We start from the raw sequence: 288,358 nt of genomic DNA on the forward strand, positions 1-288,358 counted from the left end.
AGTTTCATTGGTGCTATTCGAGAGCATCGCGTTTCACTCTCTCTTCCCTTCATCCTCAACAATTCAAACACAACACTTCAATACACACGGATTCATCACGGTCATCCATAAGAATGAGATACACATCGGACGCTTCGTACCTGGCCGGTAGAAGTCACCTGCACAATGACCCAGCTCCTGATGGCCAAGGAGGACTCTCCCCACCTCCCGCCAACGTTTATTTCATGAGTCTGGGTCTGAGTTTGGCTTTCGTGATCCACGTGCAAAAAAGTTTAAGCGTCAACAATATTGATTGTCACTGTTGCCGACATATTCGTCGAGAGAGATTCGGCAACTGTGTTGAAATTTAAATTACTCTTTTATTTTAGCATCTCAGTTGCGCATTTAATTCTTTGTACAGTTAACAGGGTAACATAAAGGGTAAATTTTAAATATTTTTGTGATAGTTCACTTTGATGTGGGAGATAATTCGTAGCTCAAGGGCGAAAAAGCCGCAAGGGGCCCGAAAATTAATCTGAAGAAGGTGCTAAATCACATTAAGTTTCTAAGTACAGTATGGTACGATCAGTTACATACTCTCAACAGTTTCATAGCATCCCACAGAATTTATGTATATACAACGGCATACAGGGCAAACAAATATGTTAAAACAGGTAAAATACGATCTTATGTAAATATTTGCACGTCTGAAGATTACTTGCATACTCATCAGAATAATTATTCGCAAACCAGTAAGGAAAAAATGTAGAAATACACAGTACTTGATAAGGAAATCATAGAAATCATTAATGTAGGGTATTCCCAAACTGACATGTGAGAACAAGTTCATCCGCGATATCCCAGCTTTAATATGCAGACGTTTGAAAGCAAACATGGCAGTACGTATGCTGATGACAGGCAGTTATTATGAGTGATTTTAATGAACAATTGCTGAATTCGACAAGAAAAATAGGAAAAGAAAGCGCTGAATAAAACGAAAGGAAAGAGTGACTAATCGAAAATCTAGGCAACGCGTGAAGAAGAGTAATGTTGGTTATCAGTTTCCGAACAGAGATAGTCACATTCACGATCTACTCTTGATCTCAATACTATGTCACAGAGATTCTAAATGTTCGAAACTGCTTCATTTTAGCAACTAGAGAATAATATAACAGATTACATGCACTTACCCACATGTAATGATTTGTTGCGTAACTTGTAAAGGAACACAATAATCCTTTTATAGTGTAATATGTCTTTAATTAGATACGTTCCATACATCAACGGTATCCGCTTAATTATGCCCGGAAATTTTGTTTCATGTCAGAAGCGCGCAGTACTGAGAAATCTAATATATCTTAATTTTCAGTCCAGCACCAAATTGCGTCGTGTGACGCATTTACGATTTGTCACTAGAAGGAAAGATTCATTTCGTACAGCGAGGGGTGCTCATTTTCTTCGAGCACCAAAACCGGAGAACTCAGTAAAATTGTAATTAATCTGCTGTCTCCTATCAAGTCCTTTTGCAGCAGTGGAACTCTCATATTCCGTTTAGGACATTTGATCACTCTCCGCATTTTCATTTCGTATCTTTTATTGTCTGTGAAAGTCCGCAATAACATCTCAACGAAATATGAAAAAGAATACATTTACATGCTTCCTCAACGATTCAAACTGTGTAATCTTTTTGTGTTATTCTGAAGGAACATTCTGGTATAGCATTAACGCTAGTCTGTTAATAGGTGAATTTTTTCATATCGTTTCGATTCTATAGTGTAATTTCTTTAATGCAAGTCGACCTCAGTTGCTAGTAATCTTAATTTTAGGCTACTTCTGTAGGCAGATGAATAGCTTCACCATCATAACATCAAGTAAACATGTGAAGAACAGCAAGACATACAGCAAGTAATATCACTATTTGTATTTCAAAAAAGTGCCAGACTACATATTTTTGTACTTATATGTACAGTAAAATAAGATGTCAGTTAAATTCGGCCCGTTACGTAGAAACGTAGATGGAGTTTGACTAAGCTCTTACTAAAATAAAGCAGGAAGCCTGTGGCAGAAAAAGATGTTTCACTCATTCAGCTGCACAGAGACACACACAGCCTAAAGTATAACCTCATTAATATACTTGGGAGTCACTCTCGACAGAACTCTGACATTCAAAACTCACTGCAAGAACACCAAAATGAAAATCTCCGCTCGAAACAACATAATTCGCAAACTAGCGGGGACACAGCGGGGATCACATCCACAAACTATTCGCAGTTCTGCAATGGCACTGTGCTTTTCTACTGCTGAATATGCTTCTCCAGTCTGGTACAGGTCATCTCATGCCAGACAAGTAGACATTGCTCCCAACGAAACCTGCGGGTTGATCACAGGTTGCTTAAGACCTACCCCAACTGATAAGCTCTACTGCCTGGCTGGAATAGCGCCACCATGGATACGCAGAACAGTGGCTGCCAACAAGGAGAGACTGAAAGTGGAACAGGACAGTGCCCATCCACTGCACGGACATAATGCACCACAGCAACGGCTGAGATCGCGAAAAGGTTTCCTGAGAACATCCGAGAAGCTCACCATTGCACCAGAGAAGGCAAGGCTGGAGTTATGGAAGAAGTCGACGCCTCACCTGCAGACGCCAGAAGCTGAAGAACTACCACCTGGACACAACGAGAGCTGGCTGCTGTGGAAATCTTTAAACAGATTACGATCAGGAGTTGGACGATCCAGGGACAACCGGAAGAGATGGGGCTTCATAACAGATGATACGTTCTGTGATTGTGGACAAGAACAAACCACAAGCCACATGCTCCAGTGCCTTTTGTGCCCTACATCCTTCACGAAGATTGATCTCCTGCAAGCCACTCCAAACGCCTCGGAGGTTGCAAAGTACTGGGCACATGTAATATAAATACAGTTAGTGTGTATATATTTGTTGATGTGTATGGCAACTGTAAATTTGTATGCTTCTGATTCGAGAATAAATAAATTAATACAATTGTGTCGTAATTTCATCACTTTCTTTAGGCCTTTTTTATTCATCTGCCTAAATCGGAATTTTGAAATAAATGCATTCTACACATGAACTGTGAACCGTAGTCATATTACTGTAACAATTTAGTTTCCGTATTCTCTTAAACAGTGTCGAAAATGAAGTGGGTGGGTGGTTGCATGTTGACTTCTTTTATTCTTTTAGCTTTGGTCACAGACAATAAATTCACATATTCGCCACTATACGTAGAATGGTTGTGTTCCATTTAAGGACTAATGTAGAAAAGGGCACTCTTGTCTACGTTAGCTATCCAATTTCTATTACCTTGTTCGTATGGTTCTTCCACGAAATACACGATGTTGAAAATACAGTTACATAGCATTTCTCAAGCTGTCCAAATGTCCTCTTTAAAATAAGTTTTACATATTCGTTGAAATCAACATTATATGCCAAATCAAAGATGCTTAGCTATTTAATTAATGTGACATTAAAAGCGTACTATTAATACTGTCATCCACAAGTATCAGAAATATCCTCCTACTAGACTGAATTGTCTTCCATTTATCCACATTTAAGGAGAGTGGATACGTGGTCTAATCATTCTGAATTTCACTGCCGTTTCTCAACAGCGGTTTGAAAAAAACGAACAGTTCGATCGTGCCTGATTGGTTACTTAGCTTATCTTAATTTGGCAGGAACACTTAGCTCACATAACTAGGAGGACGTGCTAAAAAATAACGCCTCTGAATCTTTTAATCTGTTCTCAGTATTGGTTGAGGTATTGCATGTCATACAATATCACTCACTCGGCTTTTCCCCTTCGCTGACAGAAACTGCAAGCCTCTGCTGCAAACGGGCTCCGAATTGTACACGGCAATGTGATGCGTTGCCATGTCGATGCGTGAGAAACAGCGTGCTGTAATCCCTCGGAAGACTGAAAGCACGAAATCGAAGAGGCTGTCCCCTCATGGAGCACGTTCTCCTTCAGCATGAGAGTGCCAGGCCACACGAGCGCTGCGATATCTGCAACAATCCGCCGTATTGTGTTCACTGTCATGGATCATCCACCACACACACACACACACACACACACACACACACACACACGACTTGGCACCATCCGATCGTCATCTGTTTCCAGAATTTAAAGAACACCTTCAAGGACTTCACTATGATAGTGATGAAGAGTTGCAAGCAGAGGTAAGGTTGTGGGTGACTTCGTTAACAAAGTCAGACATTCTACAGTGGCACTATCAACAAACTGGCCTCTCGACAGGAGACCGTCACCAGAGTGACTACACTGAGAACTAAATACACTACTGGGCATTAAAATTGCTACAACAACAAGAAATGCAGTTAATAAACTAGTATTCGTTGGACAAATGTATTATACTAGAACTGACATGTTATTACATTTTTACGCAATTTGGGTGCATAGATCCTGAGAAATCAGTACCCAGAACAACCACCTCTGGCCGTAATAACGGCGTTGATACGCCTGGGCATTGAGTGAAACAGAGCTTGGATGGCGTGTACAGGTACAGCTGCCCTTGCAGCTTCAACACGTTACCACAGTTCATCTAGAGTAGTGACTGGCGTATTGTGACGAGCTAGTTGCTCGGCCACCATTGACCAGACGTTTTCAATTGGTGAGAGATCTGGAGAATGTGCTGGCCAGGGCAGCAGTCGAACATTTTGTGCCGTATTGGACCTGCAACATGCGGTCGTGCATTATCCTACTGAAATGTAGGGTTTCTCAGGGATCGAATGAAGGGTAGAGCCACGGGTCGTAACACATCTGAAATGTAACGTCCACTGTTTAAAGTGCCTTAAATTTGAACAAGAGGTGTTCGAGACGTGTAACCAATGGCACCCCATGACATCACGCCGAGTGATATGCCAGTATAGCGATGACGAATACACGCTTCCAATGTGTGTTCACCGAGATGTCGCCAAACACGGATGCAACCATCATGATGCTGTAATCAGAATCTGGATTCATCGGAAAAAATGACGTTTTGCCATTTGTTCACCCAGGTTCGTCGTTGAGTACACCATCGCAGGCACTCCTGTCTGTGATGTAGCGTCAAGGGTAACCGCAGCCATGGTCTCCGAGCTGATAGTCCATGCTACTGCAAACGTCGTCGAACTGTTTGTGCAGATGGCTGTTTTCTTGCAAACATCGCCGTATGTTGACTCAGAGATCGAAACGTGGCTGCACGATCCGTTACAGCCATGCGGATAAGATGCCTGTCATCTCGACTGCTAGTGATACGAGGCCGTTGGGATCCAGCTCGGTGTTCCGTATTACTCTCCTGAACCCACCGATCCCATTTTCTGCTAACAGTCATTGGATCTCGACCAACACGAGCAGCAATATTGGGAATCGTAACCACGATAGGCTACAATCCGACCTTTATCAAAGTCGGAAACGTGATCGTACGCATTCCTACTCCTTACACGAGGCATCACAACAACGCTTCACCAGGCAACGCCGGTCAATTGCTGTTTGTGTATGAGACATCGGTTGGAAACTTTCCTTATGACAGCACGTTGTAGATGTCGCCACCGGCGCCAACATTGTGTGAATACTCTGAAAAGCTAATCATTTGCAAATCAAAGCATCTTCTTCCTGTCGGTTAAATTTCGCGTCTGTGGCACGTCTTCTTCATGGTATAGCAATTTTAATGGCCATTAGTGTATGTAGATATGAAGAATAGAGATGTAGATTGTTAATAAAGTTTGCTTTATTTAAGAAGCCTTAAGAGTTTTCATATAAAAACATGGTGGCAGTACTTATCGGCGTGCCCCTGTACGCACTGAAACGTAAGTTGATGACCCAACACATTACGACCAGTACCAACTGCGTGACTGAATGCCGGTTTGTGGCGGTGCGGGCGTGAGATGTGGTATAGAAGCTATAGAAGCGTAGCAGAGACGAATGAGAAATCGTTCTAGAGGTGACAGAGGCCGAAAACGGTGAAATCCACTGACATAGGTGGCCTTGACAAAGGGAAGATCGTTATGGTCTGTGGCCTGGAAATGAGGACCTCTGAAACAGCGGAGTTGGCCGATTGTTTGTGTCCTCCTTTTGCGAGCGTCTATGGAAAATTATTGACGGACGTTGACACCAAGAGACTGCGACAACGTTACGATGAAATTTTCTGGGTCGTAAGGATGCATTAAATTCTTCTTCCAACGTCTTCAATGCTCATCGTTTCGAGCCCTGTGTTGGGTTCCACACAATTTTGATCCAGCTGCCATTACGAATAAAGACAAAGACGGATTACAGACACTGGCTGCGAGCGGACATTGATTGTCATCAATGGCGAAAGTTGAAAATTTGTACCAGACCGGGATTCGGTTCACGCAATTCAGGGCACTGTGTCCGGATGACTTAGTGGTCAGCGTAAACTGTCTATTAAGCAGGAGATACTGGCTCGAATCCTGGTCCGGCATATATGTTCCACTTTCTCTGTTCATTTAAATCAACGCTGCTCGCAGACATCGTCTCTAATTCCTTTATGTCGTAGTTGTGAATGTTGATTAGACTCCGCGTCTGATTGATTGCTTCCGTGATAGTCGGTAGCGACTAAAAACGGAGTCTGTATCCGTCATCTGTACTGAGTTTAGACGTCATTTTCCTGTGCTGGAAGCACTTTGCTTTCCTTACTCGGATCATCAGATCGATAACTTAAAAAGTGCAAAGTTAGGTAGTACAAGACCGCATTAACTGCACACTCAGTACGATCATTTAATATTTGGTGTTGTGTTGATTCTTTAATGTTTCGGTCAGGGGACGAGAGACTGCGAAGTTAGAACAAATAAAGCTTGATATAGACAAAATAATCTCGTGTATAAGTGTATCATTTTCGCAAACCTCTACAAAGACTTGTTAACTTCCATCATCTATTGAACGTAGTCATTCTTTGATATTTAAATTTATTCATGCAATTCTGTAGTGTAAATATTACTTTATTTGAATGTTCTTAAAATCTAAGACCTGATCATATTTTCCTTGGTGCTCAAAGTCTTGGAAGTCCACTCCTAATCACAGAACATTAAATTCGGAAGGTTGACTTCTTTGTAAAGGGGGTTGCCAGCGGACCGTTGCATATCTGACGACATACGTTGAGGTTGCCGGCACAATTTCGGAGCACGCCAAACAGGGTATATTGTTCAACACGGGGTTCCCCTACAGACCGCCATTACATGTTCTCGTGTTGACTCAACGAAATTGTCGATTACTATTGAGTGGGCGCCGTATTATCCAGATTGGACTGTGGCTGAATGAAAACGCGTCGCCTGGCTGGATGAATAACGATTCTTGTGATGGTCGTTTCCCGACACGACGATACATGAGCTGTGCCGCAGACTCAGACCTGAGTTTAATACGCCATGGAGAATATTCACTTGGGCTTTCGTGGGACTTCTTATAGTAATCGAAGACACCATAACAGCTGTGGTCAAAGTGAACGTCATTACGATAGCCCTCACCCCTCCATGCTGGTGATCTACCACTCAGAGGTGGGATTTTCCAGCACGATAGCTGTCCGTGCCACAAGGCCAAAACCGCGCTACAGCGGTTTGAAGAGCATGATACTGAACACACATTGGTGTCTTGGCCACCAGATTCTCCAGATCTGATCCCAGTGGAACATATCTGGGACACTACAGGGATGATACCAGATAACTGCTGATGCACTGCGTTCCAAATGTGGAGCAACACACCGACATACAGTCACACTAACATGACCTCCGCCTTTGTTCGACGCCCAACGTGCAATAACCAGTACTGGGGTACGAGGACAACAGTGCAATCTTTGTCGTAATGCAGAATTGTAGCGATTTGGTTGGACTCCAAAAGAGCATGAGGATTGACTTTTGAGACAAGTGTGGAAAAATTTCCAAAGCGGCTAAGGTTGTACACCATTTGCAAGTCGCTGTGGTTAAAGTACACCCCGCATGGAAAAATGACACTGTCCAAAACCAGCGCAGACGCTACTGTGGTGCACCATGGGCCATAGATGACAGGGGTGAACGACGGCTGTGGAGGTGGGCACAGGCGAACAGACGTACAGCTTTAAGCATTTGACAGCCCAGATGATCCGAGGGTCTAAAAATACCATCTTGTCATCGACCACTCAGCGAACGTTGCAGCGCATGGGTCTCCACCGCAGGCGCCTGGTTCATGCATCCATTTTGACTGCAGTTCGGCGATGAAGGCTGGAATTTGCACGCCAATACCGCAAATGGACGTCCACTGAGAAGCGAAAGGTGGACTGCGTCTACATCTACATGAATACTCTGCAAATCGCATTTAATTGCGTGGCAGACGGTATGTCGATCCACCTTCATAATAATTCTCTGTTATTTCAACCTCGTACCGCGCGCAGAGAAACTAACACCGATATCTTGCCATGTGAGCTCTGATTTTCCTTATTTTATTCTTATGATCGTTTCTCCCTATATAGGTCAGCGTCAACAAAATATTTTCGCATTCAGAGGAGAAAGTTGGTGATTGCAATTTCGTGAGAAGTTTCCGCCGCAACGAAAACTCCCTCTTGTTTTAATGATGTTCACCCCAAATCCTATATCATTCCGCCGGCCGCGGTGGCCGAGCGGTTCTAGGCGCTTCAGTCTTGAACCACGCGGCTGCTACGGTCACAGGTTCGAATCCTGCCTCGGGCATGGATGTGTGTGATGTTCTCAGGTTAGTTAGGTTTAAGTACTTCTAAGTCTAGGGGACTGATGACCTCAGATGTTAAGTCCCGTAGTGCTTAGAGCCATTTGTATCATTTCAGTGACACTCTATCCCTTGTTACGCGATAGTACGAAACGTGCTGCCCTCCTCTGAACTTTCTCGATGTACTCCGTCAATCCCATCTGGTAAGGATCCCACAAACCGTGCAGCAGTGTTCTAAAGGAGGGCGGACAAGTGTAGTGTAAGCAATCACTTCAGTAGTCTGTTAGATTTTCTAAGTGTCGTGCCAATAAAACACAGTCTTTGATTAGCCTTCCCCAAAACCCTTTCTATGTGTTTCTTCCAATATAAGCTGTTCGTAATTGTAATTCCTGGGTATTTAGTTAAATTTACGGGCTTCAGATTTGACTGATTTATCGTATAACCGTAGTTTAACAGATTCCTTTTTAGTACTCATGTGGATGATTTTACACTTTACGTTATTTAAGGTCAATTGCCATTTTTACACAATTCAGGTATCTCTTCCAAATGGTTTTGCAATGTTTTTTATCTTCTGCTGGCTTTACTTGTCGATAAACGACAGTATCATCTGTTTTACCCGACGACTTTACGTCAGTTACTACGAACTGTGGCCTCTGTGACAGGAGATTACGAATCCAGTCACATAAATGAGATGATATTCCATGAGCACGCAATTTCAATATAAGCCGCTTGTGTGGTACAATGTCAAAAGCCTTCTGGAAGTCTAGAAATACGGAATCAATTTGAAAACCTTTGTCAATAGCACTCAACATTTCGTGTGAGTAAAGAGGTAGCTGTATTTTACAAGAACGATGTTTTCTAAATCCGTGTTGACTTTGCGTCAATGGGCCGTTTTCCTCGAGGTAATTAATAATGTTCGAACACAGTATATGTTCAAAATCCTGCTGTATATCGACGTTCATGATATGGGCCTGCAATTTAGTCGATTACTCCTACTACCTTTCTTGAATATTGGCGTGACCCTTGCAACTTTCCAGTCTTTGGGTACGGATATTTCGTCGAGCGAACGGTTGCATATGATTGTTAAATATGGAGCTATTGTATCAGCATACTCTCAAACGAACCTAACTGGTAGAAGTCGGGTCCTGAAGTCTTGCTCTTGTTATGTGATTTAAGTTGGTTCACTGCTCTGAGGATGTCTCCTTCTACGTTACTCATATTGGCAGCTGTTCTTGATTCGGGGTTTCGGGAATATTTACTTCGTCTTTTTTGGTGACAGAATTTTGGAAATCTGTGTTCAATAACTCTGCTTTGGCAACACTGTAGTCGATAGTATTTCTATAGCTGTCACGCAGAAAAGGCATTGATTGTTTTTCGTACTTCACAAACGACCTGAAGCTCTGTGGATTATCTGCCAAATTTCGAGACAAAGTTACGTTGTGGAAACTATTATAAGCATCTCGTATTGAATTCAGCCCTAAATTTCGTGCCGCTGTAAAAGATCACCAATCTTGGAGATTTTGTGTCCATTTAAAATTGGCATGTTTTTTCGTTGTTTCAGCAGCAGTGTTCTGACCCGTTTTATTTACCATGGAGGATCAGCTCTGTCGTTTTTTAATTTATTTGGTATAAATCTTTCAATTGCTGCCGGTACTATTTCTCTGAATTCAAGCCACGTCTAGTATACACGTACATTGTTAAATTGGAAGGAGTGGAGATTGCCTCTCAGGAAGGCGTCAAGTGAATTTTTATCTGCTTTTCTGAATAGGTGTATTTTTCGTTTATTTTTGGAGGATTTCGGGATTACAGTATTCAGTCTTGCTACGACAAACCTGTATTCACTTATCCCCGTATCCGTTTTGACGCACGTTATTAGCTCAGAATTTCTTAGTTGCTAAGAAGACAAGTGTGTTTGCACAACCGTTTACTACTCGCGCCTGCTCATGAACTAAGTTCTCGAAATATTCAGTGAATGCTTTTAGCACAATTTCGGTTGATGCTTTATGCGTACCTCCGGAATTAAACGTATTTTCGCCGACATATCGAGGGTAAATTAAAGTCACTAACAAGTATAATTGAGTGAGATTCGTACGTGTTTGAAATCAAACTGAATGTTTCTTTGAACCTTTGAGCGATTCTATCATCTGGGTTGGGAGGTTGGTATTATTATTTTTTTTCCGGTTACCAAGAATGACCTCTGTCCCGAGCAGGAACTATCTTCTTCAAATTCGCGACAAAGTAAACTACTTCTAACAGCAACAAATACTCCATCGCCAGCTATGTTTAGCCTATCCTTTCGAAACACCATTTCGGCTGTACTTGCCTCCGTCTTTAGCCAGCTTTCAGTGCCTATAAGGATTTGAGCATCAGTGCTTTTATTATCAGTTGGAGCTCTGGTACTTTCCCAACACAGCTACGACAATTTCCAGTGATTATACCGATGGTTCCTGTCTCTACGTTCTTCCTGCGTTCAGCATGCACTCTTTGTTACTGAAGCCCCTTCTGTGTTTTCTCGAGACCCTCTGACCTAAAATAAACGCCTAGTCCACGCCACACAGCCGCCGCTACCCGTGTAGCAGCCTCCTGCGTAATGTCTTTCCAGATTAATCTCGTTTTATGATCCATCGGACAAACGGCCGTTCCATGTATGTCCCAGCAATAATCGTCATGGTTGTCCAGATCGAAGGAGGGCACGTTAGGGACTGGGGATTGTTTTCAGCGGCATTCCCTGGTTAATTTCGTCATTCTGCGAGGCACAAAGGATCAACACGAGAAGTACGCATTCATCCTTGCGGACCATGTCCACCCTTACAGCAGTTTGTTCCTTCCTCGGCATGACGGTATAAACCAGTAGCAAAATGCTACGTGTCGCCCATTTCACAGTTTACGGGCATGATTAGAAGATGGCCAGGATGAGTTTACAGTACTCCTCTGCCCACCAAACTCCCCGAAATTGAACCAGTTCGAGAATATATGGGACCACGTGAATCGAGCTGTTCGCACCATGGATCCTTAGCCGAGTAACCTATCGCAGACGACGGCTGCACTGGAATCAGCATGGCTCCACACCCTGTCTGTACCTTCCAGAACCTTACTGGTACTCTCCCTCGCCGATTCTGCGAAGAACCTCCTTGTTGCGAACCTCATCAGTCCACCGGATGCTTCAGCATTCTTCTGCAGCACCACATCTCAAATTCTTCGATTCACTTCTGTTCTGGTTTTCCCACAGTCCACGTTTCACTAGCCTACATGCTGTGTTAAAGCCGTACATTCTAATAAGTTTTTGGCTCAAATTAAGGTCTATGTTTGATGTTAGTGGCCTTTTAGTCGCTGGGTATGCATTTTTTCCAGTGCTAGTCTAGTTTTGATGTCCTCCTTCCTCTGTCCATCATCGGTTTCTGCCCAGAAAACAGCCTTTCTTAACTTCATCTATTTCGTTAAATGTCTCACTGTTCTCATTTCTGCTACTTCCCACGACTTTCGTTCTTTTTTTATTATTCTGTTCATTCGATTTTGCAAATCGTGTAATTCTTCTTCGCTTTAACTAAGGTTAGCAGTGTCATTAGTGCATCTTCTTTTTGATATCTTTTCGCCCCGAATTTTAATCCCACTTTTGAATGTTTCTTTCGTTTCTGTCAGTGCTTCTTCAGTGTATAGACTGAACAGAAGGGGCGCATGAATATATCCCTCTCATACATTCTTTTTAATCCCAGCACTTCCTTCTCTCATTGCATCCTCCTGATTCTTGTACATATGTTTATTGCCAGTCTTGTCATGTAGCACATTCCTTTTTTCTCAGAATTTCGAACATCTTGCACCACTTGACACTGTCGAACGTTTTTTCCAGGTGGACCAGTCCTATGAACTCATCTTGATTTTTGTTTAGTCGTGCTTCTATCACTTTGCGTCCCTGGTTGCCAAGCTGATCGTGGTCTAACACATCCTCAATTTTCTTTTACATTCTTCTGTATATTATTCTCGTCAGCAAATTGGATGCATGAGGTGTTTAGCTGATTGTGCGATAATTATCATACTTGTCAGCTCTTGCAACCTTCGGAATTGCGTGAACGATGTTGTTCCGAAAGCCGGGTGGTTTATCGTCAAACTCATACTTTCTACACACCAACGTGAACAATCGTTTTGTTGCTACTTCCACAAGATGTGTACTTCCTTCGTTAATTATCAATCTAGTAACAGCGTCGGTTTGATACAGCGTTTTGACAACTGCTTCTCGTCCTCTGATGAACTGCCGGCTTCCTGTAGAAAATACCATTTTGTAGATACTTCCCACAGGAACCAGAACTTTGTCTGAATGATGACATTTAGACAAGTTATTCAAAAAGTGGCTCATGATGACTCAGTGATAGCTGAAAAGTCCGCCTCCATCCTTATAATTATAATTTATTTCGGTATTCCTTTTTTTTCTTTTCGCTTCGCCCTGAAAGAAAAATGATTCATGAAATGGACATCATTATTAATGAGCAAAACACGTAATGGCTAATATCACATGAAATTGAAAAACAGCATTGTATCTGCAAATGAGTATAAATTGTTCACTCTAATTGTGCTTTGTACAATAAATCTTTCATTAAAAAGTGATTGGTACCAGAGTTTATTTACATTTCAAGTTAAGCTTGTATTCACGCTATTTAAGCTTTCTGCACGACTGTTATATAAGTGAAACCACATCCGTTATTTGACCAGAACTTCATTGCTGATAATATTGATAAGGTCAATTAATTTAAATTTTTATACCGTAGAATATTCTGAATTGTAATGTGTACAACGTATGCAAACATTTTGTGTCATGTTGCCAGTGCTAAGGGAGATATGGCACTCACACTAATCATAATCAGCTATATTGACGCTGCCTAGTAACGGACCCCTTTGGTACATAACAGCTTGTCAGCCTGTTAAGTGAAATGGGCTGACTGCGACAGACGCGTAGACACAGCAGCTACTACACGAATCATCAACCTGTAGCACCTAATAAGTCACTCGTTAGGTCGTTTCCCCATAGAACGTACTTAAAACAAATTATGTCTTCACGAGTGTTTGACGCGGCGATCAAGCTAAAAATGTTGTACTTTCTTCCGAGATGAATCCAGCCAATCTTGAAACATACAGATAATTGTCGTTGAAAGAGCCGTATGAAAAAGTTAATTTTTCCATATATCGCTGCTGGATTTTGTCATCTACACTAGCATCTTCAACATGCTAAATAACGTACACATTTATTTCTTTTCTTATTTGAGTCACCAGCCTTCTGATCGGTTTGATGCGGTCTGCCACGAATTCCTCTCCGACGCTAAGCTCTTCATTTCAGCGTAGAACTTGCACCCGACATACTCAGTTATTTGCTGCAAGTATTGCAAGTGTTCGTTTCTCCGTCTTTCCCCACCCTTTCTACCCTCTATAGTTCCCTCAACAATATTTTCTGTTCTAGGTAAAATGAACGGATGTGATATTTCATCATTACTTTTCATATCTGAGAAATGATGATAGACATGTTTCCAGATCAGGACCCACTCATTCGGCTTCCCTTTAATTTAATTTTATATTTTATTTTAATCAGTCTTCATTACAAAGGACAGTACCGTCTGATGCCTAACGCCTTTTCGTAACAAATGATGTCAAGTGTTACACTTTCGAACTCTTTGAATAAAATTCAGTTTCCCTTCATGCTATTTCCTGTACGCTTGTGACAAAAACACAAGAATACGGAATGACTGCACTTGAACAGTATTTTATTGATACACTGCAGAACCAAAACATGATAACTGCCTACTCAACATAGTATCGGTCTACTTTCGAAACGCAATACAGGCGTGATTCGGCGATTCCTTGATAGGAAGGTGTGACATCAGATGCCTATGAACAGGTCACTCAATACCCGTAAATTGCGGACCGGTGGTTCGAGAGCGCAGAGCCATTTGCGTCATCTGACCAGGTGACACAAATTCACGGTCGTACCTTGATGTTCCCGTGCCCACTGCAATCCTAACTGCTGACGCCGTTAGGTCGGCATGGGATTACGAAGGGCCTTCTGCTGCGAAGCCTCATGTTCAACAACGCGTACCAAAAGATATTCCCAAAAAAACTTGTGCCTGCATCATCGCTGTGCTCTGCCACAGATTTGCTTTTACAGAGCGGGTAAGCCTCCGGTCCCCATGTTTTGTGATTGGATGTGGACGCATACTCTTAGTCTCATCCTGTTTCAATTATTTTAAGCTGTCCTGAGCAGGATGCGAAGTGCCAACCATCTTCGTCTTTTACGAAATGCTCGTTCCCAGACGCGGTGCCATAACAATTTGCCATTTTATATCAGTGTATTTACCCATTTCTGACCCGTATCGTTGCTAGAATGATTACTCATTGATCTCTGCTGCGCTTGTGCACGTTCTCTAGCGCGTCACGTGGTCCCAATGCCACCAAGTTATGTCCAGTCTCCTGGCGGACAGTGGTCGTGAAGTTTTGTGTCATCAGAGTATGCTTCAGTACTTAATCCTGAATCGTGAATATTCATTCTAAGATAAGACAAACTGAGCGACAGAAGAAGCACGGTAACACTGCAAGATATCTCTTTTCTAGTGTCAACGTCGAGAAACGTTAGCGAAATTCAGGACGATTAGACAAATATGTGTGACACGTATTAACTCCTCAGTTTTACTTGGTTCAAATGGTTCAAATGGCTCTGAACAGTATGGGAATTAGCTGCTAAGGTCATCAGTCCCCTTTTCTTTTTTTTTTGGTCATCAGTCTACTGACTGGTTTAATGCGGCCCACCACGAATTCCTTTCCTATGCTAACCTCTTCTTCTCAGAGTAGCACTTGCAACCTACGTCCTCAATTATTTGCTTGACGTATTCCAATCTCTGTCTTCCTCTACAGTTTTTGCCCTCTACAGCTCCCTCTAGTACCATGGAAGTCATTCCCTCATGTCTTAGCAGATGTCCTATCATCCTGTCCCTTCTCCTTATCAGTGTTTTCCACTTATTCCTTTCCTCTTCGATTCTGCGTAGAATCTCCTCATTCCTTACCTTATCAGTCCACCTAATTTTCAACATTCGTCTATAGCACCACATCTCAAATGCTTCGATTCTCTTCTGTTCCGGTTTTCCCACAGTCCATGTTTCACTATCATACAATGCTGTACTCCAGACGTACATCCTCAGAAATTTCTTCCTCAAACTAAGGCCGGTATTTGATATTGGAAGACTTCTCTTGGCCAGAAATGCCTTTTTTGCCATAGCGAGTCTGCTTTTGATGTCCTCCTTGCTCCGTCCGTCATTGGTTATTTTACTGCCTAGGTAGCAGAATTCCTTAACTTCATTGACCTCGTGACCATCAATCCTGATGTTAAGTTTCTCGCTGTTCTCATTTCTACTACTTCTCATTACCTTCGTCTTTCTCCGATTTACTGTCAAACCATACTGTGTACTCATTAGACTGTTCATTCCGTTCAGCAGATCATTTAATTCTTCTTCACTTTCACTCAGGATAGCAATGTCATCAGCGAATCGTATCATTGATATCCTTTCACCTTGTATTTTAATTCCAGTCCTGAACCTTTCTTTTATTTCCATCATTGCTTGCTCGATGTACAGATTGAAGAGTAGGGGCGAAAGGCTACAGCCTTGTCTTACACCCTTCTTAATATGAGCACTTCGTTCTTGATCGTCCACTCTTATTATTCCCTCTTGGTTGTTGTACATATTGTATATGACCCGTCTCTCCCTATAGCTTACCCCTACTTTTTTCAGAATCTCGAACAGCTTGCACCATTTTATATTGTCGAACGCTTTTTCCAGGTCGACAAATCCTATGAAAGTGTCTTTATTTTTCTTTAGCCTTGCTTCCATTATTAGCCGTAACGTCAGAATTGTCACTCTCGTCCCTTTACTTTTCCTAAAGCCAAACTGATCGTCACCTAGCGGATTCTCAATTTTCTTTTCCATTCTTTTGTATATAATTCTTGTAAGCAGCTTCGATGCATGAGCTGTTAAGCTGATTATGTGATAATTCTCGAACTTGTCAGCTCTTGCCGCCTTCGGAATTGTGTGCATGATGATTTTCCGAAAGTCAGATGGTATTGTCTTGTGACAGCCAGAGCGAGAGCACCAGCAGCAGCGAGTACTGTTTGTATAAAGCGTTTATTTTGCATTTTGTTTACGACCTTCCACTAAGGAAGGGATTCTATTTGTGTTTATCAGCTCTGCATAGTAACTAACAGTTCTTGATAAAACTTTACGTAGTTTTCGTGTTAGATTTCTTAGTGTTTTCTTGATCGTTTAGAACAGAAAGCGCCCTAAAACCGTCTTTTGTTTGTTTCGCGGCCGTTAGCCACTAGTCACTTGAATCAGCAGTTGTCTTGTGACAGCCAGAGCGAGAGCACCAGCAGCAGCGAGTACTGTTTGTATAAAGCGTTTATTTTGCATTTTGTTTACGACCTTCCACTAAGGAAGGGATTCTATTTGTGTTTATCTGCTCTGCATAGTAACTAACAGTTCTTGATAAAACTTTACGTAGTTTTCGTGTTAGATTTCTTAGTGTTTTCTTGATCGTTTAGAACAGAAAGCGCCCTAAAACCGTCTTTTGTTTGTTTCGCGGCCGTTAGCCACTAGTCACTTGAATCAGCAGTTGTCTTGTGACAGCCAGAGCGAGAGCACCAGCAGCAGCGAGTACTGTTGGTATAAAGCGTTTTTGTACTTATTTGCTGCGCTTAGCTTTTAAATAGTTTTTCTGGGAAAACCTAGCGTAGTTTTCGCGTCTCGTATTTCAGTGAGTGTTTCTTGATTATCAGAGTAGCTCATCAGAAGATTATCTTGGGAATTTGTCACCGTATAGAGTAGGGTAAACATAGTCATGTGTAGGGACTGTGGTTGTTGTGAGCGGACGCAAGGAGAATTGGCCACTCTTCGGGGGCAGGTGGAGGCTTTGTCTGTTAGGCTCATCGAGCTCGAGGCGCAGGCGTCGGCTCGTAGTGGCGTTGGGGCAACTGTGGTGAGACCTATGCCTACTTCGGTGGCCTTGGAATCACATGGAACCCCTGATGTCGCTGCGTCTTCCGGCAGTGAGCATCTTACCGGTCAGCCATCACTCCAGGGTGAATGGCGGACAGTGGTGGGCTCGCGCGTGCCTGGCCGAAAGGCGAAGGTGGGATCTGGCCGCGTGGCAGCTGCCTTACCCCTTTCCAACAGGTACGGGGTGCTTCCTAGTGGTGATGACATCGTTTCCGAGCCACCACAGGATGCCTCGCCTGTTGGGCCAGTGGTCGATTCTCCGGCAAGGTCCCGACAGTCACAGAGGGCGGGCCTATTAGTTATAGGGAGCTCCAACGTTAGGCGGGTTATGGAGCCCCTCAGGAAAATAGCGGGTAGGTCGGGGAAGAATGCCAGTGTGCACTCGGTGTGCTTGCCGGGGGGTCTCGTCCGTAATGTGGAGGAGGCCCTTCCGGCAGCTATTGAACACACTGGGTGTGACCGGCTGCAGATAGTAGCACATGTCGGAACGAATGGCGCCTGCCGCTTGGGTTCTGAGGCCATCCTTGGTTCCTTCCGGCGGCTGGCTGATTTGGTGAAGACAACCAGCATCGCACGCGGAGTGCAAGCTGAGCTTAATATCTGCAGCATAGTGCCCAGAGTCGATCGCGGTCCTCTGGTTTGGAGCCGTGTGGAGGGTCTAAACCAGAGGCTCAGACGACTCTGCGACTATAATGGTTGCAAATTCATCGACCTCCGTTATTGGGTGGAGAACTGTAGGGCCCCCCTAGACAGGTCAGGCGTGCACTACACACCGGAAGCAGCTACTAGGGTAGCAGAGTACGTGTGGCGTGCACACGGGGGTTTTTTAGGTTAGAGGGACCCCCCCTTGGGCGAAACGATAAAATACCTGACGGCTTACCAGAGAGGACATTATCATCGTTGATAAAGAACGTCCGTCCTCAGAGACCAAAAACAGGAAAAGTTAACGTAATATTGGTAAACTGCAGGAGTATCCAGGGCAAGGTTCCTGAATTAGTATCTCTTATTGAAGGAAATAGTGCGCATATAGTATTAGGAACGGAAAGTTGGTTAAAACCGGAAGTGAACAGTAACGAAATCCTAGACACAGAATGGAATATATACCGCAAGGATAGGATAAACGCCAATGGTGGAGGAGTATTTATAGCAGTAAAGAATTCAATAATATCCAGTGAAGTTATTAGCGAATGCGAATGTGAAATAATCTGGGTTAAGTATCAAAGGTGGGTCAGATATGATAGTCGGATGCTTCTATAGACCACCTGCATCAGCAACCGTAGCAGTTGAGCGCCTCAGAGAGAACCTGCAGAACGTCGTGAAGAAGTTTCGTGATCATACTATTGTAATAGGGGGAGACTTCAATCTACCAGGTATAGAATGGGATAGTCACACAATCAGAACTGGAGCCAGGGACAGAGACTCTTGTGACATTATCCTGACTGCCTTGTCCGAGAATTACTTCGAGCAGATGGTTAGAGAACCAACTCGTGAAGCTAACGTTTTAGACCTCATAGCAACAAATAGACCGGAACTTTTCGACTCCGTGAATGTAGAAGAGGGTATCAGTGATCATAAGTCAGTAGTTGCATCAATGACTACAAGTGTAATAAGAAATGCCAAGAAAGGAAGGAAAATATATTTGCTTAACAAGAGTGATAGGGCACAAATCGCAGAATATCTGAGTGACCACCATCAAACGTTCATTTCTGAGGAAGAGGATGTGGAACAAACATGGAAAAAATTCAGAAACATCGTCCAGTACGCCTTAGATAAGTTCGTACCGACTAAGGTCCAAAGCGAGGGGAAAGATCCACCGTGGTATAACAATCATGTACGAAAGGTACTACGGAAACAAAGAAAGCTTCATCATAGGTTTAAGAGTAGTCGAATCATAGCTGATAAGGAAAAGCTGAACGAATCGAAAAAGAGCGTAAAGAGAGCAATGAGAGAAGCATTCAACGAATTCGAACATAAAACATTGGCAAACCCTAAAAAGTTTTGGTCATATGTAAAATCGGTAAGCGGATCTAAATCCCCTATTCAGTCACTCGTTGACCACGATGGCACCGAAACAGAGGACGACCGAAGAAAGGCAGAAATACTGAATTCAGTGTTCCGAAACTGTTTCACTGCGGAAAATCGTAACACGGTCCCTGACTTCAGCCGTCGCACGGACGCCAAAATGGAAAATATTGAAATAAACGATATCGGAATTGAAAAACAACTGCTATCACTTAGTAGCGGAAAAGCATCCGGACCAGACGAGATACCCTTAAGATTCTACAGTGATTATGCTAAAGAACTTGCCCCCTTTCTATCAGCAATTTATCGTAGATCGCTGGAAGAACGTAAAGTACCTAGCGACTGGAAGAAAGCGCAGGTCGTTCCCATTTTCAAGAAGGGTCATAAATCAGATGCGAATAATTATAGGCCTATTTCGCTTACGTCAATCTGTTCTAGAATAATGGAACATGTTTTGTGTTCTCGTATTATGACGTTCTTAGATAATACAAATCTCCTTCATCATAACCAACATGGATTCCGCAAACAGAGATCATGTGAAACTCAGCTCGCCCTATTTGCCCAAGAAATTCACAGTGCCGTAGACACTGGCGAGCAGATTGATGCCGTATTCCTGGACTTCAGGAAGGCATTTGATACGGTTCCGCACTTACGTTTAGTGAAAAAAATACGAGCTTACGGAATATCGGACCAGGTTTGTGATTGGATTCAGGATTTCCTAGAAGAAAGAACACAACATGTCATTCTTAACGGTTCAAAATCTGCAGATGTAGAGGTAATTTCGGGAGTACCGCAGGGAAGCGTGATAGGACCTTTATTGTTTACAATATACATAAATGACTTAGTTGACAACATCGGTAGCTCCGTGAGGCTATTTGCAGATGACACGGTTGTCTACAAGAAAGTAGCAACATCAGAAGACTCGTACGTACTCCAGGAGGACCTGCAGAGGATTAATGCATGGTGCGACAGCTGGCAGCTTTCCCTAAACGTAGATAAATGTAATATAATGCGCATACATAGGGGCAGAAATCCATTCCAGTACGATTATGCCATAGGTGGTAAATCATTGGAAGCGGTAACGACCGTAAAATACTTAGGAGTTACTATCCGGAGCGGTCTGAAGTGGAATGATCACATAAAAGAAATAGTGGGAAAAGCAGGCGCCAGGTTGAGATTCATAGGAAGAATTCTAAGAAAATGTGACTCATCGACGAAAGAAGTAGCTTACAAAACGCTTGTTCGTCCGATTCTTGAGTATTGCTCATCAGTATGGGACCCTTACCAGGTTGGATTAATAGAAGAGATAGACATGATCCAGCGAAAAGCAGCGCGATTCGTCATGGGGACATTTAGTCAGCGCGAGAGCGTTACGGAGATGCTGACCAAGCTCCAGTGGCGGACACTTCAAGAAAGGCGGTACGCAATACGGAGAGGTTTATTGTCGAAATTACGAGAGAGCACATTCCGGGAAGAGATGGGCAACATATTACTACCGCCCACATATATCTCGCGTAATGATCACAACGAAAAGATCCGAGAAATTAGAGCAAATACGGAGACTTACAAGCAGTCGTTCTTCCCACGCACAATTCGTGAATGGAACAGGGAAGGGGGGATCAGATAGTGGTACAATAAGTACCCTCCGCCACACACCGTAAGGTGGCTCGCGGAGTATAGATGTAGATGTAGATGTATATCGCCAGACTTATATATTCTATACACCAACGTGAATAGTCGTTTTGTTGCCACTTCCCCCGATGATTTTAGAAATTCTGATGGAATGTTATCTATCCCCTCTGCCTTATTTGACTGTAAGTCCTCCAAAGCTCTTTTAAATTCCGATTCTAATACTGGATCCCCTATCTCTTCTAAATCGACTCCTGTTTCTTCTTCTATCACGTCAGACAAATCTTCACCCTCATAGAGGCTTTCAATGTATTCTTTCCACCTATGTATTGTTTCCACCTATCAGTCCCCTAGAGCTACTTAAATGTAACTAACCTAAGGACATCACACACATCCATGCCCGAGGCAGGATTCGAACCTGCGAACGTAGCGGTCTTGCGGTTCCAGACTGTAGCGCCTAGAACCGCTCTGCCACATCGGCCGGCCTCAGTTTTACTCTTCTTGTTTTAGACCTTACAACATTCTGTTGACAATACATGTGGATTAAAATTCTGTGGCATGGCTTGTCGTCGGGGCTAGAAAAGACGATTCAGATGTGTCCAATGTGTTTGGCACTAAGCACTATGGGACTTAAGAAACATCTGAGGTCATCAGTCCCCTAGACTTAGAACTACCTAAACCTAACTAACCTAAGGACATCACAAACATCCATGCCCGAGGCAGGATTCGAAACTGCGACGGTAGCAGCATCGCGGTTCCGGACTGAAGCGCGTAGAACCGCTCGGCCACAGCGTGTTTCTTTTTAAAAAAGGTAACAGTGTGCGGTATTACAAAGGGCGTGAAAAGGTAATGCAGCATCTCTTCATCTCGGCCAGTTTCTGTTAGAAAAGCGCAATTTGTTGTGAGACATCACGGAATATTCTCCCTGCATGATGTTAGGTGGCGGCGCTGTACATGGCCTTCAAAATGACGTCTGTAACGGAGGTGCGTCCTAAGTAGAGAGCTGTCACTGAGCTTCTTGCAACGGAATACCAGAGCATTGTAGGTATTCACAGAATGTCTACTGGGCCCTGGCACCGAACAAAAGCACGGCGAGTCGTTGGACGAGGCATCTGTCACCATCGCAACAAGGACGCGCAAACCTGTCAGATCTCCCGCGTGCCGGCCGGCTGCGCACAGCTGACTTCTGCTATGTTCGAAAGTGCGGACGCTCTCATTCCAAGTGATCGACGGATCACGATCAACCTCCTTGCAGCACAGCTGGACGTCTCTGTTGGTAGTGCTGACAGACGCGTCCACCAGTTGAGGTACTCCAATGTGTGTGTGTGTCCGTCGGGTTCCTCGCCACATAAGAGAAGACTATAAAGAGCGACGAAAGACAATTTGTGCTGAATTCCTTGCGCGCTTCGCGATGAAACATAAGTTCATCAGTTCAAACCGGAAACAAAGCGGCAATACATAGAGTAGCGCTAGACCACCTCTTAAGAAAAATTTAAAAGCCGCACCCTCAGCCGGTAAAGTCATGACGACGGTCTTCTGAGACTCTAAGAGGGTTATTCTGTTTTTTGTCCTGCATCATGGTGCCACGCTCAACTCTGAAATGTATTACACTGCTCTCCAGAAACTTAAGAAACGACTTCAGCGTGTTCGTTGTCACAAAAGTGCAAACGAACTTCTCTTTCTCCCTGACAACGCAAGGTCGGACACAAGTCTGCGCACCCGGGAGGAGCTCACAAAACTCCTACACCCCTGATCTGGCACCTTCAGACTTCAATCTGTTTGGCCCAATGAGGGATGCGCATCGCGGAAAGAAGTATGTGGACGGTGGGGAGCGTAATCATTCAGCAAGACGTTGCCTCCGACGTTCACCAGTAGAGAGGTACCATGCGGGCATACAGACCCTCCCAGTAAGGTGGCGTAAGGCCGTCGCATTGAACGGAGATTGTTGAGATATAGGGGTCTGTAAACAAAAGAATAGCGAATAATATGGCGTGTTTGAATCCTGAGTAAAACCAACCTGTTTTCAGAGAAAAAGTGTTGCAGTACTTATTGACCGCCCCTCGTACATCGTCCAATGATTCTGACCAACTGCTGTATCCACAAAAGCTGCCAAATCTCACTGGAGAATAGTAACAAATTGTGAATAATGTTAAGTCTTCGAAAACTTGGAGCGTGTAAAGTAAAACTCGCAGGGTATCCAGTGGGATCAGCCATGTGCCAGCAATAGGGCGGCCACGTGTAGCGATAACGCTGCATGCTATGAACGCAAAGTGATCCAAGGACATTCCAGAGCACCACTGATAGGGACAGCTCCAAGAGCACTTAGAGCACATATCGACAGTAATAGTGAGGCGCCATTTTCTGGCTAGACAGAGAGCGTGGAATGAGAGGGATGAAGGGAGAAGGTCTTTCGTAAGAAAACTGGTACACTATAGTTGTAGCTAGCGGGAAGATATGGTAAATAGCAGGCTTGGGACGTGTGTGCGACCTTATAGGGAGAAACGCCTCTCTTCCTACACTGTGCCTCTGGCAGACTACTGAGCAACAGTATGCAGTTAGTCAATGAAGTAGCAAGAGAACTTCGGCGTCACGCCACATGGGGTAGGGCAGGGGTGATGGGTGGATGGGTGAGGGGGGGGGGGGGGGAGGACGAAGCGGAAATCTGAAGAGAACTCGACTGTGAGAAGCTCCTAGCAGTGAAGTCAGGAGGAAAATCAGGAAAGTAAGTGAAGTCAATGGAGTCAGGAGAGAGAATGGGAGAGAAGCAGAACAGAGGCAGGCAGAGATATGCAGAAGTAGCTGCAGTAGTATCAGCCCAGTTAATAAAATCAAAGGAAAATAGCAGGGGAAATCTGTGTGCCGACTAGTGGGTGTGGGCTCATTTTATACTGTCAGTCTTATTCCAAAGCAGACAGAAAGGTGCTACCATTCACCATCTCTGTACTACCACACATTTAAGTCAAGGGTGGACAGTTTACAACAACGACTCAGAATGTCCACGATGCCCGTCGTTCAGGAAAATGCGATGGGTAGTGCACCAAAACCAAGTCTTGAAACGCCATCGATGGTGCATCCGGCGGCAGCATCTGTTTATTCACCATCTAAAACAACAGAACAATCACAGACAGACACAACTGCATCTGCTGGTACTCAGAAGTGCTTTCCTATGGCGAAAAATCGTTGAGACTAAACTGGTCATGCGGTTTGATTTTAAAGTCTACAGGATTGCAATTTAAACTCTGACATCAGTCATTTTAACTTGTCAGCTTTCCACTTTCCTTCCTTGCCATGTATCCGGTAAATTGATTCTTGCCTCTGACTGTGGTTGTTGTTGCTATCCTGCACTGGAGGTTACCGTTTTTATCAGAATCTTAATAAAACTTGAATGCTGAGCAACATTTAATGAAATGATGGGCATGTCATTATTGTAGTGAATTACTGATTGACGATTAATGTATCAACATGGGATTAATCTTTTATAAAAATGGCAAGAGTTTATTAATCACAAAATGGGGCAAACAACAAAAGTTAAGCGGGATGACCAATAAATCACGAACTGTTGGCAACACAAATAGAAAAAAAACTAGTTATCACTCAACTGGTTGGTTGACAAAGCCTGAGATTTATCTGTTTATTCTATTTACCCTGGCTCAAAACATGGATACGCTATCTGAAATTATTTAACACTGAATAAACTTTGAATTATTTATTCTACACAGAAATTACACTGCATTGGTACAGCTGAGAACAGGTGGCGAGAATGTGATTCTGTTTGCCTTAATAAACCAGAACAGCAATACTATGCCCCTTTATCGATGCGTGGTGCTGTCTCTGGTCATGCTCTTGGCGCAAGCGTCTGCAGAGTAGCGATATGTAGCACCTGTAATTCGTTATCGCAGGCACGAAATATATAAGGTCGCGGGCTGGCGACCTGTTAGGCAGAACGCGATTACTCTCTGACGGAACTTTGAAATTTCAGTAGATTCCAACGTGTGACACTCCCATTTACCAGTCACAACGCACCAATTCCACTCATTTATATGGCGGTGCGAACATGAACTTCAAACACCAAGGCAGCAGACCTGAATAAGATTGTCCACAGCACAGAGAGTTGTCTGAGATGACTGAGGTCTAAACTGACGGTATAGCCCCCCCCACCCCCCGTAGTGAAGACCAGCGCCTGTAGGAAGCTACGCTCAGGATGAGTGTCCGAAGTGCAACCAGCTCATAACAAGATTCAAGACCAGAATCTCCTCTCCAGACCAGAGTCTGAATCCAAAGCCCCATTTCTTCTCCCATCCCATTCCATCTAAAACCCATAAACTCCAAATGTGCAGCAATGCAACTGCCACCACACAGGTTTCATGCCAATCACATGACCCCATGAGCACATGTGTTCCCTCTAGATCATCTGCTCCACCTCCCAATGACTCCTAGACGAAGTTAATAATATTCATTTCCTGCTGGAGAAGCAGACTATTGCTGACACGTAAATCTCTGTGCAGTGAGCTCCCGAATCGTGTTACCCTTGGCCACTTTGGGCTGCGTGTTTTGAGAGTTTTCGTTTGGATGTAAAGTGAACAACACATTTATCACACAGATCATTACCTCGATGGGCCGAACATTACAGCATGTCCGACCGGGAGCCTCAGCTACACTAAGAGAAGTGCTTCGGTGTGCCAATATAGACCATTTCTGAGGTGCCATAAATGTTGTGTTCCATCACAAAATTCTTCTGCCGGCCTGATGCTTTCCAAAAAACTCAGCAGGCAGAGGGACGACACCACCTGATGGCTTCATTACAGCGTCCAGTCCAAGGTAAACATGCAAACTCAGGGATGTTTAAGGGCGCCAGCTGTTTACACAATGGCCATGGACGGCCGACCCACTCCCTCTCCTGCACGCCTGTCCCTGCCGTGGCCAGAAACGCCTGGCAGGTAGATCCAGGTAGACTGGATTTCGCCTCTTCAGCTGAAAGCATTGTCTGCACACCAGTGCGAGAATCTCTTGGGACCAGCTCTCAGTCCCCAGTAAAAATTTTTAGATGTTCGTCTTCCTAATAACAGCATATGGTTTCCATGTGTCCACTGCAAGATTTACTGTTAAATACCCAAACCGCTTGCTTGTTCTCAACTCCAGAAAATGTTATTCGAAGGAGAGCTGCCATAAAGATCCCACATGCACTAATAATGTACATGCTCCCATCAATGCCAACTCATATTGATAACTTCCTATTACCAAACAAAAATGATGTCTAGGGCTTAATAACAATATTTAAGAATAGCCTTGAAAATGAAAGTAAGTGAGAGAGTGATTTGTCCTCTGTCATCACAAAGGAGGAACGAAAGCACATAAGATGGGGATTGTTGGGTCAAGTAGAACAAGCCTAGAGTGTGGCCCCAGCAGACTCAAATCCAGACGCCGTTTGCTAAATTGCGCCTTAGATGAGTCCCCATCTACTATCCACTAAGAGAGGACCCACCAAGTGGCGTTTCTGGTGATTGGAAAACCTGGAGAATGCTTAACCACATCAGAACTGGGGTGGCTCCTGTGAAATGTAATCTGTTAAAATGGGTTTGTTGGACGAAAATGACGACAAATGCGACTGCGGCACTCAACAGGACATGGAACATCTCCTACAATGCCCTGCCTGCCCCCACAGTTGCACCCTCGGCGATCTATGGCTGGATAAAGAAGAAGCATTGGACATTGCCCAATACTGGGCAAACAAATTGTAGTTTCCGGACACGGAAAAGTAAAAGTAAGAACAAGCTGAAATGTAGGAAAAAGGGCGAAGTGTAGTCTCAGTCCAAAATCCAGACCTATTACAAGATGAAGAACAACAAGAATGGTCACTGGAGCTGAAAAGAAGTAATTTAGAAGTACAAAAGGCGATATCGACCTCTCAAAATTATAAAACGTGTACTCGAAATAACAACAGAATATCAATTAAGCTAAAATTGACGTATTTCCTATGGTTCTTATACGTCTCTGAAATCGGCACAACATTTCTGCAGGAAGTCGAAATTAACAATCCAGATGAAATTGCAGGATGCAATGCAGTTCAGAAGACATCAAAAAGTACATGCATATCGCCATTAATTAAAGACGGTATTCAAGTGGCAGAAAGTGGGAATTAGCAGTCTTGCCACGCCTTTTGCTGGATAGCGCGAAGCGTCGTCTGCAAATATTGTTTTCATCTCGTCTATCGTTGCAAATCTTCGTCTTCTCAACGTCTCACCATCATAACTGTAGACACAGGTCCTATCACCAGCTGTGATTCTCTTAAGGAATATCTCGTTCTCATTTGTGCGATCCAAATGCTCTTTGCAGACTGGGAGGCGAAGGTCTTCCTGGTTGACTTATGAGCCATGGTACCAACTTGGAGGCAACCCGATGCATTCCAAGATGCTGGGTCAGGATTTAATTACATGATTCAACTACAACATTACATTCTTCTGAAACCTCTCGGACAGTCATTCCTCAATTTGGATGCACAACTTCGTTGATGTTCCTGACATCAGCGTCGTCGGAAGATGTCGAAAAGTGTCCTGAACGAAGGTCATGTTTAACTTTCGTCTGGCCATTTTAAAAATGTGTGAACCATTCGTAAGACCGAGTACGACTTAAGTACTCACAACCGTTGGTTTCCTCCGTTATTTTTTGTATCTCTATAAAGCTTTCCTTGAGTTTCACGCAAAATTTAATGCAGACACGGTGCTCCTCCAAGTCCTCCATCTCGAAATTCCCAAACTCTGCTCAATACAGGACTGAAAAATAACGAACAGACATACAACAATGAAACTTCCAGCAGCTACACATTAAACACAGGGGTGTGCAGCGATTCCAGCCGCATTTCGCTCCAACACCCCATTGGCGCGAGAATACGAATGTTCTGGAATTTACTGAACAGAACACTTCTTCTGGCGATATCCTGTCTTTATAGTACAACGCCTTACAAAAATACGCTGTCATCACTACCATTAAACCAAGACACAGACAATCCAGCATAGTATACAATGCCTAGGCAACCAATAAAATATCAACGTTTTCATACTTTGACGTTCAATTTTAGGCATTCTATGTATTGAAACGTCCCCTTCGAACAATTATACATGACTGTGTTTAAACTGACACACAATATTTTTAGCGCAACGCAATCTGACTTTCAAAAATTCCTACAAAAGAATGGTCCTGACTAAAATTAACCTATACCTTTCACAAATCACTTACCTCACCAAAAATCTTCGTTACTCGAACTACTGCAATACAGCGAGCGCCACTACTGCAAGCTAAATAAAAGATTCAAACTACTGAAGGCACTAGCTACTAATAGGCATAGTTAGCAAACGAAATATTTTGATTGAGAACAAACAATGTATTTACCTCAATAGTGTTCAAAAGTCATAATGTATATAGCAGTTCATGACATCCAGTCTTACAAATTTCAAAACTCCGCCATCTCTCTCCCCACATCCACCACTGCTGGCGGCTCACCTCCAACTGCGCAGCGCTACGCGCTGTCAACACCCAACTGCCCAACACTACAATGGCAGACAACAATGCAAACTAGCCACAGATTGCACACAGCACAGCCAGTGATTTTCATACAGAGCGCTACATAACGTTGCCAATAAGAAAACATAAACAGCCTACTTACATAGCCCCCATGCTCGACACAAAAAGATTTACAAATTGTTTTGGGCAGTGGGTAATAATGATTTGATAAAATTTTTCATAATTACAATAACAAAGATATCAAATGCACACACATATTGATACAATGTTGGTCAAAAGCTAAAATTTTCTCACAGTCCATGAAGACAGTCCTGATCATTCATCACAGTAAAATTGCAGTGTTTTCCCCAAAATCTGAGCAGTAAAAGAAAATGCACACGGAAGTAGTGTATTTCCATGCAGTCCTGAAGAAGTAGTGTTGTCCTTCCAACGGAAAGACAGTGCTGACTCTCGACATGCAGGCCGGTAATGGGCCACAACAGAGCAAACCCACAGCAGAGTCAGTCGAAGGTTTGAAGAATATTGGTAGGTAGGTCATCACAGAGCAGACCCACTGTAGTCCTGGTAGAGATTTCGGTATTGGTGGGCCACCAAAGGTGCAGACCCACTTGCAGTCCTTGTAGAAATAATGGTATTGATGGATCATCAAAGGTGTAGACCCACTGTAGTCCTTGTAGAGATTGCCAGCAGCCATCTGCTGCGACTGTGCAGGTGCACAATCACCATCGAAGAGTCTTGCGGACAATATAACAAGTCTATAACCACCACTTGTGCACTCACAAAGTTTTTGGAATTGTCCTTAGAACCAGCAGTGCTGTTATCCAGCCCCTTGCTGAATTATTAACACATGTGCAAACACTAACTGTCCCTACTTCTCACATATTGTCCATATACTATGACCAACAGAAATGTGTGCAGCGAAATGTAACTTACAAGTTAATAATATGATGAACTGGTGTCAATTACAATTTTATAACATAAGAATACAATAACAAAGGTACAAAATACATCATTAAAGAACATAACAATACAGGCGAGTGTCACGCAGCTGGGTGCCCACGACTCATTACGTGATGGTGGTCACTTAACTTTCTTACAGAAATATTTACAACATCAGTTTGCATTACAGTGACAGTCTCATATAAAAAATTTCACAGGTCGAGAATTTGTGTTGCAAATGTGTAGAAACAAAATCCTATGAATATAACAGTGTTCAAAAAGTTTTCGTCGGCACTGTGATACATTCACGCAGTTACACACATTTCATAACTCTTAAAGGACAATTCTTGGTTTCCAACATCCTTTTCCACAAATCAGAGTCCCTAACCACTACTCATTGTTCATATACGTATTCGTCGACACTTCTTCAATATTTCATCAAAATAAATAGGTAGCATAATCAAATTCCTCATTTACGGTAGCATCATCTTATTATAAGCAAATGCCATATTAGCTAGGGCTCCTTGTGCTTGCCAAACACATGGTACACAAAGTAAGCGTGTACCCTCCTGAGGATTAATGTAATTATTCCCTCAGGTGTTACAGATTACAGCAATGGAATGAAATGTATCACGGAAAACCTTTGTATCATTGTACTTCAATAACTTTAAAAATAAATGTTTTAAGTACAAAATTAATCATTCAAATACGTGTACTGTAGCGCTAAACTGTGCATCTTGTTGTAAGATAATCTCTGTGGAAGTGTCGTAGTTATCATCCTCCGAAAGCAGAATTCAATGTACTTACCTCATGATACACAAGAGTGAAATGCTTTGAGTATAGATATCTTAGCTATTGCTCTTATTGCCGTGATGAAGAAAGTACTCTGCTTTAACGTATTGTTGTCCTACGGAAAAGGCTGTCTCCTTGTAGCTATACCACAAAAGTTACTACTAAAACATGTTTTACTTTACAGAAGAATTCAGAAAAACTGTGCAGATATAAAACAGATACACCACAAAAGCAACATTGTGAAGTGTCACTCATTAGTAGCGTCGTGATAAAATTGTTGTGGACTGGCAGGACAGCCAATCCACAGTGACGGGTAACCGAAAGGCACGCGCTTAAACTCACGCAGGCTGGCGTGAGGTCTGAAACAGGATACGTAATGAATGCTATAAAGAAAAGTATGTAGCTGCTGGAATACTTAACTTTAATCCACAATTGGTGAACATTGGTCTTGTTACTGTACATGTTTCATTAGATACATAGCAAAGGATAAATGGCGCCTTCCTGGGTCGTAGCAATTGACTTAGCTGAAGGCTATGCTAACTATCGTCTCGGCAAATGAGAGCGTAATTGTCAGTGAACCTTTCCTAGCAACGTCGGCTGTACAACTGGGGCGAGTGCTAGTAAGTCTCTCTAGACCTGCCGTGTGGCGGCGCTCGGTCTGCAATTACTGACAGTGGCGACTCGCGGGTCCGTCGTATACTAGCGGACCGCGGCCGTTTTAAAAGGCTACCACCTAGCAAGTGTGGTGTCTGGCGGTGACACCACATTCCTCCCCCGCAAATCGGCGAACGGTTGTGTTATAAGGCTTCCGCCCGCCGTGGGGAGGACCCCATGTTGACGTATACTACGAGGTGGGGAGCCTAACAACAGGCGAGGCTGTGCCACCCGCACCCTGCCATTCGGTCCGAGGGGAGCTAGGAAACGCCTGAAAACCTAGTCCAGGGTGCACGCCAACATGCGGTGTATGCGCCCGTAAAGAGACAGGAGGGGCCGAAGGGTCGACCTCCATTGCGTCGGGGCACCCGACGGGCGAAGACGACATCTGGTCCGGAGCGGGCAAGAGTTCCATGTCGGAGGACAGCTGGTCACGGGAAGCGATCGGCGGCGCGTGACCCAGGGAGGCGCTTGGCGGCTGCAGCGAAGCGTCCACTGCGAGCGGCGCCGGCGGGAGAACAGGCGGCGGCGGCGGCGGCGGCGGCGGCGCGTCGCCATGGGGCAAAATGGAAGGCAGCGTCGGTAACACGTGGGGATGAGGCGAGCCAGTAGGTGGGTCCCCAGGGCGCTGATCGGACGGCACCGTCGCTGAAAGCAGACCGGGAGCGGCAGAATCCGTGCGACGACAGAGGCGCAACTGATTGAGATGCCGACGCACCTCACCAGAGGCCCCCAAACCAGATACATAGCGCGGCCGAGGCAGCGAAGAATGCGCCCTGCGAGCCAACGCTGTGAACCGCGATAAGTGCGACAGTATACAACGTCGCCTGGAGGGTGGCTGCCGCAGCACAGGAACCTGATGCGGCGGATGCAGCAAAGACATCAAGGTTCGATGAGGACGACCATGGAGCAACTCAGCCGGCGAGCGCCCATCTCGGGGCTGAGGGCGATACGAGGACAAAATGAGCAACAACGCGTCCTCCCGAGAATGCGACTCTTTTAACTTCAACTTCTGTGACTTGAAAGTCCGGACCAATCGTTCAGCGGCACCGTTTGACTGAGGCGAAAACGGCGCGTATGTCAGATGTTGAATACCATTGGCCTTGCAGAATGACTGAAATTCTGCGGACATGAATTGTGGGCCATTGTCGGAAACAATAGTCTCTGGAAGACCTTCTATGCAGAAGATAGCAGATAACGCTTGGATGGTGGCAGAAGACGTCGTGGAAGACATCCTGACAACAAAAGGAAAATTACTGAAGGAATCGACAACAACCAACCATCGAGCATTCCAGAATGGACCAGCAAAATCGATGTGTAAGCGTTGCCAAGGGGAAGTGGCTTTCGGCCATGCAAAGAATTGCCGCGGTGGTGCGGATTGTTGTTCGGCACACGCCATGAAAGAAGAGCACATATTCGTAATCGCAGCATCGATTCCGAACCAAGTACAGTGCTGACGAGCAAGTTGTTTCGTTCTCACTATACCCAAATGTCCTTGGTGGAGCAGCTTTAAGACAGAGGACTGTAACGAACGTGGGACCACGACCCGAGACTGATCATTATCAGAACGCAACAACAAAACACCACGTCGTACAAAAAGTCTCTCTTTGTGAGCAAAAAATCGGCGAACCAACGGATCCTCGATCCGTGATTTCGACAAGGGCCATTGAGTAGCAATAAAACGCAGAACGGTTGCAAGGACAGGGTCAGCAGCTGTGGCTGTAGCCACACGACGAAAATCAATCGGAAACGATTCGACCACGTCAACAGTTTCCGAATCAATGAACAGGCAAGCAAGTTCGGAAGAATCGAATGCTCTATCCTCAGCAACAGGCAAACGGGACAACGCATCGGCGTTTCCGTGCTTAGCAATGGACCGATACAAGATATCGTAGCGGTACTGCGAGAGGAAAAGTGACCAGCGAATAAATTTCTGCGCTGTACGTGGAGGTACAGGCTTGTTCGGATGAAAAAGCGATGTCAAAGGTTTGTGGTCTGTGATGATGGTAAAGTGACGACCATACAAGAAATCATGAAACTTAGTAACACCAAATACGAGAGCCAATGCTTCTTTCTCTATCTGTGAATAATGTCTTTGCGCAGACGAGAGCAATTTGGACGCAAAGGCAATAGGGCGATCAAGCGAGCCATCTTTGTGCGCAAGCACAGCACCGATCCCGAAATCCGATGCATCTACCATCAACAAAAGGGGTTTCTGGGGATCGAATGGCGTAAGGCAAGTATGAGAAAGCAACGCCGATTTCAACTGGCGAAAGGCGCTTTCGCATTTCGTCGTCCAGACGAACGGAACACCTTTACGGCGTAAGCGATGAATCGGAGCTGAAATGGAAGAGGCATGGGGAACATAGCGATGATAATAGTTAATTTTTCCCAAAACACTCCGTAGCTGCTTCAAATTCTGTATGGCATGGAGGTGCTCTGGACTCGGATGTATGCCTCGTGCATTAATTACATGTCCCAAATATGGTACGTCACGAGCAAAAAACACACATTTGTCCATCCGCAAGCGAAGACCATTTTGTCGCAAGACCTGAAGTAATGTTCTGAGATTGGCTAAACCTTCTTCCTCCGTCTTTCCGGAGATCACAATATCGTCCAGATAGTTTGCTGCAGTAGGGACCGACGCACAAACAGTTTGTAGATATTGCCGAAACAATGCAGGGGCGGATGCACACCGGAATGACAGTCTTTTGAATCGGTACAAACCAAGATGCGTGTTAACCACCAAGACGCGCTGGGATTCTTCGTCCACCGGTATTTGCAAGTACGCATCTGCTAGGTTGAGATATTCGCTATTTTTGACTACATTAAAACAGCAAATACGAGTAGTTAATACTTTCAGCCAGAAGGCAAATACTTGTTTGTAAATAATGATTAATGTATAATGAGGCGTCGCATAGCGACGGTGGAATTTTCTAATGATGTAATTTGTCGTCTTTGGGCGGCAATAAAAACAGAAAAATACGGACAGATATACGATCCTCCAATATTTTGTTCGCTGGAGAACAAATGAAGCCTTGAGCGTTAAGAAGACTTGTACTGTTTTTCTGAAGTAAGACGGACGCAGATTTGTGGCAGTCTGATCTAATTTTTACTAAATGTATAAAAACGTGTTATGTTTAAGTTTGAGTGAAGTGTAAAGAACTGTTATAACTTACCGTGACGACGCACGAGCGACTCAAAGAAGACAATGGCTATATAAAAGAGCGCTCAGTGGACATGATACGGACACAAAAATCTACCGTCATTGTAGTACTAAGCTTAAGGTACGATATATGTTTTAGTTCATAATAAATATTTGTTCTGGGGATGCTGAATCATTTAGCAGTGCTCATTCCTATTATCTCCTCAGTATTATTTTCATTTTAATTATGCATTTTGCTAATATTACAGACACCAAGATCAGCAGTCTAATGTGCATGTTACATTGATAAAAAGAAAACTGTTTTATCGTCTTTTTGCATCAGCTTTAATATTGAATTTCCCTTTTGTGTGATGTTACAGTTGTTTTTGCGCCCTTACGAACTTTCTGGTCCCTTAGGAAATTGTTTTGTCATAACAATAACTTCACAACCGGGTATGATCGTATCTACGATCATGAAGTAATTAGAAAGACGATAATGCGATTTCTTAATCCATGGCACGCTAGTTGTGACTGCCGCAAGCCACGCGAAACTGCAAGTAAAAACTAATCACATCTCATAATGCCATATTTTATGACAATGGTCAAGCCATGATTCTTACGCCAATTGTGATTGATAAAACAGTAAGCTAAATCTCAATTTCCAACTTTCCATTGCATAACAACATCACTTTTATCTTGTAACATCACACCTGGCGCCCGAACAGGGTCCTGACCAAAAATTAGTTCAAATTCTTGGAAAATTTTCTATGTGCTTGTGTTAATAAATGTTCTGTCGTTTCATGTACACATCATCTCTCTGTGAGTAAGACAGAAAATACGCTGGTCGATAACGCAGTTTAATTATCGAGAGAAAGGAAAAGAAAAGAGACGCGAATTTGCTGAGACAACATAGCGGTAACCAAGCCATCAAAAAGTAAGTCAGAATTTTGCATACGCTGTGTAGTGCTTCAGTAGCAACGTTGCTTTTCCAAGTCGATCCACATCCTTTCTATCTCCTTCCCGCTATAGAAAATCTGCTTTATTTTATCTTTCAAAGTAAAATTATTCGTAGTCTGATAATAGAAATTATTTCTCCCCATTGTTAGTATAGCTGTACTACATTTTCAACATGGTGGATAGTGTATGCAATTTGCAGTGAAGAGCATCTTCATACATTTGTCTGAAACGTTTAGGTTCCATCTTGTCTTCTCGCCAGATAGAATTTCATTTGTTGCTCACGCGAGAGCGGTGCTCTTAGCGGACTCACCACGTCACTGACAAACGACGAAAGCCTTGCGTAGCACGTGGTTTACTGACGAAAATGGCAGATAGTGAACAGAGACAGGTGACAACAGGAGACGGGAGTGAAGACGTTAATAGTATCCCATGCCCTTTACGATCGCGAACGGTAGGTTCCCGTGTGGAAACTGAACTAACCATGTCTGTAACAGGGGAAAGTGACCCTAAAGTCCAAATTCTTCCCGCTGCAGCTACAAATGACCTCGGTGCGTTAATGGAAATGCTGAAACAACAGTTTGACGCAGTAAATGAGACTATAAAAACACAAAATGAGACTGTTAACGCCCGATTAGATGCTGTAAGCGAATCAGTAAAAACACAAAATGAGACTGTTAACGCCCGATTAGATGCTGTAAGCGAATCAGTAAAAACACAAAATGAGACTGTTAACGCCCGATTCGATGCTGTAAGCGAATCAGTAAAAACACAAATTGAGGCTGTTAACGTCCGATTAGATGCTGTAAGCGAATCATTAAAAACACAGCTAGGCACAATCAAAACAGATCTGCATAAAGAAGTTACGGCTGAATTAAATACCCATTTGGGTGAGGTGCAAACTAAGATCAGTGATCAAATTCAGAAAATGCAGAAACAGGTGAAAAGTGAAATAGCTGAAGTATCTGGAACATTAAACACAAAAATTCAGGCAGCTACCAAAGAAATAAACTCAGTTAGAAATGCAGTATCTGACATTGAAGGTGTAGTGGAGGATCTGTCGAGGCAGATAGACTCAATCAATATTGAAGAACAGGTTAAGAGCACCGTGAAAGCACACGCGGAGGCATTGTCGGAACACTACGGTGAATGGATCAAGGGTAAAGATATTTTTATCGAAAAGAAGGTCAGGGAGGAGCTTAGGGAGACTGTCAAGGATGTAACTTATGAAATCTTAGCTGCTCCTGGTAAGTCTGGAGACACAGTGGTTTCTGAATTGGGACAGATTCGGAGGACACTTACACGGGATCTTCCCGAGTGGAAGCAGCAAGTAGTGGACGAAGTCAGAATGCTGAGGAACTGGGTAGAAAATCCGCACACGCATACGCAAACTATAGGGAATAACTCTTTAGACGGTGACGAATGTCAGTCAACTCCTTATCGTTCACCGCCTGATTACATGCAAAACAACAGTCCTGTTGAGTCCCGTGTAGGGAAAATAAATGATCCGCCCACAATCGTGAGTTTAATGCAAGAAGAAAGTGTGATTAAGCATCGCACTTTTCCTGTTTTTCATCCGCAGAAGCGAGAAATACACCCCATCGTGTTCCTAAAGAATTTTTCCGGCATATTTCCCAGGAGCTGGACAGACAGACAGCATATTCAGTTCGTCACTGGCTTTATTTCTGGTGATGCAGCATTATGGGGAACGGAAATGGTAGACACGTGTAGGAATTATGAAGAGTATGAGAAAATGTTCTTGGCAAAATTTTGGAGTAATGGGGTACAGCAAAGATTAAGGAAGGAGGTGTATAGTGCGGAAATTTTCAATGAGAAGCATGGAAGTCTCCGGCGATACTTCGAGAAGTATCTAGCAAAAATTAAGTTCTGGGATTCTCCGATTTCTTCCAAGGACGTAATTATGATTCTCAAAAGCAAACTCCCTGTGTCTATTAGAGAGAAACTAGTAGATGTGTCCGAAGAAGACACGGATGTATTCCTTTCTGTGCTGGATTCCTTAGATTTAATTAGCGAGGATGTGCGCTCCAAGGTTGGTAGCGGCAAATTCTTCCCTGGCAGCCAGCAGAATGCATCGCACGCGGACAACAATGCGCCGAAGGAGAGAGCGAGCTACTGCGACCGCTGTTGCCAACCTGCCAGCCGTTATGAAAACGCAAATGGCAATAACTTTAAATGGAAGCAGAAAACCAATTACAGTAATCAGCAGAGATACCACCCAATTTACAACCACCAGGTACAACATCAGTACGGAAACCCACCCTTTAATTCTGCGCCTGAGCAGTATGGAAATTATCCACAAACGATTGGTAATTTTTCAAATGGGCCAGTGTACAATCAAAGTTATAGGTCGAAAAATAGCAAGTGGCATGGAAAAGGCGGAGGCCACCCAGCACATCAGAACAACTTTTCACAGAATAGAGGACCGCGGAACAATTTTCAAACGGTACCAAATGCGAACTTTCCTTCACAAGATCGGGCGACAGCCGCCGTCTCAAGTATTCTATTCACAAGTGAATGCACCCAGTGGATTTTACCCCTCTACACCGTCATTTGTACCACATAACCAGCACAAATATGAAACGGAACAAACACTTAAGGCCATGAATGACAAACAGGTTAAACATCCTGCGGAAAATTAGAGGCAGCACCTTTCAGCCTCCTAGAGGTCGCTGCCGGTTCCAGTGGGGGCACTAACGAATACTCTGATTCTGAGTATGTTAATGCGATACGGTACGACCATGAGCCCGACTTACGAGATGACCTTGCACGTGACAAAGAAGCTCAAGACATTAACAACATTTATGATGAACCGGTCCAGGCTTCGATTAAGATTTCTATTGCCAACATTCCTTTCACAGCCGTTGTTGATACAGGAGCAAACATCAATGTCATGTCACCATGTCTCTTCAGACAGGTGTCTTCTGTTTCAAAAGTTTTATCATTGCCGATTCAGGGTTGCTCCATATCGGGAGCGATTGGTCCATTGAAACAAAGAGTTAGTTTACAGACACAGCTCCAACTGCAGATAGAATCTGTTTTGGTTTCTTACCTCTTGCGTACTGGAAATTTCCTTGTGTGAACTGTTAATGATAAGTATTGTGTTGAACAGCGCACTGACTACATGGTAACGGCTACTACATGTAAACTTTAAGTATTAAATGTTAAGTATGGAAAAATTGTTTATAGTGATGGACATTGAAGTGATATTTCTTCAACAAGCTGAAGCAGGAAATTGGGGTTGCACCAAGAATTTCAATTTAATTTTAAGTTAGTATTAAGAAAAAAAAAGTGCTTGCGAGGCGATTGCCCGGAGCTATATAAATATGTAAAGGTGAGAAATGGAGAAGGATGCGTAAATAAGCACTTCTCTCAAGGTACAAGAAGATTTATAGATTTATTTTTAGTAATGTAAGTACTTGAAGTTCTGTTGTAAAAGCCCAAATTACCTGCTTAAAAAAAAAAAAAAAAAAAAAAAAAAAAAAAAAAAAAAAAAAAAAAAACGAAAGTGGTAACCCACATGTGTTCACGCAAGGAGACAAAAAGCTGTAGTAAACTAAGTTAGGTGAAATACAGTACAAATAGAGGCAAACCATGAAGTATCAATAATGTAGTGTAAGTACTCCACGAGGTCATTAATTGCTGTGAAAGTAAACTATTTCCCTGTGATCTGAGCCCAATGTAAAGAGTATATGAGGAATGTTAGCTGACGAATTGATTTCAGTAGAATCAAGGTACTAAATAACCACACAGCAAGCCCCCTGTATCATAAATAAGTCCAAGTAAAGATCTTCAGAAGATTTGTAGTGTAATCTAGCGACCATCAATACCCTAATTGAAGGCTAATCAAAAGAACAAGCAATTCAGTGATATTTAAACTTAATACTGACTATAACCAGAGTAAGACGTAGAAGTAGCAAAGCAAGCTGTAATGAAAGAGGTTGAAATTTATATATGTGCCTATGTTTATTATGATAATTTTATTTACATGCAGATTTTATTGCAAAAATGTCTCCTAAGACACTCCTCTTATGAAATCCATTTTCCTTGTGCCCGTTCCTTTTAATCCTGGTTCATTAACCCAGACCAAGGGTCGACTTGTAAAAGGCACGTGTGCTTCGGGGCAAAGCAGTGCTCATGAGAAATGAGACACGTAGCGTGATGAACTTCGCTAGCTTTGGTAATGTTTGTTATGGACCGGTTGCGTAAACCCAGTGAACTGTCGGTAATTCCATTCATGCGAAAAATAGTAGACGCGCGTTACCCTATTTTTTTTTTTTAACAGAGAACGATTGCTGAGTACATGAAGCGAAGAGGGAGACCTATTGTTATCCAGTCTGCCCTCAAATATAAAAAAAAAAAAAATTGGCAAGCACAAAACAAAAAGATTCAGCGTTAAATGCATACTCGTTAAGTAGTAGATATGCTGCGTGGCAGTAGAAAATGATCTTGGGTGCACTAAAGAATAAATGCAACGAGTGTTGCGAAACCTGTAATTTTCATAATGAGGAGATGAGCCCTTAAAAGAAAGTTTGAAAGAATATTTTTAGGTTCACTAGTGAAAGTAAACCTTGAGATATAAAGAGTCCATTCATAAAGCAGTTGTTCACTGGACTTAACAAAAGGAGTGACGATTAATTGTAAATATTAGCTCGTAAGTCATCTTTTGTAAATAGTAGAATTAAGTCTTTCTGTACCAATGGAGGAAACCTGCAAAATTAATTGTTTTGTAAATGAACTCTATCGGCGAAGGAACTAAGCACGAATGCTGTGTGAAGATGCACACTAAAGTGCGACGTGCATAATAAAAATAACTGCTCACTGTATATTAGTGGTAGTGTTGTACTGCAAGCGTAAAAAGAAGTCAAGGCTACGACAAGTGCAACGCAAAGTTCAGTGTTGTTCTAAGTGCAGCGGCGGCGAAAACATTCGTCGTCACTTACCTGTGAGCCTCATGGGAGGCAGTTGACAGAGAAGTATGGAGGCAGCTTCAGTGTCCGGCTCCTCCGATGGAAAACGCGCGCGAGGTGTTTGTATCGATGCACTCGTGTGATACGAAGTTCACAAAAAAAAGGAGCAATCGACGACCAGCAGCTCTGTTACAGCCTGAGCGCGAACGGATTCTGAGTATTGAAGCTCACGCAACACTGTGCAGCCGCTGTGAGTGGCTGACGTGTGGGTGACGAAACAATCCAAACTTTAAACTGCTAACCGCCATGACTTCCATCGTACGTACTGGAGGAAAGACATTTGTACGCTTGTGTGACTACATTTTCATACGTAAATTAAGCAATTTTCTTGAGTTGAAGTTAAGATGAGTAAGAAGTAGATTGTTAGATTACTCAGACCTTAAAGCCATTAATACCGGCACTCCTGAACACTGCTAAAATGAATTATAATCCTGTCTCTTGATGGACAAAGAAAATGAATGTGCACTATAGGAAGACCCTAAACTCCAGACCAGTCCCGATCCTTAACAAATGTATCCAATAGGTTGTAAGTTATACTAATAATTTTCCACTTCTTCTGTTTCATATTGTAAATAAAAACCCGGGAAGCCACTTGAATTCCTGGCACCACAGTGGAAAGGACAGATGTACTGCATGATGAACGCCGTAGACAGCTAACACAGAAAGTGAAAGCTTCACGAAGTGTAGTGCTACGTTATTAAACTGTAATTGAACCACAATGAGTCAACAGATGCTCGAACATTGTCCACTCTAGTTTAGTGAAAGTAAGCACTCACTGTACTCATGTATTAGTTGTTAAGCTCAAGAGAAAGTAATTTCTGAATTCTATCCCCTGAAGAGCGAAATGAACGTTCACTTATTGTTATAAGCAATAATGGACCAAACTTAAAAATGCACATAAATGTTAGTCTTGGTATTATGGAATGAAGTGACTGATGAACAAAGAATGAAAAACTTTATTTTGAAAAATGATAAATATCTGATATATGTTTATAAATGTAATTTCAATTTAAGTACATAGTACGCCAGTAACATTATGTAAATGTCACACCAAAAATCACGAATATCTCATGAGGACATGAGGATCGAGGTAATCCTTCGGCATTCCCTCTCTCCTCATGGGAGGCAATGAGATATTCGCTATTTTTGACTTCATTAAAACAGCAAATACGAGTAGTTAATACTTTCAGCCAGAAGGCAAATACTTGTTTGTAAATAATGATTAATGTATAATGAGGCGTCGCATAGCGACGGTGGAATTTTCTAATGATGTAATTTGTCGTCTTTGGGCGGCAATAAAAACAGAAAAATACGGATAGATATACGATCCTCCAATATTTTGTTCGCTGGAGAACAAATGAAGCCTTGAGCGCTAAGAAGACTTATACTGTTTTTCTGAAGTAAGACGGACGCAGATTTGTGGCAGTCTGATCTAATTTTTACTAAATGTATAAAAACGTGTTATGTTTAAGTTTGAGTGAAGTGTAAAGAACTGTTATAACTTACCGTGACGACGCACGAGCGACTCAAAGAAGACAATGGCTATATAAAAGAGCGCTCAGTGGACATGATACAGACACAAAAATCTACCGTCATTGTAGTACTAAGCTTAAGGTACGATATATGTTTTAGTTTATAATAAATATTTGTTCTGGGGATACTGAATCATTTAGCAGTGCTCATTCCTGTTATCTCCTCAGTATTATTTTCATTTTAATTATGCATTTTGCTAATATTACAGACACCAAGATCAGCAGTCCAATGTGCATGTTACATTGATAAAAAGAAAACTGTTTTATCGTCTTTTGCATCAGCTTTAATATTGAATTTCCCTTTTGTGTGATGTTACAGTTGTTTTTGCGCCCTTAAGAACTTTCTGGTCCCTTAGGAAATTGTTTTGTCATAACAATAACTTCACAACCGGGTATGATCGTATCTACGATCATAAAGTAATTAGAAAGACGATAATGCGATTTCTTAATCCATGGCACGCTAGTTGTGACTGCCGCAAGCCACGCGAAACTGCAAGTAAAAACTAATCACATCTCATAATGCAATATTTTATGACAATGGTCAATCCATGATTCTTACGCCAATTGTGATTGATAAAACAGTAAGCTAAATCTCAATTTCCAACTTTCCATTGAATAACAACATCACTTTTATCTTGTAACATCACGAGGTCCAACTTCGAAAAATATGTACCCGGGCACAGTTTGTCAAAAAGATCTTCCGGGAGGGGTAAAAGAAAAGTTGCAATCACTAGTTGTGGATTCACTGTAGCCTTGAAGTCCACACAAAGTCTCAGTTTTCCGGAAGGTTTCGGCAAAATTACTAAGGGTGATGCCCACAGAGAAGCCTGCACACGTTCAATCACACCTTGTGATTCCAAATCATTTAATGCTCTTGCGTCCTCATCACGCAATGCTTGGGGAACATTGCGCGCTCTGAAAAATTTCGGTTGCGCGTTTACTTTCAGTTCCAACTGTGCTTTATAGTTCTTAGCGCAACCAAGGCCCGGTGCAAAAATGTCTGCAAACTCTTCACATAGACGAGAAACACTGTCTGAAGGCACAGTCTGGTTCACTGATAGGACCTGATTTACTATAGACAAGTTAAACAACTGAAATAAATCGAAACCAAACAAGTTCACTGCAGAAGAAGAACGAAATACGTAAAATGACACAAGTTTTGTTTGTCCCTTGTATGTTGCAAGAAGGCTGCACTGTCCTAACACAGGGATATTCTGACCGGAATAACTATTTAACTTAACATTTGCGGCACGCAATGGAGGTGTGCCCAGTTGTCTGTAGGTGTCGTGATTGATTAGTGAAACTGCAGCTCCGGTATCGAGCTGGAATGGGATCACGTTGCCATGAATGTCCAAATCTACAAAAAGTTTATTGTCCTGCTGACGACAAGAGCGACTGTCTCGTGCAATTTGAACAGACACTGGTACAGAATCACTTGCTAATTGACGTGATTTCCGTCGATGTCGATGCACACTTTTTGTGGGACGAACACAGTCACTGTTAGAATGAGTGGCACTGGGCGGAGTGGATTGAACTACATGAATGTCCATGGGCGCAGGTTAACGAGCCTGAGTATTCTTGGTTTGATTCCGGCGCGAAGCAAAGGGCCTGGAATCGTTGATAGTGTCCGATCTGAGCTTTTTCTGGCAAACACTCTGAACATGTCCTTTTTTATTACAGAAAAAGCAAATAGCTTGGCATGACGGGAAATTCTCACGCGAATGTCTAGTAGCACACCGCGGGCATGACTTTAGTACTGCATTTGCGTGCCGGCGCGGGACCCGTGGCTGCGCGGACGTGCGCAAGGGCTGTTTACCGTCCCATGCAGCGCGCCCGGCGGGCCGGTTAATGTGACACACAGCTGGCGAAGTTTCAAATGATTCCTGAGCAAAGTCAAGTGTGTCTTGCCTATCCAATATGTCTATCACTTGTTGAAGGGAGGGATTGACTAGTTTCAAAATTTGCTCCCGTATCCGAACATCAGAAACGTTCTGTGCAATTGCATCACGTACCATAGTATCTGAATAAGGGAGTTCACATTCACACTCAAAAGCACAATCCCTTGTAAGGCCTTGCAAAGTTGCAACCCACTCCTGATTAGTTTGACCGGCCGTACGTTTTGTACGGAAGAACGTATACCGTTTTGCAACTACATTGACTGATTCCTTGAAATAGGCATCTAAAGCAGACAAAATTTCTTCGTAGGACAGAGTTGCTACGTCGCGTCGGGGAAATAATTTCACTATCACACGGTACGTTTGCACCCCTACACACGCCAATAAATAAGGCTGCCGCTCGTTACCTTGAATTCTGTAGGCGGCGAGATGAAATCCAAATTGGCATGACCATTCCGTCCAGCTTTCCATGGCCGCGTCAAATCGCCGAAAAGGTGGTGCAACAGCATGTTATGGCTGCGGGAGCGGTGGAGCAGCGACGGCCGCATCTGTTTGCATTGCACGTTGACCCTGGACGAACTGCCCAAGGGCATCCAATAAGGCCTACGTCTGCTGATTCTGCAAGCGATAAAATTCGGACAGTACATCTGGAGATTGTGGCGAAGCCATGACACAAGTAATCTAAGCAAGTATAAAGAACAAGACCCTGTTTTTACTCGTCGCCAGAAATGTTGTGGAGTGGCAAGACAGCCAATCCACGGTGACGGGTAACCGAATGGCACGTGCTTAAACTCACGCAGGCTGGCGTGAGGTCTGAAACAGGATACGTAATGAATGCTATAAAGAAAAGAATGTAGCTGCTGGAATTCTTAACTTTAATCCACAATTGGTGAACATTGGTCTTGTTACTGTACATGCTTCATTAGATACATAGCTAAGGATAAATGGCGCCTTGCTAGGTCGTAGCAATTGACTTAGCTGAAGGCTATGCTAACTATCGTCTCGGCAAACGAGAGCGTAATTCTCAGTGAACCTTTCCTAGCAACGTCGGCTGTACAACTGGGGCGAGTGCTAGTAAGTCTCTCTAGACCTGCCGTGTGGCGGCGCTCGGTCTGCAATTACTGACAGTGGCGACACGTGGGTCCGTCGTATACTAGCGGACCGCGGCCGATTTAAAAGGCTACCACCTAGCAAGTGTGGTGTCTGGCGGTGACACCACAAAAATCGCTTAGCTGTCACATAAACTAACCACTGTGTCATCTGGTATCTCACAGAAAGTACTTTAAATCCAGAATGTTCACTACTGGCCATTAAAATTGCTACACTACGAAGATGACGTACTACAGACGCGAAATTTAACCGACAGGAAGAAGATACTGTGATATGCAAATGATTAGCTTTTCAGAGCATGCACACAAGGTTGGCACCGGTGGCGACACCTACAACGTGCTGACATGAGGAAAGTTTCCAACCGATTTCTCATACACAAACAGCTGTTGATCGGCGTTGCCTGGTGAAACGTTGTTGTGATGCCTCGTGTAAGGAGAAGAAATGCCTACCATCACGTTCCCGACTTTGATAGAGGTCGCATTGTAGCCTATCGCGATTGCGGTTTATCGTATCGCGACATTGCTGCTCGCGTTGGTCGAGATCCAATGACTGTTAGCAGAAAATGGAATCGATGGGTTTAGGAGGGTAATATGGAACACCGTATTGGATCCCAACGGCCTCGTATCACTACCAGTCGAGATGACGGGCATCTTATCCACATGGCTGTAACGGATCGTGCAGTCACGTCTCTATCCCTGAGTCAACAGATGGGGACGTTTGCAAGACAACAACCGTCTGCACGAACAGTTTGACGTCGTTTGCAGCAGAATGGACTATCAGCTCGGAGACCATGGCTGCGGTTACCCTTGACGCTGCATCACAGATAGGAGCGCCTGCGAAGGTGTACTCAACGACGAACCTGGGTGCACGAATGGCGAAACGTCATTTTTTCGGATGAATTCAGGTTCTGTTTACAGCATCATGATGGTCGCATCCGTCTTTGGTGACATCGCGGTGAACGCACGTTGGAAGCGTGTATTCGTCATCGCCATACTGGCGTATCACCAGGCTTGATGGTACGGGGTGGCGTTGGTTACACTTCTCGGTGACCTCTTGTTCGCATTGACGACACTTTGAACAGTGGACGTTAAATTTCAGATGTGTTACGATCCGTGGCTCTATCCTTCATTTGATCCCTCCGAAATCCTGCATTTCAGCAGGATAATGCACGACGGCATGTTGTAGGTCCTGTACGGGCCTTTCTGGATACAGAAAATGTTCGACTGCTGCCCTGGCCAGCACATTCTTCAGATCTCTCACCAATTGAAAACGTCTGGTCAATGGTGGCCGAGCAACTGGCTCGTCACTATACGCCAGTAACTACTCTCGATGAACTGTGGTATCGTGTTGGAGCTGCATGGGCAGCTGTACCTGTACACGCCATCCAAGTTCTGTTTGACTCAATGTCCAGGCGTATGAAGGCCGTTATTACGGCCAGAGGTGGTTGTTCTGGGTACTGATTTCTCAGGTTCTATGCACCCAAATTGCGTGAAAATGTAATCACATGTCAGTTCAAGTACAATATATTTGTCCAATGAATACCCGTTTATCATCTGCATTTCTTCTTGGTGTAGCAATTGTAATGGCCAGTAGTGTATTTTCAAGTAAACCAAAATGTTGCATTAAAATCTCATTAGCAGTACTGGTAAATGTTCTAAGTATGTGAGCCTAATAGTCGTTACGTAATCGTGCAACTAACAAGCAAGGACGTACACACACAATAACACTGTGTCGTCTGTTCACAATAACAATGCATTCGTAATTTCTGTTTAAATAAGTTCTCTTCGTTCTTGACAGGATATTTAACTTCAAACATTGTTGCAAGTTAACAGATTCTAAGTCTGACAAAGCATACTAGCAATGTAAAGTGAAAAGTTATATGGCAAAGACAAAGTTAAAAGGTTGATTATCTTTCAATAAATGGTTTTACATGTGAAATGTGGTGTGAACCTTTCCTCTTCCTAGTACTCAGAGTTTCAACTTCAACGCAATTATCATGTGGTATCCGTCGGATTCTGTAAGATCCAACGTAAACTAGAAAGAATTTGTGACTCAAGTGTTTCTTCTTATGTGACAATAAATCAGCTTTAATGAGAACTTTCTGACCAATGTATAATTTCTTTGCATTTGCTTTATCGTGTAGTTTTCTCCTTTTGTCTGCTGCAGATTTTATATTTATAATAGCCAATTCAATTATGTCTTTGTGTCGAAGTTTACGTGTATTCGGGAAAGGTACAAGCTCTCTGATTCTGTTCGGTGGTTCTTCGTTTTTCAGTACAAGAGTAGGTGGTAAAGCAGTGGAGTCATGAGGCATTTCATTCTGCACGTTTTGAAATAAGTGTAAATATCTGTCCCAATGCTGATGCTTTCTGTGACAATAAAGTCTGCAAAGCTTATTGATTTCTTTCATAATCCGTTCGGAGGGTTTACAATGTGGTGAGTACAATGAAATAAACACAGGTTTGATTTTATGATTCCGAAGCATGCGTGACCAAACAGCAGATCTGAATTGCGGTCCGTTATCTGAAATGACTTTACTAACGTGTCCAACTTCACGTAAGAAATTTTTAACAAAGGCGTTGGATACAGACCGTCCAGTGCCTTTGCGTAACGGTGTGAAAGAAACAAATTTTGAAGTAAGTTCAACAACGACTAGAACGTACGAAAATCCATTAGATGTTCTGACAAGCGGTCCCAAGAGATCAACAGCAGCAAATTCTTTTAATTTAGAAGGAATTATAGGAAACAGCGGAGCACGATGGGAGATAGTAGATGGTTTTGCCTTTTGACAAAGTTTACAAATAGACAAGACTCTTCGAATTCTCTTTTCCATATTGTTAAAATAACAAGTCGTTCGAAGAATATGATAACATTTTCGTGGACCAAAATGTGCGTAGCTGAAATGAATGTACCAGATGAGCTTATTAACAAAATCGTCTGGAATGCAAAGTACCCATACCTTGTCATCAACAGTGCAGCGTTTGAAGAGTATGTTGTTTCTAACCAGGTAATAATGCCGAATCTGAGTGTGTGTCTTTTCATGCCATTTACTTTTGATGTCTTTCCAAATCGGATCTTTATCTTGTTCATGAGCAATGTCCTTTAAAGATGTGGTGATGAAGTTTTCAAAGGCGACTTTCTGAATGTAAAGAATACTGAAATTTTTCTCGAGGTTGCCTTCTGTGTTACTTTTCTCAAGCCCAGCCGGTGCGCATGACAGTGCGTCCGCAACAATGCTCTCCTCGCCGGGAATGTAGACTATTATGATGTGGAATTCTTGCAGAAACAATGCCCAACATTTTAACCTGTCATGATTTAATTTTGAAGACATAAGAAATTGTAATGCACGATGATCACTGTATACTTTTACGTGCTTACCAGAAAGAAAGAAACGGAATTTGTTAAATGCCCAAACGATAGCTAAAGCTTCTAATTCAGTAACGGAATAATTTTTTTCAGATTTTGTTAGCACTCGGCTAGCAAAAGCAATGGTTTTCTGAACGGTAGTGTCATTTTCTATGGCTTCTTGACATAAATGGGCACCAAGACCGACTTTAGAAGAATCCGTGCTAAGGCAGAAATCTTGTGACAGATTTGGATGAGCTAGTATTGGCGCGTTAAGTAGCGATTCTTTCAAAGAATTGAAATCCAACTGTGCTTGTTCGTCCCAGTTCCAAATATTATTTTTTCCAGTGAGAGAACAAAGTTTTGGTGTAATAAGAATTTGCATATTCAGAAAACGACGGTAAAAATTTACGAGACCTAGAAAACTGCGGACTTGTTTTTTTGTTGGTGGAACTGGAATGGCTCTGATTGCTTCTAAGTTTTCAGGATCCGGCTGAATGCCTTCAGAAGAAATAATATGTCCCAAAAACCTCACCTTTGACCTACCGAATTCAGACTTTTCCAAGTTAACTGTAATTCCAGATTCTGCAAAAATACGTAACAAACTGTTGAGGATGCGATTGTGTTGTTCCCATGAAGCTTCTGCTATTACAATATCGTCCACATATAAGGTGATGTGACGTTTTAAGAACTCAGGTAATATGGAATTGAGCCCGCGAATGAATGCTGCCGAAGAAATGTTCAAACCAAAAGGAAGTTTCCGAAACTGATAACAAACGCCGAAACAAAGGAAAGCTGAGTATTTTCTACATTCTGGATGAAGTTCGATCTGATAAAAGCTGGATCTGAGATCAATGGAAGACAACAATTTTACACCATTAAAACTTTGAAGAAGTTCTTCCAACGTTTGCGGCCTGTCTGTTTCAGGAATAATGATAGTATTGATATGTCTCTAATCTAAGACAAGCCTGATCGATCCATTTTTCTTCTCAACAACATGTAATGGATTGTTGTATGAGCTTACTGCAGGCTCAATAATGCCCTCGTCAAGCATAGATTGTATTTCTGTTCTAACATGGTCCCTATAATGTGCTGGAATTACGTATAGTCTAACACAAAATTTAGTATGCTCACGAACACGAAATTGGTATTGAAATCCCTTGATTGTTCCTGTTTTGTGAGTACAAACTGTGGAATCTGCTTGTAAAATCTCAAAAAGGTCCTGCCTATCAGTGTCATTACAATTCTCAATTGTTTGAATTTTATTCTGAATTAACTCATTAGTTTCAAATATGCCATCTATATCATCCCTGTCAGTACTTGCAGAGTGATTGTTAGTGTCAAGTTCCGTAGAAAATTCCGAACTGTTGTCTAACAGAAGGTAAAGCCGATTAATTTCCTCGTCATGGTTTGAGAGCCAATCTTCAAATTTCAAAGCTATTGACTTACCTTCTTTCTCTAAACTTATTTCAGCATCGTGAAAGTTTAAGATTGCTTTGTATTCATTCAAAGAGTCTACTCCCGGTATAATTTCCGTCGACAATAATGGAACAATAAGAAAGTTCATAGAGAAGCTGTGGCTTTGACAAAAGAAATCTAAGTTGGTTTGTTGGCGTACATCTACACTTTTTCCAAAGATTGCACTTTGTAATTTAATCTTACGTAACGGAAGTGTGGGGCAATCGTTCGATTTGTTGCATTTGCTAAAAGCTGTTTCACTAATTACTGAAATGGGACTGCCAGAGTCAAGTACTGCCGTAAATTTTACGTCATTTGCAGTAATATGAATCACAGGATATGCAATGTTGTTATGTTTTACGTCGTGTTCCTGGAGTAAGATGTCCCTAATGTCTTCCATTTTTACGTAATTCCTAGGTACGGCAGCTGCGTCGTCACTTTCATAAGTACGTTTTGTGGCCGCCAGCGGTATGAGTCATTGCCTATTGTGTCTTTGTTGGCGCGCGTCGTTATTGGGATTTGGAGACCTAACTTCAACAAATTCACCTTGTCGAGAGGGCCCTGCTCTGTTTGAATCCCGCCAGTTCTGATGCAATTCAGGTCTGTCGTTACAATCATATCGTCTGTCGTCATGTCGGTAGATTCCGTAGTTTCTGTCTTGTCGGTCACGTGGTGGAGAATTTCTCCCTGAATCGTAACTGCGTGCTGGACCGTTGCATCTGAAGTTATTCTGTCTCCCTTGATAATAATTATTTTGTTTCCCATATTGTCTGTTTCTGTGATTGTCTCTGTGATAGTCATTACTGCAAAGAGGTGATCTTTCCATGTAATTATTACTACTCTGCCAACGGTTGTCATATGGGTGGTGTCTGTTTTGGTCACGATTTACGTTGTAAGAATAGCCTTGTCGTGTATTATTTCTGTCATTGCGGAATTTTGACAGATGTGACCTGTAATTGTTGTGCTCCTGTTTTCGCGTTCCGCGATTGTCAGTGTCATTTTCCAATTCTTGTAACAGTCCCTGAAAAGCTTCAATGTCGTCTTTGCAACGTCGTGCTAAAATAATGTGTCGTAAATGTTCAGGCAGTTTGATTAAGCAAATGCGGATGAGTTCTGAGGGGATGTATGGGTTTGAAAGATACTGATTCTTATGCAACATGTCTTCAAAATATTTCATAAGACTGGAAAATTCAGATTGTTCGAAACGTTTCATCATTATGATGCTATGTTTTACTCGGTCTTGTGTAGCTTGAGACCAATACGCTGAGAGGAAGGCATGATAAAATTCTCCTTCACTGTGACAATCGTGAATGACTGATCGCATTCTTACAGCTGGTTCATTCTCCAAGTAGCCACACATAAATTCTAACCTGTGCTCCAATGACCAGTTGGGAGGAAAACAATGAGAGAATTGATGAAGCCATGCTTGTGGATGAATGTCGTTGTCAGAATTCTTAAATGTTTTGAATTTACGTGTAGTAATGAACAGCTTATAGTCAAAATCATCGTGTCGGCTAGTCGCACATTGCTCATTGTTACGTCGTTTCGGCGGTTCCATCCCAAAATCCAATGCGCCTTGCCAATTTCTTTCATAATTTTCGAAGTGTCCTGTATTATTATTTTGTGGTTGTTCCGTATTTCTATGTCCCTCTTCCCATACTCTGAAATATGTAATTCTTGTATTACTTGTGCCAACTGATCTTGTACTTGCCGGATTTCTCTTTTGTACTGTGTATTGATTTGATTTTGATTTTGTTTGAATTTTCTAATTTGTTCATACTCTTCAGTGTCCGTGAAGGCTACAGGTCTTGTGTCATTCAGATCATCATCTACCTTTGTAGATAAGTTAGTGAACTGATCTGAAAGTTCTGCTACTTTATCCGATAGTGAAATTATTTCCTCTGTGTGTTTTTCTGAACGAAGTTTCAGAGTGTCCATTTGTGTTGAAATCGTATCTACTGTGTCCTTTAAGTTTTCCTGAGTTTTTGCAAGTTGCGGAACCGAATCGGTAGATGCAACTGAGTCAATTTTAACTTGCAAGGTGTCGTGATTTTCATGAACAATAGTTTGCAGTTCTTTTATGGCTGCTTCGTAATTCTGTAATGCATTTTCATGACGCGAAAATATAGGTTGGAAATGCTCACAAATTTGTGTTTTTACGTCGTTACAGTCTTTTTGACATTTAGATTCAATGTTTGGTAACTCAGGAGTTAAATCTTCACGTGTTTGTTCAAGTGTGGTGTGTAACTTCCGAAGATTTTGTTCCATTGTGTCTAACTGTTGCTGTGTTTGTCTCTGGTGTTGTTCGATTGTGTCTAACATTTGATGATTTTGTTCCATTGTCTCTAACTTTTGAAGCTTTTGCTGTGTTTGTCTCTGGTGTTGTTCCATTGTGTCTAACTTTTGAAGATTTTGTCCCATTTGTTTCTGATTTTGTTCAAGCGTTGTGTCTAACTTTTGTAGCCTTTGTCCCATTTGTTGCATTAGCTGTAATAACAGTGCACTGGTGTCCGAAACATGTTCCTTAGTGCTATTCGGCAGAGCATTTGAACGGCGGTATTCGCATTTTGAAAAGCAGAAAATGTGTCTTGATTTATTTGAGAAAACGGTGAGGACGCAAAACCTGAATCTACAGTATTTGCAAGATTGTGTCCTGTCATTTCGGAATCCTGAGGCGAGCTGTTGCCGACCGATCGATCGATACTGCTTCCCTGTTCACTAATTGTTTCACTGCCTACACCATTATTTGCAGCCCGCTCCCTTTCCCTATGCACAATTACCAAATTACTGCTTTGAACATTAGTTAATTCATTACATGGTGGCGCTAACACACTGCTTTCGTCTTCACTGACTTTTCTCAGTTTACTTTGGAGCCAAGTATTACGTTTTTCACACGCCATTATTGTCACAATATTTCACACGACAACACAGAAAACCACAATTAGAAGAGCAAAGTAAGAAAACACATTAACATAGCACTGAAAATAATATCTAGTTAATTGCAAGCGCAGCTGCGAAATACTTGGTGCAAATCTACATCCATGCCACAGCTGTTTTACTGTACCACAATGAAAAACTACAACTACAAAGGAAATTCTCTCTATAATTACGGGCTAGCAATAAACAATAGCTACACTAATTACAGAAACTACAAGAAAAAAATCAGAGGATTCCAGTGAGGTATCCTTGGCTAAGGGTCGACATGTGAAACGTCCCCTTCGAACAATTATACATGACTGTGTTTAAACTGACACACAATATTTTTAGCGCAACGCAATCTGACTTTCAAACATTCCTACAAAAGAATGGCCCTGACTAACATTAACCTATACCTTTCACAAATCACTTACCTCACCAAAAATCTTTGTTACTCGAACTACTGCAATACAGCGAGCGCCACTACTGCAAGCTAAATAAAAGATTCAAATTACTGAAGGCACTAACTACTAATAGGCATAGTTAGCAAATGAAAGATTTTGATAGAGAACAAACAATGTATTTACCTCAATAGTGTTCAAAAGCCATAATGTATATAGCAGTTCATGACATCCAGTCTTACAAATTTCAAAACTCCGCCATCTCTCTCCCCACATCCGTAACTGCTGGCGGCTCACCTCCAACTGCGCAGCGCTACGCGCTGTTAGCATCCAACTGCCCAACACTACAATGGCAGACAACAATGCAAACTAGCCACAGACTGCACACAGCACAGCCAGTGATTTTCATACAGAGCGCTACGTAACGTTGCCAATAAGAAAACGTAAACAGCCTACTTACAGTATTACCTAGGGAATCTATAGAATGCTTGATTTCCTAAAATGCCCGTAACTTATGCACTATACGTTGCGTGGAAGGTTGATGTCATACATCAGAATTTCAATAGGAGGAAGTGTACGCATTCTTTCTATGCAGAGAAATTGTACTACACTGAAGCGCCAAAGAAACTGATATAGGCATGTGTATTCAAATACAGAGAGGTGTAAACAGGCAGAATACGGCACTGCGGTCGGCAACGCCTATATAAGACAAGTGTCTGGTGCAGTTGTTAGACCAGTTACTGCTGCTACAATGTCACGCTATCAAGATTTAAGTGAATTTGGACGTGGTGTTATAGTCGGCGCACGAGCGATGGGACACAGCACCTCCGAGATAGCGATGAAGTGGCGATTTTCCTGTACGACCATTTTACGAGTGTACCGTGAATATCAGGAATCTGGTAAAACATCAAATTTCCGACATCGCTGCGACCGGAAAAAGGTCATGCAAGAACGGGACCAACGACGACTGAAGACAATCGTCCAACGTGACAGAAGCGCAAATCTTCCGCAAATTGCTGCAGATTTAATTGCTGGAACATCAACAAGTGTCAGAGTGAGATCCATTCAACAAAAATCATCGATACGGGTTTTCGCAGCCGAAGGCCCACTCGCATACGACACAAACCTTTACACCTCGCCTGGGCCCGGCAAGACCGAAATTGGACTGTTGGTGACTGGACACATGTTGCCTGGTCGGACGAGTCTCGTTTCAAATTGTGCCGAGGGGACGGACGTATACGGGTATAGAGACAGCCTCGTGAATTCATGGACTTTGCATGTCAGTGTAACGGAGTGGGGCATGTGTAATTGGAGTGATACGTGCACCCTGATGCGTCTAGATACGACTCTGATAGGTAAAACGTGCGTAAGCATCCTGTCTGATTACCTGCATCAATTCATGTCCATTGTGCATTCCGACACACTTGGACAATTCCAGCAGGATAATGGGTAACCCCACACGTCCAGAATTGCTACAGAGTGGCTCCAGGAGCACTCTTCTGAATTTAAACACTTCCGCTAGGCCCCAAACTCCCACGAGATGGACATTTTTGAGCATATCTGGGATGCCTCGCAACGTACTGTTCAGAAGATATCTCCACCACCTCGTACTCTTACGGATTTATGGACAGCCCTGCAGGATTCATGGTGTATGTTCCCTCCATAACTACTTCAGACATTAGTGGAGTCCATGCCACGTCGTGTTGCGCCACTTTTGCGTGCTTGCTTTGGCCCTAGACGATGTTAGGCAGGTGTATCAGTTTCTTTGGCTCTTCAGTGTACTTTTCACAATTAGGAGCATGGTGTATATTAGGTGAAATTGGTATGCATGTAGTGGAAATACAAAAACTCCATCTAAAGCAAAACTGTTTGACATGGAAATGCACCATCAGTTGTAATATTGCAATGACCTTCAAATGGTTCAGATGACTCTAAGCACTATGGGACTAAAAATCGGAGGTCATCAGTCTCCTAGACTTTTAACTACTTAAGCCTGACTAACCTAAGAACATCACATACATCCATGCCCGACACAGGATTCGAACCTGCGACCGTAGCAGCAGCGCGGTTCCGGACTGAAGCGCCTAGAACCGCTTGGACGCAGCGGCCGAAGCAATAACCTTAAATAGATGACTTCTATCTTAGTGATTCGGATAAAAAACTAGATTTTTTTGTCACAATGGATTTGCACTACTACATAACGTTTGAGTGAAACGTTTACATCTTCCTCCGCTAAAAGGAGACTGGTTATTGAGCTCTGTTTTTCAACTGTTTGAGTTTTATCCATACTAGCAATACCGAAGCACATTTCAAAAATCTGAATGGGTTATATGTAGTGTGGAAGTCTATTTTTTATTGAAAATTTGTTAACGATGGGAGCGAGTACTACACACAGCATCGATGTCTATAAATAGCATTGATTTATGTTCTAGAGGCTATGTGACAGTATTTCGTAAACAAATGTTTTTGTATGCAATGAATTCTACGGTACTTTATTGGTCGTTGAGAAATTAGGATCTATGTGTTCTTTTTATTTACGATCCCAAACGGAGTGCCAGCGGTAACTCGTGTGTGTTCCTGAGAGTTAAATATATGTGTAAATATTGTACTTCCTAGGCGGTATCTCGCCGTAAATTACCTAATGTTGAATCGACAGAGCTGGTGCTCGGTATCAATGTGTGCGAGACGACCAAACGGGCCATATACCTAACTGAGTTGTGGAACATAGATTTGATAAAATGTATATGTGGTAATACAATGTTTTCTTTCTGTTTTAGAGCTGCAAAACCTAACTGTTTTATTGTAACTGTATCCGGTGGGTTGGCCTGTTGGGACCAGTACTGAATGTAAATATCTTCACACCAGTTCCTGAACAAAATGTTTCAGAATGAGGTTTTGACTTTCTTCGTTTATTATTGGCCTGCACTCATACTGCAAAGGAACTGTGGGTTATGTTGTCAATCTTTTTATTCTAGCTCTACCTGTTATTCGGTTTACTGAGTTGCACATCCGTGCCATTAAACTATTTCGTTGTCTTTTATTGGTACTTTTAAATAAATGTTTGATGTTATCTTCCTGGTGCCTTTAAACTACCTTAATGTTTGTTTGTTTAAATTAATTACACTCTCTTTAATGCAATTTAATACTTGTTTTTCAAGTGCTTAACTAAATGATTAACTGTGCTCAGATGATCAGCGCGTGCATTACGTAAATTGTTCCCGTGACGTAAATTTGTGAAATCTTTTTACTGAGTCGTTTACCACTACCTGATTGACCCACGCTTAGGATTTCAAGTGCTTTTAAATATATTTCAGAGGTACGTTGAAAGAATCATGAATACATAAAGGACGTACTTTGTGTCATATATGATAACCCTGCAGTAGTCACACCATGAAGCTAAGATTCGAATGAACTGAGTGTCCTAAAAGAGCCTTCAGATATCTTTGTGGCAGCGTTCGGTAATTGCCAAAGTGACCTCTGTCACTGTGACCGAGCCGTAAGCTAGCCACTGGTACGACGGAAACAATCTGCCCGTGTAAATCTGTCCAAAACAAAGTAGAAGGTATTGTCGTTACATTCAGGCGTTGCAGATGTCAACACAGTATCTACAGTTTCCAGGACACTGTACACTGAAGCCAATACAGTGTCACTTTGTCCCATCGCACATAAGGCAAATAGCCGAAATTGTAATTGTAGTAATTATTATTAGGGATATCCATTGACAAACCAGCGGATATTCACACGGGAGAAACTGACAGAGAACACGAAGAAGTTATTTTGGCTATGACACTAATGAATCCTCACAGTGATACGACATGTATTACTAAGGAATGTGGAATCTTCCAGAGGAGTGTCATCCGCATCCTGAATCGACAGAATTTCTGTCCCCATCATATGTCACTACATCAACCTCTCGACGACACTGACTTCCATCGTCGTACAGAATTTTGTAGGTTTGCCTTTTCCAAAGTGTGCTGTTTACCGATGAAGCAACGTTTACTAACCACGCTAGTGTAAATTTGTTTAACAAGCATTATTGGGCAGTCTAAAATCGGCACTGGCCTCATCATATGCAACATCAATGACCGTGGGGCGTAAAGGTATGGTGCAGCACCATAGGAAATTACATTCTGGGATCTCACTTTGCCTAAGTCGTTCTAAACTGACATTCCTACGCACACTTTCTGGCGACCATTCGGGTGGTTCTTACAGAAAAGGTACCAATGGATATTAGAGAGCGTATGTGCCCGTAACACGGCGGTTGTCCACCTTGCTCGTCCCGCGTTGCTAGGCAAATACTGAATGAGAACGTTCCTGGACGATGGATTGGACGAAATTCTGTTGTCAAATGGCCAGCGAGGACCTCCGATTTGGCTCCTATCGGTTTCTTTCTATTGATGAGCACTCAAAGATTTAGTCCATGACAGAGCCCCAACTGCGCCTGACGATATGTGTCGTCAAATATCTTCCTTCTAACAATTAGCAATTTAATGCAGTACTTGCCTGTTACAGTGTGTATAACCTCATCGTTTTTGAAGAATAAACGTTGATTTCTCTATTTCAGCTCACGTAAATCTCGGAGGATACGCAAATGTGAAATAGTTTTCCTTGGTTGTCTTACTTCCATATACAGCAATCGTAAGTGAACCGCATCTAGGTTGTAAGTTGATTCAGGGGGGAATTAAAGTTTTATTCTCGTAGCGCAGGCCTGCTTTACGGTATACAACAATGCAACCTGGTGGGAGACGCCCGCTTGGCAGTGTTTGAACCGCAAATGCCGTTTCCGGCCATCGTACTCACATAATCCAACACGTTTCTCGAAATTTTGTACGATAGGCTTCAATGTCAACATTGACAAACGCTGTGTAACTGTAATTTTTTTCTGAAGATCTATCGAATACAGTTCTAAAACGCATACGCTTCCATTTAAACAACGTACATGCTTGAATATCTCAGTTGATATCAGCGCTACAAACATTAACCAAACAAAAATGTACGCGCCCCTTTACGCTCTAACATCTGCCGAAACCTGCGCTTCGATGTGTTTAACCGTTCATAAAATAAAACGGGTTTTCGTTCACACGTGACTCACCCCATATATACAGGGTGGTCCATCTGAAGATTCGGATGAGATTATCTCGAAAACTATACATCGGGTAAAGTAGTGAGAAAGACAAGTTCGTAAGCTCAAAGGGGGACATCAAATGATACTACACGTGACCTCCAGCCCCCGCCTCCTTGGGTGGGGTAGAAGACAACATTTAAATCTTAGATGGAAACACCAATTTTTATTGCAGATTCGCATTCTCCATAAAAAAGTAATCAAGTTTTGTCTGAAACATTTTTTAAACCATTGACAGATGGCGTTGAATTCGAGAAAAAAGTAAAATTGGGGAAGAACTCCGATTTATTTAGAATTATCCTGGAAAGACGCATCAAATCTACAAACAATGTGCACTAATTCTTTCGTTAAGCCAAATTAAGCTATTTTTGTACAAAATGGACTGTATCCTACTTTTAGCGTTACCCAGGAATAACGACGTGGACGTAGTAGAGTGATGTTCTCATGGGTTGCTACATTCGTGTGAGACCCCTTGCCTCTCACAATTGGGGGTGCTTAATTATAGAAATTAGCCACGAAGAAATTATTCAAAATTATCCCCATTTCCTTCAGTGCATAAAGTCAATCGTCTGTGAAAGTTGTCCACAGTTTTGAGCATCACTTCCTGTGGTATGGCTGCACATGCTCTTCGAATGCGTTGCTGCATATCGTTTCGGGTTGTAGGCTGTCCTTCATACACAATATTTTTTTAAATAACCCCACAAGAAAAAAATCAGGAGATGTTAGGTCTGGTGAACGTGGAGGCAACTGTATTGGTCCGCCGCGTCTTATCCATCGACCAGGGTACCGAAAATTTAAAACGTTCCGCACATTTTTAGCATAATGGGGAGCTGCTCCATCCTGTTGGAACCACATTCGTTGCCTAGTTTCTAAATCAACATCTTCCATTAGCTCCAACAAATCATCGCGAAGAAGTTGTAAGTAAGATTCCCCAGTAACATTTCGGTCAAAAAAATACGTTTCTATCAAGTAACCGTTTAAACTTCCATACCAGACCATTAACGACCATTTGTATTGATTGACAAAGGGTGTGTGCCAGTGTAAATTAACAGGGACAAATAATGACGATCATGACGATTTAAATTCGCCATTCTTTTTGAATGTTGCTTCATCGGTGAGCATAAGGTATTTAAAAAATCATTGTCACCTCTTGTCATTTCCAAGGCCCATTAGCAGAAATGTACGCGTATTTGCGTATCTTTCGGCGGCAGTGCCTGTGTCAGTGTGATATGATACGCAGAATATTTGTATGCCTTCAAAAACCTCTGTACGGTTGATTTCGGTATTCCAGTTTGTCTCTGAATCGCACGACTACTCATTTCGGGATCCAGTTAAACACAGGCGAGAACCGTAAGGCTAAGAGCATCATTTTCATTGTATTTGGGATGACGAGGTGGACGGTGCATGTATCCATTTCGAGAAAGTTGCGTGCAATTTCGAATAATGTTTTTGCTTGGATGTAGTCTGTTTGGGAAACAATCCGCATGCAATTGCGCAGCTGCAGCGTAATTGTTATGGCATTCACCTAAAATTAACATCGTATCAACAATCTTTGTAGGAGGATAGTGAGCCATGTTTCACTAAAGAATAATTTACTTTCGTCAGTTGCTGTTTACGGTTCACAAACTGAAGGTGAAGTGACGTCTGATGGCATTGCACCGGCCTTTACACTGAGCCACAGTTCACAGTTTGGCCACGGTAGCGCCACAGTCGGGTGAGTAATGCAGTTGTGAGGAGTTCGCCGGCCGGAGTGGCCGCGCGGTTCTAGGCGCTACAGTGTGGGACCGAGCGACCGCTACGGTCGCAGGTTCGAATCCTGCCTCGGGAATGGATGTGTGTGCTGTCCTTAGGTTACTTAGGTTTAATTAGTTCTAAGTTCTATGCGACTGATGACCTCAGAAGTTTAGTCGCATAGTGCTCAAAGCCATTTTTGTGAGGAGTTCCCTAACGAGATTTTAATACCATTCCACCTCCTTCCATCGAAAACTGTGGCGGGTAGGATACATTTTGTAAAAAAACGTACCTTTATTTGGCGTAATGAAAGAATTGGTGCACATTTTGTGTCGATTTGTTGCGTCCTTCTCGGATCATTCTATATAAATCGGAGTTCTTCCCCAATTTGAATTTTTCTCGATTTCAGGGCCATCTGTCAATGGTTTAAAAAATGTTTCAGGCAACACTTGATTACTTTTTTATGGAGAATTCTAATCTGCAATAAAGAATGGAGGTTTCCATTTAAGATTTAAAAGTTGACCCCGGCCCAACCATGGGGGCTGAGGGGTCACGTGTAGTATCATTTGATGTCCCCCTTTGAGTTAACGAACTTACCTTACCCACTATTTTTACCCGATGTATAGTTTTCGAGATAATCTCATCCGACACTTCAGATGGACCACCCTGCAAATATCCTCAGGTTATTTGGAACAAAAAATTAAAATACAGTAACATGATGAGATTCATAATTAAGGGCTACAACAGAGTTCCGTAACATGCCACGGTGTATGGAGCGCTACAATTGTGTTCACAGGACACACTATCAGTCTTAGGTAGACAAGTGCAGCGGGTGGTACGTTTGCGTAACAACCACCTTGTTGACACTGCAGTCACTGTTTACTGTTATTGTCTCTTGTGTACAGTACACTTTGTGATGCCTTATAAGGTTTCTTCGCAGGTTTATGGATAGATGGCGTACATTTTTGGCTTCTTTGATGGTAACACGAAAGCTGCTGTTGCCGAATATCACCGTCGATATCCTAATCATAGGATTCCGAGTGCCAAAACATTTAGTGGAACACATCGAACATTTCTAGAAACTGGTACTCTTCCCAGTACTCGTATTCAATCTGAAAGACATCGTGACGTTCAAGAAGAGGAAAACGTTCATAATTCACTAGAGCGCAGTCCTCGTTCAAGTACAAGACGCCTAGCAACCTAAATGAACGTTTTACAATCTAAGATATGTAGGATTCTTCATGAGAAACGACTGCATCCTTTTTATGAGCAGTAAGTTCACCATTTAGAGCCACATGACTGTACCAACCGTTTGCACTTTTGTAACTTGTTAAATGGAAATCGGCAGATCTGTCGCTTCATAATTTTCAGTGATGACGCAACCTTTACAAGAGATGGCATCAACAACATGCATAACATGCGTTTCTGGGCAGACGAAAATCCCCATGCCACGGTAGTATCTCAATTTCAACGCAGATTCAGTGTCAATGTCTGGTGTGGTGTTGTGTGTGACCAGTTACTGGGGCCATTTATTCTCCAGGGAAATTTAGATGGTCAGATGTAGGGTAATTTTTTTCGAGAAGACTTACAACAGCTTCTTGAAGATGTTCCTCTGGAAACAAGATGCCGCATGTACATCCAACATGGCGGGGCACCTGCACACTTCCACCATGTTGTAACAGCTTATCTTAATCACCAGTTCCCAGATCGACGGATAGGTCGCGGGCGCAATATCAACTGGCCTGCCAGATCCCTCCCCTAGATTACTGCATCTGGGGGTGGATGAAAGACATCGTGAACGAAGTCAATGTGGAAGCACGTGAAGTTTCGATGCCGCAACGTCAATAAGGAAGGAGCATGTGAAATTACGAAATGCTGCTCGCACGGTTCACTCCCTTGAGAATCTTTGCCTTCAAATGCAGGGAGGAAATTTTGAGCACTTGCTTTAAATCCACTCTGAATGCAAGAGACTGCTACAAAATAGTTTAAATTAATTATTACTTGCATTTTTGATAGTGAAATCCTACAATAATTTTTTCTGCCATTTTCCTGTGTTTTTCAATTACCGTAGCTCTATAATTATGGATCTGGTCCCATTACTTTATTTACATTTTTTTGTTCCAAATAACGTAAGAAATACTCTGCAGAAACCGGGGAAACTGAAGAACGTAGAAGGAACTGCTCTAGTAAAATAAATTTTCATGGCTTATAGAGTAGAGTGCCAGCAATAAGTGACTAGGTCTCCTATACCGCGAGAGGGACAGATCGGCGTTACGCCAACCTCAGTCCGAGCAGAGCTGCCAGACATAGTGGAAACGTGAATGCAAGTCCCTCGTCAACATCAAAGGGTGCGCATTAGCATGTGAGTTGGGTAGAACGGGACACAGTAATCAATCCCGTGGAAGGAGTTACTCATACGGGGTACTTCTCTAACACATTGCCTGTAGATACGACGGTGGTGCCTGTAGCTACGACGGTGGTGCCTGTGTGTGCGCATCGATAGATGAACCTCGCTCTTAGGAGCCAAGTGGTAGTGTAGCACTCAGAGTGACCACAGGACGGGATGACAGCCATCTTACTTACATTGGCTGAATAGACCTTGTAGTTTCGTACACAGAGTTATATCCGTACTGGACATTGCAGCAGGTGTGCAACAATCTCTATCGCCAGAAGGATACCGTATGTCTCGGCCTGTGGTGGCGGCACGCCTGCTACTGCATTCATGTTAGAAGCCACCGTGGGAAGCGCTCTCTGACACTGACATTGTTATGTCACGTAGCTAAGACACCTCAAGTCCGATAATTATTAGCAAAACAAAGACCGCTATTTGAGAAAGATTTAATATTTGAGCGTATGATCATGTGGAAATAGAAAAAAGCTAGATGTTCAGTGATAAAAGTGATAATTTCTTTGAAATTTGGACATAACATCAGCGCCGTTTAACTGAAAAGAAATGCTTGTCTTCTTACTAAATCCAGTGAATTGTGCATGCTGTCGGAAAAACTCATTTAGTACCGTAATGAATTCAGGACCAATAGGATTTTCTTAGACCCTTCACTTTTAGGTTTACCTTATTTCATAGAGACGATTTAGAAGTATGCTACGATGGTTCCTTTGTTGAGGTCTTGGCAGACTTATTTCCCCATCGTCATCGAATCCGAAATTGTGTTGCATCTTCAACGCCGAGTTGTCTTCTGGTCACTGAATCATAACCCACCTCTGAAGTGATCACATAGTTTCGAATGATGTTACCAGTGCAGCGTTTACAGTTGGCTCTGAATCAAGCAGAATTCATGACCCTTCACTTCAGCAAAAATATTCACTGCCCTATACCATCAGTATCACGACTGCCATGCATCACTGTTCCACTAATACTGGCCATGAATGGCACTACATCGGTCAAGGGGGATGGGATGGGGACGGTAGTGGGAAGGGAGTGTAGAATTTTCGTTATATCAGCCGATCGATTATAACTACTTGCATTTGGTAATACGATGACACACAGTCACACAGTAAAGGTTTTGTATGAGCTTTGCATACATAACGCTGCTGTATTACAAAATAATAATAAAGGCGCAGAACTCATAACTGATACTGAACTTGTAAGTAGTCTGAATCTTGGAGTGATAAGGGACTGGGCACAAAAGTCTGAAACATTTCGTACCTTAATCATTATTTCTTTTTATTTTCAAATTTTAACACATTTAAATTCCCAGAAATTGAAGTATTTGGCCCAGAAGCGCACAGGGCTATAATACAAAAACTTCTGTGAGGGCAAAAGTTAAGGATTTCGGAAGCATTTAAGAAAACGCAAGTTTTAAAGACGCAACCAAAAATCAGAAGCAACTGCTTACAATTTTTAAATTATAATTATCTTTAATTCGTGCGTAAGATAACCATAATTGAAACAAGAAAACTCTCAAATTCCAAAAATAAATTCACTAAGGCAACGAAGTTATCATTTTGCAAAAGTTTTAAATCAGTAAATCACCAAAAAGCAAAAAGGTAAATACTATGACTGAGAGACTGACATCAGTAAAAAATAGGGGGAGCTGAAAATTAACTAACAAATGCCAGATAACCGGGCTGACCTCGGAAAACACATCAACAGTTGCTTGCTTCAGAACAGACTCTACAAAACACAAAAGGTAAATATCAAAATTTTGTAACAGATATCAATTACAAAGAGCAATCCGTTGCTTGCCCTGAAATCAGGGGAACCTTGTTCGTTTAGTCCACAAACACTAGAGACTATTGAACATAAAAATATTACAAAATTATTTGGACATATCAGCACATAGAGTAATACTGACTAGACTCAATGCAGTAGTGCCCTAAACCCAAAAGATACTACAATGTTTGGTCCACTGAGTGATTAAAAATAAGGCTCAGGTACAGGTTTTAACGAAACAATGAGGGTACTTAATCAAGCAATAATATAACTACAGTCGGCCACAATGTCACCGCTTTAACAACTCTCTTAAACAGAAATTGGGGATGAGGAAGCAAATAATCTTGGCTGCAGGGTCGTAATTAGTCGTAATTACTATTTATTTACCAGTGACGCGTTTCACCTAATTCTTCATCTTCCCATTAGCCTACTGAAAAAATTTGCATTAGAAACATGAAGACCTCATTTTTCAAAATTGTCGCTATTATATTACATATTGTTAAGCACGTGCGATACCGAGCATACCAACCGCCCCAGGAAATAACTGCCCTCGTCAGATATTCGGTATCATTTCGCGAGGTTCCATAAATAAATAGTACAGAATATAGGTGACCGGATTTCTCATAAAAATAGGACAAGAAAGAGAAAAAAGAAACACTACTTTTTTACTTGTTGAGGCCTGCGATGTAGTCCAATGAATGCAAAACAAGATCAGGCCAACATCGATCTGTCACCATGCAGTCACGTCGGAGGTGTGGTTTCTCATATCCGGGCTGGGCACGTAGTACTGCGCACGGGGAAAAGGTGATCATGTCACTTCTAACAAAATATAATTTTTTTTTGTGTACACCATTGTGAAGATTCCTTAATCAGACGAAGCGAGTGGTTAGTAAATAAATAATATTTACAACCCTGCAACCGAGACTATTTCATTCTTCTTCGTATATTACTGGTTGCTGTATCATTCGTGCCGTAAGCTGGAAGAACTTGGGCATCTTCCGATCAGCACGAGCGCTGATCCACTTTTAAAACACTGGCCAAATAATGCCCGTTAGCGATAGCTGCTCGACGCAAGAGGCTTGAACCAAAATCAACTCTTAGTTAGAAGGGCTTAACAAAACAGCAGTTTTCGCAAGTCGCTTCCAACGCTTAATCACAAGGTTTGCAACATCTATTTCTACTCCGGATGCAGGAGACAGAAAAAATGCTGGCAGGACCACATCCTTTCACCAAGGCACCATAAATTGGAACTGGCGCGGGCATAGGAGACACAGTCCCAATTCGGGAAGGTAGAGGAAAGCAATAATCTTCACATAGCGTCGGAACACTTACTCTGCACGATATGCAGCCGCGAGCCGTAACACTGCGGCCACCTCCGTGCATTGCAACCCCTCTTTGAGTACGGAACAGCCAGCAAAACAAGCGTAACGGTGAGTCGCGAATGCCGTTTAAAATCTAAAATCCATCCAAGCCACTGTTAGACTGCCCCCTAACATAACGCCAGCAAGGACGGCGCTAGGGAACGAAAGCAGCAGGTTTGAACCAGCAGCCGGAATTGATACATATTGTGATCAAAAGTATCCGGACACCTGGCTGAAAATGACTTACAAGTTCGTGGCGCCCTCCACCGGTAATGCTGGAATTCAGTATGGTGTTGGCCCACCGTTAGCCTTGATGACAGATTCCATTCTCGCAGGCATACGTTCAATCACGTGCTGGAAGGTTTCTTGGGGAATGGGAGCCCATTCTTCACGCAGTTCTAACTGAGGCCTGGCACGAAGTCGGCGTTCCAAAATATCCCAAAGGAGTTCTTCTGTAGGATTCAGGTCAGGACTCCATGCAGGACAGTCCATTAGAGGGATGTTATTGTCGTATGACCACTGCGCCACAGGCCTTGCATTATGAACAGGTGCTCGATCGTGTTGAAAGCTGCAATCGCCATCCCCGAATTGCTGTTCAATAGTGGGAAGCAAGAAGGTGCTTCAAACATCAATGAAGGCCTGTGCTGTGGTAGTGCCACGAAAAACAACAAGGGATGCAAGCCCCGTTCGTAAAAAACACGACCACACCAGAACACCACCGCCTCCGAATTTTACTGTTGGCACTACACAAGCTGGGAGATGACGTTCACCGGGCATTTGTCATACCCACACACTGCCATCGGATAGCCACATTGTGTAGCGTGATTCGTCACTGCACACAACGTTTTTCCACTGTCCAGTCGTCCAACGTTTACGCTCCTTACACCAAGCGAGGCGTCGTTTGGCATTTACCGGCGTGACGTGTAACTTATGAGCAGCCGCTCGGCCACGAAATCCAAGTTTCCTCACCTCCCGTCTGACTTCCATAGTACTTGCAGTGGATTCTGATGCAGTTTGAAATTCCTGTGTGATGGTCTGAATAGATGCCTGCCTATTACCCACTACGACCCTCTTCAGCTGTAGGCGGTGTCTGTCAGTCAACAGATGAGTTCGACCTGTACGCTTTTGTGCTGTACGAGTCCTTTGAGTTTCCAGCCCACTATCACTTCGGCAACAGTGGACCTAGGGATATTTAGGAGTGTGGAAATCTCGCGTGCAGACGTATGATACAAGTGACACCGAGCAACCTGACCACGTTGGAAGCCCGTGAGTTCCTCGGACCCCCCCATTCTGCTCTATCACGGTGTCTAATTACTACTGAGGTCACTATATGGAGTACCTGGCAGTAGGTGGCAGCACAATACACCTAATACGAAAACCGTAATATATTAAGTTTATAAAATATATGAAGTTTATAACAGCAGACTAATGGGATTTACAGTGAATAGAGATATAACTCGCAGAAGCTAACAAGCACCAAATCCTCTCAGCTTGTTGTTGTAACAGCAGAATACTTCGAGTTATTTTATGTTGCATTACTTGCTTTCCTAAAGAAGAACATGCACAATTTCTTTCGTCTTACAGTGTGTGCCACTCACGCAAAAGCAAGAGTATCGAGTAATTTCTGTATTGTCTGACTAATTTGTTCCATGGACAGGAACCTCACCAGGGGTTTCAGTACATCGTATCTCAAGTAGGTACGATAGAATTATAGATAACAGATTCACAATCTGTGTAGAGTGTGCAAAGTACAAGCATGGAGTGGCCTACAGTTCTCTGCTTTCGGAATTCGAGGAATGCTTTCGGGTAAAGCTAACTCTGCTTAGTATCATTAACTCGCAGTTCATTTATTTAGTCAAACAATTTTTTTTGAAATTTTAGCACAGAGTATCATGTGACATACAATAAGTTGGTTTCTTTTCTTTAAAGCAAATGCGAGCTGTAATATATAATCTCATTAGAAGCATTGACAGAATAATAAATTCTATACTGAACGTATTAGAGCTCGCATGACACCACTAGGATCCCTCGCGCTCCATCGTCAGTGCCATTCGATCCAGCATCAATAGAAGTACCTTGAAATCCGTTATAATAAACGATAAAATGGCCCTAAGCGAGAAGGTGAAAGAAACTCAGGTTCCGTCAAGAGACAGCCGACGGGCAGATAATAATCAGGATAGGTAATCGCTCAATAAAATCTTCTAAGAACTTCTTGTAAGAAGTCTGTGAATGCATTGAGTACCACTTTGGAACAGTTTCCACAAAAGATGAGTTGATTGTGTAGGATGCAGACACCTTTTCCATCTTTAAAACAGGACTCTTTTAAACAGCGTATGGCCTCATTGCAATATCCTCTGATTTTGTGATCCACTCTAGTACTATAATCGTCAGTTAATCTTACAATCTTCAGTATAACACACACAGAGGCAAACAACGGATGGACAAAATGGTTCAAATTGTTCTGAGCACTATGGGAGTTAACATCTGAGGTCATCAGTCCTCTAGAACTTAGAACTACTTAAGCCTAACCAACCTAAGGACATCACACACATCCATCTCCATAGCGGTCGCGCGGATCCAGACTGAAGCGCCTAGAACCCTCGACCACAATGGCCGGCACAGATGGACAATAAATGCGTCTTCAGCAAAATGTTTTTATTTTTATTGAGATTTACTAAGTGCTTTCTGATACCAGGAGACTGGCTTCGAGTGCTCAGCTCCCGTATTTCTTCATTTGTGAATACCAGATGATCCGTCAGGGCGGTTATACGAAACTGGACTTCGCATTCCATTAAACAAACGAGATATGTCACTAATCACGAGAAAACTCAACAACACTAGAATATTGTTAGTCCTAAATGTACATATGCATCAGAAGCTCTACTTTTACGGCCCCCAGAGGAAACTCGAAAAAATCTCACTGAAAGAAAGATTTTAATGGAGATATGAGATGACCAAATTCTAATTAAGAAATGATGCAGAACGTACAGGGAAATTGACAGATAAAAGTAGAAAACAGAGACAAATATTTTAAGGGCATATTGTATAAAACATAGAATTATCCCACAGCACTTCGAGACATCGAAAGTGCGAATATTTTGGATAAAATCAGCATACAAAGGAATGAAACAGTGTCTATGAACGAAATATAGCGGAGAAACGAGGAACTGTAAATATTCATACTAAACAAAGTTTAGAAGCGCAAGAAACAAGCTGGTCAGCAGAAGAGAGAAACAAAAATAAAATTACAGTGGAAACACAGGAGGTCTGAAAGTATGTTGATTGATTAAATGTGTTTCAGTACACTTATGGTTTCCTCCCTCTAGTGCCGATACCTCATTAACATTACTAACGAGTTCCTTCATGAACGAAGGCCGCTCGAGTTGGATTACTCCTAGGTGAGTGCCGACAGCCATATGTGGAAAGGTGATTCACGGAGAAGTCGCACGAGGATTGGAGGATAGGTTATCGTTCAACAAACGAGTTCAGCAGGATGGAGTTTTGTAACTGTCACATCAGAGTAAAACAGGGTGCGTCTGATGACAGGACGGAAAATGCAACAAAATGCGGCAATTACATACGTATGTACACTTGTTAATTATGGATGTGAAGTGCACTATTAAAGCAGTAACTGCTATAGCGATCAGAGACTGTGGATAGCACTACTGTAATTGAGTAGTTACAATACAGACACGTCGCCGAAACATTCTGCCCGTTGGACACAATGCATCGGCTGTACACCCGTGGGCTGTTCAACAAATATGTCAGTAGAAACTGAAGAATTGCAACATTTGGAATAATCACCGTGACATATAACGACATGATATGAGGTCAACGGAACGTAGGGATAATTCGGTTAAATGCAACGGTTCAAAAATGGCTCTGAGCACTATGAGACTTAAAATCTGATGTCATCAGTCACCTAGAACTTAGAACTACCTAAGCCTAACTAACCAAGGGACATCACACACATCCATGCCCGAGGCAGGATTCGAACCTGTGACCGTAGTGGTCGCGCGGTTCCAGACTGTAGCGCCTAGAACCGCTCGGCCACACTGGCCGGCAAATGCAATGGGTATCTGCGCACTTGTTAACATACAAATTTTAAAATATACCCCCTCAACCACTAAATGGTTGGATTATGAGTGGCACTTCCTCCTTCCTTTTGCATCAACATGTGACTTTTGTAGCTGGCCACTTTTTCCAGAGTGCTTCAAAGTGAGGTGAGCTGAATAATAATTGTCTGCCTGTTGTCTCCGCCGAACACGCTCTGCTTACTCGTGAATACCTGCATGACAGCCTCGATTTCTGTCAAAGGCCGCCACGGGTGGCTGAAGTTCGCTTTGATGTCACCTCCATTAAGACTCTGACAACAATGTTCGCTGGCAGTTCACCTTATTACAATTTATGCGCACCAAAGCAAGGGTGTTCTCTAATTTCATACACAAACTTTCGAGGGCCCAAACAAATGCCCAGCAGTCCTCGTTAGTCACCATCAAAACTAAAAGTAGTCTCGTTTCCTGAAACATAAAGTAGTGTTCACGAATGCAGAGTTATATTCCTTAATACACGAGGTGTCTTCTCTTTAACGTATACTGTGAAGTGAGGTCTTTGGGATCCCAAAGTGTAAATTGAGGTTTAAGCAATAAACAATCTGAAATTTTTTATTTACGTTATATAACATTTGATTTTACAACTGTATAAGTGTTGTTTAAGTACATCGTGTTGATTTCATAGCACTAAATAAAGCTTGCAGTATTTTACATTCTATCACACATCACCACGTACTTGTGTGCAGTTTTTTTAAACGGCGCACATAAACTAGTAGCTAGAAAACTGAATTTTACGTTCTGAAAAAATATAGTATCTCTGTATCAAGTAAATTTCCACATGCAAAGAAATTCCAGGGATGAAATCTTTACATAAAATTGCTCTCGAGAAACACCAAAAGAAAGTCTGCAAAACTGATTTTCAGTTCTAAGATCTACATTTTTCTCTAGCATCACTCAGAAACACATTTGATTAGAGAAAAAGAAACTTCCTTGTCACAGTTGTGCTGAATGTCTTCCTTTAAAGGAAATTGTTGTTCGCTAGCAGAACTGTGATCACTGGCTATTGTAAAATCATCCTCTTTTGTGTCTCTATATTATTAACGTCTTCCTCCGTCCACCGACTAAAAATTTCATCAAACTTAGGATCGTTAAAACTGACAGTTATGTACTAATGATGAAAACAGGTAAGAGACCCCAACATATGGAAACAACAGGTGTCAACAACAAACAAAGAAGGCGATATTGCGATCGACAGCAGAACATTTAAAGACGGTAGGGAGTAGTATAGAAGCATTCTGCCATAACTGACCTTGGAGATCGAGTTCGAAGGTTTTCGCGTTGTCTGAAAGACCACGCCTCGTGTGTTAAGGAATATAAAATTTCTGTACGTGTATTTTTGATAGTGTTAGGTCTACAAAATGTATTTATTTTCCAAAATATATTTTGTTAGGCACTATTTGTTACTGGGCAATGATAGCTGTTTCACACACGCAACGATAATTAGGTGTTGTTTGTAGTCACTGCGTGAATTGAAATTACAATCGAGAAACTTCCCTTGGCAGCACTAATTTCACGTATTAATAACACTTCGTATGAATCAGATGGCGGAAAACATACAATGGTCTCAAAAATTTAAGGACGAAAGTAACTTTCGTATACTGTGTCACTACCAAGTAACATTGCTCGATGAAACTTGGATCATACATAGAAACATGGCTACAGTATAGAAAGTAACAGAAAGAAATAGACAATGAGACTAACAGAAATGACACTTCATTCAAAGACAATAATCACACTGAAATACCTGCAATTCATGATGGCCCCCAGGGCGTTATAAAACTTGTGACATAGTTTTTAATGGGGGTGTGTGATCACCACGGACGACAATGCATGCTCTACAACGTGCTCTCACACTGGCCACAATGTTGGTAAAGAGTTCACTGCTCGTTTCTCGATGTGTGTTCTTCGTCATACGAGGGTACGTAATGCACCCAAGAACGTTGTCGATAATGAGCATTTTAGTCAGCGTGATGTTATAGTGTGGGGAGGCATAATGTTGCATGGCTGCACGGACCTCCATATCTTGGAAGACGGTTTGATTCCTGTAGATGACAATAAACGATTGCATCGAACTGCACAGTTGGAAGATCTCTTGAAACGAGAGGATGTTCGGTGAACGGTCTGGTCTGTCCGTTCCTACTACTTAAATCTCATCAGGCATGTGTGGGATGCGTTGAGGAGATGTGCTGCGAGATTTTCCCATGCATCAACGACCGTCCATCAGTTGTCAACTACGCTCGTGGGGGCATGGAACGCTCTACCACAAGAACTGCTAACCAACTTCTGACAGCATGGGAGCACCTTTCAGGGCATGCAATGCTGCCCGTGGTGACACACACACTATAAATAACTGTGTCCCGCTTCTTGTAATGTCCGGAGTACCATCACAGATCGCAATGACTTCAGTCTAATTATTGTCTTTGGGTATAAGTGTCATTTCTATTCGTCTTATTGCGTCTTTCTCGCTTGTATTGACTTGTATTCACTGTCTAGCGTTTCGTATTAAAGCTTTTGGTGAGTTATTCTGCTCTTTGTGTTTGCAGAGGACTTTTTCATTTATTTATTTGTTTATTTTCTGTCTAGTCGAACTTTATTTTTGTATCTTAGGTACACTACTAGTTCTTGATAAATACTGTTGCTTTATATTTTTTGCTTTTCGTGGGGCCACACAGAGATTCTGATGTCTTAGTGAAAAATTATTTCCTTATTTTTCATCTTTAGTTTCATTGCTCGATTTATAATTATTTCTTTCGTTTAATTACCATTTCTGTGAGGACACATAGTGTACAAGAAGTTCGATAATTGTGTGACAGATTGATAAAAGCTGTACACGAATTACTTGAGATCTATTTCAGCGACTTAGTGAAACAATTATGTAGTAATTGAAGCAGTGGAGTCCTTACGGCAAATGAATTTTGAAGCTGACCATCAAATGCCATCTATGACTCGGATGAGACTTGTTAGAGATATGATTGTGGAGCAATTCAGAAGGACGTGCAGCCACTTCGTCAGATGAATTAAGTAATAGATTAATGAATGCCATAAAGGAGTGACCTGAGGCTAGTCTTAAGAAACTAGAGGAACGATTATAGGGTAATTCAAAAGTGAAAGAACAGGGGAAAATGGTTCTGAAGCAGAAGAACAGATTGAAGTAGGAGATAGGTTCACAACTGCCCAGAAAGAGAATATTCCTCAATCTAGTATCCACACACTACAGGTAAACTAGGAGTTGATAAGAGAAGATGAATTAGAATTATTTACAGTGAATGTAGAGCACGATTTATGTTTTAATGTGATTCTGGAGGAACAGGATAAACTGAATATGGAACTTACGAGGGATATTACTAAAAATTATTTATTACTAAGTAGAAGTTATTGAATCAACTCTAGTGAGGTAAAGTGAAGTCACAATATCTGTGATTTTTTTGTTGAAAGTAAGTGTGGTTTTGTGAATTCTGTGCCCACAAGGACTAAAATTTCAAAACAGGGCGTCTCCATTCACGAGTCTGATATGTTACTCTGTTCCCAGATAGATGTGGGGCAGTGTCTTATTTCAGTCATTGAGGTAATACTAAGTGAAACTGGATTCTAATGTGTCTGAGAGTTTATGAGTTTGATATGAGAAGTTTCCAACATGCATTGCCCCATTTTTTTAGTTCATGTGGTACCTTAGATAAGGGATGTGAAACCCAACTGGAAAGGGGTGAGATACAAAGGTTATAGGATTTACACTGAGTAAAGTGCTGGCCTCAGTGTGAGGAAATATGGAGGGGCCATGTTTTCTGATGTTCATGTATCCACTGTGGAGTATTTAGTGTTTTTCCTTATGTACTAGTTCAGTCTTTTGTGTAGACAGGCGGCTTCTGTGTGTGCTCTTTTTGGTATATTTCATATTGGTTAAGTTTTTTGTGCGTTATTGTCGAATGTCTAGATAATTTCTCCCATATGGATGGCGTATATCGAATGAGGTACGTGTAATGCTCTTGAAGGTTAGGAATGATGGGGGATTGTACAGTGATTTATCTGCTTATGGGGATTAACGAGATAATGTGCCGTGATATTACCCACGGCCATTTAATCAAAAACGTGTCTGTTTTGTAGATTTTGTGACTTTTCTTCATGTTTAGTGTGATGAGTATGTAGTGCTTTGTCCTATATTGACTTAAGGATTAGAATTTACAACGCATGCTTTACTGCCTGCTTTTGATGACTATTTTTATGCACTGGTATTGGATTTATCTTAATATTATATGATGACCTTAGCTGGTATCGGATGATTAGCTTTTTGCTTATCGTGAGTCTCAAGCTGTGGCATGTGATCATGAGTGGATATTCTTTATGTAGTGATGTTCAGTATATGATGTTAGATATATGTAGGAAGATTTATGACAGTAGCGTCTAATATTTTCGTGATTTTCACAATTTTATGATGAAGTCTTCTGGAAATAGTGGCAGTCTTCTTCAGTTGAGACCAGTCCTCATAAAAAGGCACGTTGAAGCATGATGTGACCTGTGAATCTTTATATTTTCTGCCTCTGCGGTCACAGAGTTGGGGCTCTCCTAATCTAGGTTTGTGCGATAGATTCGCAGCTAGTTGTCTCTTGGTTTCTGAGACATGAATATGTGATGTGGAGGAGATTTTGGCAGTCCCATGTTTTGCAGTCCAGAATGAGTGAAACGTAAAGATCACTGTGAATCTAATACGTAATGAGGTTGCTATCTTACTCTGGTTCGTATACCTACTGTACATGTGATGTACTCAATTTGCGTAAGGTTACTCAAAGATCACTGTACGAAGTTCATCTTCTGCCTTCAGAGTTGTTACCTGCCCTTTTTATGTTTTTTTGCCTGAGATAAGATGTTTTGCTATCAATGTATTTGGGGTGACAGTTTTTTTAAGAGGTTGGTCATTTGTGTGTCTACCCAAAGGATTTGATTTAGTTTGGCTTACTCAGTGAGAGAAAACGACAAAGGTCTTATCCCAATGTTTCTCACTCCAAAACTGAGTTTGTTGCGTGGTTTATCTTCCCGTCACAATAGTAAAGCGAGCCAGTATACTTAAAAAGTAGTAGGACACCTTTTACTACTTATTTATTAGGCACAGTTTCTTCAAGGATTAGTAACCCAAGTATGTGTTTCTTAAAGATCCAAAAGCATGTCATTAGGCTTACCATGAGATTGGCTCCGACATAATTAGCTTACCATGTTTCTGCTTTTGGACCTTAGCCCAGTGCCATGGTGCTGCTACCTTATACTGCTACGTAGTTTTACTTTTACCATCGCCTTAGTGATGGTTAGGACATTTTCTTGCCCAGCACACGAATTCGTCGACCCTGTCAAGGCTGCCTATCAGCTTGTGCATTGCCACTAGTTCCTGAGTGATAGGGACCAAAGCGAACTGCACAGTTCATTGATATTGTTGCCGGGGCTGACAGATATTTCAGAGCTGCTTAGCTGTCTGAAGAAATGTAAATGTCACGATCGTTGTAGCACCTACACTGAATCTTCCCTGCGCCCACTCTGATAGCAAATACTTCCGCCTGAAATCCCATGGACAGATTTTCTTAGAGAAACATCCTTATCTAAGTGATGACCTTTTACGTTTCATGAATGGAGATCTATTCACAACGTTTCCAGTAATGACTGTTTCGCTGTCATTCCCGTCCTAATACATTATAATGTAAAATGGGAGGCAGCATTTAGTGGTTGCAATATAGTCACGTTCTGTAGTGAGAAGATATGACTGTATCATTTCTGTTTTTTTTTTTTTTTTTTTTTTTTTTTTTTTATAACGCACTCCAGATAAATATTGCAGCGTTATTTATTCTACTTTTTTCACTCGAATATTTCAGGGTTTGGATACCATGTTATGCGTGTTCGTAAATGATCGCCAGGCCTTTATTTATTTGCATGCGTATATCCAGTGGATCAGTCTAGCAAGCAAACTGTTAAGTCTAATTCTTCGTCAGATGTTCATCCGATGGTTAACACGGAGTCGGTCTGTGATCAGTGGTAGCAATAATTTCCTTATGGACGAGGTTTACCTGACTGATAGGTGGCGGATGGGAGCCGCAGAGGTTTGAAGAACGCTCGTAGTCCATCACGACACAGTGTGTGCCCCGGGCCCCAAGCGAGCCTGAAGGTGGTTTTTCTGGGAGAATACTGGTAGACCTCTTTAATTCATATAAGCTTATGCAAACCGTATTCTTTCCAACGAGAGTGCAAGGGAACAGTAGAACAACATAGACCACATTTTCGTTCATTCTCATTACTAGAAGGGCATTCTGTTAGCAAGAAGGTGAATGGCCTTTCAGATCATGACGCACAAATTTTAACTCTAAAAGATTTTTGTGCTGCAACACGTGTTAAATATAGTCATCAGCTGTTTAAGAAAGCTGATCCAGTTGCTATAGAGACCTTGTAACCTCCCCCCTCACTTATCGACCTTAATGACAGTGAAAAATTAAACCGCGTGTACCTAATGGAAATTTGGGAAAAGCAATCGTCACCGAAGTTAATCTATCGGTAAAGAGGGAGGAAAGGGTTACATCTAAATGAAAGGAAAAATGCTAATGAAACTGGTGGAAATTAATTTTGAAAAGGGGTAAAGTTAATAAAGAAGGTAAATGTGCAGCCGTTACGTTAATAATTAACTAGCGGTAATTAGGTATTTGAGATTTGGGGGAAATCACGGTCGCCAGTCCTAAGGACAATTACTATAGTAACTGAAAAAGAAAGGTTATTACACATATAATTAGCACTAGAAGCGTGGCAACTGAAGGTTGACACGTGTAGTGTGAAAACTGAAAGTTTGTCAGAAGTAATAAATTTCGCTACACCCTGACTTAATTTAGCAAAAGAATTAATAACCGGAAAATCGAAAGTTAATTTAGTGACTGAAGTGAATAGTGAGCTTTCTTTCTGAAGCACATCGAAATTCAGTAAAATACGGTTAGTCTTGGACTACCTCAACAATCATTTCAAAAACTACTTGACTCTACGCAATTTAGAAACGAGAGATTTAACTTTGAACTTGAATTAAATGATTCTGAACTATTAACAATAGTAAAATTTAGTACGTACCAAGCTGAGCTACAGTCACAGGTAAGCTAAAATATACTAACAAAACTCGCACTCTAAATTTGTGCTCGTGTAACCTAAATATTGTAGCCAGCTACTGAACTTTGAAATTAAAGCAGTGAAATCTAATCATATTATTTTAATGCTGGCGTTTGAATTTCAACGACACTCGGGTTCATTTCGGAAAAGGAAGGGACCCTGCTTGGCGATGCAATTGGGACAATGAGCAACAAAGGTTCATGCTAAGTTGCTGTAATTTTGCGAGGCAAATGGAACAATTTGAAAAGCTGAGGTCTGCCATACAGTTCTGAAACTTTACGTGCTTTTAGTCTTCCTTGTTGGTTGATTGAAGGTTTGAAGCCGTCGATCGAAGAGGTGGCGACAGTCACTCATTGTCGGCCGTCGCTGTTGCAGAAGCTGGATGTTGGCGCGCCTTCTTCTCGACACGGTCACCAGGCGAAACGGGCTCTTGATGTGCGCCAGCTAATGCTTCCCGTCCGCGACACCATGTCAGAAACTATCATCGCGAGTCGAGCGCAGTTACTTGCTGCCAAACCCCGAAAGCGCGGCAACTCGCGGGAGCGTCACACGACACCTGCTCCACTCGCTACTCCCGCCAGACTCTCCCTGTCCTGCCCGCGCTTCACGCGGCAGAGTTAACACTACCAAAGATCCTACACACTTTGATTCGTCACACGACCTATCGACGTAATCGTTCGATAGCAGTTTTCCCTAGGCAAGACCCAGCGTAAAAATACAAATAATATTTACGAAACAAACCAATTATACATCGACATGAGTGCATAAATATATATATACAAACAGTAAAACAATTACAATATATAAAGAGACAGAAATGTCACATCTTGAGGTAACAAAACAAGGAAAAAAAATAATAGTACAATAGATGGAAATAGGAGTATATGCATTTCCGGCGTTACACGTGCCCCACATTGTCTGAGGATGTTCGTGTAACGTAAACAGACTCAGAAAATGTCCCAAAAAAGAAACAGCGGAAATGCATATGCTCAAAACATCAACAAAATTTAGCATTCGTCTAATTAATCATAAATCAATTTTTAGACCATAATAATTGAGTGGGGACACTCCTAATCTTATTCCACTCTGTCATCTTGCACAAAATAAAACAGGTTGACAACATATTAAAATTCATAGAAGATATAGAAAATGGTTTAGCTATTCCAAAATCATTAAAATTCGTAACACTATGAGAAATGGAATACTATTTGCAAAATTAATCAGAGTACATGGTCATAAAAACAGGTAGATCAAAATACGCAAATTAATAATTAATTACATAGAATACACATTTTTACATAACCTTTTCATAATTAATATCTCGTCATGAGATTCCACTTAACGCTAAACAAGAAAATAATATGCAGTAGATCGAAAAAAACATAAATATTGACAGCAGAATTCTTTCACATCAGCTGTCCGGGAAGAAAAACTATTCCGCCTTTCGTACTCGCAAGTACAAAGAATGCCGACAGCGGCACAAGAGCCAACAGCGGCACAAGAGCCGACAGCGGCTCGCCTCGCCAGTATTGTTGCGCCCGCGTGTGCGGCACGCTTGATCTCACTCGCCCTTGTGACGGCGTTTCCAGAACGTCCGTTTCACTGAATTCTTTAGGAAAAACTCACTCCCGAGTAATCTCAAGGAATACTATCACAGTGGATAACTCAACACTGTCCATCATCACACGCATGTACTAGCCTGAAACTTAAAACAGCGTCTAAGTACATCGGCAATGACTAGTAAATCACATATTTATGAAATCTTACAGCTATTTACAAAATCATATTTACATTCCTTAATCTACTGTGACTCAGCTGAAAACTTAAACTAGCAGCTTGGATTTTTCAGTTGATTAGATCATGATTAAATTGATTAAAATTAAATTGATTAATCAAAATTAATTACTTATTAATTACAACTTCTTTAATGACCTTGGTCAGTCAAAAGCATGGCAATCTAGCAAATCGTTAAATCTTACACTCTATTTTACATACTGTATAAATTACCCATTGTGTGGTATTAATCGATCCTAGGTTGGTACAATTTCAAGTCTACAATATTCCGTAAGCATTTGTGTGAGGCATACCAATGACTTTATATGGTCCATTATAAACAAACTTAAATTTAGAGTTTTCATGGTCTATCTCGCTCGATTTCTCATGAGCTTTTACAAGCACTAAGTCTCCGATTGCAAACTTAGCAAAACGCGCTTTAGCGTCATGACGACGTATGCGAGCATCGGCTTTTAGCTTCATTACTTCTCGCAAACGATCTTTTTTCACACCAATACTAATGTTAATCCGTGGAGGGAATTTGATTATCTCTTCCAATTCACTTTCTACACTTTTGTCAATGCCGAAATTCCTCATGTTATGGCAGTTCAAACTCATTCCTACGTCAATGTCATCCGGCCAGTTAACAATGTGTATAGGCTGGTATTGCCTATGCACACCGTCTCCTGCCTCGTCAAAACTAACTACTATTGTTTTATCTTGGGACGTACATGTCAAAGTTTTGCTTTCGCAGTTAATCACTGCACGGTACTTTAATAGCCAATCTAACCCGATAATTACTTCCGTAGTTAAGTCTGGCACGACGACAAACTCTTGTTCAAATCGTGCCCCACATATCTCGAAGTTGACAAAAATCTGTTTCGTGACCGGTTTACTGGCCTTCCCAGTAGCACCGATAATTTTCACTCCTGTTACTGGCATAACTACGATGCCAGGTCTGTCTTTCAGTAACTCAAATATTTTCCCAGATACAGCACTCAATTCTGCACCGGTGTCAATCAACACGTTTAGTTGTAGGTCGTGCATATTAACAGACACTACTATCTGTCTACACTTGTCCTCGACTGTTTCTTTATTTTCCCACAGTAAATCCTCGTCTATATCCAGGTCATTCCAGAAAAAACCATCCGGCTTGATCCCAAATCCGGTTTATCTGGCGGCTTTTTCAGCCTCTGTTCACATACAGTTTTAATTTCAACACGTCTGTCCTGAGGCTTAGTCTGTAGCGTCGCCTCCAATACCGAAACCTTTTCCTGTAACTCGTCAACTAGTGAGTGTAGCTTTGCTATCAATTCACTAATTGTCACCTTCGTTGATTCCTCTTTAATCAGATTGATCTCATCTGCCAATCTACCTGGAGACATGTGCCCAGTCGCATCTGAAATTACTTCCTCTGGATCTGCGCAACCCACACTGCTACCGTCTGACCGCATAACGTCAGCTCTAACCTCATACACGCTGAAATCTATGTGCTTTTCTACCAATTGTGTCCGGCTATCACTAAAATTTTCGTAATCTTTCCCCTTAATACTCTCGCAATGTTTAAACTGGAGGTTTGCGTCGGATGGGTCGGCTACTTCTACCACTATAACTTTCGGTAAAGTCTGCCGGTTAGGGCCAGAACTTTCCGTTACTCCTTCAACATCTAACTCCTGCGGGACGAAACACGACGAATCTTGCTCGTGCTCCCCATTAACATCAACCATTTCTGGTAAAGTCTGCCGGTTAGGGCCAGAACTTTCAATCACTTCACAAATACTATCTTCCTGTGGGACGAGACGCGGCAAATACTGCACGCGCTCCCCATAAACACTTCTCCCATACAGACCCCTATAATCTCTTAGTTCGTCGTATAAGCGACCGAACTGCCTTAACCAGACCTCATCCCTCTCTGCATCCCCTCGCTCGATGACGGACGTTTTATCCGACATCTGATCTTCTCTCAACAATTGCGAATCATTCTTAAACTCAATCTCCAGTTCCGCTGTGGGTATTACAGCTGGCACCTTATAATCGATTTCCGGAACACTACTTAAATTGTTCTCACTGACAGTGAATGTACTTTCTACTGCCGTGTATACAGCTGATCTACTACTTGTGGGCGCACTCCTTTCTCTTAACACTGGCACACTCTCCCGCCGTTGATTATTCCACACGGAATTTTCATACCGACGACACCTGGGTTTTCTCCTGCTATTGGGCCGCCAAAATTTCTCCACGCCCGGTCGGCCCCTCACCGGCGCGGCTAATGGTTTCCCTGTCTCGTCCCAGCAGATACGCTCCCCGGATGCTGCTGAGGCGGCTGATCACACCCTCTGGCGTTATTACTATTCTGTGAAGCCCGTATCACGTTAGTATGATACTGGTTTCCGTCATTCCTGTTATTATTTGCATTGTACCGATTGTTATTACGGTCCGAATCATTATTGTTATTGCTGCCATGGTTGCGGTATGCATTATTCCCGTGGTTATCGTTGTTGTGGTTGCTGTGGTACCCGTTGTTGTTACCACGGCCTCTGCCACTGTCGCGATTATTGCGCCAATTGTCCTCGTCCTCCACTCTTTCCAGGAAATCATTTATTGTCCTGTAATTGCTTCCTACGTATCGTTTTGTATCATCTGGAAGCTTCTTGTAGAGTTCCCAGACTATTTCGGATTCCGAGCGGCGGTCACGCAAATATTCCAACTTGCGGATCCAGCCCTCACAAAACTCCTTCATCGAACCGCGCGAATTCGCATCGAAAGGCCTCGATACGACAAATTCGCGCCAGACACTTTGCTGTTTTTGCTCTGACCAGTATTCAGCCAGAAACAAATTTTTAAATTCGTCAAAAGTCAGGTTCGTAATGTTGAGGTTTAAGCCCCAACGCTTGGCATCACCAGCCAACACATCAATAATCGCATTAATTTTTCTCTCAGCAGTCCATGATCTGGGTAAAACTCTTTCACAATTTTTAATGAAATCCGTCGGGTGTATACCGCCTTTTTTCAAGGGGTCGAACCGCTCCTCTTTCGTCAACCACTCCGAACTATGTGCACAGATTGGCACATAGCTCTGTTTTTCGTCAAGTTTCCTTTCTAATTCCGACACCCTCGTAATCACTTGGCAAGTGGTTGTCGCAAGCGTTTCCACTTCCCTCTTTTTCTCTTCGCAGGTGTTAGCCTGCTTCGTCACTTTGGTATCTACTTCGGATACTAAAGCCTTTAAAGTTTCCACCTTCTGTTGATCCTCTTTTCTCACTAATTGAATTTGTTCCGTCACCTTATTCTCGATGATCGGAGCAACTGCGTCTCCTACACTTTTCTCGATTCTGCTAATTTCAGAATTAAAACGAGTATTTATGCACGTAATTTCCGCCTGAACGCCTATCATTTCCTGTTTAAGATTACCGATTTCGGTATTAATTACAACAATATCTTCTTTGATTTTATCAACTTTTGTGTTAACAACTCCAACATTGTTGTTAACAACATTAATAGCTTTGTTCTGATAGTCTAGCATTCGTTCAATTTTTTTAGACTGAGCTACTTGCTTGGCAGCCTGAGCTGCTTGCTTGGCAGCCTGAGCCTCTTGCTTGGCAGACAGAGCTTCAATTTCTGCCGATTGACTCTTGATTTCGTTAATCAAAACATTCAATAAATCAGTTAAATTCCCGGAAACTACCGGTTTTACTTCCGCAGCGGCTTCCTCTTTAATTGTCCCCCCGTATTCGTCATCAAGGGATTCAGATTTGATTTTCACTTCCGATTCCGAAACAATTTCTAAAGTTTGGAATTCCATTTCTGCTCTTTGTTGCGTTTCGGCGGTCGCGTCTTTCATGCTAGCCGCCTGCCCCTGAACAATGGGTACCGTGGTGCGCGTTTCCCACCGTTCGACCGATTGTTCCGTATCCAAGTCTACCAAATTTTGGTAATTGTTGCCTTCACTCATTTTAATAATTTTCAATATAAATGCAAAATCTCAACTCTAATTAGGATTCCTCACACGAATATTCTCGCTGACGTATCGACCATTTCGTAACCAGTACTTTGTTACGAGATTTGCACAATGCAAAATTCGTGTCCAGAACAACCTCAAATTTGAAGATTGTCCTGTCACCGTCGCCACGTGTAACCTCCCCCCTCACTTATCGACCTTAATGACAGTGAAAAATTAAACCGCGTGTACCTAATGGAAATTTGGGAAAAGCAATCGTCACCGAAGTTAATCTATCGGTAAAGAGGGAGGAAAGGGTTACATCTAAATGAAAGGAAAAATGCTAATGAAACTGGTGGAAATTAATTTTGAAAAGGGGTAAAGTTAATAAAGAAGGTAAATGTGCAGCCGTTACGTTAATAATTAACTAGCGGTAATTAGGTATTTGAGATTTGGGGGAAATCACGGTCGCCAGTCCTAAGGACAATTACTATAGTAACTGAAAAAGAAAGGTTATTACACATATAATTAGCACTAGAAGCGTGGCAACTGAAGGTTGACACGTGTAGTGTGAAAACTGAAAGTTTGTCAGAAGTAATAAATTTCGCTACACCCTGACTTAATTTAGCAAAAGAATTAATAACCGGAAAATCGAAAGTTAATTTAGTGACTGAAGTGAATAGTGAGCTTTCTTTCTGAAGCACATCGAAATTCAGTAAAATACGGTTAGTCTTGGACTACCTCAACAATCATTTCAAAAACTACTTGACTCTACGCAATTTAGAAACGAGAGATTTAACTTTGAACTTGAATTAAATGATTCTGAACTATTAACAATAGTAAAATTTAGTACGTACCAAGCTGAGCTACAGTCACAGGTAAGCTAAAATATGCTAACAAAACTCGCACTCTAAATTTGTGCTCGTGTAACCTAAATATTGTAGCCAGCTACTGAACTTTGAAATTAAAGCAGTGAAATCTAATCATATTATTTTAATGCTGGCGTTTGAATTTCAACGACACTCGGGTTCATTTCGGAAAAGGAAGGGACCCTGCTTGGCGATGCAATTGGGACAATGAGCAACAAAGGTTCATGCTAAGTTGCTGTAATTTTGCGAGGCAAATGGAACAATTTGAAAAGCTGAGGTCTGCCATACAGTTCTGAAACTTTACGTGCTTTTAGTCTTCCTTGTTGGTTGATTGAAGGTTTGAAGCCGTCGATCGAAGAGGTGGCGACAGTCACTCATTGTCGGCCGTCGCTGTTGCAGAAGCTGGATGTTGGCGCGCCTTCTTCTCGACGCGGTCACCAGGCGAAACGGGCTCTTGATGTGCGCCAGCTAATGCTTCCCGTCCGCGACACCATGTCAGAAACTATCATCGCGAGTCGAGCGCAATTACTTGCTGCCAAACCCCGAAAGCGCGGCAACTCGCGGGAGCGTCACACGACACCTGCTCCACTCGCTACTCCCGCCAGACTCTCCCTGTCCTGCCCGCGCTTCACGCGGCAGAGTTAACACTACCAAAGATCCTACACACTTTGATTCGTCACACGACCTATCGACGTAATCGTTCGATAGCAGTTTTCCCTAGGCAAGACCCAGCGTAAAAATACAAATAATATTTACGAAACAAACCAATTATACATCGACATGAGTGCATAAATATATATATACAAACAGTAAAACAATTACAATATATAAAGAGACAGAAATGTCACATCTTGAGGTAACAAAACAAGGAAAAAAAATAATAGTACAATAGATGGAAATAGGAGTATATGCATTTCCGGCGTTACAACCTTTGTAAACCTCATCAAGGAACAAGAGTGGCAAGATGTTTATAGCGCTGATACAGTAGACGATAAATATAATGCTTTTCTCAAGACTTTTCTCATGCTCTTTGAAGGTTGCTTTCCGTTAGAACGTTCAAAACAGGGTACTAGCACAAACAGGCAACCTGGTTGGCTGACTAGAGGGATAAGAATATCTTGTAGAACAAAGTGGCAATTATATCAAAACGTTAGAAACAGTCAAAATCTATATGCAGCAGCCCATTTCAAACAGTATTGTAAGGTGCTTAATTTTATTAGGAATGCAAAAAGTATGTGGTATGCAGACAGAATAGCTAAGTGTCAGGATAAAATTAAAACCATATGGTCAGTCGTACAGGAAGTGGCTGGTCTGCAGAGACAGGTCGAGGATATTGAGTCAGTGCGTAGTGGGAATGTCCGAGTTACTGATAAGTCGCATTTATGTACAGTATTTAATAATCACTTTCTGAATATAGCAGTTGAACTAAATACAAACCTAGTCCCAACAGGGAATCATATAGCGCTCGTAGAAAAAAGTGTTCCGAGACTGTTACCTGAAATACTCCTCCATGATACTGACAAGAGGGAGATTGAGTTAATAATTAAATCACAAAAGACCAAGAACTCTCATGGATATGGCGGGGTACCTAGCAGAAGTATTGTTCTATGTATGTTAGCCCAGTACTTAGCCATATCTGTAACTTTTCCTTTAGGAGTGGTCGGTTTCCTGACCGATTAAAGTACTCGTTAGTGAAGCCACTTTATAAAAAAGGAGACATTGATAATGTTGACAATTTTAGACCTAATTCTATGCCATCGGTGTTTGCTAAAGTTATCGAGAAGGTTGTATATACAAGGTTACTGGAGCATTTAAAATCACATAATTTGCTGTCAAATGTTCAGTTTGGTTTTAGAAATGGTTTAACAACTGAAAATGCAATATTCTCTTTTCTCTGTGAGGTTTTGGACGGATTAAATAAAAGGTTGCGAACGCTAGGTGTTTTATTTGATTTAACGAAGGCTTTTGACTGTGTTGACCACAAAATATTACTGCAGAAGTTGGACCATTATGGAGTTAGGGGAGTAGCTTACAATTGGTTCGCCTCTTACTTTAAGAACAGAAAGCAGAAGGTAATTCTCCGCAATATTGAGAGTGGTAGTGACGTTCAGTCCCAATGGGGCACTGTTAAGTGGGGCGTTCCCCAACGGTCGGTGCTGGGGCCACTGCTGTTTCTTATTTATATAAATGATATGCCTTCTAGTATTACAGGTGATTCAAAAATATTTCTGTTTGCTGATGACACCAGCTTGATAGTGAAGGATCTTGTGTGTAATATTTGAACAGCATGAAATAAGTTCGTTGCTTGTGGAAAATAATTTGATTCTAAATCACAGTAAGGCTCAGTTTTTACAGTTTCTAACTCACAATATAACAAGAACCGATATTTTGATCAGACAGAATGGGCATATTATAAGCAAGACGGAACAGTTCAAGTTCCTAGGCGTTCGGATAGGTAGTAAGCTGTTGTGGAAAGCCCATGTCCAGGATCTTGTTCAGAAACTAAATACAGCTTTATTTACCATTAGAACAGTATCTGAAATAAGTGACGCTTCAACACGAAAAGTAGTCTACTTCGCATATTCTCATACGCTTATGTCGTATGGTATTATTTTTTGGGGTAATTCTTTTGATTCAAAACGGGTATTTTTGGCTCAAAAACGGGCTGTTCGAGCTATATGTGGTGTAAGTTCGAGAACCTCTTGTCGACCCCTAGTCAATAGTCTGGGAATTCTGACATTGGCCTCACAGTACATATTTTCTTTAATGTCGTTTGTTGTTAGCAATATTAGCCTATTCCCAAGAGTTAGCAGCTTTCACTCAGTTAATACTAGGCAGAAATCCAATCTGCATGTGGAATGCACTTCCTTGACTCTTGTGCAGAAAGGAGTGCCGTATTCTGCTGCATCCATTTTAAATAAGCTACTACAAGAACTCAAAAATCTTAGTAGTAGCCCAAACTCTTTTAAGTCTAAACTGAAGAGTTTCCTCATGGCTCACTCCTTCTATTCTGTCGAGGAGCTCCTGGAAGAGCTAAAAAATTAAGCAAATTCCAGTGTTACATTGTTGATTTTCTTTATTTAAACTTACTTGTCACCTGAATATTTTATATGTTTAATTTTATTTGTTTCTAATATCGTGTTATAATTTCATGTATTGACTCGTTCCATGACCATGGAGACTTCTCCTTAATTTAGTCCCATGGAACAATAAATAAATAAATAAATAAATACATGGCGACACATGCCGTGGGAAGCGTTATGTGGAACGGGATATGTGATTAGCAGTGCTAGTAAAGTTCGTGAATATGTTGCAATGTACTTTTTGTGACGCAAACGACCATGGTTGATGGTTCGGTCCTGTCTGGAGTCCGAGCATTTGGTTGAAAAATGGTTCTAATGGCTCTGTGCACTGTGGGACTTAATTTCTGAGGTCATCAGTCCCCTAGAACTTAGAACTACTTAAACCTAACTAACCTAAGGACATCACACACATCCATGCCCGAGGCAGGATTCGAACCAGTGACCGTAGCGGTCGCGCGTTTCCATACTGTAGCGCCTAGAACAGCTCGGCCACTTCGGCCGGCCCGTGCATTTTTACGGAAGTAAACATCACAGTCCGCTCAATTGGGGCGGTCTTGCCGCTGTGCTGCATAAAAATGTATTGATTATTGATTTCAACTTGGATTCAAGATGAATCGAGAGGCAGACTAGTGGATTCATCTGAATTGTTCTTCACAGGGTGATTGATCATGGTAAGCACCTGTCCTTACATACTGATAGAGTGCAAGTATCAGGCTCGTTGGCGCCGGAAATGGTTGGTGAGTAGTCGTATTAAGTGATCGTTAATGCTGTTAATTTGGATGTTTTACGACTTTTAAGTGTTTTCATATTTTAAGTTCAGAGTGTTCAAAGTTGATGGACCTTTGGAGTTGTTATGAATATCAGCTATATAAATCTAATGTGCTACTGCATAAACTTAATTTCTGTTGTACGGTTACAAATATGAAACATCAACTGCTTTAACTGAGCTTCCAGTGTTCGAGGTTGGTAGTTCTTTGCAGTTCTCAAGTGAATTAGTTTTACCTAAATCAAATCTACAGTTTGTGGTACTGCGTAAATTTGATTTCTATTGCTCTATCATAAACATGAAACATTCATTGATTTAATGAATTTTTCGGCTGCCTTTCTGGCATTGTTTAATGTTTGTTAAGGTTTTTAAATTTCTTTCTTTTTGAATAAGTTTTAAGGCTACCTCGCGCATGACGTAGTTTTGGTGTGTTTCATAATTGTTTCAGTGTTAAAGGTTTGATTATTCTGTTAGATATCCAACTACTTGGTGTTTTCAGCGTTATTTGCCTGACGGCGGCCGCTGTTGGCGTCATCTTGGCACTGGGGCATGTTGCGTCATTTAGTAAAAAAGAAACGTTTGAATTTGAAATTTAATTCTTGCATATATGTGAATGCGGACTGTTATTAATCGTATTATAACCTTGTAATAAAGAGTATAATGTGTTAAACTTTCAGCCTCTGGTTTGAGGTCCTGGCGGCTCTTGATTTGAACGGTTTTTCCTTGTGCTTTTTTAATTTCTTACTCAAATGTCTTTAAAATATTTGGCTGTTGTTAATTTTACCTGTATGGTTATTCTTTAACTATATTTCTCGGGAAACACAGAGCGAGGCGATCTTAAATTCAGTTTTACAGGAACGTTCTGTCTTGACTGTCATTGATCGTATTTCAAGCATGGATTCGCCTACCCCCAGGAAGTGACTAGATGAATTAGGTAGGAAGAAAGTACGGATACATCACTTCTTTAAATTCTCGCCTATTAAATCACTAAGAGTAAACATCTTTCCTGGTTGACAGCTACATTGCTTATTATGGTTCTCCACCTAACAACTGTGACTGTGACGTCAAAGATACTCTACGACGCTCCAAACAATGGCTGCAATTAAAAAGGAGCTCATATGACACTCAAGGTATTCCTCGTATTAGTGAACAGCTGTGAACAGTGATAAATTCGCTTCTATTCCACGCTTTTGTTGCCTATCTGAAGAAAAATGTGTATGTTTTTCCGTACATATTTCTTTCACCATCATCGTTCAAGAAAAAGGGAAGAGTCGTCAACTATGTCATTTCGGCATCAAAAATTTGTAAAGAATTGCTTTGTTGTGTACAATTCCGTACGATTACGATGAACATTGTGAGGATGAAAATATTCTGCGATTAGGTTACTGATAATTGTAGCACACTGCAGAAACTCTTTGGTTCTTTTCTGTCTGTCACTTCATGCAATTTTGATTGAGTAATTTCTTGAACTAACCACATTTACCTCTTTTATTTGATGCTGTAAATAGCTGCATCGGGCTTGAACTTGCAGGGCTTTGAACTTCGGTGACGACTACATACGATCCTTTCAGCAAGAGAGATGAATACATGTCACAGTGGCTTAACTGGTAAATGAGTTACTTACATTTAGAATCTTATCACTATTTCCACCATGTATCGGTATAATTATAGGTTTATTTAGATGTTCCTCTACTGTCCGTCGTGTAAACGTTTCTGTTCATCTGAAAAAAATGAATTCTTGTTAAAAATAAAGGGTTTTCATCTATGTCACGTACTTTTAGTTTAGATTATGTTTCAATAACATGGCAATACTCATTACATTGGCTCAAAGTGTACAGAAATATGTAAACATGAGATGTGGGAAGGGGAAGGAAAGGGAATGGGTGGATGGGACATCATGACGCCCAATTGCATAGGGCATTGTATTAATGCAGTGGAGACTTGAGAACTTGTGCAGGACCGCGACTCGAACCCAGATAGTGTAACTGTTGTCGAGTTGCGCCATGTATTTCGAGTTAGAAGTCTTCAAGATGTGCTTCATTTGTCGTGTAAAGGTAAACATTGACATATACATGCATTTGTACTATGTACTGTGGATTTTAGCAACTGAAGTATCAATGGTCTGCTACTTATGCAGTCATGCAAAGATACAGAAGGTGTATTTTAGCTACATATATATTTGCTTGTACAAACTTGTTTGCAATTTTACACAAACCTCTGTAGAATGTGCACTATACTCTCAACTGAAACGTTAACATTGCTTGAGTAATGAACCTAGAATGAACGTGACGCAATACCAAATACGTTTCTAAAGGTCTGAGGACGACTGTCTTACTTGTCTAAACTGGTCACTAAAAACCAATTTTTAACACATTACTGCCTGTAAAAAATTTCTTCAAAGTACATACAGATCGATCCCTCTCATTTCTCATTGTGAGAAAACTCAAAGTGTTGTAACAGTTCGAAAGGTAAATGAACTGTCTGAATTTGCAGAAAGTATCTAACTATAAATTAGCAATTGCTGTATTAATGATATCTTCAAGGGAACTGCAGCAGGCATTCAGTTCATATCTTGTATCAATTCACTAATTGTTCCACTACTTCGTATCAGAATGCACCGGAAACGCAAAAGACGTTTCAGACATTTACTACATCAAAGAATCTGAGTGATTTGTGTGTGTCACAACTGTACGGCGGTTAAAATACACACTACATAATTTAAAGCGTTTAGTTACTTTAATATCACTTTCCGGCTACTAACATCAGATACGAAGATATCTTTTGAATTATAATAGGCGACTGCTCTTATCGACGACTTTATATTTAAAAGCTATGAACTGTATTACATTTAGCAAATAAAAAATCCTTTTACTTCAAACTAGATTGCGTTGCTCCTCTCACAACTCGCTGCAGAAGAAATTTGATTAAAATCTTACTGTTCTAAAAGAGCACTTTGGTTATTCATGAAGTCGGCCGTGGCCGCCCCAGAAACGAAGCCAGTTTAACATCTAATGGGAAAGCAAGCACCGCAATGTGTTTTTTACGGGTATTTGAATACATTTCACGACGGAAATATCTCTTCCCTGATTACCACTTGCCACCAACGTAGAAAAAAAATTTGAAGTACTGAGGCACATGTATGAGTGATTTTAGGCTATCTTTCCAGATATACATCCCATCTCAATAACTGTAGGACTGAGAAAAATTTTATACACATGGTATTCATACAACAACATTTTACGCATCGTTTGTGAGCTGTATTATCCCACGTATCACCATGGATTACAGAAAGAGAAAACATTATAGAATGAGGTAGACAAATGAACTAAATGTGTTTGATTCATCTCCGAGTTTTACAGTACAGGAGATATATTCAAACTCAGTACGACCACTGTGGAATTCGAATGCTACGCTGTACGATAGGAGCCATAAGAATAATAACCAAAAGTAGTAGTTAAGCTCATTGTAAAGATCTGTTCAAAACACTGGGGATTTTAACTGCTCCATGTGATTACATTTACCAGTCAGTCGTACACATCAAAAATAACGTTGGTAATTACTGCACACAAACAGCTCTGTCCATGACCATAGAACAAGTGATAGACTCAAGTTACATTTACCAACAAAAAATAAACACAAAACTCAAAACAATGTTGAAAGTTCTACCAAGGAATAAAACTGTACAATAAATTACAAAAAGAGATTAAAGAAATTTCAAAAATACGCTCATTTAAAAATACAGCTAAAAACTACCTGTTATGCAATACATTTCACACATTGAAGGATTACTTAGATAAAGCAGACTATGAGTTTGGTAAGAAAATGTTATACAAATAAATAATTATTATTATTATAAAATATCCAACATTCCACATAACACCTTCACTTCATGTTTTTGTCCTTCTTTTTTCCTTTCTAGAAATACTTAACCCCAAGTTATGTATAGCTCAATACTAACACCTCTTCCTCTATCCGAGCTCAACATCTCACGCATTTTGGAGGGATGCTGACTCAGTTTCCCAGGATAGCAAATGGGAAGTTGCGGTACAGAAAATGCCCAGAGCTCACCAGTGTGTGTTCCTTTGTGTGTAGTGAGTGAAGTGTTATGAAACAATGTGTGTACAGTGTGTGCAGTGACTGATAGTGAGATATGAGTTAACAGTTTTGCATTACATTATTTTATAAGTTATTTGTAGAGTATTGTATACCAAGAGTAAATCTAACAATTGCTTCTAACCATAAGTCTGGAAATGTGTGTTTATGCGAATTAGATTAGTTTGAATTGCTCTAAGCTTGTAAATTCTTTGACATGTCCTATATCCTTATGAAAAGAGATCTACGGGTGAATAAAGGTAGTACTACTAGTACTACTTACTACTACTACTACGTTGAGCCGTGGAGGCTTTCGTGACAGTAATCCTATTGCCGCCACTATTGCAATCGTCAAATCGACTCTGGTCCTCGTCGCGTCATCATTGTTGGGTTATGTGTTCCCTCTTGGGGCTGGATGGTGGTGAGTGGAGGGTCGGAGACGGGGCCCGACGGGTGTACCTAAGTTCGCGGTGTCTTCGCGATTGCAGCGCGCTAACTCCATCGGCTATTGGGCTAATGGGGGCCCGGTTTTCCCCAGCGTTGGCCGTTGCTACCAGTGAGTATAGTGGGGAAGAAGCGACTCTCGTCACTTGCAACCTGATTAAGACGTACATCAGTCAACTGTTTTATGCTAAATATGCCAATAAGTGTGGAACAAATTCTTAGCAGCAGGGTAGTATTAACCGGTGCCTATCTGGAGTCGTGAAGCTATTGGCCACCTTGGCATTTGTTTGAAATGATCTATGAAGGGCTGTTTAGTAAGTACTGAACTTAAAGATTGTTAATTCTGCCTAGTGTGAGTTGGCCAGCAATCTAGTTTCTTAATGCCTGTTGGTGATTCCTTTGGGGCTGTGCGTCTCAATCTGGGGGTTCCCTTATGCTCCAAACTAGTGTATTGCAATCTCAATCTCCTGCTTGTAATTATGATTTGTAGTTACTGAGTATTTGATACTACTGATTGTAAATTCTGTTTGTTGTAGACATCGTGGCCTTTCCTGAGGCGAGTTATTGGATTTGTCGGGGACTTTCGCCGGATTGGGAAGTAATTGACTCAGTAAGGCCATCGTGGGCGTGTGATAAAACTCGTTGGGCAAACTGAGCACTGAGTTCCTAGATTCCTTTAAAAAATTTGAGGAATTGGCATTATCGTTTCAGTTGTCTTTCAGGGGCCCGGTAATTTAAATACTTGACGTGATTTATGTGGAACAGGCTTGTGGCCAATGAGTGAAGTACTACTCTTGCTTCGGTTTCACATGTGCCTCTCCTTTGGGTAGCTTGGCCGTATTTTATCTATTTGAGTGCTTATGTATGCATTTCAGTGTTTTATTTAATGTTTTGTGAACTCACGTTAAAGTCCCGTTGTGGGATAAGCCCCCTGGTGATTCTCTAGCTGCGCGGACAGACTGCCACCACAGGTTTACTTAACTAATTAACTATTTGTAGTTGGGCCACTATTGTGTTGCACAACTGACATTTTTGATTACTATTTTTACTTTACGTATGATGCAATTGTCTTTATACATAGTGAAATTCAATTAAAAATCTTAATTCGTATGTATTCCGCAATAATCTTGGTAACTGTCACGTGATTCATGATTGAACTATTATTAAATACAATAATTTGTTTGGGAATGATAAATGACGCATGAGGTAATGCCATCCTTCTAAGTGTTTTCCGTAAATTAATAACGATCCTTGTTGTTGGTCGCAATTGGTGGCAGAGCATGGTCACCTTCTCTTTGGCTGGGGGGTTTACACTAGTCAACACTTTGGCGTCATTTGTCGTTCCCTTGAGTTATTGTGCTAATTCATTTTTCATTCCCTGAGTTACTACATTAACACTTTTGGTTATTTTTCACGAGGTCACTACCTATCATGAATTCTAGGGGGTGCCCCGAGATTTCGCATCTTAAGAGGGAGCACATGCATTATGAATTAAAGGTTCGTCGCCCGCCTATAGAATGTAGCGTACCAGAACTCGCAGCCAGGTTGCGCGCGGCGGTGGACAGCTCAGACACGACTGGGAAGGTGGGTGATCCGTCCGCATATTATTTCAGGCGCATTAGCTGATATGCAATGTGATGTCTTTCTAGAGGGCAGTCAGCCCACCTACAAGCCGTCTTGTAGGACCCATAAGCACATTGAGGAGTATTACTTAATGGATTTCAGTCATATTGAACTTAAGGATTCCGAAAAGCAAGGGGTTAATTAGTTGCTTAATCGAGTAAGGAACGTGAAGGTTATGGCAGCTTCCCTGAGTTTAAAGTGCCAGGAGGGGTGGGGGGGGGGGGGGCTCCATGATAAACGGTCCAGTGCGCGAGTTCTTGGTAGTTTGCCCTCTGATCACTTCACCAGATTGCCCAACCCTATTATATTCCTCCTTACCGGTATATCTGAGTTGTCTATTGATTTGTATCAAGAATGAATGCTGTGGCTGCTTGCCCAGTGTGAGACTCATGCTAATGCCCTGCACATACATCATGTGGTCCTTCATCCATTCACAAATGGTACACTGAGTATCTTGGTTTTCGAAACCTTGAGACATCAGGATTCCACAGGGCAGGGCAGGGCACGATATATACACAGAAAGTTGTTCGCGAGTATGCGCAGTGAGCTTGAACGGACGTATTGTTGTCGGGTGCAGGCAACTTCAGACATTGAGGTAATATGTTGAAAGAGTGCTTATGACTTGTCAGCACTTAACTTGGGGTTACCGAATCTGAGAGCATCTCCAATACTTTAGAAGGCATGCTCCCAGAGGATCGGTCTCGCTTGGTGTTTGCTGGAATTGCTAGAGTCAATTGAAGCACATACCTTTTGTGACTAGCTGAATGGGTAAGATGGAAGTCTACGATCCACGCCTTTTATTCCATGGTGTAAACAAACTACGATGCGAGTCTTATTGATCTGGCCGCAGGCGTTGTTTTCGTCATGATGCGAGTGACCACCTTGTGCGCTAGGGCCCTATTGTGAGAAGCCCAGGCCTCCTGACGACATGGAGTGGTGGGGTGCAACGTGTCAGAGGAGGTTACCGTTTCGTTGTATGTGTATTCGTGCAATGGAAAGATCTTCCCTTCCTTATGTGTGCCCGTTTTGGACAAGAACCAGTTTGCGCGTTATTGGACTCTGGCAGTTTGGTCTCCTTACGGGATTACAAATGATACCCTGTGTTTCACCACTTACGCATATTATCTACCAGCCGCTCGTCATCACAGAGATGTTACTCTGCAAATGGGCAAAAGTTGCTTCTGCTTGGCGAGATACGCGGTAGTTTATCCATTTGCAGCTTCTCATGAAGAGTCAGACTTCTCGTAGTTAAGGAGTTGTAGGTCACCTTATTGCTCGGCTGGGATTGTATTCGGTGGACTGGGCTCGTCCTTGACTTGGCGTGTGGTATCCTATTCTTTAAATACTGTCCAGCAGAGAAGATAACCCTCTGCTCTCGTAGGGGTCCGAGGCTCATTAATTCTGTATGTTCCAAAACTGGAGACTTTGTTGTTGGTCATCTAAGGCTGGAACAGGCGAGACAGTTGTTGGACCTTTGTGGGAGTTTCCGGATCTCTTATCTGACAAACTGGCTGTTACTAATTTGATTCAATATAATATTCGTCTAGTTGATGTTCTAGTTCGACAGGCCACTTATCGTCTTTCGCCACATAAAATGACAATTTTGAGGCAGAAGATCAGTGCTATATGGCGGGATGGGGTAATTAACCCTTCTACTTCACTGTATACTTCAATATTCGTTGTCCCTAAAACTCAGGGATAGGACTATGTGCTGGTAGTTGAATATAGGGTCCTGAAAAAGGTCATTTTGGAATCAGTCCCCTAGCCTGATCTTCATAACTGTTGTATGTGGTTTTCTGTGGCTAGCTGTTTCAATGTGCTCAACTTGACCGAAGGATCTAAGAATGTCACCGCCTTCCGCACGGAATGGAATCTGTATGAGTTTAATAGAGTGCCGTTCGGGTTGACAACTGGAGCCGCTGTTCTTTCCCGTTTATTGAATTGTGTTTAGGAGGATTTGAATTTTGCTTGCGTTTACAAAAACCTTGATGATGTGGTTGTCTATAGCCATTCGTTTGGGGAATATCTTTCTCACCTTGGTCAGGTGTTGTCCAGACTTCTTTCTGCTGGATTAATAGCGAAGCTGTCCAAGGTTACCCTCGCCAGGTGTTGGACCTCTTTTTTGGGTCACTTCGTTTCAGGTGATGGCATTAGCATCGACCATGAATGAACAACGGACCTGAAGAAATTTCCTCCATCTAGAAGTAAAAAGGAGGTGGTCAGATTTATAGGAATGGTTAATTATTTTCGGGAACTCGTTCCCAATTCGCCGAACTTGCTGCTCCCCTAATTTGCACAAGACAGGAGGGAGCTTTTTGTGGGGATAAAGTCAGCAGTGTGCTTCTGTGGCTATGAAGACCGCCATCACTAATCTTTGGTGTTTTCTGTGCCTGTTTTCGACAGGAGACTTATTATTCAGACTGATGGTTAGAATGCTGGTGTCACCATGTTACTTCCCCAGGAGGATCTGGGTGAGAGACATCCTTTGGATTTTGGCTCGAGGAGATAGATGGGTCTGGATTTTAGGTATTCTGCGTGTGAGTGTGAGCCCTTAGCCATTCTATCCGCCCTTGAAAAGCTCAGATTTTATCTTGAATGCAGAGAATTTGATTCTTCCATTGTCTCCTGTCCTCTTTCGCCCCATGACAGTTTTGGACTTCTCTGTGCCCAATATCCAGCATGGTAGCCAGACTGTTGTCATGGGGCCATCACGTACCCATTTGGTGGTAACCCCTTGACAACATATGGATTGCACTGCTGATGTGGGAGCTGTAAACTCCATACGTATGCCAAGGAGTATATACCCGATATCCTTGTCTTCCTGGGGCATCAGGACTCCTGGCAATGGCCATCATGCCAGGTGTCCTTTGCTGTGGATGGATGGCGCCTGTGGGGAGAGGCCCTGAGAGGAGCGGGTGGCACCTGGCCAGATAACCTGGAATGAAGTGGAGTAAGTCATCTCTTGCTGGTGACCATACGACGCCAGCAGTCTCTAAGAAGGGCAAGATCGAGTACACTGCTGACAGATATGAACCTAAATCTTTCCCCTCCCTCGCTACACCATGGGAGAAACGTAGGGCTACAGAAACAAGAGAGCCATTTTCGCCTCAGTATTTAATCTGTAGGAGAGTGGATGGGGACACCTATCTACCTATGAAGACTCAATTTTTTGTTGAACATCTTGAGGGTAAGTTTGGGGAAGTGACAGCGCTGTCTAAGATGAGAAGCAGCGTAGTCTTGATTCAGACAGCATCCCCAGCCCAATCCCATGCGTTACTCACTTGCGAATGGCTGGGTGATATTCCTGTTTCTGTCACTCCCCATAAAGGCCCCAACATTGTCCAAGGGATTATTTTCAATCGCCACCTCCTCTTGCAGTCTAAAGACGAGCTCCGCGCAAATTTATAACGGCGCAGGGTTCATTTCATCTGGTGCGTTTACAGGAGACCGAAAGAGAACAGGGTTGCTACCAGTGCCTTCATCTTGGCCTTTGAAGGTAATTCATTGCCTGAAAAGGTCAAGGTGATGGTTTACCGCTGTGACATTAAATCATACGTCCCTCCCCCTATGCAGAGCTTTAAGTGCTGGAAATTTGGTCACATGTCTTCCCACTGCACTTCCAGTGCCTCATGATGAGACTGTGGATGTCCACTGCACCGAGATACTCCATGTGCGCCTCCTCCCACTTGTATCAACTGTGGAGAGCAGCACTCCCTCTGCTCGCCAGAGTGCACAGTACTCCATAAGGAGCAGAAAATCATGGAGAACAAGACCCTGGACCAGTTGACTTACCAAGAGGCTAAATGTAAATTTGAACGATTACACCAGATTCAGTTGATGCCCACATATGCTGCAGCTACATTACCATCGCTGTCACAAGTACCAGTTGTACCACACTCTGAGATACGAACAGTGGACCCTCTGGGCCTCCAGAATACATCAGCCCCCTTGGTTGTAGGGCGAAAATCTCCATCCATTGCTCCCAAAGTACCTACTTCAGGAGCAAGGCCCCAACAAATGCACGAGACGTCGGTCTCCTTCCCCTAGCTGGAGAAGCAACAGCCTCCTCTGGCTCCTCTCGTGTGGAAGGGGTCCCTTGGGGCCATCTCTCCCAAGGTCTCCACTCATGCCAGACCGGACACTTGCCAGTGGCTAAAGGAGCCAAAAGCTGCTGGATGAAGAGCTTCACGGTCTTCCTCTGTGCCTGAAGCTACTACGGAGAAGTCCTCACCGCAAGCCCCTAAAGAGAAGCGAGACGGCAAGCAAACAAAGAAGTCTGCTAAGAAAAAGGGCCTGCCAGTGGCCCCAACACCACCACTCCCTACCCATTCTTCACCTGAGGATAAGATGGCGATCTTAACATCCCTTAGGACCTGGATCTCACTGATGCCTCACCCACAATAGGAATGGATACAATCGGTGGTGGCAGGTGACCCTGATGGGGAACCTCCCTTCTTACACCATTCATGCCTTCTGAGCCTCACAATAACCTCATTGGAATTGTGGAATTGTGGCAGTTCTTTCCACAACCTGGCTGAGCTATGGCAACTGTTAAGCTTTACACCTGCTTTCTGTATTGCCCTCCAGGAAACCTGGTCCCCAGCAATGCGGACTCGTGTCCTCCACAACTATAGGGGATATTACAAGAACCATAGCGACTACAATAGAATGTCAGGTATAGTTTGTGCCTATGTCCTGAACTCAACCTGTGCCTCTTCAAACCCCTCTTGAAGCTGTGGCTGTCAGGATAAGGACGACACAGGAAATAACTGTCTGCAACGTATATCTTCCATCAGGTGGTTCAGTACCCCTGAACACATTGGCTGCACTGATTCAACAACTCCCTAAGCCTTTACTACTTTTGGAAGATTTTAACGCCCATAACCCTTTGCGGGGCGGCATCATGCTTCTTGGATGAGGTAGAGATGTCAAAACTTTACTGTCTAAACTCGACCTCTGCCACTTAAATACTAGAGCCCCCACACATTTCGGTGTGGCTCATGGCACTTACTCAGCCATTGATTTATCGCTCTGCAGCCCAGGATTTCTACCATCTGTCCACTGGAGAGCCCATGATGGCTTCAGTGGTAGTGATCACTTTTCCATCTTCCTGTCACTCCCCCAGTGCCATTCCCCTGGGCTTTAAACAATGCAGATTGGGAAGCTTTCACCTCAGCTGTCACCATTGAATCTCCCCCACGTGTTACCATTGATGTGGTAGTTGAGTGGGTCACTAGATCAATCGTCCCCCAGCGAAAGTTATACTTTGCTGGTCGCCAGAAATCGCTGAGGCCATTAAAAAGCTTCGACGAGCTGTACAGTGACATAAGAGGCACCCTTCCCTACAGCACCTAATAGCTTTTAAATGGCTCTTTGCCCATGTTTGCCAGCTTATAAAAAGATGGAAACAGGAATATTGCGAGAGGTACATCTCGGCCATTGGGTGCCATACGTCACATTCCAAAGTCTGGACGGAGATCAGACATGTTTGCAGGTAAGAGATCCCAACAGGTGTCACTGGCATTAACATTAATTGTGTGTTATCTCCCGGCGCAAACGCAATGGCCAAATTAACATTAATGGTGCGTTATCTCCCGAAGCAAATGCAATGGCCAAGAACGTTGCTGAGCACTATGCTCAGGCCTCCGTGTCAGAGAATTATCCCCCAGTATTTTTCACCATCAAACGGCGGATGGAAAAGAAAGTCCTCTCATTCACCACATTCACTGAACGTCACAGTGAACCATGCTACATTTACAGCTCCTCGGCATCCTTGCACATTCCCCCGACACAGCTCCTGGGCCAGATCTGATGCACAGTCAGATGATCAAACATCTTTCGTCTGACTGCAAGCGACATCTCCTTGTCAAACTGCATCTGGAGCGATGTTGTCTTTCCATCGAAATTTGAGAGAGCACCATGAAACAAGTGAACAAACCTGGCAAAGACCCGCTTGATGTGGGTAGCTATCGGCCCATCAGCCTCATCAACGTTCTTTGCAAGCTGTTAGAATATATGGTAAGTCAGCGATTGTGTTGGGTCCTGGAGACACATGGCATACTGGCTCCATGCCACAGTAGTTTCTGTCAGGGTCAATCTACCACTGATAATCTAGTTTCCCTAGAGTCTGCCATCCGAATAACCTTTTCCAGATGCCAACACCTGGTTGCCATCTTTTTTGCTTTACGAAAAGCTCACGACACGACCTGGTGACATCATATCCCTGCCGAATTGTATGAGTGGGATCTCTGTGGCCCACTCCTGATTTTTATCCAAAATTTCCTGATGTTCCGTACTTTCCATGTCCAACTTGGTGCCTCCCATTGTTCCCCCCATATCCAGAAGAATGGGGTCCCACAGGTACCTGTATTAAGTGTATCTCTACTTTTAGTGGCAATTAATGGTCTCACAGCAGCTGTTGGGCCATTCATCTCACCTTCTCTGTAAGCAGACGACTTCTGCATTTCATGCTGCTCCTCCAGTACTGGTGTTGCTGATCGGCGCCTACAGGCAGCCATCCACAAGGCACAGCATCGGTTTTTGCCCATGGGTTCCAGTTTTCAGCCGCAAAGACCGTGTATCATGCACTTCTGCCGGCGTCGTAGCGATCATCTGGAACTAGAACTGTACCTTAATGACGATCCACTCTCTCCAGTCGAGACGTATCGATTCTTAGGACTGGTTTTTGACGCCCGATTGACGTGGCTTCCTCATCTTTGTCAGCTGAAGTGGAAGTGCCGGCAGCACCTCAATGTCCACCACTTATGGTTTATCAGCGCCTCAGCGTTTCGTTTACTCGACCCAGTGCACCACTGTGGTATTCAACTGGCAACGAGAGCTTTTAGTATGAGCCCAGTGACCAGCGTCCTGGTGGTGGCCAGAGTCTTTCTACTGAAGATTAGGCATGCATAACAGCTCGTTAGTTACGTTGCATATATTTGTAGTTCTCCTGTGCATCCGAATTACTGTGTCCTTTTCCCACCCACCGCGGTTCATCTCCTACATTGGAGGCCCAGGTCAGCGCTTATGGTTGCGGTTTTTGTCTGATCTTTTCTGTGTGAAGTGGAGTCCTTGCCTATACTACCTAAACTCTACGTCCATTCATGTACACCGCCATGGCATACACGTACGCTGAAGCTTCGCCTGGACCTTTTAGATGGTCCTAAGGACTCAGTTAACCCCGCAGCTCACCACTGTGACTTTCAATTCTTGACATGTACTGAGACCAAGAAGTAGTTTACACTGATGGCTCGATGCCTGACGGTCATGTTGGCTTTGCGTATGTTCATGAAGGACATTTTGAGCAGCACCCCTTGCCAGATGGCTGCAGTTTTTTCACTGTAGAGCTGGTAACCTTTTCTCATGTTCTTGAGCACATCTGCTCATGGCCAGGCGAGTCGTTTCTTCTCTGTACTGACTCCTTGAGCAGCCTACAAGCTATCGACCAGTGCTGCCTTCACCATCCTTTGGTAGCGACCATCCAGAAGTCCAGCTATATCCTGGAACGGTCCAGTTATTCGGTAGTGTTTGTGTTGACCCCAGGCCACGTCGGAATCCCAGGAAATGAACTTGCTGACAGGCTGGCCAAACAGGCTACATGGAAACCGCTTCTGGAGATCGGCATCCCCGTAACTGACCTGCAATCATTATTAGGCCACAAGGTATTTCAGCTTTGGAGACGGAATGGCGTAATCTGAGAGCACACAACAAACTGTGTGCCATTAAGGAGACTACTAATGTGTGGGAATGCTCTGTGCAGGCCTCTCGCAGGGACTCTGTGGTTCTCTGCCTGTTCTGTATTGGCCATACGTGGCCTCCATTGCGAGGACCCAACTCGGTGTCACTGTGCCTCACATATGACTGTCGTCCACATCTTGCTGGACTGCCCACTTTTATCCCCTCTGCGGCGGACTTTTAACTTTCTCAGCACCATCCCTTGAGTGTTGAGCGACAATGCCTCAAGAGCAGATTTAGTTTTACGTTTTATTCATGAGGGGGGGTTTTATCATACCATCTAAGGGTGGACATTTAGCCTTCTCTCCGAGGCCGCCACCCTCCCTCAATTTTAACTCTATCCCACTTTCTTTGCATTTGTTTGTCTTGGTGGTCGTCTTTTCCCTACGTTTGTTATCTCACCTTATCTTTTTGGGACGGACGTTTTAAGGTGTTGCAGAGTAGCTGGCGCATCCTCTTTTATTGTTGTGATCAGCCAGCCCAGACCATCTGCTCTATGGTTTTAATACATACTTCAGCTTTTCCTCGTGTGTATGTTTTCCCCATTATTTGACGTTCCACTCGTTTTTTTCAGGTGTGGTTCCCCATTGCTTTTTCCCCTTTTACTTTCTCAAACGTACTTTGGGTCTTTTTGTGCCTTGAGCCTTGCTTGCGTCAGGAAAAAGGGACTGATGACTCTGTACTTCGGTCCCTTTGTACCCCAAACCAACCAACCAATCTTCACGTGCTGCATGTCTCTAAATCTAGCACCGTTTTCCTTAATGTACAGGGCAATAAATCCCATCTGTCGCTCGCTGTAATTTTTAATCTCTTTCATTATCAACTGAATCTCTAAATTTTTCTACGTGGTATTCTAATGTTGTTTCATAGCAAATATGCAGTACCCTTCAATTTTGTGACTGCGTATTATATTGATAATTCTGATCTCTCTCTTCTGTCAGTCCCATTCATTTTTAAATGCTTGTGTCGATAGATCGCTAAATTGCCTCTTTTTGTGCCAACAGCCACCAGCCCTGTGCATGTTCTTCATACCAAGAACAAATAGCGAAAGGTAAACAGCGTTGACATCACTATTCTGCCGAAATGTAGTGTGTCGTGCCGACATAATAATACCACTCTGCAGTAGCATATGAAATGTCGCACTGTAGTGGGCACCTCTGAGAGGGACTGAGCAAAGCCAAGACAGGCCGAGCCTTGTCCCATACGCAACTCTCACACCGGCGTGTGTGAAGTTTGCCACGCTATGGCCGGCCTTGTTTTAAATCCTTTAAACCCCTGTAAGAAGGGTAGGAGTGGTTCTTTTCATCCTGGTAGTCAAGCGGCCAGCTGGATAATACAGCAACATGTACTGCATACACATCAGAGGCTGTCGTACTAAAATGAACACAACGAATCTGTTAACATTGGAGAGAGCTGGGTTTACAGCCCACATGTCTATATAAAGCCAATGCAGACACGCCACAGCTGACATTACACTGTGCTGTCATGTGTAATCAAACTGGGTCGTTTAGTTAGTGGAAAGAATGTTCGATCAATAGGTGAGACAAGTTGTTGGTAAGGCAGAGAGGTAACTTGTGAAACTAAATATCATAATGCTCTGGCATCACGATTAAAATAAAATCTTATCAGATGCCATCTTCGCCGTCAGTCTGTTAAATGGGCAGCTCCAGGTGATGCATGACAAGTAAATAAAAAAAAAAAAAAAAAAAAGAAACAAATAAGTCAGTAAAGAGTGCAATGCAGAATTCTGAAGAATGAAGCATGGCGTCTTCACCTACGGTATCATTAATGCCTTATGGACCTCCCCTCAGTGAACAACCAACAACAGATTGATAACAACCCTCTCCATCCAAACATAAGGGTGCACATCAAGCAGCGAATAGTGACATAGATGAAGCTGTAGCTAGGGGCGTGTATGCTCCAGCTGCTCCACTATCTCTGCTGCATTCGAAATATTGGAGGAGACACATTTCAGAAAATACTCGTGGCTATGATCTTCCTAGTCACCACCTGTTTATCACACCTTTGCTTTCTACCGAATATGATGGTGTAAAGACATTTCCGACAAAGAATCTGGTTTGTTCAACTGCTCTTTCATTGACTTAGCATGACAATACCTCAGCTGATATTCCACAACAAAACATAACCTTGCGAGGAAAGACACAAAGCTCAGCATATTGCTTCGCAGCTAATTGAAGTTATTAGTGAAGTAAGCGTGGAGAGATTCGTAGCAGTGGTCCCTGGAAACGCTCGAAATATCCGTTCTACATGGAAAATAGTAGAAGAGCAATATACTCATACACTGCGTAGGATGTGTGGCACATATTTAATATTTTAATAAAGTCACAATGTCACTGAGAAAGCTCGAAACTGAGAACACTGGGAATATGCTTCAATCAAGCGAAGAAAATAATAACTTCTTTAAGGAGCACCACGTCCCAGGTGCTGTATTGAAAACAAAGAGGAATGAGAAATACGAGTAGGAAGGCAAGGATAGCATGGCTCCACTCTACATTGTTGCCAAACTTATTCAAGATGTCGGATCCAAGATCGCGGTGATGGATGTAGCAACGTTGCAATGACATCATGGTGGGAAGTTCTAATTTTGGTCGGAAAATAGGTCAACTGGGCTACCTCCACTAATCTAACCTCCACCCTTCCCCTACCATCCCCAGATAATGGCAGGAAAATTTTGGCGAAAAGAATGGTCAATTGGACTGCCTCAACTAACAAGAAAATGGTGGGAAAAGTTTGGCTGTAAAACAGGTCACTTGGGCTACCTTTGCCAACCTAACTCATTCAACCGCCACCTCTTCCTTGGAATTGATGGTAAAAGGACTCAGTCTGTGTATATCTGCTGAAGAGGCATTTATTTATTTTCAGTGGGAAGTTGGAACAATTTAATTAGGGACAGATTTCATGTAGTTTATTTACTACGCTCAAGAAAAATACTTGACCTCAAGTGCTTTGGCGGCTGGAGTGGCCGAGTGGTTCTAGGCGCTTCAATCTGGAACCGCGCGACCTCTACAGTCACAGGTTCGAATCCTGCCTCGGGCATGGATGTGTGTGATGTCCTTAGGTTAGTTAGGTTTAAGTAGTTCTAAGTTCTAGGGGACTGATGGCCACAGAAGTTACGTCTCATAGTGCTCAAAGCCATTTGAACCATTTTGAAGCAGCGCGAGCCTAATTGCCGAGTGAGAGATGTTTGCGTAGTGGGTGTGATGTCTTAGCTTGTCTCCATGAAAATTCTTGCCCTAATAGGATCTGTTTACGATAACAGTCCAGAGTAGCACCGAATGCATTCCTCCTGATGGTCCGAACAAGGCATCCCATGTTACCATTCTTGAAAATCGTTATGTCCTGCTTTCAACATACGTCTCAGAAACTGTTAACGTTCTCACTGCTAAAAGCCTTCATCATGTCTGTGCATACTTGCGAAAACACTGTTAATCGTAAAAGCATTCTCGTTATTTGGAAAGAGAGACGATGGTCAGATCAAGCCCTTCTAGGATATTGTGACGTTCTATAGAGGCTTCTCATTGACTCTCCATTCAAACGAATCTCTCTCATTGTTCTCCTCGGTTTATATATAAACCCACAACCAACCTCTGTCGTCCTCAGCCCACTCCTGTCCGCCTTATTGTGTGTAACTTCCTCTCTGTCTATGCTTGTGTTGTTGCTCCCCAAGATAAGGAGAGGTAGCAGCAGTAACTGATCAGAGTATAGCGGCAAGAGGCACAGAGTTCTGGAGGCAGAATTATCAAGTGAGTAAATAATTTGTGTGTAAATTTTCGTGTATATGTTAAATTCCTCTTATCACTTCCGTCTCCTTGTTATGGTGCAAATCCAGGATTTTATCTTGGAGTGTGAGGAGAGATGGAAAGGGCTGGACTGTGGCAGACTCTCAAAGTCCAACCTCCAGCACTGGGTTCACAGCCAGGACTGCCATGTGAGTATAATTTTCAATGCAATCTGTTCTTGTATAGTAGCGATTCTAATTTTTTTTAAATTTCATACTCGGTTTTTTTTATTTATACAGTGTGGTCCACTGATCGTGACCGGGACGAAATAAGCGTCAAACGAAAAAACTGCAAAGAACAAAACTCGTCTAGCTTGGTCTAGGTTGAAGGGGAAGCCAGATGGCGCTGCGTGGCCCGCTAGATGGCGCTGCGTTTTTAAAAATAAGAACCCCTATTTGTTATTACATATTCGTATAGTACGTAAAGAAATATGAATGTTTTAGTTGGACCACTTTTTTCGCCTTGTAATAGATGGCGCTGTAATAGTCACAAACATATGGCCCACAATTTTAGACGAACAGTTGGTAACAGTTAGGTTTTTAAGTTAAAGAGCACAACATAGGTACGTTTGAACATTTTATTTCGGTTGTTCCAATATGATACATGTACCTTTCTGAACTTATCATTTCTGAAAACGCATGCTGTTACAACGTGTTTAGCTGTAAATACCATATTAATGCAATAAATGCTCAAAATGATGTCCGTCAACCTCAATGCATTTGGCAACATGTGTAACGACATTCCTCTCAGCAGCAAGTAGTTCACCTTCCGTAATGTTGGCACATGCATTGACAATGCGCTGACGCATGTTGTCAGGCGTTGTCGGTGGATCACGATAGTAAATACCCTTTAACTTTCCCCACAGAAAGAAATCCGGGGACGTCAGATCCGGTGAACGTGCGGGCCATGGTATGGTGCTTCGGCGACCAATCCACCTGTCATGAAATATGCTATTCAATATCGTTTCAACCGCACGCCAGCTATGTGCCGGACATCCATGATGTTGGAAGTACATCGCCACTCTGTCATGCAGTGAAACATCTTGTAGTAACATCGGTAGAACAATACGTAGGAAATCAGAATACATTGCAAAATTTAGATTGCCATGGGTAAAATGGAGGCCAATTATCCTTCCTCGGTCTGCAGCTCGTGGTCGTGCGGTAGTGTTCTCGCTTCCCACGCCTGGGTTCCCTGGTTCGATTCCCGGCGGGGTCAGGGATTTTCTCTGCCCCATGATGACTGGGTGTTGTGTGCTGTCCTTAAGTTAGTTAGGTTTAAGTAGCTCTAATTTCTATGGGACTGATGACCATAGATGTTAAGTCCCAAAGTGATCAGAGCCATTTGAACCATTTTATCCTTCCTCCCATAATGCCGCACCATACATTAACCCGCCAAGGTCGCTGATGTTCCACTTATGGCAGCCATCGTGGATTTTCCGTTGCCCAGTAGCGCATATTATGCCGGTTTACGTCACCGTTGTTGGTGAATGACGCTTCGTCGCTAAATAGAACGCATGCCAAAAATCTGTCATCGTCCCGTAATTTCTCTTGTGCCCAGTGGCAGAACTGTACACGAAGTTCAAAGTCTTCACCATGCAATTCCTGGTGCATAGAAATATGGTAAAGGTGCGATCGATGTCGATGTAGCATTCTCAACACCGACGTTTTTGAAATTTCCGATTCTCGCATAATTTGTCTGCTACTGATGTGCGGATAGGCCGCGACAGCAGCTAAAACACCTACTGGGACATCATCATTTGTTACAGGTCTTGGTTGACATTTCACATGTGGCTCAACGCTTCCTGTTTCCTTAAATATACGGCGAACGGCCCGGACACTTGGATGATGTCGTCCACGATACCGAGCAGCATACATAGCACACTCCCGTTGTGCATTTTGATCACAATAGCCATACATCAACACGATATCGACCTTTTCAGCAATTGGTAAACGGTCCATTTTAACACGGGTAATGTATCACGAAGCAAATACCGTCCGCACTGGCGGAATGTTGCGTGATACCACGTACTTAGAAGTTTGCGATTATTACAGCGCCATCTATCAGAAAGTGCTAAATAGGTTCAACTAAAACATTCATATTTCTTTACGTACTACACGAATATGTAATAAAAATGGGGGTTCCTATTTTGAAAAAAAAAAAGCACTTGATATCCGTTTGACCTATGACAGCGCCATCTAGCGGGCCAACCATAGCGCCATCTGGCTTCCCCCTTCAGGCTGGACTAGTTTCATTCTTTGCAGTTTTTTCGTTCGATGCTTATTTTGTGAGATGTTTGGCCCGGTCACTATCAGTGGACCACCGTGTATATACTGTTTGTTGTTGTTGTAGATGCTGATTCAGATGGGGACAATGACTTGCCTGAATGGGTCAGACAAAGGGCCACTGAACTAGAGGAGGAGGAAAGGCGCTGTGATCTGGCCCTGTTAGAAGATGACGATGGCGATGATGATGGAGAAAGTAACTACTCACTCTGGTTACAATCTTGTGGTCGTCAATATTTTTTCTTTCACTGCGCCAGCAGCGGTAAGCAATGTACTTAACTATTAATTTCTTATCCCTTCTTCTACAGCTGTCGCGTCTCTGCAACACATTGTGGTGCGCATACGGTGGTGGCTAAACCTTCTTCCTCGCCAAAGCGGCACCCGGTAAGTCACGAATCGCTTATAAGGGCGCCACTAGTCGTTGCGCCGAGAACCGCCGGCGCCACTGCTGCCGCCAACCTTGCACCGCCGCTCTGGCGTCCGTGGACTGAACAATGAGCCATCACCCTTCAAGTTACCGAGTCAGGTCTGCAGCAGCAGGAATGACAGCATCGGGAACCATCACTGCAGTCTGACTGTTCCCATTGGTCTGACCTGGTAGCAGCACAGCATCCTCTTTCTTCATCATCATCATCATCATCATTATATCAGCCTCGTCAGAATAGGTGTAAAGTCAAGGTATGTGTGCCTCTGCATATAACGATTTACCGTCCCCAGCACCATCATCATCGGGGTGGATGCATAATAGCATTAACAGTAATAGAGAAGATCCAATGGTTAGTGGCAGTTCTCTCTCCCGTCCTATTAGTGAAGGGCATCAGGTCAGTGATACCATACCACAATTACAATATTCGGGGATTGCAGACGTCTTTGAGGAGCGAACCAGGTTAACAAGGCCGAGATCCCAGCAGGAGGGTTCCGCGACCCTGATGGTTTTCTAAGGGCGTACCTTCCTGAAGTGAAAAAGGAGTACCTCAAGGTACTCTATGATTCGTGCTATCCCTCCAGTAAACGCAGTGTGATGCTCTGCTTCGAACTATTGCATACCTCTCCCCCCCCCCCCCCCAAAAAAAAAAGTTGATCGTGATGTTAGAGAGACAACTCTTCATTATCTTTGGGTGGTAAATCACGTGATAATGCGGAGCATGTGGTTTCGTAAATCCACATTGAGTGCTGTATTGGCTCAGTTTTCCGAGATGGAAGTCAGAGGGTCCTGCTGAAGCACTGGACCGAATACTACAACACCTGGAGCCGAATACTGAACTTGGACATCCATACACGTGTCTATGATGTGGTAAATGGAAGATAAAGCTATATCAAGCTCCCTAAAGATATAGCTAACAAAAGGTCATGCACTGATCTCGAAAATAAAATCGATCAGGCTTGTTCTGCATCGTCAATCCTGGCTTGGGAGAGATATTACGATCGTAGGGTTCATCCTGAACGTCCTAGTACCTACCATGCAGGTGATAATATTGGTGGCTCTTATAACTTTGATGGTATTGAGCTCCCCGTCAAAATCCAGGACAAGCCTAAATTTGAGGCGCAGAATACCGGAATATCGGTTCATTTTTATGACCTGTAGAAGATAAGCAAGTCGCATGAGCAAGTCAAGCATATTGTCGTCGGCCACCCCCATTTCTCAAAATTTTTCGGTGGGCGATGCTCTTCTCTCAAGGTGATAATTATCACTACGTTTGGATCAAAGACATGTCCCGACTCCTTTACAGCCAATTGTCGAAAAATAACATAAAAAAACATATTTGCTGAAGGTGCCTGAATTATTTCTCCTCAGACAAGATATTAACAGCGCATATAGTAGATCGCGCTTCCAAGAACCTGGTACATGTTATTATGCCTACTGAGGAAAACAAATTCATAAAGTTTAAGAATGCTCACCACCCGGATCGATGTCTGTTTGTAGCGTACACCAACTTTGAATGCCCTCTCGCTCATGTGATCCACTGTGAAGGTGACCCTACCTCCTCACATACCACCTTTGGAGAAAAACGCGTACCACATGCGGCAGCATACCAACTTGTATCGTATTAAATGATACAAACCTTACGTTGGGTATAGTCCTGCGGTTTGGCTGCTCACTGAGCTCAAAAAGCTATCATGGGAGGTTGATAACCTTACAGCGATAACGTTCCCATGACCAAATCGGAGGAGAATGAAGATTTGTATAAAATGCAGTTGATTGTCATATTTGTGGGCTGCTGTTAGACAGAAAAGCCGAAGCTCCTACTGGGGACCATTGTCATCTTACGGGGAAGTCCTGAGGCACAGCTCACAATGCGTGCAATTTGAATTACCAGCTACTTACAACTACATTTATACTCCGCAAGCCACCCAACGGTGTGTGGCGGAGGGCACTTTACGTGCCACTGTCATTACCTCCCTTTCCTGTTCCAGTCGCGTATGGTTCGCGGGAAGAACGACTGCCAGAAAGCCTCCGTGATCGCTCGAATCCCTCTAATTTTACATTCATGATCTCCTCGGGAGGTTTAAGTAGGGGCAAGCAATATATTCGATACCTCATTCAGAAACGCACCCTCTCGAAACCTGGACAGCAAGCTACACCGCGATGCAGAGCGCCTCAATTACAGAGTCTGCCACTTGAGTTTGCTAAACATCTCCGTAACGCTATCACGCTTATCACCCTTACCAAACAACCCTGTGACGAAATGCGCCGTTCTTCTTCGGATGTTCTCTATCTCCTCTGTCAACCCGATCTGGTACGGATCCAACACTGAAGAGCAATACTCAAGTATAGGTCGGACGAGTGTTTTGTAAGCCACCTCCTTTGTTGATGGACTACATTTTCTAAGGCCTCTCCCAATGAATCTCAACCTGGTACCCGCCTTACCAACAATTAATTTTATATGATCATTCCACTTCAAATAGTTCCGCGCGCATACTCCCAGATATTTTACATAACTAACTGCTACCAGTGTTTGTTCCGCTATCACATAACCATACAATAAAGGATCCTTCTTTCTATGTATTCGCAATACATTACAATTGTCTATGTTAAGGGTCAGTTGCCACTCCCTACACCAAGTGCCTATCCGCTGCAGATCTTCCTGCATTCCGCTACAATTTTCTAATGCTGCAACGTCTCTGTATACTACAGCATCATCCGCGAAAAGCCGCATGGAACTTCCGACACTATCTACTACGTCAACTACCAAGGCACATACCCGTTTTCTTCCATAATTTAAGAGGATATGGCTCTCACTTTCTAGTTGAGTACTTGGCCGATTTCTGTTGGGAGAAAAATCAGATCAGTGTTCTACCTGAGAGCGTCGAGAAATACATTTCATTCTCCAAATGAATGATGCCAAGAATTACGCTCCGCTTCCTTGATACGCTACGTTTTTGCAGGCACCACTCTAGAAACACGTTGAAACTCCATCTTGGAAGAATATGCAAATCACTCAAGCTGCGTTTCCCAACGAGGAAAAGTTTCAACTTGTGATAGGAAGGGGTTTTTCCCATATGGTTGTGTAGATAGTAGGTCGAAACTCAATGAAACCAGGCTACCGACATAACTGCATTCTCCAGCAATCTTATAGGCGATGCCGTAACCGACGCAGAGTATGAGCATGCCGTGAATGTTTGGCAGGAATTCAGCATCTCCACTTTAGGAGAGTAGGTACGGTTTTGCATGGAAACAGATGTGCACTTGCTTGTGGACGTTTTCAAGAAATTCTGAAGGCTCTACGTGGCCACATGTTCACTGGATCCCACCTTTTACTACACATCACCTGGGTTGTCTTGAGATGCAATGCTCAAGAAAATGAATTATTGACCGATTCTGACATGCTTCTTTTCTTTGAGCGAGGAATCCGTGGGGGACTTGCCAATGTATCCATAGGCATGCAAAGGCACATAACCCACATATGGGCGATAGGTTCAGCACATCATTTAATTCGAATTACATAACCTACCTGGATATAAATAACTTATATGGTCACGCCATGCAGCAATCACTGCCGATTTTTGAGTTTCAGTGGGTGCCTGGATACGAATGCAAGGGGTTAGGTGGAAAAATCATGGGGATCTGGCAGCTCATTCTGATGTGGAGTTTGTTGTAGAGGCAGAGCTCACATACTTCATTAGTTTGCATGATGCGCACACTGATTTGCTGCTGTGTTCGGAGCAACTAGTTCCATGAGGAGGTTTCATGCCAAAACTGATGACAATTCTGAGGAATTGTAGGGAAGCAGCCTACTCACGCTGTAGTAAATTCACATCAGTTTCCATTGTGTGCCAGCCAGTCTGCTGTAACTAGCTCTGACGTCATAAATGTTGCGCAATACCTTAAAATCAAGCAAATGAACTAAAACTTTTCTAGCAGGTCAGAAATAATACTAAATTAATGTGTGTTAAAAATCAGTTCGATAACTTCAGCCATTTCCGAGATTTGCACGTTTTTCTGGAAAAATCATTGGCGCAACAGAAAAGAGCTAGAGACTTCAAAATTTATGTTTAGATTCATCTTTCATAATGATTTAATAAAAACAGTACTTTGGATTTCACAAATTAAGACTTTAGTGGAAATTCATGATTTTCTGGTTTTCGTCTCAAAACTGAAGGAAGCAAGATAGATTAAGTAGGCTAGTAAATAAGGCTAGGATGTTTAGATTTAAATAGGTTGGAGGTCCGCTATGATTATGAAGATGTGTAAAGTTTCTTTTTAATACCTATATAATTATAGCGATAGCGGATCTCAAAAAGGACAGTTCAGAGCTCATCTGCTGCGTGCAGTGTATTTTAATTAATTCTCTCGCCCAAAGTATTTAACTTAGCCACGTCAAAATTTTATTATCAATACTTACCTGCGTGCTGAATGCACGTTTAAATTAAGAGCTTCATCGGCCATCAGCCAAAGAAGCTATAAATTATTATGTATCTTGAAGTGGTGCGTTACTAGCCCAGCGGCTAGTCGGGAGAGCGGATTTGATCAGGCGATCCCTCAGCCGTCCGCACCGCGGCTTTATATATAAGAACACTGCGCGAGGAAGGAAGGCCCCAGTTCTCTCCAGACGCTGAATGACACGCCATCTGTGTCGGTAGTCGCGTCGCATCAGTGTATCTGCTACAAACAGCCTCGGGTGCCGTATTAAGTTACTAGAGATACGCGGAACCATGAAAACATTTCATGTGAAGTGTTAATTCTGGAATGATTTTTATTATCTAGCTTCAGTTTGCGTATTGTCGTATTTTCACGTGCCGTCGCGGGACAGACATTCTACCAAATATTTAGCGTGGCGTTTGATGAAGTATTTTCATCAAATTATGGCGAGCATTCTTTTTTAACATTTAATTCGGACATTTATAGTTGCATCAGCGCATTAGACTCTGAACTGCTCTGTTAGTTAGGTTGTAGGGATACTTGTGGTTTTTATCAGTGAATTTCAGAATATACTCAACTATTTTGGAAAACCGTTTTTGATTAGAAATCCCGGACAATCTCCTAATTCCTCAGAGCTATAAGCTGCAGCTATAAGAACATTCTCAGGTAAAGTGGGCACTAGGATATCTATTTACTGGCTCCAAGTTTTATTAAATCACTTTCTGGGGGCCACGAAGTAAATAGAGAGCCAGTGTTGAGAACGGCAAAAGACAGCATTAACAACATTCTAAAAGCTAGAAACTTATTCAACACGCAAGCATTTATACAGTAGATTATTTAACAAACTCACCCGCCGCCCCACATATGGTGCATCGGCCGGGAAATCAACTAAGTGAAAGTGATTTTTAACTATTCGGATTCGCGAGTGGAATGCGACACGCAACTGAGTATAAAACAGTGAAAGTGTTACGTGTGCATGTGGACGACGCAATTGGATTAACAACGCATCTGGATTGACGGAGCTGGCACTGAGTCTAGCGGTGCTGCCAGCATCGCGAGAAGCCAGTTTCGCCGTACCGCAGTCGTCCGCTGGAGCAGCCGACGCAGAGCCTGCAATTGCGGGCCACGCAAACACACAACAGCCGTCGGAGAGCCGTCTGCAGTTCAACGTGCCACGTCGCATCAGGAATCCTGGTACGACGCGCCGGCAACGCCATACGTCGTGCAGAAGGAACTAAGTTAAGTGAAAAGCTGTTAAAAATTTTACTAACCTGCACTAAAAGACTGTCGGCGATGGAACCGCCAAAAGAAACTGAGGTTAAACTTATATCAGAACCTATGTCTGTTGAGGGAACTGTAAATCCAGACAACGGTTCGAGTGTAAATATGCATGAAAGTAGTAATGTTAAAGTGAAATATGAAGTATTGTCTCCTGACAGTAGTGTGCGAAGGGGCAATGATTCAATAATAGAGACCCCTGTAGTGAAGCAGAAAGTAGAAATTGTAAATTTATTGGATGATAGTTTCTCTGATGAATTAAAAATGAAACAGTCATCAGAGATGGTAGAGTTTAAGAAGGAGCAGTTAGATATGACTAATCAATCAGAAGTTTCATTTAGTTTTGATGATTCTGGTATTGGAGCTAGTTTTTCGTCACCTGAGTGTGATAAAAAGCCAGCTAGTGAGCAAACCAAAGATGCTGGGGCTGTTGATCTAAATGTTATATTACAAGCAATAGCTGCCAGTAATGCAAAAATGTCAGCCAGTAATGCTAGAATGACAGCTGAATTAAAGTCTGAGATTGTGGCCAGCCAAACAAGTTTTAATAAGCGGTTGGAGGTAATGGACGATACCTTCAAGGCTGGTTGCAATAAGTTGAAAGAGGATCTAGACAGTTTGAACTATAAAATTGATTGCAATCATGAGGATATTAAGAAAAAGGTTGCTCAACAGTTTTCTGAAATGTATAAAACAGTTAAATCCGAAGTTGCTGAGGTTCGCAAAGACTTCCAAATGGAAGATGCGAAGCTGGAGCACAAGTTAACAGAAAAGATCGAGGCGGAGTCTGAACTGTGCTCAGATAGATTTAAAGATGTTAATATAAAAGTAAACATATGTCAAGCAGAAGTAGAAGCAATCAAAACTGATACTACTCATATTGTGCAAAGTGTAGATAATGTTGAAACGAAAGTAGAAAATATCAGTACTAACATTGCTAACATTGAAAGTAAAGTAGCTTCAGTAACTTCTGGTAATGGTAATGTACAACAAGTTGTAGCTGCAAACGCCGCTTTTATCGGGTGTCGGCAGTTTTTGCGGTTCGATCCAGATAAAAATATCCATCCGCTAGATTTCTGGAACGATTTTGAAGATGTGATTCCATCAACTTGGTCTGAACGAGAGAAAATCTCGTTTATTAGAAGCCATTTAGCAGGTGACGCCATGCGTTGGTCAGCTGATGTTATGTTAAAGTGTAAAACATTAGCGGAGTTTAAAACAGCTTTCATTAATGAGTATTGGTCTAGCAATAAGCAAAATGAAGTGTTGAGAGAATTTTGGAGTGGAAAACGCTTCAATGCAGGTAAGGAATCAATTAAAGAGTTTGCTAGGTCATGGATTTCACGGTTGTCACATTTGGCGGAAAAGCTAAAACCTGAAATGATTATACTAGGTCTTGAAGCCAAACTGCCATGGTATTGGCAAACTAGAATTATATCTGCCCCTAGAGACAATCTGGATCGTTTCATTGAGTATTTGGAACGTGTAGAACGTGTTGCTGCCAATGAGGAGCAAGCACGTAATAACCGAAATGCCAATAACAATAATAGTAATTTTAGGAACGAGCAAAGTGGCAATGTAAACATTAGAACAGTAGGTGTTCGCCGTCCTAAGAGAGGTAGGAATTGGGGAAATAATTATCAGAACCAACAATGGCATTCAAATGACAGTAATGTTGTGCCAAACAAAAATATGCATGTAAACCACTGTACGGAAAGCAATGCTATGCCAGTTAACTATAATGAAAATAAAGGAAACAGCAGTAGGCCGAGGCAGGAAAACTAGTTCCCGTCTATGAGGACACTGGCGCTCACCAGGCGGTTACTTTTCCTAAGCCAGTAGTTAAGGGAATTGGTAAGACAGATCAGAATACTCAAACTGAACATGTGGATGAAGAGTCGATAGCACCTAAGGATACAACAGAAATATTAGATCACTCACAGTATTTGATAGATACCGTGCTAGAAACGCTTTCTAAGTGGGAAGAGAAAGAGAAGGCGCAGCAGTGTAACAGTAGGGATGAGCTACAAAATACTGAATTGACAGGTGAAGAAGCAGAAGAAATTCATGCTTATATTTACGATGAGGATGATGTGCTCTTATCTAAAGTGCCTGTGCAGGATGTTGATAATGTACTAATAGATTTAGGACAGGAGATAAGTGAGAATGTAGAGGGTAGCCTGTTGGGGGTCGATGAACCCAGTAGCTGTGACCAGTTGTCACTTGAGAAGGAAACCGACGATAATGGTGAAAGTGGTTTAGCTGTAACTAGTATTATGCCCGGTCTGGAGGCGCAGAATCGCTCAGACTACAGTAATTTGGGTCATGTTCAGCAAACTAAATGTAATGAAGTCGTGCGGTGTTTCGATTTAAAATTAATAGACCGACTGGAAAAGGCAGCTGAAAATGTAATTCAGGAAACCCCTACACACTGTGACCTAAATGTAATGAAGACAGATGTCGATCACTTTAGTTGGAGACAAATCCAAAAGGAACTACTAGATGAATGTGAGGAACCACCTGTACAACCTAGAATAAGCCACCCTATAATAATAGTGAATATGTTGGGTATCAATGTACGTTGTCTCTTAGACAGTGGAAGTGAGGTGAGTGCAATATCTCAGTCCTTCTTTGATGCATTACCTGGTAAGGACAAGCTTACAGTAATGGGGGTATCAGGACTAAGAATAATTGGTGCTACTGGCAAAGTGTCAAAAACGGTAAAGCAAGAAGCTTTACTGCCCTTTAATATTAATGGTAATTTAATTGATCATCCATGTTTAATTGTAAATAATCTCAGTATTGAGGTTTTAATTGGCATAGATTTCTTGTCAAAATATCAGAGTGTTGTTGACTTTGAAAGAAGCCAGTTAAAAATGGTCTTGCCAATAACCGGAGTAATTATAGTACCTTTTAGTGATAAACATGTAGTAACTGATCATGAAACTTGGGAGCTGCCTATACGAGTTCTGAAAAATAGGAGGTATTGGGACGAAGGTGTTAATCTTAATAACAATAAGCTGAATACAGAAGAAGAAGAAGAAGCAATTATTTTAGATAAAATAGAAACTAAATTGCAGGAAATCGATAGGATTTCAGCCAATCGAAAGGAAGAACTGAGACAGGTTCTAAAAAGGCATCACAAAGTATTTTCGGATCGACCTGGCATAGTCAAGGGTTATGAATGTCAATTACAAGTGAAACCCGGCCAAGTGTTTTTCAGGAAGCCATACCAAATACATGTAGCAAGGAAGGAGGCGGTTCGAAAGGAGATACAGAGAATGCTGGAGTGGGGTGTGATTGAGAAAGCGGTCAGTGAATACAATAATCCTCTTGTTGTTGTACCAAAAAGAGACGGGAGTGTCAGATTGGTCTTGGACGCTCGTTGGTTGAATGAAATAGTGGTTAGGGAAAGTGATAGACCGCAGAACATGGACGAGTTACTGCAAAAATTCCGGGGAGTAAAATTCTTAACTTCTATGGACATCACGTGTGGGTATTGGAATTTGCCACTGGCGGAAAGTTCAAGGAAGTACACAGCTTTCTTGTACGAAGGAGTTTGTTACCAATACCGTGTGGTACCTTTCGGACTTAATATCTCTGTTTGTGCCTTCGTACGTGTGATGTGCCATGTTTTAGGACCAGATTTAAGCAATAAAATAACAGTTTACGTAGATGATCTGTTAATAGCAACTCCTACCTGGGAAGAACACATAGATTTATTAGAGGAAGTGTTAGAGGCTATTGAGAGAGGTGGCATGAAACTAAAGATTGAAAAGACTGAGTGCGTTAAAGAGGAAATAGGTTTCTTGGGATATAGGATAAGTGGAAAAGGTATTCTGCCTGACCCAGGCAAGCTAGCAGTCATTGAAAAATTTGAGGCTCCCAGAAACAAGAAGCAGTTGAGATCAATGTTCGGTCTTTTCGGCTTCTATAGGCGTTTTGTTAGTGATCAGGCTTTTAATGCTCTCTGTCTTCACCTCCTGCTGAAAAAGAATACCCCTTGGGTTTGGACAGCAGAATGTCAACAGGCATTTGAGGTGCTTAAACAATCTTTAATTAATAGTCCAATTTTGCATCATCCTGATTTTGAAAAACCATTCTGCATGTCTGTTGATGCTAGTGGCTATGGTATAGCTGTGGAGGTATTCCAAGTAGAAATAGAGAACGAACAAGAAGTGCACAAGACTATAGCTTTCGCCAGTCGATCTTTACAAGCAGCAGAGAGAAATTATGGCATCTCAGAACTAGAAGCGTTGGCAATTGTATTTGGGATACAGAAGTTTGAGCAGTATCTATTAGGTCACAAGATAATAGTTTACAGTGACCATAAGGCATTGACCTTTTTAAAGACCTGTAAATTGAGGAATGCTCGTTTGGTAAGATGGTCATTGTATCTCCAGCAGTTTGACCTTGAGGTTAGATATATTCAAGGGAAAGACAATCTGGTAGCTGATGGGTTATCTAGAAGTGCGGAGCTCTGTGATGACGCGGGAATTACAGCAACAGACCCAAATGAAATTCGAATGTTTGCATTGCACGAAGTAAAGGAAGAAAGTGCATTAAAGAGAGTGATTAAGAACTTAAGACGTGAGCAGAATGCAGATGACCAACTGAAATTAGTGAAGAGCTATTTAGGAAATGCGAGCTACCCTAAGGTTTCGCAATACTATTGTCTGCATAAAGGTATTCTGTTTAGAAGGAAGAAGGTAGGTGTTTCTGAGTGGAAGCTGTGCTTTCCCTCACAACATGTAAACTTACTAATCGACTATGTACACCTGAGGTATGGGCACTACGGTGCAAAGAAGTGCATTGCAAAATTACAAGAGAAGGTTGTATTTGACAACATGTACCGCCGTGTGGCCAAGCGTCTAGCATCGTGTGTAGTGTGCCAGAAAGTCCGTGCTGCCAACACCAGAATACAAGGGGATATGCATTCAGTAGAGCCAACTGAAACCCTAGAATTACTGGCTTGTGATTTGTTTGGCCCTCTTCCTGTTTCGAGAGGTGGTTGCACCCATGTTTTTGTTGTGGTGGATGGATTCAGTAAATATGTTAAGCTATACCCAATTAAAAGAGCAAATGCAAAAACATTGGTTGAAAAGTTGGAAAAAGATTTCTTCGTGAACGTTGGCGTTCCGAAGAATTTGCTGTCAGACAATGGAACTCAATTTACTTCTGATAGATTTAAGGAATGTCTAGATAAGGCCGGCGTGAAACATCTGAAAATATCTGCATATTTCCCCCAAGGAAATATGAGTGAACGTATTATGAGGGAATTGAATAGGCTTTGCAGAACTTATTGTGCTCGGAAACACTCAAGTTGGGCAGAGCACATTAAGTATTTTGAGGATGTAATTAACAACCTAAGACATGATGCAACTGGTTTTGCACCTTGCGAATTGATGTTTGGCCAAGAACCGCACAATGTGATTGCAGATATGGTAGAATTCCCTATTCTAACGCAAATATCCACAGACGAGAAGAAACTAAAGGCTAGGGCTAATATGAGAAAAAGAGCGTTGGAAAGGAAGAAGCGTCATGACGCAAAAGCTGTACCCACTAGCTTTGAAATAGGTCAATTAGTCCTTGTCAAAACCAAAGAAAAATCAAAGAAAGTAAATGCAGAAACAAAGAAATTCATGTTTGTATACCAAGGACCTTTCAGGATAATAGGAAAACCACATGCCAATGCATATAGGCTGGAGTACCCAAAAAGTAAGAAGCTATTAGGTCTCAGGAACGTGATCGACCTAAAGAAATTCATAGGTAGTGAATGAATGCTGTAGGGAGGAGGTTGTTCTGTAACCTCTACACAGTGTAGCAGCTGTGCAGTCCCAGCTGTGTGAGATCTTCTTTCCCTTTCAGGTCTCACTCATTCTTCCTCTTTCCTATCCACCTAAAATTTCTAACTCTTCTTTACAGCATTAAGCCAATGAATGCTGTAGGGAGGAGGTTGTTCTGTAACCTCTACACAGTGTGGCAGCTGTGCAGTCCCAGCTGTGTGAGATCTTCTTTCCCATTTCAGATCTCACTCATTCTTCCTCTTTCCTATCCACAAAAATTTTCGACCTCTTCTTTCCAGACTTGAAAATTTTCTGTCATGGCTATCAAACCATGAGTTATGTAACCATTCTATCTACCGATTAGTGAAGAAAATACCTAATGTGACAAACTTAATAGTGACAAACAATAGAGAAGTATGACGTAATTAAGATACAAAGGTATTTGAGTAACAAGTATGTATAGAACCCAGGTAATATAGTAACTACAAAGTGTTGTTTTACTGGAAATGGTCCACCAACAGTAATTTAAAATGATATATGAATTCATGTACAAGCAGGATCTGAAGTGGTAGTGAAACCTAGTGTATGTATTAGAGCTAACTAATAAATAGTAAAAGAGATTGCTTAGTGTTAGGAAAAATATGCAGATAAGTTGTAAGATTAAACTCACCTGGTGTAGCAAGGAAAGGCAGTGTAATAGAATTGAGCAGTGTTTGTGGTTGAGACGTGACGGACACGTCCCTGAAGTATTTATAAGGTTGGAGCTGGCCATTATTTTAGTGTAGTGTGTGACAGGATACACCTACACGTATTGAGGTTATGAGTTGGAGGCGTGAATGCGACCATAGGTACCCTTATGTTAGATGAGACAGAGCAGCTCATGGTGTCCTATAGGTTTAAGGAATTTAGCATTACGCTCGTCCATAATTACTTGATGCACTTAGTGGTAGGTCTGAGAGAGACTACCTGAGGGTTCAGCGTCCGATCGAGTGGAAATGGATTGCCACGTGAGCAAACTAATCAGCTGCAATACACTATGAATATGAAATAAATGTGCTATCCTATGCTTTAAATATTAATAGAGTGAGTGTTAAATGAGTACATACACTAGCAAAGTAAATAAGTAACATAATGGCAGACGTAAAACATTATTTTAGCTCAGCATAAATACGGTTCAAGGTAAGTAAGTACCTAATTGCAGATGTGGAACTGACAACAGCAGAGGACCAATAAGTGGATTTAGTAGTCAACTAAACATAGTGTGTTTTAAACACTCACAACTGTACTATTACCAAAAGTTACTCACATGTACAAAGAAGCTGAGAAAACCACTAATCATACTCATACTATCTCTAAGAATAAGGTAATCAAAGATGAGTCAGTTAAGTAATAAAAGACAGATTTGTCAGGAATGTACCGAGCATTGGTTCAGTGTTCCGGTCCAGAAATAATAAATTGAAATTGGATAGAATTTAGGATTGTATGCCTTGAGCATAAATTTTCTCTAGTACGTGACTAACGGCGTTTTGAGCCATTTGTTTACCGATTTTATGACAGTTAAGTAACCACGAGAGTAAAACTGAAAAAGTTCTGTTAACTTTGTTCCAGCAACATATCAAAGGATAAAATGTATATATCCCCATTTCATTGTGACCCACCCATAGATATTAAGTGAACAGAGTCTGAGGCACTCTTTTTGTTTGTTCTACAGGACAAACCAGATAATGGCAGCCTGGTAGCTGCATGAAAGCGTGGAGTGACTTGGACACAACTCACAGTGACCCCTCCCCTTTCCCCCATGTAATTTAGAGAGAACGTGAAGGACGCACACCATAGCAACTTCCCCTCCTCTACCCTTGTGAATGGAAGTGTAGGACGCCAGCCAAAGCGGCTACAACCACGTGTGTAAAAATTATTTGTGAACTTTTCTTTCAGGTTTAGAAAAGACTGCTAAGAGATAATCATCTGTTTATGTATCAGTTTATTTTCTTTGAATTTGTGTATGTAAAAATGTATTTAATGGATCTAAGATTTTCATAATTTTTCAATTTGTATGTGTTTGTTTGTCTAAGGCAATATGTTTGCCAAAATATTTCGTTGACTTTGCTTAAAATTTTGAGTAATGACATTGTTTAAAAAGGCAGTGAACATGCCTACAATTTAAATAATTAATGTAGGTAATCAGTTTTCTTTAATGTTTCTACAGGTTTATATTTCAATTTTGATTTTTCATAGGGAGTTAAACTGTACTCTTGCTTCCCTTTTTGTAATTAAATTTTTTTTTTCATTCATTAACATTCATAAACAAAAAATTTAAGTAGAGGGTGATGTAGGGAAGCAGCCTACTCACGCTGTAGTAAATTCACATCAGTTTCCATTGTGTGCCAGCCAGTCTGCTGTAACTAGCTCTGACGTCATAAATGTTGCGCAATACCTTAAAATCAAGCAAATGAACTAAAACTTTTCTAGCAGGTCAGAAATAATACTAAATTAATGTGTGTTAAAAATCAGTTCGATAACTTCAGCCATTTCCGAGATTTGCACGTTTTTCTGGAAAAATCATTGGCGCAACAGAAAAGAGCTAGAGACTTCAAAATTTATGTTTAGATTCATCTTTCATAATGATTTAATAAAAACAGTACTTTGGATTTCACAAATTAAGACTTTAGTGGAAATTCATGATTTTCTGGTTTTCGTCTCAAAACTGAAGGAAGCAAGATAGATTAAGTAGGCTAGTAAATAAGGCTAGGATGTTTAGATTTAAATAGGTTGGAGGTCCGCTATGATTATGAAGATGTGTAAAGTTTCTTTTTAATACCTATATAATTATAGCGATAGCGGATCTCAAAAAGGACAGTTCAGAGCTCATCTGCTGCGTGCAGTGTATTTTAATTAATTCTCTCGCCCAAAGTATTTAACTTAGCCACGTCAAAATTTTATTATCAATACTTACCTGCGTGCTGAATGCACGTTTAAATTAAGAGCTTCATCGGCCATCAGCCAAAGAAGCTATAAATTATTATGTATCTTGAAGTGGTGCGTTACTAGCCCAGCGGCTAGTCGGGAGAGCGGATTTGATCAGGCGATCCCTCAGCCGTCCGCACCGCGGCTTTATATATAAGAACACTGCGCGAGGAAGGAAGGCCCCAGTTCTCTCCAGACGCTGAATGACACGCCATCTGTGTCGGTAGTCGCGTCGCATCAGTGTATCTGCTACAAACAGCCTCGGGTGCCGTATTAAGTTACTAGAGATACGCGGAACCATGAAAACATTTCATGTGAAGTGTTAATTCTGGAATGATTTTTATTATCTAGCTTCAGTTTGCGTATTGTCGTATTTTCACGTGCCGTCGCGGGACAGACATTCTACCAAATATTTAGCGTGGCGTTTGATGAAGTATTTTCATCAAATTATGGCGAGCATTCTTTTTTAACATTTAATTCGGACATTTATAGTTGCATCAGCGCATTAGACTCTGAACTGCTCTGTTAGTTAGGTTGTAGGGATACTTGTGGTTTTTATCAGTGAATTTCAGAATATACTCAACTATTTTGGAAAACCGTTTTTGATTAGAAATCCCGGACAATCTCCTAATTCCTCAGAGCTATAAGCTGCAGCTATAAGAACATTCTCAGGTAAAGTGGGCACTAGGATATCTATTTACTGGCTCCAAGTTTTATTAAATCACTTTCTGGGGGCCACGAAGTAAATAGAGAGCCAGTGTTGAGAACGGCAAAAGACAGCATTAACAACATTCTAAAAGCTAGAAACTTATTCAACACGCAAGCATTTATACAGTAGATTATTTAACAAACTCACCCGCCGCCCCACAGAATGAGCAGAGAAACATCATTGATTATTGTAATCTCCAGCTATGTCTCAGCTTAGGTAACAAGCTGGTTAGAATCACTCAGGTTGAAGGACTATATTGATTTGGATATGAGACACAGAGCTTCTGCGATATTTGACTTTTGGAAAGACTTTTACAGATTAATGAATAATTAAATTTTCGGTAAAACAATGGAGAATTTGAGGGAACGACGTGAAATTTTAATTAGAACCGAATGGGATGGGCGTTATGACGTAAGAAAATGCTTTGCCAGACCAAATTTTAAGCGGGTCACCGTATTGAAAAAGAACTTTGTTGCTGTGGAGATGGCGAGACTGCAGCAGAGTTTACGAAACCTATTTATATGGAGATGTGTATACTAGCCGTATCCAAACTTCACATCTACCGCTTTCATTATGAGTTCACGAACACTCATTTCACATATCTAAATTACTTTATATGGATACAGATAGCTTCATCTATTGGGAGAAGAATTGGTATCCCTATAAAAAAATGAGGTACTGTGGTAGTGAATTCTTCACATACTCTTACACGGCCGGTAATCCCTACAGCATTTATCCACAGAACAGGAAGGTTATCGGCCTTATGAAGGAATAGGCGAATGGATTGCCGATTGTGGAGGTTGTAGGTCTAAACTCAAAAATGTATGCATATCGCACATTGGAAAGTGCTACCCAGAGGCAGGCTAAGGGTGTGGGTCGTATGGCATCGAGAGCCCTCTCTATCGAAGACTATTTGTGATGCCTGTACAGTGGTGTACGCGGTGCTGCACCGCCGCTGCCGCATATGGTACGGCAGACCAGTTTTCGATAGAGAGCACATGAGGTATACATTGTACTGCAGTCTAAAATCGGCCTGTCGTCTGATGACGATAAAAGGGTCATTTGCGATGACGGGATTGAAAATCTCCCGTACTCACACTACTAACTTGTAGCAAGAGAAGGGGTGGGGGACTCTGAGTGAGAGTGAGAGAATGAGACAGAGAGGGAGAGAGAGTGTGTGTATCTGCAGAGCAGTAGTATGACCCTTTTATCATAGTGTAAGTGATTTTGTGTGTGTGTGTGTTTGTGTGTGTGTGTGTGTGTGTGTGTGTGTGTGTGTGTGTGGTGTAAATATTTATTTGTACTACGTATGTGATAAAAAAAGAAAAACATGCATATGTATGCACACCATGTATGTGAAAAAAGTTTAAAAAAGCGTAAAAATATTTAAAAAGCATAAACATAAAAAATATTTGTATATTCATTTGTTTGTTCATACGTAACTTATGTGTAGCTTGTAAATACACATATCGATGCGCCATGTTTATCTTGTAAATAGAATAATTTTTAAGTGTTTTTACCTGCCGCTAGCCATCCAAGTCGGAATAGTTTTCAAGTTTATATCTATATAGCTCACAGTCCATCAGAATTGTTATTGTAAAAACATTTGCTATTGGGGCTGTTGAAATTAGATTCTTAGTGTACACAATCCATCAGAATTATTGTAAAAGCTATGCTACTGGGACTGTGAAATTTAGTTGTCATAAAGAAAATATCTCCACATTAGTTTTTAGCGTAGATTTATAGAAAAAGAATATTCTCGACTAGTGTCACTGTTCTAGCGTGTAAGTTGCATTGGAATAGCAGAGTCAATTTGTACCTTAAAAATACTATATTGTACCTCAAAAACTACATTGTACCTCAAGAATTATATTGTTCCTGAAAAACTATATTGTATTTGTCTGAACTGAAGAAACATGAAAAAAAATGTCACCATACATCTTTGTTTCTGTTATTTACAAAAAAACTGTCCCCTATTGCATTATATATACATATATATAAAACATTTGGTACCTGCACAGTATATATATACATATATATATATATATATATATATATATATATATATATATATATATTTGTTGGACGAGAAATAAATAAATTTTTACCTAACAACCTCTATGTTCCTTTTTTCAGGCGTGTTCCCACTTTGACTGTGTACAGTATTGACCAGATGCTATCGCTGTGCCTTTCTTCAAGCACGGGAGATATAATTTTAGACATGTCTTTAGAAGCGGACACGGTCATGCGCCTCCTGTTCCCATAACACAATTCATGCTGGACGGTGGGTGTAATTCCGTGCAACTATTCTGTATATTTTGTTATCTTCCATCTTATGCTTCATCTCTTTAATAGCACTCATTTTCAGCAAAACTAATGTCATTTGTGACCTGCACAATACATATATATGTACTGCGCAGGTCACAAATGACATTAATTTTGCTGAAAATGAGTGCTATTAAAGATATGAAGCATAATATGGAAGATAACAAAATATATAGAATAGTTGCACGGAATTACGCCTATCGTCCAGCATGAATTGTGTTATGGGAGCAGGAGGCTCATGACCGTGTCCGCTTCCAAAGACATCTCTAAATTTATATCCCCTGTGCTTGAAGAAAGGCACAGCGATAGCATCTGGTTAATACTGTACACAGTCAAAGTGGGAACACGGCTGAAAAAAGGAACATAGATGTTGTTAGGTGAAAATTTATTTATTTCTCATCCAACAAAAGTAATTTTACTTTTTGATAAGCAGACACAGGAACACTATTTTCACACTACTTCTTCTTCTTGAGTTTATGGAGAGCAGGCACCTGTAGAATTCCAGGTCTTAAATAGCAGCAAACTTGAAGATTCTAAGCATCCATGAGATCTTCTCCTTGCCCTTCAAGTAGATGATGGTATTAATGAGGTCGAATAAATGAAGCTACGTCACAGTATCTTTATGGGGTATACCAGGATCATCGCAGTGAATTCCATGGTAGAAATGTGTTAATCATTTTGCTCTCTTCCGTGTCTTAGGACAAATTTACATACTTGAAAGACCTCAATGATGCAATTTCTCCTGAGAAAATTTCTATTATTTATGCATCATCAGTGTACACTACGAATGCAACATCTTTAAATATGACTGTCTACGTTCACCATCGTAGAAACTCTGAGCGTCTGCAATGATGTTCACACTCTGAGATGCCATTGTGGAATGCTCTAGGTATGGCGCAGCACCTGTTCATTTATACAGCGCGTTGCGCAACACCGGTGAGCAGCAGTAGTTGATCACACGGTGATGTAGAACTCGAGCATACGCGGCAGTGTGTTCTGGGAAATTTGTGGAAGATTGAAATTCAATTCGCACATCTGCAGGTCCAGACTTAATTATCTCGTTCTGTTTCGAACAGTCTGTTACGATGATTGGTAATAGCTCCTTGAACTTCCGTGGACTGAGTAGGCACCCTCCTCCTTCTTCTTCAGCACTTTCATAGTAAGAGGCAGGAAACCTCAAATACATGTCTTATGCTAGACTTTATACCTTTCCTTCTCATTGCAGGTGTAAAATGTCATATGGGTAGAATTATGAATTCATGTGGACTTTGGCATTAGTTAACTTGCAGTTGTCGAACACACTGGAATCATTTGCTATATTCTTCTATCAGTCTGAATCTAGGTGTCTCTAGCTCCGAAGAGGTTTTAAAAGCCCTTGTTTGTCTGTTTGCAGTCGGTTGCACTGGGTACTCGAGAACCTCCCACGAGTGATATGTTAGTGACGGAAGTGTACCGGAATTCAAGACTTTTAAAAGCTTTAAACGCTTCTCGTTTGATACACTGATGTGAGGAATTCTCCATATTATTTTTCTGAGTATGATCATATTCTCCTCTTGAGCTCCTCGAATGTATGAGTTATTGCCCGTCGCACTCCATAACTGAATAAGTTCCTGTTTAGCATTCGTAATAATCTGCCTCATTTCTTCAAAGTAGCCCATAAGCATTTTAAGAGGTATGCATGCAGTAAATCGCATGTACTCTGCAACTGCACTATCCGTCAGATCATCTATGGAACGTCCTGCATTTTCTACATCATTCAAATCCGTGGGTGATACAGAGACGTATGTTTTAAGGGTTGATGTTACACCGATATTGCGTGTACATTAGATCCCAGACCCATGGAGTTCATAGCTTTTCTCCTGAAACAGGAACGCTAAAGCATTACGTGTAAGCTTGGATCCAACCGTGTCGCTACCGTCAGTTTTCTTGCATGAACCCTCCAGATATATGAAACTCTTGCATGGAAGCGTGAGCGCGTCTTGGTGCTGGATGACAATCCTAATTTCATCATTCTTTCCAACGTGGTTGAAGTGTTAAGTATATGCGAGAAGTATTCCTGACTTATAATTCGCTCGTCATACTCTACTGAACTTATTATATTGAGTGAGGACGTCACTGCAAGCTTTCAAGCCAACTGATTTAAGAAACTCAGAGTTTTCATGTGTTATCACTTTGCGATTCAGCAGCGAATTGACGTGCTGGTTTTATACCATACGTCCATCCTGACTTAGATGTAATCTTACAATGATTTCCTCACGCCTAAAGTCAACCAGTTGACTATTCTGGTCCATAATACGCAACTCCAAATAGTCCAGTGTCTCATCTGTCACTGGAAGGCATATTGCATTTGTAGGAATCTCAAGAATCTTATAACCCGTTGCAACGGAGGGGAAGAATCCGTAAATAGTACGAATCAGACTGTCGTTGAGATAAGAGTTCGTTGCAATGCTTCCCTCGACTCGGACTGTACTGACGCGCAGTATGTCCGCAGTCTGACCTGGCTTGTAAAATTTACTAGAATCTTGCCCTTTTGTTAAACTCAGTTGTTGTTGTTGTAGTGGTCTTCAGTCCTGAGACTGGTTTGATGCAGCTCTCCATGCTACTCTATCCTGTGCAAGCTTCTTCATCTCCCAGTACTTACTGCAACCTACATCCTTCTGAATCTGCGTAGTGTATTCATCTCTTGGTCTCCCTCTACGATTTTTACCCTCCACGCTGCCCTCCAATGCTAAATTTGTGATTCTTTGATGCATCAGAACATGTCCTACCAACCGGTCCCTTCTTCTTGTCAAGTTTTCCCACAAACTGCTCTTCTCCCCAGTTCTATTCAGTACCTCCTCATTAGTTATGTGATCTACCCATCTAATCCTCAGCATTCTTCTGTAACACCACATTTCTAAAGCTTCTATTCTCTTCTTGTCTAAACTATTTATCGTCTACGTTTCACTTCCATACATGGCTACATTCCATACAAATACTTTCACAAACGACTTCCTGACACTTAAATATGTACTCGATGTTAACAAATTTCTCTTCTTCAGAAACGCTTTCCTTGCCATTGCCAGTCTACCTTTTATATTCTCTCTACTTCGACCATCTTCACTTATTTTGCTCCCCAAATACCAAAACTTCTTTACTACTTTAAGTGTCTCATTTCCTAATCTAATTCCCTCAGTATAACCCGAATTAATTCGACTACATTCCATTATCCTCGTTTTGTTGTTGTCGATGTTCGTCTTATACCGTCTTAAACTCAGTAAGCGCCCTATTGGAACTTTCTGATTATAGTCAATCATTGCATGTAACTCCTTATTTCAGATTTAAGTATACTGATGTTTGTAAGTAGCTCAATACCTTTTACGGACTGTTTTAAGACTTTGTTTAAATCGCCGATATCGTATGCACCCGGTTCTACTTTCACAATGTCTTTTTCACCATTAATATTCAGATGCAGTTTGTGGTGATATTTGGGATGCTGTCGTACGTCGCCAGTCCAATCAATCCAATACTCCATTCACCAGTTATCAAATCCATTGGCGGCAAGTAATTTGCACGCAAAACAGATGATCGTTCTTTTAACGTCAAACGTTGCATCACAACTTCAACTGATGAAAGAACGTTTAAAGCACCTCCTTACATATTCTTCCTTGTAAACGTAAAGATGTCCGCAGAGGTGTGCATTAAAGTTCTGATAGCGCTCAAAACTGTAGAACCCACGTCTTCTGTGCGTGAAGTATCGTTGTAATTCTTCTGGCGGTTGCAGATCACCAAATGAGTCGAAATAGTAGACGGTATCCGCATTTCTGATAACATATGACACCCAATGGGTGTCAGGGACTCCAGCAATGTCAAAATTCACAATACCATATTCATGATTTCTCCACATCGTCTTCGGTAATCTTGGAATGTTGAATTTTTTTCTAACAAACTTAAGAAGATCAGTGATATCTGGTAGGACCTCTAACGGCCTTTTTCTTTACAATTTATGAATAGACCAAGTCCTTTCCTGTACGGTTTCATGTACAGTCCTTTTCCTATGGCTGCGGCTTCCAGCATGCGGTTATGTCTTCTTGCCTCTTGTAACCGCGATGGGAGTTTTACGCGTTCTTCACTGTTAGAGCGATAGCTGTAGCACCACCGGCGAGGGACCCTACCGCCGACAGCGCGGAGAGGGCTGGGATGAGGAATGGAAGAAAACCACCACACGTCTTGGGTACTGGTAGAACTCGAGATGCTTTAACCGATGTTCTTCTTCTTCCCGCACCTTTCTGCTTCAGAGCTTTTTTAGCTGCATACACCGCTGTCAGGATTCGTTCTTAAAACAGTTCTGCTTCCCACCCTTCTTCTTCTTGTTTAGTGAGGAACGTGCAGCATTTATAACTAGCTTGAAATTCATCACTTCTAAACTCAACTTAATTTTTCCATGCATGGTTTTATCAGCTAAAAATGCTGCGATACGTTGACCTATACCAATATCCTTTCTTCTCCGTATCGCGTTGGCTTTATCAGCTAAAATCCTATCTGCAATGTGAAGACTTGAGAGATCTTTATTTGCAGGGTATGCAATGTCGTGTTCCATACACGCTTCGTCGAGCAGATTGACCCTCTTATCACCTTTTGCCAAGAGTTTCTGAAGCTTTGTTCCAAGTTCACAGTCGTTATGTCCCGGAATGTGTAATTCCACTGACAGTTTACCTAGAATACCACCACCTCCTCTAATGCATCTCCTAGCATGCATGTTATGCTATTGCGGAGGCTGTGGACTGTGCGCCCATTATATAGCAGATCGTTAGCACCAGTCCAACTGTTTTGTGATGCACGGAACTCAAACCATTTGACAAGTGCTGTGTTTTCCTGACGTCTTATGACTCTCTCCACGAGAATCACAAACGGTTCTGAGGTTTTCTGCAAGTCCTCGGTATAGAAGCAACCTGCAATTTACTTCGCCTTTACTATCCTTCAAGATATGAGTTCTAAGATTCGTTCTTCCTACGTTTGAAACTGTAGATATCTTTGTTTAACAGTTCGGTAGGTATGATTTCGAAAATGCTGTCTTGTGTTTTGAGATACGTACCAAGACACCGTGGATCCAGCATTTTAATTTGATAGTACCCCATATCCATGAGTCCATTATCACGAACATCGATAGTTCTCCTTTTTATTGTGGATGTTTGTTTCGATTATACTGAGCAATTATTTCTGGGAGCATATCTGCACATTTGCATGAGCCGCGAAGGTTAAAACACATCCACATTCGACTTTTTATTTTTCTGTTCAAATACTCCACGATACTTGTATTCAGGTGAGTGAATGTTGTGCAGTGACGTATTCTATACCGCTGCATCACAGTTTGAATTACCTGTTGTAAAACTCTCCTCCGTGAGTGGTGTGGAGGTTGTCTAAGCATCGATTCGTCCATGTCTGTAGCAAACGCTTAAACACATCCGCGACGTTTCTACCCGTTTTTGTTTTGACAGATAATGTCCAGGCAAATTTGGAGTATCTACATCTACATATATACTCCGCTATCCACCAAGTGGTGTGTGGCGGAGGGCACAATTCGCGCAACAGTCATATTCCCCCCCCCCCCCCCCCCCCCCTCTGTTTCACTCGATGATCGCGCGAGGGAAAAACGACTGTCTGAACGCCTCAGTACGAGCTCTTATTTCCCTTATCTTTGGATGGTGATCATTGCGCGATTGGAAAGTTGGTGGTAATAATGTATGCTCTACATCCTCGGTGAAGATCGGATTTCGGAATTTAGTGAGCAGCCCCTTCTGTTTAGCGCGCCGCCTATCTGCAAGTGTGTCCCACTTCAAACTTTCTGTGAGATTTGTAACGCTCTCGCGATGGATAAGTGTACCAGTCACGAATCTTGCCGCTCTTCTTTGGACCTTCTCAATCTCTTGAATCAGACCCAACTGGTAAGAATCCCATACAGACGAACAATACTCCAAGACTGGACGAACTAACGTATTGTAAGCTATTTCCGTTGTTGAAGGACTGTATCGCTTCAGGATTCTACCAATAAACCGCAATCTAGAGTTCGCCTTACCCGTTACTTATCTAATCTGATCATTCCATTTGAGATCATTTCGAATAGCCACACCCAGATACCTGACGGACGTTACCGCTTCCAAAGACTGGGCATTTATTTTCTACTCGTACATTAATGGGGATTTTCGCTTTGTTGTACGCAGTAGGATACACTTACTAATGTTGAGAGATAACTGCTACTCATTACACCACGCATTCATTTTCTGCAAATCCCCATTGATTTGTTCACAACTTTCTTGTGATACTGCTTTCCTGTAAACTACAGCATCATCGGCAAACAGTCAGTACCATCGCCCGGTGTCAATACCATCAACCAGATCGTTTATGCAGATCGTAAAAAGCAGAGGACCTATTACGCTGCCCTGGGGCAATGTAGCAGTGTAGCAATAACCTTTAAAATAGGTTTGAATCCATTATTTTCATGTGATTAATCCCTTCTCTCTATAAGATCAGCCTGCCATAACTCTTCCAAACCCTTAATCATAACATGCCTACGAGGGTATATTTTGCGTGCTGGTTTCTGCTGTTAACGAAATACTGTCTCCGTATTTATTCGATAATCTCTCTCTCTCTCTCTAAGCTCAGAGGTTGTGGGAACAGCCTCATTCGAATGAGCTGCAGTACCTGCAGCATCAGATGTCGTAAGAGTAGCCGTAGTCGATCTATTAGCTCGTTGGGGTCGTCATAATATATATATACTGCGGGATTCGATTATTCACTGCTTTATCCTCAATGTCAATTCCATCGCCGCAATTTCTTGTTGCTCAGGATTTTTGCGATCTTATGTACAGCCGGCCGAAGTGGCCGTGCGGTTAAAGGCGCTGCAGTCTGGAACCGCAAGACCGCTACGGTCGTAGGTTCGAATCCTGCCTCGGGCATGGATGTTTGTGATGTCCTTAGGTTATTTAGATTTAACTAGTTCTAAGTTCTAGGGGACTAATGACCTCAGCAGTTAAGTCCCATAGTGCTCAGAGCCATTTGAACCATTTGATCTTATGTACATCAGTCAAATGCGCTATTACACGGTACATTTTCCTATCATTAACTGAATAATTTACAGGTTTTTTGGTAGGTCTTACGAAAATAAGATTCATTAAGCCAGGTATTTTCTCAAACCGCCTGTCACCAATCTGTATTGTGTAATCAGTTACATTTATAGGATGCATGCCAACATTTACGGTCTTCCCTTGCTAACGCCGAATTTTCTATTTATCTCACCAGAGGCGTGACGTGTTATGAATTCGTCAATGGCATCGTTAACGTGTGGTTTTTGTTTTTGCTGAGAGCTACCTGAGAGATTCAGTAAACGGCTTAAAGGCCTCTCCTAGTGTTTGCTGTCGATCCACATGCCCTACCCTTAGCAAACGTAATTTCTCTTGAACCGCTTTCAGCCCTTGAATGACTTTCTGCTTCGTTGACATCTTCTTCTTTCTCTTAGGTCTGGTAATACGTCTCTAGTTCCCTGCACATACCTCCAGCTTTATGTACAATTGCCCGAATTTTCGCATCCATGTACAAGCGAATGTCATGTCTGTGTACACCCATTCTCTCGGGTTGAGAGCTCGATATGCGCGCGAATTTGTCCTTGGTGCGGCGTATACTGATGTACTCACCTCTCACACCATGCTATTATTTACAGAAATTCTTGAAAGTTTCGCCTGTATCTACCATCATTTATTTTTCTTATTTTATCAGTAACGAGTAAACCATACTGTCGATGTTTCCAGCAATCAGCATATATCTTTACAAAACAGTTGAACGACGTGTAATTTCCTACATGTACCTAGTAAATGTGATTTAATTTCAGATTGTGTTCTTTGAAGGCTATAACGATATTTGCATTATCCCTAATCAAACTCTTCGGGATTCTGGAATATGTTTGGCTTAGATAAAATACATCAGCACCGATATGACGACCCAAACAGGAATATTTTCGAATTTGGTCTTGGTTTTCCACAGAAACATCGTAAATATAAAGACGGTGTTATGCTTTGTTTTTTCAGGTGGGGGGGATGTCACCGCTTCCACTGAACGTCGAATATGTAATACTCTTTACACCGCACAATATCTTCTGCAGTAGCTGATACTTGGACTGAAACAGTGTTTTTGAGAATACACAAACATGTTCAAATCGGACTCTACCTACATGTTAGCAACGTCATGAGAACATTAATCTTGCCACAGTTGGGTGGACCGACAATAATTGCTTATTTATTTATTTTTTTATTTACACATCAAGTTCCGTAGGACCAAGCTGAGGAGCAAATCTCCAAGATCATGGAACGTGTCAGTACATGAAATTACAACATAAAAGTAATAACTGTTTAAAATAAAATATTTATGCACCGTAAAAAAGTCAGTCCATAAGTTTAAGTAAAGGCAATCAACAATACATCAAGAATCAGCTTACTTTTTCAAGATACTCCCCGACAGAGTAGAGGGCGTGACCCATTAGGAAACTCTTCAGCTTCGATTTGCAAGCACGTGAATAACTGCTAAGATTTTTGAAATAGAATGACAGCTTCTTCAAAATGGATGCAGCAGTATACTGCGCACCTTTCTGCAGAAGTGTTAAGGAAGTCCGATCCAAATGGAAATTTGATTTCTGCCGAGTATTAACTGAGTGAAAGCTGCTTATTCTCGGGAATAAGCTAATATTGTTAACAAGAAATAAACAAGAGGTTCGTTGACTTACACCACTCATTACCCCAACCGCCCGTTCCTGAGCCAAAAATATCTTTTTATAATGGAAAGAGTTAACCCAGAATATAATACCATACGACATAAGCGAATGAAAATAAGCAAAATAGACTAATTTTCGTGTAGAACGATCACTCACTTCAGATACAGTTCGAACAGTAAAAATGGCAGCATTAAGTCTTTGAAAAAGGTACTGAAAGTGGGCTTTCCACCATAGTTCACTATCTGAACACCTAGAAAATTGAACTGTTCAGTTTCACTAATCATATGCCAATTCTGTGAAATTAAAAGGTCAGGTTTTATTCAATTGTGTCTTAGAAAATGTAAACTGAGTCTCACTGTGATTTAGCATTAGTTTATTGTCTACAAGCCATGAACTTAGATCATGGACTGCTTATTTGAAAACGAGCAAATTTGCACACAACATCCTTTACTACCAAGCTAGTATCATCTGCAAACAGAAATATTTTACAGTTACCCGTAATACTAGAGGGAATGTCATTTATTTAAATAAGGAACAGTCGTGGCCCCAGCACTGAACCCCACTCAGACCCCACATCACAGCCATTCTCAACATTGTGAATAATGACCCTTTGCTGTCTGTTGCTAAGGTAAGAGGTGAACCAGTTGTGATCAACTCCCCATATTCTGTAATGGTCCCACTTCTGGAGAAATATTTCGTGATCAACACAATCGAAAACCTTAATTAAATAAAAAAATAGGCCTAGCTTTCGAAATCTGTTGTTCAACCCATCCTGAACCTCACAGAGAAAAGAGAATATAGCATTTTCAGTTGTTAAGCGACTTCTAAAGCGAACTGTACATTTGATAGCAAATCGTGTGATATAAAATGATCAATTATCCTTACATACACAGCCTTTTCAGTAACTTTAGCAAGCACTGATGACACAGAAATAGATCTCAAACTATCTACATTATCCCTAGTATATTATCCCTTGTATATTATCAGGAAGGAGTATTCCGTTCTTCTTCTTCGGGTCTTGCTTTGCATCTTCACAGGAACAGTCACCGACAACTAAGTCCTTGTGATCAGGATGTTTCACACACGCTGCTATGATACTAACTACGCCAGGTACTGACAAGTAGTTGGCATATAGAGAGAGATAGGCCCCTACACTTGAAGGGACAGTAATAGTACGTGTAGGCGCTATACCTCCATCACTTGACTGACTGAGTTATATTGGCTACCCAGAGAAGTCAGCTGTATATATGTTTTACCCATGAAGAGTAACTTCATAACATCGTTCATTTTGTCAATGACTGATGAGGAGATGTTGGGGTAATTGTCTGCTGCTACTGCATTACTAAACGTGTAGCACTGAAAAATAATCATTATATCAATAAGTGTAATACTTGGACTGTATGTAATGAGAGGTATGAAATAAAACACACAGTTTGATATATATATATTAAAATCTCGTACATGGGATGCGGTATTTCAAAAAAATGATCAGACTCTTTCTTTATCTTCCTCTTCACACCGCACCTGTACATTATTTCGCAAACAAAGTTCTTTGATATGCAATAAATTCTGCACGTATCTCCTTCAAGCCAATGGATGCCTCACAGTATTTGGATTTTTCACATGCAGATCTAACCTATTTCTCTTTTGGTTCTGTGTTCATGTGCAAACAAAAGTACAGCTCTAAAGCAGCAACATGTACACTATGCACACGTAGGAAGTTTACAACATGATTGTATGCAGAATCGATAGTCGGCAACCAATGACTCAATCTCTCCAATACAAGGCTTAGCACAGTATCCAGATCGTATAAGTTCATACCTGATGCATGCCATAGATAACACTTATCACTCAATTTCACACATAGTGCAGAGTCATCATACACTGTTGTAACAGACAGCGGCACACCAGTAAGGCAAATATATGGGCAGGTCAGGAGGTACGAGTTGGATAAAACTTTGTAGTCTTCTGCTGATCGATGTAGCGCTCTGCATGACATAACTCGTCCCAGTCGAACTGAGAAATAGGCACTTTACCACCTTCGATGCTTTTTCAGTTTCTATTCTCGCCCGCAAGCCCAAGTCACGATGTGCTTCTATACCCACATTTACACATCTTGTTCCACTGGGAGTTAAATTGTATATAGAACTGAAAAGCAAGGACAAGGAGCTGTTATTCTCTTTCCTAATCGCCGATTTGTGTAATGAGGACACACAGTCTGCTCCCAATACATCGACCGCTGTTGGTGGTCCTAAACAACCGCAAGATGGAGGGCTGTACTGGTCACCGACATATGACCCATCCCAGCAGAACATCCCTGTGCTTTTGGAGGCACAGGGTGCAGATGCTGTGGATAAGAAGACATTAAGTGACCTATTTTCCCCACCAAAACTTGAATTTCCACCCTTTTCTTGGGGAGGGGAGGCGAGACGAGAGGAGGTGGGGGAGGGCGGGCAGAAAGAAGGTTAGGTTAGTGGAGGTAGCCCATCTGACCTATTTTCCAGCCAAAATTTGATCTGTTCACTATGAGATAATTGTAATGTTGCCACATCTATCGCCGCCATCTTCGATGGGACCATGCTCCCCACCCCCTTGCTTTACTACTAACACGATTATATGTCTGCGACACTAAAACTTCTATCAAAACCCACTGGGCAGGCATTGGGATCTGTTAAGAGGCTGCATCAGAAACTACTGTGCTCGTATGTCCAACTGTGCAATTGTACACTCAAATTATAGCTTCTGTATTAGCAGAAGAGACATGGCAGCAGTTTCATGCAGCATGGAATCTCTTGCGACCATTGTCAGAAGGCATTCGCATGTCTGTTACAGATAATGCTGCACTTTTGGATGTGGGTGAAGTCTTTGACAGCATGCCTAGCAAAGTAGAGGCAGCACTGCTACAACTTAAGACACTCTCCCCAGTAGAAAAATCCTCTACTAAGGATTCTGTCATAGTGAGGCACAAGTATGCACGTAAAACTGCTCATGCTGTGGCAAAAAATTGGATTCCCATCCTAAGAGGGAAACTTTCAGTCAGGAGGAGGAAACACAGACTCTAGACATCGTCGCAACAATAACTGAGGTCTTGGGATATGACAGTGGCGCTGTTATTGGAAATTAGGCGCCATTTTGGCCAGACATTTTTACAAACGGATTCTCTACGGGCTGCTTCAAAACATCTATCTCTTTCTGTATAGTGGAAATGGCTATGTACTAAACAACCCCTACGTTCATTTGTTTATAGAATTGCCAACTTCCTCAGCAGCAAGTGAGCATAACTGGTCTGCTCACAGACCAATTCCCACGGCATTAGCTGCGCGGAGTGACCGCGCGGTTAGAGGCGCCATGTCACGGATTGCGCGGCTACTCCCGCCGGAAGTTGGAGTCCTCCCTCGGGCATGTGTGTGTGTTGTTCATAGCGTAAGTTAGTTTAAGTAAGCCTAGGGACCGATGACCTCAGCAGGTTGGTTCCTTAGGAATTCACACAAACACACACACACACACACACACACACGCGCGCGCCATTTCGAAAGAGACTGTCTGCAGGTACACATGAAACACTCATTTGTATGCAGTAGAACTACAGGCTTATGTATGACAAACAGGTTTTCGAGAAGTTCCGCCCATCATGTAAAGAGGAACGTGATTAATATTATAAGAGTCTACCTAAAAATGTACACTACCGGAAAAAAAATTAGTACGCCTGGAAAGGCGACTTCGTCGATGTTGTTCCGATGACTGCATATGCTACCTAAGGGGTGGTACATGTACAGATAGCGTAGTGGCATAGCTGCCGGAGCACCATCTGTGTGTACTCTTTAATAGTGAGTGCTTCGCAGCCAGAAGGATCAATGTGATGCAAACTTATGAAGCAACAGGCAACCATGCCACAGGGTCTTACTAGTGCTTTCTACAGACAATTGAACGAGTCTGAAATAGGTCAAAATGTGGCTTCACAAGTGGCAGGATGGTCCTTTGGAGAACTTCTACATAAGTTGGATGTGCTGCATCAGTTGTGCAACGATGCTGATATCAATGATCATGTGAATATTCTCACACCCACAGACGAGGTTACGGATGTCTGTGCAGCACAGATGCCCATCAGGATCGTCGTATTGTAAGAGTAGCAGTGGCACACCGTAATGGCTACTGCGGCATAGATAAGAGGGATTGTGAGACCAGATGTCGACACGAACTTTTGCAAACCGGTTGTTAGACATGGGATTACGGGCACGCTTATCTCTAGCCCGTCTTACACTAAGGTAACAGCATCGACGTGCACGGCTCGACTGGCGCCGTCAGATGATCACTTGGAAGATGGAACGGCGCACCATGGTCTTCAGCAATGAAAGCAGACTCTGCCTTCATGCAAGGGCTGGTCTTTCACGCGTGTGACTTAGACTTGGTGAGCGCTGTCTCGTAGAATACATTCATCCAGCCCAATGACAGGTGTCATGGTCTGGGGTGATATAAGCTAAAACTCATGTTCATGTTGGTGTTTCTGGAGGAGACGGTAACCAGAGCTGAGTACATGCAGAATGTTGTTAGACCTGTTCTTTTGCCTTTCTTACAACAGGAAGGTTATGTGTTGTTCCAACAGGATAGACACCGCCAGTGAAACTCAAAATGCTCTGCAAGACGTACAGCAACATCTCTGGTCATCATGATGCCCAGACTTGTCTCCAATCGAGCATGCCTAGGATATGCTGGGACGAGAAGTGGCTCGTGCAACTCACCAACCAACAACTCTCACAGAACTATGTGAAAAGGTCGAGCAGGCGTGGCTTAGCATATCCCAGGATAGTATTCATCATCTGTACGATTGACTGCATACCAGAATCACCCCTTCATTGCCACCTATGGAAGCTACACTACGTGCTAATATAGGTATTTCAGCGTGTTTCAATTCCTGATACTTCAGAACTGGTTGCGATACTGATGTGTAAATGTAATCGTTTCATGTACTCCATATGCGCTGTTTAAACAATAATTTAAGCCTCCAAAGGGGTGCACAATTTTTTCCTGGAATGTATTTATGTTTGCCCTAGAGATGGAATGGTAATTTCATGAATGCATGGTGTCTTTTCTTTCGGACAGATACCACGCGGAATCCGCAGCTGTGATATGTATTATGTAAATTGAAGGAGTAGGGGACGGAAAAGAAAGGAAGGGGAAGGAACAATGGATGCCACCTGCATCGGTACTTTATGCGGAACCATCTGCAAATGAGCGAAAACATGTGTCGGCCTAGGATCGGAACCTGGCATTTCCTGCCTACTAGACAGCTGCGTGAACCATTGCGCTACCCAAAGTATTTAACGCAATTGCACGGACTATCTCGGCACGACTTTCTGCCGACCCCTTTTCCCAACTAGCGCCAACTATCCACAGTCCCTGTCGATGTCCTCCCTTCTTGCTACTTTGAGAGTCCCGCAGGAGGCCAAGTGCAGTTGTTCATCCACACTGAATGTGGTAGATTCATTGCCCATTCAGGCACGTCCAAAAGGGCAGATACCATGCATTTAAATAACTAACTCGCCTCGATTGGCAATGAATCCACCACCTTCGGAGTGGATGCACAATTACGTTCGGCCTCTTGGAGGAATCTCGGAGTAGTACGGAGGATGTGGACGGAACTGCAGACAGGTGGCGCTAGGTGACAATGTGGGTCGGGCGGGATGGGTGCCGAGAAAGTCTGTGCAGTCGTGGTAAAAGCTGTGTCCCGGCGGCGCAGGACTAAACGCAGCTGCGTAGTACGCACGATATCTCGGGTTCGAATTCTGCACCGGAACACATTTTCACTCGTCGCTGCTGATTCCACACAAAATCCCGATGCAGATGACATCAATAGTTCCCTCCTTCTTCTTTCTCTCCCCTCCACCTTAATTTAATGTAAGATGGTAATTTCTTTGTTGCTGTGCTTTTCCGATGAAAATGATTTTTCAGTCATGTACTGCGGCCTATACGAAGTAGAAGCGTGACATTGTTTTCTTTTAACGTATTTTACGTTCCTAGTATTTTACGTATGGTTTACACATAATTTGTATATACATATCGAACAATGATATGTTTCTGAAATTTGGAATAATGAAAGCGTCTAAGAAATGAAATAACCATTTTAACATTTTTGATATGTTATTTTTCGTTACTGATACTTAATTCACTACTCTAGCCAATTATAACCGTTGCTCCTTGAATTAAAAGTTTTAAAACTAAGATTGTCGAATTTTACACCAAACAGGTTTTAAAAATCACTGCAATCTAATACCACTTAAGGAACACATTTTGCAGGAATCAGATCTTATTAGTTCCATGGTGATGGATGTCACGTGTAGTGCCACTACTATTTTTTGGCGGTATTGAACAAAATAACGATGCTGTCACGGCTAATGCGAGGGGCTATGAAAGTGAGTAAGACCAGAGTCATGTCTGCGGCTCGTGGTCTAGGGGCTAGCGTTGCTGGCTCTGGATCACGGGATCCCAGGTTCGATTCCCAGCTGGGTTGAGGATTTTTCTCTGCCCGAGGACTGGGTGTATGTGTTGTCCCCATCATTCGTGACAGTGGCTTGATTGGACAGTGTAAAAAATTAGAGTGTAGGAAAAACGACTTTGTAGGGGCGCTGATGACCGCGTAGTTGAGCAAAAAAATGATTCAAATGGCTCTGAGCACTATGGGACTTAACTTCTCAGGTCATCAGTCCCCTAGAACTCAGAACTACTTAAACCTAACCAACCTAAGGACATCACACACATCCATGAGCGAGACAGGATTCGAACCTGCGATCGTAGCGGTCGTGCGGTTCCAGACTGTGGCGCCTAGAACCGCTCGGTCACTCCGGCCGGCCGCAGTTGAGCAGCCCGCAAACCAAACATGATCAGACCAGAGTCAAGTAGACGAAATTATGTTATAGACTGCCCCCTGATGTCACAGAAACTGCTACCACTACGTCAGGCGATTACCACATCGCTGACGAACCAATGGGTGAACGTTGTTTCGAGCAGTTAGTCCACGAACCCACGCGAATTGTAAATGGTTGCGAAAACACACTTGACCTCTTAGTCACAAACAATCCAGAGCAAATAGAGAGCATCATGACTGATACAGGGATTAGTGATCACAAGGTCGTTGTAGCTAGGCTCAATACCGTTTCTTCCAAATCCACCAGAAACAAACGCAAAATAATTTTATTTAAAAAAGCGGATCAAGTGTCATTAGAAGCCGTCCTGAGAGACAATCTCCATTCCTTCCGAGCTGACTATGGAAATGTAGACGAGATGTGGCTCAAATTCAAAGATATAGTAGCAACAGCAATTGAGGGATTCATACCTCATAAATTGGTAAGAGATGGAACAGACCACCCATGGTACACAAAACAGGTCAGAACGCTGTTGCAGAGGCAACGGGTAAAGCATGGGAAGTTCAGAAGGACGTGAAATCCCGAAGATTAGCTAAAATTTACAGACCCGCGAAATTTGGCACGGACTTCAATGCGAGATGCCTTTAATAGGTTTCACAACGAAACATTGTCTCGAAATTTGGTAGAAAATCCGAAGAAATTCTGGTCATATGTAAAGTACACAAGCGGCAAGACGCAGTCAATACCTTCGCTGCGCAGATACCGACGACTGTGCCGCTAAAGCGGAGTTATTGAACGCAGTTTTCCGAAATTCCTTCACCAGAGAAGACGAATGGAATATTCCTGAATTTGAAACACGAACAGCTGCTAGCATGAGTTTCTTAGAAGTAGATACCTTAGGGGTTGCGAAGCATCTCAAATCGCTTGATACAGGCAAGTCATCAGCTCCAGATTGTATACCGATTAGGTTCCTTTCAGATTATGCTGATACAATAGCCCCCTACTTAGCAATCATATACAACCGCTCGGTCACCGATAGATCTGTACCTACAGATTGGAAAATTGCGCAGGTCGCACCAGTGTTTCAGAAGGGTAGTAGGAGTAATTCATCGAACTACAGGCCTATATCATTGACGTCGGTTTGCAGTAGGGTTTTGGAGCATATACTGTATTCAAACATTATGAATCACCTCGAAGGGGACGATCCATTGATACGTAATCAGCATGCTTTCAGAAAACATCGTTCTTGTGCAACCCAGCTAGCTCTTTATTCGCACGAAGTAATGGCCGCTATCGACAGGGGATCTCAAGTTGATTCCGTATTTCTATATTTCCGGAAAGCTTTTGACACTGTTCCTCACAAGCGCCTTCTAATCAAGCTGCGGGCCTATGGGGTATCGTCTCAGTTGTGCGACTGGATTCGTAATTTCCTGTCAGGAAGGTCGCAGTTCGTAGTAATAGACGGCAGATCATCGAGTAAAACTGAAGTGAAATCAGGTGTTCCCCAGGGAAGCGTCCTGGGACCTCTGCTGTTCCTGATCTATGTAAATGACCTGGGTGACAATCTGAGCAGTTCTCTTAGGTTGTTTCACTGGACTCGCATTCGGGAGGACGACGGTTCAATCCCGCGTCCGGCCATCCTGATTTATGTTTTCCGTGATTTCCCTCATTCGCTCCAGGCAAATGCTGAGATGGTTCCTTTGAGAGGGCACGGCCGACTTCCTTCCCCATCCTTCCCTAATCCGATGAGACCGATGACCTCGCTGTCTGGTTTCCCTCCCCAAACAACCCAACCCCCAACCCTCTTAGGTTATTCGCAGATGATGCTGTAATTTACTGTCTAGTAAGGTCATCCGAAGACCAGTATCAGTTGCAAAGCGATTTAGAGAAGATTGCTGTATGGTGTGGCAGGCGGCAGTTGACGCTAAATAACGAAAAGTGTGAGGTGATCCACAGGAGTTCCAAAAGAAATCCGTTGGAATTCGATTACTCGATAAATAGTACAATTCTCAAGGCTGTCAATTCAAGTAAGCACCTGGGTGTTAAAATTACGAACAACTTCAGTTGGAAAGACCACATAGATAATATTGTGGGGAAGGCGAGCCAAAGGTTTCGTTGCATTGGCAGGACACTTAGAAGATGCAACAAGTCCACAAAGAGACAGCTTACACTACACTCGTTCGTCCTCTGTTAGAATATTGCTGCGCGGTGTGGGATCCTTACCAGGTGGGATTTACGGAGGACATCGAAAGGGTGCAAAGAAGGGCAGCTCGTTTTGTATTGTAATAGGGGAAAGAGTGTAGCAGATATGATACGCGAGTTGGGATGGAAGTCATTAAAGCAAAGACGTTTTTCGTCGCGGCGAGATCTATTTACGAAATTTCAGTCACCAACTTTCTCTTCCGAATGCGAAAATATTTTGTTGAGCCCAACCTACATAGGTAGAGGAATAATCATCAAAATAATATAAGAGAAATCAGAGCTCGAACAGAAAGGTTTAGGTGTTCGTTTTTCCCACGCGCTGTTCGGGAGTGGAATGGTAGAGAGATAGTATGATTGTGGTTCGATGAACCCTCTGCCAAGCACTTAAATGTGAATTGCAGAGTAATCATGTAGATGTAGATGTATATGTAGATGTAGATGTGATAACGAAACTGTAGTAACGCAGTGCTACCACAGGGCGGTAGCCTGGTTACTTCACACCTGAGCCGTAGGCTCTGCTCGGGCTATGTGACGCGGATCGATGCCTTGGCAAAACAAGTAAGCACCGAGCTCGTATGAATACTTTTAGATAGCTGGATGCCGTCTATCAGCCGCAAGCGTCGTGAAGACGTCCCTGCCGTTCTTTGAGCCGACATGAATCTACAAGCCGTCACCACGAAACTTGGTCGCACATAACTGCAGGCCTACTGCTGGCAGTGAGCTCGATGTTGTGGGTTTAGTGTCTTCCGGCACCTTCCAGCTATCTCTGAGCTTCCAGGCTTCCACCCGGCAGGGCTACCGTTCGAGACTGGAATAGTGCAGCTGCCCAGCTGGCCTTGCCTGTGCGAGTGTGCTGGCTCTGTTTGATCTCTGCTAACAAGCGCGGACACTACTGATGAGAGCTGTCCTCCTCCACAGATTCCTCGCATTCCGTGCTACTTGCCCCGGGCTGCGAAGCTGCATCCAGTCAGGTCACACGCACCCCGTGGCAGATTCCCCGTTGAATAGCTGACGTTGCCGCAGGCTGCCGGAGGCCGCAGGCCCTCTGATTACGTCATTCCCTCCACACGGAGGCCTACGGGAAAGAAAGGCAGCGGCGTGTAAATCACGAAGGTAGGCCTGTGCTCGCCCGCTCGCTCAATTGAGACGAACCACGTCTCTACGCCTGGTAACTCATATCTAGGTCTGTACGCACAAACCAGAACTGCATCATCTACTGGAATTCTCTATTATGGAGTCTTACTGTTATCAGTCCTACAATAACGGGAAGTCCATAGGCCAACTTATAATTTATTACGGCAGTACTGAGGTACAATAAATTTAAAATGATGACAAAATGATTCTCGTATAAGGCACCACTTCTTGTATGAATTAAGGACTGTTAAGCAGAAGAGACTAAATTCTATAAACAAGCTGTTATACCAGTTATATTGAGTATTGATCTTAAACTATGTTATAGTACTGTTAATCAATAAGACTTCATAACAGCAGATTCCAGTAGATTTTATTCTCGTTAGTACGTACACAATCAGCATCGCATTCACAGGTTAAGAAACGCATTTTGTCTGATGACCTGAGCGAGCGAGCGAGTTCAGGCCTACCTTGGTGACGTACGCGCCGCGGCTTGTCTTTCTCGTTGGCCTCGCTCCACACCCGCCATCTTCAGCTCATGCCTCGGAGGACTTTGCACGCCAGAACGTCGCTACGATTGTTATACTGCGTTCACTAAAAAACTGTATGTTCAATCACGGATTTGAAGAAGGACATTATTCCATTAGGCTGTTTCAAATTGTTGTTTTATGCGCTAGCAGTCTGCGGCACTGCCCGTTCTCAAACGTCTGTTGTGATACATGTGGATAGATTGTCCTCAATTCGTCAAAAAATAACGTGCCATGCATATTTGTTCACGGCACGGTCGTCAACAGTTATGACTTTGTAATGTTTACTACAGAACACACCATATCCAATTGTTCATGTAATTGACACAGGTACATGACTGCGTGGGAAGATTTTTAATAAATACACAGGTACATGACTGCGTGGGAAGATTTTTAATAAATCATTACAAGATGATAACTGTCGACAACGTGCTGTGCACAAATACGCATGGCAAATGATTTTTTGACGAATCGAGGACGATGTATGCACATACATCATTATAAATGCACTTGACAATGGGCGGTGCACGAAATTAGTAGTGAAAATAAAATAATTTTAAACACAGCATGGTGGAATAATGCCACACAGAAGACATTAATCAGTGTTGATCTCTGACGGCACATCAGCCTGCAACAAGGCAAGCACTTGCTGCCCCACTGTTACCACGCCCGGGGTGTTGAACTACCGGTCCATGACTGCATCAACTCAGTTCCACCCCCACATTAGTGGCCACCAACCCCCGGCAATCACACGGAATCTTCACTTATCAGCTATTTTGTTATCGAACACACAGGCTGTTTCGAGATTTATTTTCTATTCATCTGTGTCTGTTGCTTATTTGCACTCGATTTCAGAATCTGCTACAGCTTCATTTTCAGGCACTTAAGCACAGATATCGCAATGTTATGTACTCACAAGTATACCCTCTTGCTGTAATACAGTACACACTAATGTAGGACATGTAAAACAAGCTTATACTTAACAGAACCTGTGGTTCAGTAAAATCCTTGATAGTCAAGATTGCAAATTTAATTTGATTGCTAGTTGCAGTTTTTCTGCGAGACATCTTCAGAGTAATTAAGTTACGTTGGGGGGTGTACAACTGCCGAAATTAGCAATCAATAAAATTAATTTTTTTGGGCTTGATTGTCAAGGATTTTTCTGAATCCACAGACTTTTTACAATAGGTCGCCACCCTTTTCAACGGAAAATTAGTCTAGTAATGTCATTCATAGTCGAAAATCATCAATAGATATTTTCCTACATGCTTAAAATGATGTAACAGGGACGACTCTTAACTGTCCTCTTCAGCATATGTACCACAAGGAGGGGTTCACAACACGAGAGGCAGTCATACATAAAGATTAAGAATAATTCATTTTATTCTACTATCTCAGAATGTTTGACCTGCTAACGATACCAAGCATTATGTAAATTAGGTGGACTGATAAGGTAAGGAATGAGGAGAGTCTCCGCAGAATCGGAGAGAAATTAATGTATGGAGAACACTGACAAGAAAAAGAGAAAGGGTGATAGAACATCTGTTTATCAGAGATAACTTTCATGGCACTAGAGGGAACTGTACAGGGTGAAAACTGCCGAGGAAGACAGAGATTGGGATACATCCAGAAAATAATTGAGGACGTAGATTTCAAGTGCTACTCTGAGATCAAAAATTTAGCACAGGAGAGAAATAAATTAGTGGGGGCGGCATCAGACCAGAAACCAATATGAAGATTGATGACTTGGTGTGGCCAGCCTCACGTTCGTCACACTCTTGGACTTCTCGGCAGTCGATCGAATCCGCAAAGTCTGGATGAGGAGAATGTTTACGTCATCCTGATGTTCTAGCTGAAATTGTAGTTTGATTATTAAGAATAATTATTGCACTGACATGACACAACACTTCGCAACAACAGGCAGAAAGGAGGGATTTATGGAATGACAACGGACTATGACTTGGCACCTCCAAAACGACCTTCTGAGGAATGCTTCCGCCACATATCTGCAATGTGTAACTGGTGTTAGCCCAAACAAATACAGGTCATCACACGTTTCATGCTACGTCCAGCGTAGACGTAATGCGTCGGTCGGTTTGTCCCCATTTCAAACAACATTATCTTTACATCGGAATTTTACGTGCCCATTCAACAGAGTGTTACCAGATTAGTCTACTGCGATATTTGTTTCGGCGACATTCATTAACAAGAGCATTAAAACTCGAAGAATAATCAACACTAAATCAATGGGTTCGTAAAATTCCACTTTAAAAATAATTTCGTTTGTAACTGGAAACAAACCAACGTTTTCCATCCACGGTGGGCGTCGCATGGAAGATATTGTGAGCAGCACATGTTTGCGCTGATTTCAATACACATTGCAAAAATTAAACTGCATATATATATATATATATATATATATATATATATATATATATAGAGAGAGAGAGAGAGAGAGAGAGAGAGAGAGAGAGAGAGAGACCTCCAAAGAGTCGTAAAGCGAATTTTCTCAGTTTTTCCGGCAGATATTTGCAGTTTAATACACATTGCAAAAATTAAACTGCATATATATATATATATATATATATATATATATATATATATATATAGAGAGAGAGAGAGAGAGAGAGAGAGAGAGAGAGAGAGAGAGACCTCCAAAGAGTCGTAAAGCGAATTTTCTCAGTTTTTCCGGCAGATATTTGCAGTTTAATTTTTGCAACGTGTATTGGAATCAGCGCAAACATGTGCTGCTCACAATATCTTCCATGCGACGCCCACCGTGGATGGAAAACGTTGGTTTGTTTCCAGTTACAAACGAAATTATTTTTAAAGTGGAATTTTACGAACCCATTGATTTAGTGTTGATTATTCTTCGAGTTTTAATGCTCTTGTTAATGAATGTCGCCGAAACAAATATCGCAGTAGACTAATCTGGTAACACTCGTGCAAAAACTTGAATTAACTGCAAAAGTTCGCTAGAACCAACTGCCTTTGATCAGATTTGGAACCCACTGGTAGCAATATTCATTTCTAAACGAGTGTTCAGTTAGAGCTGCAGCTATGAAGCCTGTATAAGTCTCGCGTATTCACACGAGTTCTGCATATTACAGTAAAATTACGTTTTCCTTGGAGAAGTGATTGAACTTGATGCATTAAACTCACTCAAATGGGCTAAACAACGTTGTTTCGTCGTCTTTCTTTAGGAGGAGAGCATGTTATTTTGGTGCCATTGTTGACTGCCGTAGCCAGAGGATGTACTGTTAAAAATATTGATCATAAGAAACTCAAAACTAGGGTGGATACAAAATAATGAAATTTCACTTGTTACACAATATAGCAGGAAGCATACGTGATTAAATTTGTGAGTGAGCTGGTGGCATACCGAGTGATAAATTTGTTATATGGAGCCGCCGCCTCTACCAGCAACAATGCCTCTAAGTCAGTTGGACATCACGTCGAACCGAGCTTGGAGAACAGCCGCTTCAACTCTGTCCCAGTGTTCAACAATAACAGCCACTGGCGACTGGTGGTCTCTCGGCAACGCTATTTTTTTTTCTTTGAGTCATCAGTATTATGACTGATTTGATGAAGTCCGCCACCAATTCCTCTATGCCAACCTCCTCACGTCGAATAGCACTGGGAATCTAAGTCCTCAATTATTTGCTTGATGTATTCCAATCTCTGTCTTCCTCTACAGTTTTTGCCCTCTACAGGTCCTTCTAGTACCACGGATGTCATTCCCTGATGTCTGAACAGATATCCTATCATCCTTCCCTTCTCCATATCAGTGTCTTCCACATATTCCTTTCCTCTCCGATTCTACACAGAACCTCTTCATTCCTTAACTTATCAGTCCACCTAATTTTCAACATTCATCTGTAGCACTCCGTCTCAAATGCTTAGATTCTCATCTGTTCCGGTTTCCCCACAGTCAATGTTTCACTGCCATACAATGCTGTGTTCCAAACGTACACTCTTAGAAATTTTTTCCTCAAATTAGGACCTGTGTTTGACACTAGTTGACTTCTCTAGGCCAGAAAGGCTTTCTTTGCCAGTCTGCTTTTGATGTCCTCCTTGCTCCATCTGTCATTGGTTACTTTGCTGCCTAGATAGTAGAATTCCTTAAACTAATCTACTTCGTGGTCATCGGTCCTGATGTTAAGCCTCTCGCTGTTCTCCATTATGCTACTTCTCATTACTTTCGTCTTTCTTCGATTTACTCTCATTCCATATTCGGTACTATCCCTTCTGCCTTACTTGATTTTAAGTCCTCCAAAGCTCTCTTAAATTCTGTTTCTAATACTGAATCCCCCATCTCTTCCGAAGCGACTCCTGTTTCTTCTTCTGTCACATCAGACAAATCATCCCCCTTATAGATTCCTTCAGTGAACTGTTTCCACATATCCGCTGTTCCCTGCATTTGAGAGTGGAATTCCCGTTGCACTCTTAATGTTACCACCTTGCTTTTAAGTTTATTGAAACTTGTGTTGACTTTATTATATTCTGAGTCATTCATTCCGACAATCATTTCTTTTCCCATTTCTTCACACTTTTCATGCAGCCATTTCGTCCTGGATTCCCTGCACTCCCTATTTATATCATTCCTCCGCGACTTGAATTTCTGCATTTCGTGATTTCCGTGAACATTTTTGTACTTCCTTCTTTCGTCGATCAACTGTAGTATTTCTTCTGTTACCCAAGGTTCCTTCGCAGTTAACTTCCTTGTACTTATATTTTTCTTTCCAATATCTGCGATTGCCCTTTTTAGGGATGTCCATTTCTCTTCGACTGTACTGCCTGCTGAGCTATTCCTTATTGTTGTATCCATAGTCTTAGAGAAAAAAGTGTATCTCGCTATTCCTTAATACTTCCGTATCCCTTCTCTTTGGGTATTGATCCTTCCTCACTAATCTCTTAAACTTCAGCCTACTCTTCATCTAGTACGTTGTGGTCTGAGTGTATCTGCTCCCAAGCCTTACAACCCAGTATCCGATTTCGGAAAATCTGTCTGACCATGATGTTATCTGACAGAAATCTTCCCGTATCACCCGGTCTTTTCCAAGTGTACCTCCTCCTCTAGCGATTCTTGAACAGATTATTCGCCATTACTACGTGAAATTTATTACAGAACTCAATAAGTCTTCCTCCTACAACATTTATTGTTCCAAGCCGATATTCTCCTGTAACCTTTCCTTCTATTCCTTCCGTTACAACTGCTTTCCAGTCCCCCATGACTATTAAATTTTCGTCTCCCTTAACGGACTTTATAAACCTTTCAGTATCCTCATATACTTTCTTAATCTCCTCATCTTCCGCTTGCGACTTCGACATGTATATCTGAATTATCGTTACCGGTGCTGATTTGCTTTCGATTCTGATAAGAGCAACTCTATCACTGAATCACTGAATGGTTCGCAGTAACACATTCTCTGCCCTACTTTCCTACTCATTACGAATCCTACTTCCGTTATACCACTTTCTGCTTGTTTTGATATCACCCTATACTCATCTGACCAGAAATCGTTTTCTTTCCATTTCACTTCACAGACTCGTACTACATCTAGCATGAGCCTTTGTATTTCTGTTTTCGGATGTTCTAGCTTCCCTACCATGTTTAGGCTTCTGACATCCACAGCCCGACTCGTAGAACGTTACCATTTCGTTGTTTATTGAGTCTTTCTCTAATGGTCACCTCCCCCTTGGCAGTTCCCTTCCGAAGATCCGAATGAGGGGCTTTTCCGGAATCTTTTGCGATTGGAGAGATCATCGTGACACTTCTTCAATTACAGGCCACATGCCCTGTGGATAAACTTTATGTGTTTTTAATGCAATGGTTTCCACTGCCTTCTGCATCTTCATGAAGTTGATCATTGCTGATTCTTCCTCCTTTAGGGCCAGTTTAACACCCAGACAGGAGAGTGCCGTGAATCTCTGTCTGCTCCTTCGCGCTCTTTGACAAGGCCTTTAGTAAATGTTGTATGAAATCTTATCGGATTTAATTACTAAGGTCATGAGTCCCTAAGCTTACACACTACTTAACCTAAATTATCCTAAGGACAAACACACACATCCGTGGCCGAGGGATTACTCGAACCTCCGCCGGAACCAGCCGCACAGTCCATGACCGCAGCGCCTGAGACCGCTCGGCTAAACCCGCCAAGGCCTTTAGTAGAATAAGCGAGACTTCTTATGTCGGAAGTCTTCGGCCGCCATTGATGATTATTAATAAAAATTTGGGAACTGGCGGGTTTCGAACCCGAGTCCCGATGACGTTTTGATTACTAATCGAAGACAGTATCCGTAGCCACGGTTGCAGGCTAAGCTAAATTTTTTCAGTAAACGAGAGACCAGAAGAACATATTGTCCGGAGAAACATTCAAATACCCTCTGTACTGAGGTATGTCAGGACAACACGGGCATCATTTGGTCTTGCATTATCATTTTTAAAAGAAGTTATCACCAGGGTTACGTCGATTTTTGGGCATAGTCCTTAGGATTTAACACGTCAGAAATGTAAAGGCTGTTGTAGAAAGTGCCAGCTATGTGAGCCAGAGGTAATCGTTTTGTGTATCCAACATCAGGCCATACAATTATTCAGATGCCGGAATCGTATGACAATGACGAATGCACTATGGCAACGTTCATTCTCGCGATGCTCGTCATCCTCGCAGCGTCTACACACTTTCATCGTGACGCTGTATCAAAAACTGGGAATCATCTGAAAATACGACGTGAGGTCACCCCTGTGTCAAATGTTGCCGTTGGCTGTGCCACTGTCGGCGTACGTCTCCTTCTGCCGGCGCTCTCAGGGAAGCCACAACACTCCTTGAGACTCCAGACGTCGTGGTTACCTGCCTAGTTTCGAAAGTATCGCATTTCCCTATTTAAGGGACATGATGTGGCTGCAGGAGGCCATTGAGATTATGCATAGCACTTAGTGTGGCCCTGCTAAATACGAGTAAATCTATTCTGCAGTCACATGACATTCGTCAGATCCCAACCGACATGAGTAGCAGTACCGCCGTCTCGATCGGTGACGATAGAACCGCTGTAGAACTGCCACAAATGGTGCTGTACTTTTGTCCTTCTTAGGCGAGGAATAATACTATCTTCCCACAATCAACTAACTTTCAAACGCGATTATTCTTTCAGAAACGCTCTGCGTAATCTTCATATGTATACATATACTATTGGCCATTAAAATTGATACACCACGAAGATGACGTGCTACAGACGCGAAATTTAACCGACAGGAAGAAGATGCTGTGTGTGCAAATGATTAGCATTTCAGAGCATTCACACAAGATAGGTACCGGTGGCGACACCTACAACATGCTGACATGAGGAAAGTTTCCAACCGATTTCTCAGACACAAACAGCAGTTGACCGGCGTTGCCTGGTGAAACGTTGTTGTGATGCCTAGTGTAAGGAGGGGAAATCCGTACCATCACGTTTCCGACTTTGATAAAGGTCGGATTGCAGCCTATCGCGATTGTGGTTTATCGTATCGTGACATTGCTGCTCGCATTGACCGAGCTCCAATGACCGTTAGCAGAATATGGAATCGGTGGGTTCAGGATGGTAATACGGAACGCCGTGCTGAATCCCAACGGCCTCGTATCAGTAGCAGTCGAGATGACAGGCATCTTATCCGCATGGCTGTAACGGATCGTGCAGCCACGTCTCGATCCCTGAGTCAAGAAATGAGGACGTTTGCAGGGACAACAACCATCTGCACGAACAGTTCCACGACGTTTGCAGCAGCATGGGCTATCAGCTCGGAGACCATGGCTGCGGTTACCCTTGACGCTGCATCACAGACAGGAGCACCTGCGATGGTATACTCAACGACGAACCTGGGTGCACGAATGGCAAAACGTCATTTTTTTCTGATGAATCCAGGTTCTGTTTACAGCATCATGATGGTCGCATCCGTGTTTGGCGACATCGCGGTGAACGCACATTGGAAGCGTGTATTCGCCATCGCCATACTGGCGTATCACCTGGCGTGATGGTATGAGCTCCCAATGGTTACACGTCTCGGACTCCTCCTGTTCGCATTGACGGCACTTTGAACAGTGGACGTTACATTTCAGATGTGTTACGACCCGTGACTCTACCCGTCATTCTATCCCTGCGAAATCCTACATTTCAGCAGGATAATGCATGACCTCATGTTGCAGGTCCTGTACGGGCCTTTCGGGATACAGAAAATGTTCGAGTGCTGCCCTGGCCAGCACATTCTCCAGATCTCTCACCAATTGAAATCGTCTGGTCAATGGTGGCCGAGCAACTGGCTCGTCACAATAGGCCAGTCACTACTCTTGATGAACTGTGGTATCGTGTTAAAGCTGCATGGGCAGCTGTACCTGTACACGTCATCCAAGCTCTGTTTGACTCAATGCCCAGGCGTATCAAGGCCGTTATTACGGCCAGAGGTAATTGTTCTGGGTACTGATTTCTCAGGATCTATGCACCCAAATAGCGTGAAAATGTAATCACATGTCAGTTCTAGTATAACATATTTGTCCAATGAATACCCGTTTATCATCTACATTTCTTACTGGTGTAGGAATTTTAATGGCCAGTTGTGTAATTTGAACTGAGTTGCTCCCATCCACTTCGCGCAGTTGTGCTGTGATGCTAATCTTTTCTACAAGGGAATGTCTGAATGTAGAGCACAATAATTTTATTACCAAAAAATTTTATACGTAACAAATCAAAATGTACATCTCTTACCCACTGTTTTCCGCATGGTCATCAACACATTTCTCCCATTGTGGTACCAGTTTCAATATTCTATGTTCGCAGAAGTCCGTTTGGTTGAATATAGCCATTACGGACTACTGATTTCACTTTCTGTGGCAAAGCGTTGGACGGCCAGGAATTTCTTCATGGGGCCAAACGGGTGAAAGCCCGATTGTGCAGGGTCCGGATTGTACGGTGGATGTTGGAGCAACTTCCATCAAAATGTGGCAATAACATGGAGCAAGCATTGTCATGAAGAAGTCTGACTGTCAGCATTAGTGTTCTGGAGGTTATCATGAAGAGCACAACGAATCTTAACCAGCGCTTTAATATAGGCTGCAGCATTCACATTGGCCCTGTTCAGCAAAGTCCACCAATAACATGCCATGCGTATCCCTGAACACTGTCACAAGAACTTTCCTAGTACATTGAGTCACATTTTTGTGCTGGGGAACCAACAAATTTCTACCCCATAGAGGCCCGCTTCGTTTCCGGCGTATAAAGGTGCGCCCATGACTCATCGCCAGTGGCGATTCTTTCCAGGACGTCATGCCCTGCTGCGGCGTAACGCGTTAAGTGATCCGAGCTTGTCATCATTCGCTGTGGTTGTCTGTGGAGTTCTTAGGCACTCACGAGCACAATCTTCACGAAATGAATGGCATGAATCGAATTATATACCCCACCATAGCAAATGTTGAACTGCAGCGATAAGGTTAACAGTTGCACACCCCGATCGTTCAAAACTGCTGTCTCAAAGAACTCCCACATTCTATGGGGTTGAAGCTGTTATTGGCCACCCGGAGCGTGGCGAATCACAAGACCCTCTGGGAAAAATGCACACCACCTGGAGACATTGCTACGATCCATACAGTCATCCCCATACACGAGACGTATGTCCCTGCCCTTGGGTCCATAATTATCGAACTACACTTCGCTGCTCTTCACAAGTTGTTGACTGTAACATGCACGCCATTTTTGTTTCATAGTTCAGGCTTCTTTCGCTAGAGTTGTAGAGTTGTACATGAAAAAAAAAATCCCCTTTGTAGGGCAAACTTCAAACTACATCGTCGTGGAATTTCAACATTCCAATAGCAATTCCAAGGGAGAAAAATATTATTGTGCGTTACTTTCCTATCCTCCCTCGTACATTCAAGCATGTAGTACACCTCTTAATGCCTGCCAGCGAAATTTTCGGCAAGCAGCGTTGAAGTAAGTTGTGTGGTAACTTACCACCTTTCCCATAAAATCCATCTAAATCATTTCGCTAAAAGGAACTGCCAAAAGAAGAATATTTCTTGCGTTGAACATATGCCTAGAATGGAGTCATAACAGCCGACTCTCAGCCGGCACTATAGCTCACGATACAGAGGTGTGGACAAAGATATGGAAACTCGACAGTCACAACACATTACCATGCCTATATGGAGCAGGAAACTCATTGGCATTCAAAACAGCTTCCAGTGGCCTCTTAATGGACACATAAAGGCCCCATGTACTTTTCAATTGAATCTTAACCTTTCTTCCAGCAAAACAGTGGTAATCTCAGGTTCCAACTATGGATGTGGGTAGCGATCACGCACCTCTCTCTCCCAAGCAGACCACACAAGCTCAATAATATTGAGAGCTAGTGAATGCGGTGGTCAGGGGGATGCGCCAGTCCATCCTCATCCTCACAAAACCTGTCCTGGACAATACTAGCTGAGTGAACAGGGGCCCTATCGTATTGGCACACAACATCACCATTTCCAACAAACACAGTATTAGGTGATGGACCTGTCGAGCCAAACTGGTCACACAATCATTGGCAGGAATGCAATCTTGGCAGAATAACCATAGTTCCAACGGAATACCACGATATGGTTCCCCAAATTATCATCGAACCCCTGCCATGTTTTACTCCTTAGGCGCAAGTTGGAAACAGTGTTAAAGAAGACTCATTCGTCCATATGTCTTTCCTGAACCGCTCCATTGTCCAGGTTTCATGGCCTCGGCACCACGTTTTCCTGTTGCGCGCATTTCCACTACTGCTGAGCGGCTTTGGAATTTCAGCTCGCCCTTCGTGTAGTTTTGGTGCTGACAGGGTTCACGAGTGCGATGTTCAGTTGTGCGGTGACTCTTGCAGTTGTCTTCCTCTTGCTTTTCGTCACAGTCCTCTTCAGTGACAGTCTGTCCGATCAGTGAACACACACTGCCTTCCGCATTTAGGAATTAGAGGGGGTGTTTTCCGCTTTCAATGTTTGTGTTATAAATGTTTGACACGGTGCCTCTTGCAACAGCAGACAGTTTGGCTACCTCTTTTACGGGAATACCCACCCTACGAGTACCAATTGTTTGTCCACATTCGAATTTCCTTAGCTCCCATACAATGCACTCAAGCGCACACAACACTGTCGTGACCATCTCCAACACTTGTAGCGTATTCAGAAGATTGCAACGGTGCTATTCGTGATAAAATAAAGCAGCGCCACCTGCAGGATTGGCTAACATATGTATTTATGTTCAGGCATGCATTTATTGCGGTGTTTCCATATTATTGTCCAATGTTGGCATGTTCTGGCGCATGTTTGTAGTTGCTGTTGCTCTCTTCCCCACCGCGCAGGCACAGACGGGGCTGTTTGTGCTGAGACATTCCCCTGCGACGTCATATTCCGACCGCGCTGACAAGAATAATATTAACGTTCCTATGATGTACTGCCGAGAGTCGATAAAATTGGAAATATGGACTCCAGGTCCTACTTACACACTGGAGTGGCAGAAGCCTTGGGATAGCGATAAGCACATATATGATGACGGCAGTATTACGTAAAAAATGTATAAAATGACAGTGCATTTGTGTACCTGTCAATTGTTGTCAGGTGATTCACATGAAAAAATTTTCGTTGTGATTATGGCCGCACGACGGGAATTAGCAAACTCTGAATGTCGAATGGTATTTGGAGCTACATATTTGGAACGTTCCATTTCGGAAATCGTCATGGAATTCATCTTTCCGAGACTCACAGTGTGAAGAGTGTGTGGAGAATACCAAATTTCAGGCATTACTTCTCACCACCGACAGCGCAGTGGCCGGAAGTTTTCACTTAACGCCGGCTGGGCTGACCGAGAGGTTATAGGCACTACAGTCTGGAACCGCGCGACCACTTCGGTCGCAGGTTCGAATCCTGCCTCTGCCATGGATGTGTGATGTCCTTTTTTATTATTATTATTTTGAGCTTTTCCTCATTACAGAGGCTTATCTCCAACATAATAATTTACTTGGAAATTACAATACAAACAATATACGTTCTTTAACAATATTCTCAAAATATTTCTCCAGGTGTTTCGATCTTGTGTGTCTTCTTCCTCTGCGCCCATTCTCCTCATTGTGTGCTGTACATTTTGGAGCCAGGTGGTCATAGGTCGTCCTCTTCTTCTTCTCCCCTCCGGTTCCCACTCCAGTATCAATTTCGGTATTCTGATTTTCTCCATTCGTCGTACATGCCCGTACCACTGTAATTTCTTCCTATCCATTACGTCATATATCCTTTCTTTTATTTCCATTCTCCTTATTACTTCAGTGTTCGTTATCTTTTCTTTCCTGGAGATTCTTGCCGATCTCCTCCAAAAGTCCACCTCTAGAGCCCGTAATTTTTTAATGTGCTTCATGTTAATACAGAACCATACTCTCTAATACGGATTTGTATATTAATTTTTTAGTTCTGCTCATTACATTCCTGCTCCATAAGACTGAGTTGAGCATCCCAGTGACCCTCCGTCCGCTACTAATTCTTTTATTGATTTCTGACTCTGATTTTCCCTCGATTTCTAAAATGGATACCAAATAACAGAAATTGTTTATCTTTTTGATTTTCTTTCCTTCAATGTATAGCTCATCTGAATCATTAGTCAAGTATTCTGTTTTTTGGTAATTAATCTTCAAACCCCAAGTTTTGTATGCTACTGCTAGTTGATTGCACATATAGTTAGCATCCTCCCCATCTTGTGCAACGACTACTTGATCATCAGCAAATAATAAATTACGTAGGTAAACTCCATCTCTTATTTCTAATCCCATACTATTACGTTTACGAGACCATGTTCTAAGGCTAATATCTATATAGATTTTAAATAATGATGGTGACATGAGACAGCCCAGTAAGGCCTTTGCTTGTTCTAAATTTCTGTGAAAGTTTATTACCAACTTTCACTTGGCAAATGTTATATTTATACATCTGTTGTATTATTTTAATCAAGGAAGGGTTTATGTTTGCCATATGTAGTGCTCTCCAAGGTAATTTTCTTGGAAAAGTATCATACGCTTTTTCTAGATCTATGAAAATTAATCCTATATTTTTTAATTTTTCCCTATGTTTCTCCAAAATCTGTCGTAATGTGAAAATATGGTCTACACATGATCTCCCAGCCGTGAATCCACATTGTTCTTCTTGGGTTCTAAAATTTTTTTCCAGTTTGTTTATAATTACTATCGCTAAAATTCTCATTAATGTGTTTGTAACACAAATTCCTCGATAGTTTGAACAAATTTTGCGATCCCCTTTCTTAAATATTGTATTAATGTAACCTAGCTTCACCTCGTTGGGTATTGAATCTCCATGTATCATTTTGTTGAACAGCAGTGTTATCAGTTTCACAATTTTGTCACCACCATATTTCAGACACTCCAGATTGATATTGCCTGGTGCCAGTGATATACCATTCTTTCCTGTTCTCAAAGCCTGAATTACTTCACTTTCTAAAATCTGGATCTCATCATCTTCATGTCCTTTATCTTCCCCTGTTCCTTCTTCTAGATGTTCTTCTCTGTCCTCATTTAATAATTTTTGGAAATACTCTTCCCATTTCTTTTGTGTTATCAGTTGGAGATTAGTTTTGCTTTTTGTATCCTGTCGAAGACCTTTCAATACTGACCATGCTTCTGATACTTTCGTCTTGTAGGCTGTCAATATTAAAAGGTAAATTTTCATCTTTCTCAGTCTGGTTCGTTTTATTTATGTTACTTGTATCACTCCTTGCATTCTTCCATGGCCAGAAAGACTTCATTTTAACTAGATAGTGGTCTGATCCACACTGGGCTCCTGTATAAGATCTGACGTCTACTGTTTTGAAACTACTTGTTTGCCTAATGATAATATAATCTATTATAGAACGAAGTTCTTTGGTGTTCTGTTGCCATGTATATTTATGAATGTCCTTATGTTTGAAAGATGTGTTGGTAATTTTTAGATAAAATTGTTCACAAATTGCAATCAATCGTTCCCCAATGTCATTATATTCGTCCTCTCCATGTTTTCCTACTATTCTATAAGATTCTCTAATTCCTACTCTTCCATTCAGATCTCCCATGATAATCAGTTCCTTTCTTCTTGGGATTTTTTCAATAGTCTCCCTGAGGGTGTCCCAAAATCTATCTTTCTCCTTATCTTTTGTGTCGTTCGTGGGTGCATATACGCCAATAATCACGACTTTCCTAGCAAATAATGTCATTCCAACAGTTATAATACACTCCTGGAAATGGAAAAAAGAACACATTGACACCGGTGTGTCAGACCCACCATACTTGCTCCGGACACTGCAAGAGGGCTGTACAAGCAATGATCACACGCACGGCACAGCGGACACACCAGGAACCGCGGTGTTGGCCGTAGAATGGCGCTAGCTGCGCAGCATTTGTTCACCGCCGCCGTCAGTGTCAGCCAGTTTGCCGTGGCATACGGAGCTCCATCGCAGTCTTTAACACTGGTAGCATGCCGCGACAGCGTGGACGTGAACCGTATGTGCAGTTGACGGACTTTGAGCGAGGGCGTATAGTGGGCATGCGGGAGGTCGGGTGGACGTACCGCCGAATTCCTCAACACGTGGGGCGTGAGGTCTCCACAGTACATCGATGTTGTCGCCAGTGGTCGGCGGAAGGTGCACGTGCCCGTCGACCTGGGACCGGACCGCAGCGACGCACGGATGCACGCCAAGACCGTAGGATCCTACGCAGTGCCGTAGGGGACCGCACCGCCACTTCCCAGCAAATTAGGGACACCGTTGCTCCTGGGGTATCGGCGAGGACCATTCGCAACCGTCTCCATGAAGCTGGGCTACGGTCCCGCACACCGTTAGGCCGTCTTCCGCCCACGCCCCAACATCGTGCAGCCCGCCTCCAGTGGTGTCGCGACAGGCGTGAATGGAGGGACGAATGGAGACGTGTCGTCTTCAGCGACGAGAGTCGCTTCTGCCTTGGTGCCAATGATGGTCGTATGCGTGTTTGGCGCCGTGCAGGTGAGCGCCACAATCAGGACTGCATACGACCGAGGCACACAGGGCCAACACCCGGCATCATGGTGTGGGGAGCGATCTCCTACACTGGCCGTACACCACTGGTGATCATCGAGGGGACACTGAATAGTGCACGGTACATCCAAACCGTCATCGAACCCATCGTTCTACCATTCCTAGACCGGAAAGGGAAGTTGCTGTTCCAACAGGACAATGCACGTCCGCATGTATCCAGTGCCACCCAACGTGCTCTAGAAGGTGTAAGTCAACTACCCTGGCTAGCAAGATCTCCGGATCTGTTCCCCATTGAGCATGTTTGGGACTGGATGAAGTGTCGTCTCACGCGGTCTGCACGTCCAGCACGAACGCTGGTCCAACTGAGGCGCCAGGTGGAAATGGCATGGCAAGCCGTTCCACAGGACTACATCCAGCATCTCTACGATCGTCTCCATGGGAGAATAGCAGCCTGCATTGCTGCGAAAGGTGGATATACACTGTACCAGTGCCGACATTGTGCATGCTCTGTTGCCTGTGTCTGTGTGCCTGTGGTTCTGTCAGTGTGATCATGTGATGTATCTGACCCCAGGAATGTGTCAATAAAGTTTCCCCTTCCTGAGACAATGAATTCACGGTGTTCTTATTTCAATTTCCAGGAGTGTACGTTGATTGATGAATGTCCAATTTGTGATTCTTTCTTTCCATGATTTCGTAATGGAGACTCCTGCTTTGGCTCATACTGCTTTTGATACCCCACTCCAAATATGTACATAATTGTCCAGTTTTTCTTCTCCTTGGCCTTTCTTCTTTGTTTCAGAGAGTACGACAACATCCATGTTGAACATGTCAAGTTCTTCAGGTAGTAAATCTATTTTAGTGGAAATACTTTGCACATTCCAGCATCCAAACATAATTTTCCGTTTCTCATCGCCAGTTCGTCGTCCAAAATTCCAATTTTTCCGAGGCATATTATTAGGTTTTTTAGCATTTTTATGTTTTTATGTGAGTGAGGAGCTGGCCCACTGCACAACCCGCAACCCGGAGGGCCAGGTAACTTTTACTCAAGGTTTTCTTCCTTTAGCCTTTGATAAGCCAATATCAAACTACAAGGCAGCAGTTGCTAGTTTTGGTCCACCCTGGGTAATTTATTTCCCCGGTACCCACCATATCTGGTGAGCATTCCCCTGGGGTGGTGCCCGATGGGAGACCAGCAAACTCCACACGGTTTTCTTTTTCTTTTTTTTTCTTTTTTTTTTAAATCGTGGCCTGGCCAGAAGAGTCCGGTTTTCAGTTGGTGAGAGCTGATATTAGAGTTCGAGTGTGGAGCAGACCCCACGAAGCCATAGCACCAAGTTGTCAACAAGGCACTGTGTAAAATGTCGGTGGCTTCGTAATGGTGTGAGCTGTGATTACATGAAGTGGACCCCGTCACTCTAGTCCATCTGAACCGATCGTTGACTGGAAATGTCCATGTTCGCCTACTTGGAGACCATTTGCAGGGATTGAACGATGGAATTTTTATGGATGACAGTGCACCCTGTCATTGGAGTGCAATTGTTCGCGATTGGCTTAAGAATATTCTGGACAATTCGAGCGAATGATTTGGCCACCCAGTTCGTACGATATTATCCTATCAAACATTTATGGGACTTAATCAAGAGGACAGAGAGACTTTACGGCTCAATATTTCTGCAGGGGACTTCCAACGGCTTGTTCAGTCCAAGCCACATCGAATTGGTGCACTATGATAGGCTAAAGTAAATCCGACACGCAATTGGAGGTATTCCATGACTTTTGTCCCCTCAGTGTCTTATCATTAGTTAGCTAATATTCAAGATAGGAATGTAACACTGCGGAAGCCGTTCATTGGAGGTGTATACAGAAGCTGGGCATTGTATCAAGGAGATAGTTATTATTTTGGTGATAGGTTCGGTCTAAATTTCGTTCAAATATTTCCCTTCCAATTTTTTGGATGTGAGGTCCGCCAGTTATGCAAATCACCGTGTTTCTCAGTACCCAAACATGTTTCGGCACCACTTGCCATCATCAGTGGGTTTTCGTTTTTATTTTTTCCACAATGTGAACATTTTTGTTAAATGATTACAAAATTATAAGCATTTTCGAGTTCGTACAACAGATCGTTTATTTTTGTAAATACCTTTACATTTGGTGTGCATAAATTTTCTGTATCACTTTTGTGTTAATTACTACAGGTAGCTTGTCATCTGCAACCAAACGATGTTGATGAGAAGGTTTTTGCTGGGAGTTAACCTATCTTCTAGAATGTAATTTGGTTTTTCGCGGTGTTTTCGCACCTATTTCGTATTTAATTCCGTTTTCGTGTCGCAAGCATCTAACTAACCTGTTTCTACGGGTTATTACATTAAGAGTGGGAATGGAAATGCTTATTGATTGTGAAATTAACGTGAAAAGATTAGGGTCGCCACCTACTCTAACCATACAACTAATCAAAGGTTTGGCCGAGTCGGAAAATAAATTAATTTGATCACAGACCAAAAACTCATAAAAATACGTACTTTGTGATATCGCCCATAGGGGATGCGATGTAATTAATAGTATTTCCCGTGCACTGTCCACAAGAATCAACCATTTAAAATAAAATAGTACATGCATGAACACTGTGCAGAAGATCAGCTCCCAGCAACACACCTGAAAATAAGACTTAATCTAAAGCATTTGTTTTAAAATAAAAGGGGAAACTAATCACTGGACCTGTGCGTAAGGAAACGCGTTGGATGTGCTAACAGGAAAGCTACGAGGTGAGTGGCTTAGGTGCAAAAACGTTACCTCGGAATGCAAGAGAAAAATGTGTATAAAATCATTTATTCCTAAGATATGGATGTGAGGCATGTACGCGATTCCTGATAACATTAATTCCTAAAACATTAAGGAAAAGTACCGAAACATACACCGTTATAATACACTCCTGGAAATTGAAATAAGAACACCGTGAATTCATTGTCCCAGGAAGGGGAAACTTTATTGACACATTCCTGGGGTCAGATACATCACATGATCACACTGACAGAACCACAGGCACATAGACACAGGCAACAGAGCATGCACAATGTCGGCACTAGTACAGTGTATATCCACCTTTCGCAGCAATGCAGGTTGCTATTCTCCCATGGAGACGATCGTAGAGATGCTGGATGTAGTCCTGTGGAACGGCTTGCCATGCCATTTCCACCTGGCGCCTCAGTTGGACCAGCGTTCGTGCTGGACGTGCAGACCGCGCGAGACGGCGCTTCATCCAGTCCCAAACATGCTCAATGGGGAACAGATCCGGAGATCTTGCTGGCCAGGGTAGTTGACTTACACCTTCTAGAGCACGTTGGGTGGCACGGGATACATGCGGACGTGCATTGTCCTGTTGGAACAGCAAGTTCCCTTGCCGGTCTAGGAATGGTAGAACGATGGGTTGGATGACGGTTTGGATGTACCGTGCACTGTTCAGTGTCCCCTCGACGATCACCAGTGGTGTACGGCCAGTGTAGGGGATCGCTCCCCACACCATGATGCCGGGTGTTGGCCCTGTGTGCCTCGGTCGTATGCAGTCCTGATTGTGGCACTCACCTGCACGGCGCCAAACACGCATACGACCATCATTGGCACCAAGGCAGAAGCGACTCTCATCGCTGAAGACGACACGTCTCCATTCGTCCCTCCATTCACGCCTGTCGCGACACCACTGGAGGCGGGCTGCACGATGTTGGGGCGCGAGCGGAAGACGGCCTAACGGTGTGCGGGACCGTAGCCCAGCTTCATGGAGACAGTTGCGAATGGTCCTCGCCGATACCCCAGGAGCAACAGTGTCCCTAATTTGCTGGGAAGTGGCGGTGCGGTCCCCTACGGCACTGCGTAGGATCCTACGGTCTTGGCGTGCATCCGTGCGTCGCTGCGGTCCGGTCCCAGGTCGACGGGCACGTGCACCTTCCGCCGACCACTGGCGACAACATCGATGTACTGTGCAGACCTCACGCCCCACGTGTTGAGTAATTCGGCGGTACGTCCACCCGGCCTCCCGCATGCCCACTATACGCCCTCGCTCAAAGTCCGTCAACTGCACATACGGTTCACGTCCACGCTGTCGCGGCATGCTACCAGTGTTAAAGACTGCGATGGTGCTCCGTATGCCACGGCTAACTGGCTGGCACTGACGGCGGCGGTGCACAAATGCTGCGCAGCTAGCGCCATTCGACGGCCAACACCGCGGTTCCTGGTGTGTCCGCTGTGCCGTGCGTGTGATCATTGCTTGTACAGCCCTCTCGCAGTGTCCGGAGCAAGTATGGTGGGTCTGACACACCGGTGTCAATGTGTTCTTTTTTCCATTTCCAGGAGTGTATATACCTAAAATCATTGGTGTTAATCATTCATACAACTGCTGTTGCCTGATAACTGATCGCAATAACTCGTGAAACGGTACACGTTTCGCAGTACACCCGCGTGCCCACGTGGTTTGTGGAGACGTAATTTCTAGGTATCGTGGCCAAGTTGCAACAATATGAACAGTTAACATTCTTTAAAACAAACATGAGATCGGACAGTTAGTGATGACGGTAGCCCAACAAACTTTAATGTTCAACCACGTGGTCGGCTCCCCACGGACGAAAGATATATAAAGCAAGGCAGATTTACGAGAAGGTAAAGCTATTAATATTTAGAAAAATAAAAGCTTATGGAGGCACAGCTGAAGGCAAACAGACATTCATACAGAAGCGAGTGCTCACTTCTTATCGACACCTTTGTGTGGCGCTCTTCCGGTGGATCCAAGTCTGCTATAGAAATTTACTAAAAGAAAAATCTGCCAAAGTTTTCCATTCCTTGCTGCGACAAGGTAAAGTAATCTTTAAGAGTTGAAAAGCGAGACCAAAAGCTAACAGCTCTCCACTCGCCAAGTAACAACGCGCCACGCGGTCAGTCTAACTCACCCTTCTTCGACAGGAGCACAGCTGTGGACGCTTCCCCTGCCGGTGGCAGACTGCATCCCTTTTACTTCTCCAGCCTCTTCCACGCTCCGCGTGACCTGGAAAACCCAAAGATGCCATTTCCGCTACCAACCTAACGCAGGTGGATTTCTCACAAGTAGCGCAAACCTCTTTACCTACTTGACCACTACGAGAGTTGGCTATTCTGTACAACTGCTGCTGAATCTGTATGACTATCGCAGACTTTCTGCAGCAGACTACGCCACCGTCTAGCAACGTGACACACAACCACATTCATTCAGTCACACCACTATGAGAGTTATGAGGAAAGAGAAACAAGGAAAAGAAGGAGAAATGTTAGTGAAAATGGACTACCGGACTAAAGAAAGGTGGCTACGGGACCCTTTCAAGCACTTCCACATCATGCTGAGATGTTGTGATGCATACGTAACTATAACAAGTATTTTCCACAAATAACGTAGTAAAACACTTTCATTACACCATAACATAGTGTGAATGTGGTTTGTTATGTGTCGCAGCGCAGTCAGTGTTCATTTGTTCACCAGAGAGTTCGGCGCCAAATCTGAGTTTTGTTGGCATTTTATCTTTTTGTGCGTGTGTCAATGTGTTTTTCCTGTGTGCTTCATAGCTGTGTGTGTGTTGTCTTTTATATGGCATTCCTTTTGTGTGTAAATGGTGCGTCTTTGCAGTTTTTAGTGTATCTATTTTTCAAAAAGATACACTGAAAAAAAAGGGTGTTTTGCATAACTGGCGGACCTCACATCCAAAAAATTTTAACTGCAAACACGGCCAATACAAGGAGCTGCAAATCAAATGATCGATATTTCCCTTCCGTATTATACTAGCCCCGTGACGGCTTAACAACTTGCGTCATGCATTCTACAATCATTTGTAGAGAACAGATGTAGCTGTAGGGAATAGGAGAAGCATCAGTTAAGGATAATCCGCGTTGGTGACACACTGCCACGAACTTGTCAATTGTACCCCTTGGGAAGACGTCTGCACAATTTCTGGAGACGAACTACAGTGCTACACCGCAGACACTGTTGCTATAATCATTCCAGAAGCGGTGTTTAAGGCAGGCGATGCGGAAGTGGCGGCGGCCGCAGGCTGTTAAACTAACTGTGAGCGAGCCGGCCCGTGAGGCAGTGGTGGGGGCGCTCTCCCTGAGGACAGCCTCCGTCTTCAGTGACAAAGGAGAGCACAGCACAGGGCAGGTGGAGACGACAAGAGAAAAGGCGCAGCTGACACCGACCACCCCCAGGGAGAAACGCTTTCCCTCCTTTTCCGGATAGCAACCACTTTTCTCTATAGGGTCTCCTAACTTTGTTGTTACTGTATACGGCTACATCGAGCCAAATGGCCTCAGAGATTTCCTCCCTGAGGAGAATGAGATCTGCGGAGCGGCAGTTGACAAAAAAATCGCGTCTAAACAGCTCAGCTTATTTTACAATGAGGCTCCATTCACTATCCTGTTTTTTGCTGCTAGTGATTTAAAGGGGGTTTGACAGTGCATGATAACCTAACGGTTATCTTTTGGGTAGTAGCTCTCTAACCAGCAATCCATTCGAGCAAACCAACTGGGAATATACCTGATGTACATATTTTACGTAACTGCGTGATGAAAAAGATATAAAAGACGTCATAACTCAGTAAATAACGTGGATACAGATCCGTACTCTTCAAGGTTGATAGCTGCAGTTCAGTCCTCCCATCTGAGATATCGCTTGTTCAAGCCCAAAAAATTATTTAAACGTTGTTAACTCGAACGTTCATTGTGAAAATATTTAGTCACTGTAAAATATTAACTTCTGTAGTTTTAAGCTACTAAAGATATTATTGTTTCATTAGACGCACACAATTTTTCTGAGCATGCAGGTGTATTTGGATTTGCTTTAATATTTGACTGAGCATTGTTATAGATTTTCTAACAGTTGTATCATAACCATATTTGAGATAGTCTAAAATCCGCCATTCCCAGTGCATTCCGCGTTCTGCTAAGCGAGTAACCATTGTCGGGATCCCCTCTGCGTTTCTCCCATTTTCCGGCCACGCTGCTTACCTTTGTACCGGTCTGGCCCATACCCGTTGCATACAAGGTGTCCTACGACCTTCTCCTCTCTAATTTGATTCATATTGACAGGGTGTGCTTGAGTGACTAAGGCTTCTATATATGTAAACAGAAAGACACCTCTCACATCTGTTATCGAGAAAATCGAATTTGAAAATTTTAGGCTTGCTTATATACTTCGTAAGGTCGCTAACATTCCAGGATTCCTTAGCTGAGAGTAACCGCTTAGTTTCATTAGCGTGTGGTCTGTCGCTCGGATCAAGCTACTCGAACGTTTATTTTTTCCTTCCCACGTAATTCTAAGAACGGATATATGTGGTACGCCACAAAATCGACTGATGATCATAAACTGTTTATGAGCGTAAACCAATTTTCTTTTGCAATGGACACCTAGAAGAAAACCATGAAATAATTCGGCGTTCATTAAAAGTGCTAAATGTCACAGTGATTATTGTTTTCCATGTTTCTATAATCAGAACCATATTGATTTGTGCCATGCTTCGTAGGTCACACGTTATACTTGTCACAAATGTAAATACAATAATATAAATAAAATGGCGATTCCGATTTGACTGAAAATCCTTGTGCATCCTTCATTTTTTTCCAGTCTCCTTACGAATTTTTCTTTTTTTTAGGAGTAAAGACTATGAAAATAATAAACGAATCATTGAACGTTTATAATCTGCACACTCATAATAAATCGGTTGTTAGAATTACGTAAGAATGAAAAATAGAAGTGCTGGCAGGGAGATTCTATCCACAGACATTGTGTTTTAAAAACTGAGACCTCAGTCACTCGGCTGCGATCTCGTGCCTATGTAAAATGAAAGCAACAGTAAAAGATTCGAACTCGGCTACCGTGAAAACGGTTGAGAATTGCGTCTTCTTGTTTACACGTGTTTAAGTCCTAGTAGTGCGCTCAACGTCCTGTCACTATGAAGCAAATCGGTGAGGGAAAGGTCGGACGGTCCCCTTGTTAGCTGGTCCGGACGCAGCGGAACCTCGGCCATGGGACCGTGCAAGCAAATCCACCTCACCTCACGCCAACTACAGGCCACCGAATCGCTCGCCTACATACGCGTAACGTTCCAACAGTAATGTGGAAAAAGGACGAGAGCTGCGTGCTTGTACATAAATACAGTCGCTAGCCAAGCCTGCAGGTTACGGTGTTGTCTTTGACCACTAACGGCAACTGTTCAGTGTCCTCGACAAAACGCAAGTGTTAGTCGGGTCAGAACAGTGTTCTGGGTAGTTGTGGGTGTATTATGTCGGATCTCAGTGGGTTCAAACGTGGGAAAATTGTTGGTGCTCCGATGGTGGCTGTTGCTGTAACGTAGGGAGCCAAAGTGTTGGGTGTTTCAAGAAGCACCGTGCAACACGAAAAGCGGAAAAACATTGTCTGCTAAGTCACAATTCGGGCGAATGTGTGTGTTGAATGATCGTGACAGATGGCCATTGAAGAGAACTGTGACGAAAAATTGCGGGGACGGCCGCTGCAGAACTCACTGAAGAACTGAATGTCGACCTTGTTAACCTTTTCAGCACCTAAACAACATGAAGGGAGTTCCATAAGCTGGGAATTGGATGGCAAGCTGGAATTCCAAAACCACACATCAATGATGCAAAAGATCGTAATACAAAAACGCTGTACCTAAGCCATAATGCCTGGTCTATGGAGCAACAGAAAAATGTCGTTTGGTAGTATGAGTCATGTTTCACGCAGTTTCTAACTTCTGGCCAATTTTACTTCCCAGGAGTAAGACAGGACGGGTGTCTGTTGACTATTTGGATCGCAGTATTGTGGTATTCCGAAGGCCACACTGTTACTCTACAAGGCTCTATTATTGCCAAGGATTATGTGACCATTTCTGATGCTATGGTCCATCCCGTAGTACAATATTTGTTCCCCAATGGTGATTCTGTGTTCCCACTATGGTGATGATGTTTTCCAAGACGACACGACCCAGGACTGGTTTCGTGAGCACGAGGATGAACATACATTTACTCTGGCTACCACAATATTATACTGAAAACCACGCAGGATCTGTGTTTATCCTTTCCAACACAACCGGAAGCTGCTTTGAATGGCAAAGGATTTCCTCCACCGTATTAGGCATAGTAATGGGCTGTGTCTCGCTGTTTCCATAATTTTATGCAGTTCCTTGAAATAAATCTGTACTACTGCGTCACTTGAAAAATTGTAGTTGACGATACTTCTGTGTAATAAACCGTTCGATTCCGTTCATATTTTGACGATATTTGTTTGAAAATTGCGCATCCTGTTTTTGTTGTGGGAGTTTTTAGGATGATTATTTTGTTTGTCGACTATTAATCGAAATTTCATTTATCCTTTTATACTTTTTTTTGTATTCGATTTTCGAGTCACTCTTGAAAAAGTTAATCATGATTGAAACCGAATTTTTTTCTTTCGTCTGCAACCAGAAGTTAATAATATATTTACAACTATACAAATTATAACTTTCATTACGAGAAATTGTCCTTCGGAATGTACAATTATTTTTCTGCCACAAAATGCGTTTTTCTACTGCTTATTGTTTCCCTTACAGTTGTCCACTTAGAACTGTTATATGTTGCCTCTCGAACTCTTAACACCAACGACGTCTTCTACCTCTGCTTATTGTATTATAACTTTTTAAGAGACAATCTTTGTTTTGTGATGGAGGACGAAGGACGTGCAAAGCCAAGTCTGTAACTTGCTTGGAGGTGCAATAACGTGAAGTTGTGTATTGTGAAATGTGTACGGTAAAATCGGACTGAGAGTATTACTGTTTGCATTATGTCAGTGAGAGGAGGGAATATGAAGCCAATGGGTAGAACCATACTATTCTAGAAGTTTAATTCAAGAATATTCTGTGATCATCCTACGTTAACAGGTTAATATTCCTTACATAAACATGTCAAGAGCAGGGCCTCTGAAAGAACCATACTTCGCGTTTTACAGGACAACGCGCTGAGCCAACACTTTTGACGCGAAATCGAAGATGAGCAAATTTTCTCATAGCTAATTACTGCTACAATCAACTTAGGATCGGTCTACCTACAGTTTCGTTTTCCTAATTAAAATATAATGCATTTCTATGTTATTTGATACTGACACAAATGTTGAAACATAATTACCCTCATTTAATTATCATCATGGTTACTGAATTGACAGAACTGGATTGTGAGACCTTGTTCTTCCTCGAATAATAAAAAGTTCATATTCAACTATATCCTTCTGTTCACTGAAATAGATGTACACTTGACAGCAAAAAAAGTGGGTCACTAGCGAATACAACCAACAAAACGTAACTGTGTTGCAGGTCCTCTAAACACCAAAACCCCTTGGGGTACAGTCGCTTGACTCCACACAATGGGTACCGCAAGGGACTACTAAGAGACCAATGGTCTTTATGGCAGTCAGTCTAAGCGTCAACTAATATCGTCATACAAAACATATTAGAAAACACGTTCTTAGCGATGAGACACCCCATAACACTCATAAACTAACCTTAATTACAACGAGTGACATTCCAAAAGTTCTGAGAAAACGGATTATTTTACATATATCGTACAGTAATCCTTAGTCAAAATTAAATAGTTGAGACAATATATGGACTTACAAAGCTGTACGGCAGTTGGAAAAAAGTTTTTCGCTCTCTAAAAGGTTTTCCATCCATGTGCTGAAGGTCGCTCAATGGGGAGTGGCTCTGGAAACTGGATATTGGACGAGCCAGTAGAAAAACGCGATTAACGGCAAGCACTCTAAGGAAATTTCAACAATAACAGCGAATCACCAGTAATATCATTGTTCTCGTAACACATTAACAGCTTCGTGTACACAAATTTGATATGACGTTACATGACCGACGTCGTCGTTCTGGACCTGGATTCAAACCCAGCACCTATAGCCATTGCTAACTAAGCTAAGCTTTGATTGTGCCTTATTGAGACCGGATCACTAGGCATAAAGAGACGGGAAGTCTAGACGTTTGCATCAGTATCAGTTATCTATTCAGATCCTGAAAATAAATGACGAAAATGTTTGTACTGAACTGGGAATCCTGTCATAACAGTTACTGTCCTGGGAACTACCCCCAACGACGTTTAATATGGTGTCATTCACAAGGAACAAGCTATACTCATGTTCAAAATTGAAATGCCATCATATAAAGCTTGTGACAGGGATGCGAACCCAGCACCTAATCGGATTGTTAACGAAGTACAGTCATGCTCAAAAGTATCCGAACGACCTGGATTGCATTTCGTCTGATTCCCATGCAACCCACATAACGCAGCTGTCTAGCAGGTCCTCTAATCGCTCCTTGATACAGTCGTTTCACTATTGAAACTGGTTCCAACAAGTCACCACTAGAAAACACTGCTCTGTATCGCAATAACTCAGGATATAAAGTAATACCACGATACTACAAATATCAGGGAACACCTCATCACAGATAAGACTGTCCTTAAGGCTTGTAAGCTCGCATTTATTGCAATAGCTGATATACCTGAAATGTTAGCACTCTCATTATTACGACAGATAGGTAATGCACGTAGTAAGTTCGTCGTATTCATGATTTCCTCTTCAAAGTAACATACCATATTTGTTATTTAACACAAAATGTCATTAAAAATTTACGTTATTCACGAGCAGCTAGTTGAGAATATGTGTGAACTTCAAATTACACGACGAACCGACTCGTTCTGCATATGGATTCAAACCCAGCTCATGCAAACTAAGATTTCGTGACTGACGGAAATTAACAGTCATTCCTGACTAGGCATAAAGAGAGTGATATTCCTCGATTTTAGATAGTATCAGTTAACAAATATCAACTTTAAATTACAAAACTTAACATTTTTAACAGACGCGGATTCCAACCCAGCATCTATTGTCCCTGTTAACGAATTACGAGAGATGTTAAATACTCCTTCTTCACAAGTAACTTACTTGAAATACAGTGAGGTAAAGCTTTGTGTTGGACAGGGATTCTAACCCAGAACCTAATCGGATTGTAATTGAGGCACAATCAACTTTGACATATCGGATTTTCTCGGCAGTAGCTACATGTATTAACTGCAATGACGAGACGAAACATTAATTTTTTCATTCCCAGGACTCCAGCCCGGCACATATCGCTGTTATATTCTACAGAAAAGGAACTTTAAGTATGGGTTTGTTACACCAGCAGCGACATGTGAGCATGTTTGAACTAGAAATAATATTACAAAGAGTTCAGTGCTGGCTAGGAATCGAACCCCACACATATCGTTGTTGACTACACACAATGAGACGTCAGCTAACGAATTTTTCTCCACCAGCAGCTCGGAATAACATCCTTGAACTTACAGTGATCTCGAAAACAGTTCTGTGTCTTACTGGGAGTCAATAACGTCAGATATCGTTAGTGTTGACAACGAATGAAAATGCATTAAAAATAAAAATTATTATCCACCAGCAGATAGGTGTTCTCATGCTAGAGCTTGATAATACATAGTGGAAAGTTTAGTGCTGGGCCAGGATTCCAACCCATTCATGCGCAATATGTGGAGATGTTGAGGAATCTGTAGTTTTGAACAAACAACAAGTTGTAGTCGAGCTGTATTGTCACGAAGGGATCAAATTCCGCGTTAAGGGCGGTATGAGTTGCATTCCCAGTTCAGAACCAATTTTATCGACATACGGAAGCTCAAATAAAAGACCGAATAAGTGTTCTGTGACCGTACACAGGGTTTGTTTCGTCACTAGAAATAAATAACTAGTACAAGAAAGGTTACTGGTGATAGAGATTCTACATGTCGCCATTCGTTACTTTATTGTGGTTCCACCAAACGTCTACTTGGTAGAGAAGGAATATCATGGTTAATGTGATTTTCAGAATACTATGCCATTATACCTTCTTCACCTGGCGTAGCCAGAAGAGAATAGAATCTGCCACTCCCTATACAAAAACATCGGCAGAAGTTGTAATCGATCCGAGACCACCATCATATGAAACTATCATCAGTCCAACAGACCACCAAACCCTCTTCTCTACGACTCATTTCTGTATCATAACACCGCTGCGGCACACAAGATGAGAATTCTGACACACAGACTCCCTGTAGTGGTTTGCAAGATGTTCAGTACATTCATTTACTTGGTTGACCGAATCGCCATGAACTAGCTGCCTTGGCTACCCAGTGCATACATTTGACTCTGTTTTGTAATCACCGAAATAAAATTACGTAACTGCCACCTACACAGAACTGTCAACAGTGTAGGATGCAGAAATTTAAATAGGAAGTGTTCCTTTCCATTTGATCTACTCTACAGCGCTATCTGTTTGTTGAAACCATCGTGCAGTGCAAAAGAAATGCTGTAACTGTCTGTCTCTCAGAAGTCTAGATCCGGCCATATGCATTATCTCACAGCACTGTGGAATGCTGAAGTTCTGGATGAACTGTTGTTCACTTCCAGAAGTGCTGTAGCTATGTCACAGCTAGTAGCGGTACGGTAAGTGTCGCGCGCTGTTGATAAGACATCGCGTGTTCTATTACATTCGCTACTACATTTTTTTAAAATGCAATTCTGCTGTCTGCTGAAGTTATCAATTTAATGGAACTTTGAACATAATTCTCTTCACTTCTCAACCAAAAATAGTCGCATGTTTAGAAAAGGCTAACTTCTGCGTCATTTTTTTTCTTTTCAGGTTTAAAAGACGGCCAGGCAGCAGATGCGCTTGAAGCTTTTGTGTTATGTATGGGGAGAGCGCTTCGTGCCAAAATAGTCAGAAAAGTATTTTCTACATTAGCTGTCGTCTGGTAGTGGCATTTTATTCTTCTTCAAACCTTGTTTGACAGCTTTAACTCAGAACAAGTTTTCTACATGCATTTAATCAATAAACAGCATGTGCATTGTCAGACTGTCATAGATAACATCAGAGAATTCGCATATATCGTTGATGATTAATTTCTCTCTCATGTTTAGTATTGTTTTAACAACACTAAAAGAAACCTTACGAAAACTGTGCACTGTATTGTAAGAAATGAAATAAAACTACCCACGATAACCTTACGACGAAAGTCTGTTTTAACAAAATTGAGTATCTGTACACAAGCGTGCCTCTATCTGCACGAATTAGTAAAACACTATTCACATAGATTTCGATTGGGTCTGTGTTTAAATGGTATGCTGTGTCATACTCAACAGGTATGCAAACGTGGCATTTCATAAATAGAGTTACGTGTTCCTAGAAACCTAAAATTTTCTTGTCAGCAGCGGAAAGAGGCGTTACCTGTTGTGCAACATTGTAAGTTTTTCACCATTGCACTATGAGCTGAAAGTATTTTCTTACAATTTGCTTATCGATATTTGATCTGACTGCTTGCAGTTCTAACACAGAAGAGATAAAAACGTTACGTTCAGCGAGGCTGGAACCGCGAACCATAACAGTCGCGTTTTTGCAGGTCAGCACGTCAACACAGAGTTAGCGGATAGATACGGTTAGCGCCTTCCTCTTACGAGGCCAATAGGGGCTAGAACTCGTAAACCGCTATTTACAGGACGAGATTAGTTGCGATTGCCACGTTCAATGACTTTGCTGGGTTGAAAACGGTAAATTTACAATCTTCTGTTACACCTCAAGCGATAACAACTCAGGTTATTCAATGGAAATGACACGAGTAATCAAGTGAACTTTGCGGCTTAATTCCGAGCACACCAGGAAGTAACTTGTCGATCACAGAGTTGCCAAACATACCTTGCGTTGTTGCCAAATCTCAGTTACATTACCAGCAGGAAGAAGACGAACCGATGTGATCCTACAGCGAGCTGGGAAGTGACCATAGCTGGCGCCTCAAAGACGCGGCTGCTACGGCCTGGAATACGTAATGCGCCTGATTCGCATTTCTGTAACTAGGTTTAGGGACTGGAACTTCGCTGCTAATAATACTCAGAACTGACTGCTACTAAGCGTCATAAATCAGTAACTCTCATAGTTGTTTTTATACATATTTCTTTCGTAACTGTACTCAAATCTAAGAAACTCATTCACAGACGTTTTCGTGCCTCGCCGATAGTCGAGCACAACAAACAAATAAGAATAAAAAGAGAATGTGTGTGTGTGTGTGTGTGTGTGTGTGTGTGTGTGTGTGTGTGTGTGTGTGTGAGAGAGAGAGAGAGAGAGAGAGAGGGTAAAAAATTGTTGTAAAGAAATTGAGTACTGGTATGTAAAGAAATCTTTCATTAAAATGACTCGTTCCACATCATTACGGAATGTCGTATTCATGATCTATGGAACAATTATTAATCTAATCTAATCTAATCACATCAATTGCTGACTATCCATGAAGAGTCATGAAGTACCGAAATTTTCGCCTATATCAGTAACCAAACCTAAACTTGAAAATATAAAGACGACAGTTATTTTAAAAACCGTGACTCCTATCAAGACCCTTTCATCCCTCTTAACTAACCATGAAAGATGTCTGATATACCTCAATTCAGAAGTAACGAAGTGTGTATGAATTTAAAGATGAAGCGCATGATGTGGAGTTTTGCGACGGAGATACGAACCCAAGACGTAATAGCATTGTTAACTAAGTAAAATCAAATGTTACGTATCGGATTTTCTTGCCAGCTGCTAGGTGTTTAATCTAAAATAAGGACACAAATTTTTGTGCTGAGCGACAATCGAACCGCACTCCTATTGTTCTTCTTTATTGTCCACGAATATTGCTTAAGGATCAATTGATTACTCACCAACAGTAAGATGTGTGAGTGTTTGCCCAGAAATAGTTGGCAACATGAGCAGACATTAAAAATGCACGTTAATTTTCACTAGCAGGCCGGTGTGCACGTGATAGGGCTTGAAATGAAATTATGAATATTTTTGTACTGGATCAGGATTCGGACCCACATATTTACCTTTGGAGGAGACCTAGAGAAGACTGCAGTCTTGGGAAAAGGAATGAAATGATTGAACTATACTGTTCCGAGAGATTCAGATCGTCGAAAGAGGAGATAGGAATTCGAATAAAGTACAAGTAAAATAAGAGCCCTGTTCCTTTAGACGACTATCAGTTCATCAAATAAAATAAAATTTTCTAGTGTAAGTAAGTTTACTGGTGACAGTATTTCTGTTTACCCTGACCTCCACCTATGTCATTTTCCAACGTAAACCGGCTCTGCCCAGTTTGGAATGAAGGAACGTAATGTTTAATGCGGATTCTGGATTATAACAGCTTTCTCTTGAGGTTACCAGAGGTAAAGTAAATCTGTTTGTGCCTCTTAAAAGTAATGCCTGAACCAACCTATTGCACTTGTGATAGTTCGTTCCACCAGACCATTGTGGCCACATTTCCCAGCCCCAGGAGTGTGCTGTAATGGATGATGTGCTTAGCTTACTAAACTAGTCACGATGGAAAAAAACGCGAGTCTATTAAATGGTTAAGTATTATCAAGCTTCTGACGTGGAGATTATGCTATTCTCATGTCAGCAGGATGTAAAACCTCTTCTAGGCGTCATAGCCTCGATTTGAAGCCATTTTGAAATTTTCACTAATTCAGGAAATTTCTTAGTTCCAGAAAATCCACTGTGAAGTGTGATGTTACCGGATAATTCGACTATCACCGTCATTATTACTATCATTTTCTTCATACCGCTGCTGGAACACATGTGCTTGAAGGTCATTTAAGTCCTTTTGGTCATTATAGAAGTAGTTGCCCAAGGAGAAGTTCTTTCCCTGTCTACGGAATCCTTTTCACGTTAATATCAAACATCACCAATTACTCGTAGATCACATTAAAACTAAAGTAACTGATGAAGACGTTACTTGATAACGAAAACGCGCTGCCTTTCTTCATTTACTTGCGCCTAGAAATGGCTGTCGAATACTGCCAAACCAAAAGCCAAGGGATCTTACTGCCTTCCAATATACGTCGCTGTCGGTTCTTCCATATGATTTGGTCGACGTGACCTGTTTCAAGTTGTGTATGACACAGAATGTTTTAGAAAATCAATTGTTTTCCTTTGCAATAAACAGAAAGATTTTCATTCTAAGCCATCCAAGTCCAAAATTTTCGCAATATTAGTTCAAATTTAATATTCGCTTCCATAATGTAAGGAAAGTATTTCACAGTTGCAAAACCCACATCCGACTCACTGTCCTTGGACTTAGTCGCTGGCCATACATTCTAGCACAAAGTGACGCCAGTTTAAGTAACTTAATGTAGCGAAGACTGTTTGCCATTGCTCTTTCTCACCGGAAAATATGCAATTCACTCATTGGGCTCCATAAGTACACTGTAACAGTTATTTCTGTGTGTGTGTAATGCATACGGATTGTAGAATTTAGTGGTGCTCTCTCTTCCACGTCTGTGTAGAATATGCCTGATCTAAACGGGCCCTTTATCATTACAGGCCCTGATTTTGTAATCATTTAAGTAAAACAACATGACCTTCGAGTGGGAGACATTTCGTCCCCCTTTTCCTTCTGTGAAATTTGTCAGTAAGCTTTTTGCCTTCCAACCAGCGAAATGCGGCAGAGTACGGCTGGTAAACGATTTACAAACCACGATTTAGTGCCGTTAACACGATTTCTTTAAATATTGGCGTAGCTGAAGGAATTTAGTTTCTTCTTAAATCGTCTTATGCAGCAACGTTCACAGATATCTCAAATAGGAAAAGCTCTTTATCCAGGTACGAAGGTTGTAAAACAAACTTCTCGCAATATGTGTCAGGTTGATCTTTTCGTCTGATAGCACTGCGTAAGTATTTTGTGTAAGAGGTATTAAAGTAGTGTTCCTGCAGCTGTGGGAATCATTGGTAGAAAACGAGTTTCGCACCAATGGGTACAGTACTGATAAATATTCAAAATGATTATGAACCTAAGTCTGCGTTCATCCACAAACAGAAGCGTATTTGTAATATTGAAGCTAGACTAGGTATCCTTGTCTTCCTTGAGTGGGCATTGGAAGGCGTTCACACACACGTATACGAGGGTAATCCCAAAGGTAATGTCTCCTAAGGGACACGCAAGTGCCAACACAGGCACAAACGAGAGATCCTTAATTTTAATGACAAACAGAGACCACAGTGTTGGCTGCATGGTGGTAAGGTGATAAAAAGCAAGACTATGGATACAAAGGTCTCAGGTTCGATTCCTCACCAGTCCCACGATTTTTATGTGCCGTTTTACACATATTTCCCCTGGAGCAGTGTTTGTTGATGTGAAAAATGTCAAGTTGTACTGCGGTCCGAAAGCCACGTAAAACTGTAGGTTCCCTTATTAACTGGCTAGGTAAGTCAACTCAATGGTCGGATGAAAGCAACAGCATACCACCTCCAACAAGTCCGTGCTTATTAAAGCACTGTGGTGTTCAAACCACTCTTGCGACTGATGACTGCTTTACTTTCTATGGGTTCCAAAACTAATGATCTTTGGGTTATTAACATTTTTGTGTTTTCATGCTGTAGCTTTGATACCAGTAAACGTAAGAAACTGGCCGAGCACTGTCACCGTTCTAGTTGTCAAGTGGTAGACGACGATGCTGTCGACTCCAGTTACAATTTTGGTCATGGCTGTTTCAGTCGAATAATTCTATAGGCCTTTCTGCGTATTTCAAGATATACTTTTATATACTTGGTACGCTTCCAAACTGATATCTGATAGAGCTGTATTTTGCAACATGAATCAGATATGTTTTCCGTGCAATATATCGGACAACACGTCAGTGCAGCGAGATTTCGTTTATGTGTTGCGCATGGTGCAAGAAATATTTGTGTTTTGCTTACATCTGTGATAGCTTTCACCCCACTGAATGCGAGCAAGCTCACAAATAGACTTTCAATAACTGGAATTACACAATAACACACTTACAAGTTGTATTTTTGCATTATGTATCCCGATGAAAATAACTGTAAACAGGTTATATGCCTACTTGCCTATTATTCGCGCTTCTCGATGCTTTCCTCAAAAAATTAAAATAAAAATGAAAAGAGAGAGAGAGAGAGACAGAGAGAGAAAACAGAAATGTATTTCAAATATCAGCTCAGTGACGCCATGTTCGTCTCGTGATGTAAAGCAAGGATAGTTGATAGGTAATATCTCGTTGTACTAGCGATATGTATGGCTACAGGGTTCTTTGTTTTCTCTCTGCAAACAACTAGAACAGAATTCAGTAACAAAGTGGTAAGAACACCTACTCAGTGCGCCAATTAAACACTCAGCCATTATTGGTTATTTTGTTAATCGTCTGTAATGCAGTAAACATCCTTGATTATTGATTTGTAATTACTACCATTGTTATTGTTATTCGTCACCCCACAACAGCTTTCCTATCACTCATTGCCGCCGATGCACGTAACGAATGGATCAGGATGAATGGAATGTGGGATGTTTCGTCACGGAGAATATACACATTTATCTCGGCGTCTTGTGTCAGGGTAATACGAAAATCTCAATAACAAAAGACGACAATAACACCCAACTATTTCTGTCCGCTTAACACCATGACGACAGACAAATTGCCGTTTCACTGTATTTTGATTATAATTCGTTAGCCTTTTTGCGACCTCATTTTAATACCTCGTGGGAGCAGGCATAATATTTTGCTTTTTGAACACCGAACAATAACACACAAAGATAGTAGATGGAAGGATACAAAGAAAAATTCAGACTCATGGGTGTGGATCCACTTCATCATAAGAAGACTAAACAAGAGGGAAACATTACGAAAGCAACGAATACACTGGTTAGTACACATTATTTGTATAGATCTGAAGATGAAAAAGCGCAGATCTGCACAGTGCCCGGATTTGCACTTTAGTTTCTGTCTTGATGGGCATAATTTTTAGTTTCTTCTCTTCTGAATTATCAAATGAATTGATTACTACGTGGCACAGAATAATTAGGTAACTGTGTTTCTTACAGCTTCCATTCGCACAAACATTTTTCTACATTCTCGTGCAATTCATGAAATTCTACTTGTATGATCACAAGACTGCAAATAGATGCAATCGATTTCGAGGTGCAAAGTGTTTGTTATCTTACTTTTCGTGACAGGTTGGCAAAGTTGATTTCCAAAGACTTTTTATTGTATTGAAATAATCTTTTGTAACAAAGTAACAAGGTAAGTGTTTTATTCGTATATATTTTGTGGGAAACTGTAATCGTGATAGTCTGGAACCGCGTGGCCGCTACGGTCGCAGGTTCGAATCCTGCCTCGGGCATGGATGTGTGTGATGTCCTTAGGTTAGTTAGGTTTAAGTAGTTCTAAGTTCTAGGGGGCTGATGACCTTAGAAGTTAAGTCCCATAGTGCTCAGAGCCATTTGAACCATTTGTAATCGTGATGGAAGATTACACACCTGAATGTTTGACACAGCTGGTAGGAGAAAACGCTGCATATTAACCAAACCCCGCGCCTCCTCTCCGTATCCTCCTATGACACGAGCACAGGATTCTCCTCCTATAACGCTACAGAGCTGTTCCTAGCACAGCTGAGAATTGGCAAACATCGTCACAAACATTTGGCAACACTGTGACAGTGCAATCACTTCCGCGTATGGTACTGAACTGACTCGCTAAATTTACTTGATATTCCCTTTCCATTTGAATGACTCATGGTATATAATCCTCACGTAAACTAAGACACTGAGACAGAAATTTCACTTTTTTGGCTAAAGAAATGCTATTCTTCCCATAAGTAATAACTTTTAATATCTTTCACGATGCGTTTTGAGGCTGAGCGACCAATACCATGACGAGAGTGGCGTGTTGGCAGCAGTGTCTGTAGCCCCGTGGTAACACCCGTGTCTCGTGTTCCAACGGTTAAGAAATCGTTAGTTGGAACCGTGGTAGGGGCAGCGCGTGCGAGCATTTTTTGTGTATTATTTCATGGAGCTGCAGATTCCCAGAAAAAATTCTGTAACAAAATCAGAAGAAAACCTTTACACATCAAATCCTCTTGGCAGCTCGACTCAGTAAGTTGTGTTAATGGTCGTAGATCTCGGCTTTCTGACTGCCAAGCTGCTATACAATACAAGCCTCTCTGAAGAAATTCGAATAGACCGTCAACAATACGAAATTCAATAGTGTTCTTCATTTAAGACTCCCATACCAGGGTGATAAGTATGAAGGAAATAAATTGATTAGCAAATCGTAAGAAAATACTTTCAGCTCAAAGTGTAATGATCTGAAAATCACATTAAACATGATATTCCTTCTCTACCAATTAGACGTTAGGTGGAACCACAATAAAGTAAAGAGTTGCGACATGTAGAAACTCTATCACCAGTAACCTTTCTTATACTAGTTATTTATTTCTAGTGACTAAACGAACCCTTTGCATGGTCACAGGACACTTATTCCATCTTTTATTTGAGCTTCTGTATGTCGATAAAATTGGTTCAGAAATGGGAATGCAACTCAGACCGCCCTTAACGTGGAATTTGATCCCTTCGTGACAATACAGCTCGACTACAACTTTTTGTTTGTTCAAAACTGCAGATTCCTCAACATCTCCACATATTGCTCATGAATGGGTTGGAATCCTGGCCCAGCACTAAACTTTTCACTATGTATTGTCAAGCTCTAGCATGAGAACACCTATCTGCTGGTGGATAATAATTTTTATTTTTAATGCATTTTCATTCGTTGTCAACACTAACAATATCTGACGTTTTTGACTCCCAGTGAGACACAGAACCATTTGCGAGATCACTGTAAGTTCAAGGATGTTATTCCGAGCTGCTGATGGAGAAAAATTCGGTAATTGTCGTCTCTTTGTGTGTAGTCAACAACGATATGTTTGGGGTTCGATTCTCAGTCAGCACTGAACATTTAGTCTTATTATTTCAAGTTCAAACACGCTCACATGTCGCTGCTGGTGTAACAAACCCATACTTAATGTTCCTTTTCTCTAGAACATAACAGCGATACCAACCGGGTTGGAGTCCTGGAAAGGAAAAATTAATGTTTCGTCTCGTCATTTCAGTTAAGACATCTAGCTACTGCCAAGAAAATCCGATATGTCAAAGTTGATTGTGCTTCGATAACAATCCGTCAGCCACGAAATCTTAGCCTGCGTGATTGGTTCAAATGGCTCTGAGCACTATCGGACTCAACATCTGAGATGATCAGTCCCCTAGAACCTGGAACTACTTAAACCTAACTAACCTAAGGACATCACATACATCCATGCCCGAGGCAGGATTCAAACCTGCGTCCGTTGCAGTCACACGGTCCCGGACTGAAGTGCTTAGAATCGCACGGCCAACGCGGCCTATTCGGGAGGACGACGGTTCAATCCCGTCTCCAGCCATCCTGATTTAGGTTTTCCGTGATTTCCCTAAATCGCTTCGGGCAAATGCCGGGATGGTTCCTTTTAAAGGGCACGGCCGATTTCCTTCCAAGTCCTTCCCTAACCCGAGCATGAGCTCCATCTCTAATGACCTCGTTGTCGACGGGACGTTAAACACTAACCACCACCACCACCAACGCGGCCTAGCCTGCATGACGTGGGTTTAAATCCATATGCAGAACAAGGCGGTTCGTCGTGTCATTTGAAGTTCACACATACTCTCGATTAGCTGCTCGTGAATAATGTAAATTTTTAATGACACTTTGTGTTAAATAACAAGTATGGTATGTTACTTTGAAGAGGAAATCATGAATACGACAAACTTACTACGTGCATTACCTATCTGACGTAATAATGAGAGTGCTAAGATTTCAGGTACGCCATATATTGCAATAAATGTGAGCTTACAAGCCTTAAGCTAAGTCTTATCTGTGATGGGGTGTTCCCTGATATTTGTAGTATCGTGGTATTATTTTATATCTTGAGTTATTGCGATACAGAGCAGTGTTTCCTAGTGATTTGTTGGAACCATTTTCAATAGTCAAACGGCTGTACCAAGGAGCGATTAGAGGACCTGCTAGACAGCTGCGTTATGTTGGTCGCATGGGAATCAGGTGAAATGCAATTCAGGTCGTTCGCATACTTTTGAGCACGACTGTACACAAAATCAGAAGTTAAATATTAAATGTTTTCACCAATAGCGAAATGCTGGTACCTTAATTGACGATGAATTGTTTTTGCCTGACTCAGATTCGAACCCAGCATCTGGCAGCGTCGTTTTCTAGCCAGGAACAGACGATAAATAGCTATTGTTGGTTCACCAGTAGCGAGATGGGCGCATGTTTAGCTAGACATCAGGCGACGAAAAGTTCTGTGCTGAATGGAATTCAAACCCCGCACACGTGGTCATGAAGAAACTTTAACTATCAAATTCTTTTCCAATACTAGCTAGGAATGGCATGTTTGTACTTTCAATTATGTGATGTAAAATACTCTGCCGGCTAGAAGTTGAATCCACAACATGTCGTCGTTGGTGATCACAACGAACACAACGTCAAACCCAAATCCGTTTTCACCAGTAGGATGGAGAGGAATGTTTGAACTTGAAAAGATGTAAGGAAACGTTTTATCTTGTAATGGTGTGATAAAAAGCTCATCATGTGGCTGTGAGTTGAAACTAACACGTTACAGCTGACAACGCACGAAGAGACGTTCAAAATGCAACTATTTTTCACCAGTAGTTCGGAGTGCACATGCAAGGGCTTGAAATGAAATAATGAATATTTTGTGCTGATCAGGATTCGAAACCAGATAGGAGCCTTTCGAGGACGCCTAGAAGAGTTTGCAAGCTTCGAGAACACAGTGAAATCGAATTCTAATCCCAGTCCAGCACCACAATTTTCAACGTCTCAGTTTCAAATAAAGTAAGAGCCTTGTGAACTTACATGGCCATTGGTTTATTAAATGAAATACGTTTTCTAGTTTACGACGGCTTTCTGGTGACAGAGTCTCTGCCTTACGGGGTTTCTCCATCTGTCACAGCTCAAACGAATGCCCAGTCGGCAGCGGAGGGATGTTATCTTCACTGCGGATATTGAACTACGGAGCTTACTGCGTTCTGCACTTGGCGTTACTAGGGGTGAAGGAGAGCTATGTGTGTGTGTTAAAAATCTACGCCTGACGTGAGATGTGAACCTACACGTTTTACACATGAATACAAGATTAATCCACCAGACCACAGAACCCCCTGCCAAGCACATAATTATGAATTGCGGAGTATTCATTTAGATGAAGATGCAGATGTCAAGGGACGTGTAACAGGAAGGAGGGCGGGATCTGGGAATCGATAGAAGTGCAGAAGTGCAAAATATAAGTGTGATATTGCTAGCAAAGTATTGCTTACTTAAATGTGTGCCACAGTTAGTTTTATCTTAGGACCGAGAGATAAGGAAGTACTGTTCTCAGAACGAAGAATGGGTTATAGGGAAGAGGAGATCAAAGAATAAGGCTTCGTAGGTGGTGAGAGGAATGATAGAGAGTAAAGACAGCAGCAATTAAAAGAGAAAATGTAGCGTCATTGGAAACCGCTAGATTTGTTTACGAAGTTTTGGGGGAGTGTAATAGAAGGGCACTTGCGGCGGTAGTGTCAGAGAGAGAGAGAGAGAGAGAGAGAGAGAGAGAATAGAAGAGATATTAATACGAGTAAACATAAATGTTCAAATGTGTGTGAAATCTTATGGGACTTAACTGCTAATGTCATCAGTCCCTAATCTTACACGCTACTTAACCTAAATTATCCTAAGGACAAACAAACACACCCATGCCCGAGGGAGGTCTCGAACCTCCGCCTCACAGTCCATGACTGCAGCGCCTGAGACCGATCGGCTAATCCCGCGTGGCGAGTAAACGTAATATGAAATCGTTGGCGTATTGTATGGAGGACGGAGGGTGTATTCATGGATGGTGGGGAAGAGAGAGATGTATTTGAAATAACAAAAACTACTGCGACAGAGTCCATCTACGCTGATTAGTGTGTAAGTATGTAGACAGGGTATAAATTAAATCAAAATAGAATACTTAACAAACTGTATATTCAAAAGAACCCCACTTGAATTAAAAGGGCAACTCAAAGTAAAGCTAACCCATATTGTATCTTTTCTGTTGCCACGCGATCTTCCACTAGCTCCCAATGAGGAAAAATGACGAGAAAGAAGACATAACAAAACATTTTAAGAACTCAAATATTTTATCCAGTATCCTTCATTATTTTGTACTTCTGTCACGCGTCTTGGCATAGAATATATAAGCCGTCGGACGTAACAGCCTGAAGAAGCAACTTCCTCCCAGGCTTCCAGGACGCAGTCCCAAAGAGCGTCCGCAGTAGTTGGTTGGTTTCGTGGCCAGTTCTCTGTTAATGTTCTTTCGACCTCAGCCCACATGTTTTCCATGGAGTTCATATCAGCCGCCCGTGGCGGCCAGTCCATGACGTTGACGCCAATCGTGGAGAGCCGCTACTGAACAAATGCAGACCTGTGAATGTGAGAATGGTCCTCTTCCAATGTGACGTCCCCTTCTGCGTACAGCATTCGCACTAACGGCAGCATCACATTTTCCAAAATGTGGGCATACTGCGCGCTGTCCAGAGTTCCTTCTATCCTGTGAAGAATTCCCGCCCCTCTCGCAGAATTCCAACCCCAGCAGGTAACAGATAGCCGGCCACTTCTTCTCGTCGTGGTTACATATTCGCGTCGATGGCGAGTCCCTTGCAGCCTGTAAATGATTCGTGTACCGTCGTTATTGGTGGAAAACACCTTATCATCACTGAAAATGACGTTGTCCCACGACGCCCTCAGATGGAGCTCCGCAAATGCTAGCCGGTATAAAACGTTGTCTTCGCTGAGCTCTTGTTTCACGGCAGATCGTCGTGCATGCAATCCAGCGTCCCTCAGCCTTCGGCGAATCGTGTCACTGAAGCCGGCGAAGTTGGTCTCCCGCCGCAACTGCTTCGCGTTCAGAAAGAGATTTTCTCTACTCCTAGACCCTAGGTCCCTGTCATCCTGCTGTGAGATCACTCTCTCCCTGCCTGAGCCAGGAGCCCTGTTGGTGGTGCCTCTTTCAAGGCAGATCCTACACCATCTCGTTTCAGTGGTATGTGGTACACCATACCGTCTGCCAGCTTCTCTGATGGAACGTCCTCCTTCCTCAATTAGAGCGACGACTCTACCTCGGCCGGCCGGAGTGGCAAAGCGGTTCCAGGCGCTACAGTCTGGAACCGCGTGACCGCTACGGTCGCAGGTTCGAATCCTGCCTCGGGCGTGGATGTGTGTGATGTCCTTAGGTTAGTTAAGTTTAAGTATTTCTAAGTTCTAGGGGACTGATGACCTCAATTGTTAAGTCCCATTGTGCTCAGAGCCATTTGAACCATTTTTTGACTCTACCTCGAATAGACCTCTCCCAGAGAGCCATTACGGCAGACAGCCTGATGTGTATTGCTGCTTGCCGCTCTTATTACTGATTCCAGGAGAGGAGGTAAACACATTTACGTCAAACGGAGAGGCAGAGGCAGAGGCATACGGCGCAGCCGTACTGGCTTGTTCCGGGCTGTTGGCCCACCAACGCCACCGCCAGCTCGCTCACTTGCGTCTCGCCTCGGCCAGCCTGCTGGCCCGTAGCTCGCGAGCCGCGGCTAGTAAAGACCCGGGCCGCATGGCCACTGTCACCCCTTGAAGGATCAAAAGTTACACCTAACCTACCCAAGTCTGTAGTACAAACTAACGCAGCTACAGCTATTATGGTGTAACATGTGCGGGCACACCTACAGTTGACGATTTATTCAAATATTTGACGAACAATACTTTCAAAAATACATTCATTTTAAACATAGCTACCACAAAATATTTCTCCCAGGTAGCAATAGCATGACGCAGGAAATTATACTTTCTTGTAAGCGCTGTGCATTAGATGTAGCCTAAAGAAAAGCTGTATTCAACCACGACAACTAAGCGGAATGTAAAAGTAAACAGGTTTAGCGGCAGCTTCTCCAAATAATAGTATATACTTAGTATATAATACACGTTTTGTGCACTTATAACATGTACTCAGTGTCTCTGAAACAATACGTGCTGCACAACGGAAATTACTTTCTGCTGAGGCACTTCATTTACATCTCAATGATACACGACTATTAGAGAACATTGCTCTTGACGGCAGTCCATCCATTTATAAATTAACGTCATGATATCGCAGCTGTTAGGCGACACGTTACTAGGGATGAGTAAGGCTTTAAGGTTTCCAATAAACGTGCTACTCCTAGCTACTACTGAATATGAAGTTGATTATTAACGTGTCTTCATAACCAAGTGTGCGGTGTTCGACTCTCAGTCAGCATAGACGTTTTCGTCACCTTATTTCTAGTTAAACGTGTGCACATATCGCTCATGGTGGACCAACATTGGACATTTCTCGTCTGTTCCTGATTAGACAACGACGGCGGTAGGCGCCGGGTTCGAATCCCAATCAGGCAATACAACTTCAGTCGTCATTTAAGGTTCCAACCCCAATACTGGTGACAAACTGTGATATCTACATTCTGATTTTACGTACTTATTCAACAATCCGATTAGGTGCTGGGTTCTCATCCTTGTCCCCAGCATTACATGATGGCATTTCAATTTTAAACATGTGCATCCTTCATTCCTTGACAATGCAACACTATACAACGTCTTTCGAGGTTAATTACCAAGAAGGTAATTGTCATGTTAGGGTTCCTGCTTTCGTACAAACATTATCGTCATTTACGTTCAAGTTGAGAATTGATAACTGATACTGGTGCAAACGTCAATATTTGATGTCTCTTTCTGCCTAGTGATCGAGTCTCGATAAGGCACAAAGCTTTGCTTGGTTAACAATGGCTTTACGTTCTGGGTTTGCATCCGGATCCAGAACGAAGACGTTGGTCATGTCATTTAAAGTACAACTTCGTGTACAAGTAACTGTTGATGAGTAATGTGAACAATGATATTACTTGTGATTCGCTGTTAATGTTGGGATTTCCATAGAGTGGTTGCCGCCGTTAATCACGTTTTCTTTTAACTGCTAAGTATTACATAGAGTTGATGCGAAACCACTCCCCGTTGAATATTGAACGACGTTCAGCATGTGTTGGGTAAACCTTTTAGACAGCAAAGAACTTGTTTCTAATTGCCATACAACTTTATAAATCCATATACTGTCTCAAATATTTAATTGTGCCTAAGGATTACTGAACGATTTATGTGACAAAACTAGTTGTTCCATAACATTTGAAATATCACTTATTGTAATTAAGTTTAGTTTACAAACGTTAAGGATTGTCTGATCTCTTCTGTACTATCGTGGTGTTACTTTACATCTAGACGGACTGTCATAAAGACTGGTGTTCTCTAGTAGTCTCTAGCGGTACCCATTGTGTATCTTACAACGACTGTACTGTGGAGGGTTGCGAATATGTGCAACACAGATATGCTATGTTGGTTGCATATATTTAGGTGCATCCTACACATTGGAATTCAGGGGTGACCCACTTTTTTTGCTGTCGAGTGTACCTGCGGCAGCCTTACTACCAGTTATGGTACAACAGCCGAAATAAGGATTCCTCGCTTTCTTTCGACTCGAATCTCTGAAAATATGAAGATTTTCCAACTTTTCTCCAAATCACTTGAGGTGGATGCTGTAATAGTATGACCAAGACCACCAGGAGTTTCACCCCATTTTCATTGTCCACTCTCACTTGGTCATTCTCTTTTAATGACATCGATCTCAACTGAATAAAGAGATGTATCCATTTCTTCTCGCTCTTCGTCTACTCGACTTAACAAAAGAAGCCTTTCTCACATGACTTCCTGAAAGACAAGAATCAAGTAATTCCGGAAGATGAAGTATTTCTTGACCTCCAAGAGGCATTTGACTCAAAATCACAACAATGCTTATAGCGAAAATACTGCCTTGTGGAGTATCATCCGTTAATGCGTTGAGGATATTTTTGTTCAAATAGTTCAAATGGCTCTGAGCACTATGCGACTTGACATCTGAGGTCATCAGACCCCTAGAACTTAGAACTGCTTAAACGTAACTAACCTAAGGACATCACACACATCCATGCCCAAGGCAGGATTCGAACCTGCGGCTATAGCGATCGCGCGGTTCCAGACTGAAGCGCCTAGAACCGCTCGGCCACGACGGCCGGCGAGGATATCTTTGTGGAGAGGACACAGTGTCTTACCACGTATGGAGAATCGTCGACAGAAGTAGGTGTAATTTCAGGAGTGGGTCGGGGAAGTATGTTGGTAGTTACGCTATTCTTTTTAATAAGCTGGACGTACTAAAAGTTACTCATCCCTTTGCACACGCACACATGGATCTTCAAGTCCTCGCAGATGGCGCATCGTTTGAATCACAAGCCCAAATGCCGATGGACCGCCTCTACGTGAGCATGAGGCAGCAGTGATCATGTTTCAAAACGTAGTTATTGTTCTTATTGCAAAGGTTTATTCGCCCACATTGCGTAAAAGTATACAATGATTGCTGATTTCAGCAAAATTAAATCGCCATCCTCAAATCATTTGTAGGCTACAGAAAAAAATTTTCTATGCAGATTATCTGAAGACGGCGGTTTAATTTCGCTCGAACTAGTAGTCACTGTATATTTTTATGATGTCTGGGTGTATAAACTTCTGTGATAAGGACAATCGTGTTTTGTTTCTGAGATCACCTCCAAAACAGCTAATATTGTCAGGAAATTATCATTCACGTTTCAAGTGGACACTGCACGTACAATTACAGATATGCTTGGTGTCTGTTCTGTCGAAAATATCCGACAGAACAATACCTCTATAATTGTAAGGGCGTGACGGCTGTTCGACGAAATATTTCAGTGTCAATGCGAAACCAACGTCCGACTTCCTACGGGAATCAGAAATCTGCGAGTAGGGGTGAATGGGTGGGGTTCGTTGCGGTGTGGCGTGCGGACAGATGAGCAAAAAGGGCCACACGGTGTGCGAGGTTGCTGGATTTGTTCGTGTTTCGCGGTGGACTGTTTGACATGTCTGAGAGCAGTGCTGTAACACACGTAGTCACAAAACATAACGTAAAAATTGTGGTCGTGTAAAAATCCTGGCTCAAACGAACCGGAGGCGCTTCCAAATCCGACCGCAGTTGTTGCAGACAGTGACCGAAGGTCCAAGCCCTGCCTTTTCGCGGGAGATCACTGATCACTGGGACGGGAGCTGCACGCAATGAACGTCGGAATCTATCACCACGCAAGAAACCATAGCTGACAAATGGTTATAGGAAACCCACAGCTTCAGACACACTAATTCACAATTCTTCGTATCACTAATGGCACTAATAAGATGGTAGCGTTCCGTTCCATGCTACGTAGATTACGTAACATCCCACTGTCTAGCGTCGCTTTCGAACGCAAGTTTAATTATATAGCTAATTATGTAGCTAATTCCATTGGCTATAATGCAGATGTTTCCAATATTGTCAGTAGCAGTACTGTAAAAAAGGAAAAGAATTCGCCCATAAATAGAACACAGAGATAACATGACGATCATACTACTTTCAACCCACTACGAAATATTGTCGATAATGGTAAGGACTACTATAGGACGCCTTACTAAGTGAATATGTCCAACAAAATAGGTAAACGGTTGACTGTACAAAATGTAATACCAACTTATTTTATCCTTAAGTAATGGCCCTAAATTTGAACATAGGGAGTAAACAAAAAATTAATTATTTGAATACCCTGGGTGCGTGCAGTATATCTTACGACAGTTGTCCAAAATACACTGGCCAAGCAGGAAGAAGCTTTGAAATATGGTTTAGGGAACATACGGGTAGTTCAGATGCGAAGACAGCTTTGTGCGCTCCCTTGCAGAAGACGGAACACACAATATCCAATATTGCCGCTAACATCCCAAATATTCTAGAATAACTTCACTCCTTACAAAGAGCCCCTGAGAACACTCTCAATTTGCAGGCTGATTTACGCAACAGAAAAGTCTTTGTCAGTTTTGATTACTTAAAGTAATCATATTCCTATATTCTTGCCAACTTGGAAAATTTTTATCAGTGTAAATATTTAAAAATATTTTATCCGTGTAAATAATATTAAGTGGTAGAGAAGCTTCAATAGTAGCTGAATGTGTTTCGAAATTAGCTGTAACATAGATTTGGACATAGGCGACTCAAACAGAATGTAGTGTTTTTGATTATGATAGTTTGTTTCGAAAAACGTACAGCCAGCCCACAACATGCCAGTTACCCCTTGTTTGCGACACTGCGCATTTTCGGCTTTCCACGTGGGCCACGCTGGTCCTTACGCTTAGTTTAATACTGACAATAGCAACGCTTCCTGCCCCGGACTGCCTACATTCGAGGTGAAGTGTGACGTTACTCTAACAGTAGTTTCCCCATCACCGTTTGAAACGCGGTTCGTTTGCAGAATATCTTTATAAATTTTTAATTTAGTATGCACTACACTCTTGCTTTTGTCGTTTTTAGTGTGTTCTTTTTTTTTATAATTACTATTAAAAACAGTCTTGACCACAATTTATTTAATAAGGTGACCGGTTTCGACCACTACTGTGGTCATCTTCAGACCATTGAGTAGGAACCTCTTTGTTGGAGAATTTAGTAGTGATTCTCCGACAAAGAGGTTCCTACTCAATGGTCTGAAGATGACCACAGTAGTGGTCGAAACCGATCACCTTATTAAATAAATTGTGGTCAAGACTGTTTTTAATAGTAATTATTTATAAGACATTGATCACTGCTGTTCCCATAATGCATTCAAAAGTAATTCTTTTTTTTTTTTTAGCTTTCTGGATGGCCCTAGTCCTCATTATTTGCTTGTGGACTTTCGAACATTTGCGATTTACAGATTTTAAATACCTTGATGAAGATTTTGGGGAATGTGCGTCTTCATGTTTTTAAACAGATCGCTTTTATGGACTAACTATAAGTAGAGACAAACCTAATCGCTTTTATTTTCCATATACCGTCGTTGCAAATATTCTAAAACGCTGTTTCGTATATTTCTATATAGATAAACACTTGATAATACAGGGTGAGGCAAAAAGTTATTTGTGTGTTTTCTTCTTGTTTTTCCGCAGATTAAACCATGGCGTCCCGACATTACACTGAGGAATGAAAGAAGATAGTTGCCTGGATCGAGGTCTTTCATTCCCCAAGAATCTTATAAGAAAAATTCAGACAAGACGTGTGCAAGGACGGGTTCTGTTCAAGACGATTGCAAGGGAAACAGCAGTAGAAAGAGATCCTCCCGAACTTAAGAGAAAACCATCCTCGTACACAGAACGATAATAGCCAGCCCAACCAAGTCCTCGCGCAGAGTTTCTCTAGAGACTAACATTTTCAAAGGTCGGTGGATACAATTTTGCACCATGATTTAGGAATGAAGCCATACTACTTGCAGACTGTGCAGCAGCTCACCAATTCGGACTAGCAGGCACGTGTGAGTATTGCACAAATTATCTTGGAAACGGTGCCCATTTACCCAGTCATTCTGTTCATGTTTTCTGACGAAGCAGCAGTACACCAGTGGTCGTGTCAACAAGCGCAACTGTGTCATCCAGGTGACCGAGCACCCGCTGTAAGTTCGAGAGCACGTGTGGAATCCACCCAAAATGGACAGATGGTGTGCAGTGAGCTAATATGGAACTATTGGACTCTTCTTTTTTGAAGAAATGACCGTCATGGAGAGAATCAGTCTGCCATGGTCAACACATTCATGTAGGAGACGGCGCCACCTGGCATTCTCCAGCTAAGGTAGTTTCAGCAGGAAGGCGTCTATGACCATTACAGTCAGATGGCTTAGGATTATCTGAACAACTCGTTCGGTAAACGTTTTGAGTGGTAGAGGTGGTCCTCTCCCACGGCAAGCACATTCACCCGACCTGACACTAGGCGATGTTTGGCTCTGGAGCATGTTCAAGGATCCTGTGTATGCCAGCAAACCTAGCAACCTGGTCGACCTAACGCACTGCGTCACTGAGGTCATCGCTTCTATCTTTGCCCAAATGGCCCAGTGGACCTTACACTCAATAACGGACAAAAATGGTTCAAATGGCTCTGAGCACCATTGGACTTAACATCTGAGGTCATCAGTCCCCTAGAACTTAGAACTACTTAAACCTAACTAACCTAAGAACATCACACACATCCATGCCCGAGGCAGGATTCGAACCTGCGACCGCAGCGGTTGCACGGTTCCAGAGTGAAGCGCCTAGAACCGCTCGGCCACAACGGCCGGCAATAACGGTCAGACTCTATAAGTGTTCGGGGCGAGATGGGTGCCAAATTTAAACCCTGTAACCAAATCCCTGCCTTCTAATTTCGCATGATCAAACACCCATTTAATGTTAACTCTTTTTGCTTCACCCATTAGTTTGTGAGCCGGTCGTTTCTCTCAGTAAAAATTTTAAACGATCGAAGCTGTCCATCTTGTTCAACGTTGAATATTTCGATTGTGGATGCCCTACTTACAAACAGATAGGGGAATGACTTCCACATGTGGGTGGTACCGAGAAAATCAAATACTCGTTGTGAACCAAAACTAGCAACAGAGAGGTAGACTGAACTTCGAAGTCTAGGAAGACTGGCAGTCTAACAGAAGAAACGCCCTGGATACAAGATGTCCTGATTCTCCTGGAGCGATGGGCCTGCTCCGCATACTCTGGATAAAGATGTGCTTGTATTGAAGCGCAAACACAGGCCTCTGCAAGCAAGGACAAACAGAGGACGACTTTTGGTACGCAAATGGACATTTCTATATCACTTGGAATATTCAAAGTCTGAGCTAAAAGCAGGCCACAATCCTAGCTCATATAAGTTAGTTAAGGCTGCACGTCACCATTATAACCGAAAATAAGAACAAGAGTCCTGGGGAAGACGTTCTGGGTCGCTATTACCTAATGTAATGGACTACCAAAATCCCAACTTTATAGAGACGTAGTATCGATAATAATACACAATAAGTCGATGAGATCTGTGATTAATCGGAACAAATGAGAGATAGGATTATAAAAATGGAATTAAATGTACGTTATCACAAGACGACTAAATTTGGAGTATGTGTTACAAATGAAAATGAGCTTTATGAATGGAATGGTACATTGTTCAAAAATGGTTCAAACGGCTCTGAGCACTATGGGACTTAACTTCTGAGGTCATCAGTCCCCTAGAACTGAGAACTACTTAAACCTAACTAACCTAAGGACATCACACACATCCATGCCCGAGGCAGGATTCGAACCTGTGACCGTAACCGTCGCGCGGTTCCAGACTGTAGCGCCTAGAACTGCTCGGCCGCTCCGGCCGACGGAACATTGTTTGACAGTTAGTAATACGACATGAAAGTAGTAAATGAGCGAGATGATATTATAGTGTTTGGTAACATAAGTAGGTTGGAATCATCTGAAAAGTAATTATAGTTCATATCCAAGAAACAATTGTAAATAACAACTGAAGCAGATGAATCAGTCTACGTAAGGGACAGGAATGTACTGTACGAGACAATGTTTCCGGCGTAAAGACACACCTAAATTCACATGGGAAGAGCCTACGAAGTATCGTAAATCTATTACGCACTGCGCAGTCGGATTAAAATGACAACCTGTCAGAAGCCTGATTAACCACCTTTTACAGAGCAGTCAGTCATGATTCGTGCGAGTAGGAAGTTGTGGTGGTTGCGTGAGATGCAGACTGGGTTTCGAGCCAGCCGACTCCAGTGCCGCGACCAGCAGCTCTGGGTTTCTCGCTTTAGGATTCCGTGGTACGAGCAACCCGATCGACGTGGTCCATAGGTAAACATTGTCTTTAAATCCAGGGAGTTTTTTGGCCACGGGAGTACGGAAAACTCATCCGGGTGCACTTCGAACCACGCAAATAAACGGCGATCTGTGTGTCACGTTCGATTTTCCTGTAAGTAAATGCCATCATTCTGAGAAAAAGCAAACTGCCACTAGGAATGGACACAGTCCCCATGAACAGGTGCATACTTGTTTTGATCCATTGTACCTTCCAGAACAACGAGATCACTCAGGGAATTTCCTCCGACATGGACCCTCCTGACAGTTCTTGCGGAGTATTTTCTTTCAGAAGTTACACGCCAGTGTCAATCTATCCGATGGGACATAAAACATGACTCATCTGGAAGGGCCACCAGCTGCCATTCAGTGACCGTCCAGCTGCGATAGTGGCGCGCCAGTTTCGGCCTTCATCGCCGATGAACAGCAGTCAGCATGGATGCAAGAACCTGGCGCTTGCTGTAGAGGCCCACATGCAACACGATCGCTGTCCCGTCTACATCTACATCTACATCTACATGATTACTCTGCAATTCACATTTAAGTGCTTGGCAGAGGGTTCATCGAACCACAATCATACTATCTCTCTACCATTCCACTCCCAAACAGCGCGCGGGAAAAACGAACACCTACATCTTTCTGTTCGAGCTGTGACTTCTCTTATTTTATTTTGATGATCATTCCTACCTATGTAGGTTGGGCTCAACAAAAAATTTTCGCATTCGGAAGAGAAAGTTGGTGACTCAAATTTCGTAAATACAATCCCGGAAATGGAAAAAAGAACACATTGACACCGGTGTGTCAGACACACCATACTTGCTCCTGACACTGCGAGAGGGCTGTACAGGCAATGATCACACGCACGGCACAGCGGACACACCAGGAACCGCGGTGTTAGCCGTCGAATGGCGCTAGCTGCGCAGCATTTGTGCACCGCCGCCGTCAGTGTCAGCCAGTTTGCCGTGGCATACGGAGCTCCATCGCAGTCTTTAACACTGGTAGCATGCCGCGACAGCGTGGACGTGAACCGTATGTGCAGTTGACGGACTTTGAGCGAGGGCGTATAGTGGGCATGCGGGAGGCCGGGTGGACGTACCGCCGAATTCCTCAAGACGTGGGGCGTGAGGTATCCACAGTACATCGATGTTGTCGCCAGTGGTCGGCGGAAGGTGCACGTGCCCGTCGACCTGGGACCGGACCGCAGCGACGCACGGATGCACGCCAAGACCGTAGGATCCTACGCAGTGCCGTAGGGGACCGCACCGCCACTTCCCAGCAAATTAGGGACACCGTTGCTCCTGGGGTATCGGCGAGGACCATTCGCAACCGTCTCCATGAAGCTGGGCTACGGTCCCGCACACCGTTAGGCCGTCTTCCGCTCACGCCCCAACATCGTGCAGCCCGCCTCCAGTGGTGTCGCGACAGGCGTGAATGGAGGGACGAATGGAGACGTGTCGTCTTCAGCGATGAGAGTCGCTTCTGCCTTGGTGACAATGATGGTCGTATGCGTGTTTGGCGCCGTGGAGGTGAGCGCCACAATCAGGACTGCATACGACCGAGGCACACAGGGCCAACACCCGGCATCATGGTGTGGGGAGCGATCTCCTACACTGGCCGTACACCACTGGTGATCGTCGAGGGGACACTGAATAGTGCACGGTACATCCAAACCGTCATCGAACCCATCGTTCTACCATTCCTAGACCGGCAAGGGAACTTGCTGTTCCAACCGGACAATGCACGTCCGCATGTATCCCGTGCCACCCAACGTGCTCTAGAAGGTGTAAGTCAACTACCCTGGCCAGCAAGATCTCCGGATCTGTCCCCCATTGAGCATGTTTGGGACTGGATGAAGCGTCGTCTCACGCGGTCTGCACGTCCAGCACGAACGCTGGTCCAACTGAGGCGCCAGGTGGAAATGGCATGGCAAGCCGTTCCACAGGACTACATCCAGCATCTCTACGATCGTCTCCATGGGAGAATAGCAGCCTGCATTGCTGCGAAAGGTGGATATACACTGTACTAGTGCCGACATTGTGCATGCTCTGTTGCCTGTGTCTATGTGCCTGTGGTTCTGTCAGTGTGATCATGTGATGTATCTGACCCCAGGAATGTGTAAATAAAGTTTCCCCTTCCTGGGACAATGAATTCACGGTGTTCTTATTTCAATTTCCAGGAGTGTAGATCTCGCCGCAACGAAAAACGTCTTTGCTTTAATGACTTCCATCCCAACTCGCGTATCATATCTGCTACACTCTCTCCCCCGTTACGTGATAATACAAAACGAGGTGCCTTTTTTGCACCCTTTCGATGTCCTCCGTCAATCCCACCTGGTAAGGATCCCCCACCGTGCAGCAATATTCTAACAGAGGACGAACGAGTGTAGTGTAAGCTCTCTCTTTAGTGGACTTGTTGCATCTTCTAAGTGTGCTGCCAATGAAACGAAACCATTGGCTTGCCTTCCCCACAATATTATCTATGTGGTCTTTCCAACTGAAGTTGTTCGTAATTTTAACACCCAGGTACTTAGTTGAATTGACAGCCTTGAGAATTGTACTATTTATCGAGTAATCGAATTCCAACGGATTTCTTTTGGAACTCCTGTGGATCACCTCACACTTTTCGTTATTTAGCGTCAACTGCCACCTGCCACATCATACAGCAATCTTTTCTAAATCGCTTTGCAACTGATACTGGTCTTCGGATGACCTTACTAGACGGTAAATTATAGCATCATCTGCCAACAACCTAAGAGAACTGCTCAGATTGTCACCCAGGTCATTTATATAGATCAGGAATAGCAGAGGTCCCAGGACGCTTCCCTGGGGAACACCTGATATCGCTTCAGTTTTACTCGATGATTAGCCGCCTATTACTACGAACTGCGACCTTCCTGACAGGAAATCACGAATCCAGTCGCACAACTGAGACGATACCCCATAGGCCCACAGCTTGATTAGAAGTTGCTTGTGAGGAACGGTGTCAAAAGCTTTCCGGAAATTTAGAAATACGGAATCAACTTAAGATCCCATGTCGTTGAGGAGGTACTGTTGGTAGCTCTTTGGTTCATCTTGCCGGTCAGTTGCACAGCAGCTCGCTCGTCATGCACCCCCTCCATCCGTGTCCAGTACTGCACCACACTTTCCGCAGCTCCGGTTTCGGACAGCGTCATTTTGCCATACACGATGTATTATAACCATAGCGACACATTAACTCCTTATAAACTTAGCCGTTTCGAAAATGCTTCCACCCTTGGCCCGAAAGTGAATGATCATACATTTTCCGTTTGCGCATTACGATAACGATCGCAACGTTTTCCATGTCCCCCGGCCACGCTATGTATGTCATCCTCTGCTGGTGTTGCCAGGTGCCGTCTGTGAGTGGTTATCGCACGTTGATGTCGAACATAGACGGTGTTCACATTAATATGACTGGACTGTGTAGATTTGATGTTGTAGAGAACGAAAGACACGACTGTATTACTATATACACATGCTGAGTGCACAAGGGATCACCATAATGTATTGGAAATATATGGTGCAAGGTATTACCAACTATCACACGGGTGGAAGGCAGAATATATGTATACGATGTTTGCCGGCCGGAGTGGCCAGGCGGTTCTAGGCGCTACAGTCTGGAACCGCGCGAACAATACGGTCGCAGGTTCGAATCCTGCCTCGGGCATGTATATGTGTGATGTCCTTAGGTTTAAGTAGTTCTAAGTTCTAGGGTACTGATGACCTCTGAAGTTGTCCCTTAGTGTTCAGAGCAATATGAACCATTTGTATACGATGTTTAAGGAGACCTTCTTAGACAATATAGCGTCAAAGTTCATACCACGATAGGCTCCAGAATAAACAGGCAAGGGATAAAAGATACCACAACTACCTGAAACACCTGAAGTAAAGTATTTTGTAAGCAACAAGAGAAGCCCTTGTTGAAAATGAAAAGAGAAATGAATATGTAGAAGAGTTTTATTGTCAGATGGAAGACGAAGACTAGGTTCGGAATATAGAAAAGGTGATAAAACGATTCGCGCAAATTATAGAAGAATAGTAAGTGTTGTACCAGTTACAGCTAGGCTTTTGTACAGTATTTCGAGTAAGCAAAGCATGTGTTGACTTTAAGTGAAGAGCAAAGTGCTTCTGAGCACTGACGATCACGTCTTGATAAAGTTCACTGTTCAGTTATCGCGGAAATACCGAAATAAAAATAAAACGGTATAAATGAGCTTTGTCGACCTGAGGAAAGCGTATGACAATGTCACTTGAATAAAATTGTTGGAATCCATGTGTAGGTTTAATGTGAGAGAAAAATGGATTAATCTTGTTAGAAGTTATTCAAGAACATAAAAATAATGGCTGAAATCTGAAACAAAGTTAGCTGAAGTATTCTAGTTGACAAGGATCTAAATCAAGGTTGTGGAATGTCATTCATTTTCTTTAATATTTACTAGGAACAGGCACTGAATGGATGCTACAGGAAACGCTCAGGCATGGGAATAAAGCTTGAGGGTATTTTTGTTCCGTAGTTGTGCTGTTACACATACTTGCAGTACAAAAACAAACAGAATACAGTGGTGAGCGTAAAAGTGTGTTGTGAAAAACAGAAGAAATGCATGGGGATGCAGAACATCTAAAAATTAGATCAGTGTCTGACACAAAAAAACAACAAATGCGCTAGGAGACGGCATTTTCCGATCTAAGCGAGAAATCAGCCGGAAAATCACCACCACTGATGATGTCTTACCTCAATAAAGCGAAATGCGTCTGGCAAAAAAGTCACGCATTTTTGTAGTTCCAACGACAGAACAAATACACCCTCAAGAATTATAAAGCAATTACGGACGCTATGGCCACACAAATGAAGAATGGGAATAAAGATCTGTGACAATATTCTTTACTCTGTTTCATTTGCTGCCGACTAGCTAATATTCTCTCAAGATGAAAGGGATATTGAATATATACTAAGAAAACTTGTAGAGGATGTGACAAATAGGATCTGGGAATAAATCCGGACAAAATTGGGTGAAAATTGAGGCAGAGGAAGCAGAAATAAAATCCTGCAGAAATACAAATATTCGGAATTAATAAACAATATCTACAGTACACGTCAAAGGATCTTAGGTTAAAAACAGCAATGGGGAAGAGCTACTAAGTTTTTAAACGGGATAATACAGAATAATAAAATTCGGCATTACTCAAACAAAAGAATATTTTACAGTGTCATGGAGAATATAGATCGATATGGGGATGAGATATGACTTTTAAAAAAGAAAGTCAGACAGGAAATTAGTAAAGTGGAAACAGACTTTACGAGAAGATGCCTGCACTTAACGAGGCAAGCTAGGATATGAAATGCAGAGGTATGGAAGCGAATGGAGATAACGTGCTCCATAACAAATCTTTGGAGAATGCAGTGCTTCAGTGGTACGGTCACGTACGGCGAATGCCTAACAATATGTGGCCAAGGAAGATTTTAAACTACGAGCCCTTCAGATGAAGAAGGCCAGCGCTAAGATGACAAAAATATATACAGAAAGCAGTGGAAGACAGAAGTCTAACACCGGATGACAGGAACAGAAGACGCCTATGGGCATCCAAAACGGTTAACTCCTAGGGAGAAACGCCGAGAAGTACATAAGGGAGATATGAAAGGATTGGAATAAGTACTACTTTGAACAAAATGTTAAATCACATATTTATCAGGATATGAATAGTTCACTGTCTTAAAAAGCTACTGGTTGTTACGTATGGAAGGGAATTAAATCAATAACAAGTTTTCTAAAAAAAGGCACAAGGGAACGGCAAAAGACAAGTAACTGCAGTCATTTAGTGTATATAGAAGACAATTCAAGAACGGCCGATTCGGAAACATGACACTGCTGTGAGAAAATACCTTCATTAAATGACCACAATACATTAACTAACAAGAAATACACGGGTATAAAAAGAAATCATCAAAATAGTCAAGAAATTCCGTAGTAGGTTAAAACTGCATGTATTTGGTGAAACGTACATGATAACTGGCATATATTGAGAAATATTTTTCTGTTTTATCAGTTATTCATTGACTTCGCAATAACATAAAGTAAAATAGCTAAAATTACAAGTTAGCCCGTCCAGGAATTTTAGCGGTCCTTCAGAAATCATGCACTGATGTTTCCCCTTGCATCGACACGGGCCAGTTCGTGTGGCGTAACTTTTCATTCCTGCATGGGCATAGTAGCGAGTTCACAATGAATTTTATTGTGGTCTACGTGGACTCAGGCATGTCTTATCTGTTTGAAATCAGGGGTCAAGGTAGAGTACTGCCCACTTCAGTGGATCGATGAACCTTTAGTTAGCAAGGACACAGATGCCGTGCCAAGTGCACTTCATTAGCACGGACAGAGCTGCTTTGGTAGGAAATAATAGCATGCAGCTTAAAGTATAGGGCATACTTATGTAGAAACGCACACATAGCAGATAATGTTTGTCAGCATAAAATTTTGAAGAAGAGATGTAATCAGGTAATTGATACAGGGTGGCAATTATTGAACTATATGAAAGAAAAACGTAAATTACTTACAAACTACGGAGTGCACACACTTTAACATGTAGATGTCACTACGGATATTCGGTTTTAGTTTATGACATGTTCGGTATGCCTGCTATCATTGACGATTATGTGACGCAGACGAATAGCGAAATTCTGCATGACGGCTGAAGTGTCGGAATATCGATGCTGTCGATGACTTCTGGAATGTGTTTTTTCAGCTCAGCAATGGTTTTGGGTACACCTTGTCTTTAATATAGTCCTACAAAAGGGAGTCGGATGTGTTCAGATTCGGAGAACAAGACGTCAATTGAGGCACATGCTAGCGGCCTCTCGGTACTCCAGAGCCAGAATGAGGCCCCCAAAGTGCTCTTCCAGGACATCAGACACTCTCCTTCTTCGATGAGGTCGAATTTCGTCTTGCATGAACCACATATTATCGAAATAAGGGTCACTTTGGATAATGGGGATCAAATCATCTTCCAAACCTTCACGTACCGTTCAGTAGTCACCGTGCCGTTAAGGAATATCGCACCGGTTATTTCCTCACTGGACATTACACAACACACAGTCGTCCGTTGAGGGTGAAGAAACTTCCCAATGGTGAAATGCAGATTCTCAGTCCCCCAAATGCGTCAGTTTTGCTTATTGACTAATCCATCCAAATGAAAGTGGGTTTCGCCTCTAAGGCGCGTGCGCATGCGAATACAAATTCCATCACGCCCCGCGGCCAACAATGCAGTTTGAACGTCCTAACGCAAACCGTTCAGAAGTTATGACGATTTGATTTCATATAGTTCAATAATTGCCACCCTGTACGTTTTAGAGCATCAGTAATCCTGATTCTTGTGTGAAGTGTATACACATAATCCCTGTGTGTATCTATGACATTGCGATGAGCGCTGAACAGTTTAAAGTGCGCCGTATTAGAGATGTGCGTTTTACTATTATACCCATTTAAGTGGCTTTTATACTTTTATGATGTGATTCTTCCACACATTATCAATAATTTCTGTGTATGTCTGTGGTGAAATGTGATATCTGGGAATAGTTTGCTTCATTGCTCCCGGCCGCTGTGACCGAGCGGTTCTAGACGCTTCAGTCCGGAACCGCGCTGCTGCTACGGTCGCAAGCTCTAATCCTGCCTCGGGCATTGATGTGTGTGACGTCCTTAGGTTAGGTAGGTTCAAGCAGTTCTAAGTCTAGGGGACTCATGACCTCAGATGTTAAGTCCCATAGTGCTTAGAGCTATTTGAACCATTTTTGCTTGATTGCTAGAACGTATATTTCCTCCTGTCCAAGCGATAGTATGCCTATAGTGGTTCCAAATCACTTCGTTTATATTTGCGACGTCATGCGACTCAGATCTGTTCACTGCCTGTGACGTCCCTATTCTTCCTGCTTATTAGTGTTGTCATTACCCTTGTCACTGAGGTAATCAGCATCATAAACGACGTATTATCATCATCATTATGTGACAAGCCTACACACTCTCCCAATCCTTAGCCTTTCTCAGTATCTGTGCAGTACTCAGTCACGTGAAATGCATAAAAATGGTGCCAGTTTCAAAGATATTCAGTAGTTCCGAAAAAAAAATTTTGTAATCTTCCTTTGAAATCGTTCTCATGTTCATCTTCAAAGATATTTACGTGACAGAATGGCACTATGTTCAAAGATATTTGCCTCTGAAGTGCACACACATCACAATAAGTTTTATATCTCCCTCTTTCCATCTCAGCTTATCATTAAATTTCATCTCATACACAATATAAAAAAAATGTTTCCAGACCTGCCTCATCATCACCGTAAATAAAAGGAAGCAAACACCAACCAACAAAAATACTGTAGACATAAATTCTATTACAAAAATTGTACAGGAAATCATAGCGAAATCTGACTCGTGACACAAATCGTTTGATACGTTATATCATCACAATGTCGAAACATATGAATTTAATATATATTTTACTTCACCTTCAACACATTTTAGAGTATCAGCTGTTGCTAATAGCAGGATGTTACAATATGAGTAAATATTTGAGGCATCTCTGTTAGAAAGCCGAGGCTGACTGCTGTAACTCCCTTAATAAAATCGAAATGGCATTGAACTGCATTTTGTTGGCAAACAATGTGTAATATGAATAACACATCCTTACTGTAACAGTTACGCAATTTGTTATAGTGATACAATAACAGCTCATTGTAATAAATACATTCACATTTATTGAACACTTCAAGAATAACACAATGTTCAGCATCCGGAAGAATTCCCTCTTAAGGAATAGTATTATTTTGGTATTCATTTCTGAAAAGGCATTTATACCACAACAATACGAGTGATTTTATACGTGAAATCTAAACATCCTTCCAAATTAAACAAGAAGCCGTAACAATCTTCATTTAGCGATGAAATATTAACATATTTTATAGTACCACTGCGTGACAGTTTGTGAATAGGAACTGACAGTTATATATAAACAGCACATATGAAAAAAAAAAATATTGTACCTCTTAACTTCGGATTCAACTGTGACCATGTCGCCCATATTTCTGCGAAAAATCTAGCAGAAAACGCCACAGTTGAAACAGTAAAGTTCACCAGCACAGATGCTCAAAAATCTTGATGGCAGGCTATATTTTTCTGCAATACTGCTCCAAATTGAGTGTTAACGTATCCCTTGTTCAACACTGGATGGCGCTGCCTCTTCTCCAATGCCGATAGTCTTTCGATTTGTACTGCACTTGTGCTGATGCCCACATGTTTCAAGTTCTGTAACATAAGAGTAGAAGGATCCCAGCTTTTTTCTATTACAGCAAGTGACTAATGCGAAAAATATATAGATCTTATTAGTAGTAATATGTAGCTCAAGTTATACTTACGTTTTGCGACGAACGCGATGATCGATGACGCGACTATGATGATTGCTTCTCTGACAGGTACAGCGGCAACAACAGGCTATTAGCAGTAAGTGTTTCTATTTTTGTGACACACCTCCATCCTGAATCAGCAATTTCCGATAAATGTCATTAGTAAGCATAGTCACCAAGCTGTAACGTACCAGCGCAGATTCACATTTCGGGTATGGAGGAATAACATTTCCGAGACGCCTGCGTAATCAAGAAACTCATTATTGAACGTGTGTGTTATATTCGGTTCAAAACGACAAGAGGCAGACATGCGTCCTTAAAGAACTGTGCATCTCTGTACTGTGGCTTACCACAATTTTTAGTAAATAAAAATTATTTTTCATCCTCTAAGTCACTTGTAATATTCCACGTAAAGGACGTCTCAAATGCCACACACTCATCGGTGCTCGCTAGCCTCCACTGTGGTACCACAGACATCCCAGATGTACACTATTCCAGATACAATGAAAAAAAACAGAAGGTGATCGAAAAACAGAAGGTGATTCATTGGTGCTTACCGGTTTTAATCTACATCATTTCTATACCACAAGGGGTCTGTGAAAATTTAACATAAATTCTCTTAGTGGGAGGTCATAAAGTAGCTACTTTTCTGTAACGTATACTATGAGCTACAGTCTCTGGAACCCCTATGTTTAAACCGATATTTAAAAGTCTTAAGATAAGTAATATAACATTTATTGTTACAATTATTTTTATGTTGGTTTATTGTTTTTATTGCACGAAATAAAGAGCTGCAATACTTTACTTTTTATCTTACAAAATCACATAGATTTGTGCGTTTTTCTTCCTTTTTTAAATAGAACACCTAAACTATGTGTTATAGAACTGAATTTTCCAATCTTATAATTATCTCTTAGCAAGTAAACTCTCACATAAAACTAAATTCTAAGATTTAAACTGGCACATAAAAATTGCACTCTATAGGTACAAAAAAAGGATGAAAAATTGACGTTCAGTGCTGGGATCTACACTTCTCTTTACTACGACTCATAACACATTTGGTTTTGTCCAACACATTACGTATTTTATTGGAGAAAGAGAAAGGTTCTCATTACGTTTGTCCTGAGTTCTTCCTCTGAATGACCTCCTTGTTTGCTACTATAATTGTGATTACTGACTGTTGCAAAATGGTCGTCTTTTCCCTTTATTTCTCGGTCTATATCACTGACGTTTAGCTCCATCCATCCACTAACAAGTTTCATCAAACTTAGGATCGTTAAATTCACATGTTATTGCGAAAACATTTTGTGCTGTACTGAAGGAAGCAGGTAGGTAATTAATGAGACACATGTCTACATCATGTGTCAACAACAAACAAAGAAGGCGATAGTGTAAACGGCAGTGAACAATTGTATAATTGGCCATTCAAGAGAGTAGTGAGATAAAAAAGTGTTCCGCCAGAATTGACCTTAGAGGGCGAGTTCGAAAATTCTCACGTGGTCTGAGCATTCACAGCTCTTGAGTTAGGAGTTAATGTAGACAACAGTTTTCAAATACTTGTAATCTTTATTTGAATTTACTAGTCAGCAGGCGAGATAACTTTCCTTGTGAGGAACGTTGGCCCTGAAATTTCTAACATAAGTTTCAAGACCTCAAGCTGCATCACTCCTTTTAGAAACTCATTTCATCTTTCAAATAAATGTCTATGTTATGGAACTGGACAGATCAGCTTCTCTATGATTTATGAGCATTATTATCCGTGACATAAAATTTAATGTACCACACCTGCTCTGACAACTTGTTCCGGGCTGGAGGTGGCGACTGACGGGCGGCGGTGTCCTTGCGAGCAGCAGCTGTGCATCATAAGACGCTCTTATCAAAGACTTGCTCTTGCACTGGACATAGTACACATATGACTTAATTTCATTGAGAAATTATAATAACTGCCAACGAATATAATGCATGCAACAGAAAGACGACGAAGCGACGCCATATGGAAATGAGGGAGAGAAAGATGATGCATATGTTTACAAGATGAGGAAGTCGACTAGAAACTGGTCGGAACTTGATGAGTAAGTATTTCACGAGAGATAAGAAATTCCGGGAATGCACATGGGCAGACTCATTCTCTCTTCACCAGTTGCAGATTCAGCAGTAATTTTCATTAGATAAGAAATTATGAGGAATCCCCTACCCATCACTCGCTGATTCAGGAGGGACGTTACATTATAAAAGCAAGGCTTACAACCGAGGAAGGTACTTAGGTCTTATCATTGTAGTTGTCCACATTGTTCAACCATAAAATGAAGGCTTTTACGACCGGGTGTTTCAGCAGCTGAGAATTCTTCCAGGTCGTATGGCCGTGGTCCATGGAACTCTTCCGTCGCTGACGTTTCGTACAAGGCTGCGTTCGACATCTTCGGAGGTACTCCTGGTTGTGTTGAGTCTTGCCGACTCACGAGTCAGACATCAAAGAGCGACCTAAATACCGTGTAAAGTGGGCGTGGTCTGGATTTTACGTGATAGCAAAGATAAACCTTGTCAAAGATAAAATATAACTATCGATCATAGTAGGTCAAAGGTAATAACGTCTCGTCGATTATGTAGCGCCAATGTCCATATATCTCTGAGTTTCATGGCTTCTTCTTTTCTGATAAAATTATCCCCATGTTTATATATTTCGATGGCTTCTGTATATAGCCGTGGATAATAGGTCGTCATAGTACATAAAACTTCAGTTTCCGAAAATTTCACTACGTGATCAAGTGACTGAAGAGAATGTTCCGCCACGGCTGACTTGTCTGTTTTCCCTAGTCGGCAAGGACTTTTATGTTCCTTTAACCGTGTATTCACACTTATCTTTGTAGTTCCAATGTAGGCCTTACCACTTGTACACAGAGTCATGTATATACCACTTGCAGGCAGAGGGGGATGTTTATCCTTAACGGAAAGAAGTGTTTGACCTATTTTCTTAGTTGGTCTGAAAATCGGTCGATCGTCATGTTTCCTTAAAATCGTGCCAGTTTGATCCGTTACTTTTTTGATGAATGGTAGAGAAACCGTGTTCTTCCATCGCTGTGTCCTATCGTTGTCCTTAGGTCTCCTGCTATTCGGTCTCAAAACTCTACTTATTTCCTTACTAGAGTACCCATTCCTCTCACAAGCCTGCTTTAGATGTTTTAACTCGGCGCCCAGGTGTTCCAGCGTACAGATACTTGCATAAGGATTCCAATCATCATCCACAACAGAAAAGAGGTGTAATTAAAAGTCTAGTGTACAGAGCTAAAGCAGGAAGCGTACCTATGCCTCTTACGAATACAGTACAGCCAGAAAATCACGGTAACGAGTCATTGAAGTGCATATGTCACAAGAGGCTGTGAACGTATAATTATTTATTTAAGAACGTGTTTAGCTTTAAGAGTTACTGGATGTCCCGAAATGTCGGCATGCTCTGGCTACTCACTTTCGCTTCACTGCAACAAATGCCTTCTAACACCACCGCTTCATCTCTTGCACTTTAATTACCTGAAAATGAGAAGGCCACGAATCCCCGTCCTCCGTCCCTGCTAGAGGTTGAGAAGAATTCTTGATGAGCTTCGCGTGAAATATGAGAAAAGTTGAGCCGCGTTTCAGCTAATTAACATTTCAGTGGTCTTTGTCTTAACACGAAGTGCACTGCATGGACTTTAGGATTAGCATTCTTTCTTCTTTTTGGTCCATTTGTTACATGCATAAAAGCGGCCATCAGTTGTTGAAGAAAAGTAAACATGGGAAACTGAGTATTATTTTCATTTATTCTACTTGGTAAAATTAGGGCCCCCAAGCCCTTTCGTACACCTGACCGGATATTGTTGAAGAGTTAGCGTAGGATTGTTCATAGTACTGCCTGCAAGTGGTATATACATGATTCTGTGTACAAGTGGTAAGGCCTACATTGGAACTACAAAGAGAAGTGCTGTACAGTAGTGCTAGTGGTAGTAGTAGTAATAATAATAATAATAATAATAATAATAAAGTTATAGTAAAGAATATAACGTTTTGTCAGACTTTGAAGAGTCTGTGAAGAATTTACTTCTAATGTAACATACCTGTAGAACGGGAGAAATGACACAGCAACAGAGATACATTGCAGCAGTGCGGAAGGTATCAGATCTGAAGAAGAAATCAGCTGGCACAGGAAAGAGCGAAAAGTAATTGCTAGCAGATGATGTGGAAGAACGAAACGGAAATAGTCCGAATTGGGAAAAGCTGAGGTAGTGTTGACAATGTGACAGAAATACTGGTTCTCTGTTGAACAGGAGAGGAAGACAGGTGGGATACACCAAGAGGAAAACTATGATAGTGATAATAGGTGAAGTTTTAATCTCATCTATAATATAGTGTGATTGCGGATGAGATGCAGATTGCTGGGTTATTTATTCTCCAACGTGCAACTGGAACGAAATCGAAAAAGATTTTGTGTTATTTATAGGTGTAGCAAATATATTGGATATATCAGCTCTTTTATTGTAGAGCGTGTGAAAACCCATTATCTATTCGGCCGCATCCACCTTAAATGAGAACAGACAGAACCCACGTAAATCAAACAAGCGAGCGTCATTATCGCAGTTTAAGGGAAGATTTATATCTTTCTTGGATCGTCTGGAGTTTTCGCTGTTGTGTCACTATGAAATACGCCGTAGAAGAATAAATTCGGCAGGAGTAATGACTGAAGTAGTTTTTCTTTTATGTGGGATTATGATTCTAAATATTTGAAATTTCTGTAAGAAAATAAGCCATTTCCTAAGAGTTAGTTATTCTTTTGGATATTATACAAGATTATGCAGGGATATTTTACAATTAATTGATGAGAAAACTGATTACCGTCAACGAAAATGGTAGGTATTGTTTCACAGAAGTATTTGTTGATGGCTTTCAGTGTGAGACTCACCTTCACTTCTTACGGTTTGGCTAGTATGTTTGATATCGACAGCGATATTGAGCAGAGATACTAATTCATGTATGATATGGCAGAAGCAGTGTAATGAGTGTACCAAAAATTGAAAATCATGAAGGCGAAAAGCAACCCTTTCATTTATTTATTTTTTAAATTGCACTCAGAGCTGGTCGCTTGAACCAGTTATTATTTTCCAGAATGAAGAGTTCCAAGGAATTTTGATTACCAAACAAAAGTCGAATCTATCTAATTACCCTACATTTAAAGCAGCAGTAGTAAGACTATTTAGTTCGTTGAAGTCTGTAACCAGCTCTAGATCCCTCTGGATGGCAGCAGCTGACTTTGGGTTGGACTACAAACACTACTGAAATCAAGGTGAAAGTCGACATCCATCCTGCACAGTAGGCAAACCTACTCCATCTGTAGAGAGCAGGAAGAAGGAAAAATTACTGGCAGATTAATGTTTCAATATCTCATTCAGTAAGTGGATACATCTCTACCAGTGTAGTTTCGAATCACTGTCACTCACAAGGGAACGTTCCCAGGTCTAAATAAACGACTTCCATGAAACTTAGTGCGTAAGCATACGGGTCAAAACAATACCATCCATATTTTATCGTTTTTGCCCAATTACATTTTTAAGGGCTAAAACACTCCTTGAAAGTTAGTTTGGAATAGTAGATTTCGATGGAATAGATTCAAAACCGTGATATGTAAGAAATGTGTTTCATATGAAAGTTGAAAAGTAATTAACATTCTTGAAAATTGCATAATATAATTTTGTAGTAATTTGGAATTTTGCTAAATGCCTGACAACCATTGATTAATTGTGAAAAATAAAAGCTTTTTTTAATAACATTAAAAGAAGCTTTCTCACCATATTCATCCATGTCTAATAAAGCTAGTTTCTGAAATACCATTTGTGGAAAACAAACATTACAGTGTGCTGTCAGAATATTTTCAACATGTCCAATTAAAATATTTAAATGTTTAACATTATTCTAATTATTTGTTTTACTTACTTTTGTTTTATGTTTTAAATGATTATATTACATTTTAAGCAATATTTTGGTTTACCATTTCAAATGCATGTATTTTATTAACTGAAGATAATAAGTAACACATTATTACAATATAAAACCATTATTTTTATGATTCTTGTAAGGAAACGCTTAAAACGTGAAGTTTCTTTATACTATGGACATTGAATTGTAAGACGCCAAGAACTATGCCCCTTACATGAAGTCATTAAAGATCACCTAACTCACATTGAGCGAACAGTAGGGCTGAACAAGAATGACTGGCAAGGCACAATGCATCTTGTAGAGGGTATAGTATGGATGTATTGGAATAATTAACATCGGGTGATGGTTTTAAAGTAATTCACACGACATGAAAACTTTGTGGAAATGTGTCGATTTACTGGAGGCTAGTTTACCCCAGGGAAGTACTCAGAACTGACCCTGGCCACTGGGCAAGCAGCTAAGGGAAGCAACAATAGGCAGCTTAGGGCAGCTCAAGTTCAGAGAAAACAGTAGCGCGGCGCGGCCTCCAGCCACCTTAAGGTGAGTGACAGTGAGTGGGTGGTTGTCCCCGACTCCATGCTGGTGTACCGGGAAACAGACGGAGAACTTTACACCTGTTGCTAAATGTCCGTCATCCCATTTTCTGTGAAACATGCGAGAAAGCCGCACAAAGCTATGGTGGAGCGGTCAACAGAGGTCAAAATATGCGGGTTCGTGACTATTGCAACTTTACGGTGAATTCACGGTCCGCAGAGCCTGAAGTAAATCAGGTGAAGAACGGCAGCATGAAATACGCTGGCCTCCAATGGGAACATAGGACCAAGGAATTTGAAGTGCTCTCCTGGGAGTCAGAATTCAGGAAAAATTGGTGTTTGTGCAGACGCTAACCTTGATGGGTGGCCTGGGAGGAGCGAAATAGCAGAAGTTGAGAGGAAGGGAAATTTTGTGGGAATTTGTTCACTTCCCAGAGAAGGCATTGGTCGTCACTGGGAAGCGACACATAATTAACGTGACTTTTGTGCTAATCGAATGCATCTGTTTTCAATCAAGTAGTTGACATCCCAAGTCACTTTCGTAATTAATTTTATGTTCAACAGTTGCATCTGGAGTTCAATAGCTGAATATAACATCAATTTGCACCCCTTTTTAATTAAAAGTGATCAATTCTGAATAAATTAGTGTCAACACTGCCACCACAGTTCAATCAGGAGTCACAGGGCCATATTATATTTTTGCGTTATCCGATATTGCGATAGTTTTGCACTCTCTGTTGATCTGTTAGTCAATTAGTTGGGGTGAACACAAGCCAAAACGAGCTAAGTGACACGTGAGGTGTTACAGAATGAGCGAAATTACTTCGCGTAGTGACATAACAGATGACACAATATAAAAGAAAATTCAGTTGGATTTAAAATTGTGGTTGTTTATTCTCTAAATATCCTGATTTGTGTTAGGCATATTTTAGTACAAAGGAAATTCTTGCTGAAGAGATTTGATTATGCAGAAGTGACTGCAGCTTCATTATCTCATTTCTCAAGTGGAGATTGACATCGTATCATTCAGCAGAGCTAGATCTGAAAATCATTTCACAAAGTTCTTCCAACATAGACAGTCGTTTTCGTTCAACGGCTGTATCTGTTCTGTCAGGCCTTTTGGGATCACTAAATGAACAATTTTTCACACTGACCACAGCTCTTTTCATTGTTTTAAAGGAAATTAATGGAGAATTTCAGACAGAGAATTCGAGAATCTCTTTTGAAGCCCCAAATGTGCTTGTGACAGCATTGAAAAGCTGTAAACCAACGTGTGAACACTTTAACAGATATTTAACAGGAGTTTTCTTTCCCAGTTCAGAAGAAAAACTTGTGTTATTGTTAGATTCTTGGATGGTTAGTGTGACAGAAACGTTTCCAGCGTCGTACTTGAGAACAACGAACTTGTTCGTGTGGTGATCCCAAAAGGCTCGGCAGGGCAGGTACAGCCATAGTACGTATATGGAATTCGATGTTTGGAGAATTTTGTGAGACAATTTTCAAATCTAGCTCTGCAGAGTGATTACTACGTCAGTCTCCACCTGAGAAATAATATAATCAAGCTGCACTCACTGCTGCATAATCAAATCGATTCACCAAGGTTTTCCAATGTATTGAAATATGTCTAGTACAAATTTGGATATTTAAAGACTCATCCACGGTAATTTGAAATCCTGCTGGATTCTGTTTTATATTGTGCTGTTTGTTGTGTTTTATGTGAACAAATTTCGTTCATATTATGTACATGGGCCAAAAAAATTTACGTTTAAGTATGTCTTTAGAGATTTTCATTATTGTAATAACTATATGTGGTAATAATGAGGTACTTACAGCTTTCAATTAACATAATACACATATCTGAAAGAGTAAACTAAAGAAACATGAATCTGAAACGTAAAATAACAATTAAACGGTTCAAATGGCTCTGAGTACTATGGAACTTTACATCTGAAATCATAAGTACCCTAGAACTACTTTAACCTTACTAACCTAAGGACATCGCACACATCCATGACCGAGGCAGGATTCGAACCTGCGACCGTAGCGGTCGCGGGGTTCCAGACTGAAGCGCCTAGAACCGCTCGGCCACACCGGCCGGCTAACAAAAACAAGAAGAGTTTCACATTAAAGTATTCGCTCTCATTATCGTCTCTGATGTACTTCCACGCAAAACTTCTTGCCCTTTTACACTTTCATCCAGTTGAGTTGGTGGCCAGAAGGTCCCTTTACACGTGCAGTTACTTCATTGCAACTTTGATAACACTTGTCATTTGTCGAAAACTTCGTTATGTGCGCCACAATTACCTCTGCACAGCTTGTTACGCCTTCTTGGCCTTCTACTCATCTGACTTAGCAACAAATGTCATTTAACTGTGTAGTAGAAGTGAGCTCCTTTTAGTTCCAAGTTCTGCAAAACGTTTTCTCGTCGACTTGAAGCTTGACCGTATCATTGATGAAGTAACCACAACACATGTTTCCATTTGGATTGGTGGATAACCACAGCGTGAGATCTTCAAAACACTTCTTAGGCAAAAACTTCCTTCTCCCATGGCATCAAAGTCTGATTTGGTGGCTGTTTAGCGAACCAGTCATGAAAACTACCCAGCACCTGCGTCACATTTTCGTTGCTGTGCTTCTGTTCGTTTACCCTCACACTTGTCACGAAGCGCTCCACCGAAGGGGTCACTAGTACCTGTAGAACAATGAACTGGTCAACGCAGAGATTTTATTCTCCTCTCCCCGGTTGTCACGTGGCAGATACGCAACGATCACATTGTGGTTCGCATGAGGAACACTGTTGAGGTAACAATGATCACGATGAAGGTTTCATTCCTTAAATACATTCTTATTTACGCAGTTCCATATATTTAGTTCAGTACTAAAGGTACTTTCTGGCCACACAGTAATTTTATATTTCACTTGTGCTGGTTACAGTTTCTGTACTTGATTGCTTTACGTTGATCAAGTGAATAACCGCAGCTGAAGAACGTATTTATAGAATAGAAGACCTCTTGAGTCGCTTGTACTTCCTTAATTTATTCCAAGACATATTTAGAAGCATAAAGCTTTATCTTCAGGTGCCATAATCTGCGAACAAGATGAAGGGCTACTAGTGTACAAGTATTGTGCGTTTGACATACCGAAATGGAAGCTACAGTTGTGAAAAGTGGTGTACTCGCATAATTATGGAAACCTAAATGTGTGTCAGTCGGGCTAGACAATAATGGGGCGTCGCATCCATGTCAAACTAACGCATGGGACTTTGGGCAGGGTCGTCCACACGTAGAGAACATCAAAGTACAGTACTGTAAGTAATAAAATGTTTGTGTAGATTAACAGTGTGTCAGGACTAGAACTGTTCGTAGCTTATAAGTATAACAACACAACATACGAACTAGAAATGCAGGCAATGGAAGTTGTCTCAATAAATAAAGTCAAAACGTGTATGATAAAATGTAAATATCATCTATTCAGCTGCACAAAAACAGTCATAATATAAGGTATTATTAATACACAGGATGATTTTACGAAATTGGGGGCAAACTGCAAAAAAGAATCAAAGAACGGATAAGGAGAAAATATGGTCATGTGGACACACGTATGGAAATGCGTTCCTATGGAAGTATACCCACTTGAAGGTTTCATGACTGAAAGCATACATTAGCAAGTTCTGTCTGTATTACTGGTTTACCTCTACACCAAAGTTGTCAGTGAGCTAGAGCACCATTATGTAGGCAGAGTCACCCACAGGAAGTGCAGATATGCGTTGCTGTGAGGCATTATGGAAGGATGCCACGTCCCACAAGGCAATCGCCAATAGTTCTGGCCGCACAATGAGACCAAACCAGAGCTGATTTTTCGCTGCCATTACACCATACAGGTTCTCCAGGGCCCACAGGTTGGTGCTGCGAAGGCTGAAGATGCCGCACCTCGTAAAGGTAGACTCGTGAGGTCGATTGATGACTATGCATGTCCGTAGGTAAAAAGGCCTGCACACGCTGTGAATGGTACGAGTAGTGGCACTTACCATGGGTAATGTTCCACACAGTCGTCTGGTTTACTCCACTCTGACTATGTACCTCCCCTGCAATGCGTTTCCAGCCGCATGTCCATATGGCCTGCTTTGCTCCTTATCGTTTCAAGCATCGTTCGCTGCAGTCTTAGCGCGTAATCAGTAACAGACGCACCCAAAGGACCGATCTGCCTGCTACAAGCACTTTCCCACGAAGTATTGACCTTAATCCGTCAAGACAAACGCTCGCTGTTACATATGTTCGGTCCGTGAAACAAAGGCTGAGGTCTGTGGTATTCATACCTACGCCTTACTGCCCACTGCCCACGTGTTTGTAACAGAACTCTTGCCTCTTTAGTGCTGTCGTGTTACTACTTTTACTACTCGTGTTTTACATCCCCGATATTGTTGAACACCACATAACAACCCAGAAAGGAAATGACAATCAAAGTCCTATATTCTCTGCTGTTTACCACGTTTCTTCGTTGACTGGTAATATCAATTTTAAACTTTAGGTTGCAGGCTCAGCTTGCACAGTTTGAGGAGTAAAAGATAATATCACACATAGTGTGAGGGTGACGATTTCGATAATGCTGTAGTATATTTGTCGTCGAGGACATTATTTAATTGCCGCTGAGTGGCACAGAACTTTTACATGTGGTCCGTGAATATTAAATCAAGTTCATCTCCCTTATAGTAATTTTCATATGTCCAAACAATTCACCACTCTTTTGCCATATGTTTCATAAGTTCCTCTCCAGTTTACAGCGTATAAGAGAAAGTAAAATATAATCTTCTAATGATGTTAATTTCCATCTTCTCTATAAAATTAAGTGGACTCAAACCCAGAACAATTATTTCTTTAGATTTTGTATCTTCAGTCTACATAAAAATGACCATACCTGTCGGATAAATTGGACTCTTTCCCACCCAGTGCCATCAGTTTAAATTTACTAATTATAGTAAAAGTCTCACAAAAATGACAGGGACGATAGGTAAGAATTGCTCTAAGGGGCCAGCGTTAAAAGATGTCTCCCATTCTACCTCTGATCAGACGACGCATGAAAAGAGGAAAACAGAGTTTGTGTAGTCACCTAACAAGTGTTTTAACGTGTGATAAGACTTGTAACATGGTTTATACGTACATTGGGTCAGCAATTACAGATAGCGAGTGTCACCGACAATTTTGACACATGTGTGGATGTCAATACTAGAGCTCTGCAACCGCATGGTCAATCCGAGTGGCCTGAACGCATGTGTAGTGTGCTAGTGAGAGCTCTAATACACTTCGCGAACGTTAGCGGAAGTTGCCGTAGATTACTGATGCTAATGACAACAACGTGAGCGCACGTAGGAGGTACGACAATAACGTAATGAGACTGATTTTCTTTGCAAGATGTGGCAACCCTGCAGGCTTGCGTAGGCACAATATCTTTGACCCTGGTCTAAGAGCTGCTTCTAGTCTAAGTGGCACATCGATACAGCTGCTCAGTCATGAGTTGTGCTGTAATAAGTTAACACGTCTTTGTGTCTCTCGTCACGGAAATGGAACCGCATAATATTGAGCAACGGTATACCATTTCTTTTTGCGTTAAATTGGGTAAAACGTCGACGACAACTTAACGGTAAGCTTCAGAAGGCTTTTGGAGAGGAGGTTATGTCAAGGGTTGAAGTTTTTCATTGGCATAAAATGTTTAGTGAAGGCAGAACGAATGTTGAAGATGAAGACCGCAGTGGTCAACCATGAACCTCATGGATGGATGTCAACTTGGCTAGCGTGTGTGAACTCGTGCGATCTGATCGAAGATTATCTGTAAAAATGATTGTAAAACAACTGAACATTAATCGAGAAATGGTTCGTCTAATAATAACTGAAGATCTTGGTATGAGAAAGATTTGTGCAAAAATGGTCCCCAAAAATCTCACCACAACAGCGAGAAACACGGAAAAATGTGGCAGCCGATCTGTTAGAGCAAACGGAAATCAATCCAGAATTGCTGAGCCGTGTTATTACTGGTAATGAAAGTTTGTTTTTTTTTCAGTACGATCCAGAGACAAAACGCCGAAGCTCGTAAAGGTGCTCAAAGGGATCACCCAGACCAAAAAATGTTCGCACGTCAAAGTCAAAAGTGAAATGCATGCTTGTGTGCTTCTTTGATTCCCAGGGAATTTTTCATAAAGAGTGAGTGCCTCCTGGACAAACAGTTAACCAATATTACTATAAAGAAATTTTAGAAAGACTCCGTAAAAGAGTTCTTCATGTCCGTGCCAACATTGCTGATAATTGGATTCTGCATCACGATAATGAGCCATTCCATACTGCTCTGTCACTACAGCAATTTTTAACCTCACCATATATCGCTCCGTGCGACTTTTTTGTATCTCAAAGAGTCAAAACGGCGGTCAAGGGACAGCATTTTCAAACAACACAAGATGTCGAAAACGCTGTGACGAGGGTCTTGGAGGAGATTACAGAAGATGAGTTCCAGAAATGGTACCATCAATGGCAGAATCGCTGGAAGAAGTGTGTGCAATCAGAAGGGAACTACTTTGAAGGAGACAACACTAAACTTGGCTAAAACGGTAAGCAACATTTTTTTAACATCAGTCTCATTACTTAATGGCCACACCTCGTACACGTGCCTGTGCAACCGTGTGAGCTACGCGGATTTCATGAGCCTGCACTCACTTCGACACAGGCTGCGCAATACGCTTCACTGAGCACCAGACTTGGACGAAATTTATGCAAATGGCGAATAACGGATACAAATATATTACCTTTCGTTATTTGTGAATAACAAATATTCTTCGAAACATTATTCACTTATAAGAGCCGCGCGGGGTAGCCTCGCGGACGAAGGTGCCTAGTCGCAGTCCGTGCAACTACTCCCGCCGGAGGTTCGAGTCCTCCCTCGGGCATGGGTGTGTGTATTGTCCATAGCGTAATTTTTTTAAGTTAGATTAAGAAGTGTGTAGGCTGCAGGACCGATGACCTCAGCAATTTGATCCCAGAAGACCTTACAACAAATTTCCAATCTCCAAACTTACAAGAATAAAGCCTCTTATTCGTCATATGAGAATAAAAAACGTTAACGATAAAAGATAATAGACAAATCGGAAATCCTGTTCCATTTATAGCTCCAATTCTTCGCCATTCATTAAACGAATGTACTTTTACTTTCTTTCAAATCAGTTTTCAGAACAAGTCTCTACCGTTGTGACGCTGATCAAAGTACATTCTACACATGCAGTACACTCCTGAATTCGTCTTTGATCATAACATCATAACATTGATGTATGACTTTCAGCTGATAATATTCTTAAGAAAAAATTGAGACATCAACAGTTCCAATGTCGGTTTTGGCAAATATTCGTTGTGGTTCACCTTTAGTTTCACTTATCAAATCGCATTGCTAATAAAATCCTCATTTTACGTCGTAATGTCACTCGAAATCCGTGGCCTGATTTCTTTGACATTTGTTTGTCTATTATACATCTTAAGTTTGTTGTAAGCCTCCCTTGTTCATGGACAGCAATAAAGGTGGACTATTTGTTTTTAAATTGTAAGAAATTACTGCTATAATTGTATATGGTGTAGAAAGATGAAAGATGTCTAAAAATCGTTGGTTGACACCTTCAAGATGAACAAACTGAAAGCTTGCAGCATTGTCATGACCTCTTCTGTATACTCGAACCCAGTGCCTCTTCCGAAATTTGAATCTCAAACCTCCACGTAATTGCGTAGACGTATGTCGGATCGAAAATCTATTCCATATTCTAACGGAAAGCTCACACAGATTAATTTCGGCCATAATGGCCTCAGAGTTAATTCTAAAACACTTTGGATGACTCTGGACGTCCACCAGCATTCCATAAACATTTTATGAGACTTAACATTTAAAGTCTGGTGATACGTAGCAACCACTGACTTCTTGCTTGGTTCACTCATTTTGTAGCATTACTACCATCAACTGTGGAATTATACTAAACAGACGCGGATATCTGATAGTGTTAGTAACCTAAAAAAGATTTTGAAGATTTACAGTTTTTATCGGTTACATTCTCACCGTTGGCTGCTCACGTAGAGTTTTAGCACCATGTTAGCAGTGGGAGGCGGAGGTATATTGACAGGTGCAGATACAGATTAAGGGGGCCGGTGGGGTGAGTCGGTAGTGAAGTAAGGCTGTCGGCGGCAGCCAATAAAAAAAAGGTCGTGCACTATGGCCCACCCTTTGACCCGTTGCGACAGCTAGCTGGCTACCAGCTGCCAATTGTGAACAGGTTGCCTCATGGAAATCTTAATGTGTCCGTGCACTTTTCGAAGCAGCCCGACCTCCTTTGTATCCTGAAACAAATTTCATGATGACTTTCGACAACTTGTAGGGATTGTGAGAATTTCCAGTTCTGGAGGGACCTAATGTGTCTGTCTTCAAATTTATGCTCTTTTCTTTCTGGCACATTATTTTGCAAAACACAGTTTAAATTTATTACGGCAACTGCATATTCATCTCGATCATCCATTGGGAGTTGAAAACTTCGCTGTTCTCCTTTATTTTCCAGAGTGTATTCTATAAACCGCCTAGTCCAAAGTGGTAAATAAACATCTAAAAGAAAATTTTAGTTCTAAATGCTTCTGAGCGCTTGCCGGGCTCCTTAGTGCCATTATGTCGTGTCGAAAGTGTATAGGCAGAGTCTGTTTCCTCACCCACATGGCAAGGACAGGCGGCTGTGGCCCGTTACTCGGTGATGATCACCACTGAACCCGCTCTTAGCCGCGTGTTTCCGCTCGCGATTGCATATCGAGTGACGTAGATGAGCGCTACTCGCGCGGATTCGCCACGCGGCTGCAGTGCTCCAGCGCGTATCTTCCACACCAGCCACCTTGACGTCGCTGCCTAGTGTATGCGATGTTTCAATTTCATGCAGCGAGAGTTAGTCAGCATAACTGCCTCCTAACTCAATGTTGTCTGTCTGACTTCGAAGATCACACAACGCAATGAGACGAAAGAAGGCTGATTGTGGTCATTAGAAGCGGATTAAAAGCTCTAATTGAACAGGGATAAGGAATTTTGTACTCTTCATTGGACCCAATGAAGCATTTTCGTTTAGTGTATTATGGAATACATAAAAAAGGTTTGTGTGCAAAACTTATGAGGCAAACGACCTGTTTCTGACGATATTTACGATCTTACAAAATAATGCAGCCATGTTAGAATGGTTATAGCTACCTAAAAGTGGAATTGGAAACAGAGCAATGCTCTAAATGAATATTTCTGGATAACTGAAGTCTAAGTCACCAATTTTTCATTGGTCAGCGGATGAAGAGTTAAACAACAGCCCCCACATAATGTATATGTTTTCTAGATACATTTGGTGTTATTTGTTTGAGGGGACCAGTCCTCTAGACTGACAGCGAAGGTCGTAACCAGTTGCTGATGAATGTTGTTTTGAGTAGCGAAAAACGTACTTTGTTAAATAGCTTTATTACTGACTAAAATGCTGTAGCATGTGTAAGTAAGATAAGATAATATCGGATGTAATTCTTTGCTCGGTGGAAACATTTCAGTAGCGAAAACATTACTTGTAGTGAAACACTTGTCCGGAATGGTCTAGGGAAAAAAATTATTTAGTATTCATATATGGAAAATAAAAAGTGTACCTGATTAATAATTTATTCAGTGCTCCTTCTTTGTTTTTGGCAGCTTCCACGGAAATTCGTTGCGTAGTCGAAAACTTGAATATTGACCTATGTTAGTACATAGAACTTACGTGTATTTTTCGCAAGTAGGAGACAACTGGAGTAAGCTGTTGTTGTTGCCTTTCGAATCAACCTGTCCTTATTCATATGTAAGACTCAGACCACCCAAGAAAACACAATTTCACACAAGCGGCACATGGAACGTTGTTAATGTTATGCAGTGACATGTAACGTAAACGTTAATATCTGGAGTAGAACGTTAGTGCCCAAAACGTGTCTTGACGGAAATAAAAACAAAATTTTGGGGCTTTATTTCATGAATATACACTATCAACTGCTTCCAAGGATTATGTGTTACGTCACCTGTTTCGATCACTGTCATCCACCCACCTCTTACGACGTTTGCCTAGGTTTTTCTTTCTAGTCGGCCGTTAATTCATTATTTTCTCGGCAATATTTTTAATATAATCCTTCAACTTCATTTTGTTCTCTTCTGTATATTCGTTAACTGAAAAGATTTTTAAATTTGATCTTACTGCCTAATTTTTCATTTTTTTTCATTTTATTACAGGCCTTCATTCATCTCATGAATTACTTCTCTGCTGTCTGTCCATACGATTTTACTTATCTTGTTATTGTATATGTTTCGGAGCCACATATAAGAGTAGGTACAACCACAGCAGCCACAACTTTATAAAATTTCATTTGTGTTTGCTTTCTCATTTCTCTTCCCAGTTTTCTTCCAGTTGTTCCATCCATTGCCTCAAATATATTAACCGTCTTCTTAATGTCTTTGACATACTTAAAACTAATATCAAATTCTTGTAAACTGACGTGAGTTACTTGCCCCAATATTTTCTCATTTGTGTTATTTTCGATCCAATTGTATTCTTCACTTCCTAAGTCACTATCTTTGTCTGATTTTTATATGCAATTAAACTGTATATTGCGTTTTGGTTCACTCTACATTATCATCTTTTCAAATTATCTTTTGTTTTATCTAGTCATCAACATATAAAAGAATTTTTAATGGTACACTAAATCATATTTTAATTCCTTACTGCATTACAACTTTCCGGTTCATAATTTCTCCGTCAGTATGTAAATTAAGTAAAGGAGGTGATAGGTTACACCCTTGTCCACCGTCTCAGTTTCTTAAAATTTCATTCAACCTTTTCTAACGTGAAATTTTTGTACTTGCATACAGACTCTTTATGGTATTAATATGGTGTTTAGAACAATAATTTTTTTCGACTATTTCCAACAAAAGGGGTCTTTTCACCTCATACAAGGCTTTCTCGTAATCAATATGTGGTAAATGCTTTTCTAAGCCATACTCATGACGTACTTCGATAATTCTGGAAATTTTTGATAACTTCCTATAGGACCAAACTGCTGAGGTCATTTCGGTCCCTGGGCTTACACACTTCTTAATCTAACTTAAACTAACATACGCTAAGGGCAACACACAGACAACCATGCCCGAGGGAGGACTCGGACCTCCGACTGAGAGAGCCGCGCGAACCGTGGCAAGGCGCCCAAGACCGCGTGGCTAACACCCGCGTCTTCGATAATTCGTCTCATTATAAACATTTTATAATTGCACGAATGTCACATCCTAAAATCTGATTGTTCTTCAGAAATTAGTGAGTCAGCGGTAGTTTCCAAATTTTTGATTAACAATTTGTCATATATTTTATTTCCTGCATTTATTAAACTTATTCTTCTACAATTTCCCGTGTTTGCTATAGCTTTTTTTAAATATATAAATAACTTAGCTGTGTTCCATTCTTCAGTTGTGGTACTGTTCTTCCACCTCACATGTAAAAAATGGAAAACGCAAAATTCTAGAGAGATTCCTCTATATTTGAGTAATTTAACATTATTTCCATCCACATCAGTAGCATTTCCATTTGTTACTATGAAGGACTCCTTTTAATTTCTTTGCGTCCATTTTATTATCAGTTTTTATGTAATAAATTTCTTCCCTGTTTTCATCATACTGTAACTTAGAGTCGTTATCTATCCAGTGATTTTCTGTTGTTATATTAATCTTTGCAGACTCTTTCTCCCTTTCATTTACATTTCATAAGTTTAATCGCTATATTCTGTCTTCTTTGAATGTCTGGTGCAACATTGGCAATGTCTCTTTCCCCAGATTGATTACAATATCTTATTATTAAATTTTATGATTTATTCCTTTTCTGCTTATTTTTTCCCCAGGCTTTGTTGGTCCCTGTTTGTAAATGGGAATCATAAGCTTTTCTTAAAAAATATTGTTGTGTAGTTCTGTATTCCGTACCTTCAGACCCCTTTTCCTTAGGACCTTATTTACTGTTTTCAGTATTGCTGAGTTTAATCTTCTCCTTCTTGTTAACATTGTTTTAAGTTTCACCCACTGGCTGTCCGCACCTGAGTCTGTGTTGATGTAAATAAGCATACCTGGGCAGAATATGGTAAACATACACTATCACAAAACATGTACAAATAATAATTGCACCATATGAGCCACGAAGATTTGAAAATGTATCGAAATACATCGTCGGCATGCACAGTCGAGATCAGGATTATTGCAGTGGAATCTCGGCATCAGACCTGAGGCCCCGTCATTACCTGCTGCTGGGCGCACTGGTACTCGGCAGGCGCCAGCCCACAAAGGAACGCGGACAGATCGTGACGTATCTGTCGGGCCGCGGCGCGGACAAGAGTCGCCGCATGGTCTGCTTGTTAACACTAATGACGGGCAAACAGGGTCATCGCTCTGCACATGCCGGCGGCTCGCCCCTCGCAAACAGCAAACACTGCATTACACCGCAGCACAGTATTGCGGCCGTATCTGCAAAACATGCATATTACCTCGTTTTCTCTTAGAAGCAGCCCTTTATTTTATGTGACTGATCGTTCATGAATCTCAATAAGCGATTTTACGGGGTCAGTCTACGTAGAAAGGATCAGTACGTAAAAATTAATTCATGCATGTTAATTGTGGTTGTGTCTCACAACGTATTTAGAAATACACATTTTTGTGTTTATCGCTTCCATAACTGAGAGGTGCTTCCAAATCGGTGCTCATGATTCTGTGGTTTAACTGTATCTGTGTCTTAATACATCATTCGCGGATGGCTATGCGTGCTTCTGTAGTTACGAAACGCCTTATCTTCAACTCCAAGTTTGACCTACTTCGGAGATGATGTTCACACGATACGTTAACCTCAACTATACATTCTTTAAGAATTTAAATAACTATTAATCATAAACACGATTTCGTAACTAGTTCACAAATTGTGGATTCTGTTGTGAAGGTTGTACTTATCAGTGTCAGCCACAATATTCACATTTTTCCATTATGAGTTTGTTCCAACATCCTATTCATTACTTGAAAGGTACACCTGTTGTCAGGAGAAAGCGCTGATAAGTTTTGGCAGCAACATGCGCAGCATTGGTACTGAGAGCAAAGGGAACATTTCGGAATATCAATTACAAACTGTAATATTATTGGATTTCAGATACTTTCGTTATGAGGTATTTGTCATAAAAGAAAAGGACAGCCAACGAGCTGTAGTTCGTAAAGATGCTAAGCATCGCAGCGCGAGAGTAAAGAGACGAAATATTTTTTTTTTAATGTGCGCCTATAAGAAAACGCCCGTCCAGCGTTTAAATACTCCAGATAAACACTATGACCCGCTGGGCGCAGATATTTAAAATCATTGCCGCAGCGCTTCATAGCAAGAAGCTGCGAAACAGAAGAAAGAATAATCTATCTTTTGTTAAGAAATATTCTAGAGACTTCATTATCCCTTGTACTTTTGGTCGCCGATATGTTAAGACGTACTACATAGCATTGCTACAAGTTGTATTTTTACTTTGTCTAAAAACTATGTGAAACGACGAACACACATTTCGGTAACTCGGGTGTGGATACATTGTACTTACGCACACGCAAGGAAATTTAATTTTAAGAAAGAACGGACCGACAAAGCAGCGGTTATTGGACTGCGCCATTTGCAAAAGAAATATCAGATGTAAGTCATGCATTTATTGTGTATTTGTCAATGTGTAGAAGTTTAAAGCCAATTTGTTCAAAATATATTGATCTTTTATGATGCAGTAATTTTCTTCTTATTCTATTCTTTCACTAACCAAAAATGATGTTCAAATTGTATATGAGCTTTGTTACAGGTTCGCTCTTTATCGTGGTGTCTCGATTGTATTTGGGACACTACTAATGTGTTCAACTTCCGATCTGTTAATCATTCTCTTACGAAATTCCACTAATTTGCTTTCATTTCCGTTTTTTACATTCAAATAGGTCCCTTATGTATTTTCATCGATGATTCTGATTGCGTGAAGGCAATCCGGGTCAAAAGGTCAATTATTCGCGTAATCAATCCGTACGTCTCCTGAACAAAATCGAGAACCAACGCATCGGTGATCAATTAATAATCTCTCTCTTTTTTAAAGTCGCACTAAAAAACGGCCACACAAGATAGCCGTAAGTACGCAATGTTGCGTTATGTTGCATTTTGTCAGTAAATATTACCAACCAACAGTTACAGCATCACTATTATTAATAAGCAAGTTCCTAACAACAGAAATTGATCCAAAATGGTGTCCTCTCTGACATCTATCCAGACAGCCTTTGTGTGTCAAAATTAAAATTTGTGTAGTACATAGGTAATATATAAAGTTAATAATAATAATATAGTAATATAAAAATGCACCAAAATACATAAAAACGGAAATAGGTAAAATAGAGCGAGTAAATAAATTTAAATATCTTGGAGAAACTAAACAACAGAATGGACTAGAAGAATGTGCAATAGATGTAAGAATTAAAAAATGGAAAGAGCATATGGTTTGACCAAAAATATTTACAACAACAAATGTATATCTAGAAAAACAAAACTAAAATACTACACCACAGTGGTACGACCAGAATGTTTATATGGATCTGAATGCCTAACGATGAACTACAAAATGGACAAACTAGAGGTACTGGAAAGTAGAATTATTAGAAAAATAATGGGTGCAATGAAAACTGCAGATGATGGAAAATAAGAAGTAATGAGGAGATGTACAAAAATATAGAGAAAATATCTGAAGTAATGGCCAAACGAAGATTAACCTTTTTTGGACAACTCTACCGAATGGATGGAAATAGACTAACAAAACAAATACTCCTATATTTCTGGAAGAAGAAATCGACAATAGCATGGATTACAGAAGTAAGAAAAGTTCTTGAAAGAAACAACATCAAAGAATCAGAAATAGTAGAAAGAAACTGTTTAAAAACAAAATACTAAATTTGGAAGGCTTTCAAAGCAGAAAAAATTAAAAATCGGGAACAACATGGACAGAAGAAAGGAGGAGACTTCATGGGGAGAAAATGAGGGAATACTAGAAAAATAGGAAACAACAACAAAGGAAGAAGAGGAACTGAAGTTGTTAACGTGATCCTAGTTGGTCAATACGATTGTAAAAAAAATGTAGTAATTAATGTACGAACTTGAGGAAAGGCTCTGATTTCAAGTGTGGGTCATGACATCTAACAAAAATGGGTGGCTGGAGTACAGAAGGAATCAAGGTGAAGAAGAAGGTGACTGGTCAAAGAAAGAGCTCAAAAAATTAGGTAAAAGTAGTAGAAAGGGATAAGAAAAGCATGCAGTTTGAGCCGCTTCGTGTGTAATACTGTGGTGTGACACTTTTCTCGTGTATTACACATTACACTTCAGTAGTCACGGCAACGTATTATATTGCATAAACTATTTTCAACTGGAATTACTACTACAAAAAATGTATTATTCATGAACTGCGGAATTAACCCAAAACATGAAATATAATATTTTTAAATAAATTTTTGCTGTTCATTCCGAATGCAGATTACGATGCGCATTTGATCACGAAGTTATTACACCTACATTTGTTACATGGACATTAATAAATGAATATCAAATACTGCATGCTCGCCAAAGAAGAATTTAATGATGAACTGTTTATGTGGATCGATGAGGGTTACGTAATGAACTGTAAACTGGGCAATACAGTTCTTTACAGCAAACTGGGAAGAGAGACAGAGAGGGAAGAGAAAATATAAAGTCAGAGAATAGAATAGGCGACTGTCTAAAATTAAATGCTTCTGTTTCTAAGAAGTACGTAAAATATCTAACGTACGACGTTTAAAATTGACATGAACCGAATTCAGTCGTTTGATGAATATAGACGCTGACTGCGGTTTATTAGTTTAGTTGCATTGTGTTTCTTGAATGTCGCAGAATAATTTGAGCCAGCGAGCATTGTAGATGTAGTTACAATTTTGGCAGCTTTTCTTTCACAAACTATCAAAATTTTAATACTGTTGACCACAACAACGAAAAAAATTGCAGTTGGCTATTATCGATTTCGGTAGATTAGCAACTCTCTTCAGATCTATGAAAATAAATGATTCTGGTGCCTTTGCTTCTAGTGATCCATAGTTGCGATGTTTTTGTTATTGTTGTTATAGTTATTCTGTCTGGGTTAACGCAATGTTTGTTAACTCTTAGAAGGAGCAGTAAGCCACGTAATGGTTAGAGTGAGCACAGAGCAATTTTGCATGTACTGTGATCTGAGCCAAGGAAGTGCCGAGTAAAGTCGGAGAGCCGAGCAGAGACAATGAACTACTCAATCTGCAAAATCCCCCCTTGCCATTAAAGAGACTGAAAAGTAATGCTAGTTAGTTATCCATCTAGGTCTCTCCTCTCAATGAATCCCGCTTTTTAAACTGTGCGCAACGGAGTTCATAAACGCTAATTTTCGGTCCGGTCCAGCAATGGGTAATGGATGGGTGTAATCACACAGTTTCATTAATTAGACGTAGGGAGGACTAGCTGTGAAATTAATTTCAAAAGTGCAATAGATTCTTGAGCTGATTTCGTGAAAAATTATCAAGTAATTCAGTAAGAGTTATTCCTGATGCAGCAACAATAACAGTAAACATAAAAAGATGAAACTGAAGTGACTTGCGGTTGGAAATGTCAGGAAGAGAAGGCCTCTAACAGCTGTGTAACATATTAAATTTTAAGTCACTCAAATCCGCGATTCAACAACAGTGACTGCATGCATTCTCGGGATAGAAGTAAAGTAGTTCTGCAACTGTGCCAGTCCCAGTAGCCAAGTAGATACTAATTGTGAAATTAATGAGTGTTATTAAATTCATCGCAAACCGAACCGCCAGTGCTGCCTGGAAATCTCACCTTCTTTGGAATATGCACGTGCTGGTTCGGGAGATGCCGACGGCGCGCTGCGTGTGCCTGTATGTGTTCCGATGCTGCATTGTTTTGGGACGAGTTCCGAACCGGTAGTCTGTTTGTCGAAGCTTCCGGCTGTAGTACCCTGACAGAAGAGTGTCCCAGCTGTGCATGCGGAACGTGAAGTGCCTCTACAGTGTGTAAAGCGCTAAATTACTCTGTTGCAAACTGGGGCGGAAGTGTCCTCTCTGCATGCAGCGCCTGAATGCACCCTGCTCAGAGCAGAATCCGAAGTGTCCGAAAAAAGGAAAAGCGCGTCAGTTCTACAGACGTTTGCCGCGTCTGGAGTGGAAATTTGCAGTTCTAAGAGTAACGTTTATTTCCCGCCAATGCAAAAAAAAAAAAGAAAATCAAGCAGACGATGCTGTGCTCACAACTGCAGAGGAAGAATGCAGCTCTCCCAACACGTCTACTGTAACTACTCTTCGAGAAACTCGCCTCTAGAAATTTTGCGTCATTATACTCCAGCCACTCCAGATGTCTCCATTTTTGTGACTTTTGCGCGCTGTTTCCTAGCGTGGGAACATAACAGGAGAAAAAAGGGGGAACAAAGAGGAAAAATGTCGGGCCAGATGCCAAACAGGCGTCCAAAGCATGTGACGTATATTCCCAGGGACTGCCCATGTTTTTAGAAAGCTTTCGAGATCGGTATTTTCGCTAGAAAGTTTTCTCTTAAGAATTGCGCAAAATACTGGTCGTTACCACGTCACTTCGGGATTCAAGAAGGCGCATCGGACCCTGATGGAATACTCCCGGTGGAGGAATCTAACGGGTTTGTTTAATTACCTTGAGCTGGCTTCTGAGAGTGAGTGGGATTGCGTAGTGACGAAACTGTAATTTAAGATTAGCACGGGTTTGGGGGGTGTTTTGTATCAAACAAGTCACAATATTTTGAACTTTTTACTCGAAAACTACCTTTCAGTTAATCTCTCAGCTAACCTGGTACTGAAAAACACTTTGATGCGATCTGTAGAGATGTGTTGTGCGGCTAATTTCCTCTACAGCTTTTTCTAGCCGACGAACACTACACATTTTTCCAACAGCAAGGGCTTTTGGACAGTACCGCAATAGAATAACTCATTTAAGAATAAATCATCGAACGGTGAGTGAAACGTTTTCTGTAGAACGAAACACAAATAACCACGCCGTCACAAAACGTGTACGTACCGCAGCAGCGGCTCTTCCTTCTGCTATGGATTCATGACAACATGGTTCCACAGCTAACGCCTTCAGCGTTTTAACCAGTCTGATGTTGCGCTAACCGCGTGAAACACTGGAACTGGCATTAATAAAATAATTACGTAATCCCAAAAGACACTGAAAACTCAGCTGAATGCTATGATTTCGCTAGCGTAATAAATGACTTCGTTGACAGTTTCATAAAGCCATTGTTATGTCGTTTTCTGGAGCATGTGATAAAATTTCACGTTTGATTACGAATAAAAAATAGATTGTGACAATTAACGACAAACTCTTTGAAGCGAGACAAAGCTTTATAGCGTCTCAATTCATTTTTATACATAAGACGTATTCATGACGACAGTAAAATGTTGCTGAATGCTTGCTAATTCTGTTGATAAAATATAATTTTTTTTCTGAAATTGCATTTTACGATTCGTATGATAAATCCATATTGCGAATATTGAAACCGTTTTAATACGCTACCCAGTGTTTTGCAACCATGAATTGACGATAAAAATTGATTAGATACGATAATAAGATAATAGATATCATGGGGTACCAATGCATTTGGCTAATTTCTAATTGCTACCGCATATAAACATAGGAAGTTGTTGCTTGACATTCACATTCAATTAGATGATAGTTTTGAAAAGTAATACTTACTCAGCAGATACTGGAGGACAAAAGACCATGATTTTCACATAGACTGTAATCGAAACGCATCAGCTGAACTGATATTACGAAAATAAAAACCGAGATGCTAAATACTGCATTGCTTCAGAAAAGCTACAGACGAACTAAATATAAGAGCAGTTTTGTGATCAACACGAAAATTTTCTTTGAAGTTAAGGCAGTATCTGCATAAATTCTCAGTCATTTTAAATGTCATGAGCATATAGGCATAGACATTGTGAAGATACACTTGTGTAGCCAAGTGCAATATCAGGTTTAAAATAACCAAGACATCTGGCAAAAAGAAATGCAGGGTAGAAGGATTGAAAGTAGAAGCAATAAAGACGGTTTCTCAAGAAAGAAACAACAAAATATCTAACGAAAGGGAAAGAGCTAATGGAGTGAAACAACATCTCGATACGTGCAATTGAAGGAACAAGTGAGTTTTAATAAAAAGGAAAGTTGGCCCCAGGACAAACTTCAATGAGACCAGAAATACTTGACCTAATTCAGGAAAGAATGACTCTCAGAAAGGAAACAATAAAGATGAATACAAAAGAGTTCCAAATCACATCTCAAGCAGATGCAGAGAAGAAAAGGAGGAATCGAACAAAAGCATTCCTGAAAAAGACTTAAAAGGGAACGCAGTTTATAAGAAAATCAGAACACTCCAGTACAGATCTAGAGCGAAATCTGTAGAATTTTTACTTGTATTGCCATACCTAAAAAATGGAAAGGCTGTTGGGTGAATCACTTATAGAACATTATCAATATTATCACGTGCCTGCAGAACACTCATTAATGTAGCTGAGGGCGGGATAAAAGGAAAAGTAGGGAAGTATATTACAGAATATCCGTTTAGATTCATAGAAGACAGAGGATGAAGAGAAACAACTTTTCTCATGCACTATTGGGAGAAATAATCTCAGTGACATTTTTGAGAATAAGGCACACAGAATTAATTACGTAATTTTTACTTCAAGACATTAACTTAGAAAAAGCTTTTGACAGTATGGAGTGGAAACAACTCATTTGAATTACGAAGGAAATAGTATCTGACTAGGAGGAAGGGAGAATGAATAATCGACTGTATCAGAACCAAAGTATAAAAATACATTTTTAAAAATCAGAAAAGGAGTCACGCATTGTCCCCTAATTTTACACTTATTTAATGTGTCAGTTAAGCTCAGCAGATCATTAAGGAGAAGAAAAAGGAATTATAAGCCATAGTGAAAGGATACATTCTAGTAGATTTGCTGATGACATCGTGATAGTTGCAGACTCCGAAAAAGAAAGGATATAATTCTGCAGGTCCTATCACTATCAGACTTTGGAAACTGAACAAACGAAAAACATGAAGATAGTGCGAAAAATTATGGGAGAACCTAAAACCAATATCAAAACTGATGACATCACAACTGATCAGGTGAACCAGCATTGTTTTCTCGGTAGTACTGTTATTAAGGGCAACAGGTGCTTATTGGAACTGAAGGACTTCATTGGCAAAACTGGCATATATGACTAAGAAGAACATTTTAACACACAAACCTATGATTACGATTGCTTAGTCGTTTAGCTATTTATCTCTCATCGTCATCAATTGTTGTTCAAATGGTTGGAGTGTTCGCTCTGCGTCCATGATGCTGTGGAATGTAACAGTGCAGACGCTGTGTGTTCAACATCGTTCTTTGAACAGAATCCTTGGAATCGCCTTGACGTGAATTCGGACCTTTTATCCGTCACAACCTAAGGTTTAACTGATAGGCGTAAGGAGTTAAGTGGAAAGGTGGAGGAAATAACATACTATTTCTTGATAAATGTATCTCAACGTCTGATTATAAAAGAACATTTGCACTATACAATGGATAAATAATCTCAGTGACATTTTTGAGAATAAGGCACACAGAATTAATTACGTAATTTTTACTTCAAGACAATAATACATACTTCTGGTTCACTGGAATCCACGTAAGCCTACTGGAGCCTCGGAATACCAATAACAACCAGTCAGAATAAATAATACAGAACAATAAGAGAGAGAAAGAAACATAATTAGAAATGAGAATTCAGGTTGTTAAATCACCAGTTTAAACAAGAACTTGAAATATGTGGATGATACACAGAATACTTGTAAGAGGTAACTGTGGTTAAGCTCTGCAGAAACTGTGTTCTCCTTTGTCACTTCTGAAACTACCAGATAATTTAAGAAACCAAGGAGATGGTTATAAAAGTTCCCGGGTAAGGTAATAAAAAAGACATTTAACAATATTGACCTGTTATCATTCCATCCAGAGGGAAACAAGATAAATGTGATCAGTCGTAATAAATGACACATAAGCTGACACATGAAATTTTAACCATTGTAAACAGTAATAAGTGAAAGTTAAATGCCAATTTTTCAATGACCTCTGAAGAGGTAATTATGGCTTAATGTTCTCACCAAATTATTTTCGCTGTGATCATACTGGAGTGTGCCAGATTTCATCCACTTAGTCTAACATCCTTTTTAAGGCACTTTGCATAGTTAACAATCAGGTATGGACTACAGGAAGGGTACAAGAAGCAGAAAATGCCAAGTAGAAGTTTCCCACTCGGCCACAATGTCAAATCACACGACAGTGTAGCGCCTCTAGACCATTACCGGCGAAAATGTTTCAACTAACTCCAGCACACGACTGATTCTACGGGCGCGACTGATCCGCTCAGTAGGAGAGCACCGGCTACCCCTGTGAGTGTAGAAGTAACTGGTTATAACAAAGATACAGTAAGACATATTATCACCTCGGTACCTTTGCACAAGTCAATAATTTCTGTTAGGGCTTCACTTCGGTTTTGACAGTCGTAAACACCCTTGAGGGAACACGTGTAGTAAGCGTAGTCAATAGCGCAACCACTCAAAATCTACAAGCGTGTACTCACAGAGCAGACATGTGAAATTTTAATCACGGTAAACACCAATAATGCAGTGTCTAAAGCCAATTTGAAGAGTTTAATGCTGAGAAGGTGAATGATGCTCTAATCAAAGTGGGCCACTCTGTACGAAATTTTCTATAGTGCACACTCCGGGAGTGGACAGAAATACGGAAACATCAGAAACACAACACATTATCATGCCTAACACGAAGTGGAAATCCCGTTGGCATTCAAAACAACTTCCAGTCGTCTCGAAATGGATTAAATACGGGTCCTATATGGTTTTCAAGGGAACCTTATACCAAGCTTCCTGCAAACTAGTGACAAGGTCAAGTAACAATGATGGTAATAACATCACAGTTGCTCAATAATCATGGAATCCGGTGACAGTGGTGGCCCAGGGAGACGCGACAATTCATCGTCATGCTCGCAAAGCCAGTCCTTGGTGGTTTGAACTCAGCAAATAGGGGGTGCAACGTAGCAGCACCACTGAGAACAAACATTATAACATGGGCTGGACCTGACTAGCCAAAATGGTGTCAACAGTCTTGACAATAATTCAGCCTTTCAGAGTAACCATGTGGCCTATGGAAGACCACGATCTGGCTGCCCAAACATCAAGGAACGCCCATTTCATTTTAGGTACGTAAATTCAGCCTGAAGAAATTGGAAATAGTATGAAAGAACACTCACCCTATCGAATAAATTTCTTACACTTCTCCGTAGCCTAGGTTTTATGGCTTCAGCATCACGTTTACCCGTCAAGATCATTTGTTTCAATGATGAGTGGTTTTGGAAATCCAACTTTCCCTGAAATTACTAGCTTGCGGAGCTCCCTTCGTATTGTTTTGGTACTGGGATTCGAGAGTGCGACATTCAGTTGTGCACAGACTTTTGCAGCTGTCGTCCTCTTATTTTCGTCTCAATGCTCTCCAATGAAAGTCCGTCACGATCACTCAGAGCATACTTTCGTCAGCGTTGTGACCTAGAGGATGATTTTTCAGCCTTCAGTGTATGAATCATCTATTCGCTACCTCTTGAAACATTAAACACTTCGGTCAGTTTGGTGACTGGCGTACCCACTATAAGAGCACCAAGAATCTTCCCAAGCTCTAATACACTGGTCTCAGGCATAATGCAGTCATTACAACACAGAACACTGTTCTGGCCACGACTGACACTTTCAAAGTATTGAGGACATTGCACAGGTGCCATTCGTGATCAAATACACTCCTGGAAATTGAAATAAGAACACCGTGAATTCATTGTCCCAGGAAGGGGAAACTTTATTGACACATTCCTGGGGTCAGATACATCACATGATCACACTGACAGAACCACAGGCACATAGACACAGGCAACAGAGCATGCACAATGTCGGCACTAGTATAGTGTATATCCACCTTTCGCAGCAATGCAGGCTGCTATTCTCCCATGGAGACGATCGTAGAGATGCTGGATGTAGTCCTGTGGAACGGCTTGCCATGCCATTTCCACCTGGCGCCTCAGTTGGACCAGCGTTCGTGCTGGACGTGCAGACCGCGTGAGACGACGCTTCATCCAGTCCCAAACATGCTCAATGGGGGACAGATCCGGAGATCTTGCTGGCCAGGGTAGTTGACTTACACCTTCTAGAGCACGTTGGGTGGCACGGGATACATGCGGACGTGCATTGTCCTGTTGGAACAGCAAGTTCCCTTGCCGGTCTAGGAATGGTAGAACGATGGGTTCGATGACGGTTTGGATGTACCGTGCACTATTCAGTGTCCCCTCGACGATCACCAGTGGTGTACGGCCAGTGTAGGAGATCGCTCCCCACACCATGATGCCGGGTGTTGGCCCTGTGTGCCTCGGTCGTATGCAGTCCTGATTGTGGCGCTCACCTGTACGGCGCCAAACACGCATACGACAATCATTGGCACCAAGGCAGAAGCGACTCTCATCGCTGAAGACGACACGTCTCCATTCGTCCCTCCATTCACGCCTGTCGCGACACCACTGGAGGCGGGCTGCACGATGTTGGGGCGTGAGCGGAAGACGGCCTAACGGTGTGCGGGACCGTAGCCCAGCTTCATGGAGACGGTTGCGAATGGTCCTCGCCGATACCCCAGGAGCAACAGTGTCCCTAATTTGCTGGGAAGTGGCGGTGCGGTCCCCTACGGCACTGCGTAGGATCCTACGGTCTTGGCGTGCATCCGTGCGTCGCTGCGGTCCGGTCCCAGGTCGACGGGCACGTGCACCTTCCGCCGACCACTGGCGACAACATCGATGTACTGTGGAGACCTCACGCCCCACGTGTTGAGCAATTCGGCGGTACGTCCACCCGGCCTCCCGCATGCCCACTATACGCCCTCGCTCAAAGTCCGTCAACTGCACATACGGTTCACGTCCACGCTGTCGCGGCATGCTACCAGTGTTAAAGACTGCGATGGAGCTCCGTATGCCACGGCAAACTGGCTGACACTGACGGCGGCGGTGCACAAATGCTGCGCAGCTAGCGCCATTCGACGGCCAACACCGCTGTTGCTGGTGTGTCCGCTGTGCCGTGCGTGTGATCATTGCTTGTACAGCCCTCTCGCAGTGTCCGGAGCAAGTATGGTGGGTCTGACACACCGGTGTCAATGTGTTCTTTTTTCCATTTCCAGGAGTGTACAACAGCACAAACTGCAGGCTTGGCTAGCACCAGCGTTTATGGTCAAGCATGCATTTCTTGCGGTGTTTCCCTACGTTTGTTCACCCCCTGTAACTTTCGATCAGTAAACACTGCGGCAAGTCAGCTGTTTCACTCTGTTCATTCCCCTGTGGCTTCTATGCAACAAACTGACGCACCACAAATCCTGGAGAATGATCGCCCGGTGCCACTATAGGTTTTGGGTCGCAGAGATCTGACGTCGTTGTTCAAGGAATGTTCACAGCCATGATTTTTCTGTTGCGCTGTCAGCCCACCCGGGATCTATAGAGGCATCTTCGCCAGGGGCTGGTCCATGCTGGTTTCTTTACCAGTGTACTTACGATTGAAGGTAAATCATATGTAAAGTCCTACCGTTCGATATCTAATTTAAAACAAGTAGCGTGACGTGGAATGATGAGAAGTTGTTCATTCAAGATCTTTTAATGAGAAGATTCTTTCTAGACTTGACTCCACGAGTCAAATATATTTCTTTAACATCGTCACTACATTGTTGATTATCGATATAAGATGTTAAGCTAGTTGTGAAATCGACAGTCTTCAAATGTCGATCGAGAAAACAAATGACCTCAACATCCCCAGATTCCAAACACACTGAGTTATATTCTGGCCTCGGTATCATTCAGGGAAGTTAACGCGAGAGATTCAGAATGTGAAATTTCTGAGTAATGCCAACCTTGAATTTCAATGTGACCATGCTGTTACTCACTAAGCTAACACGAAAGATTCAGAATGTATCATTTCGAAGAAGTGCCAGTCTTGATTATGAGAACAATTTTTAAAAGCATAGCTTCGTTCCAAAAACACCAGGAAGGTTCAAATACAATTTGAATATTCGACATGTAAAATCTTATGACCAACTGAGAGATCACCGAGAAACTAGGATCTGTAGATACAGAGAACTGAGATTTACTCAATGAAACTATATCAACTATCTGCTGCCGGCCGCGGTGGCCAAGCGGTTCTAGGTGCTTCAGTCCGGAACCACGCGGCTGCTACGGTCGCAGGTTCCAATCGTGCCTCGGGCATGGATGTGTGTGATTTCCTTAGGTTAGTTAGGTTTAAGTAGTTCTAAGTTCTAGGGGACTGATGACCACAGATGTTAAGTCCCATAGTGCTCAGAGCCATTTTCATTTTTCAGCTGTCTGCTAAACACCTCTTGTGTATATTAATGCGATGACACAAAGGGACAAAGACGCTTAAGCAGGCAAAGACGATCTTGCAACAAAGTAATGATAGCTGTACAGACTCCGTTACTGCAGCCTACGCTGTTAGGGCAGTAAGGCGTTATTTAGACATGAAACAGCTGGTACACACATTGTAGGTTTTCACGAAATACAGCACCCAAGATTTCTATAGACCATTCAGACACCAAGTAAATAAATGCTTCTGAAAAACTGCTTTACGATGGCAACTGTCATAGCAATATACCATAAGATTTTTTTTAAATTCTGATCCTCCAAACTTGAAATTTATTTTCGAAGAAACCTCTCTTCAAACCCAGACTTACATCCACCAACAAAAAACGAAATCGGGTAAATTATGTAGTTCCTAGATGACAAAAAAGCACCAGGCAATGATTCAGTAATTTCTGAACCCAGCTAACATGTAGATGTCAGAGCTACGAATAAGCTAACAGCTACCGTCTATGTGGATAGGAAAACAGGAATACAGCGGATTGGTTTCATCTTCATTCCAAAAGCAAAACAAAAGAAAAAAGGCGGTAAAACCATCTGCGATCTCACACATTTATATCTACTGCTACATTTATACCCCGTAAGCTCCCTTATGGTGTCTGGCTTAAGGTACTTTCTGTACCAGTCTCACCTCCCAATTTTCCTGTTCCAGTTACGTATGGTTCGCAGGAACATCGATTGCTGATAAGCCTTCATGTGGATTCTAATCTCTCTAATTGTACCTTTATGGTCTTTCCACGAGGGAAGCAATATATTAGTTGACTCCTGTGAGGCAACGGGCGAGTTGTGGCGCCCTGAAAACATTCTCAGTTTGGAGTTGGCGTGGCCGCACGTGCCGCTCAGCAGGCTGGAGCTCGTCAGCAACCGCGTGGTGCCGAACATTTGCCGGAGCAAGAGGGGTAGCCCCAGCGCGTGATTGAGGCCGACCGTGTGGCTGGGAATTCCATGTTGACACTGTGTCGAGGAATGGGCTTAGTGTCGGTGAAGGAGACTTGTATGCGGGGCGTGCAAAAGATGGCGGACTTTGTGAAATCATTATGGCAGACATTTCACAGTTCATGTAGAAATTAATAATAGCCAGACGAATCGTGATACCTTAAAAAAAACATGTACATTACCATTATTTGCAAGACAATTCTGATGATGTAATCAGATTTCCAATATCTTTATTAGTTTAAAGATTATTATCTGATTGTAAATTGTACAAGTAACACCCAGCAGCGAATGTCCAAAATCTAAACGGTTCATCCGATTTTGTCGATCGACATGTCTTTAGAAAGCTATTAGTGGAAACCTAAATTGGTGTGAATTACAGGCATGTAACTTGAATAGTATATGAGTCATTGAAGATCAAATCGTCCGATTATTATTGATCGCATCAGGCCATAAGTACACCACAGTTACACAAAAAACGGTAACAGCATGTTCATAAATATATTTATTCGTCTATGTCTTTGTTTATATCCGATATATACAATTCATGAAGAAATTGGTCTAACATTTACTGTGTTTTAGAAAGCACAGGGTCATTAGGCTACTGGCCTACTTTTGTTTCTATTCCTTTGGTATATATTTATTTAATTTGTTTATGTATTTAATAATGTGTGTTAGAGCGTGTTCATGGTCCAGCCGTAGGAATATTTGTTTAATTTCAAGATCTTTAAATGTAAATCCAGTATTTCGTAAGTGTTTCGATATGTTTGTGTGTTGGCTTGGAGAGATGGCAGGAGTGCTCTAGCCAATCACAGTACTCGTTACTACGGTAGACGACTACTGAAGTCAACGGAGAGGCTATATGGAAGTGGGGGAGGAGCATCGGGTTGCAGAGGACACAGTAGTGCTGGACGGGAAGGCGCGACAGACGGTCGCAGGAAATACATGGAGAGTGTTGAGCAGTTCGCACGTCGTCGCAGGAGATAGAAATACTTCGTAGTGCCGACTTGTGCACTTGTGAGATTTCCGTGGCTTCTTCAGTGAAGACGTAGTATGTATTTAGAAGTGAATGTCTCGCGAGCTATGTTGTTGTTCATAACTAATTACGTGAAGTAGGAATCTACTGTTTCCCTGTTACTCAACTCATATTTTATTTAATTGCTGGACCATCGACTCCAATAAGTCATTTGCAGAAATAAACAGCAATCTTAAAAGTACTTGTGCTATCGTACTGCCGGCCGGAGTGGCCAAGCGGTTCTAGGCGCTTCAGTCTGGAACCGCACGATCGCTACGGTCGCAGGTTCGAATCCTGCCTCTGGCATGGATGTGTGTGATGTCCTTAGGTTAGTTAGGTTTAAGTAGTTCTAAGTTCTAGGGGACTGATGACCTCAGAAGTTAAGTCCCATAGTGCTCTGGGCCATTTTTGCTATCGTACTCATCATTTAAAGTTGTTAAAATACGGCCGGCAGGTTTTATTTATTTGAAATGTTTCACTTACAGATTTCTATGTTACATTCAAAATTCGCAACTGCCGAGTGATAGGAACCTTCGATCATTCGATTCATGTATATTCATATTGTATACTGTAGACTCAGCAGTATTTGGCATGTGATGTGGCAACTACGTATCCCAGCCGCTAGACATCGGAACCAGCTAAAACTTTTAATATTTCAACTCTGAGTCTGAGGGTACGTAGTTGAGGGCCACCATTAATTTGTTTGAAAGTCCACACTCCTCTAGGAAGGTTCACTTCCGGAATTTTAACACTAGATATATCGTGATACAGTTCGGCTCTCTTGTAGTGTCTGTGACTGGGGTTTACTGAGCATTTCAGTGACGCAATCACTATCACTCTTCTTAGGATCTGCTCTATATCGTCTATCAATCCTATTTGGTGCAAATCACAAAATGACGAACAATATTCGAGTAATGGTGGAACAAGTGTGAGCAGGGGCGGCATTAATTTTGGCGGACATGCCACTCCACTGGCGCCACTAACTGCTTGTACAGCAGATTTCGATCCTGGTCATATGCCAGGGCTAAGGTCTTTTTTGGGCTTGGCAGGCTGTGGTACCGGCAGGTAGCGAGAGACCTGTTGCCCAGGCGCGGTGCTCGTGAAGCCGCGAGTTGTTAAGTTGGTCGCAACCAGAGTTTTCCGGCTAGATTAAGTATTGATAGCGGCGAGTTGCGGGAAGGGCAGCCGACGCGGCGTGCAACCTGGTCAGTTAGCTGAAGGCTTAAACAGTAAGGCACCTGTAAATCACCTCCACGGATTGGAGGCTTGGAATTATGGAAGTCATGGCTCCTTTGCACCTGAGTGGAGTTAAGTGTTGATTTTTACTGGTATTTGTCATCGTAAGCCCACGTCTGTGTTAATGTTGAATTATACTCGTCATATTCATTACGACTCCGAATGATTATGTGGATGGTCACCAGTCAGTGTAACTGATTTTTATCTGTTTGTTCCAGATCATATTCATTACAAGTGTATATTCTTTGTTGTAAATTGAGTCGATTTACTTGAAATTTCAATATAGCCTGTGTCGAAGGCAATGCACTGTCAAAGGAGGGTGTTCCCCGGTATTTGGATTTGCAAGTCGTTGAAGTTCACATCGACAGTTTTCATGTAACATTAAGGAGCACCAATCTCGTGACTGGTATGTGTAGCCACTTCGACAATAAGTTAATATTTCCTACATCATAGATATTGTCGTTTGTAGCCTCATTTGGGCAGATTACTGTTTCCTTTCTGACGCATGTTGGCTGAGTAGCTCTGGTAGCGGAAGACGCTTTCCTGTCTCCTGGGCCCAGAGCAATGACGTGGTTTCTTTCTGCTGTAGCGACACTTCCCTAGTCTCACGACGTCTAGGTTTGGCCGCAGTCAGGTGCCAATATAAGCTGCCTCGCGTTATCTCAAGTTAAGTAAATTCGATCGTTTTTTATTTGACACGGCGGAGTGTCTCCCAATAAATTCCGAAACCTTTGATCCATCCAAATACTGAGAGTTCAGCAAGCACACTAGCATTAAGGTACGTTCTACAAGTCCGAAGTTCCTTGCGACAATATTTGCTCTTTAACAACTTTTTAAAATCTTGCAGACGCCATTTTGCTGGTTCTGGAGAGTGTTAAGTTTTAAAGGCTTTTGCTTATGAGTATGAACTGTTGAGTTCTTTTATCCGCAGTCATAAGACAACTCCACTCATTTTCTAACTTGCGTGGTTGCTGTCAGTTTGCTGTGATAACAGGTTGCTGTAATTTGTCATATTTCTTGTATTTTGGAGAACTGTATATTTATTTAAGGATTATTGTTAACGTTTCCGCTGGAGTGTATCAGTTGGGTCACATTTGAATTGTATGTCTTCCCAGATTTTCTTGTATTTTGGGGGATTGTGTATTTATTTAAGGGTCATTATTAATGTTTCTGATGATGTGCGACAGCTGGTAGTCACGTTTAAATTGCATGCCTTCCCAGTTTTTCTTGTATTTTGGGGGACTATTTATTTCATTGCTTAAGGGATTTTGTTAAGGTTTATAAATTGTTAAGGGCTTTCCAACAGCCACAATCAGTGGCGTGACTTGATATCCTTTATGTATTTTGGGTGCGCGTTGTCTATTTGTTTGAAGTTTTATCCACGCTTGGCAATTGTTAATACTTTTAGTGGCAGTCATCTGTAATTCATTTTACTGATAAACTCAGTTTTTTGAACCAGCATGTTGTCACACCTAGTTGGTATGACTTTTTACTTGTATTTGCGGAATTGTGTATATTCCTGGTCGTAAGCCCCGTTTTTAGCGGTATAAATCGTTAAAGTTCTTTATTAATGAACTGATCCTGTTCAAGTTCTTTTAATTATTGTGAGTGTTGTTATTCATTATTGACAACGTTCTTAATTTGTAACCATAATAATTGTTATTAAACAATAAAGTGTACTCTATGCAATAACAAATGACGTAGTATGTGGGTACGACATCAAGGCTTTTTTCTTCAAGGTTATCCCAACTCTTGTGAGGTATGAAAGTGTCTTTGCTACTTCCTTAGCTGATGGACAAACTTTAATGAGGGTTCACCTTGTGAATTTCTGACAGCTCCCTAATTCTCCAAAGATTTTCGGAATCATGCAGAGGAACAACTTAATTCAGAGCTAGGAGAATATCAAACAAAGATTATCAATTGGGAGTTAATTTGTGGAGAGGGGGGGGGGGGGGGCAGGATTTCCGTATCTGGGATGTGCCTTACGGCCAAGTGATGTTCTCTCATGTCCTTTGTCTGAAACGGTGATTGGAACAGTTACTGAAACATTGTCAATTAAAAATAAATATTGTTTACATGTGTGTATGCGTATCATGTTGTACTTCCTTTTTTACACATCTTCTATTCCCTGCTAACGAAAGCTGGATGGGATATGGTACAGCTTTGTTCTATTCTGTTATATATTTCTGCCTATGTCATCATCTGTTTGCTGAGAAGCAAAGAGGAGTGTTGAAATAATAGAAAATAATTTACGTCTCAAATTTAATTGTGTAAACGTACTAGAATATAGAAACTCTTCAACTGAAGTGGCGTGGACAGTCACTAACAGTGTAAACGTACCTGTGCTTTGACTGTTGAAACTGAAGGTTACAGTTGACGAAGCAATAACAGAAAGCTGGTGACTGAAATGCCTATTTTACGATGTATGATATTCACAATGGCAACACAATCACTCTACGCAGAATAAATTTGGCCTGCACATTTTAACCAAGAGGGCCCACAGGATCAGCGATGAAGAACAACTGAAGGTGGAACTGCAAAACATCTGGTCCATCTTTGGAACCTGTGTTTGTAGAATGAAAATCATAGACAAAACTGTGGAGACACATTAAAGGCAATAGAATTGAGCAGGAAGAAAGTACAAAACACCGCCTCATTACGATACGTACAAGTGGTCACTAAAAGTATGGGCAAAACTCTCCACCGATGAAGTATTAATCCAGTTTTCCGAAGCTATAAAAGCGGAAGATGCAGTCGATAAGCTACATACTGTTGGAGTCCACTAAATCGGCTGCGAATGTAGACTGGTAGGTGAGACGGGGTGACCGATCAGCAGACGGATATCTGAAAAAGGGATACAGTCATTTAGGAAAATGCACCAGCGGTGGTAGAGCACGTAGACGAGTGTGGCAAACACATCATTTCGAAGTACGCATACTGGCAGAACAGTCACTTACCTTAAGGCTGAAGATAAGAAAAGCGATTGAACTAGACTGGTGTTTCACAGACATCAACAGAGAAAATAGGTACAGACTTCGAACGTCTGGCTGCTAGTAGTAACAGCGCTACGGAACGACAGCTCAGGCGCGCAGGATACCACAGTGGCCGTAGGTACACAGAGTACTGGCACGCCTGGCCATCCTGGGCTTACATTTCAGCAAGACAATGCCCGCCCGCGCACAGCGAGAGTTTATACTTCTTGTCTTCGTACCTGGCAAATCCTAACCTACTCAGGAAGACCGCCGGACCTCTCAATAACAGAGAATGTTTGGAGCAATATGGGCAGTGCCTTCCTACAAGCTCGGGATTTTTACTGTCTAATGCGCCAACTGGACAGATTCTGGCGCCATATCCCTCAGAACGACATCCAACAACTCTGTCAAACAATGCCAAGCCGAATAACTACTTACATAAGGACCAGAGGAGGATCAACACATTACTGACGTCATCAATGTGTCAAGTCCTTTCTCTTGAGTAAATCATCCAGTGATTCCGAAATCCACTACTATCCAACCACGAAGATGACGTGCTACAGACGTGAAATTTAATCGACAGGAAGAAGATGCTGTGATATGCAATTGATTAGCTTTTCAGGGCATTCACACGAGGTTGGCGTCGGTGACGACACCTTCAACGTGCTGACAACAGGAACGTTTCCAACCGATTTCTCATACACAAACAGCAGTTGACCGGTGTTGCCTGGTGAAACGTTGTTGTGATGCCTAGTGTAAGGAGGAGAAATGCGTACCATCACGTTTCCGACTTTGATAAAGGTCGGATTGTAGCTTATCGCGATTGCGGTTTATCGTATCGCGACATTGCTGCTCGCGTTGCTCGAGATCCAATGACTGTGGGAAGAATATGGAATCGGTGGTTTCAGGAGGGTAATACGAAACGCCGTGCTGGATCCCAATGGCCTCGTATCACTAGCAGTCGAGATGACAGGTATCTTAGGCGCATGGCTATAACGGATCGTGCAGCCACGTCTCGAACCATGAGTCAACAGATGGGGACGTTTGCAAGACAGCAACAATCTACACGAACAGTTCGACGACGTTTGCAGCTGCATGGACTATCAGCTCGCAGACCATGGCTGCGGTTACCCTTGACGCTGCATCACAGACAGGATCGCCTGCGATGGTGTACTCAACGACGAACCTGGGTGCAAGAAATGCTAAACGTCATTTTTTCGGACGAATTCAGGTTCTGTTTACAGTATCATGATGGTCGCATCCGTGTTTGGCGACATCGTGGTGAACACAAATTGGAAGCGTGTATTCGTTATCGCCATACTGGCGTATCAACAGGCGTGACTCTATGGGGTGCCATTGGTTACACGTCTCGGTCACCTCTTGTTCGCATTGAAAGCACTTTGAAAAGTGGACGTTACGTTTCAGATGTGTTACGACCCGTGGCTTTATCCTTCATTCAATCCCTGCGAAATCCTACATTTCAGCAAGATAATGCACGACCGCATGTTGCAGGTCCTGTACGGGCCTTTCAGGATACGGAAAATGTTCGACTGCTGCCCTGGCCAGAACATTCTCCGGATCTCTCACCAATTGAAAACGACTGGTCAATAGTGGCCGAGCAACTGGCTCGTCACAATACGCCAGTCACTACTCTTGATGAACTGTGGTATCGTGTTGAAGCTGCATGGGCAGTTGTACCTGTACACGCTGTCCAAGCTCTGTTTGACTCAATGCCCTGGCGTATCAAGGCCGTTATTACGGCCAGAGATGGTTGTTCTGGATACTGATTTCTCAGGATCTATGCACCCAAAATGCGTGTAAATGTAATCACATGTCAGTTCTAGTATAATATATTTGTCCAATGAAAACCCAATTTCATCTGCATTTCATCTTGGTGTAGCAATTTTAATGGCCAGTAGTGTAGTAAGTATCTGGTACCGATTTCTGTCACATTCAGATAATTCCTTCACTGTCTTGTCTTAGAATGTGCTTCCATTTCTTTTGGAAAGAGGAAAGTGCCAAAATGTCGAATGAAATACAGAAATGTAGGAGCATAAATCACTTAGAAATGAAATAAATAGCAACTACAGCGATACAACGATATTACAACGAAATGCCTGCACACAAAAAATGTTAAGAAATAAATACGGAAATAATCGTCGGAAGAACTGATTCGAATTATAGGTAAGTTAGAACAATTTTTGGTGAAATTAAAAGCAAGGATAATAACATTACGAGTGCAATGGGAATTCTACTGCTGGATGCTGAGAACATATAGATACGTGGAACCAGAACACTAAGGCTACTATGAGGAGAAGGATTCAGCTTACGTTATAGAAGAATAAATTGGAATCGATATGGAAGGAGTAGGGGATGCAGTATTATGGTCAAAAATAAGGCAAATTGCATGGCTAACATTGCATAGGAATGTCTACAATTATTGGAGAAGTGGCAGCCAAACGACTATTCGGCGTGGTGAGTAGAATCTATGAGACCGCCGACATATCATCAGCCTTTGGGAAAATGTCAACACTACGCAGAAGACATCAAAGGTAGATAAGTGCGATAACTATCAAACAAGCATAACAGCTCACTAGATGTACAGAAGACTGGAGAAGAAAAATGATTGTCTTTAAGATGACAGTCAGTTTGGCATAAGGAACTGTAAAGGCACGAGAAACAGTCCTGACGGTGCCCTTGATAATGAAAACAATACCGAAGAGAAATCAAGACACAGTCATAGGAACTGTTGACCTGAAAAAAGGCGCCGGACAACGTAAAACTGTGCAAGTTGTTCGGAATTTTGAGAAAAACAGGAGTGAACTATAGGGTTGGAAGGGTAATATGCAATATGTACAAGAAACAATTGGCAACAATAAGCGTGGATGACCAAGATCTAAATGTTCGGATTAAAAAGGGTGTAAGACAGAAATGCAGCCTTTCGCCTCAACTATTCAATCTCTGCATAGAAATAAGCAATGAAAGAAATAAAAGTAAAGTTCAGTAGTGGGATTAAAATTCAGGGTGAAGAGATTTAAATGATAAAATTCGTTGATGACATTGCTGTCATCAGCAAAAGTGAAGAAGAATTGTAGGCTCCAGTGAGTTCAGAATAATGACTGACAGTAAACCGAAGAAAAGTGCGAAGTAATGATAGGTAGGAGACAGAAATCCGACATAATCCACAATACTTCAACTGAAGTTTGTGGTGAGTGGATCTTAGTACAGTTTCACGTTGGGTTAACCGTTTTAGTGGTGGTCGTATCAGCAAAGACGGTAATACAGGACCCGGAAGGTGAGAAACCTCAACAGATGAACGAAGTGTGAAACTTGTGGCAGATGCTCTTGAAGGAGATCGCAGAGCGACTTGTGAGGAACTCTCTGAAGCCACGGGAATTCTCCCAAAATCAGTATTCCATATTCTGACAAATCATTTGATGAAGAGAAAAATTTCTGCGACAATTGTCCCACACTGATTGACTGCTGAAGAGAAGCAGAAACGTCTGGAAACTGCAACTTTGCTCAAACAACGCTTGGACTGTGAAAGTCAACGATTCTTATATCGTACTATATCGTACTGTCGCTGCAAATGAAACGTGGATGTGTGACTTTGAACAGGAGTTGAAATTGCATTCCAATGATTGGAGAAATTCTCCACGTCCAAAAAAATTTCGACTTGCTCAATCAATGCTCCAGCAAATGACGATTTTGGCTTATGATCACCAAGGAAGCATCATGTGGCACAAGTGTCAGAGCAGTTTACTGTCGTAACATCGTGCAAAACCTGCGCAGATAAATGCACCAAACCAGATCTAAGTTGCTCGAGGCTGGAGCGCTCAATCTCCACAACAATTCTCGACCGAATATCGTCAATTTTGTAGACCAAAAACTGCGCGAATACGGATGGGGAATGTTACCGCATTCTCCCTACAACCTGGACGAGTTCGGCTGACCTCGGTTTGTTCCCAAAGTTGAAAAACCCTATGCGTGGATGCCGTTATCTTTCTCTCGGAGAGGTTTCTACCACCGCTGTCCGAGCCATTAGACAGATGAACTGATCTGGTGTCCTGGGCGGAATAGTAGAGCTTCTGAGACGTAGGGATTGAATCATAGAGAAGCAGGGAGACTCTGCTGAAGGACTGTAAAGATAAACTGAAAAAACATAAAATAAACGTGTGAGTAAAACAAATTAATGCATATTATTTATGAAATGTCCCTCGTACGTTTGGAGCATAGCACAGGACTGTAGGAAAACCGAAACACAGGAGAATCGAAGGGTTTAAGATGTGATGCTATAGAACAATGACGAGAATTTGGTGGAGTGATACGGTAAGGAAAGGGGATGTTTTTCGCCGAATGGAGAAGGAAGGAACGTATGGAAAACACTGAAAGGTCGTCTTAGGGACAGGAAGACGATACGAAATAATCTCCAATGTACTAGATTACCCGTAGAGGGTAAAAACTGTAGCTGAAGATAGAGACTGGAGCACATTCAACGAATAATTGAGGACATAGGGTGCAAGTGCTACTCGGAAATGAAAACATTAAAAAAATAGTTTCCATTTTTCTTTTTCCTGTTCCAAGCGTTTATCATGTACTCAGTTTGTCCACCTGTGAAATAATTTGTTATGCAACTTGGTGACATTCTTTTTTGTATTTTTACTCATCGTTACTTGTTTTAATACTCCATGTTCATTTTTGTACACATACTGATATAGAACTAGCATGTCGAATCTCGATATCACAGACTGGAAGGACGCCTGTATTATAACGGAGTATGCATTGACTTATGACTAATTATAGCATCTGAACAGGCCGGTTTACAGTGTACAGCGAATCTATATTTGTTACTTTGTTTGCACATGGTACGATCTAAGAAACTCATGTTGTTATTTTCTCTATTTTTTAATGTGGATTCGATTCGGAATGAAGTGCCTTCTAGTTCTCTGTAGCCTCTGTTAGTCTGCCTAAGGTTCTATGCCAAAATGCGACTGTACATCTACAGTCAGTACATCTACAACAGTAGACCATTTTTGCCTTACGCTTTGAGTATTGGTTGCGAAATCTATTTTCCAAATCTGTTATGATAATTTCCGCTACTGTGTTCGACAACGAGGACCTTCTATTTGTTCACAAATCTTGTTTCAAAAAAAGAAGTAGTTGAACGTGAGGGATAGTTCTAACATCTCCTTTTACTCAGTAATCTCCGCTATGCACGAAGTTTTATGTTTAAACTGATTACATTCAGTCTGGTCGCCCGTGCACTGATGAGCATTTATCCTCAAAACGCAGCTGAGAAGCGGACAGCAAGGAGCTTGCCATCCACCTTCTCCTTGCAGAGCTTCAAAGACCTTGCGACACAGTTCAACAAAAGAAGTTGAGGGAAAGTCTGATCGACAATGGCGTGTCAAAGGTACGTACAGTCTGTCGGACTGTTATATAAGGGAGTTAAATCAATGGCAACAATGAGATATCAGCTACCTCATGCGTTTGAGGTGACAAAGTGTCTACGCCAGGGATGCGCACTAGCCTCTACATCGCTTAATGTCTACTTAGAAGAATCGTTGAAATCTTGGGAAAGGAAATCGACGGAATGTGTATCCCCTTAGACGAAAATATATTGTTTTCGTAATTTTTTGCTGACGACCAAATAGTAGCACCTAAGGACGGGGAAAATACTAATTACATGTCTGCCAAATTAAAAGAAAAGTACGATAAAGGAGAACTTACTATAAACATATTTAAAACGCAATATCTAAAGGTGGGAGAAAATACTGTTAATGACATACAAGTGGCCACTCATTTTGTTAAACGATGTCGTAACTTCAAATAACAAGGAGTGATCTGTCGTCAAATGTAGAAGTATGACTAAAATAAACAATGAAACTAGCCAGCACAGGCGATCCATAAAACTACTAAAAGGTATCCTCTGGAACAACACCATAACGCGTTGAACAAAAGATACCATCTGCAATTCCATTGTTGAAAGTATCACGACATACGGCAGAGAGTTGTGGAAAGTAACTCGAAGCAAAAATGACCGCCTGTTAGCTGTCGAGACGGATTTTTCGAGACGGATTTGTGAATTTTCCGAACTTGAACATGTTGGAAATGACTGAATCAGAGAGATTATGAAAGTCGAAACACAGTTCTAGACTGCATAGAAAGGAAGTGCCTACTGTGGTATGGTCACTTAACAACAAAAGCCAGACACAAGATGGCTAAAGCGAAGGCGAGAAATACGTGAATGGACTCCACATCAAAGAAGAAAGCCTGGCAGACGTTTGAGTTGCAGGAAAGACGAAGTCATAGAAGTAATGGCACCGAGACGCCTTAATGAAGGAGAGTGAAACGACCGCAAACAATGGAAACAGGGACTGATAGGCGGTGGTAGACGTGGAAACTTGCTGTTGTGCGTATGTACATTCAACAATACAGAGTTACATTAACTGGGACTGATAGTGACTTTTTAATGAGTCTAAACGGGTAATGATATCACTTGTGCGACGTGATGCAGAATGTATAGTAAAAAAATTGAGGAACCGTCAGTGTGTTTCCCAAAGGCAGTGTACTCAGTTTGTGTTTGTTCTTTTCAGCCAACTGTCCCAAAAGAATGATTGTCGCGTACAAAGGGGTTTTCCAGACCAAGGAAGGCATATAGCTATATGATGCAATCCATCTTCTACCAAATCGTTTAATCTTAGTGAGTCCCAGACGCAATTAACCGTCAGCGGCCAATAACATTTTTGTTGCATTGTTATCAGTAGTTGTTCTTACCTATTTTAAGGATGCTGATTTCCGAAATGAGGTCTGATTGCTTCTTAAACCTCCAGTTCTCTTCTTTTTTTTTCATTCACCACATGGCAGAATATCAACCTATAATCATTGAATTATAACGTGATGGAAATCATTACGTAGGTGGATAAATATTTAAGTCTCTTGAACTTCGGTGTGCAGTACAAATTAAATTAATTTAAATTAAAATCATACAGAGGGCAGTCTAAATTTATTCGGTGGCATGAATTGAAACATGTACAGTTATGAAGAACGTTACAGTTAGATAAAAGTGAACTACAACTAACACTTTCTATCGAGGTTGAAATTTTCGTTTCGGGCACTTCTATATGTCTACTACATCAGGGTGAAATACTTCAGCAATTGTCTGGCTTCATGTATTTGTTCCACTCCCTTGATAGCTTTCTTCCTTTGTCTTGAGGTCGTGATGGAACCATTCGCCGACAGTGCAGGTACTCTGGTATAATCTTCCCGCCTGTCTGACTTCCGGCCTCTCAGTCTTTGGAGACCCTTGCTCCATAGTAGTTGTGAACTTCAGTCTTTTTGTCTTATCACTGGTATTGCAGCTTTCATGGCGCCTTGTCTTACAGTGACGAAATCTTGGGCTTTTGTGTCTTCTTTGCCACCAACTTCCACCGGCCCCAGACAGCGGAAAATACTCCCCAGATGGTTCCAGTCGGCTTTCCTTGTGTTGTAACGTGTCTTTAACGTGTTTAATACGTTTTGGTTTGTTTGAGTCGTCTGTTTTGATGCCACCCGCAACGAAATCCTCTCCTGTTCCGACTTATTCATCTCAGTGTAGCACTTGCAACCGTCGTCCACAGTTATTTTCTGGGTGTATTCCAATCTCTGCCTTTCTCTACAGTTTTTAGCCTCTACAGCTCTCTCTAGTACGATGGAAGCTCGTTTTCTGATGTAACCGATGTCCTTTCTGATGTAACCGATGTCCTATCATTGTTTTCCCATTCCTTGTCAGTGATTTCCATACATTCTTTTCCTCGCCGATTCTGCAGAGAATCTCCTCGTTTCTTGCCTTATCAATCGACTGTTGCACCATATCTCTGGTGCTTCGATTCTCTTCTGTTCCGGTTTTCCCACAGTCCATGTCTCTTCGTACAATCTGTGTTCCAAATGCACAATCTGAGAAATTTCTCCGTCAAACTGAGGTCTATATTTGATAAGAGTAGACTTCTCTTGGCAAGGAATGCCCTCTTTGACAGTGCTGGTTTGCTTTTATGTATTTCCTCCGCTGTCTATCATCGGTTATTTTGCTGCCTAGGTAGTGGAATTCCTTAACCTCATATACTTCGTGAGCATCAATTTTGATGTTAAGTTTGTCGCTGCTCTCTTTTCTGTTGCTTCTCATTACTTTTGTCTTCCTTCGATTTGATCTCAGCAGGCCGTGGTGGCCGAGCAGTTCTAGGCGCTTCAGTCCGAAACCGCGCGACTGCTACGGTCACAGGTTCGAATCCTGCCTCGGGCATGGATGTGTGTGATGTACTTAGGTTAGTTAGGTTTAAGTAGTTCTAAGTTCTAGGTGGCTGATGACCTCAGATGTTAAGTTCCATAGTGCTCAGAGCCATTTGAACCATTTGATTTACTCTCAATCCATACTTTGTACAAATCAGACTTTTGTTTCCGTTCGACACATCCTGTAATTCTTCTTCACTTTCACTGAGGATAGCTATGTCATCAGCGAATCTTATCACTGATATTGTCTCACTGTGAATCTTAATGTCACTCATGAACCTTTCATTCATTTCCCCCATTGGTTCTTCAATATATAGTGTTACAAACCCCCAAGCTTATGGGTTGCATTATGTCAGATCGACCAAGAGGTATGGTTTGAGAGAGAGGCTTACTTACACCGACGCGTGCAGAGAAACACAGGCAAGTGTGTCACTGACTGTATTAATCGAAGGTACGCAGCGATTCTTTTGCTAAACTCGGCAGTGGCACCGCACACCCTGCATGGGTCAGCGCCAATGACAATGCCGGAATCTGCAGCGTCGGCGTCCGGTCGCCCAACCACGCAGACGTAGCTCCCCTATTCACGCCGCGGCTAAGTGGCCACCGCATGCATTAGCTGCGCCTGTAGCCACGAAAGTGGCTGACTGCTCCCTGAAGTGCCACTAGTGGATCCCATGTAAAGCGCTGAAGGGAAGCAGCCGACCGCCGTCACTGTAGTGAGCCTTAGCAGCTCCGACCAGCCGTCCAGGGCAGCTCATTCAGTGACAGCAGACAACTGTGCACCCGGGAGGCTGTGAGTTCGCGCCCAGTCCCACCCCTGCGGACAGCACGTTGCGGTCCGCCGGTCGATGTTATCCAGAGAGCGGAGGCCAGCAGCTCTCTCACTCCTCTCGCCGGTGCAGCTACAAGTAGCGGAGCGCCCCGCCAGAGCTATGACGCGTCCGTGCAGCGGAGGTTGGAAGTAGCTTCAGCGGGCCGGTTGGCCGCCGATACCCACCACCAGAGGGTGGTCGTGGTTGGCTTCCAATTTAGAAAATCGTCATTCTCCGGTTCTAGACGCGGACAGAATGGCGATAAGACTGCCTGATTTGAGACTCCCAGCTCGCTTATTTATACGTCTTTTCCCTACGCCTCTACCGTGGTCCCTCTGGTGGGGACAAGCGGAGTGCTCTTTAATAATTAAAACTTCCGCCTTCCTCAGCCTTCTTCGTCCCGTACACACAGGTCACTAGGCACTGTTGAAACTCCAACTTACAGGCTTTGCACAGCACGTCATTGTCCTGTGTTGCCGTAATTACTTCACACTTGCATAAAGCGGCGTCGTAAACCTGCCTCACAGAATTGTTTGCAAAATATCAACATTGCCCGCGCCTACCATCCGATGTGCCAATCGATCCCCTAACTACCAACTTCCTGCGAGAAATTTCCAAGAATTCCCAAAATCCACACCTGTACTTACTCGTGGTGCAGCGATAGAGTGAAGAGCAGGGGTGAAATACTACACCCTTGCGTTACACCCTTTCTAATCCAACACCCTTACATTACACTCTTTCTAATCCAAGCAGCCCGTTCTTGGTTTTCCACTCTTACCGTTCCATCTTGGTTCTTGTACATGTTGTATACTACTCATCCTTCCGTATAGTTTACGCCTGTTTGTATCAGTATTTCAAACATCTTGCAACATTAAACGAAACCGAAAATTTTTTCCAAGTCAACAAATGCTACGAAGATATTTTGATTTTTCATCAGTCTTGTTTCCATTATCAGCTGCAACGAAAGAACTACCTCACTGGTGCCTTTACCTTTCTTGAAGGTGAAGTGACCGTCGTCTAACATAAAGTGACCGTCGTCTAACATATCTTCAATTTTCTTTTCCTTTCTTCTACGTACTTTTCTTGTCAGCAAATTTGGATGCGTAAGTTGTTCAGCTGATTCTGCCATAATTCTCGCGCCTGCCGGTTCCTGCTATCTTCGGAATAATGTTGATTATTTTTTTCCGAAAGTCTGATGGTAAGTCGCCAGTCTCATACAGTCCACACACCTACGTCAATAGTCGTTTTGTAGCCACTTCCCATGATGACTTTAGAAATGCCGAAGGAATATTATCGATTCATTACCTAGTTGTTTTCTTTTCAGGAGTCAACTTCGAAAATTATAACGTTAAGGTCACGCATGGTAGGGCCTCTTTCAGCTTTCCAGCGTCTGATCTCTCTGACCACATGTTCGTTAACTATATTGACTTCCATACTGGACTGAGAACCACCTCTCCCTTTGTATGTGAGTAGATGACCACCCCGTTCTCCACTTTCATATTCTTCCCTATTTAATTCCATTATGGCTTCCTGTAGTATAATGCTTCTTTCACTCTTCACTGTGCCGAACCACAATTGTGACTTAGCGTTTGCATCCATGGTGTGGATCACCCTGGTTTCCGTTGGAGTAGGTGATTCTCGTCTGTGATTGCTCAACGATCTCATTATGGAATCACTGAAATGGGAATACACTGAGACAAAAATGAAACTTACCGTGGCTGTCAGTTTCTCGACAAAAGTCACTTGTTCATTATAGTATACTGCTGTTTTTACAACTGTTATTTTCTTGTTGAATAATGCAATGGGTGCCATCGGCTTTTGACCGTGTGTGATGACCTAAGCTGCGACCAGGATTCTGGGGAATTTTTCCACTTCTGGTTGTAAAATCTCTTTATATTCGATGAATTATTCTGATACAATTCTACCCTTGAATGACGTTTACTAATTTTCTACCTTCATACTCGCAGAATCCATGCGGGAAGTAGTTCATACAATAGCTATGCCATGAGCGCATAAGTATTCTTTGTAGTACTCTCTCTGGTGGTTGTTAGATAAAAAGGAAAGGGCGGCTTCCGAGATTGTCTTCGTGCCGATTAGCCTGAGCTTGGTTTGGAAGAACTGTAATCTGATTATTGAGATTTATCACAGAAGATAACTGATACGGACTGTACGATTAAAAAGGAAATATATATAGATTGCTCTTTCAGACAAAGATTAGCAGACTGCCGCAAAGCACGAGCCTGCAGAGAAGAAGAATCATCACCTGATTTCATTCTAACAAGTAAAATTTCAGAATCATTTTGAGTGACTGAGCTATGACTGTGTTTCCTATCATGAATGATTGATTGCTCGAACGAATTGAGAGCTACAGAATTACGTAGATAGGAGAAAAAATTACATGGTGTATGATTCTTGTAAGTATAGAATATCGTATTTCATTTCCTCAACTACTTTGGGAATCTCATGCATGACGTCTTGACTTCTCCTGCAGTTCAGCCGCTTAGTTTTAGACAACTTGGGTCTGTCGATGGAAAGGGAAGTGGAAAATTCTCCACAGATCAACATCTTCACGCAACACCACTTTGTACAATTTGTCGCTTCATGAACGACAATGCCACCACGTGGACTTGTTTTGCCGCTATCGACTTCTGGAAACTGGGCTGGAAGTTCTCTGCCTGCTAACTTCTGGGTTTGTTGGACTCCATTGATCCATGGACTCTTATTTATCCTGAGGACACTCATTTCCCTGGAACCAAAAATCACACTGTTGTATGGGTCAAGCTATGGACAATCCATTACCTGTATACTAATGGCGATAAATCATGCCTCGATTTCAGTCATTCCTTACAAACCGCCCAGAGTGAAATCGCGCACTGACTGTGCTACCGCACTTCCACGCTGCTTAACGTATGAAACTCTCCGTGCCATTTCTAAATCGTAGCTCACTCAATGGGGTAGGCGCATGGACACGTGCCTTCCCCCCCCCCCCCCCCCCCCCCATCCATTACTTTTGTGCACTACACCAGTACCCATGGTCTTGGGGTAGCATCCTTCATTATTAATCAAAACGTCTATGGTCCTGAGTCAGAACCCAGCCAAACCTTAAATGTTGAATCAAAATCATTAGCAATGGTGGTCGAAGGCATCCGACATACGAAATCACCCTCTTTCTGTCAACGGTTTTGACAAAGAGACAGAGGAGCGGACAGAGATTCAAGACACTTACGAGGGTTGGGACTTTAGAAGTGGCAACTATTTATTTACAGCTCGTACAAAACTGATACGTGATACGTGTTTCAAAATTTTACTGATCTTCAAAGTAGTCACTAGCATTCTATATAACCCGTTGCCAGCGACGTGGAAGTCGTAGGATACTCTTAGCAGTGCCAGTTGTGTTGACAGTTCGAGCGGCGCGGTCTACTGCCCGACGAATTTGTAGCAGTTCTGAAGCGAATGCCGCGAAGTGTTTCCTTCATAGAAATAATTCAAAAGCCAAGATCGCTTAAGTACTGTTTACCGGATAGCCGGTTTCAACACACTAAAGGTGCCATCATCGGATCTGAATGTAGCTTAACATTTATAAACCATAGATGTTAATCTACATTCAAATCCAATGACGGCACCTTTAGTGTGTTGAAACCGGTTATCCAGTAAACAGTATTTAAGCGATCTCGTCTTTTGAATTATTTCTACAACAGAGTGATCGCCCCGCTATGCACTATGTGTTCACTGCAAAAAAAGTGTTTCCTTCAGTTTAGGAAACGTGTTGAACTTACGAGGGCTTAAGTAAGGGGAGTGCAGTATGTGGTATAGCACTTAGTAGCCCCATCAGTCAAACAAATCAGTAACAGCTTGCACTGTACGTGCTTGGGCACTGTCCTGGAAAATGATGGTCAGGTCCTGCAGAAAGTGTCATACTTCTGTCTCTAAGCTGGTCATAGATTGTATTCCAAAAGCGAACAGCTTAAAGACAGAAGTGATGACACTTTCTGCAGGGCCTGATCATCATTTTGCAGGACAACGCTCAAACATGTACAGCTGTCAGAAGTTCGAATCTGATAGGGATAGTATAAATTCTGAAAAGAGTAATGCAAAGGATAAATCTAGATATAATGGGAGTCTGTTAGGTGAAATGGAAAGGAGACAAGGATTTATGGTCAGAAGACTGTAGGCTAATATCAACAACAGAACAAAATAATAAAACGGGACGGATTCGTTATGAATAGGGAGGTAGCGCAGAGAAAGAGTTACTGTGAACAGATAAAAAAATGGTTCAAATGGCTCTGAGCACTATGGGACTCAACATCTGAGGTCATCAGTCCCCTAGCACTTAGAACTACTTAAACCTAACTAACCTAAGGACATCACACACATTCATGCCCGAGGCAGGATTTGAACCTGCGACCGTAGCAGTGACGCGGTTCCGGACTGAAGCGCCTAGAACCGCACGGCCACCGCGGCCGGCTGAACAGTTCAGTGATACGGTTGTTCTCATCAGAATCGACAGCAAACCAGCGCTGACAACAGTAGTTAAGGAATATATGCTGTCGTCGCAAGCAGAAGATGGAGAGACAGACAGAGTGTATTAGGATATTGGACGGATAATTCGGTGCGTAAAGGTAGATGAAAATCTAATAATCGTGTGGGACTGGAATCTACATCTACATGCAAACTCTGCACATCACATTTAAGTGCCTGGCAGAGGGTTCATCGAACCACCTTCACAATTCTCTATTATTCCAGTCTCGTATAGCGCGCGGAAAGAACGAACACCTATATCTTCCGTAAGAGCTCTGATTTTCTTTATTTTATCGTGGTGATCGTTTTTCCCTATGCAAGCCGTTACCAAAAAATGTAATTTAAGTTGTTCGTAATCGTAATACCTAGGTATTTTGTTGAATTTACGGCCTTTATATTTTACTGATTTATCATGTAACCGAAGTTTAATGGATTCCTTATAGCACTCATGTGAATCACCTCGCACTTTTAGTTATTTACGGTAAACTGCCAATTTTCGCACGATTCAGATATCTTTTCTAAATCGTTTTGCAATTTGTTTTGTCTTCTGATGACTTTATTAGTCGATTAACGACAGCGTCATCTGCAAACAACCTAGAGTGTCTCCCAATCTTTTGTATAGATAAGGAACAGCAAAGGGCCTATAACACTACATTGGGGAACGCCATAAATCACTTTTGTTTTACTCGATGACTTTCCGTCAATTAGTACGAACTGTGACGTCTCTGACAGGAAATCACAAATCCATTCACATAACTGAGACGATATTCCACAAGCGTGCAATTTCATTACAAGCCGCTTGTGTGGTACAGTGTCAAAAGCCTTCCGGAAATCCAGAAATACGGAATCGACCTGAAATCTCTCGGCAATAGCACTCGACACTCCATGCGAATAAAGAGCCAGTTGTGTTTCACAAGAACGATGTTGTCTAAATCCATGTTGACTGTGTGTCAATAAGCAGTTTTCATCGATTTAATTCATAATGTTCGAACACAATATACTCGTATGTTCCAAAATCCTGCTGCATATCGACGTTAACGATATGGGCCTTGTAATTAAGTGCATTACTCCTACTACTTTTCTTGAATATTGGTGTGACCTTGTAACCTCCCCCTCACTTATCGACCTTAATGACAGTGAAAAATTAAACCGCGTGTACCTAATGGAAATTTGGGAAAAGCAATCGTCACCGAAGTTAATTTGTCGGTAAAGAGGGAGGAAAGGGTTACATCTAAATGGAAGGAAAAATGCAAATGAAACAGGTGGAAATTAATTTTGAAAAGGGGTAAAGTTAATAAAGAAAGTAAATGTGCGGCAGTTACGTTAACAATTAACTAGCGGTAATTAGATATTTGAGATTTGGGAGAAATTACGGTCGCCAGCCCTAAGGACAATTACTATAGTAACTGAAAAAGAACGGTTATTACACATATAATTAGCACTAGAAGCGTGGCAACTGAAGGTTGACACGTGTAGTGTGAAAACTGAAAGTTTGTCAGAAGTAATAAATTTCGCTACACTCTGACTTAATTTAGCAAAAGAATTAATAAAACCGGAAAATTGAAAGTTAATTTAGTGACTGAAGTTAATAGTGAGCTTTCTTTCTGAAGCACATCGAAATTCAGTAAAATACGGTGAGTCTTGGACTACCTCAACAATCATTTCAAAAGCTACTTGAATCTACGCAATTTAGAAATAAGAGATTTTACTTTGAACTTGAATTAAATTATTCTGAACAATTAACAATAGTAAAATTTAGTACGTACCAAGCTGAGCTGCAGTCACAGGTAAGCTAAAATACGGTAACAAAACTCGCACTCTTAAGTTGTGACTGTGTAATCTAAATATTGTAGCCAGCTATGAATACCTTAACTGAACTTTGAAATTAAAGCAGTGAAATCGAATGATGCTGGCGTTTGAATTTCAACGACACTCGGGTTCATTCCGGAAAAGGAAGGGACCCTGCTTGGTAATGCAATTGGGACAATGAACAACAAAGGTTCATGCTACGTTGCTATAATTTAGTTATGAAAATGGATCAGTTTGAAAAGCTGAGGTCTGCCATACAGTTCTAAAACTTTACGTGCTTCCAGTCTTCCTTGTTGCTTGATTGAAGGTTTGAAGCCGTCGATCGAGGAGGTGGCGCTGTTGCAGAAGCTGGATGTTGGCGCGCCATCTTCTCGACATGGTCACCAGACGAAACGGGCTCTTGATGTGCGCCAGCTAATACTTCCCGTCCGCGACACCGTGTCAGAAACTATCATAGCAAGTCGAGGGCAATTACATGCTGCCCAACCCCGAAAGCGCGGCAACTCGCGGGAGCGTCACACAACACACCTGCTCCACTGCACCACCCCAGCCAGACCCTCTGCTCTGCCCGCGCTCCACGCGGCAGAGTTAACACTCTACCAAAGATCCTAAACACTTTTGTTCTCCACACGACCTATCGACGTATTCGTTCGATAGCATAGTTTTCCATAGGCCAGACCCAGCGTATAAATACAAATAATATTCACAAAACAAACCAACATAAATGCATATATATATATATATATATATATATATATATATATATATATATATAAGCTGTAAAACAATTACAATATATAAAGACACAGAAATGTCATATCTTCAGGTAACAAAATAAGGAAAAAAAATGTATAGTGCAGCAGATGGAAATAGGAGGATATGCATTTCCGGCGTTACAACCTGTGCAACTTTTCAGTCTTTAGATACGGATCTTTCGTCGAACGAACGGTTGTACATGATTGTTAAGTATGGAACTAATGCATCAGCATACTCCGAAAGTAACATAAATGGTATACGGTCAGGACCAGAAGACTTGCTTTTATTAAGTAATTTAAGGTGCTTCACTACTTCTACTTTACTCATGTTGGCAGCCGTTCTCAATTCGAATACTTGAATATTTAGTTCGTCTTCTTTTGTGAAGGAATTTCGAAAGGCTGTGTTTAGTAACTCTGCTTTGGCAGCACTGTTCAAAATGGTTCACATGGCTCTGAGGACTATGGGACTTAACATCTATGGTCATCAGTCTCCTAGAACTTAGAACTACTTAAACCTAACTAACCTAAGGACAACACACAACACCCAGTCATCACGAGGCAGAGAAAATCCCTGACCCCGCCGGGAATCGAACCCGGAAACCCGGGCGCGGGCAGCATTGTCTTCAATAGTATCTCCATTGCTATCGCACAGAGAAGGCATTGATTATTTATTGCCGCTAACAGACTTCACATACGACCAGAATAACTCTGGATTTTCTGCTAGGCTTCGAGACAAAGTTTCGTTGTGGAAACTGTTATAAGCATCTCGGTTTGAAGTCCGTGCTAAATTTCGAGCTTCTGTAAAAGATCGCCAGTCTTGGGGATTTTGCGCCCGTTTAAATTTGGTATGTTTGTGTCGTTGTTTCTGCAACAGTGTTCCAACCCGTTTTGTGTACCAAGAAGGATCAGCTCCGTCGTTTGTTAATTTATTTGGTATAAGTCTCTCCATTGCTGACGATAATATTTCTTTGTATTCAAACCACATCTGGTCTACACTTATATTATTAATCTGGAATGAGTGGAGATTGTCTCTGAGGAAAGCGTGAAGTGAATTTTTATCTACTTTTTTGAATAGGCATATTTTTCGTTTATTTTTGGAGGATGTGAGGATTACAATATTCAGTCTCGCTACGACAACCCTGTGTTCACTAATCCCTGTATCCGTTTTGATGCTCGTTATTAACTCAGGATTATTTGTTGCTAAGAAGTCAAGTGTGATTTCACAACCGTTTACTATTCGCGTGGGCTCGTGAACTAACTGATCGAAATAATTTTCAGAAAATGCGTTTAGCACAATTTCGGATTATACTGTATGTGGCTGTAGGAAGGGGTTATGGGAGAAAGTGGACTTGGTAGTGCAAACGAGAGAGAATAAAAAATAATTGAGTTCTGCGATAAATATCAGTTAGTAATGGCGAATACTCTGTTCAAGAATCACAAGAAGGGGAAGTATACTCGGAAAAGGCCGAAAGATACGGGTCGATTACAGTCAGATTACGTCATAGTCTGGCAGAGATACCGAAATCAGTTACTGCATTGTGAGGCTTGCCCAGGAACAATTATAGAGTCATATCACAATTTAGTAATGATGAAGAGTAGACTGAAGAGATTAGTCGGAAAAATCAACGTGAAAGGACGTGGGATACGGAAACAGTAATGAATGGAGAGATAACCGTGAAGTTCTTTAATACTATAGATAACGCAATAATAAATAGCTCAGTAGGCAGTATTGTTGAAGACAAAAGCACATTTCTAAAAATGGTAATAACAGAAGATGGAAAGGAAAACATAGGTACAAAGAAGGTAAGTGCGAAGAAAACATGGATAACCGAAGAAATATTTCAGCTGTTCGACGAAAGAAGAAAGTACAAAAACGTTCAGGGAAATTCAGGAATATAGAATACAAGTTGCTGAGGAATGAAATAAATACGAAGTGCATGGAAGGTAAGACTAAATGTCTGCATGAAAAATATGAAGAAATCGAAAAATAACGATTGTTGGAAGAATTGACTCAGCATATAGAAAATTGACAACTGCCTTCAATGAAATTAAAAGCAATTGTGGTAACATTAAGAGTGCAATAGTAATTCCACTGTTCAATGCAAAGGACAGAACGGGTTAGTGGAAAGAGTACGTTGACGGCATTTAAGAGGGGAAAGTCTTGTTTGGCGATTTCATAGAAAAAGAAACAGGAGTCGACCGAGAAGAGATTGGATAACTAGTATAATAATCAGAATCTCAAAGAGCTTTGGAAGACTTAAGATCAAATAAGACAGAAGGGATGGTTAACATACCATCAGAATTTCTAAAATCGTTGGGGGAAGTGGCAACAAAACGACTAATCGCGATAGTGTGTCGGATATATGAGTCCAAACTCATATCATCCAACGTCTGAAAAAGTATCATCTGCACAATCCCGAAGACTGCAAGAGCTGACAAATGTGTGAATAATCGCACAAAAATGATTAACGTCTCATGTTTAAAAGTTGTTGACAAGAATAATATACAGGATAATGGAAAAGAAAACTAAGCATGTGGTTAGATATGGTGTTAAAGGCACCAGGGAGGCAATTCTGACTAAGTTGATACTGAAAGGAAGACTAGAGAAGAGTTGAGACCCGTTCATTTGATTTGTCGACCTGTAAAAAGCATTCGACAACGTCAAAAAGTACAGAAAGTTTGGAATTCTGATAAAAATAGAGATAAGCTTTGATCCTTGGCGCCATTGATTTACTCTTGACTTGTCTGTAGACTGTTCTGTCTGGCGCCACTGCCCCAGGTTTTGTATCGAATATCCCTCTTGCGGCACCATTGCCAGTATCTATGAGGAAGAGTTAGTATCTGTGGGTTGTGTCTTTAGAAGGTCTTTGCTTGCCGATATTTATACAGGATTCGCTGGCCCGAGTGATAGGCACGCAATTGGGGGATTGGCGGTAGCGTCGCAACAAGAGGTGGTCACGAGGTCCGAGCGGCTGAAACCACGAGCTTGGCAAGGGGGGCCTGCGCAGATCGAAGATACGGGAGTATATCACCGGGGTCAGCGTCGACTGCAAGCAGCAGGCTGACATCCCGTTGGTTGGTTGGCAACATTCGTGTCGGACGACCGCTCGTGGCGTGGCTGCCCTCTCCTACCTGGCTTTCATCGGCACCACTCAGTAACCACTGCGATTCACCGTGGATCCATGGAACTGCTTGCTGATCAAGGGGAATAACATTCTATAATCCTCATGGTGATTTGTTTCATTGCCTACCTTCCCTCCTCATTATTTTCTGGTTTATATCCGACCCTCAGAGCTTTACTCGGTCGGCTCTTTGGTCGTAAGTATAGGCAGTAGTATTCTACTAAGACACCAGTTGTCCTTTGAAAATTTGTCCCGCTATTATATTGCCTTTCCTTTGTGGTAATACCATTTGATAACTTATTAGAGAAATGCAAGTCGCCTAAGTGACATCCAGTTGACTGCACTCGTTCCAGAACAACTGCCTAGCGAAAAATATGAGAGTTGATAACTAGTGCTTTTCGATTGTTTATTCATAGAGTAGAACAGAGCATGGGATGCAGCTTTACTTTGTATTATTAAGGAAGTTTCCCAGCAACGCAGACAAATGAGTCAACTTTAGGCGTCCTGCTATCCTTTAGTTAAACATCGATGTGAGCACGACTCTCTGGTTGGTGATGCGAAAGATATGACTCACTTATACAATTTCAAATTATACAGTAGAATGGTAAACGAATCTCCACTGGCGATAAACAGATTTAGGCCTTTTAATGATTATGAAGATGTGGACTCGACGTTCTTGATTGGTATTCAGAAATGTCTTGCGGTTGAATACAAAAGATTTCGTAACATTTCTACTCGTGGTTCAGGGACACATTTAGAAATATGACCACAATTCCAGACTGCCAATTTCTGCTTCCCTCGGATAACCAGTTGCAATTTGCACTCATAACTCACCGCAGATTCTTCGACCGACGGGCAATGATTTACTCAGCTTCGAAGTATCGTAATAAGTGTGTCCAATAACAAAAGATAATCACTTCATTATCATACCGTGATGTGAGACTTGCAGTTTCAAATACAAAAACATTTTTAGCCGATTGTTTCCCTGCAAACATTGAACAACTGCTTAGCGAAATTCCACGCGAATCGAAAATATTTAGTGTTTCATTTTATATGTTTCAAGTGAAACGTTTTCCGAAAAAGTACTTCAGCAACTGTACTTCGTTTACATACAATTTATTCTTTCAGCAGCGCAGCAGATCAGTCGACGTTCAGCTATGCCGCCTTTCTGAATCAAACCTAGATGTGGTCACGATTCTTTGCGTGGCACTTCAAAGACGGTTGCCGTAAGTCCACGAAAAAGTGTTGTGGTAATGAGTCTCAACAATGCATAGCTGTGCATACTGGGCTTCACAACAGCAGTAATGTAACACGGTATGTATATAATGCGTGTTTTCTCTTATTTTTTCTATTATCTGTGCCACGTCAGCCTGGCTGGAATACATAATGAAACACTCACACACACACACACACACACACACACCCATGATTCGCATACATTTACATTGGTTGCAATCTTGTTACTTGCTCGGAATGTGCTGTCATCATTACCATGAGGCGTCATTCGAAACGCCAGTTCAATAAGGAATTCGTAACACTCATGCCCCAGATAGCATTCCTGGCGTCCGCTGCTTACTTCGTGAAAGTTACATGATAGTGATGAATTCACGTACGTAACGTCTACTGAATTTTATTCTATGACCCAAACAAAATTACGCCAATCAAGTCGTCTGGTCGTAGGTAAACTACTGGCCACTAAAACTGCTACACCAAGAAGAAATGCAGATGATTAAGGGGTATTCATTGGACAAATATATTATACTAGAACTGACATATGATTACATTTTCAAGCAATTTGGGTGCACAGATCCTGAGAAATCAGTACCCAGAACAAACCACCTCTGGCAGTAATAACAGCCTTCATACGCCTGGGCATTGAGTCAAACAGAACTTGGACTGCGTGTACAGTTACAGCTGCCCATGCAGCTTCAACACGATACCACAATTAATCAAGAGTAGTGACTGGCTTATTGTTACGAGCCAGTTGCTCGGCCAACATTGGCCAGACGTTTTCAATTGGTAAGAAATCTGGAGAATGTTCTGGTCAGGGGAGCAGTCGAACATTTTCTGTATCCAGAAAGGCCCGTATAGGACCTGAAACATGCGGTCGTGCATTATCCTGCTGAAATGTAGGGTTTCGCAGGGATCGAATGAAGGGTAGATCCACGGGTCGTAACACATCTGAAATGTAACGTCCGCTGTTCAAAGAGCTGTCATTGCGAACAAGAGGTGACTGAGACGTGTAACCAATGGCACCTCCTACCATCACGCCGGGTGATACGCCAGTATGGCGATGACGAATACACGTTTCCAGTGTACGTTCACCCCAATGTCGCATACACGGATGCGACCATCATGGTGCTGTAAACAGAACCTGGATTCATCAGAAAAAATGACGTTTTGCCATTCGTGCACCCAGGTTCGTCGTTGAGTACACCATCGCAGGCGCTCCTGTCTGTGATCCAGCGTCAAGGGTAACCGCAGCCATGGTCTCCGAGCTGATAGTCCATGCTGCTGAAAACGTCGTCAAACTATTCGTGCAGATGGTTGTTGTCTTGCAAACGTCCCCCTCTGTTAACTCAGGGATCGAGACGTGGCAGCACGATCCGTTACAGCCATGTGGATAAGATGCCTGTTATCTAGACTGCTAGTGATACGAGGCCGTTGGGATGCAGCATGGCGTCTCATATTACCCTCCTGAACTCGCCGATTCCATATTCTGTTAACAGCAATTGGATCTCGACCAACGCGAGCAGCAATGTCGCGATACGATAAACCACAATCGCGATAGGCTACAGTCCGACCTTCATCAAAGTCGGAAACGTGATGGTACGCATTTCTCCTCCTTACACGAGGCATCACAACAACATTTCAACAGGCAACGCCGGTCAATTGCTGCTTGTTCGTGAGAAATCGGTAGGAAACTTTCCTCATGTCAGCAAGTTGTAGGTGTCGCCACCGGCGCCAACCTTGTGTGAATGCTCTGAAAAGCTAATCATTTGGATATCACAGCATCTATTCCTGTCGGTTAAAGTTCGCGTCTGTAGCACGTCACCTTCGTAGTGTAGCAGTTTTAATGGCCAGTAGTGTATTTAGCGCTACCCGTGCTAAGCCCGACCGGGTCCCTAGAATTGTACACTGCGTGATAAATAGTCAATTGCTAGGGAACAGAGACATTGTTGGACAGGAATAACCACAAACAATGATGATCGATTAAAAAACACATAACTCAGCTAATAGAGATGGAGTGGTGTATTTATAACGAAAAATGGAAGGTGTTCGTTGAGAAACATGTCTGCCAAGAGCATGCGCTGTAGGGTTTATGTCCGGGAAGTAAGCAGGCCATTCCATACGTTCAATATATTCACTTTACAGCGTGTCCGGCACCTCAGTAGTCTCGTGTGGTCGAGCACTGTCGTCCATAAAGAGAAAGCCGCGGCCTACCGCACCCCTGAACAGACGGACACGATTCAGAATAATCTCCCTGTAACACCATTGTGCTGTAATGGTACCTCGCTCGAAGGTATGCAGTGGTGTTCGGCTATTGTGCATAACGTCTGGGTACACCATAACGCCTAGACCATACTGACGACGGTCGTGGCGATTCTGTGGTGTGTAACGTGACCCCCCCCCCCCCCCCCCGGCCACTCTCAATCTACTTTTATAGGTGGCCAGAATCACCTTGTCACAGTAAGGCGGGATTCGTTGGAGAACATCACTCTGCACCACTGTTGCTGACCATAACCAACTTGCTCCTTGCACCAAAGAACCCTTTCTCGACAACGGCGTGATTGAAGTGGGATTAAACAGACCTTCGAGCACACAGACAAGCCTGATCCAGTTATCGCGAAATCGTTCTGGCAGAGACACGACACGTGTACCGGGAGCGACTGCAAGGTCTGCAGAGATCTGCCTTGGAGTGAGATGTCTGTTACTTTTCGGCACTACACGAACGTACCGATCCGTTACGGTGTGGTGGCCCGTTTACGGCAACCGGCATGCTGTCTCACAACATGTCCGCCTTCGATGGCCTTTTTAAAGCTCCATGTGACACTTTTGAACATATGATTACTGTGACGACCGACCGTCCAGCCGCTCGTCCACCTCGTCCACCACCGTAAACGCTCTAATGATGACTTACAGACGTGCTGCCTTACCGCACGGAATGTCGGACAGATCTGTGCCACAACCTCCGTCCAACACCGCACTGCAATAACTGTCAAATGCACACATAACATTCGTGCACAGGCTTCGCCGCAGTTAACACGATCTGCCATCTACAGTAAATGTCCTTCTGCTAACATTGTTCTGGTGTTTTGTAGCAACTGCCTATTGTTCCGTAGCAACTGACTGTTATTCCTAGCCATGTCTCAGCTGTTCCGTAACAACTGCAAGCAGTGTAGAACACCCTGTTTGACAAACGATATTAGGATTGCTATTAAACGTTAATGTTTCCATTAGTTTCGTCTTTGTTTCCAGTTACTGAGTAAGCAGTGCCTACCTTGTGCGTACTGAATACACGCCAATGAGCTGCACGTCTAATCCCTCAAAGTGAGGATAAAAAAATGTAAATGTCGTGTGACTAGGTCCTCCCGTCGGGTAGACCGTTCGCCGGGTGCAAGTCTTTCGATTTGACGCCATTTAGGCGACTTGCGCGTCGATGGTGATGAAATGATGATGATTAGGACAACACAACACCCAGACCCTGAGCGGAGAAAACCTCCGACCCAGCCGGGAATCGAACCCGGGGCATTATGATTGACGTTTTGTCGCGCTGACCACTCAGCTACCGGGGGAGGACAAAGTGAGGATGATGATGTGTTGCTGAACGCATTTGTATCTATCGTCGTATTGCATGTGGAATAGCTTCGCTCCACCAGATATGAACTGCGTTTTGCCATACGGGTCAGGTGTATTCTGCAGATGACTAACACATCCCTGCAGCTATGTCACGACAACTACAGTGCCCACCTTCCGCTTCATACAACCCTTCAGGGGCATGAATAGCACTTTCTGACTACTTTAATATAATAAGCTCACAAAGGGCCCCGCAGCTCATGTTGCCGAGGCGTGTCACGTTCGCCTCACTTGCACCTATTGTGGCGGTGTAAGGCGAGAATTCCGCTGCCACGGAGTTGGAGGTTGGCCCCCTGCACGGCGCGCTCTGGCGGGCCGGCTTGTCAGCAGGAATTTTCACGCCCTGGCGGACACGGGGTTCTCTTTTACCTTCCGACATGTGGCGCAGAGCCAAAGGGTGCGAAGCTACCGCGGCACATACCTGCATCCCTGTTCATTCAATGAATTCCTAGGTCCAACCTGCAACTATTCAGGGTCAGTAGCAGGTTCCTCGACTATATGAACTCGTGCTTTTACCCTGTTCATTTATATGGATCCCACTCCCTTCTAGTTGCTCGCTAAACGGGTTTATTAAACTAGCGTTGGACAATTACTAATTTTTCAACGGTATGAGCATTCAGTGCCCATGTCACACTGTTACTGATAAGACCAACAATAAACATCAGACTTTCCGCTAAAAGCCCACTAGAGAGTAATCTTACTATGTGAAGTTAAAACGTTTTTCTTCGTTCTTTATACCTTAGTCATAACAAAAGTATTCCATCTTGTATCCGAAACATGTAAGACAGCCGAAAAACCACGACATATGAGGAAGAGTGTAAGTATTCCTGTTCCAAACAAGATAGGTCATGGCAGGTGTGAATATTACGGTAACTTCAATTTAATAAGTAGTGGTCACAAAATACTGGGACGATTTATTTTCAGAAGTACAGAAAAACAGATAGAAGCTGACGTTCAGTCAAATCAGGCTGGATTCCGGAGAAATTTAGGAACATGGGAGGCCATAAGGGCCCTATGACATATGTAAATCTAGATGTTACTGTAGGTATTTTGAAATCGTCTTTGCAACTTCATGTTCGATATTCACTCACATAAGGCCCTTCGTTTCGCACTGTTCATTTTCAACTATATCTGTAACCTGCAAGGTAGATGAACAGCAGAACAGAATACAAAAATTACTGAACGACTTTCGAACATACACAGGAATAGTATCATTAGTAGAAGAACTTAACAGGAAAATAAAGACACAAATGGTGACACAAGCAATCCGAATTACACCAACTCAAACAAGCAGCACAATCATAAGAAAATTGCGTAAAATCATCCACCACAAATATCTGACATACAAATTCAGATTAGGTTGTTGTTGTTGTTGTTGTGGTCTTCAGTCCTGAGACTGGTTTGAAGCAGCTCTCCATGCCATTCTATCCTGAGCAAGCTTCTTCATCTCCCAGTACCTACTGCAACCTACATCCTTCTGAATCTGCTTAGTGTATACATCTCTTGGTCTCCCCCTACGATTTTTACCCTCCACACTGCCCTCCAATACTAAATTGGTGATCCCTTGATGCCTCAGAACATGTCCTACCAACCGATCCCTTCTTCTGGTCAAGTTGTGCCACAAACTTCTCCCCAATCCTGTTCAGTACCTCCTCATTAGTTATGTGATCTACCCATCTCATCTTCAGCATTCTTCTGTAACACCACATTTCGAATGCTTCTATTCTCTTCTTGTCCAAACTATATACCGTCCATGTTTCACTTCCATACATGGCTACACTCCATACAAATACTTTCAGAAATGACTTCCTCGCACTTAAATCTATACTCGATGTTAACAAATTTCTCTTCTTCAGAAACGCTTTCCTTGCCATTGCCAGTGTACATTTTATATCCTCTCTACTTCGACCATCATCAGTTATTTTGCTCCCCAAATAGCAAAACTCCTTTACTACTTTAAGTGTCTCATTTCCTAATCTAATTCCCTCAGCAGCACCCGACTTAATTAGACTACATTCCATTATCCTCGTTTTGCCTTTGTTGATGTTCATCTTATATCCTCCCTTCACGACACCATCCATTCCGTTCAACTGCTCTTCCAAGTCCTTTGCTGTCTCTGACAGAATTACAATGTCATCGGCTAACCTCAAAGTTTTTATTTCTTCTCCATGGATTTCAATATCTACTCCGAATTTTTCTTTTGTTTCCTTTACTGCCTCCTCAATATACAGATTGAATAACATCTGGGAGAGGCTACAACCCTGTCTTACTCCCTTCCCAACCACTGCTTCCCTTTCATGTCCCTCGACTCTTATAACTGCCATCTGGTTTCTGTACAAATTGTAAATAGCCTTTCGCTCCCTGTATTTTACCCCTGCCACCTTTAGAATTTGAAAGAGAGTATTCCAGTCAACATTGTCAAAAGCTTTCTCTAAGTCTACAAATGCTAGAAACGTAGGTTTGCCTTTCCTTAATCTTTCTTCTAAGATAAGTCGTAAGGTCAGTATTGCCTCACGTGTTCCAGTATTTCTACGGAATCCAAACTGATCCTCCCCGAGGTCGGCTTCTACTAGTTTTTCCATTCGCCTGTAAAGAATTCGTGTTAGTATTTTGCAGCTGTGGCTTATTAAACTGATTGTTCGGTAATTCTCACATCTGTCAACACCTGCTTTCTTTGGGATTGGAATTATTATATTCTTCTTGAAGTCTGAGGGTATTTCGCCTGTTTCATACATCTTGCTCACCAGATGGTAGAGTTTTGTCAGGACTGGCTCTCCCAAGGCCGTCAGTAGTTCCAGTGGAATGTTGTCTACTCCGGGGGCCTTGTTTCGACTCAGGTTTTTCAGTGCTCTGTCAAACTCTTCACGCAGTATCGTATCTCCCATTTCATCTTCATCTACATCCTCTTCCATTTCCATAATATTGTCCTCAAGTACATCGCCCTTGTATAGACCCTCTATATACTCCTTCCACCTTTCTGCTTTCCCTTCTTTGCTTAGAACTGGGTTTCCATCTGAGCTCTTGATGTTCATACAAGTGGTTCTCTTATCTCCAAAGGTCTCTTTAATTTTCCTGTAGGCAGTATCTATCTTACCCCTAGTGAGATAAGCCTCTACATCCTTACATTTGTCCTCTAGCCATCCCTGCTTAACCATTTTGCACTTCCTGTCGATCTCATTTTTGAGACGTTTGTATTCCTTTTTGCCCGCTTCATTTACTGCATTTTTATATTTTCTCCTTTCATCAATTAAATTCAATATTTCTTCTGTTACCCAAGGATTTCTACTAGCCCTCGTATTTTTACCTACTTCATCCTCTGCTGCCTTCACTACTTAATCCCTCAAAGCTACCCATTCTTCTTCTACTGTATTTCTTTCCCCCATTCCTGTCAATTGTTCCCTTATGCTCTCCCTGAAACTCTGTACAACCTCTGGTTCTTTCAGTTTATCCAGGTCCCATCTCATTAAATTCCCACATTTTTGCAGTTTCTTCAGTTTTAATCTACAGGTCATAACCAATAGATTGTGGTCAGAGTCCGCATCTGCCCCTGGAAATGTCTTACAATTTAAAACCTGGTTCCTAAATCTCTGTCTTACCATTATATAATCTATCTGATACCTTTTAGTATCTCCAGGGTTCTTCCATGTATACAACCTTCTATCATGATTCTTAAACCAAGTGTTAGCTACGATTAAGTTGTGCTCTGTGCAAAATTCTACCAGGCGGCTTCCTCTTTCATTTCTTAGCCCCAATCCATATTCACCTACTACATTTCCTTCTCTCCCTTTTCCTACACTCGAATTCCAGTCACCCCCAGTCAGATTAGGTAACATATTCAAAAAACGTGGCATAAACATTACCTACAGAAAAAGTAATTCAGTGAAAAAACAAATCCAAAAATAAAAACCCTAAGCTTACGATTAACAACAATTTGGTATCTATCTCCTCAGTGGCATGGACTGTGGGGTGATTAGGAGGACATTTGATGAAAAATATGAAGAGCACATCAAGACATGGAGATACAGGGCACATCGCTCAACATTTGCACTCCACCTTAAATAAGAATACTATAGGTCAACTAAAATGTGAAAGATATGAACATCACAAAAATCAGTAAATATAGACACTTCCTCCATTTTTAGAAACTTTTTCACGCAAAAAGCATCATCAGTCACTAACAGTTATTTCATGACCCCATAAATGCTGGAAACGAGACACTACATAAAATGTGTACATACAGACTGAAGCGAGGAACGAAAATTTGTACCAAGGCTGGTATCCGAACTGGCCTTGGTACAATAGTTCATTCTTTGCTTCAGTTGATATAGATCATAAATATTTCAGATTTGAAATGTTATCTGGAACCACATAGTTTCATTTGACTATGTTAATTAATCGAAAAATCACATAATGCAAAAAGAATCTTTCCCTTTCCACCGCTCACTGCGTCAATCTCTCTGTCTCTGTCTCTGTCTCTCTGTCTCTCTCTCTCTCTCCCTCTCTCTCTTCTTTTTGTCTCCCACTTCCATTCTGTCACCTCATCCTCCTCATCCCTTTTTCCACCATCTCATTATCAACTTTCCATTCCCCTACTTCGCTGCTCACTCGTTTTTGCCCCTTCCTCGTTCCCTCCACCTACTCACCGTTTAGGAATAGACCACCACTCCTGCCTGAGACCTGCAGTGACCAGATGCTCTCTTCTCTCTCCTTATGTGCAGTGAGGTGGAACGAGCCAGCTGTCATGTCCTTCTGTATAGGTTGTGATGATACGTTTCCCTCCTCGAATCGCTGACGCGCGAAGTCACGTATGCAAATGTTGGTATGACATGTATCCATCCAGCCACCTAGCGCAACAGAGTTGAGGTCCTTACTATTGGTGTCTCATGTCGGTTCCAATGACGTGTGTCGCTTTGGATCGGAGGAGATTCTATCTGGTTTCGGGCGGCTAGCGGAAATGGTAAAGACTGCCAGTCCTGCTTGCGAAATTAAGGCGGAGCTCACCATCTGCAGCATCGTCAATAGAACCGACTGTGGTCCTTTGGTGCAGAGCCGAGTGGAGCGTCTGAATCGGAGGCTCAGGCGGTTCTGTGACCGTGTAGGCTGCAGATTCCGTGACTTGCGCCACCGGATGGTGGGTTTCCGGGTGCAGCTGAGTAGGTCAGGAGTCCATTACACACAAGAAGCGGCTACATGGGTAGCGGGGGCTGTGTGGAAGGGACTGGGCGGTTTTTTAGGTTAGAGGGTCTCAGGAAACCATAGATAGGACGTCCGTCTAAAAGGGAGCAGGTAAAACACAGTAAGGTAGTTGTAGAAACGATCGGTTGTAGTTGTAAATTGTTGTAGCTGTGTTGGGAAAGAACCAGAGCTCCAAGCCCTAATACAAACCACTGAAGCTTGATACGGAACGCTGGCTAAAGCCGGAAATAAGATCAGCTGAATTTTTTTCAAGCGACATAACAGTGTTCAGAAAGGATAGATTAAATACACCTGGTGGTGGAGTATTTATTATTGCTGTCATAAGTAGTTTACCTTGTACCGAATTTGAAGTAGATAGTTCCTGCGAAATAGGGTGGATAGATGTTATACTTGACAATCGGAATAAACTATTAATTGGATCGTTTTACCGAACCTCCGACCCTGAAGATATAGTCGCTGAACAGTTCAATGAAAACTTGAGTCACATTTCAAATAGGTACCGCACTCACAAAATTATAGTCGGTGGTGACTTCAATGTACCCCCGATATGCCGGAAAAATTATACGTTTAAAGCCGGCTGCAAATAGTTACATATGAATGGCTGCAACTCAAAAGATCCAGAGATTGACCAATTCATGCGACATTTTATCGTGAACCTGACTGAAATCTTGATAATTAATGTGTGCAAACAATGGCGAATTCGCCTGAGAAAGCTATGAGCTAAGATTAAATTAGAGAAATCAGTGGACGTCCTTCTGTTTTCATGAGAAGTTTCCAGGAAAACTATGCAGCTCCCTTAAACGTGCCAGAATTGGTCACACTGTGATCAAACTAAGAGTACATAAATGGGGAATGACTGATGATATCCAGTGTGACTGTGCATAATCGGAACAAACACTAGACTACATTTTGCACCACTGCCGAGAAATAAAATTCATGGGTACCTGGAGAAACATCTGCAGTAATGAACTGGCTGGAATCTTACGACACGTATGTGTAAATGTCTGTAATGGTTAACTATAATTCTAAAAGCCAAGCGCAGAATAAAAAAACATAACAAAGCGTCCCTAGAAAGGGTTAGGCTTCAATGTAAGATTGTTATACAATGTTTATACGGGAACAGCACTGTAGTGATATGGCAGGAATAGCTCTGCTAGGTGAAGGCAGGCATCCATCACCCAACTTCAATTTGCGATGTAGTTATAACTGTAGAAACATTTTGTGAAACATATTTCCACTGAAAACAGAATTTTAACCACAGTATGTCACATACCTCCTTGGTTAATGTTCTTTAGGATCGTGGTTCTTTAACTGTATTATAAAAACTAAAAAAAATCTACCAGGAAGTTTCATATCAGCGCACACTCCACTGTACAGTAAAAATTTCATCCTAGAAACATCCCCCAGGCTGTGGCTAAGCCATGTCTCCGCAATATCCTTTCTTTCAGGAGTGCTACTTCTGCAAGGTTCGGAGGAGAGCTTCTGTAAAGTTTGGAAGGTAGGAGACGAGGTACTGGCAGAAGTAAAGCTGTGAGGACGGGGCGTGAGTTAGGTAGCTCAGTTGGTAGGGCACTTGCCCGCGAAAGACAAAGATCCCGAGTTCGAGTCTCGGTCTGGCACAAAGTTTTAATCTGCCAGGAAGTTTCATATCAGCGCACACTCCGCTGTAGGGTGAAAATTTCATTCTATAAAATCTAAAGTTTTAAGCGATTTTGGCTTTGCTGAAACTTTGTTTTACAGAAAGGAGAATCTAAGTAGTGATGATGCTGGGATGCTAAACTGCGCGGTCATCAGCGGTCGTACGAAGTCTCAATTTTTACACAATCAAGTTTTTTACACGGTCTGATTTAGCCACTGTCACGAATAATGATAGCATGATGAGGACAACATAAACACCCATCACCCGAGCAGAGAAACTCCCCAACCCCGCCGGAAATCTAACCCGGGACTCCGTGATCCAGAGGTAGCAACGCTAGCCACTAGAGCATGAGCTGCGGACTAGAGAAGTAGTGTACTGTAATTAAATCATGAATTTAACCTGAATCTATGGAGTAGTACGGTACTGAGAAAAGTGTTGTATTATAAAATGTTGGACGAGTCCGAAGGTGCAACTTCCAGTCAAGGAGAAAAAGTCCTACGGTTTTTCCAAATCACTACGAAACAAATTCTCTTTTAGTGAGGCAATATCCTATTGTTTCCCAACCTTTTTGAAAATACTGAGCGTATAGCGCTTGTGAAGGCCTACTATGCGAGCAATAACAGCCCAACAGCGGCTGGAAGGAACTTTGAAACCGAGTTCAAGCTCAAGACAACAGGTCCAAGTGTGTTACAATCAAGAATTTTATTCCCAAGTTTGAGGGTACCAGTGTTAGCAATATCGGTCGTCCTAAAATGGTGAAAATGCCTGAAAACATCGAGAAGACACGCGCTGAGTTTTAAACCAGCCCCAGGAAATCAATCAGAGCTGCACAACGTGTGGGAATCAATCAGAAGACACTGCGACGAATAGTTGTAGGAGACCTGCATCTCCCCCCCTCCCCCCCCCATACAAAATTCAGACCCATCAACCACTAAGCCCCAGTGGGATAGAACAGCGGTTGTGTTTCGCTAACACTATTGTCCGCAGAATTGATGAGCAGGACTCTGATATGAATATGGTTTGGCTGAGCGACGAGGCCCGCTTACATTTGGATGTGCTCGTCAATAATCAAAACTGACTGAGAATCCCCATTTCATGATCGAGAAGTCTCTTCTCCCTCATTGAGTGAATGTGTGTTGTGCAATGTCCACTCACGGAATAATCGGTGCGATATTCCTTGATGGCACGGTGATTACCGAACGGCACGTGTAGGTTCTGGAAGATGATTTCATTCCCATTATCCAAAGTAACCATGATGTCGACAAGATGTGGTTCCGGCGAGATGGAGCTCGACCTTAACGAAGTAAGAGAGTGTTTGATGTTCTGGAGGAGCACTTTGGGGGCAGCATTCTGGCTCTAGGGTACCCAGAGGCCGCTAGCATGGGCCTCGATTGGCCGCCATATTCTCCGGATCTCAGCACATGCGACTCCTTTTTTTTTTTTTTGTTGGAGTTTACAGCAATAACCAAAAAACCATTGATGAGTTGAAAACAACCATTCTGGAGGTCATCGACAGCATCAGTGCTCTGACACTTGAGCGGGTCCTGCAGAATTTCACTATTCGTAGCCGGCCAGAGTGGCCGTGCGGTTCTAGGCGCTGCAGTCTGGAACTGAGCGACTGCTACGGTCGCAGGTTCGAATCCTGCCTCGGGCATGGATGTGTGTGATGTCCTTAGGTTAGTTAGGTTTAACTAGTTCTAAGTTCTAGGCGACTGATGACCTCAGAAGTTAAGTCGCATAATGCTCAGAGCCATTTTTCACTATTCTTCTGCGCCACATCATCGCCAAGAATGGCAGGCTTATCGAACATGTCACAATCTAAATCCGAATATCTGTAATGACGGTTACATGTTGAATAAGCTGTGTGCAGGCCGGAGTTTGTATATCATTTACGTTTTTCCATACAGTTCAATAACTGTCACCCTGTGTATATCTGCTTCGAGCCAGTGATATCTATACTCTCTTGTTGTCGAACTGCTAGTCAAAGATCTTCGTGTTTCATTTCTTGTCTTTTAACAACATGGCTTCCAAGAAATTTCACGAAAACCCAAAATGAAGATACTTTCCGAGTCTGCTTCCGCATCGTCCTATTACTTCGCATATTAATATGAAGTTCAAAGTTAGAAATTAGTAAGGAATTCCTTACCAGGTGCAGATCGGTGGAAGTTTTTTGCCTAATTACAACACAGTGGACTATGTAGATGAGAATAATCTGCAGGCACTCGAAATTTCTGTGCTCTTAGATCAGAGATCTACATCATGTAGAACAGAGATCACTGCTTGGAGCAGATGAATCCAGAGTATTTTGACTGCAGTGATACTTCAGGCCTCCGTACTAGAGCCAATTCTTATCGCTGGCTATGGCGAAGTAATAAAATACATTATCAATAACTCCGTACTAGAGCCAATTCTTATCGCTGGCTATCGCGAAGTAATAAAATACATTATCAATAACGTCTACCACTCATTTGTTGTTGGTGTCTGATTTATGCTGACAAGATTAAGAGAATGGTACGCTGATGTAGCTATCTAGTGTAATAAACCGTTAATGAAGAGTATTTGTGGAGTTACATTACCTAGTTCCTTAATCCTGATCTAAGATATAACTGAGGGAATTAAGAGAAAGATTTAATACAATCAAGTAAACATAAAATTTAGAATGTGTCATATAATAGCATCCTATGTGGTGTTATCTAGCTTTCATCATCCTTCATTACTATTTATTTTAGCGACAATCGATCCTGCTCATCTAATAGAAGTCCTATTCAAAGATTAACTTCAACTTCATTTCTCTTAAAATGCAGGTTTATTTATTACATCAGATGGGACGAACAACGTAAAAGACTGTATATATTCCGTTTGCTTAACACGTGGTACACGGCGCCCGTCTCGAAGGCGGTTTAAAAAATTAATGTGTCGCTATTGCATTTACATTAACATTTATGCTTTCTTTTTCATGAAAGTAACTCAATATTAAACGGAATGGAGAGAGAAAGACAAAAAGGTCAAAAGCCAGCACGTTTAAACAACGAGAATGTTGTTAATGGAGCAGTTACATGCAAATAAATTTATACTTTTGCAGAAAATCTTGTTTGTGTTAAGTTTAATAGAACCTTTCGTAATTCTGTATCACATTTCAGAGTATTTTGCTTGCAGAAAAACTGGAGATAGGTTTTCTTCGGGTAATTTAAACTTCTATCGTAGCATAGCGCAACAATAACTTTACCACAATTGCAACTCTTTACTGGATGTACCAAAAACTAGGACCAATATCTGAAGGTGTTTAAAAATTTAAAGCACACCGCACACGCCCATTTAGTGCACACAGAATGAATTAATTTTCTATGGACAAGAGGCTAATTAGTGAGTAAATCTCTGACCCATGATCTGTAGAACTGAGACTTCATCAGAGGAAAAAGTCAGGCAAGCTTTAATCCCGTTCAAGCAAAAAGCTGCTCAAAAGAGAAAAGTGGTTCTTTGCAAAGCTAAGGAGAGTACAACGATATGGGGCTGGCGAAAATGTACTCGTCTGTAACCATCCAAAGTTATACTCAGGGCCAAATATAACGAATGATATTCCACGAGGGGATGCATACTTACTGACTTATCCAGCGTTACAAAATTAAGAAGGCTTGCATCCACATCACGATATACCGAAAAATTTCCTTTGATAAACTGGAAGTGAAGTGATAACACTTTGTGCAAAGATGTACATAGCTATTTATAGATGTAGAGATGTAAGGCTAATTATTAACAAAAATTTCTTACCTAGTGTTTAAGGGAAAACTGATTTGCATTCGTATATGCTTCGATAAGTTCCTTTTTGTTTCTGTGCCGTTAGCACGTAAGTCAATTAACGAATGCTATGCAAGCCAATGATAGAACCTGATGAGAAGCAAGTCACGTAGAATTATTCGCAGAGACTCACTTGTTTATCAAGAATCTTTGTGTAAAGGACTGTAGATGTAAACAGGGAGAACTAAGTGGGAAGATATTCACGTAGTGTAGCTATCTGTCAAGGCAGTGAATTCTGATGAAGGGTTACCTGGAATAATTTTATCTTACGACTATCTGTGTAAGGAAGGATTTAGAACATAGAGAATACTCTTCTTACAAGCTTAATGTTCGTGTCAGCGACAGCAGAGAAGAATTCCGCCAGTAGATTGTCTGTTAGTAGGCACCAAACCGTATATATTTTATTTATGTAAACAACAAGGATAAAAGTCGCTGTATGTGGAAAAATGGATATAACCAGATAGCTACAGACGAGTGACTGGTTACTCTCTATCTATAATAAGCAAGATGAGATATTCCACTTCAAATTTGTTTGAGAAGGATAGATACAGATTCGGACTTCACGACTGATCAGACGAATTACCGTTTTGAAGTTATTTATTGGCCACTTAGTGCCCTGTTACTCGTGCGTTTGATAAAGCTGCTTTTACCTGAAGAATAACATGTACGTCTAAAATGTCTGTATCTCTTTAAACATTAAAAGGAATTTTAGACAAGGGTGAGGTCCCTGGGCAGTACGAGAGCAGAGAAGCTGATGACATTTTCATAATTTAAATTGGCTTTTGTATAAAGTTAGTCAATTTCATTTAAACCTAGGTTATTCTGTTTTAGCGTATGTAATATGTGGGGTGGCCTTAGGAGCTCATATAGCAAACTAGCAACACAAATCGTGAAGATTAGCATATACTTAATGCATATATGAAGAGAAAGATTCAAAAATGTGCAGTCATCTAACTGTGAACTGATTACAATATTACAACAAAGAAAGCGAGCATAAAATGTAGCTAGCATCCAAGGAGAATGTACAAATGACACTGACCTTATCCCGCACATCCGGACCGTAAACAGTGAAATCCATGTCAGTGAAAGACAGTATACCATCTTCATGCGAGTGTGGCTGCAGTGGAACTGAAACTGGCCATCGCCGGTACCACAGTCACGCTAACCGCTAAACACCATTAGTGTTGGAATGAACCAGGAATCATCTCAGTCGTGAATACAGTATGCGCGCCATTGAAAGTGACGAAAGAAACTACAGAGACGCTTAATAAGTGGGCGTAATGAGTGAAAATAAAGTTACTTGGTAGATGTAACGTAACTGAACATGTAAGCGAGAAGAAATGAAATGAAATCTCTGACCAAATTTCCTGAAACACCTCTTACCTACAACGCCTTCGACTTCAGAATGTAGATTAGTATTGTGGGTTAGGACAACAGAAATCCTTCTTCCACTTTTTGATAGTTAAACAGGTTTGAGTTATTTCTGCACAAAGTTTTAATCATTGTTTGTTGTCAATTTTGTATTACTTGATTGTTTCATATTCATCGCCACCTAGCGTTGGATGGCGAGTCTAGCAGATCCTTCTAGACTGACCAAACCATAAATGTACCTTCAGGATACCTTTGGCTGAAATTACAGCCGCCTACTCCCATAGATCATCTCGGGTGTCTGATAATAAAGACTGCATGTAAACAACACTTATGTCTGCTGAAAGTTTAAGTTACATACGGTCCATACTAAAAATCAACGCAATTGTCATCACTAACATACACGAGAAAAACCACAAAAAATTACTCTCAAGTAAAAAAAAGTTGTATTTTGGAACGATTCACATGAACATTATTGTAACTCATAAAAATCTGTTGATATTCACATTCACCTATCAAAATACTCATGTTAGTAAGGTCTGAAGCTCTTCTTTTCGTTCTTCCGTGTTTGCGATTTAAAAACTGAGTTGTTTAGGAAATCAGCCTCTTGCAAACACAATTAGTTTATTTTTATATTTACCCAGACATATTTTGAAACCAATGTGTCATCTTCTGTGGGTCAAATTCTTATTTCTATTAAGTACAGTATTACATCTGTAATAATTTAACTGCTGTAGGCCTAAGAAATACAATATTTGCAATTTGCTTTGTTTCGTTTGGGCGCTCACCTTAAAATCACATCGCCAACTGATCAGTATTATTATACATAGAGTTTAGTGCTTGTTCTCGTAGTTTTCTTGACAGCATGTCATCTGCAAACTAGCCATGAAGAAAATTATTCAATATTTGTGGTGAGCTGTTTCGAGGGTAGAGGTTATGTACTTTTATGTACTTACATTTTCCGTCCTGTTTCGTGTCCCTGGTTGGTGTCTAGATCAGCTGCTATTTAGTGCATTTCTTCGACTTAGTTTCTATAAATTTCCGCTCATTACTTCACCTCACATGCACTTACAAAAAATGTGGTCAAATGTGATCTCCAGACACTTCTGACAACACACTCAGTGAGAGGTGTCATGTTATTGTCGTTGTTCACTTATTCATCGTTGGTCTTATGTTTGTTATGGCCCTGATTTTGAATGTGTGTTGTGTGTTTGTGTACGTGTGTGTGTGTGTGTGTGTGTGTGTGTGTGTGTGTGTGTGTGTGTGTGTGTGTGAAAGAGAGAGAGAGAGAGAGATGGAAAGAGGGGTGGGGAGAGAACTAAGCAATCAGAAGTTTTTTCATCTTTTATCCATTTTTTTCCTATTATGTTTTTTTGTGTGGAGTCACCTTTACACAGTTCACTGAGTGTTCCAAACAGTGTTTTGTTGCACAGTGTTGTATTTTCATTCAGGACTCTCTTTCCCTGTGTTATTGCTTTTGTATGTGGTAGTTCTCCTCTATTGTGAGTTTTTGATGGAGACTGTTGCTTTCTCTGAGGATCTTAAGATCAGTCTCCATGTTTTTTGGGTGGTGGTTTTCTTGTATTAGATGGTCTGCAAAAGTGGACTGTGTACTATCACTTTTAGGGCTCTCAAGTGTTTGGAGTACCTCATTTTGAAATCTCTGCATGTTTGGCATATGTAGACCGACTGGCATGTAGTGCAGGTTACCTGATATATTCGAGCTTAGGAGAATTTGTCTGTAGAAGTGTTCTTAGCTCTTAGGTTCTTCTGCACTGTGTTATTTGTGCGGAATGATATTTGTAGCCCTTGTTTCTTCAGTATCTTTCCCACCCTGTGTACGTTTTTGTTACTGTATGTTAGTCTGTGCCTTGCTGTACTCTTTGTAGGGTGTTCCTGGTATCCTGTGTTTGTCTGGAGCTTGGTCCTCTGTTGTGGCTGGTAATTTTTTGATGTTTTGTTCTCTTTTAATTTGTTTTTTAATCTTGTTGTTCAGTTTGTTCATCATTTGTGGTTCAAATGGTTCAAATGGCTCTGAGTACTATGGGACTTAACATCTACGGTCATCAGTCCCCTAGAACTTAGAACTACTTAAACCTAACTAAACTAAGGACATCACACAACACCCAGTCATCACGAGGCAGAGAAAATCATTTGTGTGTTGTATCCATTCTCTCTGGCAATTTGGTGTATTCTATTTAGTTCCTGTGTGTAGGTGAGTTTGTCCAGTAGCATGTGTCTGAAACTTGAGAGTTGGTGTGCTTGTGGGTGGTTGGAGTTGATGTGAATGGTTGTATTTGGTGGCTGTAGGTTTCCTGAAAATTCCAGAGTTATGTTTGTTGTTTATTCTACATATAGTAATATCTAAGAAATTAATCTTCATTTCCTCTTCTGTCTCAATGGTGAATTTTATTTTTGGCTGAACTGTATTTATGTCACTGTGTAATTGTTTTATTTGGGTATCTGTTTCATAACTCAAGCAAATGATATCATCTACATATCATGATCAGTATATAATCTTGTACTGTTTTGGATTATGATTTCGTTGAATATTTTGTTTTCAATGAGGTTTAGAAATATGTTTGCAAGTAGACCACTGATGGGTGAGCCCACTGGTAGGCCATATTTTGCAGATAGAAGTCTTTCTTGAAACTGAAGTAGTTCTGTTCTGTTATAATCTTTAGTGTGCCTTCTGTTTCATCTGTGTGTGTAATTGTTACGTCCCCTTGACATTGCAGCTTTTTCTTTAACAATGCTGATTGTTTCTTCTACTGGCACATTTGTGTACATGGATTTGATCTCAAAAGATACCAGGGTTCTGTTGATATATGTTTACATCTTTTGTATTTTCTATCAGTTCACTGGTATTTTTTAGGTTTCTGTCGACTGTGAAAATGTATAATATCTGTAGTAATGTATGTAAGAGTCTACCTAGGTGATAAGATGGTGCATTTTTGAAATTGATTATGTGCCTGATTGTAAAGTTATTTTTATGTATCTTTGGTAAATTATTGACGTTGGGTGATTTGAGATTATTTTGTGTCATGTATTTGGCTTGAGTTTCCATGACAGCGACTGAGGGCTTTTAAGTGTTTTTGAATGATTCTTTGGTATCTAATGGTATGATCATTGATTAACTGTTTTATAGATACTTCTGTTTTCTTGATGAACTCTGACTCATTCATCAGTACAGGTGTATTCCCTTTGTCTGCTCTGAGGATGATTGCATTGTGTTTGGCAGTTTTTAGTTTAGTTTTATCGATATATTTTGCTCTGCAGTTTTTGTTTTTGAGATGATGTTGGTCTTGTTCTCCTTTATTATGTGTTTTATCTCTTCTGCTACAAGTTCAAACTGTAATTGAAATTTTGGTTCTCCAACTTTTCTTCTTGCTTTATTATGTATTCTGTTTCTGTGATCAGGATTTCTATGATTTTGTGTGAGAGGTTTGTGTTTATGTTGTGTTTAGGCCCCTTTTCAAGTAATTCGTTTTCTTGTTTTGTTAATTCTATGTCAGTTACATTGACAAGTCCGCCATCGAACTGATGTTGGGTCTCTACTCAGTGTTCTTTATCTATTGTTGTGGCTGATCTCATGAGGTGATTCAATTTTTTATTTGGTGTTTCTCTCTTTTTGTTTAATAGTGTTTCTGTATAAGACCTGATTTCTTGAGCTATGTTATCGAAATGGGTTGGTGTTCCTAAGAGATTGGCTAATTCAAGGTATGTTTTGTACAGATAAATACTAAGCTATATTTTTTTTTTTTTTTTTTTGCATATAGGAAACGAACTTCATCTTCTAACCAAATAATTTCAGCTTTTCTTTTGGTTACTTGTGCTGCAGGTGACTTGCTGTTTACATTGACTTTTACAAAACCAGGGTTTATGTTATTACTTAGACAGATTTTATTAAACCTGATGTTGAGGAAAGTTTTATGCAGTTGTAATGTTGCAAGCTTGAATTTTTTGTACAGCTTCGTGAGAAGTGCTTGGCTTACCTTTGAGATACTCATTTTACTAAGGTTTGAAGCTCCTCTTTTCGTTATTTCGTGTTTGCGATTTAAGAACTGGGTTGTTTAGGAAATCAGACTTATGCAAACACAATTACTTTATTTTTATATTTACCCAGACATATTTCAACACCAATGTGCCATCTCCTGTGGGTCAGAATTTTATTTCTGTAAAGTACAATACCATATTTGTAATAATTTAACTGCTGTAGGCCTAAGAAATACAATATTTGCAATTTGCTTCGTTTCGTCTGGGCGCTCACCTTAAAATTAAATCGCTAACTGAACTGTATTATTATACATCGATTTTTATCCTCATTTTCGTCGTTATTTTGACAGCATTCAAAATCAGCGCCATAAAAAATACAAGCCAAACGAAGAACAAGTGAGCAACGACAATAACATGACACCAGTCACTGAGTGTGTTGTCAGAAGTGTCTGCACAGGTCACGTTTCGCCACATCTTGTGGATGTGCATGTGAGATGAAGTAGTGAGCAGACAATTGTGAAAAACTGAATGAAAGCAATACATTAAATAGCAGTCAACTGAAAAAGCTCGAAAAAGCTCTCCTCAAATACGCAATAATTTGTTTCATGGCTAGTTAGATACCTCTTTATGCTACTTCTCTGCATAGTTGTCACTCCAACTAAGACTTTTGTACAGGATGCGGCAAACGAAAGCGTCTCGGAGAACACAGTTCCAGGGTAAAAAGAAACACAGCAGGGGAAAGGAAACACATTGCTAACCTGACAATAGCAGACGTTGAAAATAAGCACCATTCATCTCTTGGCTCTCGTCAGAAAGTTTCTGAAGGCGAATCAAGGCTCGGCTGCTAGAAATGCTGCCGTCTCATCTGAAATGTTCTGCAGCGTTTGGCTGAAGACTATGAGTGTTGTTGGCTTGAGAGCTCCCCACAAAAAAGCAGTCGCACAATAACAGATCAGATGACATGGGTGACCAGGTAGGGCTGCAACCAGACTGACCTCTGCTAACAACCCATTATAGCGTGAAGATTGTGTAAATGTGTTCCAAGGTGCTGCCAGCTGTATAGACAGTTGCTCCATTCTGTTTAAAGTAGCTGTAGGTCTTTTCGTCCTCCGTCAGTGCTGCCGCAAATTCAAGTCCAATCGTATCCATTCGAAGGTAGCAAACGAGGAGTAAAGCTGTGAGGACGGGGCGTGAGTCGTGCTTGGGTAGCTCAGTTGGTAGAGCACTTGCCCGCGAAAGGCAAAGGTCCCGAGTTCGAGTCTCGGTCCGGCACACAGTTTTAATCTGACAGGTAGTCTGTGTCGGTCACGAAGTTATGTTCATTGTTAGTAAACGTAAAACACAGATTTTACAAATATGTCTGTTATAACGTTAACATACCAATGACAAACTCAACAAAATAATTTCTATTCCTGTTTCTATTCCGTGCCTATCTACTCGAAACCGAACAAAAATACATGTACAATGATAAAAATATCATGACAGATCGATTCTCATAGAGCACGAATTATCTGCAAAATGCATAGAGCTCCAGTATGTGGTACTGTACGAAGAACGCCAGAAATAGGACGAAAAATAAATGAAGTTTTAACAGAAAAGGGAAAGGTCATTTTACACCTTCACGATAGTGAAAAATTGCTTTGGTAGATTGGAAAAGTTGCGAGAGGATGCTGCACAACAATTTAAAGCAAAGTCAAGGCGCTATGAAATCAAAATTGCCTCGTAAGTGGAGATAGACGGAGTCGAATGCGATAGCTCACTTGAGAGGAACAGATGTCCAGTTATTATGTGTTCTGAAATTACCGCGACTCTTCTCAGTACCACAACTTACATATTCGTCTACTCAAAGGGGCAAATTATTACCTTACGGTAACAAGAAGTAAGCCATTCATGTAAATTAAATCAGCAACACTAAAAGACCAGTTTAGAGGGAACAAATGGGTAAGAAAACATACATCTGGTACACATTCTACTAGCCGGAGAATGAATTTAATCTCTTTAATTTCTTCCTGGAAGGATTATTGAGGGAAGTCCGTACAGTTATTGTGACTACATGAACGTAAACGTTGAAGTGAGGCATAAAAGTTCCGATGTGGTGTGGATGTGCTAGTCCGTTTGCGTTAAGACTATGAAAATACAGAGAAGGAAATATGCACTGTTTATAGCACACTTTCTAATGAGTTTGGAACATCTGGTAGTTGTGAATGAATTCTAATTCCAGCAGGGCAATGATCCGAACCCTGGCCACATCTCTCTCCCCTACCTTATTTAAAATAATTCATTCCGATAGAATTAAGATTGTATGAGATCAACTAAAACTGAGCTTATCCTTTCTATAAATAAAGGCTGGGATGTGCCTGATTTATTTCCAGAGTTCCCATTTAGAGTGAGAGTGCGCGCTCCTGGTAGCTGATTTACCTCCCATGACTTGTGCGGGACAATCAGGCATTCTTACTCTATGGCCCAATGATACAGTTGCTGTCAATGTTTCATTACAGTGAATGGCGTAGAACCTAGCACGTTATAAAATAAATATTAATTACGAAACTGTAACAACAGTTTGTGAATAACTAATTGACATCATCTATATGTGATAATGAATATTAACTGTCCCTTCATTTATTCATTTCCACATTGACATATGATTATTTGAAATGCAAAATTAAGTCAGCGGGTGAAGTTGTATGTGAACAAATCCAGTTAGTATCTTTTAAATCTTTTAAATCCGTCCTAATAACAACAATCATAGCAATCAGTTTCCCAGGTTTATTCATCTAGCAAATGACGCACAATTCCGCACACATAATGCGCTTTAATTCAGTAAAAATCTGTTACCAGAATCGTTCTGATAAATACTCCTGCTGCTGCATCACAGCAGTCACCATTTCCAGTCTTATCGGTTCTTGCTTTAATTTAAAAGATGGCTCTTCACTGAAAATACACTCCTGGAAATGGAAAAAAGAACACATTGACACCGGTGTGTCACACCCACCATACTTGCTCCGGACACTGCGAGAGGGCTGTACAAGCAATGATCACACGCACGGCACAGCGAACACGCCAGGAACCGCGGTGTTGGCCGTCGAATGGCGCTAGCTGCGCAGCATTTGTGCACCGCCGCCGTCAGTGTCAGCCAGTTTGCCGTGGCATACGGAGCTCCATCGCAGTCTTTAACACTGGTAGCATGCCACGACAGCGTGGACGTGAACCGTATGTGCAGTTGACGGACTTTGAGCGAGGGCGTATAGTGGGCATGCGGGAGGCCGGGTGGACGTACCGCCGAATTGCTCAACACGTGGGGCGTGAGGTCTCCACAGTACATCGATGTTGTCGCCAGTGGTCGGCGGAAGGTGCACGTGCCCGTCGATCTGGGACCGGACCGCAGCGACGCACGGATACACGCCAAGACCGTAGGATCCTACGCAGTGCCGTAGGGGACCGCACCGCCACTTCCCAGCAAATTAGGGACACTGTTGCTCCTGGGGTATCGGCGAGGACCATTCGCAACCGTCTCCATGAAGCTGGGCTACGGTCCCGCTCACCGTTAGGCCGTCTTCCGCTCACGCCCCAACATCGTGCAGCCCGCCTCCAGTGGTGTCGCGACAGGCGTGAATGGAGGGACGAATGGAGACGTGTCGTCTTCAGCGATGAGAGTCGTTTCTGCCTTGGTGCCATGATGGTCGTATGCGTGTTTGGCGCCGTGCAGGTGAGCGCCACAATCAGGACTGCATACGACCGAGGCACACAGGGCCAACACCCGGCATCATGGTGTGGGGAGCGATCTCCTACACTGGCCGTACACCACTGGTGATCGTCGAGGGGACACTGAATAGTGCACGGTACATTCAAACCGTCATCGAACCCATCGTTCTACCATTCCTAGACCGGAAACGGAACTTGCTGTTCCAACAGGACAATGCACGTCCGCATGTATCCCGTGCCACCCAACGTGCTCTAGAAGGTGTAAGTCAACTACCCTGGCCAGCAAGATCTCCGGATCTGTCCCCCATTGAGCATGTTTGGGACTGGATGAAGCGTCGTCTCACGCGGTCTGCACGTCCAGCACGAACGCTGGTCCAACTGAGGCGCCAGGTGGAAATGGCATGGCAAGCCGTTCCACAGGACTACATCCAGCATCTCTACGATCGTCTCCATGGGAGAATAGCAGCCTGCATTGGTGCGAAAGGTGGATATACACTGTACTAGTGCCGACATTGTGCATGCTCTGTTGCCTGTGTCTATGTGCCTGTGGTTCTGTCAGTGTGATCATGTGATGTATCTGACCCCAGGAATGTGTCAATAAAGTTTCCCCTTCCTGGGACAATGAATTCACGGTGTTCTTATTTCAATTTCCAGGAGTGTATATCTTTGAATTGGCGTACTACCTGTTATTGTTACTATAAGTACTTTAATACTGTGAACTTTTCAAGTGATATTTATAAAACATGAATCACTGAGATAGCCATAGCATTCAGAGTACTCACTGCAGATTTTCTGTAGCTTCATTGGCTCAAGAGAAGGTTGAATCACACTGCGAACCCGAACATGTGGCGAGTTTTTCGTCCTGAGTGCGCCATTTCCCGACCGTACAATCTTAGCAAAACTATCAAAATGCTTTAATGGTATCCACGACTGAAGCTAGATGTCATTTATAAAGCGTGTTAGCGTTGACATCGTATGTTGTCACCTGATAAACAACGCCAAAAAGAAAAAGAAAGGGAAAACGACACCGAGTCATATGGATTCGATAGGTATTTATTTTACACCTCGTGCCAGTCAGTGCCCTATTTCACTACTCCTTAGAAAACATGAAATAGACTCATAGTCCACGAGATCAGTTCGTGCTCTGGAGAAGTAAATGTGATAGATAGTCAAACTATAGACTCTCTCAGACGCTCTACAGTACTGCCCGATTCCAATGAGTTACTACAGAGAGCTCTGATTCGCAAGCAGGCAGAATGAACCTCAGTATTGGCAGTAGTCAGCGATGCACAGCACGGTCTGAAATGAGTGTTCCTTGATGGTATATCGCCAGTGTGACGTCAGCTTTCCACGCCGTCACGCGGCGATCAGTGAAGTCAGTGCCGGTGATGACCTTAGCCTATCTGTCTTACTGGCTGAAGATAGAGGTATAGTAATTAAAGTAAGTTCCGCTAGAAAGTTTTTTCTGGGAATGACAAGAAAATATAAAACTGATCCTGTTCATTCTGACCCCTTGTCATCAATGTCAACAGATATTTGTTCAACAAGTTGAAACGTAGTCGAACATCCGTCTTTGATGGGTATCACTCTGGCGCCCAGTAGATGTGATTAAATCATTACACTTTGGGTTCTGCGACTGTTGGTGGTGGCCCGCAAGAAGGTGGAGCTCTCAGTTTTAAAGCTTTATTTGGAGCAATTACACCTTTACGACGGATATTCTTCCTCACATTGTCACTGTCGACGGAGACCTGACACCTTTGAGAGTGGGCAACATTCGGTACTTCGAGTTGAATCAGGTGAAACTACAAAGCAAGTTCTATCAACTGGAAAAGCTGAGAGAGAGGGAAGCAGGGAGGGAGGAATAAGGCTTGGGGGGCGGGGAGGGGAGGGAGGGTATGAAGGCCCTCAAACTCATAGACTTCTTGAAAAATGTGAAAACAATCAGTGGAGTGTACAACAGAGTGAGATTGGACTGCTTCACAATGAAACTGGAGGAGACATGCCCCCGTGTAATGAAGCAAATTACTGTTTCATCACAACAATGTGACAGCACAGTGTCCTGGCGTTATCGCTGCCAAACCGCATGAAGTGGTTATGAGTTCCTGCCGCATCCTTCATATTCGTCCGATCTGCTGTCTCGCAACAAGAAAAAAATTGATCGCAAGCTAAGGATGATGTTTATCTTCTAGACTGAGATGCAGTTTAAAGAGTTTGACAATTTCTATTTTTTGGAGTGAGTTAAAGGAACGGTCAGGACAATGGAAAAGTAGTTACTCCTAACAGTTAACTATGTTGAAGAATACAGTCCCTTATTTTTACTCAAAAGGGCTTCTTTACTAACGTGCGTAACGGCTGAACTATCCATTAACTGCACTATCCTCGACTAAGCTGATCCAAGAAGAACAGTGGAAATCTAATCAATTGCGCACAGAAAGAAAGAGAACGACTCAGCCTTGTCTGTACTCGCACTGACACCGACGACATCCAATGGCATGTTTCATCTGCGTGGTAGAACAGGTTGCCATTGCTCTCCACGAGACGCAGTGGACAATATACAGCTGAGACATGTCACAAACACACAAGGGTCATTTCACTGAAGCCAGACCTTTCCAAGGTGGAGAGCAACGACTTTAAACACCTCCAAGAATACTAAGACAGTCA

Source organism: Schistocerca piceifrons, chromosome 3 (genome assembly GCF_021461385.2).
Source record: "Schistocerca piceifrons isolate TAMUIC-IGC-003096 chromosome 3, iqSchPice1.1, whole genome shotgun sequence".
NCBI lineage: Eukaryota > Metazoa > Arthropoda > Insecta > Orthoptera > Acrididae > Schistocerca > Schistocerca piceifrons.